Source organism: Typopeltis vanoorti, chromosome 23, assembly GCF_054136105.1.
Source record: "Typopeltis vanoorti isolate ZY-2024b chromosome 23, IOZ_Tvanoo_1.0, whole genome shotgun sequence".
Lineage (NCBI taxonomy): Eukaryota > Metazoa > Arthropoda > Arachnida > Uropygi > Thelyphonidae > Typopeltis > Typopeltis vanoorti.
The window spans coordinates 16,989,242-17,193,093 of NC_143571.1; the positions used below are offsets into that span (position 1 = coordinate 16,989,242).

General features: G+C 35.6%; 1 protein-coding gene across 1 annotated transcript; it reads left to right on the top strand.

Moving 5' to 3' along the window:
• Positions 1-12,962: 12,962 nt before the first annotated feature.
• Positions 12,963-189,901, top strand: LOC150093658 (guanine nucleotide-binding protein G(q) subunit alpha). The gene is made up of 8 exons (XM_090413138.1): positions 12,963-13,505; positions 79,589-79,773; positions 105,701-105,855; positions 144,882-145,010; positions 159,421-159,550; positions 169,791-169,944; positions 181,049-181,156; positions 187,164-189,901. Exons 1-8 carry the CDS (start codon positions 13,388-13,390, stop codon positions 187,244-187,246), a joined length of 1,062 nt encoding a protein of 353 aa, XP_090269264.1. The 5' UTR covers positions 12,963-13,387; the 3' UTR covers positions 187,247-189,901.
• Positions 189,902-203,852: the final 13,951 nt, after the last annotated feature.

Below are 203,852 nucleotides of genomic sequence, written 5' to 3' on the forward strand. Positions count from 1 at the left end.
ACTAAGAAAGAACGATTGCGGAAACTATTGGCGACAGGTTCAGCTGTGATGAGAAAATAGCAAGAGGTGTGAAGTAAGTGACAGAAACATCTGACTATGTGAGGGGAGGAGAGTTAAGAGAAAAACGTTTATGGTACTCAATGACAAGATGGGTACTTAACAAGACCATGAATAAAAATTGTTTTCCTAGTGCAAATATTAATAATATTAGCGAAGCCTTTAGAATGTAGAAAAGGTAAGGTGAAAGAATTGATTGTTTTTGCAGGCAATGATGACTTCTAGGAGAAGCCAAAACGAGGAACGAGGGAGTACTGTAAATTTTCAACCACGCTGTATTAGTGCCGAGTTTAGAAAAAAGGTGTCTCGAAAAAGTTTCCTTCATTGAGAAAATTGTGTCAATGAAAAGTCATGGAAACTAAATTAGGGTGTAAGTAGTGCAATAACGTTACGACATTATGAAATTGATAATGACGCATGTATAAGGACACAAATGACGTATTTGTCAATTATCGAAACGGTCACACTAAAAAAAGGCACCTTAGCTACAAATTTGCAAATGGCTCCAAAAATATAGCTAGGGTCTGGATACAGGTGAGTGTATTAAAGCACCAATTAGGAGAGAGTGGTAGAACCAAAAACTATCGAGTGTGAACTGTCATATGAGAAATTCGAATGAAGTTGACAATACAAAATGTGTAGCAGTTGGGATTCAAAGAATGGTAGTTTATGCATACTAATGCTGGGAGTATCAGGAATAACAGAGATGAGTCTTGAGTATGCGTGGATGCAATCTTGCCAAATTTGCAGGCATTGAAATTTCACTGACAGCAGCTGATGTACTTAACGACAGAATGGGAGTGGTACGGTCGGAATGCATTGTCCCTGCTAGCCACTTAAAGTTTCCTGTGGGCCGACTTGTGATGGATGAAAATATCTATCATGTCTTTTTAGTTATTTCAGATTTTTTTCAGAAAATATGATTATGAACAAAAACGCTTTTTTTCATGATCGTAAGATCAAATGGGTGGCAAACGCTGCAAAAGATCCCCACGACAATGTAATGAATGTCCTAGAGTAGCAGCCCACAGTAAACGAGAGGGACATTGTATTCCCCACTATTCAGATGTGTGCTGCGTGGTATTGTACAATTATATATCGGCCATTCAGCTATTCAGCATTGAAATTATTGCTGTTTGAGAAACTATGTGTAGACTGGTTTCTATAAATTAAGGAACAAAGAGAAAAATCACTATCACTCAAAAACTGCGTAATGAACTTTTATGCAATTCGATGAAAAACAGTGAGATTTGAGAAAGAAAGAAATGTGCCATGTGAAAGAAACCCTTACAAAATTTCTAAATGAAAAGTATAATTCAGTAATCAATTGGTACATGAAGACAATGGTCAAACACAAGAGGTCAGAATAAGATTGTGACAGTGCATCGATAAGGAGCATGGCCACTTCTCACAGCAATACAGAGCTCACAACGATATTTCATACAGTTTATAATGATGTCCATAAATTCAGTTTGTAATAATAACAATTGCTCCCGTATAGCCCTCCTTAATGTCTCAAGGTTTTTTGAAAGGGGTTTCAGAACAGTAATACATCTACTAGAGTAATCCAGACATGCTAATAGGGTCAAGGTCTGGAGTCTGTCTGGTAGTGTCCATACGTACGATAGTCTCTTCTTGAAGTTTTGATTCAGGAGCTTCGCTCAATTTGCATAAGCATTATCATCTTGTAAGATAAATAAATCTCTTCCCTATCGCTCATTCTAACGGACGAACATAGGGATACAGAACCATGTCTCTATAAGTTGCAGCATTTATGGTTCCGCTAGGAAGTATGTATACATCTCGTGTCCACCCAAACGAGATGCTACCACAAATTATCAGGCTATGTATACTACAATCTACAGTCTTTGCAACACTTGCAATGTATCCTTTGAACTTCACTCTACTTTCAACTATCACTCCCAAATATCGAATTGCATTCACTTCCTGCATTACAGCACCAACAGTATCAGTATTATAGACAGCCTTATATTTCTGCACTCGAAAATGAAACACCTTGCATTTATTAATAATAAAATTACAACTCCACTGCTTTGTCTAAGTCAAAAATCTATTCAAATCTTCCTGAAGGGCATTAATATCAGCTGAGCTAATTATAATTCTCCCCAACTTGGCATAATGAGCAAACGACTAAAGATCTCCCATCAGTCCATATCATATATCATTTACAGTATAAACAAGTTAAACAGCAGGTGTTCACGAACAGAACCCATAATATTCCCATAAAAGTAAGGGTTTCAAATCTATGCACATAGTGCAGGGTAATTGGGAGAAGTTAAAAAAAGAAAAAAAACTAATGTTTTAAGCTGAAAGGCATGAATGTAAAAAATTATATAAACAAAATGCGCTAACGCCTTTTATTATCTAAAGGGAGTAGGCGTTTATGAGAACTAGAAACTGAGAGGGAAATTCAATTCTCACTGATTATACACAGCACCGGTGATGAGATGCGGCTAACAAGTGCTGCCATTTCGTGATCCCTAATCCTAACACTATATTTATTGTCTAAGATAATGTGGGTTAACGGTCGATTTTATTAATATCGCTTGCCTGTGCCAGAGATCGACTAACTTGGAAACTGGTCGAAGAAAGACGTAGAAAAAGCTCCTCTAGAATCAATCAAATTTTAATAGGGTAATTTCCGAATTATCAGAGATTTCAAGATATGTTTAACAAGTCACTCTTGCAGTGCCAAAGTATGTAACAATAGCAAATAAAGTGAAAATATTCAGAAACATCGATATGTTTGTGAAAAACACGTTATAAATACTAGTAGCAGTAGTAGTAGTAGTAATAACACAAACTAGATTTGAAAAAGTTTGAAGATTCCCAGAGAAAGCAGTTAATTGGATTAATTGGTTTCAACAACCTATTGAAACCAATGAATGCAAGACATTTATAACGCTATAATCTTTACAAGAATTCTAATATTAGAAACCCAATAATTTTAAAAATATTCAAAACGGTTTCCAAAGTAATGCTCTTCTAGAACTAAGCGAGTCATTTCATAAAAATCCAAGGATATCACAAAAGAAATATTACAAAATTCCATACAAATATCTTCACTGCAGAATCGTACTGTACTGAGCATCTCTCCGAGGATTTTCCGTATAGCTTAATTTAATACATTGTCATCCATAATGTAATATTTGTTACTTTGTACCGGAGCGAATTGTCGTTAGAATTAACATTAGATGAATCACTGCTTGGATGAACAATTTTCTAGAGTGATACTGAGTCACCCAGGAAAATTAATCTCTTGATATTCAGCATACCCAGATTATCTCTATTGACTGAGATTTTAACTGAGATTTCCAAATAGTCTTGAAGATTTCCAAGTAGTGTTAGAAGATTTATGATATTTTTACTCACTCCCAAAAATTTCTAGACATTCTCTAATCCAAGTACGAGCAAGAAGCTTTTTGAGAATCAATCTATTCCATATATTATTATTATTATTATAATACAGGTATCTTCAGGGAGCCAAAAATCATCGTGAAAGAAGACAGCTGGAGGTGTCCTCCAGCGATGAGTCTTCGGACTCCTTGGAGGTGTCAGGAATAATAATAATAATAATAATAATAAATATCCATTATTCACAAATTAGCCTACATTTACGCAATACCTATCATACTTTTCCTTAAACTTATTCACTGATGAAGCACCCACAACCACCTCTGCCAACCTTCAGCGCTACACAGGCCTGGAACTTATATATATTTTCATATATGTGTAGCTATACACATATATAGATAATGTCTATATACAAAATGTACAAATATATAAATATATACGTGTATAATAAATATACAAAAAAAACCCAAATATGTATATATATATATATATGAAGGTGGTCTGAAACGTTCTCGGCCTTGAAGAAACGTTCTCGTATCAGCCTTGAAGATGATCTACGTGAAGGATATCCAAAAAGTGTAACAACACCGAGTACCGTCGACAGGGTGTAAGAGAGAGGCAGCCTGTCTCACGGCGGCTTAATTAAGGGCGCTCAGCCATATTGTTCAGCCACATTGCGGTAGACTCCGTATTAGGGTAACAAGATATTTTACAACATCTGATGTAGATGCAATAGATTTATTTGCAGAATTAAGAATTTTCTCAAAAATAATACAAGAGAAAAGCACTCACCAAATTTTATCATGTATATATATAACTACCGCCTAAAGGATATTGTTAACAATTCCTGTTAGAGTAGAAAGTGCGAAAAGACGTTTTTACAAGCTTAAACTGATTAAAAATTATTTGCGAACAGCAATGACTCAAGAAAGATTGACTGGTCTATCAACTATATCGATAGAAGCGGACATAGCTTATAACTTAAATTTAGAAAAGCTTATTAAATAGTTTTATTGTGAGATATCCCCATAGATCAAACATTTCAGTAATATTATTATATAATTGTTTTGGATTAATTTTTCTGTTATAATAATAACAATATAGCGATTGGAGATTTTCTTATATTTTTGTCTTATTTTTGTTTAATCCATCAGGGGCGATATTTAATTGCTTGCCTCAGGGCACTATCTAATGTGGCGACGACCCTGACAACACCACAAATCATGGATCAAGTGCACGATATGGTGTTGGATGACCAACGAGTCAAAGGGCGTGAAATTGCTGAGAGTATAGGAATTTCAAAAGAACATGTAGGATACATTGTGCATGAAGAATTGCAAATGAAAAAGCTTTGCACAAGATATGTGCCGCGCTTGCTCACAGAAGATCAAAAAGCACTCGCACGAATATCTCTGAGCAGTGCTTGGAGCGTTTTAACAAGAATAAAACTGATTTTGTGCGTCGATTTATTATTATCAATGAGACTTGAATTCACCATTACATACCAGAAAACAGCAGTCAAAGCAGTGGACAGAAGCTGGTTGTTCTGCGCCAAAGAAGACAAATTCAGTTCCATCAGTAGGAACGGTCATGGTATTGATGTTTTGGGATGCTAAAGGCATTTTGTTTATTAATTATCTTGAATAGGGTAAAACACTAACTGGGGAATATTATTCTGATCTTTTAACCAGAATAAACGAAAAAATTGTGAGAAAAGACCCGATTTGAAGAAGAAAAAAATGATCTTTCATCAGGACAATGCACCCACCCACAAAGGTGTTTTTTCAATGAGAAAATTAAGGGATCTGCATTATGAATTGTTGTAACATCAACCCTATTCTCCAAAGGTGTTTTGACAATGGGAAAATTAAATGATCTGCACTATGAATTGTTGTAACATCCACCCTATTCCCCAAAGGTGTGTTCGCAATGGGAAAATTAAGGGATCTGCATTATGAATTGTCGGAACATCCACCCTATTCCCCAGATTTGGTTTCCACTGACGTCTATCTCTTCTCAAAACTAAAACTTATCCTCACTGGTCAGCGTTTTTCTTCGAATCGAGGCGATTGCAGGTGTAGAGGTATTTTGCAGATCTTACTGAGAGGCACTAGAGGGACGAGATAATGGCGATGGAGCATCGCTGGAATAAATGTGTTAGTCTTGTCGGAGACTATGTTGAAAAATAAAAATAATTTTGAAATTACGAATTCGTTTTTTCATTGTTAATCTGAGAAATTTTCAGACCGTCCTCGTATAATGTATAAATACAGGGCCTGTGTAGCTCAGTGGAAGTGGCGCTTATGTCCTCTGCGCTAGACGCCAAAAGATAGATTTAAGTTAAATCAAATCTCCAACTAAAGGAATTTTTCTTCACCTCTCTTCAACTGGTTTCCGATTTAATCGATCTCTGACACAGGTAAGCGTGTTTTTTCTCCCAGAAACTCGGGTTTTTCGTCCCATAAACACAGGAAAATCGCCCGCAGAATCTACATTATATCAAACAACAACGTATTCTGTTATGATTACATATCGAGAGATGACAGCACTTGTTTGCTCGTCTCGTTATCGGTCGCGTTTATAATTAGTGATATTCTTGGGACAGCTAACTCGTAGTTACCAGTGGGGTTTGGACTGCCCATTCGTTCCCCTAAAGTTAGATAGGGCTAAAACTGGGCTATTATGATAGAGCTATTATGATATATATATATATATATATATATATATATATATATATATATATATATATATATATATATATATTGTTGAAATTAGGATTTACTCGGGATGTATACATTTATAAAAATAAATTTAACTGACTAGAACCCGAGAAAGTATAACAAAAACCTTTAATACATCACAACTAGTTTCATCGGTGATCCGACTTCTTCAGGTGAGAAATAAAAACATAAGACATAAAATAACACGGTAAAAAATGAACTTTACAGCTTAATAAAAAGCAGAATAATAACAGTCATATTTGAATAGGTGACCGCGTGCTACCGTTGGCATGAGTAGAATGTGTGCGACAGCTAATTTTTGAGCGCCAGTACTGGATTACTGCGCTATGGGAATCGGGTAAATTGTAGCTAAGATTATTGTTTAAATGTGAAGGGTCCAGAACTATTTCTTTTGATTCGATGATTCTTCTTTCGAATTCATCCTTGCAAATATATAAATTAGTAGTGCGTTCCCAATCAACTTGATGTGGCTGTTCTTCAAGGTTAGAGTTTGCCGAGAAAAGGACATGACTGGAAAGGGCGCTCGCTCGTGCTCTACTGTAGGAGATGTCACGTCTATGTTCCTCAAGACGAAGTGAAACAGATTTGTCTGTCTGGCCAAAATAAGGTCGACCACAGTTGCACAAAACTTTATAAACACCAGGAAAATGCAGATGGTTGTGTTTTGGTTTTGGTCGACTCAGAAAAGAACGAAGTTTTGGCAGCGTAGTATAGTCGGTCTTTATGTTGAATTTTTTTAGAATCTTAGCTAGTTTTGGGGTAAGAGTGCTGATAAAAGGCAACTGTATATGAGTGATTGGGTTGGAGTCATCTTCTTGTCGAGCATGTTGGCGTGGTCTCAAGCGTTTAGTGATGTTACGAGACGAATATCCATTATTTAAGAAGGTGTTTTTCAGGAAGTTAAGCTCTGTTTGAAGGTCTTCTTCTGTGGAAATGAGACATCTTGCTCGATGGGCGAGGGTGGAGATGATGCCCAGTTTCTGAGGTGGGAAGTGATGAGAAGAACCATGTAAATATCTATCAGTGTGGGTGGTTTTTCGAAAAATTGAAAATTTAAGACAGTCAGGAAATCTACTGATCTTTAGATCCAAGAAGGGGAGAACGCCGTTAACCTCTAGTTCAGATGTGAATTTAATGTTTTGATGTTGGTTATTTAAATGGTTTAGGAAGTTTTGCAGTTCCTCTAAACTATGTCCCCAAATAAGGAAGACGTCATCGATGTAACGTAACCACAGTTTAGGTTTCAAAGTAGCTGAGGAAATAGCTTTCTCTTCAAAATCTTCTAGAAAAAAATTAGCTAAGACTGGAGATAGAGGGCTGCCCATAGCTAAACCGCTAGTTTGTTTGTATATTTTCTCTTCGTAGCAGAAATAGCCGGAATTGATGCAGTGAGTTAGAAGAGCGAACACTTTTTTAGAAACCTTGTCCTTAAGAAGACTCAGAACTTCATCTGTAGGAACATTCGTAAACAAAGATACGATGTCAAAACTCACCATTCTGTCCGAGTCTAAAAGATTCAAATTTTTTATTTTTGAGATGAAATCTTCAGAGTTTTTGATGAAGGAAGAAGAATTGCCAACTAAATGTTTTAAAGAAGCTGCAAGATATTTAGACAGATTGTATGTAGGTGAGTCAATCCCTTCCACAATAGGTCTTAAAGGGGTGTCAACCTTATGGATCTTAGGCAAGCCGTACAACCGAGGAATGAGGGGATGGAGAGAGCGGAGAGATAGTCTTGTATGTCTAGGAAGTTCAGAAGTTGATTTCAGAAGATTGTTTGTACGGTTTTGAAGTTCTCTTGTGGGATCACTTTCTAGCATAGAATACGTATTAGAACTTAACAAGTTGTTCATCTTACAACGGTAGTCAGCTTTGTCTAAGATTACAGTTGCATTCCCTTTATCAGCAGGTAGGATAATAATGTCAATAATAATAATAATAATAATAATAATAATAATAACTTCAAAACCGTACAAACAATCTTCTGAAATCAACTTCTGAACTTCCTAGACATACAAGACTATCTCTCCGCTCTCTCCATCCCCTCATTCCTCGGTTGTACGGCTTGCCTAAGATCCATAAGGTTGACACCCCTTTAAGACCTATTGTGGAAGGGATTGACTCACCTACATACAATCTGTCTAAATATCTTGCAGCTTCTTTAAAACATTTAGTTGGCAATTCTTCTTCCTTCATCAAAAACTCTGAAGATTTCATCTCAAAAATAAAAAATTTGAATCTTTTAGACTCGGACAGAATGGTGAGTTTTGACATCGTATCTTTGTTTACGAATGTTCCTACAGATGAAGTTCTGAGTCTTCTTAAGGACAAGGTTTCTAAAAAAGTGTTCGCTCTTCTAACTCACTGCATCAATTCCGGCTATTTCTGCTACGAAGAGAAAATATACAAACAAACTAGCGGTTTAGCTATGGGCAGCCCTCTATCTCCAGTCTTAGCTAATTTTTTTCTAGAAGATTTTGAAGAGAAAGCTATTTCCTCAGCTACTTTGAAACCTAAACTGTGGTTACGTTACATCGATGACGTCTTCCTTATTTGGGGACATAGTTTAGAGGAACTGCAAAACTTCCTAAACCATTTAAATAACCAACATCAAAACATTAAATTCACATCTGAACTAGAGGTTAACGGCGTTCTCCCCTTCTTGGATCTAAAGATCAGTAGATTTCCTGACTGTCTTAAATTTTCAATTTTTCGAAAAACCACCCACACTGATAGATATTTACATGGTTCTTCTCATCACTTCCCACCTCAGAAACTGGGCATCATCTCCACCCTCGCCCATCGAGCAAGATGTCTCATTTCCACAGAAGAAGACCTTCAAACAGAGCTTAACTTCCTGAAAAACACCTTCTTAAATAATGGATATTCGTCTCGTAACATCACTAAACGCTTGAGACCACGCCAACATGCTCGACAAGAAGATGACTCCAACCCAATCACTCATATACAGTTGCCTTTTATCAGCACTCTTACCCCAAAACTAGCTAAGATTCTAAAAAAATTCAACATAAAGACCGACTATACTACGCTGCCAAAACTTCGTTCTTTTCTGAGTCGACCAAAACCAAAACACAACCATCTGCATTTTCCTGGTGTTTATAAAGTTTTGTGCAACTGTGGTCGACCTTATTTTGGCCAGACAGACAAATCTGTTTCACTTCGTCTTGAGGAACATAGACGTGACATCTCCTACAGTAGAGCACGAGCGAGCGCCCTTTCCAGTCATGTCCTTTTCTCGGCAAACTCTAACCTTGAAGAACAGCCACATCAAGTTGATTGGGAACGCACTACTAATTTATATATTTGCAAGGATGAATTCGAAAGAAGAATCATCGAATCAAAAGAAATAGTTCTGGACCCTTCACATTTAAACAATAATCTTAGCTACAATTTACCCGATTCCCATAGCGCAGTAATCCAGTACTGGCGCTCAAAAATTAGCTGTCGCACACATTCTACTCATGCCAACGGTAGCACGCGGTCACCTATTCAAATATGACTGTTATTATTCTGCTTTTTATTAAGCTGTAAAGTTCATTTTTTACCGTGTTATTTTATGTCTTATGTTTTTATTTCTCACCTGAAGAAGTCGGATCACCGATGAAACTAGTTGTGATGTATTATAGGTTTTTGTTATACTTTCTCGGGTTCTAGTCAGTTAAATTTATTTTTATAAATATATATATATATATATATATATATATATATATATATATATATATATATATATATATATATATATATATATATATATATATATATATCATAAATGAATGAATAAGCGTTCTTACTGATTGGAATATTTTATTATTATTATTATTATTAAGAGCGATTTCCAGGGAGTCAGGGGCTCATTCTGGGAGGCTACATTCCACCTGTTTAACAGCTATGACCAACTGCCATACCTGTTCTTGAATTTATTCTCACTACATGCATATACAACATACAAGGGTAATCCATTCCAATCATAATTGGAATGGATTATTCTATGAGTTAAAATTTAGTTGTCACTCCCTTCTTGACAGCAATCATTTTTAACTCTCAAGGATGCCATCTCGTCCTTTCTCCACTTCCATAAAATGAAAAATTCCACCTACTGATATCCTGTATGATCCTTTCAGAAATTTCTAAATCTCAAATATATCACTTCTCTTTCTCTTGTTTGCTAGAGTCTATAAATTCTCAATGTCTTCTTAATCAGCATTCCCCAATGCTGATATCATTTTTACTACTCTCCTTTGCACTCCCTCCATTGTAACAGAATCACCACTGAAATCAGGAGACCATACCTGGCCGCAATAATTCGTGTATATTATATGGCTTCTTTGTGTGGAAACTGGTTCAAGAACCAGTTTCCACACAAAGCAATGATAAGTTTTCCAGCCTCTCATTTATAGTATTGATATAAAAAACGTTATATCGACTAACAATCACTTGAAAAGCCTTCTTAATTCTTTGAGTCTACCAATCAAAGGACATCTGATGAATTTTAGTACTTCAAAAGCAGAATTCTGTCCAGCGGTGTACTTAGACTTTTCCCGAGGCTTGCTGGCCACAAATTCCTACTGTTCCTACTTAAATTGGCCCTAATTTTTCGGAAACCCCAGCTTCAGTCTCATGGGCTGGTGGATAAGTATGGTCTTATTTCTGTCTCATTTCGCATGAGAAGATTTCATTTGACTTCTCCTTTCCTCAGATAGTTCTAATATCACTCTCAGTCAGTAACCTCTTTAGTGTTTTCAAAAGTTAGATTTCCTGTTTCCTTGAATGCAGTACTTCTCACCTGCATGACTCGTGTGCAATTATAAATCCTATTTTGCACAACTGTAGAATATACCTATTCATATTTGGGAGTTCACAAAAAATCTCTCTGAACTCCTGATGTAATCCAAAACCGTTTGGTCCGCTTAATAGCTCACCTTTCTCTCACAGACTCATTCACATCACTTTTTATAGACCTTCGACTTTTGCGTTTTCTATAGATATTCTCTGAGCACTGCTTCCCCAAACTTTCTACCAATACCAGTCTACTCTCCTGTAAGTGTAGTGGAAACAAACAGATTCTTCCTTTCTCATGCTTACCGAATACACTGCAATGCTTCTATGTGTAGCAGTCGCGCTCCATACACAGAAAAACTAATTAAAATTAATTTTTCTGTTTATGTTGTTGTCCGAGCGGACCGAGCGCTACTTTTTTTGCCCGAGCCGGTCCAGAGGAGATTATGGATATCATGTATTAGCGCTCATTGCAGATGCTAAGTCATAGGTCATATGCGATGTAGTGTGTATTCTAAAATCGTCTAGTCAACTCGGCCTCCCAAGATTAAATCCTAAGTGCGCCACTGGTGTGTAGTTTATATATGTATATGAAACATATATAGATATTCTATGTATAGATATAGATTATAGAGATAGATCTATATGAGAATATGAGAATATATGAGAATACCTAAAATACTAACCTATTACAGATATTCTGCTGAAATGCTTTTCTCATAATTTTAGCATTTGAGAATTTTCTTTTGATTGATTATTATTATTATTATTATTATTATTATTATTATTATTATTATTATTATTATTATTATTATTATTATTATTATTATTATTAAAGACTCATCACTGGAGATCCATATTCTCACTCAAAAAAAAAAAAAAAAAAAGATCATGAATCAAAAACCATGCCTTAAACCCATTTAAATTTTGCATTAATCACACTTTCAATTAACGCATTTTCATCACCACCTTTTCATCCAAAGAACCTCTCTCTCTCTCTCTCTCTCTCTCTCTCTGTCCCTCCCTTACACTCTTTATACAGTGTAGATACAGTGAGGCACCATGGATGATGCCTCGTTCTACCCTTGTCTCTTCTATGAACACTCTCCTCCATCACATTCCATAGACAACACCATCTTCCTTCTCTTAGATATCCCAATACCTTTGAAAAACCTTTCCATAAGCAGACTAATCAAGGCCTCATACAAAATTCTAACCTATTTTCTTGTGTATGTCAAGCCGCTCATCATTGCCATAGTCCGTTGTGATGTTCTTACAATTTCAGCAATATGATCCATAAACTTTAACCACCATTATTCCTATATTTCTTTCCGTTCCGTTCCGTTCCTTTTTTTTTTTTTTTTTTTTGAAGGACGTTGTATGCAGGCAGTCATGTTTGGAGTATCTGGAGTCTCTTCTACTTAACTCTTGATTTCTGTTTTATATGTAACAATTTCATTTTTTGCAACATTGTTCCAATGAGAAAGTTCATTCACGTGTTTCAAAATCATTAGAAGAAAGAGACTTATAGTCTTGTTTACAATCGCTGACTGCAGACACCTTATCGTACTGTCAAGTTCTAATGGTCACTCTGTGGTCGTGCTAGACATTGGAAACACTGCTATAAAACTGACGCCTCAAAAAAAAAAAAAAAAAAAAAAAAAAAAAAAGCGGGGGCGTATCTCGGTGTAGGACCTATTTTCTGAACATACGCACACACACCTAATAATTGTTTTAATGCATACTGAATCCTGCAAATTTCTATCTGCATTCTGTTTGATATTCACAATATATTAAATATTTTATTTTTAGGAGGAAAAAAGCTTACCATTTTGGTTTATTTATTTATAAAACTATTTAACAAACTACGTTTAAAAATTGTTGGCTGAATATTTTCTTTAATTTTTCATTTACCAAAAATCTTTTCTTCTCGATAATTTTGAAACTCCATAATAGTAAAGCAGAATTACAGCAGCTGTTCCATCTTCTGGTTATTGTCCCTACGAATAGATTTAGAAGGACTCATGAAATGTTTGTGTTCTTTAGCATTTCTGGTTTAACTGCAAAAGAGAAGTATATCTTAAGGTTATCAATTTGATATTGTATCACAGAAAATATTTTTGACATTTAAATATAGTTTTGATGAGAAACAGGGATATATTTATTGGGGTTAGCTCGGAAACTGGTTTCTCATTACCACACCCAGCAGAGTGAAGTAGCTAGACCATCGGCGGCTTGGGGAAAGGCCGGGTATTGAGAAGGAAGCCATAGCACTATTCTTTCGTGTTTATGTAATATTCGAATGACTACAACATCTTTCTTTTGTTTGGAGTTGAACTCTAAAGACTGACGAAAAGCGAAAACGGCGACCGGAAACTGAAAATTCACGGTGGGCTGCTAGCGGAGTTGTGATAATCATGGCGTGTTGCCTGAGTGAGGAGGCAAAAGAGCAGAAGAGAATTAATCAAGAAATTGAAAGGCAACTTCGTAAGGATAAACGTGACGCTAGACGGGAATTAAAACTTCTCTTATTAGGTGAGTGAAAACAAATATGTAATAAATGGAATATTTATAATATCTGGCTTCTTGACATATGTATTAAAATGTGACTTGACGATTGTGACGGCCATATTGATTTAGGCTTAGAATGGCACTTTTCTGGTGTGTTTTTAATATTTTGATTTCTGACAAGAACACTGTTTCAAAACATACAAAGTTTCATCTTGTGGAAATCTAGAAATTTTACTAACCAAGAGAAGTGTATTTCGATGAAATATTAAATATAGGGGATTGAATTGTAGCATAAACATCATTTAATCCATTTTTGGATGTCATGTGGCTTTAGGTGCTGTTGATTTAGAAGCAATTTTTTTTTTTTTTTTTTTTTGTATACCTGGGAGATCATTTGGGGAATCTTTAATGGCATTTGAGGTAGTGTTTACGTTGAAAAAGAAAACCGTGCTGTGAATAATATTCACTTACCGGAATATCTTAAATATAGTCGGTTGTTTATTTTCGTCACCTTAGATTAATTTTATTCCAACACCATCGCAAAGAAAATCGTTAAGCGAATTCATAAAACTTGTTTCTATGTTACCAAGTTTCTAAGATATAGAAATTAAATTATATAGTAAGATGTGAGGAACCAACATGTGTGAATGACTTGCTCAAGAAACTCGGTTATTTTGTAAAGTATATAAGGGAGTTTGTAATGATTATTTTATTTTACAATTTTCATTTTGTTTGATGACTATTAACATTTTTATTATTAAACTTTTTAAGTCTTAAATAATTTGACTTGACTTCTTTACACATATCAGAGGCAACTTGCATAGCCAAGAGTTAGGTCTTCCTTTTTTTCTAGGTGGGGACAATGTTGAAGCGCATTATATCTTAACTTTTTTTTTGGGGGGGGGGGATTTGTCAAGCAGATATTTATTTGTAGTAGTTATTTTATGAATTACTGTTATGAAAATATCATTTTGGGCTTTTAACTGGATTATGGCAAATAAGAAAATAAATAAATACTATCTCTTTGCACTGAAATTAAGTAACATGCAAAAATTCACTTGAAAATTTCACTAGGTCTATTTTCGTTTACCATTAAAAATTGGTGTATGTTAATGATACCAAGACCGACTTAACTGGAGATATGCAGTTATTTGCTGATGATGCAAAATTGAGAAAAACTGAGCAAAGCAGATGCTTTGGCTTTGCAGGAGGATCTCAGTAGGCTGTGAGTGGAGCTGTCAGTTTGATGTTTCCAAGTGCATGTAAGGTCTTGAAATTTGATAGGCAAGATTTGGATGCAGAATATACAATTCATGGAGAAATTTTGAAAGAGGTGAGAGATCTGGTAGTGATTGTGGACAGACTTGAAGTTCAGCAGTTGCATTGCTAAACTTTTAAGAACATGACAGATTATGGCAATTAGGACCTTGACATGCAGAAGCAAAGAGGTTATGTTTCCTTTGTATAAGTCCTCAATCAGGCAACCATATCTGTGTACTGCTTTGTACAGATTTGGTTGCTTTGTTTTCAAGGGGAAGCAGATATATTAGAGTGCAGAGAAGGTTCATCAGGTCTAGAGAATGTGGGAGGACAGATTGAGCAAATGCAATTTGCATAGCCTTGTTAATAGAAGGAGAGGGGATATGATTAAGATGTATAAGTTGGGGAGGGGGTGTTACTAGATTAATGCAGAGGAGATTTCTCACAGTAGAGGAAATCAAGGGTAGAACAAGACACCATCCCTGGAAAACTGTATAAGGAGAGTGCAAGCAGGAGATTGAGAATCAGGTTCTTTGCATGGACAGTAGTAGGTTAGTGAAACATATTGCCTGAAAAATGCGAGTGCAAGAACTGCAAATAGGTTTAAGGTACGATTTAATCTTTTTGCATGAGTGTGGACCTGCTGCAAGGAGTCTTTTGATCCCATGGAAGTCTGATCAACAATCATATTTCTGGGTACCACAATGGAGTCCCAGAACGTGTTATTGAAGACTACTCCATGCTGCACTAGATAACTTCTAATATATTCTTAACTGTTAAATTGCATGTGCTCTCCACCTAGTTTGCTTTTTTTTGTTGTTGTAAGAAGAAAATGTCATTTTTTAGGATTTAAAAAATTAACTCTGCATGTGATTGGCTAACTCTGTCTCAAAAGATTGGAAAGATCAAGATTCCTGGTGTTATTGAGAAGAATCAAACTTTGGTCTTTTCAGCCAAAATACTTGTTACAATTTCTTGCTGCATTGCAGATACATTCACTGTAAATACTGTTAACTTATTTTGAAATTTAAAATATTCATGCAATACACTTTAGCAGCTAGCAGATAAGAAACAAAATATCTAGAATGCTTACTTTTTTTTGGAAGGGGGGGGGGGAGATTAAGCCAACACATTTTTACTAGTATAACAAAAGTTATTCTAAATATATCCAGAATCAAGTTTTTGATAGAATTAAAATACTTTTTGTGAACAGATTCTTTCTTCCCCACACTTGGGTCATGCTTATTCTAATTATATTCAGTGGGTTTAGTAACATTTTTCAGTATCATTTTCAAGAACAAAAAGTTCAAGCTTTTTTTTTTTATTATTATTATTTTTATATTAAACTATACAAGTTATTTTTTGGTTTTGGCTGGATAGATGTTACCGAAAGCTCAGTATAAATTAAAAAAAAAAACATGTTGAGCACTTCATTTTTTTCTTTTATCATATGTTAAAAATTTGGTAAAACATTTGGAAATTATGCAAATCAATAACTTCATTCTGCTAGATAGAATTAAACACAATTTGTTAATGGGTAGTTATTGCAGAATCCATTAGTGAGGAATAAGCCACCTTATTATCCAAGAGTAAATATAAATAGACTTCCTTGAATCAACTTCACTAAACTGGGATACATAAAACTGCTCTGCATCATAAACCTTTCCAACAATCAATACCACCACCCAGTCTGCCAACTTGGCTTCTTTTAGGACTCTAAGCTTTACTTATCTCCTTCCTTCAATCTTGCTTATTCAGTAGTGCCTGTATGCACAATATACTTAATGTCATTTGTTGAAGTTTCTTCATTTCTTCCTCTTAATTTGATTTTAAAACATAGAAAATAATTATATGCTTTTTAAAAATATTGCCTTTGGAAAAATAGGCAAAATAAGGCAAGAATTCACTAGCTGTGATAATGATATCATGATAGAATGATTTTTTTTCCCACTCCAATCATTTCCATATTTGTTTCCTTTTCTCCCACATCAGTATTCATTTCATGACTTAGAAACTGAATTTTAGTAATTGTTATTTCATTATACATGCACTGTTTGTAAATTTTACACTGAAATTGACTTGTAGATAGGGAGATTCTTGTTCCATTGTATAAAACTTTGATTAGGCCATACATGGACTTCTGTGCTCAGATTTGGTCATCTGGTTTTCAAAAGGATGAAGAGATGTTGGGAAGGGGCCAGAGATGACTTAAAGGTAGTTTGATCTCTGGAATATCTAGTATGAGGAAAGGTTGAGAAGATGCAATTTACATAGTCTAGTCGATAGGAGGAAGAGGAGTGATATGACAGAGACCTACAAGTTAGTAAGGGGTTGTTATATGATCAACGTTGGAGAGGTTTTACAGCGAATGGTGGGAGATCAGGGGAGAACCAGAGGACATCCTTGGAAGCTGTATAAGGAGATTGTGAGCAGGGTAGTGAGAAGCAGATTTTTTGCATGAAGAGTTGTGAATGATTGGAATGCCATGCAGGAACACGGCATGGCATTCCAATCATATTTGCATGTGGGTGTATTCAAATTTTTTATGTAAATCCTACCCATGAAAGGTTGTAAACCTATAACAACATTTATTCTATTCCCCATGCTTTTATGGATTTTTTTTTTAATTCTTGAGTTATTTCATTCTTCCAGTAGGTTGTATGGTGGTATCACACTGGGATATGAAAATTATCTCTCACCTTGGACCTATACTGACATCCATGCCACAGTGTGATTTGAACCTATAGCCCCTTGGTTGAGAGAGCAGAGAGCCAGTAAATGGTGAACTACCTGAAAGTTGACAAAAAGTGTATTGAAATGGGTGATAAAAATTATGAACGTTAAAGATATAGGATAAATTTGAGTGTGTGTGTGTGTGCAATAGTTGCCATTTTTATTATTTCAGATAACATCTTTCTCAAATAATAGTAATGATGTTTCTGGAAAGGGGTGGTCATGAGAATATCAGTTTGATGCAATAAAATACAAGGTTTTGAAATTTCTAATTCACAGATGGAATACTGAAATAAGAGCTCTTGGGATGATGCTCATTAGAAATTTAAAGTTCATAGGACATGTTTTGAAGACATCTCAGAGAATTGCTGCAATATTATTATTATTATAACAGTGTCTCCATGGAGTCAGAAGACTCATCATGGGAGATCCTACATTGACACACTAACCATTATTCATACAATACCTATCCTGCTACTTAAAACTCATTCACAGATGAAGCATTCGCAACTACCTCTGGCAATGCATTCCACACATTCGCCATCCTCCAAGCAAAAAATCTAGTCATTACACCCTTGTTAACCACAGTCTTACTCAATTTCCAGGAGTGACCCCTTGTTCTCTCCCTTTTGGCACTGTACCAAGATGCCAAGAAATTATATTCTTGGTTTAATCCTTTATCCAAGTGTAAGCACACAAAGAAGTAACTTCATGACTGAACAACTCATATATAGAAGCTAATGGCTTCACATCACTTGTCTTAATATCTCAACAAATTGCCCAGTCTTGAAGTTACTTCACATGCAAACTTTGTTTGCTTACACTTGGACAAAGGATTAAATCAAGAATATAATTTCTTGGCATCTTTAATTTATACTATAACCAAGTGAAAAGCTTTCAACATCTAATCCAGAGTATTTTAATAATAAGGTGTGACACCTTTTGGTTACTTGTATATGGAAATATGACTACTTCATTACTTCAACCTTTATCACTTTTGAGTCTGGCTCACACTAATGAGTGCTCTGTGAAGGTCGAAAGTGGTCTGGATAGTGACCCCAAGTGATGTGAAGTCATTAGCCTCTATATATGAGTTTCCCAGTCATGAAATTATTTCATGCACAAACTTTGTTTGCTTACACTTGGATAAAGGATTAAACCAAGAATATTCTGCCATGAGCGTGGATGTTTGTGATCGTCTGTGAAAACACTAGTGGTGGTGGTCGGCATTGGTGTAGATGAAGGTAGTTGCAGTTGGTGGAGATGGAGAGTTGTAGAGTAGGTACCCTCCCTCAATGAGTCTTTAGACTCCCTGGAGGTTTCGTAATAAAAATAAAATATAAAATTTTCCTGGCATCGCTAATTTATAGCATAACTTAGCGAAAAAAACTTTAACCCCTTTAATAACTTATATGCTTCTATCATATCTCCTCTCTAGCTTTTGGACCCCCACAGGCTTTGTCTATCCTCATAGGAAACATTCCACAGACCTGTAACAATTTTTGTCTCACTTGCCTGTGTATCTTCTCCACCACTTCATCACCAAGGAATCCAGGTGACCAGATCTTTGTGCAAAAGTCCAGATGTGGCCTTATAAAGTGGAATAATAACCTCTCTATACCTGCTTGTCAGTGTGTTCTTCAACAAACCATGTTATTCAATGTGCTGTTTTGGTCACCTTTGCAATATGCTCTCTAGTTCTCTCCCTCTACAACCCCCCCCCCCCCAAGTCCCCTGGCTCAAACTTCCTCCAGTTAACATAATGTGGTTAACAAGGGTGTAATGACTAGATTTTTTGCTTGGAGGATGGCGAATGTGTGGAATGCATTGCCAGAGGTAGTTGCGAATGCTTCATCTGTGAATGAGTTTTAATATAGTATATACACAGCATGTGATTTCATCCTCCCAAAGTTCATGACCTTACACTTAGCCACATTAAACTGCAGCCATTTACGGTTGCTCATACCACCAGCATATTAAGGCCAACGTTGAGTATGAGAGATAAAAGGGTAGCATTCCTATTGTATAAAGCTTTGTTCAGACCACATCCAGATTTCTGTACTTAATTCTGTCACCAGGATTCGATGTGCTGTTTTGGTCACCTTTGCAATATGCTCTCTAGTTCTCTCCTCTACAACCCCCCCCCCAAGTCCCCTGCCTCAAAATTCCTCCAGTTAACATAATGTGGTTAACAAGGGTGTAATGACTAGATTTTTTTGCTTGGAGGATGGCGAATGTGTGGAATGCATTGCCAGAGGTAGTTGCGAATGCTTCATCTGTGAATGAGTTTTAATATAGTATATACACAGCATGTGATTTCATCCTCCCAAAGTTCATGACCTTACACTTAGCCACATTAAACTGCAGCCATTTACTTTTGCTCATACCACCAGCATATTAAGGACAATGTTGAGCATGAGATAAAAGGGTGGCATTCCTATTGTATAAAGCTTTGTTCAGACCACATCCAGATTTCTGTACTTAATTCTGTCACCAGGATTTTAAGAGAATAACATAATCATATAACAGAGATGATATTAGGACTTTACAATGTTGGTTATGAGGGTAGACTGAAGAGTTTTGTGGATAGAAGACAAAGGAGAAGGGTGGATATGATTTAGACATTTAAGCTATTGAAGGGTTATTTTATTAACAACAAGGAGATTTTTATATGGTAGAAGGAGCAAGGACAAGGGGGCCATCCCTTGAAGTTGTAAAACAGTAAGATGTAAGTTATTTTGCAATGTGTTGTCTGAGAAGGTGGTGAAGGTGCAAATGGTGGATGAGTTTGAACGGCACAATAGACTTTGTGGTGACTAGCATTGACCTCCCATGAGTCTTGTGAGACAATGGAGGTCAAGAAAATAATAATACAAGAATGTTAATCAAATCAGTTGATGTTTATTTGATTTATACATTCAACAGGAAAATTTGAAGTTCATTCAGTTTTGCCATTTCTGCTTTTATAAACATGAGATTTAAGTTTTATACATCTGGAGTTCTTTCACAATGGATGCAAATTTGTAAATTTGGATTGTTTAGTTGAAAAAGAAAATCAAAAATTTCTGCATGCTGTGTTTATCTGTGTTATATTTGTTAAACATAAGAAATTGCAGAAATCTAATCCTCACTAAATGAAATGTTAGATCAAAAGTAGTGGTCCACCTGTGAGGCTTTATTTAGTAAGCCTAATACGAAATGTTTAGGGTGATAGAATTTCTCTGGAAAATCTTAAAAAAATAATTCTCGAATGGTATTATTAATCAATTTCTTAGCTTTTTTTTTTTTTTTTTTAATAGAATGCTGTAATAAAATTTTAGCATATTCAGATCTGCCATACATCTTTGATGTGGCTGGTTCTGTAATATTTATGATAATTGTTTGATATAATTAGTGATGAGGTTGCTCATGACAGGTAGTTTGACATGTTTTGATGTGATCCTTTCACCATAAAGTTACTACAAATATAATCCAAGTAACGTTAAGTCATGCTTAGGTCTCCAGAGCAGTGTTGTTCCTCATGGTTTAAATAGCATTTGTTTTTCCATATACAGTTGTGGATTTGAATCACAGTGTGGCATTGAATTAGGGATGAAAGCTGTTTTTGTCCTTACCACTGTTTTATTGGAGATAAGAAATACCTTAATTGTTCTGAAGACCAAACTATATTTTGTCTTAAGAGCAGGATTTATGGCTTATCGAATTTTTTTTTTTTTTTTTTTTTTTTTTACTTTCTCATGCTACTAAATGTGAGTAATATGTTGTAAACTTCCAGCTTTTTATGGATGAGATTTACCTTCTCCTTAATGTATCAGGGTCATCTGCCAGTCGTAGTCAAGAAACTTGACTTTGTATCATGAAGTTTATTCAAAATGGGACTAGTGAAACTATTTATATTGTCTGTTAAAACATATCTTCCTAGAGTGTTATGCATGATAGGACTTGGGTTTTTAAGAAGAAGGAAAAATGTTTTGGCCATCTCTCAGTTAGCCTAAGGTTCAAAAGTCCTTATTAAGATTTCATTTATCCTAGATGGCTTTTCTTTCTAATCAAAGAGCATCACTCCCATAAAAACACTTCTAACTTCTAAAAAAAACAAAACACTAACACTTCTTCTAGATGGGGGAAGATGTGCTGAATTGTATTTGAAAGTTTCTTTTCTCCTGTAAATTTTTCTTCTAAGTTAAAGAACAGTATTTCTATGTTCTTACACAATCTAAAATGTAAATGGAAATAGATTTTTATGTTAATCTACCTTATACCACTTCTAGTTTCTAATAAGTAATGTGATAGTACACTAAGTAATAGTTCTTTTTTTCAAATGAATTATTACCTGATGTACTGTCACCTTATTAGAAACCAGAGTTATTTTTCTGCAAACTTTCACAAACATTCATGCCATAATGAGATCTGAACCCACAACCTCTTGGTAACAAGCTGTGAGTTTAGATTTCATCATAACAGAGTATGACATCAACGATTGGTCCACCAGGCCACCACGAGTCTGCAACTGACATTGTGTTACATAATGAATCTAGCATCAGTTTTTGTGTTTGAAGTTAGTTTAAGATTGAAACCTGTTATAGTTTCCTTAGCTTAATACAGCTCCTAATCCAAATAATACTTGTAAATAAATAATGTGGTTTGATTTGGATAATTTTTCTGTTCATTTGGATTACCAGTAATTAAAAACAAGGTAATTTATTCTTAAATTTTCACATGATCAGAACTGATCATGAAACCAAAAGCTGGATTCATTTTCGCAATTTATCAGTTATAGCAGTTTGACACATGGTTGTTTTTTAGTCCTAAGGAGCCTGGGTAGCTCAGTAGACGCGGCGTTTGCATTCTACAGTGCTTGACCACACGACGAAAGGCGTTTTGAATCTAGTTGCCGACTAGAGGAACTTTTTCTAAGCCTTTTCTTGACCGGTTCCAAAGTTAGTCGATCTCTGGCATGGGCTAGCGGGTTTTTCCTCCCGGAAACTCGGGTTTTTTGTCCTGTAAACTCAAGAAAATTGGCTGTCGAACCCACACTATTTTCAGACATTAAATATATTGTGTTAGGGACCACCAGATGGCGGCACTTACTAACCGCCTTCTTCACTGCGTGCCGATTAATTAGTGATAGCCTTGGGCCAGCTATCTCTGATTGGCTATCAGTGGAGATTGAACTGTCCATTCAGTCTCTAAAAGTTAGATAGGGCTAAAAAAACGGCCTCACCTACTCCCTATATGGGAACAAAAAGGAGTTAGGCGATTTTTTTTTTATGACTCAAATTTTCAGATTTGAAAGCCTTTGTAAATTACTTTACTTTCTACTTTCCAGTTGGGAAAACATTTGATGGCATACCAATATTAGTTGATTTCAGTTTGATTCCAAATGTGGGCAAATTTAATTTAATTTATTAAAATAACTAAAGGAGCCCTAAGTTTAACAATTCCTTTCTTTTTGTTAGGAAACCAGTGTTAACAGTGAAAAGTAGGCCACAACATTCTCGACAGCATTGATGATAGTAACAATAGAAGTGTCTATGAAAGAGGTGGAACTCGCAGAGTAATTACAGAAATTATCACCTTGGCATATGGTGTTATCAAGATGATGACTTAGATACTCCTGAATGATAACTATAAGATGTTATATTTGGGCACCAGTCCAGTGAAAGAAAGCAGTAGCCATACTATTCACCACCAATCAGATAAAATAACTTCTTCAATGGCAAGCAGTTTCAAGTAGTAATGTGGGTGCATTTCAAAATAGGAAGTTTGACACTAAAGCTTATTTGTGCAAATGATCTTACAGAAAATTCTTGAGGAATTTTGAATTATTCAGAAAAGTAGGTGATGGTTCTTGAAGACGTAAACAACAGAGTGTGAAATGGATATTTGATATCCAGAAGTGTTTTTAAGAAAAAGAAGTAATAATAACAATACCTGCTAGTTTTCATCTTCCAACATGATTTGCATAAATTCACAAGGAGAGAGTACACGAGATTTGAAGTGTTGACTTATTGGAGATAGTGATACTTCAAGCTGGTTCAGGATGCAAGAGACTATGCAGTAGTTTGAAATAGGAAGTGACCACCATTTAGTTTAGAGTAAGATAAAAATGAGCATCATGTTAAAAGATCATATAAATGTACAAGTTTTAAAAGAATCCAAAGATGAACAGCTTTGACATTAACTATATACTCAAATATACAATTTTGTGTGTGTGAAGGGAGGGGGTTAAGATGAGTACCATACCATTAGTGACTGACAGTTTGAAGAAAACAGATAGGAAGGTATGCGGTACTAGAATAGAAATTTTAATGAGAGGTTATTCCTCAAAAAATCATACTGAAAGTTTGATAAGTATCAGCATGTGCCCTTAGAGTAGGGATCAGCAAATCTTTCTTCTGAGATGGGTCAGATAGTAAGTATTGTTGGCTTTGGCTGAGAAGTAAAATTGAGAGTATCATGCACTAATCTATAAAATATAAAACAAAAGTTACACAATTTTTTTTAGCAAACTACAGAATATGATTGGGTACAAACAGCTTTCTTGGAAATTAGAAGTCAGAAATTCATTTTTTTTATGAGACATATTTTGTTCCCAATCATCAAAATTGGTTGCAAATGGTCATCAGATAGGACTGATCTGTAATGAGATTTTACATATTTCATCTTTTTGAAAATGTCTTAACACAGTGAACATTGGCGCAAGTATGCACCAGTGTTCACTGATGTGAACTCATAATACATATTACTAAGAAATTCATTGGATTCAAAACACAGTTAATTTGCACTGAGTACAAACTCATCTATGTCAGCACATGCAAGCAAATGGACATGGCTACATCACATTAACACTGGACACAGCTGGGCTGTATTTATTCCATTAAACCCCATAACCAGTTCAAACTAGCCAGTCAACAGTTTAATATTACTTCCTCTAGACCAGTGGTTGCCAAAGGGGTCGATTGGGGGTCGACAGAAAAATATATGACATCATTGTATGGGTAATATTTAATTCGGTTTTAAACGTCTTTTTTTGCTTGTCCTATTATAATTACGTAATAGTAAAATATAGGGGGTCGATAACAAGTCAAGAAACTTGAAGGGGTTGACAGGCAAATAACTTTGGCCACCCCCTGCTCTAGACCCTTAACCATCTCCCATGCACTACTAACATCTTTCCCTTGCAGGGCTTTATGCCATGTGACACAACTTCAAGCTTCCTCCTAAGCTTGTCATGATCACCTGCTTTGTACTTCCACACATACCCTTTCTTGGCAGAATATTCCTCATGTTTTGCAATCTCCCAAGACCACTTGGTCACTTTCTCTGATAGGAGACAATGTGGTCACCTTGGTTATGGAGAGCTCTTCTGATCCTGTGACCAGGTCCAATACTCTCGTACCCCTTAGTCCCCTCCATGTTGCCTCAAGTAGTTGTCTCTCAGTAGGTGTATAAATTCCATTTCCTTCTTGCCATGTGATCGTTCTTCCTTCCAATCTATATCTCTAAGGCCAAACATGCATGGTGTTAGTAAAGATCTCCAGAAAAGATAAGTGCTATTTTGCATAATAATTGCTGATGCTGCTTGAACTTTAGTTTACTATTGTTTATTTTTGATAACTTAGTGCATCTGCTTGATTTTTGGTTTTTGGGGAATTGTTACTAACTTTATTAATTGAAATTTTGAATATAACTTTCTTTGAACGGGATACGTTGGCAGTACACATGAGGTCAACCACGTGGGCATCGACTGATGTGACTAATCATCACAAAAATCAAGTGCTATTAACGACATATTTTATAAATGTTTTGATGTCATGAATGTAATATGTATGCATGGCAAAATGAGAGAGATGTGTTTGTGGAGAGACTGAACAGGAAACAAGATGACGTATGGATTTGAAGGAAGTGCAGTATGTTAGACTAACTGAAGGAATGAAAGATAACGTAAATAAATGGAACAAAAGTTAGTTAGACTGAGGGAGTGAAAGAATGCAAGAATGAAGAAGTGAAAGTAAGTGATAAAGGAGCAAAAGGAAGTATAAATGAGAAAATGGAAGTAAGATACAGCAGAACAAGAGGTGGTGAGACTATAGAAGTGACGGAGTGAAATTGTCAGACTACAAAATTTGATGAAACAGTTGTGCAAAATGAAATGAGGAATATGTGGAGTGATTATTAGATGTTTAGTGAAAATGAAAGTGTGCAAAAGAATAGAATGAAAGAAACGGGGGTAAAAGAGGCAAGAGTGATTCGACAATGGAGATTCCATTGTTAGAGGATTATTTAATAATAGTGTCCATAAGGTGTGCTATCCAAGAGGGAGAATGGGAAAGATAATTCATGCTCTGGATATCAGGAGAAAACGAGCAAGAGAATTGGTAGTGGTTATTGAGACAAATGATTTAAGTGGACATAAGAAGAATGTAAGGGTGAATATCAAGAGGTTATTGAGGAGAGTGAAAGATAATAGTATAGTAAGAAAAGTTGTCAGTGTTGCCAAGGTACGACAACGATGAGTTGAGACAGAGAGTCAGAATCATTAATGATATGCTAGCAGAGCTGTATAAGCAGAAGGGAGTGCAGTTTGTGGATGATGGCATGTATTTGAGGGAAGAATGGAATTAAACAGGTGTGATGGATTTCATCAAGTCTGTTTAATGGCTTTGAGTGGGTGAACTGGAGAAACTTGCTAGATGGAAGTGCAGTGTGTTAATGCAAGAGATGAGAAGTGAAAGATCAGAAAAGTGGTATTGAAGAGACAGAAGTGCTTGGCTATGGAAACAGTAGTGGTGTGAGAGATGGAAAGAGAACAGCCAGTCAAGAGGAACAGGGAAATGGGGGGGAATCTCAGGTGGGCAGGGAGATATGGCATAAGGAGAGTGGATGTTGGAAATAGTTGTGTGTGTGTGTGGGGGGGGGGGTGGATGATCAGCATAGAAATGGAATAGATCAAGATGTGACTGGGGGAAGTTAAGATTGAGCAGATGTGATAAGTGGCGATAAAAGTGATTGGGTAAGGGCAGGTGTGGTAGGGAAATCACAACCAACAAGTGGCTTCAGTAGCACTGGTTATATACCTAAAAGTGAACTGCTGTATTTATTTACAAATACCGGGAGTATCAGAAATAAGGGAGATGAAATGGTTTCACTGATTGAGTTTATTCGCTCCAAAATCATTGGAATAAATGAAACATAGTTGAATGAAGATATCCTAACTGGTATAGAAATGGAAAGGTACAGAGTTTTTCATGAGGATAGAAAGCACAAGGGTGGGGTGAGAGTGCTGATGATAGCAGGGGAAATATATAAAGGTAGATATGATAGAGAGAAATAGTGGCAATGGTTATGTGGTGTTAGGTGGAGGTTGACAGGAAGACGTTTAGTTGGCTGTTGCTGTAGGCCAGGGAATGTGGAAGGTAGTGATAAAGGAATGTGTAAACAACTTGGGTTAGTGAACAAAGAAAAGATGATTATTTGGGTGATTTTAATTGTGGCAATATAGATAAGAATGAAGAGATAGCATTTAGGAATAAGGAAAATGAATTTCTTGTTCTTGAGAGACAACATGGCAGCATGTGTAAGCAGACATGAATGTTTTTCCCCCAAAGGAACTGACAAAGAAATATATAACAGCATCACTGTGTGAGTGTATTTTGAAGGTCAAGGATGAATAAGGTAGGAATAAAATGGATAAATGAGGGGATTAACACGGCCATGAAGTCTATAGATGACCAACTAAATCTGGATACGATTCTGTAACACCTCTTGAATAACATGGATAAGAAGTGCAATTTGGTCTCACTATTTCATCCACATGGCTGGTAGGGTAGTTAAACATGAAATCTGGAATCGATCACTTTGGTGGCAGCACAAGATGAATATTGATGATAATCAGTTATGTGAAAAGTATAAAGAGCAAACCAGGAGAGGGACTCAGTAGAGAACAACAGAAGTGTAGTATGAACAGGAATTAGCAAATCAGGGTTAATGAGGTTTTAGCCGGTAGGGAGGTTAAGCATGAAATCTGGAATCGGTAACTTTGGCGGCAGCACAAGATGAATATTGATAATAATCAGTTATGTGAAAAGTATAAAGAGCAAGCCAGTAGAGGGACTCAGTAGAGGACAACAGAAGTGTAGTATGAGCAGGAATTAGCAAATCAGGGTTAGTGAGGTTTTAGCCGGTAGGGAGGTTAAGCACGAAATCTGGAATCGGCCACTTTGGTGGCAGTACAAGATGAATACTGATAATAAAGAGTTATGTGAAAAGTATAAAGTGCAAGGGGAGGGACTCTGTAGAGGACAACAGAAGTGTAGTATGAGCAGGAATTAGCAAATCAGGCAAAGAAAAATCTTTGAAACCCTAGAGGTTTTTTAGATATGTGGCACGTAGAAGGAAGAATGATTATGGTAAGATGATGTTAATAGATGAAATCTGCTGCAGAAGACATTACTGCAGAAGACATTACTGAGGTATTCATTGATAATTTTATAAGGGTGTTTCATTCTAATCAGGGTGAAATCATGAGAAATTCAAGTATAGAGGATAGCTTAATTATGGGTGAGCAGTAGGCATATGAGGTAATAATTATATTTTTCAATAAGTCAAATTGGATTTGATGACATATTGCCACTTGTCTTAAGGGAATGTTGCAGGGAATTGGCATTGGCATGCCTATTTAATAAGTCTTACAACAGCACAGGTTTCAAGGAGAGTGGAAATAGGGTAATATTGTTCCACTTCATAAAGGTGGTGATAAGCCTGTGGATACAAATTATAGGCTAATTTGTATATCTAGATTTGTGGTGAAGGTACTAGAAAAAGTGATGAGAACTAGGATACAGAAATGGGTTGATATGACAGCATCGATTTGTTAAGTTTGAAAAACATGATCTTCCTTTATGTACTACAACAAGGTGACAAATGTCTCTTAGACATGGGAGATGCATATATAGTGGTATACTTAGATTTTGCATAAACGTTTGACAGAACTACCACACAACAAGCTGTTAAATAAATTGAAACAGATGGGATTGGATAACAGACTTTTGAGACTTGAATAGATTGCATGAATAGGCAGGTAAGTGGAACTGTCAGTTCAATGTTGCAATGTGTAAGGTTTTGAAATTTGGTAAGCAATGATGGGATACAAAGTATACACTTGGTTGGGAAACTTTAAAAAAGTATAGTAGATGAGAGATCTGGAATTGGTGGTGGACAAGAACTGAAATTCAGGGTCTACATTGCACAAGTTGTGAATGTCACGTTGGATAATGGCAATGATGCAGAGGTTCCTGACGTGCAGAAATAAAGAGGTTATGATGCCATTGTCCGTGTGTAGAGGCTTAAGTGCTGTGAGGACATCATGTTGGAGGCTTAATGGATTGTACACGGCACTCAGAAAGGATTAAAACAGAATTTAATATTTCCTATATTTCGTCTCAGTCACTGAGACATCTTCAGGGATTACAAAAAAACTAATGTAACATATACCACAACACTAAGCTCAACCATGTGGGTGAACCATGTGAAGTCCTAACTAGGTGGAACGCCCTCTAAAGCCGGTTGTAGGTGGCCTGGAATGTTAGGTGGGATCTCTGATAAGTGTTTCCCCCGAAGCTTAATGCAACTGTATTTATTAAGATTTGGTTGATTTCTGAGAGCTGCTGCTGATTCTAAAAATAGTCTCTCTTTTTTGAATTTGCTGTGGTGGATCATGGTGTTTTTTTCCCCATGAGATCCTGTGGGTTGTATCCAAGACATGGTCAGGCAGGCCTGACTGACCATAGTCGTGGTTGCAGATGTATGACTTCTGTTTCTTCAGGCGGATGGTTGCTGATCTGCCTGTCTGTCCAAATTATGGCAGTTTACAGGAAGAGGAGGGAGCTGATCTTTTGTAGAGCGGATAAAGGCAGCAAGTTTGCGGTGGGGCTTAAATGCTGTGTGTAGGTTGTACTTTTTTAAAATCTTGGCTATTTTTTCCGATGTGCCACGGATGCAGGGTATGGTGATAGCATTTCTAAACTCTTTCTGAAGAGAAGACCGGGGAATGGGGGAGGAACTGATTTTTTTTTTTTTAATACTGTGATCGCTGTAGATATTGGAGAGGAAAGTGTTGTGTATGCTGTCAAGCTCAGTTGTAAGGGCGGTTCCACTGGAACAAATCTTGGTTAGAGTTTTAATAATGCCATATTGTTGAGCAGAGTGGTGGTGGGAGAGTTTGTGAATGTATCTGCCGATCTCCCACCACCACCCCGCTCAACAATATGGCATTATTTAAACTCTAACCAAGAGAGCCCACAATCTTTTGTTCCAGTGGAACAGCCCTTACAACTGAGCTTGACCACATACACAACACTTTCCTCTCCAATATCTACAGCGATCACAGTATTAAAAAAAAAAAAAATCAGTTCCTCCCCCATTCCCCGGTCTTCTCTTCAGAAAGAGTTTAGAAATGCCATCACCATACCCTACATCCGTGGCACATTGGAAAAAATAGCCAAGATTTTAAAAAAGTACAACCTACACACAGCATTTAAGCCCCACTGCAAACTTGCTACCCTTATCTGTTCTAAAAAAGATCAGCTCCCTCCTCTCTCTCTCATTGCCTGGAGTTTATAAAGTACCCTGTTCCTGTAAGCTGGTGTACTTTGGACAAACAGGCAGATCAGCAACCATCTGCTTGGAGGAACACAAGTCATACATCTGCAACCACGACTATGGTCAGTCATCCCTGGCTGACCATGTCTTGGATACAAACCACAGGATCTCATGGGGGAAAAAACCATCATGCTCCACCACAGCAAATTCAAAAAAGAGACTATTTTTAGAATCAGCAGCAGCTCTCAGAAATCAACCAAATCTTAATAAATACTGTTGCATTCAGCTTCCTAAGATTTGGGAAACACTTATCATCAGAGATCCCACCTTACATTCCAGGCCACCTACAACTGCCCTTAGAGGGCTCCACCTAGTTAGGACTCTAGTGTCACCAATGTGGTTGGGCTTAGTATTGTGTGGTGTTTGTGTATATGTTACATTAGTTTTTTTGTAATCTCTGAACATGTCTCGGTGACTGAGACGAAATATAGGAAGTATTAAATTCTGTTTTAATCCTTTCTGAGTGCTGTATACAATCCATTAAGCCTCCAACATGATACCATTGTATAAGATCAGGTTTTTATGATGATGAGGGTCCAGAGAATATTGAGAAAGGTGGTCTTTGGAATGTGAAATATAAGGTCAGATTGAGAGAATGTAAATTGCAAAGCCTTGTGAATAAGAGTGGGATATGATTGAGTCATATAGGTTAGTCAGGGCTTGTTATCAGGTTGAAATGGAAGAGATTTTTCATAGAATGGGAGAGGAAATGTAGAACAAGAGGCCATCCGTGGAAACTGTATAAGGTGGGTGTGAGCAGAGGAGTGAGGAGCAGGTTCTTTGCTTCTCACTCCTTTGGAGAGTGGATGTTAAGTGGAGTGCATTGCCTGAGTGTGTTATGAATATAGGCAAATTAAATCATTTTATGGCACATTTGGATGAGGTTTGTGTTCCTATCATGAGTCTCTCACTCCATAGCGGTCAGATGTTAATAATATATCTCCATAGTTGAATTCTCCCATAATAATAACTTGACCTGCACATTTGCTGATGCATGTCTTCCAAATCATCCCTGGTATCCCAGGGATGATTTGGAAGACATTCATGTGCATTTTGTCTTATTTATTTATTAAACAGGAAAAAAAAAATGACTGGAGTATGTTAAGGGAATTTCTTAATTTAATGACAAAATTATTTAATTTACTAAATTATTATTTAATTATTTAATTATTTAATTTACTTAATTTACAGACAAAAATTACTAGTTGTGGTGGTGTTGGAAGTGGGCGGTAGATGGCGTTGATGGAGATGATTCGTAGTAGAGGTTAGGTGTAGAGAGAATTGTAGATGTCCTCCCACGATGAGTCTTCGGACTCCTTGGAGGTATCAGGAATAATAATAATAATAATAATAATAATAATGTTCCAAGTAAGATTTATGTAGGCATACTTAAAAATAGGAAACCTGAAAGAACAAATTCATGCTTAATTTCTTAGTGGTTAGAATGATGTACAAAAAAAAATAGTTTGATGTAAAATCAGGTGTAAGACATGCTAAAATTGGAGATATTCATCTTAGCTCTTTATTCTTCATAGATGTTGCACTTCCAGATTTGTTACAACTGAACAGCTATAACAGATTTGGTATGAAAAATCGCCAATAAAAACTGAAAATGGATAACATGTGGAAAACATCAACTTCATTTTTAATGGATACCGATAGAACAAGTAGATTCCATGAGCTGTTTAGATCTTCTTCCTTTCCAAGCTTATAGGCCAAGTGGCCTATTCCAGACTCAATTTCATATTTTTAAGGGTCTTTCTCTGCATCTAGTACCTTTTTTGGGTACTAGAATTTAGAATTTGTTTAGGTATTCGGCTTCTATTCATTCTCAGCATGTGTTCTTTCCATTTTTCATTTTGTCCATTATTGTGACTCCTTCAGTTCTGCGTAGAAATTTCATTTTGGATGATTCAATTCTTCTTTCATCTGCTTTTTTTATTGTCCATATCTCACTGCCATAAAGTAAGGTTGGTTTAGCTACTGTATTGTAGATTTTTATTCATGTATGTTTTTGTACATAATTGGGTTTTAAAATTTTATTTATAATGCCTGTTACTTAAAAAGTTTGATGTCATTGGTTCTATATCAGCTTCATTTTCATATGACATTGTGCAACCTAAATGCAGTCATCCCTCGACTTACGTCCGGGTTCCGTTTCATCTGGCAGGACGTAGTCAATACATTAAATCAACAGAGTTAAAGGGGTCAGGGACTAAACAGTAATAAGCATACTGTCATTTTAATTTTTAAAAAGCTTATTATAAAACTGTACTGTGTGGTACTGCCACTATAAAATAGGAGAATAATAATCCAATTCTTCCTCCATAATCACATCTTCATTACCTTCCCTGTGTGAATGATCAGGCTGTCACTCTTCTGGTGTAGCCTTTTTTTATGATGAAAATGTCCAATGTGCTTTGCTTATTCCTCTTCTTCTTTTCATCATAAATTTGTTTACAGCAAGCAAACGCATCATGTACTTTTGTTTCTATTATTAAGTAGCATTCAACATTGGGGTCCATGTCTTCAACCATTTTGAGAACACCACTAACTGTAAAGAACATTTCTGCAAGACCTTTCACTGTGAATTGTTTAACTACCTCTTCCTGTTTCTCTTTTCCCTCTTCCTTTTCTCGTTTTTCCTCTTCTGCAACAGTTGTTCCTCCATTTCGACCAATTCTTCATTGGTCAACTCTTCGTGGGGGTGGGGACTTTCTATCAGTTGAATTATGTCGTCATCAATCACTTTGAGATTCAGATTGTATGCTCGGCTCACTATTACAGACTTCCAAAATCATGCACAAACGTTTTTAATGTCTTTTTCCATATGCCACTCATACATTGAGAGGTCACTTCATCCCAAGCCACAGCAATATTTTTAATAGCATGATAAATATTGAATGTTTTCCAAAATTACATGAGAGTCTGGTCATTTTCTTCACTAGCAGAAATGGCTTGTGAAAAAGTTGTCCGTAGATAATAAGCCTTAAACACTGCAAGAACTCCCTGATCCATCGGGTGGATCATTGAAGTAATGTTTGGAGTAAGAAACATGACCTTGATCTTGCGGTGAAGATCACTGCTTTAAGACATAAGAGGGATGACCTGGAGCAGAATTAATAAAATTTTAAATTCTACATTTTCTTTCACACAATAGATTTTTATTTCACTTGCATAACAGTTGATTAAGGCATCCTTAAACAATTTTTGAGTAATCCACTCTTATTGCTCCAATAATGAACTGGGAGTATGCTTCCTAATGTTTTTGAAGATTCGTGGATTCTTACTGTGCCATATCACAAATGGTTTCAGTTTATATCCAGCCACATTACCCCTAACAGAATTGTAATACAGGCATTAACCGCCTTACCAGCTTTGAAACTAGGTATAGATTTTAGCTTTTTGTGGAATGTCCGCTCGGGCATTTTTTTCTGAAACAAGGACGTATCATTCATATTAAATATTTGCTGTGGCAAATAATTTTCCTTCGTAATAATTTTATCTAATTTTTTACACAAGCTCCTTGGCAGCCTTCTAAGCACTTGCAGATTCCAATATATTTTCAAATTATGCAGCGCAAAATGCTGCTTGAATCTCATGAACTAACTGGAAGAAGCGTTGAATTCGTAGTTGTAATCGGGCCCTGCTTTCTCCTTCAACATGTTGAAGAGACTTAGTGCCTTAGCAGTTATGAGTGAGTTATGAGCAGTTGAACCACTAATGGTCACAATGCTAAGGGGCATGCGCTTTTAGTTGAGGTCCTGTATCCATGATGCAAGTAGCTATTCCATATCACCGATTGGACCTTGTCTTTGCTTCGTTACTATCGTCGATTTAATGGAAGCAGATCCTTTCACAGCCTCTACGATTTTATCCTTATTTTTCAAAATGGTCTTCACTGTAGAATGAGAGTCATGTGCGATCACATTGACGGGCTTACCAGCTTCATTTTCCTTTATAACTTGCAACATTGTTTCAAGATCAATTGCTCTCATCTTTTTTCTGTGATTCTTCACTAGGTTTTTTGATTGGGCATGTAGGGGCCATGTTGCACAAAACATTGTGAAATATTTAACAGTAAATACACAAATAACCTATATGTAGAAAGTTTTTTAACTTGGGTATTATATTATGTATTCAGGATACGAAGTAATTTTATATAAACTTGGTTTTTAATCCTATTTCCCAAGTAAGCAAACAGACAAGTAAGTCAAGTTTGCGCCTGCACGTAGTGCAGGTCTGAGGCAACTCATGGTAAAAGTGGATTAATCTCTGATCACTTTCCTTAGTATTTTTCCCTTAATGTAAAGCACATCCCCTTGTGGAGATGTATAATGCTATGCATTAAAGGCAATGGTCACTACCCATACTGGTTTCGATCTTTATTGAAGTCTCGTCCACGAGTTGTCTCAGACTGGCACTACGTGCAGATTCAAACTTGACTTACTTGTCTGTTTGCTTACTTGGGAAATAGGATTAAAAACCAAGTTTATATAAAATTACTTGGTATCTTGAATACACAAATAACCTCTTTCTGAAACACATAATCAACAGAGGAACTGTTGAAGACACATGCTGACTGCTAAGGAAGGTTGCTGCAAAAAACGCTGTTGCCACCGTGCATGCTTTACCTTAAGCTCGCTTGTGTCTTATTCGAAAGTATAGCCGAAAATGTTATTTATTCCCTTATGGGATCATGGATGTATCTTCGAAAGGACGTAACTCGAACGGACGCAAGTTGAGGGATTATTTGAATGTATTTACTTGCTCTATTATTTTGTTGTTTATTACTATTTTGTTTCTTATTGGATTAGCACCTTTGAAGGCCATGACTTTTGTTTTGTCTGTTGATATTTCCATACCGTATGTTTTTATCAGATTATTTAGACTGCATAATGATTTTTGTAGTTCATCTTCATTATTTCCAAGGATTATTTGGTCATCAGCAAAAAGAAGAGTAGCTAATCTGATGTTAAAGGTTATCGTGAATCCTCCTTCATTAGTTTTCTTCCATTCTTTTATAATTTTACTATGTATGTATATATATTAAATAAAACCGGTGAGAGAGGGCAACCCTGACGTACTCCTCGATTTATTGGTTTCCAGCTTGATGTTGAATTATTGTACTTCACAGATATTTTATTATTTTGATATATATTATATAAGGCTTTAAAGAGTTGGTTTGGTATTTCATATTCTTCTAGGATTTCCCATAGTTTTTCTCTGATAATTTTATCAAATGCTTTGGTGTAATCTATAAAAGCTGTGTGTTTCTATGTCATTTCTCTGTTTTTCAATTAATAATTTTAACGTAAATGCAGAGTCTATACAAGACCTGCCTTTTCTGAATCCATTTTTTTCCTCTATTAATTTTAGGTCTACTATATGTTTAAGTTTATATGCTAAGATTTTTGCATATATAGGTATCCCTTGATATATGCGGTTTTGATTAGTACACAAAAAATTATTGTGACCATTAACTTGATATATGCAGTATCAAATTTGATTAGTGCGGCCAAAAAAGTTTGAAAATAAGCAAAGCGTTAGATTTGGTCAATGAAACCGATCAGATCACGTGGTACGAGTGGTGCTCCAACGTTAGTAACTCGCTCTCAGTGCTTCAATTTATCAGCAGAGAGTAGAGTAGTATGTACAGACGTGTATGTATTACAGTGTACGCTTACAGCCTATCTGCATATCATAATTTTCAAATTATGTAAAGCATTACCCTTCGTAACCATGGCCTCGAAAAACAGTAATAAATGAAAACTTATTACTTTGGATACTAAAATTGACATTATTAAAAGGTTTGATAACTGAGAAAGCAAAGCAAACATCGGAAGAGCTCTAGGCTTTGGTGAATCAACTATACGAGTCATTTTAAATAAAGCAACTGAGTACTGTGAACAAGGCAAAGCAGCATCTGCATCTTTCAGTATGCAAAGTAAAATCATGGAAGAGAGAAAAAAAAAAGCTACCACTGTTCAATTTACGTTAGATAAGTTTTTTTTATAAAAAATAAATATTTAGATAAGTTTTTATGTAACATATGTATAGATAAAATATATAAATACATGTCACCTTAAAAAATAAATGTTTAAATTTTTATATTTTGCTGGATTCATTATAATTATTCCCATTAATTCTTATTGAATAATGCGGTTTCGATATATGCAGTGTCCATAGATTAATTAACCGCATATATCAGGGGATACCTGTACTTTATAACAGGTACTAAGTAAGCTGATTCCATGATAATTGTTACAATCAGATTTGTGTCCTTTTTTGTAGATGGGAATAACTGTTGCTTTGGTCCAATCTTGTGGGCAAATTATAATTTCCAGATCATATTATAAAAGTTTTTGTAATTGAGTGAGAATTCAAGTCCTGCACATTTGATAAGTTCCAAGTTTATATTGTCTTCTCCTGGAGCCTTTCCTGTTTTGCTTGGGTTAATGCTTCTGTTAATTCTTCTAGAGTGATGTTTTCCAAGTTATCTGAGATGCTTACAAAGGGTAGTTTTCTGTTTTGAATGTTTTCATCATACCATAGATCTTGGTAGTAATTTTCCATGTTTCTATTTTATTGGTATTAATATCTGCTTTTTCTCTAGTTTCATTGCTTAGATCTTTGAGGATTTTATATGCATTAGGTCTTTTGAGCGTACAGTCTCTCTAATTTTGTTACAAAATTGTTCCATCTGTTTATTCTCCAGCATGCTGCTTTTGCTATTGATTTTTTTCTGCTGTATTCGATTTTTGATTCTATTGTTTTTAGGTTGAGCCAGTTTTTATATGCTTTTTTCTTTTCTTCAATAATGCATTTAATTTCATCATTCCAGTCCCTGAGGTCTCTGTTTCTTTTCCACTTTTTCTTTGTTCCTAAACTTTCTTTTGCAGCTTTTGTCATTATGGTTTTTAGGTTTGACCATTCTTCTTCTATGTTCTGATTTTATACTTGTCATCCAGTTCTTTATTCTTTTTTGGTACAAGTCTTTAATACTACTGTCATCCAAAGGTCTAACTTTGAAGGATTCAAAATTTCTATTTTCCTTGTGCTTTTTTGTTGTTTTCCATCTTTGGTTCTCATTTTATTTTTCCAATTAAAAGGTAATGATCTGATTCTATTTCAGATCCTCTGTATACTCTTGTATCTCTTATCATTTCTTACATTTTGATATTGCTGATTTTGTAATCAATAATGCTTCTTGTGTCTCTTGCTTCCCAGGTGTATCTGTGGATGTCTTTATGTTTGAAGAAGGTGTTCATTATTTTAAGGTTATTGCTTATAGTAAAATCTCTTAATCTATTTCCATTTCTATTACAGTTAAGTTTTCCGATAGGTCCTATGTTTGGTTTATATGGTTTATTGCCAATTCTTGCATTGAAATCTCCTATTACCAAAATGTGATCCTTAGGATTGGTCTTATTTAATATGTTCTGCAGTTGGGTGTAGAAGTTTTCTGAGTCCTTCTCTTTTCCTTCTTCAGGTGCATAAGTTCCATTTACTGTCATATAGCTTCTGTCTATTTTAATTCTCATTTCTATGATTCTATCGCTCCAAAAGTTATAATGGATTATATTGTTTCTAAGAGATTTATGTAGAAAGATCATTACACCAGATTTAGCTTTCTCTTCTGCTTTTATCCCACTGTATATATAGATGTAATTTTCAGTTTCGTCTGTTCCTCTCTGCTTTTTTTTTAGATTCTGTAGCTGTTTAGATATTCCTGATTTAGCAAATTTTCATTAAATTTCCAGTATTGCGACCACATGTTTCTAAACATAAAACCGGTTTATTAAAATAAACAATATAACACAAGTTCTATCACTTACAATAATAAATTTTCATATTTTAATGTTTCAGGAAATTGATAAACTAAATAACTAAAAATTTACTATTATTTTAATGACTAATACGAAGGTGGTTCTGAAAGGTTCTTGGCCTCGATCATAGACTGGAACACTATAGGCAAGATTTTTTTTTTCTAAGTTGGTACATCTGTTATAAGCATCATGTGAAATTGCAAGTCATTCAGGTAGTTTGTTTTATACAGCTGTCTGAAGCAAAAGTGTTGTCTGTAACTCTTGAAATGGATAAAATTGAGTATCGTGTGGTTATAAAATTCTTTGTAAAAGAAGTTTAACACCAAAAGAAATTCATTCGAAGTTCATAAAAGTTTATGGGCACTCTTCTCCTTTGTTTTCAACAATTAAGAAATGGGCTGCCAAGTTTAAATGTGGCCATACCAGCCTTGAAGATGATCCATGTGAAGTATGTCCAAAAAGTGTAACAACACTAGAAATCATTGATCAAGTGCACGATATGGTATTGGATGACCAGCAAGTCAAAGCACGTGAAATTGCTGGGACTATAGGCATTCAAAAGAACATGTAGGATATATTTTTCAAATGAAAAAGCAAAAATAGCAAAGCAAAAAAATGGGTGCCACGCTTGCTCAAAGCAGGTCAAAAATACACTCGCATGAAACTTGGAGCATTTTAACAAGAATAAAACTGATTTTGCATGTCGATTTATTACTGTGGATGAGACTTGGATTCACCATTACACACCAGAATCCAAACAGCAATCAAAACAGTGGACAGAAGTTGGTTGTTCAGCGCTAAAGTCGGACAAAAAAATTCGTGAGAAAAGACCTGGCTTGCAGAAGAGAAAAAATATCATTTTTCATCAGGTTAATGCACTTGCCCCCAAAGGTGTTTTGGCAATGGGAAAATTAAGGGATCTGCACTATGAATTGTTGGAACATCTACCCTATTCCCCAGATTTGGCTCCCTCTGACTTCTATCTCTTCCCAGAACTAAAACTCTTCCTCACTGGTCAGGGTTTTTCTTCGAATCAAGAGGTGATCGCAACTGTAGAGGGATGTTTTGTAGATCTTACAAAACATCACAATAGGGATGGAATGATGGTGCTGGAGAATTGTGGAATAAATGTATTAATCTTAAGGGAGATTATGTCAAAAAATATAAATAATTTTGAAATTATAAATTCGTTTTTTCATTGTTAGGCTGAGAACTTTTCAGACCACCCTCGTATAGCCTACTTTCGTTTAGGAGTTTTTGCCCTTTTTTTAGAATGTCATTCTCTTTACCCAAATCTTAGGGCATTATTGTAGTGTTATAAAACTAACTATTATTTTCATATATTAGTTTGACTTAGGAAAATTTGACATACCTTTTTTGGATGTTGTTTTCTGTCCCCTTATCCTGGCATGTGCATTCATCTGCTGTTAAAGTAGTGGGGATAAAGTAATGTGGGGGAATTATTTGAAAAACCCGTTATTTTTATATGTATAATATTATTAATGGTGGGTAGAGAGCATTTTGGGAGGGGAGTGAGAGAAGTATCTGAAGATAATTATTTTTTGGGAAAGTGGAGGGATTTATGGGAAAAGGCAGGGGTGGGAGTAATGGGTGTGAGCAGTTTTGACAGGCATTGTCTTTGCAACTCGGGGGGGAGGAACTATGTCATGTTGCTTGTGTTGTCTCCTATTAGTTGGAGTCGTGACCTAATTTTTATGTTATGGAGCTTCCAGCTCTCGGAGATTATCTAGGGTTATTGAGTTTTCATCACGTTTTATGGCTATTGTTTCCGATATTCTAAGCAGTGTTTCGTTGTCTTGTATGTCTAATATTATGGCCTTGTTGATTTGCGGGGTATTTTACTTTAAATTTACTTTATTTACTGTCTAATATTATGCCTTTGTTGATTTGCGGGGTATTTTACTTTAAATTTACCCTATTTACTGTCTAATATTATGACCTTGTCGATTTGTGGGATATTTTACTTAAAATTTACTTATTTCCAGTACTTTACTGAAATTAATTTGGCAACTTCATTGATTAATGCACCTGTATCAACACTTGCACACAAGCACTCAGTGTATAAGAAAGAACAGGAGAAATATGGCATGGACTATAGTCCAAAAACTGTAACAACAATTGGCTTTAGTTGTGTTCAGAGTATCTGTTGGATTCTGTGATGGGTATCCAGGACATGATCCAATGGCAAAAAGCCTCTTACTCCATTGAAGCAAATTTGAGAAGCTTTTCCTTGAATTTGCTTCTGTCCTTGCAAACTATCCCAATCTAAACAAATATGGTTGCATCAAACTGCCTCTCATATGGAAAACTCATCTGTAGACAATCAGCCCCATGATCACGAACACTCAACCAAAGCTAATAGGTGCCTTTAGAACTGTTGGCATATTTTTCCTGTTCTGTTTCATTTACTGAACTGTGCCTATGTGCACATGTTATCTCTGAAGATGTTAATTTAACATGCTGAAATATTGGAAATAAGTAAATTTTTATTTAGTCTGTGTTGTCAGTGTAATTAAAATATTTATAATTACATATATGATTAGGACTATGTGTTGATTATCATATATAGTTCATATATCATATATAGTGCCCAGGACTATTTGGGCACTGTTTTTAGTACTGATGGCAAACTAAATTTGGGAATAAATAAGAGAGTAAACAGAGATATGGTGGAAAGTCAATTGAATAAAATTTATTAAGAGAGAAATTATCATTGTACCAGACAGTCTTCAAACTAATTTTAACCTGTGGATCTGAGAGTTCAATTAGAAATAAAACAGTCAGACTAGATTAGATACATAATAAATTTAGTTTAATCCTTTATCCAAGCGTGAGCAAACAAAGTTTGCGCCTGAAAGTATCTTCAAGACTGGGGTAAGGTGATACAACACCAGGGCAACTCGTTGCAAAGGTGTAGCAAGCTACCAACACTCCTGTCTCAGTATCTCCTTTAATGCAAAACACATCTCCTTGCGGATATGTCTAATGTTATGCATTAAGGGAAGGGCCACTACCCAGACTAGTTTTGACCTTTATTGAGGTAGAATGGGAGTTCATGTCTCTCATCATTGGCCTTTGGAGAATAAAGCATGCTGAGGATCAGCAGACAGTAAAAGAGGAGTATGATATAAGATAGAGTAGGATAGTAGGAGGTAAAAAGAGGCCTCAGTCAACCTGTTTAGCCTTATTGGCTAATTGGTCTGTAACATATAATCTCAATTTACCTGTTCAGAAAAGGTTAAACATAGACTTTTGTCTCTAGTTCTCATATTATTTTATCTAAAGTAATGATTTACTCCAGTATTAATGGAAGTTCTTTTTATGTTACTAAATATAATATCCTTATTTTTATTCCAGGTGTGTGTGTGTGTGTGTGTGTGTGTATATATATATATATAATATATATATATATATATATATTTTTTTTTTATTTTTTTTTTTTATTTTTTTTTTTTTATTTTTTTTTAACAGGATATAAATAATAGGACTTGTTTAAATATTTATTTTAAATCTAAAATAACGGGACTTAAGGTCCGGTAAGTAGGAATGAATAGGAACTTACTGAGGAACTCGTATACCTGGTACCACTGGGACTTAGAATGGGGAAGAGACTGGCCCGGGAGATGCTGCTCACGAGGAGCAGCACCGCCTCGCAGTAAGCCTTCGCCGCCCGGGTTCTCAGCTCTCCCCCCCTTGTTTGGAGTAAAGAGACCGTGCCAGCGAAAGCTTTGTGGCTAGGGGAAACAGAGTGGTTATTCTTTTTCCTGGGGTGGGGGGGGATGGTGGGTTTTTTTTGGGTTCTAAAGAGATATACAGGGCTTGATGCGTCCCTGTATAAGAAAGCATATTATCGGTGGTTTGCAGTATTGATTCACAAATTTAAAGTCTCCTAGTAAGTGCCTTTCTTGTGCAAGAAATTTGTGTAAGTAGAAAAAGAAACCTTTTCTTATTCTTGCATACATTAAATTTGCGTCTCGTACCTGGGATTTTTTCCGTACTTTCCAGATGTGATATTTTAGTACATTGATTAGGAAGATAGTGAACTTTTGGGTTTTTTGGACTGGTGGCGGGAATTGTAGTCGTACTACCTCTTCTACTGTCAGCATGGGGATTCCCAATGCTGTGCTGAGTCTCCGCCAGATGCGTTGGGCTGGTGGGCAAAAATAAAAGAAGTGGTCCACCGTTTCCACGTCCCGGCAGACATCGCAGAATGGGTCGCAAGGGTTAGGTACATACCGGGATTTCACCTGTTTCACCGGGAGCCGCCCGTAGGCTATTCTCCAGGCTAGATCCCGATGAAAAGGCTGTCCCCAGCTATTTTTGATGTTTCTGAAGAGAATTTCATTATTTGTACTAAGATTGGGTGTATCACGCCTGGAAAGTTGGAAGAAATCCCAGTATACTGCTTTGGGTTTGTGTGTGAGGATTGCTATTCCTCTGTCTCTGAGTGTTGTGATCGATTTCACTACTGTACGGTACCACTTGGGCACCCCCCTTGCGCGGGGTCCAGCATAGTCCGTGATCCCAAAGAGGGGGAGGAAAAGTCCTATAAAATATCTAATTAGTAGGCCAGAAATGTGGTTGGAGTTTAAGGCCTTCCGTACGGTTTTGAACGTGTTTGCTTGTAGCAAGCTTCTGTGATCGGGCAGAGCATAACCCCCTTCTTCCTGTTTGAGTTGTAGATATTCTTTCTTTACTTCGTGTTTTCTCCCATTCCAGAAGAAATCCAGGAGTTCTTTTGATAATTTATTTTCTTGTGCCAGTGTGATGCCTGTGATATTGACAGTGTGCATCAGCATTGGGGTGACGATTGTTTTTATTACTGTCGCTCTGCCATAAAAGGAGAAGAAGGTTGGTTTGAACAGCCTTATCCTTTCCCTGCTTGTCTCCTGCAATTTTTGGATTGGTAGTGCTAGGGTGTCTGAAAAGGGCACGCCTAGTATAGTTAGAGGCTGTGTCTGTAGCGTTAAACCGTAGGGAAGTCCAGTGCTATGGAAATTTCCGAAACTTTTGATTTGGGTTTTTTGTGCATTAACGCGAAGACCACTGACTATGCTGAATTTTTGCAGCGTGTGCAGATAGATATAGATGGACTCAGAGTCTCTGAGTGTAGCCACTACATCGTCTGCATATGCCACTATTTTGCATTGTCTGGAGCCTTGGGGAAGTGGAATACCGTTAATTGCAGGGGTGTTATCAATTCTTTTGATTAGGGGTTCTAGTACTAGGGAGAAGAGGAGGGGGCTTAGCGGGCAGCCTTGCCTAACCCCTCTCTTTATGCGGATTGGTTCTGTTAGAAACCCATTAATAGATAGTTGGGTCGTGGCTTCCGCATACATGTTTTTAATTGTACGCCGAAGTCTCGGGCCCACGCCTGTTTTTAGTAGGATGTTCTGCAAGTACCTGTGGTTGACGCTGTCAAACGCTTTCTCCAGGTCGGTGGAGAGAAGTGCCAGGGGGTATTTTTTCTCTTTGGCCAGTTTGATCAAGTCTCTTAACAAAAAGAGATTGAATTCCATAGATCTACCAGGGATCCCATAGACCTGTGAGCTTGTTATTATTTTTTCGATACCACCCTTAAGGCACGTGCAGATAATTTTTGCAAAAATCTTGTAGTCTACGTTGGTTAGGGAGATTGGACGCCAGTTATTCGACAAAGTCCGATCTCGGTCTTTCTTGGGGATAAAGATGGTGTGGCTCTTAACGAATTCCTCGGGGATGTTTCCCGAAGTGAGGAATTCGTTAAAGATGTTTATTAACGCTGCCAATGCAAATTCCCAGATAGATCTATAGAATTCTATCCCCAGTCCGTCTGGCCCTGGGGTCTTCTTTGTTTTCATCATTCTGTACGTGGCCTTTAATTCGGCTGCAGTTATCGGCCTGTCCTGCAGGGCACTAAGATGATCGGGAAAACGTGTTGCGTCCCACTCACTGAAGTCATCCGTGCCCTGCTGGTCAGAGAAGATACCGATATACTGCTGATGAAAGTGACCGAGTATTTCGTGGGTTGAGCGTAAAATCTGGCCCTTCTCTTCGATCTGGTGAATCGTTTTCTCATCATTAGCTGCCACCCGTTGTTGGTTGTATAATGCGGCGGAAGGTGTTTCCAAATGTCTGAGATAGAGTCTCGTTCGAAAGTCGAGGTCCTCGACTCTACTCTGCCACTCTTGCTGCAGTTCTATTTCTACTTGTCTGATGAGATCTCCGCAGGGAACTCCGCTCCGTTCGTTTGTCCGGTACCAGCCGAGTTCCCTGTAGAGATCCCTCAGCCGTTTGCGTTTTTGGTAGGCCCTTTCGCGTCCACATTTTTGGAACAGTTCCCTAGCCTGCCTCTTGAAGGTCAGCCAGTTTTCCCAGTCCCAGTTGGTGTTTGTCCATCCGTCACAGAGGTTCTGTAGCTGGTCGCTGAAAAGACTGGGGAAGGTAGGAGGGAGCCTCCAAGGACCTCTGGCTGTTTCCATCACCTCTGGGAGTGTGATTTTTAGTATGACCATCTTGTGGTCGGTTGTCAAGTTATGCACTGCGGTGTGACGTATCCTCTGAACATATTGTTCCAGGTTTTGGGACACGTACACCCTGTCTAGTCTTGTCGATATCTGGCCGCGGCCCCACGTAGTTTCTACTTTGGCGGGGTTATTCCGCCTCCAGATATCGACGAGGTCAAAATTTATACAGCATCGATTTAAAGCGGCAATGCCGCCAGTTCCGTTGTTTGCATTCCCACCTATTTTGTCTAGACGTGTGTCTTCCACACAGTTCCAGTCTCCTGCAACTATTAGGTGTTCTGCTCCCAGGAGATAGTTTTCAAGGGCAGAGAAGAAACCACTTCTGTGGTATGGATTGTTCGGGGCGTAAACTGCAGCAAGTCGGATGGTACGGCCACCGTACTTCCAGTCCACCGTTACTAGGCGTCCTGTGGCGTCTTTTTGGACGTTGAAGAACCCCCCCGCGATTGGGGGGCGAATTAGTATCCCCACCCCTCGCGAGTGAGCGTCCCCGAAGCACCAGTAGCTGGTGACCGGATAGCTTCTTGAGAAGTTCTCCACGTCCCAATGCTTATAAAAATGGGTTTCTTGTATCAGGAGGATATTAATTTTGTGTGTTAACATTAGCCTCCAGACAGCGCTTTGCGCAAAGGGGTTGTGTAGTCCGTTAGTGTTTAAAGTTGCGATTTTAACTTCCATGTTGGTGTTAGAATGAGGGGGGGGCGTTATCTGGTGTTTGTTTTATGAAACCCGGTTCTGGTTCCTCGTCGGAGCTGGTTGCACTTTGAGCATCCGAGACAATGACAAGCCTGTCTGTAGAGTCCCTGTCTTCGTCAGAGTCCATTTCGTGGACTTGGGGTTGTGCCAATTGATCCATTACTGGGGGTAGGCTCTCTAACATTGTAACGTCATTGTCGAGGGGCTTTGCGCCTATTGTTCGACGTTGACCTGTGGTCTCTGTTTCGTCCTCCGATGACATCATGCTGCTTTGTTTCGCTTTTTTCTTTTCCTGTGATTCTGTTTCTCTTGCGCGCTTTGTTGGGGCGCTGGGTGTGACCTCTTCCTCTTTCCTGCAAGCTTCATGGTTTGCCACATTGATGCTGGTGATGTTCTGTGTGTGGCGGCTTGCCTTGGGTATCTTTGGGGTTTTCGTTTCCGTTGCTGCTTCCTTTTCAGCCTGCTGGCCGAGCTCCGGAAAATCGCTCCTTGATATTTTCTCAGGGTTCCCGATGGGCGTTGCCCTAATCGGTGTTATGGTCCCTCCTGTTGCTTCTGAGTGTGTCTTGTACGGACATGTGTCCAATTTGTGGGTCAGAGCCCCACACTTAATACAGGGTTCTGTACAGCTTTCCATTTTATGCTTTGACGATTTGCAATTTCTGCATTGTATTCGAGGGCAATCTGCCCCAAGGTGTTCCTCCGAATTACATCTAAAGCACCTTTTTTTCACACCTGGGTAGTTCACCATTACCCTCGTTCCCCCCAAAAAAACAAAATTGGGGACTTCTTTTTTCATGTCAATCTGGATTTCAACATCTCCTGTTTTCCATCCTTTATAGTCTGCATACTCCATTGCTTTAATCTCGTGAATTTCCCCCCATTGGCTAAAGAATTTCTTGACTTCAGGTTCGTTCTCTAGGTATTCTAGTGGAAACCTGGTTATTTTTAGCGTTTTTCGTAGGCTCCCTACTAGAAACGGTCTGATTGTTTGTCCACAACAAATGAAACCCTCTAATAATTTCTTTTTTGTTTGTTCGCTTTTGACCACTATTTGAAATCTATTGTTCCCATAAGGTATAAAACCGTATATATTTTCAGCCCCTACTGTTTCGATTAGAGCTCTCGCTAACGCCCGCTGATCTACGGGCTTCGTGAGCTCGATACCGAGCGTCCTAGTTCTAGGCAAAAAATGCGACATGGTTACAGAAATTCCTGACTACTGGGTGTAGAAAGGGAATGTAAGGTAAGGGAGGGCAAAATCGAGGAACGTTGGGCGTTCCTCGCCGCAAACAAAGCGATACCAGAATAGACGGATAAAACAGGCAATAAAAAGAAAAAAAAAGGTCTTACCAAAGCTGGGGAACTACTGCGGAATCTGAGCATGGAGCTCTCTTTTCGGGCCGTTGAAACTGGATCTTCTTGAGAGGTAGACGTCTGCCTTCGGCCGGAGCTTTCTCGGGGGTCCTCGGGAACTGTCTCTGGAATCCGCTGCGTTCTGCCGATGTCGATATTGAGGTCTCTTCAGTGGGAGCCAGGCCCAAGCTGAGATACCAGGCAGAAGCATTCGCAGGTCATCTCTACCTATAGGAGTTGCCAAATGGTGTGCCACCCTTTTTTAATAAATTACTCTGGATTTAGAGAAAGATGTTGAAAGTTTATTTTTCACTTGGTTAGAGTATAATAAATTTAGTTTAATCCTTTGTGTTTTGCATTAAAGGAGATAAAGGAGATACTGAGACAGGAGTGTTGGTAGCTTGCTACACCTTTGCAACGAATTGCCCTGGTGTTGTATCACCTTACCCCAATCCTGAAGATACTTTCAGGCGCAAACTTTGTTTGCTCACACTTGGATAAAGGATTAAACTAAATTTATTATACTCTAACCAAGTGAAAAATAAACTTTCAATAGATTATATACAAGAGTTGTGAGAAAAATCAGGAACATATAGATGTTATCAATTTAGGAAGGAACTTATCATTAATCAAAAGCAGAGCTAATCTGATGTGATAGGATCACTTAAAGTGCTATAGGAAAGATTAACAAGAGGTGTGTGAAGTAAGATGATAAGAAAATAATCGGAGGAAGAACGTCTAAGCAGATTGGTGCAGTTATTAGTGCTATTAAAGTCAGTGTATAGATATACAATAATATCCAATATTGTATATCTATTAAAACCTTATCTGACCAATAAGGTTTTAAAGAAATTGACAGGAAGTTAGTAATGTAAACTTAATTATGTAGTACTATCATATCTCCCTGCTGCCAGTTAGAAATAGATTAGTAATAGTGGGCATTATCAGAGATATAGTTTTTGAAGAAACAGTAATATTTGCTTAACCTTGGGAACAAAGCATATTTGACAATTTTATTAATTTTGAATCATTCAGTGATCAGTTGACTTCAAATGTAGAATATAGAAAATACGGTGGGAAATTGGTTATTTGAAGATATATACAGTTTTAGAACTAAATTAATGTTCTTATCATTTTAAAATCTGTTAACCTAACTAAAGTGCAAGATAAAATTCAATTGTATTTATTGTATTTTTAAAACAGACCAAAAGTGTTCTGTTTTACAGTAAACAAAAACCATTTTAAAAGTATCTTATCAAATGTTAAAATAAAAGTTTGAGATCATTTGAAATGAACTAGGGATGCATTGAAGCATAATTTGGCTGAAACATACCAAGACATATTTATAAAATTTAATTTTTCTTCAGCTGAATTGGAAACCAAATATTCAGTGTTCGTTTATATGTGCAAATCATTCTTCAGTGCTGTGTGTGTGTGTGTTTTAAAATGGGTTTTTATTTAATACAATATTTAGGCTTATGTGCTGGTTTAACAGTTTCGATGTTTCATCTGTCACAGAGACAGCAAGGATACAATCTTAACATTGTAAATATACACTCAAACAATAGTCATTTAGTCTTTTTTTTTTTTTTTTTTTCACTTAAGTCCTGAGGGGTGCCATCTATGGGTGCTGTTGGCCATCCTTTGTGGGAAGTCTAAGTACTAGATTCTGTACTGTATAATAAACATGAATAAATACTCGTTTAATGTAAAATAAATAAATTTATTTTACATTAAACAGAAGCCATTTTAAAAGCACCTCAGAAAAAATAGCCAGGACTCAAAAGAAATGTAATCTTTGCACTGCTTTAAAACCTCAAGCTAGCTGTCCTTAACTGCCCCTAAGGATCCTCTTCATTCAAGGTGTTGGTAATTTGAAAGAGCAAGGTTCCTTGCTCTTTCAAATTATTGTGTTATGATCAGTCTGGGGGATCTGCCAACTTTTGGCTAGAAGAACACAAGAAATACATCCATTGCTGTAACTATGGTCAGTTGGGCTAGCTGACCATACCTTGCACAGAATCAACTGGGTGATTCTGTGCAAGGTATGGTCAGATATATGACAAATAAACTTGAAAGACTTTTCTTAGCATCAGTAGCAGATTTGAAAAATCAACCTATTCTTAATAAATATGGTTGTGTTAAACATCCCATGATTTGGGAAATTTTAATTCTTAAGCCTCTTGCCCACCACCTAAGTCTAGCCAATAGCACCCATAGAGGGTGCCCCTCATAGAACTACAGGCATTTAATCCAACCTTTTTTTTTTTTTCCTTTCATTTATTGTTTTGAGTTTTTGTGTGTGTGTGCGCGCTTTCACAGTTCCCTGATGTCAGAGACAAAATATAGGAACCATTAAACTTGTGTTTAATTGTTTCTCTGTGCCAGTAAACCTAACAGGGAGTTTTGGTTGAATGTAAAACAGGAAAAAAAAAAATTGGGAAGCCATCAAACGCTTGAAATGTGGAAAGGCAGCAGGAGTAGATGATATTCGACCAGAAATGCTGAAGTATGGTGGTATAAGAGTCTTACAGTGGCTGCACTGCATAGTTCAGAAAGCCTGGACAGAGGGACGAATTCCCGATGATTGGAGTAGAGCTCTCATAGTACCCATATATAAAAAGGGAAATAAAACTGAATGTGAGAATTACAGAGGTATTTCCATACTGAGTGTTCCTGGCAAGATCTATGCAAGTATACTTGAGAAACGGTTGAGAAGAATTGTGGAAGAAAAGCTTGGTGAAGAACAAGCTGGATTCAGGCCAAATAGAGCCTGTCAGGATCAGATTTTCGCTTTACGACAAATAGTCGAGAAAGCATGGGAATATAACAAAGTTCTTTGTCGATCTGGAAAAGGCATATGACAAGGTGCCAAGAGAGAAGCTATTCAATATGCTGCAGTTATATGGTGTGAATGAGGCATTATATCAAGCAATACTTAGTCTTTATTTGAGTTGTAAGTCAGCAGTTAGAATTGAAGGAAGTACAGGAAGATGGTTTAATGTTAAATCTGGTGTGAGACAAGGATGTACATTATCCCCTCTGTTATTCATTATTTATATGGATCACATTATGAAGGAAAGTGGTATTAAACATGATATCAAAATTGGAGATGTTAATGTCAGCTCTTTGCTTTATGCGGATGATGTTATACTTCTAAATGAATCTGCTACAAGTCTGCAAGATTCTCTGACTAAATTGAATAGCTGTTGTAATAGATATGGTATGAGGGTCATCAATAAAAAGACAAAGACAATGAAAATAGGCAGAATCATTGAAAATGTCTACTGTGTTATGAATGGAGAACCTGTGGAACAAGTAAAACATTTCAGCTATTTAGGCACGATTTTTACTGAAGATGGTAAATTAAATATAGAAATGGACAACAGAATCAGCAAAGCTGGTATGGTGGGAAGTCAATTGAATAAATTCATATGGAATAAGAGAGAAATTAGTCGGAACACTAAATTAGCTGTATACAAGACAGTGTTCAAACCAGTTTTAACTTATGGATCTGAGAGCTGGGTCAGAAGTAAAACACTTGATCAAAGACTAGAGACCACAGATATGAGAGTCCTGAGAAAGATTATAGGCGTGAACAGATGGCATCAATGGCAATATCATATTAAAAACGAGGATATTAGGAAAGAACTTGACATTGTCAGCATTCAGGAATGCATTAGCAGAGCTAATCTCAGGTGGTATGGTCACTTAAACAGAATGGGCGAGGAAAGATTAGCAAAACAAGTGTTCTCTGCCAGGTTGGCAGCAAAACGACCCAGAGGAAGACTAAGATATAGGTGGATTGATACGGTACAAAGTGCCTTAGACGATAGAAATATAAGATTTGATAATGTTGGAGTCTTGACAAGTAACAGACTGATTTGGAGGAAAATTGTAGATAGGAAATTAATAATGATGTAATTTTTTTCATGTAGTACTATCATATCCTGTACACCCCTTGAGGGTACATGGCAGGAATTTGATGATGATGAAAAAAAAAAAAAAAAAAAAACTGGATTCTAAAAAACTAAACCTTCAAAGAAAATGAATCCCCATCATATTTTGTTTTGCATTTTCATGTGTTTATAAACGTTTACTTTTCTAAATTTAATACGTCATCTAATTTTATAAGGAGCATTGCTTTTTTTAAAAAAAGTATAAAAATCAGAAAAATCACCATTACACTTTTCCTTAAATAAAAATATTAATGGAACTTTGATTTTAAATTGCTAAATTATGGAGAATGGTTTTGGATTTAATAATCAGTGATGTCATGATGAATTATGTAAAAAAAAGAAAGAAAAAAAAAAAAAAAAGTTATTTTTTTGGTGTGTTTGGAAGTCTATTTCTGGCTTTCTCAAATTTTCTGACCTCTAAAAATTCTTGTTCTATATATAGCTCATGCTGAAAAAAAATGTGCTATTTCACTCAAAATGGGCAGTGCAATTTTCTGTTGTTGTTATCACATTAATGGATTGTCAGTTCTTCTTGACAGTAGTTTCTTAAAATATTAATTATAAAATATTTCCTTCACCACGAGCCCAGGATAAGGGAATTTTTAGAGTAAATCTCTGATAATGTGAGAAAAGCTTCTGGACATCCTGCAGTAGGCAGAGCTTGAAGTATAACTTGAAAAGAGACACTGCCAAAGGCCTTTTGGAAGTCCAGGGATGCCATAAAGAGAAGCCAAAGTTGGCATTGGGATTCAAAGAGAAAAGAGGAAAGAATGAAGATATTCTCAGTATAGCCATTTGCAGGGATCGAGACTGTATGACTTCAGACATTTAGCTAACACTTTATGAAAGATAGTTACTCCTTTTCTCTTACATAATTGGATGGTAGTCAGAGGAAATATATGTGTTTTTCCTTTTGTAATGAACACTATTCTTGATTAACAAAGATACAATGGTAAACATTTGGTAAACAGAAGTAGATCAGTTGGATCTTGCAAGATAGGCAGAGGAATTCATCGAATTTCTGCAACAGTAGTGCCATCTGGTCCTGCAGTTAATGAACTAGTTGGAAGTGAAGACTTTATTTCATCAAAAGATGGATGGAAAGACTAAATCAGGTAGGTATACCTGATTTAGTTCTTCCATCCATTTCAAGGATCATTCCAGAAGCAGAACTTTTCCATCCATCTTTGACTTCAGCCAGGTTCTGGGTGGGGGGGGAGGATTTGTAAGGGTTGAATGGAGAGGCAGTAGAAAGTTATTTGTGATTTTCTTCAGTTCTTTTAGTAAAGCCTGCTTCTCTGTATATTTGGGGCTATATTGGAAAGCACTGGTAGCCATGGCAGAGGGGTGGATTTCAGAGTCCTACTAATCATGTTCATCGTTATATTCAGTTGGTAGTCATTGTTTGTGCCAGCACTTCTTTCCCAGACTGGTGTGAAGTAGTCTGGAGCAGAGTAAACAAGGACCAGGCCTGAGTACCTCAACTCTGCAACTCCAGCTAATTCCACTTAGTCTTGAGATGATTAAAATGTTTCTAATTTTAATTTTATTTTTTACTTTACAAATATGATTTTTGTGAGACTTCTATCCAGGTTCACTCCCAGGTACTGCAGATGAGGATCATGCTTGACTGGGCTGCCACAGAAAATTAGGTCGAGTATCACCAATGGATGATGTGATAAAGCCTTGCTGACATTCTAGGCAGTCAGAATGTCTTCGAGGTGATGTTCCTGGTTGGACTGAGATATTTTGATAGTTGGATGTTTTAGGAACATTCTGGAAGTTGCAGAATGTTCCTCTTCTGTGTTGTGCCCATTGTGCCTATTCAGTATAAACTTCAGCATTGGGATTTTGCATGGTTTTGAATACCAAGACCAATAGCAATAAAGGCTCTCTGACAGTCTGAACAAATTATCTTTGAGATAACGGTCCTGGTTGAACCAAGATGTTTTGAAAAGTGGATGTTATAGGAAGTGTTAGTTGCAGAAAGGTTTACTAGGATGATGGAATATTTTGCTAGCTGATGCATACCCACAGCTTCGGAGTAGTAAAAGCCTTACTGCATGTGGGGCAAATATGCTGTCTGTGTTGAAGGTTGTGACAGAGTTGTATTTATTCTAGAATTGAGTGCTGATCTAATGGCTGGTCTTCTCATGGAGGTGGCTAAAGTTTCTTTGTAGGTATTTGCAAGGATGAGTGACAGACATCACCATTCAAGTCAAGAGGAAGATCATTCACAGGAGTGAAGTTCCATGGTCACTTTCTAAGTAAGAGAGTGTCCTCATTCTGTTGTTGAACTCCTAACGATGGAACAAACGCTACTTGGGCTACTATTCTGGATGGAAGAAAATAGCAGAGTAAGACAACTTAGACACCCAAAGGTATCCAGGTCCCACCAGTAGGAGGTGGCCTACTTCCATACTTTTTAGTTGTCTTGAACCCAATGGTTGTGCAGCCAAGACATCTAACTTCAGGGATCCCCCAAAGAATGTCAGAAAGCCTCCCTGTTCTGTACATATGACAATCCAAGAAATTGCATAATAGCCAGTATCCGTATCGTATCCAAAAATTCATCTTGAACACAGATACAGTTGGAATTTTGCCATTGGTTTGCACATTGCATTTTTTTCAAAGAAAAGGTCTATTCACACGAGAAACTACCATTTATTAACTTATAATTCACATAGAACAGTTTTTAATGTGTAAGTAGTGTGTTTGTAATCGGCTAGTAAATTTCATTTACTAGCTGATTGGACCATACATCTTGCAGGTAATGCTGAATTTTTGCAAAACTATTTAAGAACATTCTGCTACAAAGGTAAATGATTTCCTTTCTGAATGAGCTGTTCACAGAATTGGCCAATCAGTCACAGGATCTCAGGTCTTCTGTTTTCATGTTGTTCATTTTTTAACAGTATATATTAGAACACAGAAAAATAAGTAAATAATTAATTTATTAACTTATTGCTGATATTTCACTGGTGTTATAACCAGCATCTTCAGAGTGCAAAAACACAGTTTGTCACAATACGCGAGACTATAACAACATGGTGTAATCAGTGGACTAGTTAAACAAAATTGTAGCAGCAACACAAAGACTAGAGTCCTGACTTTGGCGCCCTCTATCTGAAAAAAAAAAAATAATGCAGCTATCACATAAGACTAGAGTCCTAAACAGAGAAATAAACCGGTACTAGTTTTTTCTTAAGATGACTGTCTCCCAGATTTTAGGCAAATTTATATAGCCATATTTGTTGAGATTTGGAGTGTGTTTCAGGGCTTCTGTTGCCTCTAAGAACAATCTCTCCGACTTGAAAGAGCTTCTGTGCAGTACTTTTGTGTTCTTCCAGTTGATCTTGTGTGCAGGGGTATCCAGAATATGGTCTGCTAGGCCTGACTTGCCATAGTGATAATGCCAGATATATCTTTTGTATTCGTTGATGCGGATGTTCACAGTTCTTCCTGTCTGACCGTAGTAGGCTTGATTACATGAACAGGGTACTTCGTAGACTCCTGGATGTGATATAAAGGGGGGGGGGATGCTGTCCTTGGGTGAGCGGATAAGGGTTGCTAATTTGCTCCACAGTCTGAATGTGGTGCGTAGTTCATGTTTATTAAGAATTCTTGAAATCTTTTCGGATGTGCCTTTAATGTATGGGATGGTGAGTATTTTGTTGTAGTTTTCTTTGTGGTGGATAGTGGGAGGGGTTTCTTAGGAGCATTTAGTATTTTGTTTATCTTATGGGGATTATAGCCATTGGCCAAGAAGGTGTGGCGTAAGTGAGCCAGTTCAGCAGCAAGAGTATTGTCATTAGAACAGATTGCTCTCGCTCTGTGGGTAGCGTTTTTAAAATGCCATATTGTTGAGAAGGGTGATGGTGTGATTGTTTGTGTAAATATCTCCCTGTATGTGTGGGTTTTCTAAAAACTGAAAATGATAAGGAACCATCTGGAAGACGTGTGATAAGTGTATCCAGGAAAGGCAGACAGTTATTAGCTTCCAGTTCCGTTGTAAAGTGGAATTTTGGATGTTGGCTATTTAAATGCGCTAAGAATGTTTTCAATGTCTCTGGGCCATGTGGCCAAATAGCAAGCACATCATCAACATAGCGTAGCCAAAGTGTTGGTTCGAGAGTAGCTGTATTGATTGCTAGTTTTTTCTCCTAATAACATTTATGTTTGAGTTGATTCACATTTAAATCTGTTTTATTTCTGTTGGTTTCAAAACTCTGGTGTATATATATATATATATATATATATATATATATATATATATATCTAGCAGGGTGGGAGATTACACGAAATTCATTTCTATCTTAACACTAGATGGAAGTCTAATCCTAGCGGACTGATAGCGGTATGAGAACTCACTATAACAAACACTACTATAATAAAGTTGCTCTTAACAAGCTACCAGAAGTAGCCAAAGTCTCATAGCAGTAATACAATATTAAATGAAATTCACTATAGCAAATGATCCATTACAGAAGACTACTCTAATAATCTATGGGTTCACTAAAGGGAGAATTGATTATAATGATTACTGTACACATTTTTGGAAATTCAGATGTTGGCTGTCCTGCAGTTTTGCCATAACTGAGGCCGATAATCAGTGTTCTCAATATTGATCTCCATACCAGTCAATCCTTCAATGGGATAATAATAATCTAGTCACACTCAATGTTTTCAAAACACTTTTTTTTCTTTTTTTTTTTTTTTTGCAAGAAAAAAGACAAGTCCTCAGTTCTTCTCCCCTTGCCTTTGATCATGCTTAACAGCCAAGACCAGATTTCTCAGAAACTTATCCTCTAAAAAGTGTTGTAGAAGTGGGTTGTGACTTTTCTGACACAAACTACTTCAACACTTACAGCCTTAAAAAAAAAAAAAAAACTTGGGAGTCTTTTCACTCAAGATGTTATTTTTCATTAGTCTCCTAACTCTGTACAAATCCCAAAAAAAATTGCTTCTTTGTTGCCTACTCAGTTTGCAGCCTATTGTGGGCAGGAGTGATTATACAAAAACTACAAAATGCTTGGTAAACTTCTGAGCAGTTTAAGAGAGATTAGATTCAGCTGAACCGAAATTTTCTTAGTATTTTATTATTTTTTTTTTGAACTGTAAATCCGAATCAGAAGTTCTCCAGATATATAGAATTATTGTGGGCTTCCTATAATCCAAAGTCTGGTAGACGAGGAAGGGTGTGTGTGTGTGAGGGGGGGGGTGAATATTCGAGTGATCCAGTTGAGAAGTGAGCATTGGCTAAGAAGTCTTATTTAATAGAGCTTAGTAGTGCTGGCATTATTAGAGTAAATTTCTGCTGTGTTCATTAATGCCTGAAAATGCCATAACTGTTAAGAGAAATGGTGGCATAACTGTTGATAGATATATCTATAATGTCTGCATGCAAATTATATATTCATTGCTTGTGAAGTGTTCTCTGATGATTCCAATTTAACTCTTGTAAAATAGTTAAAGCATATTATTTTAGTTATCAAATTGTATATTGTCATCTTCCTAAAAATACCAACATGGGTAGTAACAAAGATCAAGGGGAAAAAAAAAAGTTTTAGATTATGCGATAACAATCACTTTAAGAGACCGAAATAAAGTCAGTCATAGATTAAATAACTACTTTGAATTTGTAAAGTGAAAACATATGTCTGGTCGTCTGATGTTCCAGTTCATCCTAAAGAGGTACTGTGCAGGCCAGTCAAGTTTACTTACATTTCTTTCAAACCACATGGCAATATCACTTACAGCATGACAAGGTGTACTGGTGTTGAAAGATAAAGGAATCTATTCTGCAAACTGCCACAATTTTACATCACTGGGAGGTGCTGCATATTAGTGTATCTTTTTAAACATTGCAGTCAAAAGATCCAAATCAGAAAAATCAGTCCCAGACATTAAGTCTTTGCAACCCAAGTTCACTATTAGGATCCATATCCTCATATTTGTCATGCCAACACTCACCCACGTAAATGGAAAGCATCTAAAGATTAGTAGCTCTGCCATGGACTGCAAATGCTTTAACAGATTAACTTACAGATTTTTGTATTTCTGTTTACATGAGATCACATAAATTATACCATATTACACCATTAAATAATTCGGTGGGAAGCTCACTAAATTATTTAATTTCAAACTAACAAGCACAAATGAATAATCTTCACTAATAGTGATGCTGACAGCATTCCATGAATTATGGAAACAACTACCGAGTTAGAGTAAAACTTTAGATTAATATAAATCAAAATAACACTTGACGTTTCAACCTTCACATTAAGGTCATCATCTGGAGTATATACTCCAGATGATGACCTTAAAGTGAAGGTTGAAACATCAAGTGTTTATTTTGATTTATATTAAAGTTTTACTCTAACTCGGTAGTTGTTTCCATAATTGACGAATCATAGTTGATCTAATCCTTTCCTTCATGCTTATACGGTGATCAGAATACATCATGATTATGGAAACAACTACCATGTTAGAGTAAAACAAGCTGCACTACAATCTACATGGTATGCTAAAGTGCTGATCAACCATTAAAACTATTAGGCTGATCTCTGGTGGGAAGGGAAAAAAATTACATTAATGCTCAAGCCCTGTTATTATTATTTATTAGGTTACAAAATTAAATTAAGCTGGAGAGCAACATGTTCACATACACAAACAAAAGTAATAAATAAAATAAAATAAAAAAATAGAATTTTTTTCGTTTTCGTTTTCTGAAAGTTGAGTGTTTATTTTGATATATATTAAACTAAGGTTTTACTCTAACATGGTAGTTGTTTCCAAAATTTTCATGATGTATTCTGATAACCTGTAAGTATGAAGGAAAGGATTAAATCAACTATAATTCATTAATTAGCAAGGCTGCTGTATAGTGAAATATAACTAATGAATGCAGATGATGGGAAGGCGATAACAGTAGAAGTTGATTTTAGCAGTATGCGTCAAATCCACACCAACACAGTGAGTAATACCATAGGAATAACAGTAAATGAATTGGAGGTGCTCAGAATATTGTACAATTATAGCATGAATACAACAGTAGGAGCAGATGGGATATCTACACATGTATTGCAGAAATGTCAGGCATTGCCAGGATACTAAAAGGAGTGAAAAGATGCAAAAGGTAGCTCCATTACATAAAAGATCTGAGAGAGAGACCAAATGACAAGCTAGTAAATATATGTAGAGTGGTGATTATAGCTGAAATTCAGGAAAGGGTGGACAAGAATGATAGCATGACTTTGTGAAAGGGAGTTACATCTTGCATTAATGTACTCACCCAGTTGAGTTAGATATGTGGAAATTGCTACATCATGTTATGGATTTTTCAAAAGACTTGACAGGAAATTAGAGCAAGTGTGGTATTGATAACATAGATCATTGGTTCCCAACCAGTGATATATGTACCCACGGGGGTGCGTGCTGGGCCATTCAGGGGTACACAAAAAATAATCAGTAATGGCGGAAAAATTGATTTAAAAGACTGTGTCTTGCATCTTTTAAGGCACTGAACAAAAGTGTCAGTATTTAAAAACAGCTATTTTAAAAACAAGGGGTACAATTTATAGAAATGGGTTTAAAAGGGGTGCACAAGTGAAAAAAAGTTGGAACCACTGACATAGATAAAAGGACAGCTGAATCTGGAATGCAGATACCAGAAGGCTCTGCTTCGACCACCTTTGTAAATTTCTAGCTAATGCAAAGAACTAGATGTCATATATTTTATATCAGAGATTACCATACTGTTGCACATATTACACTGACATTGTATGTTATGAAACAGATCTGGAAGATTTACTGGATAGAACTGAAGTTTAGAAAACATTCTGAAAGAACAAAACAGCACAAATATTGCAAAAAAGCATAATGAAGAAGAAGGATAAGAAAGTTACTGTTACTTTTTATAAAGCCTTGATATGACCACATCTGGATTACTATGCTCAGTTTTAGATCAACTGTTTTTGTGTGTGTATTAAGGAAGGAGAAGAAACAATGGCATGGTGAAAAGATGATATAAGCAGGAAGGCAACAGATCTGAAATTCCCACAATAGGACATAAAGGTTTGTAAGTTGCAAAAATGAACGACAGGTAGAGAAGAGGAAATGTAAGCCACACATAAAATTCCATTAGGTATTTCTAAGCCATACATGAGAAATTTTAATATATGTTATGATGGGAGAGAGAACAAGGAAACAGTGATATAGTGGTAAGCTAAGATGCAAGAATAGATTTTTAGCATGGAAATAGGTAGATGCATTACATGTGGCCTCCAAATGAGTCTTACAACTTTGTGCATGAGAGTTATGTGAAAATGAAAGCTCATCCTGGAAATTATATAAGGGTCATATTGAGCAAGAACATGAAAAATAGATTGTTTGCATGAGTGTTGAATACTCCAACACTGGATACATACTGTGATCTGTAGGAGTACTGCTCCCCCACCTCCCATACTAACTCCATGGAGATCCAGAAATAATGCTAATACTATAATACTAAATTATCAATTCAGTCTTAATTATATCATCCCTTCTCCCATTTACCATGCAAAGCAATTTAAAATCTTCATTTTCCCTAAACTTTGATTTCAAACTTGAAATTATCTTAATATGTGAAATGCTAGAACTGATATTAATGACATTGGTTGTTATTTGGAATTACGGCCAAAGCAACTAAAGCTATAAAAATTTATTCCGTTTGTCAACTGCATGTATTCTTCTAGCATGTCTAAAACATGAGTGCTCCCCTCACAAATCCATGTTGACTCTCAGAGATAACATTACCTTCATCTGCCCAATGTTGTACATGGTATGAAGACACATAAACTGGCCTATAATTACACATTTCCAGTCTGCTACCACCCTTATGCAATGGCATTATCTTTACCTTCCTTCCATTCCCTGGGCACTTTTCCCATAGCCAGACTTTCATTGAAAAGCCAGGTCAAAGAAGCTGTCAGTTTCTTAGCACATTCTCTCAAAACTCGTGGTGAAATACCATCCAGTCCCACAGCTTTACTGACATCCAGAATACTCAGTATTTGGAACACATTCTCCTCTAAACCTCAAAAATGCCCTATCCCTCTAGTATTAAAATTTACTCCTACAGGATGAAATACACCGATTAAGTGTTCATTGAACAATTCCACTATGTCCTCTGCATCAGTAACTCTATTCCCATTTTTTTCCCACAATGTCATTCTTCCACAATCATTTCTCCTCTTACTGGCCATATAACAAAAAATTCCCTAATATTTCTTTGAATCTTAGGTCAATCTCTTCTCATATTCCAGTTTTGCCTTCCTTACCATACTAGTCACTCTCCTGGCCTGTGTCTTGTATTCTTCATGCATCTGCTCCTCACTTGTCTCCTTATATCTCTTCCATAGCCTCTTTTTCACATGCAGTTCCTAATTAATATTGTTTGTCATCCACTTAACACCAAATTGTGTCCTCTTCTTCACTTGTGGAATGCAGCTTACTATTGCTGCTAACAAATATTCCTTCTTCACAATTTCCCAAGCACTAATGATATCCTGGCCTTCCAATTCCTCCCTCCATGAATCTTCCCCAAGTTGATGTCTAAGACTATTATAATCACCTACCATATAATTCCACATATGTTCCTGTCTCTTTGATACTCCTGCATTTCTATTCATCCTCCAAGTCAAAACCACATGGTCACTCTCTCCAACTGGTTGGAGAGATGTCATCTCAGTTGTTATGAACTCTTCTGATACTATGACCAAATCCAAAACTCTTGAACCTCTTGTTCCCTCTATTACATGTTGCCTAAGATATTTGTCCCTCAAGAATTCTAGAAATTCCATTCCCTTATTGCTACATGCATCTTCCTCTCCCCAATTTATACTGCTGTAGTTAAAATTCCTATAACAATTATTCTTCTTGCACTTGCCAAGCTCAACTGTCTAAACATCTCCAGGTCCCCACCCTCTGTGCTCCTTTGTTTGTAGCAACACCCACTGAATATCCCGTCTTGCCTATCTCTACCGCACAACATATTATGCTTTCAAAATTATTAGTGTCACTGCCTTCCAAAGCCTCCACTCTTAGAGGACATAAATCGTCACTTATCATAAGCAGTACTCCACCACCATGCTTTCCCTTTCTATCCTGCCAGAAAATGCTGTAACCTGCTACTTCTATTCCTGTTATGATGTCCTCTTCTGTCAACCACGTTTCGGTGATCCCAATAATCTTTCGCCATGCTGATGCTATCAGTGCCACCAATTCCTCTCCTTTATTCCGGATACTCCTGGCATTAGTATAAAGCATAAAAATGCCACTATTTCTATTTCCAGCATTATTCCCTCCAGACTCCACTGGGCTCAGCGCTACCTGATGTTGTCCTCCTTTTCCTAAGTACCCTTTCCCACTAAAGGCACCCCTGCTGCCATCCACCTTGGGCATTCTAGCCTCCATGCATTGACACACTGGCACTCATTCAGAACAGCAATCTCTCCAGATGCCTACGTCCTTCCTCATTCAAATGCAGGAAGTTTCTCGCATACAATTCCTATCTGTCCTGAAAAGCTCTCCAAGCATCCACATATTCCAATCCTCTCTTCTGACACATTCTAGCTATTATATTATTCAATATTACTGCTCTTCTGCTCAGCTCATCACAATCATACCTAGGCAACACACACACACACTATCTTTCCCCTCTGTGTCTTCTTTTGTATTACCTCAAGCAAGAATCTCGCATCTCTCGCTGCCTAATTTACATTACTTCTCAAGTCATTTGTTCCCACCATCACAATCATCTCTTCCAACCTTTCACCCCTCTTAATTGCCATAGCCACACTTTCTATTGTTCCTCCAGGCAAATGCTCCTCACGCATCCTATCTTGCACACCGTGGATCATTGAGTCACCATACATTACACCGCTTACCATTCCCTCTCTCCTCTTCTATCATTCCCTGTCTTCTACTGCTTCTATACTCTCCTCTTCTGTCATTCCCAAACCTCTTTCTCTCTCATTCCCTCTTTCCTACTGCTTCTATCATTCCCAATACTTTCTCCCACTCCTACTCTGATTCGCCTTGCATACATCTCTTCCACTTCCATTCTCCTAATCTCATCTTTCATGCTTCTCATCTCGTTTACCAGATATTCCACCTCTTCTCTCAGCTATCTATTCATTAGTGGTGTTACGTGCCCATTTAGGTTGGGTGTGCTGTGCTGTCTTTGGCATATGTAACCTTCACTACGGAATTCATGTCAATTTGACCATAATATTGCATTTTTTATTGATGTATGAAAGTTCATAACCCATAAGTACTATCTTAATTGGTCCAATGCAATTAATTATAGGATAACTTTGAATAATTTAATTTATCAATTAATATAATTTTAAATATGGAAAGCATGAAGATCAAATGAACAATAGCAATGCTTCACGAAGCACAAAGGGTTTAAACTTCATGGTGAGATCTGATTATCATTGGCAAATCCTAGAGTGAGACACGGATAATTTGAATTTTGATAAGATTTTTTTAAATACAGCCATATAATATGCATTGAAAAAAAATGCAATAATTTTTGAAATTGAATAATTGAAAAAAGAAATCACTTGGGAAACTATTTTTCCAGATTGAACCAAACAAAGCCTGAAATCACAAGTTCCAACTTTCTTTGACTATAATCATACAATCTGCAAAAGCTCTGGCAGAAAACAGGACATTCAGTATATCAGCAACTTTGTTTACCATTGTAAATATGGACAAAAAAAGTTATAAATTATTTATAGAACATTATATATTAAAAATTTTTCTATATTGGTGTTCTAAACATATCAGTTCACACTTGATGCACACAAAACAGATGAAACTCAAAAAACAAACAGCATCTCATGACAAATGACAACGCTCGATTGCATTGGTTGACACAATAACCAATTGCAGCCACTGATTTCTGTACTATTGTCTCAGCGCACAACCTGCCTCACCTTCTGGGTGGTTTAAAACCATTGGAATGCTAAGAATTTGACCCGCTGCCCCATCTGTATGTTTGTTCAAAGGGCTCAAATGGTCTGCATTTGTGACTGCACACCTGGGCTATTAAACCAAATGTGATGCAATGTTTACATGTCAAAGTGCCCTCTTCGTGAAGCATTAGTGCATTATGTTTAATTTAAGGATCATGGAAAGCTAGGAAACAATTGGGAGTCTTTAACAGTAATAAATGCAAAAATATGATATTGGTAATTCTGTAGGTGTGCAGTGCACACTTTGAATATATGTCCGTGTGTGTGTGTGTGTACTTACATACAGGTATCCTTCGATTAGCGCGGTTAATTAATCCCTCAATGTTACCGTGTATATCAGAATCGCTTTAATCAAATCTAATAATCAATGGTAAAAAGTACAATTCATCCCTGATCGATTACTGTATTAATAATTCATTTTATATGGTCCTCTTTTAAGAAAGATAAAAAATGAATGCAAAGTAAATGTTTAATAAATACTTGTACCTGCATTAGTACTGCAATTTTTTTTTAATCAAAAGAAGTTATAAATAGTCGTTTGAACAGTTTTAGTTTTTTTCTTATTGGCATAAATTCTACGATAACAAGTAAAATGACTCTCCAGACCTCGGCAAACAAGCATTCTTCGATTAACTTCTGGATCCATATCCATTACTTGCTGCTTAAGCGATTCTAAACTGCAAAGTATTCCATCCAGTTCTTTGACTGTTATTTCCTTTGGAACCTCATTTTCACATTCCATTTGTTAGTTGTCTTCATATGTGTGTTGTTCAATTTCAAGACGATCGTTGTTACTGAAATCTTTTGAATTTGAATCCAATAATTCTTTAACATCTTCTGCATCAACACCATCAAAACAGAGGTCTTCACCAATTGCAACGATTTCTTTGACCACGTTGTTCACAGGATTTTGAAAACAACCTGTCATTAGTGCATATTCTGGCAGAAAGTTTTTCCAAACAGCTTCCATGCAACTAGAAGATATTTGCTCCCACGAGTCATGAATGTTCTCAATTGCATATTTATTGTTAAATTTTTTCCAAGGTTCATGGAGCATAATCGCATTTTCACCCATTGTTGTTTCAATTGCCTTTGAGAATGTCTTTTTAAGAAAATAGGCTTTGAAAGTTGCAGTGACTCCCATGTCCATAGGTTGTAACAATGATGTTGTATTTGGTGGGAAAAATACAACTTTCACATTCTCACACAGATTATTAAGAGAATTTGGATGACCACGAGGCTAGCAGCCTCATGGCATGAGCATGATTTTGCGTGGTAAATTTGAAGGCGCATTAATCAAAACTCTTGCCCCGTTAAGCAAGAGATATCTGTGTGTGTGTGTGTGTGTATATATATATATATATATATATATATATATATTTTTTTTTTTTTTTTTTTTTTTGTACACTTTTTCATTTATTTTTTGGATTGGAAACCCTGGCTCAGAGACCAAACATATGGAACTTTTTCAAGCCACTTCAGGCCTCCAATAAGTGGGATGGTGGTCTCACACCAGGCAATGAAATTCATCTCCAACCTAAAGACACTCACATTCATCCATGCCCATAGTGGAATTTGAACCTGCGAGCTGTTGGTTGGAGAGTGGATGCATTAACAACTCAGCCAACAAACTGGCAAATGTACCTAGAAGGTTCTATAGCAAAATTCCTATAATTCTCTTATTTAACTTTTTATAATGTAACTCTTCTAGCATCAATGAAATGAATTGATGCTAGAAGAATTTGAATTTTCTGAATTTGAATTTTCTGAATTATGCAGTATAGCTGCTGTAAAACTTATCTACAAATATGTAGATATACACTATCGTCTCAGGATTTTTTGTCATAGGTTTCCTTTTTTGTTTTTTCCTGCCTCGAATATTCATGTACTCCTAGTTGCATTTCTGTGGATTATTGTTCTGTGCAAGAGGAATGCATTTTCTTCTTTCTCATCATATCTTAATTCTTTCAAAGCATTGAATGCAATCATTCAGAATATTTTTATTGTGGATGTTTGGAGTTTCATACTGTTATCATATTGTTATCATTCATTTTTACACAATCATTCTGCACTTTCTAAACTTGAGATGGAGAGAAGACTACTGTAGAAGGAAATTGGGAATAATCTTGCTAAATGGATTTCTTCATGACCTGAGTCTTTTTGCTCAAAGACGATTCAAAATGTTTTTATTATAAGTCATTTCAAAGTATTAAGCCAGTGGATGGTTTACTATTTACAGAACTTCTCATTAGCAATGAGTTTTCAGCATTACAAAGAACTGTCTTAACACATTCACACTGGCAGCATTCTGTACATGCTCTGACCTTTCCATTCCTTCTGCATCAGGTTGGTGCATTTTCACAAAGATCATGTAGCAAGTTAGTTGCAGCTTTTTTGCTAGAATTTTATTTGTAAAGTTAGTGTTTATGAACAGTCTTGATATCGAAATAAAACTGAATTATATCTAAAATCTCAGATGCAGTTTGAACTTATCTTTATTTGCTTTACTTGAATTGTTTTGCTTTCTGCACTAGTGACTGCATTATAAACAGGCATTACCTTACTTTCAGCAACTTAAAATTGAAAGAATGTTAGAGTAAATATATTAGTTAGATAATATATTTAATGGAAAAAAAAAAACTTTTTCTTTCATGTATGCAATATATTGGGGGGGGGGTTCATTATGTAAGGTCATTTTTATGCAATCTCTGACTACACTAATTGTTGTTATTAAACAACAATTGACTGACTGAAAAGGACTGAAATGTTTCTGTACTGTATTTAGTGATACAATAAAGCTACTTGTGTATTTCTACAGTCTAGTGCAGTGGTGTTCAACCTTTTTTGCTATGCGAGCTACTTTTCTATACTAAGTTATTCTGCGATCTACTCTCTTATATAGATCACGTTCCCCCAACCTGATATCTGAATACGCACAACTATGCAGTTAAATGCGCTCACTCACTTCAGAGGATCCACTCTCCCAGCCCTAAAAACTTTATTTGTGTATTTAAAAATTTATTTATCACTTTTAATTATTTTAATACAACAAATAAAACAAATACAGTCGATTCCGCATAAATGGGACACGTTGGGACTAATCCATTTTGGCCCAATTAAACGAACTAATAATAAATTCTAAAATAAAATGTAATACGCAGGTAAATGAATAAGTAGGTAAAAAAATAATTAAGTACTTATTTTAATGGTTTATTAAACCAAAATACAGAAAATATTTGTACTATAAATTGTGCAGAAAAAATAATGCATACATGATAACTTTTACCATTTCAAATTTTAATTCTGCAAAAATGCATCAAGTGTAGTCTGTCTTTTGCTTTTGAAATTTTGCAGTTCTACAAAATCAGCACACATATTCAGTGTGGATGTAGGGCTTCCTTCATTACCTTCCTGCATAAAATAACGCTCTAATCCGACTATAAATTTTTTGGCCTCACGATTAGTTACAAGCACAGGTGGGTCATCATCCTCATCATCACATTCTTCGTCAAATTTTGGACGTTTGGATTTAACGACTTCAACAATTGCATCTTCAAAATTTTCATTTTCATCGTAACATGGAAAATTGTCATCTATTGTTGAAAATTCTTCATTATTCATGATAGGAGCTTGCAGTATGTCTTCATTTTCATCACTACTCAAAATTTCAAGAACCTCCAAAGGTTTTAAACTGCAAACAGCAAAGCAGTTTTGTATTGTGCTGCTTTTTATAGCTTGCCAGCTGTCAGGGGCAAACTGTATTGCTTGCAAAATGGAAATTTTTGCACTGATCTCTCTCTCTCTGGCTGTTGATGAACTTGTTAAATAGGTTTTCACCAGTGGATTCCAGTATGTAATTAACCGATTTTCCTCAATACAATGTCTTTAAATTTTTTATTATCCCCATGTCCATTGGTTGCACTAAGGATGTTGTATTAGGAGGAAGAAATTCCAGCCTTATATTTTTTAGATTATCTAAATGAGGGTGTGCAGCACAATTATCGAGAAGCAACAAAATTTTCCTCTGCTTACGTTATTATTCGTCCCAACTTGTAAGCCAATTCAGAAAAATTTCCGAGGTCATCCACGCATTACTATTGGCATGGTACTCTACTGGTAAACTCTCTATTCTTAACCCCTTAAAGCATCGAGGCATTTTTTCCTACGATTAGTAGTTTTTGTTTGTCCGTACCCAACATATTTGCACAGCATAACACAGTAATGCGGTCCATTGCCCTTTTATACTCTGACAGTGCAATGTGCTTATAACACAGGGAGCTGCCTGGCATAGCACGATAATAGAGGCCAGTTTCATCAGCATTGTAAATATCATCTGAACAGAAATTCTCTATAAAAAGTAAGGATTTTAGTATTTTGCCATTGTTCAGCACTTACATTGTTGGCACTGCCCTTTTCGGCGTGCGCTTTTTTTAAATTTGATATTGTGTCTCGCTTTCCATCGAGACAACCAACCAGCAGTTGCTTTAAAATTGTTGTGGTCCAGCTTTTTAGCGATTGCCTCTGACTTCACCTTCAACACTGGGCCACTGATATTCACGCCTTGCCTGTTAACTATAGAAAACCATTGATCTAATACTTCTTCGACTTCTGGATCCTTTCCATCACGCTTTCTTTTGGATGTTCCTGGAATTTCTTTCTGTAATGTCCACTCCTCATGTAGTTGATTTTCTTATTGTAGGAAACTCGCTATGGTAGATTTTGGTACTCCAGTTATATCAGCAAGTCTACGATGGCTTGTATTTAATGGCTGGCTTTTAATTTTATCCAGCAAAGCAATTTTACTTGTAAGTGTAAAATCATTTCTTGGCATCTTGGCAAAGATTTAAAAATTTTAAATAAAATTGACACAATAAATCGATATCGCTAGGTACAGTATATAGTAAGGATAGATTCTTAAGCAGATGTGTACTTGCACGATGAAAGATAACTGATTCACATCACTCTAGTGTTGCCAAATATTAGTGTACGTAGTGTTGCCATATTTTCGAAAAATCCATTAAATATATCAAAAATTGCTAAATTCCTTTTCAGCTACTGTCCCAATTAAGTATTTAAATTATGTTTTAATATGTTGGTTTGGTTTCCATTCTTTGAGATTTGGCCCAATTAAACAGAATCGACTGTATATTGGAATAAAATATTTATTTCTCTATTTTGGAAAACCAGAGTTAGAAAAAACAACAGATTGATTACAAACTCACAAGTTACAGGAAATGCTGGTTGATTAAAAAAAAAAAAAAAAGTTAATGTGAAATTTGGCATTGTTTGGACCTCACAATATTTTCTTAGTCAGGTTGATACGAAGAAGTGGCCAATCGCAGACAATCGTCCAAATGATCATTTGTAATTTGGTTTCTTAATTTATTTTTTATGACGGTCATATTTGAAAAAGCGGATTCACAAGAATGTCGATCCGAAACATGACAGAATATTTTGCACAATATCAGTTAATATTGGGAATTTTTCATGAGCATACTTCCAAATGATTTCGTTGTTTATTGATTTTAAATGTAAACTATTCTGAATGATTATTATCTCAAGTTCTACTTCTGCTTGGTTTATATCAAACAGCCCACTAATTTTATTTGAAATTTCTGTGATGTTCAAGTTTTCTTGAAATGGATTATTGATAAAAGATGCAATCATTTCAGTTTTATTAAAATCTTTAAATCTTGAATTTATTTCTTCCTCATCTAATTCTATTTCACAAATTCTTTTAAATCACAGTAAAGCATTTCTTGATTTTGTTAAAAAAAATTTTAATAAATATGACAGATGTCTAAATTCGCGGTCATTTATATTTTTCTTTAATAAAAGTAAGTATTGTTGGAAACTTTTTATTGAACTTAACATGTCGATTAAATTGTTTAATTTTGTACAGAAATCTACTAAAAATGCTAAGTGTAACAACTATCTTTTATCACTCAATTGTGGATAAATATCTCCTTTTCATCAAGAAAATTTTTTATATCGTTAATTAATACAAGAAATCTTTCTAAAAATTAACTTCTGCTGAGCCAGCGAACATTATTGTACAACAGAAGTTCCCTATCATCATCTGTAATTTAAATAACTGCCGTTGCAGGGCTTTTTCTCAAACAGAATTTACAGTTTTAAATATAATATCCCAAACATCTTTTGTGTTTAATCTTCTACTACACAGTACTTGTTGGTGGATAATAGTGGTATGTTAAAATATCTGGATATTTTTCATCGTTTTTATATAATGAAATGAAGCCTGATTTATTACCTATCATTGCAGGAAAACCATCAGTAGTAATAGACACAAGTTTAAAAAACTGAAGTTTGTATTGTGTTTCACAAATTTATCAAATGCTGAAAAAATGTCTTCTCCCCCAGTTCTTCTTTACTTGAATAATCTTTAAATACCATGCGAATAAATGCCATTAACTGAGCAGTATCAGTGAAGTCGTTTGATTCATCAAATTGTAATGAAAACACAACACACTGGTGAATGTCTGACATTAACTGAGTATTCAGATTGGCACTTAAAATTTCAACTCTTCTCATAACCATTGTTCTGGAAAGTTGTAAATCTTTAATATTCGAAATGATTTCATTTGTTGCAAGAAATGATTCTTTTATTAACTCTCCATCAGTAAAAGGCTTTTTTGCTGTTGCTAATAAATGACACACTTTCAAAGATGCAATAGTGGCTGATATTGGTTTATTTATTACTTTCGAAATCATATTTTGTTGTCCAGAAAGTCCTGTCTTTAAATTTATAACTTTTGATTCACAAATTTCGGAATTTTGGGGAAAATCTTCATCATATTTTGCATGTAGTGAAAATGTCTCTCAATATTACCTTTTTTTTGGAATTGCTACAGATGAATTACAAATCAAACAACAACACTTTCCATTTACCATTGTAAAGAAATAATCCATTTCCCATTCCTTGTGAAAATGATAAGTCTTCGATTTCTTTGATACACTCATAATTATCCTCAAATTAAAAAAAAAATAACTTTTAAATATTTTATTAAAATAAAAAATGTTTATAACTTATCAATTAGTGAACAAAATAATGGTAAATCCAATGATAAATTTAAAGAACTGATACTCAACTGAAATTCTAACAGTGGGAAGTGTGTGATGTAGTTACGAGTAAACACGATCATAAACGAAACGCATATGATGTGTTTTGCTTATAATTGTATTCACTCGACTCACTGTTTGACTTCCACTGATCCAAATTAATTCTTTTACCTGGACTTATAAAAAAAATTACAGATTTGACAGTTTTTACAAAAAATAAATAAACAATAGCAATACACTTAAAGAGAATTAAAAAATAATACAAAATAATAAAATATTATGTTTTCAGTTTTAATTAAATTTGTAAGTAAGGAGGAATAAACAAGAGATCGACCAAAAATTGCTCCTCAATTGATGGGTTGAACACCACTGGTCTAGTGCCTGTTGAGATTTGATGGTTCTTTCTTACACTAAACAACAATTGATTGAAAGGGACTGAAATGTTTCTGTACTGTGTTTCTGTACTGTGATACAATAAAGCTACTTGTGTATTTCTACAGTCTAGTATCTGTTGAGATTTGATGGTTCTTTCTTACACTACAGTAACATTTTCATTCCAGTCTACAGAAAGAATAGACATAGTGAGTAAAAATTCATCTATTCCTGCATAAAAATGAATCCTGTGTCTTATAAGAAGTGTACTGTGTCTGTTGATCTCCCATAAAATACTGGCATATGCAAGATATCTATTATTAAGACAGTAGAACCAATTTAAAAAATATCTTAAGAAGGTAAGATTTGCAAAAAGGTGGATAATTCCAATGATGAGAAGTTGTGTGTGTGTGTGTGTGTGTGTGTGTGTGTGTGTGTGTGTGTGTGTGTGTATATATATATTACTATGTAAAAAGTGTATACTGGTCATCAGTCAATTCAAAAGAAAATTCTTAGAAAACAAAGCAAAATATAAATACACATAACAAGCACAACAAATTGTACAAGATGATTTGTTGCTTCATCAACCTATTTGTATATCAAACTATTTATTGGTTAGTTAAATTTTGCAAACACATCTTTCCTTTTCTTCATAAGTATATTTTGTAATTATATCTATTATAAATGCAAACATGCATGTCTAGAGTTATATTTGCTCCATCCTGGAACTTATAGGACGTGCACACATAATATCACAGATGTAAATTTATTAGGAATTCATTTGCCAGTAATGAATGTACAATTGACTCTTGAGCATCATGGCAGTTCGGGGTGCTGACCCCCTCCATGTTGTTCGTAAATCCACATATAACTTTCCACTCCCCTTTACTAATAGTCTACTGTTGTCTGGAAGCCTCACTGATAACATAAACAGTCGATTATCACATATTTTGTGTGTTACATGTATGATACCATATTTACTCAAATATAACTCGTCCTCGTGTATATCTTGCACCCATGATTTTACTTTACGAAAAAAGAAATTAAAAAGTTTCACATATACCTTGCGCATGAAAAAAAATTTAAAACCTAAACAAATAGTGGATGCTGCTATGGCAGTTGTTTCAGATGTTTTGGAATTTGGTTGAAAAAAATTGGCATTTCAACTCAATCTTTGGCTTGCCTTTGTCGTTAAGTCACACTATCTTTTATTAATACCGCACGAATCATTATGCATAGAGATGGAAGCAACCAGTAGAGGAAATGTGGGAATGAGAGCATTGACTCCTACTCGATGTTAGATTGCGTGGAGGTGGAGTAAGATTAAGAGACTATCATTAGAAATGTTGTGCAACTGGATTTTGAGAGTTTGGGACATGGTTTCACCTGAAATAATTAATTTAATTACGGAAGCATCGTCACTAAATGCTTCAAATATATCATGTGAATGTGAACGGCTGATCATATAAATAACATTGATAATTAAAATTTAAATACATATTTTATAAATAATGTGAGCAATTATAATGAATACTGAGGATTTAATTATAAATCGCAATTCATTTTTTCTTAAAAACGTTTCAGAAAATCCCTGCATATATCTCGCACCATGGTTTTTTAACTTTCATTTTTGGGGAAAAAAGTTTATATTCGAGTAAATATGATATACTGTATTCTTACAATAAAGTAAGCTAGAGAAAAGAAAACTATAAGGAAGAGAAAATATATTTACAGTACCTACATCGATATTGTCTTATATGATACAAAACACTGTAGATATTTTAAGTATTACTAACACTAGACATCGAAAATGAAAAGATAATGTGAAAAGAAATGTATATTTATTTACAGGTATAACAATTCATGCATTGACAACGAAGAAGCAGCAATATAATTGCTTTATGGTAGCCTAGCCCAGCCCAGCGTTACCCAAATGGTGGGTCACAACATGGCACCTGGTCACGAAAGCTAAATGCCAGGTCGCCTAGAAAAACTCTCGAAAACCTAGGTGTTTTGTTTTTGTGTTTTCTTTTTTTCATGAAACTCTAAAATACAGGTGAATAGCGTTTAATCGGACCTAATGAATGAATAATTTAATTAAGAGATGAAAAACGCGCTCCGCCTGCATCACCATTTCACAGTCTCTTTGTTTGCGGTAAAGTAGCTCAACTAATGGCGAGGCTGTGCGGCGGCAACTGTGCCACCAGCCTAATCGTTTGGCGGTCTGACGTTTGTTTTACTCGCTTGCCACGTACTCACTCTGCTTGTTCAGTTTCAGTTAAGCATCGAGAGAGAGCGTATTTTTTTTTGTATTTACTGATTATGTGTACCTTGTCTGGTGGGTATAATAATAATAAATTAAAACTCTATAAACATTCAAATCTGTTTTATTTTACCTATTGGCCATAAAAAATTTTAATGGGTCATGAAGATGAAGTATTAAAATAACTGGACCATGGAAAAAAAAAAGTTTGGGAAACCTTGGCCTAGCCTATACACTAATAAATGAATTGTTGTAAAATATTTATTATTCTAATTAAATAAATTTAATAATTTTATGCAGTGATGATTTAATACTGCATCTTTACATTTATTTACCTTTCTCTTGACTGCGAATGGCACCATGTGCTGTCTGCTAGTGTGCAAGTTTTGATAAATCTTAACTTTTTATAATAGATCTGTGTATATTTTATGGTAGTAAATGATAAAATAGACTAGTATCTACATATATTTTATGAATTCGTGACATAATTAACTTTCTTAATTTTTCTGGTATTTCTAAGCTATGCGGTTTGTCTGCAAGTTTTTCAAATTATCACAAATCTCAGATAAATTTTCCAGTATATTTATTGGGGGGGAAAAAAAAAATCCACATATAAGTGGACCTGTGCAGTTCAAACCTGCATGGTTCAAGATACAATTATTTCTAATCATACCTGATCTCTCTCTCTCGCCTTTATATTTGCCATTCTCACATGGTTTATTAATATTAATTCACATATTTACACCTTTTAGTAATTCATATATACTAATTAAATGTAGCATTGTCTTGAATTGTTTTTTAATATATCATGAAAAGAACATGTCCCCCCCCCCCCCCCAACGTGCACACACTAATGGTGATTTGGTTGCACTCAAAGAACCCATCATAATATGTGACATATCAGTTATACACAAAGAGGAAATTGTGGTGGTGTGAAATTTTCTCTCTCCCTGCCAGCAGATTAAAATTGTGGTGAACATGTTTTAAAAAAAAAAAATTGAATAAGAAACATTTCCTTTTCTAGTTTCGGTGAACATGTTGTGAACTAAGTTGTGGTGAACATGTTTAAAAAAAAAAAAAATTGAATAAGAAACATTTTCTTTTCTAGTTTTCCAACTTCATAACCATCTATTGTTGTTCCTCAAATTCTTATAATGAATTTTCTTTTGCTTAAAGGCATTGTTTCATTTTAAAAGTGGTTGGTTTGTGACATTCTTTGTTACACAGCTAGAATTTACTTGGAAGTAGCTTGTTTGCTATTACAAAGCTAAACTGCTGCTTTCTGACTTGCATGAGAATGAAATTGGAGCTTTTTTTTTCTCTCAAGTGGATCATTCAGCATACTATTGTATTTTTAAAACACCATAATCTTAACATTGAATGAAGTTCTCATGAGATCCATTCACTGAACAAAGAAATGAAAGCCGAGATTTGGGCTCATTTTGTTAGACCAACTCTTGCTGCATTTCTGTTATAGCATGCAGGGTCAACTGAGATTCCACTCGAGCATTTATTGCTTTCCAGATAATGAGTATCCATGGTGGATGGGGATTTCTGGTGCTGAATCAAAACTCCCATGAGTTCTTCATTCTTTCTTTTTTATGGTCCCTCAATTTCTGATAGCAGAAATAAGAAACAGAACATGGGATACATACACACACATGCTGTTTTGCACAGCTAATAGAAAAAAAAATCTGCTTTCTTTATTCAAAAAAGGTTCAGAATTGGCAGAATCTCCTGGAAACAGCTGAACTGTGTTCTGATGATGAACTTGTGAAACATATCAGCAACATTCAGAAAAATTACTGCCCTATTCATGATAGGGGAGGGATTAAAAGAACAGTTACAATCACTCCTCTAGAATAACAATTCTAGAGGAGTGATATCAAAATGGGATCTCTTTAACCAGATGAGGAGATAGATCAAGGAGTGATAGGTATGAGATGTGGCCTGATTTAGACCAGGAATATGCGAGTTTGAAGGCTGCAGGTTCGAATCCTGCCATGGGCACGGATGTTTGTGTTGTTGGTGAAAATCTAATGGTAGTGATGGGCGGTAGATGGCGTTGGTGTAGTTGATGATAGTAGTTCCGTTTGGTGGAGACAGAGTTGTAGAGCAGGTGCTCTCCCTCGATGAGTCTTTGGACTCTCTGGAGGTGTCATATAATGATAATATCATCATCTCCTTTTATGATAATATAACATCACCTCTGAACTATTTTTGAAAAGAAAGTCATATTTAAAACCACTACTACAGAGGTGACATCATTCCAGAGAATACAGTGTTTGATCTCATTGCTGTGTTGTTCAAGACCTGACTTGAGGTTTAAAGTATCTAGTGTAGTACTGATGTTCACTAATTCTTTTTTCCACAAAACAGCCTGACTCTCCAAAGTATATTAGATGATACACACAAGAAATCTGATAAACGCTAACTACAGTCAGAGGCAAAACTTTGTCTTTTGTAATAAGTTATAAGTTAGAAATTTTGATTTGAAAATGTATTAGGTGAAATTTCAGTTCTGCTAGTAAGTTCAGAAATGTCCAAAACCCATGCTGATATACTATGAAGTCCTGTATGAAATATTTGTTTGCTAATTTTTAATGAAGTTAAGTATTGTCTAATTAATGTTTGATTACCATGTTGCATCTTCTTATTAAAACTAAGATTGCTTCTCTGCAGGAAACATTTAAAGCCCAGTGAGGATCCTACCTTAATATTTCACTATTATTTTCATGAACAGACCTGGAGATGGATCTACCCCCTGGAGGAGTCTATCCATGTGGTCAACCATATCTCCTTTTCAGCTCATCCAACTTAACACTACTTCAGAAGCTGTTACCTCTCAGTGGGATTTCTTATTACAGTATATTCTGTTTATTTCTCATTGGCTCTGAGTGAACTTGGACTAACTTTGTTAATCTTGTATTGTAACTCCCTTTGCCCATACTTATGGGTGACTAATGGCTTGCTCTTTTGGGGTAGCACTATGATGAATGGGCAAGGCAAACAGACAGGAGAATATGACCTCTTCTTAATGAACACAGTACCTTCTTTCATTTGCATGGGAATACTGGAGCAATCACTTTCCTGTGCTTTCCCATGCGTATGAAAGAAGGTACTGAGGTACAACTATAAAAGAGAATTGCTCTCTTTTATAGTTGCTTAGATAGAAAATTACTAAAATGGCTGACTGGAATATTTTTTCACATCTTGAAAAATTTAATCCTGTAATAGTCAACCAAATACCTATTGATGACAGTGATGCATGTAACATTGTATTTTCAAGGCAGTGAAGACTACAATTATAAAAACATCTCATTTCCTCCTCTTTCTGAAACTAATAACTGAGTGACAAGTATTCAAAAAGATGAAGCCAGAGTATGGGGTATATTTCAGCATTACCTTTACACATCAATTCTCATAGCTTTTAAACATGCTCAGGTCAAAGCTGTTGAACTAGATGTCAGTCAAAAACAATCTTCGATCAAATTTATATCTGTCAGTCATATAACCAATAGTGTTATGGGATAAAATCCAGAAAATGAAGAGTAGATTTAGAATGCACCATTTGTCTATCCTGGAACATAATGGATGTGTAGTTGCTGAACCAAAAGCAATTTTAATCATTTTAGAAGATTCTACTAATATCTTTCATATTAGTAGAATCTTCATATCTTTATGAATTTTGAATATCAGATAACAAAGAGAAATGATGGCTTAACTTCTCTGCAAACCGGCTATAGTATATTTTAGCCCATTTAAGAAGTTAACCCATTCATTGAAGAGGAACTGAAAAGAGACTTCTGCTCTCTCATGCCAGTGCTTTAAAGGTTTAACCATGTCGGCATCAATATGGATAAAATACATCAATCCTCTACTCTTCGTATCCATTACATATTTCAATGTAATATCAATGATATTACAATTTTAATATGCACTTCACATCCATGGTAACTTGGACGTATATATACAGGGTGTTCGGGATAAATTTGACATATTTATAATTAATTATATTTTTCCGTAAGTTACATGTATTAACACACACTTCTCTTCATTTAAAAGTTTGGACCCTTCTTCATTCATATACAAGATGTCAGAAAGGATGGATAGCTGGAACCCACCTGAATCATGGAAGAGAATAACTTGTATCATGATGATTCGTGCCCGCCATCAAAATAAGGATATTACGACTGCTGCCCAATGCTCCCTGAATACAGTAAAAACAATCAGGCATGAACTAGAGACTTGCAATGGTGACTACGAGGATGTAGCAAGAAGAAAGATCCCTAGCAGACGATCTGATTGCGTTCGTACAGCAGAATTCCTCGCAAATCTGCAGGAACAGGTGTTGAAGAACCCTGGCATTGGAATTCGGGCTTTGTTCGTGGAGTTGCTAACTGTAGTCAAGCCCTGGATAACAAGGGTAGCCAATGGTAGGCCGTATGTATGGCAGCAGGAATCGGCCCCTTGCCACACCTCTGGGAAAAGTCAAAAATGGTTGTCTGAAAATTTCTACGACTTCACCAGTCCAAATGTTTGGCCTCCAAACTCCCCAGACCTTAACCCCATGGATTATTTTGTATGGGGTGCAGTTGAAAAAGACACCAATCGCACTTCCAGTAATACAAAAGCCCAGTTAATGGATAAAATTAAAACAGTTTTTGCGGCCCTTCTCAGGGAGACTGTAGCATCAGCTTGTTCGAGGTTCCGAAGCAGAATTGAAGCTGTGATCGATGCTAATGGTGGTTATTTTGAGTAAATCTTGTTGATAGTATTGTAATTAACTCTGCCTGTAATGTTTTTTTGTCAATTCATTAAATTTAATAGATACAAAGAAGATTTTCTTTTTCCTTACGAAACTGTCAAATTTATCCCGAATACCCTGTACGTCCTGGCCGGTTGGGTGGTTAATGACATCCATTATGAGATAAAAATGTTTTCCATGGATCTCCTCTTAATATACAACAGATTACTTACTGAGAACCATTTCCAGATTCATGACAAGTGTCATTGTTTTCCCAAAGCCAGGATAAGGTCCAAGCATGCAATTGCCATCCTATCACTCTGACTAGTTTTTTTTTTTTTGTAAGATCCTGAACAATCAAACACACAGATATGGCTTTTTGTAGACACAGATTCAACATCAGACTACTTCATCTGTTTCGAAATATCTGTCGAATGCATTCCTGAAATGTGAACATCTAGTATGTTTGTTTTTATTTAACATGGAAAAAGTATGTAATTCTTTAATATTACATACCAAAGCTATGACATGACATAGCTTTGGTACGTAATATTAAAGAATCCTGTAATAGTCAGCCCTCTTTTTTTTGATAAAAACTTTCTTTCTAGACTAATCATCTGATAGGGAATTGCATTATCCTGACAAACTGTTATTCTGATGAGTTCAAGTTCTTAGGACTCATATTTTGACAGAAAGCTTACATTCCCAAACTACATTTGCCTCCTAAGAGAAAAGAGCAAGAGAATATTGAATATATTGTGTACTTCTGATTGATGTTCCTTGCTTCATCTATATCATGTTCTTGTTTTATTTTATTTTATTTTTTTTATCACAATCCTATTCTTCTGTGCTTGAGAGATATAAGTTTCTGACTCTTTCTGTGACTGTCACTCAGTCATTCATCAATCTAAAGTGAGTTGAGGCTACCATGAATTAATCCTGACACCTCCAAGGAGTCCGAAGACTCATCGGGGGAGGACACACCTACAACTGTCTCAACCACTACATCGAACCTCTACTACGAATCATCTCCATCAACGCCATCTACTGCCCATCACCACCACCACAACTGGTATTCTATGTCTGTAAATTGCGTGTGTTCTGAAGGGCCGATTTGTCTGTATGTGGGATGAAAAACCCGAGTTTCCAGGAGAAAAAACCCTGCTACCTCCATATGAGATCGGCTAACTCGCCTTCGATTGAAAATCGTCCAGATAAAGATTCCTCCCATCGCGACAAGAATCGAACTTAGGCCAATTCCAATCGAAGGGTGTAGTGTACCATCTTTCTTCCATTTGCACTACGGAAGCTATAATGAAACATCTTGTGTATTGGAATCTTAATTTTAGGTGTGAAGTGTTTGTGGTCTTTTACTATTTCTTGTCAATAGGAAAAGATTCTTAAGAATGTTCACACGGAAAGAATGCAAACAGTTATAAATGGCACAACCCTACATTCTTAATTGGACTAGCAATCAAGAACCTAAGAGGATCTTGATTATTGGGCTCACAATCTCATGTGATCTCAGATTTTTGGTGTGTATGTAAGGAGCCATATTTAGGTTAGCCGAATATTGTAGTGCTATAAAAATTTAAAAAAAAAGTATAATTTTGCAACATTCAAATATTATTATTAAGAGAGACCTTCAGGGAGTCAGGGACTCATCAAGGGAGGCCACATACTACACGCACCAGCTTTCATACTTATTCTTGAATTCATTCGCACTGCTTGCACTCACAACATCCAGTGGCAATCCATTCTAATCACACATCACTAGTGCTCGTGCCCTTTCTTAGCAGCATTCATTCTCAGCTTCCAAGGATGCCCTCTTGTCCTTTCCCCACCCTAAAATAACTTTGTTTTAATTAAATTAACTTGCAGTTATCTTAACCTTCTTAATAGCCCTTATTCAAAGCCATTATTTTTGTATGTGTGCACAAAATGCATTCAACTATAACGTTGTACCCTTGGTAAACTACTATATCCTTGGGAGGGCAAGTCTTGCAGATTGTTAGAAACATTTTAAAATGTTAAAATAACAGGGCCTGTGTAGCTATAAGGGAATAAAAGGTGTTAGCTGATTTTTTTGTTTTGAAAATAAGAGGGACTTTTTTTTACTTGTGATTTGCATAATAAATACAGAAATGGGTAATCTGACTTAATGAATTCATCACAAATCAAGTAAATCGAGGCTGCATGGAGACTTTTTCAAAAAACAAAACTAATACTGTAGCTGGGAATCATTTGAAATTATATAAAATCTTATTGTCATTATTTAACCTTTTATTATGCTATTTTTGTTATTACAATAAATGACACTTCTTTGGATAATTGGATACCACAGTTATGAGCTCACTGGCTTTGTCTTGTGACCACAATTGTTAACATAAAAACTTGAACAATTTTCTTCCTGGATTCTAGAGTGTTACTTAGAAAAGCATTTAAGGAACTGGTCTGGAATGTTGTTCTCTTCTTCCATTGGAAACGTTTTTAAATAACACTTTAATTGGACATGCAGCTTTTTCACCTTTATAATATTTATTGTTAATGTTATAATTTTATAAAGAAAACATTGTGAAGTAGAGTAATCATTTTGTAGGAACTGGAGAATCAGGAAAAAGTACATTCATCAAGCAGATGAGAATTATTCATGGATCAGGGTACTCAGATGAAGACAAAAAAGGATTTATCAAGTTGGTGTACCAAAATATTTTTATGGCCATGCAAAGTATGATTAAAGCAATGGATATGCTTAAGATCCTGTATAAAGATTCACGAAATATTGTAAGTCCTTAAGTTATTTTAGCAAACTTTTTAAGTGGTATTTTTAATTGAATTTTTTTTGTTTTGATTTTTAACTTTTTTCATTAATACAGTAAGTAAACAAAACAACTGCTCTTTAAAGCAATGCCTAAATTTCACAGTTTTAAGAAGTATGAAATTCTAATCCATATGAGTAAAATTGCAAATATTCTAGTACAGTACTTGGCATGTAAAAGATTTTGTTTTACATAATTTCAAGCATAACTAAATTCTTTTCACTGTTACAATTTTTAGGTGATTTTCTAATCATGCAATGCTGGTTGATGCTTTTTTGACAATTTAAACTTCAGTATGTGAAAATAGCACTCCCCGTGTACTTCATATCCCTACTTCAGTGTAATAGTAATAGTATTATAATTTTCATGTGCACTTCATATACATCTCAAGGCCAGTTGGGTATTTAATGGAATGAAGTCAGGACAAAGAATGAGTTGAGCATTGGTTCAATGGCTCCAATATTTTGTCTCACAGAAACATCATTGCTAATAATTGTATCATGCACACAAGCAAAAACAAAGTGGAAGTAATTAGACTGAAAGCTTAGTCCTAGGATGGCATTCTGTAGTGCAGGCAGTAACCTTGGTTTTTGAGCAAGAAGTCTAAGACTTAGTTTCTTACATCTTGGGCAGTCTGACAATCATATTTATGAAGGTTAGGTTATGTTTTTAAAATCCAGTGCTGATTCGAAAATGTCATTTTGTACATATTGTAATAAAGCATAGTTGTTTTGCATGGTGCCTGGTTGACCTGAGTGACTGTAATTGTAGTGGCAGATCCTCATCATACCCAGTAATGCATTATAAAACCAGTAGCTATTGACCTCTCTTCTAACCAGGCATTAGCTCACAGATGAATGTAACAATGTCCCTCACTCTTTGTGATGGCTACAATTTTAACAGACCTAAGAAAATACTTTATCTCCATTTCATAATTCTTTCAACATAGAGATATTACAATAATGCTATTACTATTCTTATAACCAGGCATCTCAAAAAAAAAAAAAAAAACACTAGAAAAATGCCTTTGCTTTGTTATCAAACTGCTTGCCCTTATCTGCTTTTGGACCAGCTCCCTATCCTCTCAGTTCCAAGAGTATGTTAATTTCATTATACTCAAAGTTTCTCTTATGGACAGCCTGGAAGATTGCTACATTTAGTCAAGTTTAGCACACCAGCACACCATACATGCACAGAACCAAATAGAGAGGGGGGGGGGGGGGTCTGTGCTTCATGTTAGTAAGTACAAACATGGTACTTTGCAATTGGCAGATCTTAAAAACCAACTTAACCTAATAAATAAACTCTGATTTGCAAAACTGCTTCTTAAACCTCCTCCTTATGACTGCAAGCTTTGTCTAATCATTTCTACTTTGTTTTTGTGTTGCATTATGTGATACCTCCAAGGATTCATCACAGGAGGGCAATCATTCCACTCTGCTACACACATCTGTCTCCCCCACTATTTAATTATCCGACTACCGTTTACTGCTCATCACCACTATCAACATTTTTATGTTGTAATGCTGATGTCTTTCTGACAGTGATGTAATATTGAAGCCATTATGCCAGCATTTTATTCCTTATGCTGTCTTCATATATTAAACTAAAAAAAACTTAGATGATTCACTGTTTTCTAGAATAAATATTAATCAAAATTATTAGTATATTCTTATGCAGTTTTATCAAGTTTTCATTGTAAAGTAAGTGCATTTAGTATTTTTCTGTTATAGTGTGTAATAAGACAGTGCTCCATGTCTCTGTAGCTGAGTGACTTCATGTCTCTTCCCTGGAAAAGACTAGTGTTCAAATAATCCAGGCTTGTTGATATTTGAATCTAGGAACCCTTGCCCTGCATAAAGCCACTCTTAGATAGTGGCAGCAAGATCCCCCTTTGTCTATTTTTGGGGTATTTTCACTCCTGCAAACAACCAGAAATGGGTATAATTGTAGTAGCAGACTGAGGAAGAAGTTAAACACTCCTTGCTAGTGAAAGCCAATTTAGTTAGCCATAACATTTTAAGATTTTAAACTATCCTCATTATTATCAGACTTGTTACTTTATAATTTTTAATTTTTTGAGAATTCTACTCATGAAAGTTGTAAACCAATTGTACATTGTTGAAAGTTTATTTTTCACTTGGTTAGAGTATAATAAATTTAGTTTAATCCTTTATCCAAGTGTGAGCAAACAAAGTTTGCGCCTGAAAGTATCTTCAGGACTGGGATAAGGTGGTACAACACCAGGAGAACTCATTGCAATGGTGGAGCAAGCTACCAACACTCCTATCTCAGTATCTCCTATATATACAATTGTACATTATCCAATCTCAGTATCTCACTCCTATCTCAGTATCTCCTATATACAATTGTACATTATCCAATCTTTATCCAATCTGCATTATTAATTTGGAAACTCTGCTCTAGAGACCAAACATCTTTTTTTTTTTTTTTTTTTTTTTTTCCCAAGCTGCTTCAGGCTTCCAGTAAGCAGGATGTGCTTATTGGATTTGATTGGGATTTGAACCTCATTGCTGTCTCTCAGTTCAATACTAAAAGCACTGTCCACTTGGCAACTTATCTGATGCAAAAATCATCTTTGTTTCAATATACATTATGTATTAGCACAATAAAAAAAAAAAAAATCTATAATTTCATTTGGCCAAAAATATTTCTTGTGATTATTTTTACCTAGAAAGATTTCCTTGCATTATAATAAATTATTTTAAATAATTTTGTATATTCTGTGGTCTTTCAGAATTTAGCTGTTATTAAACTATTTTTGATACACACACACATACCACTTTGACAAAGGTCAAGGACCCCCCCCCCCCCCATGTGCACTGTGCATCATGCCATGTAACAAGTTGTGTTTGTAGCCAGTATAAATTGGAGGAATATGCTCCGAAGTCCGTGCCACTCTCCAGGTGAAATGGCTACAAGAAGGGAGCTGATGGAGTTTGGAAGAAGGGTTGTGATAGGATGCCATATCTTAGACCTATCTGTTTGGCAAATTGGGCTATCCCAGGTCAACAGTCGGTGATACCATACTGAGATGGAAACACAGGAAGTTAACTGCAGACAGGGCAATACCCACTACACTCATCGAACATGACTGTAGGGGTTGCTGTTTTTGTTGTCAAGTCCATTGAAGAGCTCCTAGATATGACCGTGGATCTGTAGAACCGCTTTGGCAATCTGTTCACCTTTGATGGAGTAGAGCTTTTCTATAGGGTTATGTCAATTTTCTGTAGAGCAGCAATTGCTGTATAAGAATAAATACAGGCAGGTGTTAGTTCAACTCCTGGACAGTTTTTTTTTTTGCATGTTTCATAGCTTCTACTGCCGTCTGGCTGAATTTTCGTGCCTTTAAAATGTTCCGTCCTTTGTCTGGTGATGATTGTGGTAATTTCTCTATTTTCATTAATTTCACAGATTTCATTTTTCTTCTTGATGGTTAGTAACCAATCTTATTTTGGCGACAGAGTTAGCCTCAGTTAGTGATAGTAGGTGTAATTTCTGAGGTAAGTATCTTGTTTCTTTGATTAGTCTGTCTGCTTTTTCATTGCCTTCAATATTTACATGGGCTGGTATCCATTGCAGTGTGCAGTTCTTATTTTTCAAATTTAAGGTTGTTAGTAGTTCATGAATTTCCTGTGTGAGTTTTGTTTTTCTATTTTTTAATGCCTCAAGTGCAGATTTTGAGTTGCTGTAGATGGTTATTCCTTCTGTAATGTTTATTACTGGATTTGAGAGCTGTTTGTATGGCTGTTAATTCTTCACAATAAAGTTTGAAGCTATTTTGCCAGCTGTGGTTTTGATTTGCATTTCCTCGCCTCTAGGTAGAGTTAGAAAAATCCCTGAACCTGCTTAGTTGCGTGCTTCATCAGATGATCCATCAGTGTAGGCAATGACATGGTTTGGATTATTTGAGTGATGTATAGTGTCAAGTCCTTTCCTTTTATTTTCTTGCTACGAATCCTATTTTGAACAAGGTTCGAGGAGATTTAAGTTTATCATTGTGTTTTTTGTAGAATAGTGGAAAAGAATGGCTCTTTGCTTATTTCAATGAATAGGTGCTCTAAGTCAAGGTTTCCCAAACTTTTTTTTCTGTGGCCTGGTTATTTTAATACTTCATCTTCGTGACCCACTAAAATTTTTATGGCCAATAGGTAAAATAAAACAGATTTTAATATTCATAGTTTTCATTTATGATTATTATTATAATAAAGAAGCATTTACTCTTACAAAAATATAAAGAAATTAAACAAATAAGTAATTTATTAATGAGAAATGTGATGCTGTTGTTTGTTAACTAGAAACTTCAGGTTTGGAGGAAAAGATGATCATTTATTAGAAAAACCAGTGTTGAAAAAGCCTGTTTCACACTTATAGGTTGTGAAAAAAGGCATTAGAAATTTTATCGCTTTTTTTTGCTAAAACTGGGTACTCCTGCCGGCAAGATAGCCAAAAATCCATCAGTGGTATTGTGTTGAAGATGTCTTTGAGTGCCATATCACACGACAGTTCAATTATAAATTCAGTATCTGAATATGACAATTCTGTCTCAGATTCTGCATTCACTGTAAAAGGGTTCCTTATCCATGCTTTGCTGTTGATTGGGGGTGGGGGGGATATTCTTTCAGACTTGCCTGCAGTTCTAGCATATGTTGCTTGATAGCAGCTGAAATCTCATCTGGCATGGAACTCATATAATACTCTTTTTGTAATTCTATTAGCTTTGTAAAAGATTTGTAATTCCATGCTTCCACACGACAGGATCACAAATTGAGTTTTTTTGTTGCAGCTTCTACCTTCTCTTGCACTTTAAATACAGTGCTACCTTGTAATGTCAGATTTAAATTATTCAAAAATGTCACAAAGGTAGGCAACCTTGATTAACCAATTGACATCATGAAAACTGTCTTTGAATTCAAATATTACATCCTTAGCCATTGGGGGGATGTTTGTCTAAGAACATTAAAACTTCATCCTTCATTTCAATAAGTCTTCTTAAAACATTCCCTCTTGACAGCCATCGCACCTCCCAGTGTAAAAGAAGATGTTCATGTTCACTCCCCATTTCTTTGCACAACGCAGAGAATATTCTTGAATTCAGTGGACGAATTTTATAAAGTTTTTATAAATTGTATGCAGTCTTGCATAGTTGCATTTAAAAGCAATGGCATTCTTTTGATGGCCAATGCATTCTCTCTGAATGCTACAATGCACCCATCAGTCTGGTGCCATGGGTTTAACTTCGGAAAAAGTCCAGGACGTGCGCCTGCCATTGCGTGGGCTCCATCGCTACTCAGTCCCACACATTTCTTCCATTCAATGCCCTTTTCATTGATGTAATTTGCAATCGAATTAAAAATTTCTTCAGCTGTTGTTCTTGTTGTCAGAGGTATACAAAAATGAAATTCTGTGTGAGTTATATTGTCACAATTGTATCTCACAAAACACATTAAATTGGCATTGTCCGATATGTTTGTACTTTCATAGACTTGCAAGGAAAAAAAATTGCACTCTTTTAAGTGACCTACGACAGTTTCTTCGATATTATCTGCCATCTCTGTGATTCTATGCTTCACTGTGTTATTTGATAGCATCAGCATATTTACTTGGCTCTCCTGTTTTTTATCACATATTTGAGATGCTAACATTTTCATTGCTGGAACTATTAATTTCTCGGCAACTGTGAGGATAACCAGTTCCAGCAATTAATTTTGATATTTCATAAGAAGCCATTACAAGGTTTTCAGACTGAGCTCTCTGAGAAAAATTTGAAGACATAGCCTTCTTGGTAGTTATTAGTTTTCTCTTTTTATTTATAAAGAAATCTATTGGCTTATTATTGTAGTTTGGATGTTTGAATTCCAAATGTCACTTCAACTTTGTTGTGCGGCCCTTTCGTTTGAAAGGGCCGCACAAATAACAAACAACAAATAACAATAATGGTTTGTCATCAGCACCCTTGATGAAACCGAAATGTATGTAATCCTCAGAATACTGTCGGGTCCAGTGCATCTTCTTTTTTTGTAAGAGTAGTAGACAACACATCGTGCTGTCATTTGTTAGTGCTGTTCTCAGAACTTGTGCCTGGCTGCATGTCACTTGATTGTTCATTGGTGCTAATCGAAGAGTTTGTAACCTGCACATTGTTTGTTTGTTTGTTTTATTACCCATTTATCCATCGTTAAATGGGTAATGGCAAATGAGATGAAGAAAGAATGAAATAAATTATTTAGAAACAATTATAATAATTACGGTTCAGCCGAACCCACCGGGCAAGGTACATGTAATCAGTAAATACAAAAAAAATACATTCTCTCTTGATGCTTAACGTGGTGGGCGAGTAAAACAAATGCCAGACTGCCAAACGATTCGGCTGGTGCCAAGGTTGCTGCCGTGCAGCCTCGCCATTAGTTGAGCTACTCTACCGCGAACAAAGAGACTGTGAAATGACGACGTGGATGGAGTGCGTTTTTCGTCTATTAATTAAATTATTTATTCATTAGTCCTAATTAAACACTATTTACTCGTATTTTAGAGTTTCGGAAAAAAAAACAAACCCCAAAACGGAACACCTAGGTTTTTGAGAGTTTTTTAGGCGTCCCGGCATTTATCTTTTGTGACCCGGTGCCGGGTCGTGACCCACCCATTGGGAAACACTGCTCTAAGTCAATCTGTTTTCTAATTTCTTGATCATATTGTAACGTAGATGATCTCTTTAGTCTAGATTTTCTTGTCCGGACATCGAAAGTTCCGAGTCAGATGTGAACCTGTTGGTGGCTCCTGATTCTATTAGTGAATTTAACTGTGGAGAGTTTTCTTCTGTCTTCTAGTATGTGAAGCTCACACTCTTCTTGAGCTTTTAAATTATTTGTGGATGAGACTGCACCTATGATAATTTTTACTGCTCTTGATTGTACTCTGTCTACTTTTTCTTTTGAGTTAGTAGAAGCTAGAGGCCAGATTGAGGCATATTCCATAGTGGTCGTATGAGTGCCGTATATGCCGTTTTGAGTGTCTTCGGTTTTGCACCACACTTTGTTCCACAAAGCCTTTTGAGCATATTAGCTTTTTAAGAAGAGCTTTGTTAGATGTATTTGTAATATGAGTTGTGAATCTCAGTTCAGTGTCTAGGATTAGGCCTAGACATTGCGGAGTTCCAGGCATCAACTGGCGCACGAATCTGCGCAAAAGCATTCAAACCCGAAGCTTACAGCATGGGTTTCCATGGTAGGACTGTAATATGCAAGTCCCACATTACCCTAATCAACATTCATAGTCTTCAGTAGTGCATGAAATGTGTACAGTAGGATGTGGAAGCTTGAAAAGCTGTTTTGGATCAATGAATCACATTACACCCTCTACTGAACAGGTGTTACAGATGCCTGGTGAACTCTTACTGGAGTGTGTAATCCCAACTATGAAATTCAGAAGTGGCATTGTGATGGTATATTCTGTTTTTTCTTGGTCTTGGACCTCTGTTATAGCTGCAAACAAACAGAGGTATATGAACATTCAGGGCAATGCAATGCTTGCTACTTTGTAGCATTTCTATGGAACTTCTATTGTCTCTTTCAGCAAAGGCAATGTACTGTGTCATAAGGCTGTAACTGTGTGGTTTGTGAACATGAATACTAATAGAAGATTCTGAAAAAAGGAATCATAGAACTGTGAGCCTTTAAAGTGTAGGAGTTAAGACTGTAAATAAGTATTGGTAAATAAAAGAAAATATTGAAATTGACATTCTATAGGAATGTTCGAGGAAACGCTGATTGGAAATTTTCATCTGTTTTAAGGACGCCAGATCTATCTGTTATTTCTACTGGAAAAGGAGACGGAATTTAGCAATTTAGATAAAGCAGTAGAAGAAACTTTTTTTTTTTTTTTTTTGCTGGTATACAAAAAAATTAACAAAATCGAACTGTATGAGGTAAGAGTACTCCGGCGAATTCAGAATATCTATACTTCAGAGTCAGGAGGAATAATGTGTGCTACATAAGGGTGAGAAAGGATCATAAGGAAAAGAAGAAGAATATCTTATCTTCTCAAAAAGGCCTTAACAAAGAAACTGACTATGAACATTGTTATTGTGTAAATAAGGTGTTTAGTCTAGTAGATGTCATTAAGTATATGTTAAACAAACCAGTAATAGAATGAGTCAGAGAATGGGTGATCTCTAAAGTGTAAGTTTATTTTAAAAGGCCTTGGATCTAGTTAATTTTGTAGTTACTTGTGTAATCTTATTTGAAGCGTGTATATTGTTTTTGTTTTATTAAATGTGCATATTTTATATTTGGTCTTGAGTCAGTGATTTTTTCGGATTCTGAAACAGTTAAGTCATTGCACCAATCGGAATTGAACCCTTGTGCATATGTAGAAGCACTTGGAAATAGAAATAATCGTTATAGAGAAAATCTCATAACAAATGAGGATTGATAATAAATAAATAATCCCTCATTATAACACTATAACCATACTCTTAACTAACCTTTGAATGGATTAGTTAATTTACCAATTACTGATAAAGCTTACTATCTCTGGTAATCTGTTCCACATAAGTGGGATGTATTACCAGTGGCGGTGAGAGAACTAGGCCTCACATCTTGCTAACTAGCGCCTTTCATAACCTTCCATGTATTGAAAAATTTTCTTCTGCATCTCTCCTGTAAAACTCCCTCAATAACCTGCGTTCTGTTATCCCTCTTTTCTCTCATAAACAGAATTTTGTAACTCAAACATTCACCTACTACCCATGATATAAAGCTTTCTGCAGAGTGACCATCTTGATCACTTGTCTTTCAAATCTCTCCAATTTCTCATCTCCAAGAAATCCAGGTAACCAAATCTGTGCAGAGTAGTTCAAACGATGAGTAAAAATGGGAGAGAGAGATTTGGCTACTTTTGCAATATTTCTTCTGAACCTGAGTTCAGTGTCCATTCTTAAATCTCCTTGCTTTCACCAGTTTCTTATAGTACAGTTCCATTAATTTAATATGCTGCTGCTCATGAACTTTTTCATCCCAAAGTACATAATCTTGCCACATTGAACTAGCAACCATTACTTATCCTTTTGCCTATGCTATCGGTCTGTTTAGTATCATTAACGTATGTGTCACAGCAGTGGACATCACTGTTCACTTAACTTCCAGTTGATTCTGCTTTACTATATACTAAATCTTGGTCAGCCACCCTCTTATTCATATTACCAGTTGCATATCATATCACTTCTCATTTGTTCTGACAGTTGAAAGGCTTATATGTTGGTAGTTCATGTTGAGCTATTTTTTTATTTCAGGGTTTGATATAGAACACAACACTAATTAGAAAATAAATTAATACATATATTTAATTAGTTGCTAATATTTCACTGGTTTTCTACCCAGCATTCAGAGCATAGACAGTTTGTCACAGTACACAAACAATTAATTAGTAGTGGGAGCAGTTGGAAATTGTAACAGACACCGCAAAGAACTGAAGTCCTAGTTGGCATTATCTATTGTTAGATACAGAAAGGTTGACAAGTATTAATTCAATTTTAAAATGACTGTCTCTCTCCCAGATTTTTGGTAAATTGATATAACCATTCTTGATGAGGTTTGGGTAATGTTTTTTTAAACTGCTGCTGCTGATGCAGTACTGTTGTTGTTGTTTTTTTCATTCTTGTAGCCAAATATTAATTTTCAGTCAATTTCTGACTCCCTCTTGATTTAGTTGGTTGCATTCATTCATTTGACAGTAATTTAACAATGGACACGTGGCTGTCTTTCAGAAGACTTCGTATGCATGTGTTAATTGCCACATATGCACATTTTAGTTCAGGTCACTTTGTTTAAACATGATGCCTAATCATATCACTGCTATTATTTTTTCATTTTATCTATTGATTTATTATTAACACATGCATTGTTCAGTAATCTATAATTAATTATAGACCCAGAATGCAATACAAATATCTTTAAGAAAAAATGAGTCACTGGCTTGTAGAGCATATCATCACCAGTGTACACTTCTTTTGAAGCGTTTGCATCTGACAACGCACCAAGCTTATTTTGTTCACTTTCTCAAAATATAAAGAACTCGCATCCAGTTTGTGCCTTTTATGTGGTAACCTATCAAATTCCTTACCAAAGTCCAATAGTATCGTCGTGCATCCATTCCCTTTATCCAAGTCATTGTACAATAATATTATAAATATGAGCAAATTATTTCTAATCTGACTTTAGTCAACTCATGCTGCTCCTTGCAAAGTGTAGCTTGTCTGTCAACTCTTTTCTGTGAGTTCTTACCATCTTCTCTGAAATCTTCACTACCACTCTACTGATAAGTAGTTATTGGTAGTTACAATTTTTGCACCATCCTTGATATGGGAATATCATGCATTCTTTTTATTCCTGTAGGATCCTTCCTGAGCTAAAACTTGGATTATATAAACATCTCAAGGGGCCAAGTAGTTAAGTAACATTGGTAGGTTTTATGCTTCACAGTTTAATTTAATTAACATGTTCAGAATATGGCTTCAAAATAAAACATATAACTGTGAAGATAGCCAGATCATCTTTGTTCAGAACAAGCTACGGCTTCTGACCTAGTTTGTTTTGAACAAAGATGATCTGGCTATTTGGGATTTAGCTGATCAAACTGTATTGTTGACTTATAAAATTTTATAGTACAATATAAAATCTCACCTGTTAAATCAGATATTAAACAAGGGTGCACATTTTCTTCACTGCTATTCATCAATGTCGATCACATTATGAAGGAAAGTGGCATTAAACCTGATATAGAAATTAGAGGTGTTAATCTTAGCTCTCTACTTTATGTATATAATGTTACATTCTTAAATAAATCTAACACAGGTTTGCAGGTCTCCTTGACTGACACAAATAACTGCAGTAATAAATTTGGTATGAAAATAAAGCAATAAAAGGACTGAAATTTGCAGAAGCATTGAAAACATCAACTGCATCTTGAATGGAGAACCTATAGAACAAATAAAATGTTTCTTTTATCATCATCATCAAATTCCTGACATGTACGCTCATGGGGTGTACAGGATATGATAGTACTACATGAAAAATTTACATCATTACAAACTTCCTATCTACAATTTTCCTCCAAATCAGTCTGTTACTTGGAAAGATTCCAACATTATCGCATCTTATATTTCTATCGTCTAAGGCACATTGTACCATATCAAACCACTTTGGTCTTCTTCCGGGTCGTTTTCCTGCCAACCTGGCAGAGAACACTTGTTTTGCTAATCTTTCCTCTTCCATTCTGTTTAAGTGACCATACCACCTGAGGTTACCTCTGCTAATGCATTCCTGGATGCCGACAATGTCAAGTTCTTTCCTAATAACCTCGTTTTTAATATGATATTGCCATTGATGTCATCTGTTCATGCCTCTAATCTTTCTTAGGACTCTCATATCTGCGTTCTCTAGTCTTTGGTGAAGTGTTTTACTTCTGACCCAGCTCTCAGATCCATAAGATAAAACTGGTTTGAACACTGTCTTGTATACAGCTAATTTAGTGTTCCGACTAATTTCTCTCTTATTCCATGAATTTATTCAATTGATTTCCTACCATACCTGCTTTGTTGATTCTGTTGTCTATTTCCATATTTAATTTACCATCTTCAGTAAAAATCGTGCCTAAGTAGCTGAAATGTTTTACTTGTTCCACAGGTTCCCCATTCACAACACAATTGACATTTTCAATAATTCTACCTATTTTCATTGTCTTTGTCTTTTTAATGCTGACCTTCACACCATATCTATTACAACAGTTATTCAATTTAGTCAGGAACTCTTGCAAACTTGTAGCAGATTCATTTAGAAGTATAACATCGTCCGCATAAAGCAAAGAGCTGACATTAAAATCTCCAATTCTGATATCATGTTTAACACCACTTTTCCTTCATAATGTGATCCATATAGATAACGAATAACAGAGGGGATAATGTACATCCTTGTTTCACACCAGATTTAACATTAAACCATCTTCCTGTACTTCCTTCAATTCTAACTGCTGACTTACAACTCAAATAAAGACTAAGTATTGCTTGATATAATGCCCCATTGACACCATATAATTGTAGCATATTGAATAGCTTCTCTCTCTCTCTTGGCACCTTGTCATATGCTTTTTTCAGATCGACAAAACTTAAATACAGATCTTTGTTATATTCCCATGCTTTCTCAACTATTTGTTGTAAAGTGAAGATCTGATCCTGACAACCTCTATTTGGCCTGAATCCAGCTTGTTCTTCACCAAGCTTTTCTTCCACAATTATTCTCAACCGTTTGTCAAGTATGCTTGCATAGATCTTGCCAGGAACACTCAATAGGGAAATACCTCTGTAATTCTCACATTCAGTTTTATTTCCCTTTTTATATATAGGTACTATTCGAGCTCTACTCCAATCATCGGGAATTCGTCCCTCTGTCCAGGCTTTCTGAATTATGCAGTGCAGTGCAGCCACTGTAAGACTTTACCACCATATTTCAGTATTTCTGGTTGAATATCATCTACTCCTGCTGCCTTTCCACATTTCAAGCCTTTGATGGCTTTTTCTACTTCAAGTATGGATATGTATTCCTGAGTGTGTGCCTGTTGAGTGTTTTTTTACCACTGTGCTATCATTGCTTGTTTCATTTAGCAATTTTTTGAAGTAATTACTCCATACTTCAAGGATATCTTTTTCTCCTGTTTTCATGTCACCTTTATCATCTCGAACTCCTTTTACAGCACTCTTTCCTCCATTCCTAAGCTTCAACAACCTCCAGAATGTTTTGACACCTTCTTGATATTTATTTTCTATGTTCTTGCCAAAGTCCTCCCATGACTTTTGTGTAGCTAGTTTTACACAGTGTTTAGTTTTCTTACATTTGTCTCTGTATGCTCTAAGAGCACAAGCTGACTTATTTGCCAGGAACTTTTGATATGCTTTCTTCTTTTCCTTAGCTGCCTCTTTAACTTCCTGTGTCCACCATGGAGTTCTGATTTTTCTATCCTTGCAGACAACCTCACCACATGCCTCTCTGGCAGAATCACTCAATGTTTTCTTCAGAGTTTGCCACTGAATCTCCAAGGTTTGATTCCTGTATTCAAACTCTTTCATTTTTTCTTCAATAATCTTTGTGTATTTTAGTCTATAGTTCACATCTGAGAGCTGCTCAACTTTTATTCGCTTTAAAACTTTCTTACATGTTATTCTTTTCAATATGAAATTCAATTTTATCCTGCTCAAGACTAAATAGTGATCACTTCCAATTTCAAATCCTGTGTACACTCTGGTGTCCTGCACCAGGGAGAAAGCATCACTATCAACAATAACATAGTCAATGAGACTTTCCTTATTCTTTGCCTCTTCTCTCCATGTGAATTTTTGCACATTTTTATGTTGCAACATGGTGTTAGTAATAACCAGTCCATGTCCTGAGCAGAAATCCAACAGATATTTGCCATTATTATTAGCTTTGCTCTTTTCTCCAAATTTTCCCAAAATATTTTTGTATGTCTCACAATCATTTCCTACTCTGCTATTTAGATCCCTAACAAGGACCAACTTTTCATTTTTCATTGTGTCAGTAGCTTTTTCTATAGTCTCAAAAAATTCCTCCACTTCTACCTTAGTAGAACCATAGGCACAAATAAGTCTCATTATCCAATTCCCCATTCTGATATTTGCCCACATCACTCTACTTGAGACTGACTGCCATTCAAGAAGATTAGCCTCATATTTTGTGTTGAATACTATGGCTACTCCTTCTTTTCCTTGATTGTCATTGCCTGAATATAACATTTTGTATTTATTGCTCAGAAAGATCTCGCCAGTTTTTGTCTTTTTTTGTTTCAGTCACCCCTATTATGTCGATCTGGTACTTATCTAATTCCTCAGCTAGCTCCATTTCTTTGCCATTCAGGCTTCTTATGTTGATAGCACCGATCTTTAACTCTGGTGATTTTGAGTTGGGGTGTGCTTTCAGATTTGCTCCAATAGCTGACTTTTCGCTGTTCACCCTGGCGAAAACAACGGGGGCCTTGTTTAACTGGGCAATGCCCCAGCCAGCATGAAATTTTGTCATGTTGTACCATCATTTTGTCTATTTGTTTAAGCCAATAAGAATACAGTTTGGTTGGCTAAATCCCAAATTGCCAGCCCATCCTCGTTTGTTCAGTATCCAGGTAGATACCCAACAGGGTGCACCACGAGAAGGTGAGGATTGGACATTAGGTCAGAAGCCCTGGTCGTTTCTCTGCATTCCTTTAAAGGCTAACTGGAGGTCTCCTCTCAGTTATACAGCTTTGACCCTTAAGCACCCCTCTGTTTCTTTTATTTTGGGATAAATTATAATGATTGCAAATTAAATATGGAAATAGAACATAGAATTAGCAAAGCTGGTATGGTAGGAAGCCCACTGAATAAATTAATATGGAATTAGAAAGAAATTAGTCAAAACATTAAACAGGATAGTGTTAAAAAACCACTTTAACATGCATTTGAGAGCTGGGTTAGAAAGAAAAAACAAAAAAAAAAGCACTTGATCAGAGACTGGAGACTATAGGTATAATAGTTCTGAGAAAGATTAGGGGAAAGAACAGATGGCCTAAGTGGCAGTATATTAAAAATCAGGATATTAGGATGGAATTTGATATTGTTAGTATTCAGAAATGTGTGAGCAGTGTTAACCTTGAGTGGTATGGTCACTTAAACAAAATTGAGAGAGGAAAGATTAGCAGAACAAGTTTTTTCCAGGATGGCAGGAAAAAGACCCAAAGGAAGACCAAGATCTAGATCAGTGTTTCTCAACGTGGACGTATTCCCCACGGGGGAAATTTGAATATTTTGGGGGGCAATTAGAAAATGTACATGTACATATTTATATTATACTTTTTCAGAACTTGGCTTACTATTATGCTAGAGGGGGGGTATCAAGATCTTTGAGATGCTTAGGTGGGGCATGATCCAAAAAATGTTAAGAAATACTGCTCTAGATGAACTGATTCAGCAAGAAGTGCCTTAGAAGAATAAAAATATAAGATCTGACAATATTTGGTGTCTTTACAGGTAACAGATTAATTTGGAGGAAAATTGTCAATAGGAAGTTAGTACTACATGAAATAGTTATGCCATTACTATCATATTCAGTATATTCTCCAGATCATACATCTCAAATACTTTGATTTCTTTTGTGCAATGTTAATTTTACTTGATTCATTCACAAATTAGAACCTGTCTAAACATTTGTTTCTGTCTTTAAAACAGCAAAAGAGCAAAAATCGTTATCAAAATTTGCAAATGCAACTAAAAATGAAATATAGAAAAAAGGATACAAAATGCTTTCATTTTAAGGCACATTTTCTGTGTCTATTTCTTATGTATATGCATATATTAACTTTTCTCTGGTTTAGATTTTATTGAAATGCTATCTTTATTAAAATTGTAGCATTTCAGTTTTGGTCTACATTAACCATTTTTATTTTAAAATTTTGCAAAATAATGTCAATAATTCCATTCTGGCTGTAGTAAATCAGGCAAAATGTGTGTTTATGAACTTTGTTGAAATTGTCATCATATCAGTTTTGAAATTGGTTTTTATGTCACGTATACATCTCCCTCAAGATCACGTGATCTATAACATACCGTTGCTTTTTTTTTTGTGGGCAAGTCTCAGAAAGAAGGAATCCATTCACTTGTTTCTTGAAGAGCTGGTGTATTGTATTCACCGGGAAACAATATGGGGAAGGCTGTTCCAAAGATCAGGGGCAGACAGAATGAAAGAAGAGCGTGAGATGTTGATTAGCAGCCACCTGTATTCATACATGGTGATATTTCAATGAAGTAGTGCCCATGAAAATATATATAAATTCAGATAGTGTCTGAGAAAGCAATTGAGTTCACTATTAAGTCGACTCAATTACTCTGGATGGCGTCAAGCATTATTAGGAAGTGCTTTAAGTGCACTACCCTGGGAATGTGAAAATGATATTCTAAGGTCAAATGGATCTGGAATTTGTAAAATGTCAAGAGATGAGCAGAAATAAGTGGCATTTAGAATAAAAAAAAAAAAAAATTTCTAAGTATTTTGGAGACTGTAGAGATGTATTGTGTGGTAGAATATGCTAGATGTAAAAGTTAGACCAGCAAGAGAAAATTGATCTTGGTTGGTTGCCATATGAAAAATGAGAGAGTAGAGTAAGATATTTCTTATGAGAAAGAAGGCATTGTGTTTTAGTAGCATTGAAATTCACTATATTTTCTTCAGCCTACTTGAAGTTGGAATGGAATTAGGTTTCAGTTTACAGTTAGACTGTAAAAGGATTTTGGCCAGTTAGTTCTCATGTGTCAATCACCCAAACATCCGTGTAGATTAAATTTCAGTCACCTTAAACTTGGCATGTTTTATTGCAATTGAATGTCGATGGTATTGCAGTTTTAATGAGTACTTCACATCCATTGCAACTTTGACATTTGCATATAAAGGTTGATTGAGTAGTTCACAGGCTTATATGAAAACAGAAGAATCGAGGATGCCAATTTTGCAGAATCGTGGATGCAAAAGAACATTCTGAGAAAGTGATTGGAGAAGTCAGAAGTTATATAACTAGACAAATTTATATTCTGATTTTAATCCTATACTGAAGCATAAACAAAGAAGTTTGTTCATGAATGGGCTACTTGTACCGGGTGATTATAAAATAACGTCGTGTTCAGAGCCCTCTAGCGAGTAATGTATTGGACGAAACACACTAATAAATTGGTAGATGTACACAGTGGAACACGGAGATTCAATTTAACGAAAAAAAAATAGTACCAAAAGTCGCAAACAGGGGAAATTTTGGCTCTGTTTACAGAGTAAAGTGCATTACTTTGCATTATCACGTTTCTTGTAAGTGATCATGCAATAAAAGGAAAGCCTGTGAGATTTCTTATCATTCTTAAACAAACTGATTTTCGATGCCTCTTACCTTACTTGAGCGTGCTAGTCAAACTCTATTATCAGCTGAACAATCATGCCAGTGCTTGTCTCCGTGATTTTCGGCATATGAAAAATTTACGAAAAGGACCGATTAGCATAACAAACTTACGAAAACTGATTCGGCGATTTGAAACTGCTGGAACTCTAGCAGTGCAGGTAGGCAGGGGACGCAAACCAATCAATCACCAACAAGTTGAACAAGTTGCAACTGCTATTGTGGAACAGGAGATGATGAATGTGCAGGGTACCAGCAGTGCATGAGCAATATCCCAGCAAACAGATATCGCATACGCAACGGTGTGGAAAATCCTACATCAGATGTTGAAGTTTTACCCGTATAAAATCAGTCATGTTCAAGAATTAGAGGGGGGGCATGGATATTAGTCAATGTTACAAGTATTTAGGATGGCTTTTGGCCTCTTGTATTTGAAGAGGTCAGTTTCTTCATAGTTTACTGCCTGTTTAACTAGATCGTTGGGGTGTGTGGAGATCTTTGAGAAGAATTTTTCTGCTGTAGTTAGTAGGAAGGAGTAGATGTAAGGGATGTTTGTATCTCTATGCAGTTGTACGTTCCTTACAAACCACGGTGCATCCAATATCATGTGCAAACACCTATTTTGCACACTCTGTAGCCTGAGGATGTTGGTGTTGGATGTGTGGCTCCAGGCTGGAGATGCATATGTCATCATGGGGCGGATCGTCAGCAGGTAGAGGAGCACTTTAATTCTGGTATTTAGTTTGCTTTTTCTATTTATTAGAGGGTAAAGTTGTGCAATGGATTTAGATGCTTTCGTGCATAAGGCTTTGATGTGTGGGTTGAACATTAATCTTTTGTCTAGAATTACTTCAAGATATGTTATTTCTGTTTGCCAGGGGATTTTGGTGTTGAATAGATAAAGGTCCCCCATGGGAGTTGCCATTCTTCTGGTGAAAAGTATTGCTACACTCTTTTGGGGGATTCACTTGTAATCTCCATTTGGAGAACCATTGTTCTAGTTGTAGCAGGTTTTCTTGCAATTTTTTAGTGACAAGATGTGGTCGTAGAGATCTGGCAAGTACTGCTATGTCATCTGCATAAAGTGCTAAGATGGATGACATTGGGTTGTGTGGTATGTCTGTCATATATATATTGAGAATAAGATCGGTGCCAGTAGGGAACCTTGAGGAACTCCCGCAGAGATCCATCGCTGACTTGAAACTGTACCATTTATTTTCACTTGTATGTGTCTGTCCTGGAGGTAAGATTTAATTAGGTGGACGACACTTGATGGTATGCCTGCTGAAATGAGTTTGTGTAGTAATCCCAAGTGCCATATCTTGTCAAAAGCTTTCGCTATGTCAAGGAAGACTGCTCCAGTGTGCTGGTGCCAATTGTATCTGGTGGTGATGTACTCAATTATCCTATGAATTTGTTGAGTAGTACTGTGATGTTGTCTAAAGCCAAATTGTTCCTTAGGAATGATATTTAACTCATTTACTGAGGCTTGGAGTTTAGAGAGAATGATTTTTTCGGCAATTTTGCCTAAGTTTGAGATTAGGCTGATGGGTCAATAGCTTTCAGGCAGGTGTGGATCTTTACCTGGTTTTTATGCACTGGGACCACATCTGCGACTTTCCAATAGCTGGGGAAATAGTTAAATTGGAACATGGTGTTGATTATGGTGGTGAGATATACGATGGCGCTTCGGGGCAGCAGTTTAATTATTCTATTTGATATGCCATCTGGGCCAGGGGCTTTTTTATTCTTTAGCTTCTTTAGAACTTCATAGATTTCTGCTGGTGAGGTGTTTGGAAGTATGTTATTACAGGTATCGGTGACTTTCAGTGCATATCTGACATGGAGGTGGATTTTATAGACATGCTTGAAGTCCAAGTTGTCGTATGTAGGGCTACACTGTTTTTCTAGGTTCTTTGCTATTTCTTCAGCTTTTTCTGCATCAATGTGTACTAGTCCCATGTCAGACTTGAGTGGGGGAAGAGATTTGTTTTTCTTTCTGAGACTACTTAATATGTTCCAGATGGAGTGTTCGCCAGATGATACAGAGGCTAGTTTGGCTTCCCATGTTTCGTTCCTGTAAGCTTTAAGTGCTTCTCTAACTTCATTGTTCAGTTTATTGAGGATCTTTTTGTCATGAGGTGCACAGGTGTTGTGGTACCTTTTCCTTGCTTTGTTTTTGTTCCTAATTAAATCCATGATGTCTTCTGGTAGTTGGTTTGGCTTAAGAGTGGTTTTGGTAGAGGTGACAACCTTTATGGCTGTGTTGATTTGCTGAGTCAGGCTCTTGACAGCATTTTCAATTTCTTTTATGGATCTGATGTGAGGGACAGGTCCAATGTGTTCTGATAGTACTTCTGTTAGTTTTTTCCATGAGATAAAAGAGTGGGGAGGAGGCAGCAGGATTGGGTTGTGATCAGATGTCAGCTCTTTTAAAGAGTCTAGGCTATACTGTAGCTTAATATTTTGTAATATAGCAATGTCAAGTATGTCGGCTGTGCCATACGTACTATGATGTGTTGGTTCTGCAGGGCCTGCCACCACTGCATAATTTGAACTGGAGTAGCTGAAGAGTGTATAGCCGTTTCTGATTGTGGTTTTACTATTCCATGCCGGGTGTTTCGCGTTTAGATCACCGGCAATGATGACTTGATCTTTATTGCCTAGGACGGCATCTAGATCTGAATGTAGTAGATTCTTTGATGGAGGGTTGTAAGCATAAAGTGTTAGTTTCCCAGCTGAGGTAGTGGGTACTACTATTCATGTGAGCTCTAGATTTTTGGTTGATGGGCTGGTTACAGAGTGGTGATCGATGTGGTTGTTTATGAAAATGGCAGTGCCTCCTCCTTTTGTTTCTAAGTCCGTTTGCGTTCCAAGCGATGATCTGTAGGGAAACTGGGGTGCTTTTATTTTTATACATTTATGAGAGCTGCTAGGATGGATTGGGTTTCTTGTAGAAATCTTTTTCTGGAGTCCGATGTGGGGTTAGATTTGCTGAAGTCTTCAGCATATTTGCAAGGGAGTTTGTGATGATAGCTGCTAAATTTGGGTTGTATTGCTCCTGAGTGGTCTTTGTTGAGCGGACTATATCTGCATAGGACTTTGTCTGCCGATTGAGGTTTGCTTCGATCGAGGCTTCTGGTTGCGGCAGTTGGTCTTGTATCGTGTTTTGTTGACCTCTGGAGGGTTGAGGGTTGCAGCCAATGGTTTTTGTAGATTAGTAGAGTGAGCAGATAGTCTTTTTTGGGTGTTGTATACATCCTTTGTAGTTTGCTGGATGTGGGCCCCCCCATAGTTTGCACATTTAGCCAGGGTGGATTTTGGCTTAGTGCAGGAATATGTGGGGTGGCTCTCCCTGCATTTTAAGCACTTGTATTCTGCTTTACATAATCTCTGGGCATTACCATATTTTTGACACCTGTGGCACTGTCCAGACAAGGTTCTTTTTCTTAGTGGTTCTGGGCTGATTTTTAGCCCACAAATTGAAGTTAGGTCATATATGTTTTTATATGCCTGGTGGATCTCTGCTAAGATGAGTGGCATTGGACTTTTGTCTGCTCTGGTCATTCTGCTGACCTTGATGGGTGGTAGGTCTTGGTAGCAGAGATTGGTGGCTATGTCTTCTGTAGGTATGTGCTCTGATACTCCACGGAGAACCACCTTTATTGTCTAGCTCCTTTGCGAGTCTGCGGTAGTCCATTATAGTGGCGGGTTGGATTTTGATACCATCGTCTAAATTCTTTGCTGTAGTGTATGCTATCTGTAGACTAGTCATAGTGGCCCTTAGTTCTGTCCACCTAGTGTTTTCTCTTAAGATAATTGGAGGCAATTTCTCTTTAGTGGAGGCAGGAGGGTCAGAGTTGTGTCCGTCTTCCTCCATACCTTCATCTGTGGGTGGTTCTGTCGTCTGTGTTTTGCGTTTTTTCCGCAGGTGGGTCTCTCCTTGATCCTGGGGGGGATTGGAGACCACCAAATCCAATTTTTCCTCTGTATTAGCAGTATCCTCACTTTCCTCATCATCTCTCGTTGTGGAGTACAGGTTCAAGTATCCTGGCCATTCCACTTCAAATTTTTTTTAGCGATTTTTTGAGTAGCTTAGCGCCAGACCTTTGTCTAGTGTTTCTATCAGGGCGTCGGTGTATATGTCAGTCATAATTACGCCTAGTAGGTTTTGATTCGGGGTTGGTCAATTACTAAAAACTGAGAATTAATAGCGAAACCTTACTTTTTGCTGAGTGAATCTCAATCAAAATGCACTCCTTTGTATCGAATGCAACTGGAAAAGTTTTCCACAAGTTAGCTTTTCTGCGATAGCTACCGTTAAAATCCAATGACGTATTTTCTTTTTCAGAAATCACTACAATTCCTAAATTGCAACTAAATCAAAGTCTTACCTCTATATATTAATCAAATTACATCTCAGAATTCACTGAGTACTTCCATAATCCAATTCCTAATAATAATACCAAGTTTGTATTATTATTAGCGAACAGAACTTATATCCCTTCTATAATTGCCAAGAGGTGTCCTAATAAATTACTAAATATATGAAAAGCCAAAGGCTTCAATTCGGCGACATAACTTATTAAGGGATATTACATCCCATATTGTTTCTTAGCAGAATAAGAAACTCAAAGAGCTTCATGCCGAATATAGAAACTATATAAAGTTTGGCAATTCCAAGCATAAGCAAATACTGGATAGTGCAAATACCTGGAAACTTTGAGTTTCTTATTCGGGCAAGAAACAATATGGGATGTAATATCCCTTAACTTAAATAAGTTATGTCGCTGAATTGAAGCCTTTGGCTCTTCATATATTTAGTAAAAAGTAGATCTTTGCTTGAAATCCTAAGAAGTGTGCCCTCTGGATACTGGTAGGGGCAGCCTTGGTTGTTTGGCAGGAGGGTTAAGAATTGCTGTTTCTTAAAATATGGAAGTTTCATTAAAATATGGTTGGTTTATTAATTCTGCTGTAGATAGTTTTCCTCCATTTGATTCTGTGCAAGTTATCCAGAGCATGGTCAGCTAGATCTGGTAGGGGACTGACCAGAATTGTGGCAGTGGATATATTTCTTGTTTTCAAGATGGAAATTAGTAGATCTTCTAGTTCAACCATAATAGGACAGGTTGCAAGAACAAGGAATCTTGTATACACTTGGAACTGAGAGAGTAGGGTGCTGATCCTTAGTGGATAAGGGCAGCTAGCTTCAAATAGGATCTGAAAGGAGTATAGAGATTTCTTTATAGTTTCTGTTTTCTGAAGTGTTCCAGATATAGGCAGTACTAATAGTATTACTATAATCTGAATGTTGAACACCTTAGCGAAAACAGCTGGAACTTTAGAGGGAAGTTTTCATTGGCATTGTAACCATTGGATAGGATGGCGTGATGAATAAAGATGAGATATGAAAGGTAGGTCTAGTTGGAACAGAGGATGGCAGCTCAATTAATGTTTTTTTTTCTTCTTTTCCTGATACCATATTGTTCAGATGATGGGGAAAGTTTGAAGTTATATCTACCTTCACAGACTTGTAAGTGTTCTCTAAACTGAGAAAAAGTACCATGGGGAGGACAATAGATTAAAGTGTCTAGAAAATACTTTTTTTCCCCTATATTGAACTGGATTCTGGAGTGGTGGATGTTGAAGTGAAGGATGAATGCATTTGATGTGTGAGCAGTATGGTCAAATGGATTATTCACATCATTAAGTGCCTTAGCCAGATAGGTTTGAGATCTGCAATATCAAGAGTACATTTTTTAAATGCTTGCTATAGAAATTGGTTAAGGGAAGTTAAGTACCTATCATGGATATCAAAAGTAACATCAGTAATTCTTTCTGTGGGGGAATTTTTTTTTAAAGGTAAATTTGAAAAAGGAGGATTATTGGTTGAATAAAAAAAAGTGATGTAATCATATTAGTACTGCTTAAAATGAAATTCTGGATTAAAGAATTGAAGTGGATGGAATTTCTTATAAGACGAAGTATGGCCAGTTGGGGGGGGGGGGGTAAGGTTTTTGACTGATTTAAAGGTATGGGAGTCTAGCATCTACTATGGAACTGAGGGATTATCAGGTTAGTGAATATTGAGTAATTTGCATATTGGAGGGGAGGGAACCTAAAGTGGTCTGAATTTTTTAGTTAATTCAAGGGGTGCTCTTGAGATAACTTTTAAGAAGTCATTAGTTTTCTTCAGGGAATTAGTAGTCATTATCCTAAATTTTGTACATAGATGGTCTCAGAACATCACATTCATTTTACGATAGCATTTGCTAGTACTGAGGACCATAGTGGCATTATCCTTATCTGCTCTAATTATATTTTTCTTTGCATCATTTATAAAGGGTAGAGAGTTAGTTGCTTGAGTGCTTTCTTTTAGACAGCAAAGTTTGTATAAGGATGTTTGCTATGTTGAGCCTGACATTGACAATATCTGGAGACATGCTGTGGATGTTACATCCTGTATGCAGTGAAATCTAACATCGGGAGTAGACTAGGTGCTAAAGCAAAATAATGGTGAAGTCTTAGAATGCTGATGACTGTTTTGTCCAGAAATAGGACAACCTTTACACTACCAATTCTCAGCATATTCATCATATAAATCATATTCGTTCATCCTCTACAAGTTGTCATCAACCTTTCTTCAAAAAAAAAAAAAGTATTTTGAAAAGCATGTGATTGATAGTTTAGTTCTTGCTAAATATCACTGATGTGTTCTCCTATATTATATTTAAGAAATTATATTCATGTTTTTAATCCTTTACCCAAGCATAAGCAAAGTTAGTGTGAAATATCCTCATGTATAGAGGCTGTTGACTTCATGCCAGTTTCTTCATAGAAAATGACTCTTGCATTGATTTAACCTTGGGTATAGCTCATACTGATGAGACCTTGAAGGTTGAAACTAGTTTCTAATGTTTTGTTTTATGGGATATTGAGGCAATTAACATGAAGTCAACAGCCACTGCATACAAGTAGACTACTCACGAAGGTACTTCACATGCAAATTTTGTTTCCTTATGCTACTTTCTATGATTTTCTATGTTTTATAGATATGATATAACTTTATCTATAATTATATAATCCTATAACCTATAATCATATAACTTTATATGATTTCCATTTGGCCACATGGCCCAGTCATATTAGATGCATTCCTCTTTCACCTAGACAGCCACTGCCCCAGAATCCAGTTCACTATAGGAAAAAAAAAAAAAAAAAAGACTACACTAGGTTTTTTCCCTTAGTTCTCAGAAGATCTCCCCCCCCCATAGGTAGTTACACAAGCTTTCCCTTCATCCCCTTCCAATAATGTGGTACCATAAAATCCCTAGTTAACATAGCTGTAAACCTCTGTTTCATAGAAACTTCTCACATCTGAACTGTCTTCTGTTCATCATGCCTTCCTCTCCAATAGCTAGTTCCAGTGAACTTGACATTATTTTTTTCTATTCTTGCATATCTCTCTCTCTCTCTCTCTCTCTCTCTCTCTCTCTCTTAACATGTAGATTATGGTAATGCTATTACTATTCCTTGTATCTGGTATACATCAAAGAAACATCTCACTACTTTCATGCCCTATTTGAATCTAGCTGCCCTTGTCTGCTCTCTTAATGGTCATTTTCCCTACTTGTCTTTCAAGTTTACAAAGTTCCTTGTTCTTACAACTCATTATGGGGTCACACAGGGAGATCTAATAGTCATCTTGAACATAGGAAATACATCTGCTTCCACAATTATGTCTGGTAAGTTTAGTTCACCATGCATTGGACACCCTATATAGAATCAAATGGAAAAAGACCACTATTTCACTGCATTAAATTACAAGCATGAATGTTTTGGAATCAGCAACAGAAATATAAAACCAACCAAATCTTAATATGGTTGAATGAAACTTCCCAAGATTTGGGAAAGAGTACTTGTTAGATCTCCTATCTATCAGTACCCATAGTGAGCAACTCCCTCTTAGGACTTCAGACTTATGTTTCACTTTTATTTTTGTTCATAGTACAACTGAATAATTAAATAACTATTAATTAATGGTTATATGGCTGGTACAAACATGTGCAATATGATTATCACCTGGTTATATTTGTGAATTTTTTATCTAATTGTAGACTTAGTCTGATAGCTGTCATTTTTTGTGATTTGTGTGCATCATTACAGTTCTCATTCTTTCCCAGATGAATTTTTTCATTGACAGACAAAATATTAGAACCATTTTCTTCAGGTACTACTCCTTAGCTTTCCACTGTGGTTAAAACATAAGCCTGAGCTCCTTTTGCAGTCCAACTTCAGACCTATCAAAGTTGTTTCTCATCTTTCATTCTAAATGTTACTGTTTTGTGGAACAGCCTTCCTCCCAAAGTGTTCTTGTGAAGAATACTTCGACCAACTCTAAATAATAATAATAATAATAATAATAATAAAAGAGGTGGTGAGAGAGAGTTTCATATGGCAATGTGAAAACATGTTATACATAGAAAAGAACCATAATGAAATTAACACAATTTTTTTGTACTGAAACTAAAGTACATTGTTAGTGTAGAGCAAACAAGCAGTTCAAATAGACAACACATGCAAATATAATAATCAGTTAACTAATAAGAGCAAGTGCCATGCTCTAGAAAGATCATATCAAATATGTAATAAATCATTTCTAATATTTACATTGAATGAGACTCTCCCAAACTTTGGGAGGAGAGGGTTCCAGTTTTTAATTTTTAAATTTTGCAATAAGTTCTGCAAAGGTGAAGAATAAATTAAGTATGAAATAGGCATTTTCTACTAATGCAGTTAAGATGAATTTTAAAAGAACTGAATATTAGAAATAGCTAAAAGGTTTGTGTTTTTATTGTATAAATGCATTAAAACTTTTTTTTTTTTTTTTTTGTAAGGATAATGGTGAGCTAGTAAGATCCATAGACTATGAAACAGTAACGACATTTGAAAGTCCTTACGTGGAAGCGATAAAATCATTATGGAATGATTCAGGTATCCAAGAATGCTATGACAGAAGAAGAGAATATCAGTTAACTGACTCAGCAAAGTAGTAAGTAGTGGATGTGATGATCTAGTGCATTCTGTTGTTTAAGTATCTTTTACTCAAAAAACGGTCACAATGTTTTGTGAAGTATATATTAGTTTTTGTCCTCTTCCTATATGTTATTACATTTTTTTTAATCATGCAAAAATGCTTCTTCATTTCAACAGTTCTTTATACAAGCCAACATTTCCTGTTAATATCCAGGTTTCAAAATCTCTGAAAAGATAAGTATTGTGTTGTTAATAATGCTACATAGCCACATAAATAAAATGTTTTTAGTTATTGGAGAAAACACATTTCAAGAAAAATGGAAATGGATAGGACACATCACATGACTCAAGGACAATAGACTGACAAAAGTTTTATTGGAGTGGTAGCCATATGAAGGTAAAAGATCTGTGGGAAGACCTGAAAGATGTTCAGATGATATAAGGAAAACAGTTGGAATTCCCTGGCACCAACAATCTCTGGAGAGAATTAGGGAACATCCATAGCTAGAAGTGACTATAAAAAGGTTTAAAAGAAGAAGAAGTCACATAAATATTATTTGTTTTGGTTATAGGATCAGCTTCCTCAGGGACAAGTATATAAATTACTAGTATGCTAAGAGTTAAAATCCATATGCAGACTGAACTTGTTTCAGTTCTTAGTGCAGTCAGTGCCTGCTGTGTCAAGCCACTAGGACCAGAGAAATATCTTGTTAAAGCACAAGGTTTGCTGTAGTGAATTTAAGGGACAAAGATTGACACCCCCACTCCATCCCCATGAAACAAAGAAAATCATGGGGAAACAGAACAAAGAAAGGGGTGGGAAATTGCACATTGATTCCAGAATCCAAAGGATTGACAGGAACCAAACAAAGAAAACAAAACAGCAATAACATGAAAAGAACAGCTGCAAATAATGGAAAACATTAAGAACTAGAAAAATATGAAATTATAAAAATTAATATGCAGAATTAACTTTCAAAATGTTACGTTAGCTTAAATTGGTGCTTTTGTGACACCCTACACGTATCAAAATCTTTTGGCACCCTTCATTTTAAAAAAAATAAAAAAAATTAATGCACATAGTTTTATCAAAACATTTATGAACATTAAATACTCTTATACCTTACTATGCAATTTGCAGTTCTAAACAGTACTTCCTTCCTAGGTAAGTAATGACTGAACTTTGCAGTTGAAAAATACTTGCCTATTAACCATAAAATATTTAAATTTTCATGATACTTCTACTATCGAATTGCAACATCTCAATTGGAAAACAGTATTTTAAATTAGTGTCACTAACCTGAAATTGGCATAATGAGCTCATTATGTGCAGTCTTTATCATTAAAATTAAAAATAGCCTTAAAAACTTCAGCAGTCACTTGAGAGAGAGAGGACAAAAGTGATGAATATTGAGTCTGTATTAGTCAACGTAAAGACAGGGCAAAAGTGATTGGTATAGCTGATATTAATGTATTTTGTATGGGTTTCCTCCTACTAAATTCACAATTTCCCCCAGATATATTTCAGCTATTTAAATTCACAGTACAGGCAGGTTATTTTACATGGAAAGGGAAAATATACAAACAATTAGATGGGACAGCTATGGGTTTGCCCCTTTCTACCCCCTTAGCCAACTTCTACATAGAACATCTGGAAAAATTAGCTATCAACACAACTCTCAAACCTAGTCTGGCTACGCTATGTTGATGATATGTTTGCTATTTGGCCACATGGCCCTGACACATTGAATATTTATAGTGCATCTAAATAGCCAGCACCCTAAAATCCACTTTACAATGGAACTAGAAGCCAATGACTGCCTGCCTGCCCTTCCTGGACACACTGATCACACGTCTTCCAGAAGGTTCCTTATCATTTTCGGTTTATAGAAAACCCACACATACAGGGAGATCCTTGCACAAACTATCACACCATCACCCTTCTCAACAGTATGGTATCTTAAAAACCATAGAGCTAGAGCAATCTGTTCCAATGACATTGCTCTCACTGCTGAACTTTCTCACCTATGTCACACCTTCTTAACCAATGGTTATAATCCTCATAAAATAGATAACATACTAAATGCTACCCAGAAATCCCCTCTATCTATCACAGAAGACTACAACAAAACTATCACCATCCCATACATTAAAGGCACATCTGAAAAGATATCTAGGGTGCTTAACAAACACCAACTACACACAGTATTTAAACCTTATGTAAAATTAGCAACTCTCATCCATTCACCTAAGGACAAATGCACTCCTTTATCACATCCAGGAGTCTATGAAGTGCCCTGTTCTTGTCATCAAGCCTACTACAGACAGACAGGAAGAACTGTGGACATTTGCCTCAGTGAACACAAAAAATATATCTGACACTTTCGCTATGACAAGTCGGATCTGGCAGGCCATGCTTTGGATACCCCTGCACACAAGACCAATTGGAAAGAAATAAAAGTGATGCACAGAAGCTTCTACAAGTCAGAGAGGTTGTTTCTGGAATCAACAGAAACTTTAACAAGTATGGCTGTATAAATCTACCAAAGAGTTGGGAGACAGTCATACTAAGACCAAATTAATATTTATTACTTTTATTTTTTTCAAACTTTCTAAGACTATTATTTGGACTACTATTTCAAAACTTTGAACTTTTTTTTTTTTTTTTTTACCTAGATAGCGCCCTGTTAGGACTTTAGTCTTAATTCTGCGTATTTATGACTGTAGATCCGTGTGTTCATGTTGCCGGTTTGCCTGTTATGAGGGACGAAAAAACCCCTCTACCTCCATATGAGACCAGCTAACTCACCTTTAGTTGAAAGAGACCAGATAAAGGTTCCTCACGTCATGGAAGGAAATTGAACCCTGGTCTTTCTGACCCAAGGGTCAGAAAAACCATGGTTCAAAGCATCTATACTGAGTGAGCTATGGAGGCTCATTACTGAAATTATTCTTGAAAATTATTAAACATGGAAGCCTAATAACACCATTAAATTAGATATTTTGATCTAAATCTAACTGATGATATTAAGTAAGGACAATTCTAACAAGGTGGAATAACAGTGTATTTCAAAAGATTGTAAATTACAGTCCAGCAGATTGTGAGATGTGATTTGGGAGGAGGGGAGAATTGCTTTTAACTAATGAGACTTGCCACATTTTAGATGAAGAAAGATGGTTGTTATGGCTCATGTTGGGGCATTATAGTAGTGTTTCAGTACTCCGGACAAACTTTTGAAGAAGCAATGTTGAGACTGACTGCAGAAAAATATTTTATAGTCAGTGTTGAGGCTTGCCTACTACACCATTATAACCACTTCAGATTCGAGGGTTTGTTAAAAGAGTATTTAAGTCTTATTAAACTTCATGTTTCTGTTTTTTTTTTTTTTTTTATTATGTTGAGTACCACTAAAGACTTGAAATTGATCTTGCCTGGATGTGAGTACCTTGATTTTCCTATTCCACTTATCCAAGCTAAGGAATGCAGCATGCATTCAATGGCTCAAGCTGAAGACTCCTCTCACTTAGCTTATAAAAACTGCAAAAAAAAGAAAAAAGTTTCGTGAGGACTAAATTCACTCATCTTATCTTCTGCTCAAATGGCAGTTGAACTTCCTGAACCATAGCCAAGACTGTTAAGCAAAACTTCTGCCCTACTATGTTAGAACCTCTCTTCTGATAGAACATTGGTAGCATTCTTGTAAAGATTTAAAGATAAGGCATACCTTTTGTTCAGTTCCATCCATTCATCAGCTCATTGGGCATCATCAGATGCTGTATGGTCACTCCTTTCCTTGGCAATGTTCCACACCAGTCCTTGCCAGGTGGTCTTTATATGCCTTTCTTCAGATGTCAATGCTCTGAAGATCAGTCTTTCCAGACACACCATCCATCCATCTCAATGAAGGTTTACCCCTTCCTCTTTTTCCAAGGACTTTAACCCTCTATTACTGTTTTCAGAAGCCCTCCTTTCATCTTTTCGATGTGGCTAAAATATTTCGGCTTTCTTCTGTCAACATCTTTAAGGATCCTTAAAGTTCTGCTGATATATTTTCTAGCACCCATCCATTTGACTGCCTTTCAGTATATGATATCGTCAACACCTCTCTGTAATACCACATCTCAGAAGCAGCTATCCTTTCCTCATCAGACTGACTTAGGTTCCAGGTCTCACATCCATAAGTTGCTCTTGAAAAAAAAACAGCTGCATCCAGAATCCTCAACTTTGTTCCCATGGGGGGAGAGAGAGAGTGATCTGTTTTTCTAGATTTTAGAGGTCTCACTGTTGTTTTAGCCATTCCTAGTCTTCTTTTGATGTCTTCTGAACAGCAGCTCTTCACATTAGTAATGGATCCCAGGTATTCAAACTTGCTGACGTCCTCAATTCTTCTCCAATGTTTCTCAGAGGCTTCCCTGTCTATATTTCCTTTGAGAATCATAATCTGTCTTGCTAGGATTGAGTTGAAGTCCTCTGTTATTACTGATTTTATTAACTTTAGGATTAGTTCTAGTTCTCCCTCTTCGTTACAAAAAAGTACTATATTCATCAGCATACCTCAGATTACTGATCAGTCTGTCACCTATCATAATTCCTGTGTTAAGGACATTATACACGATGTAAAGAATTTAGACTGCTCACTGTATAGGTTAGCTATCAACCTGATAATGTGTTGAGGAAAATCCATTAATTTCATTACTTCCCACAATTTCATGTGCTGGATGTAGTCAAAAGCTTTGGAGTAGTCGATGAAACACGTTGCCATAGAGAGTCTGAATTCTTTATATTTTTTAGTGATCTGTTTAAAGCAAAGGATCTGATCTCTGGTATCCTTTTCCTTTCCTAAAACCTGCTTGTTCCTCAGACATCTCTGCCTGCCTCAACTTTGGACTCAGTTCTATTTAGAATGATCTTTTATAAAATCTTGCTTGCAAAAGAGATCAAACTAATAGTTCTATAGTTTTTGCAGTCATTCATATCTCTCTTTTTATGCAATGGGAAAGACTGACTTCTTCCGATCTCTAGGCCATGATCCTGTCTCTTTGTAATCCTTGTAATCAACATATGAAACACTCTTATCCCCCCATCCCCTATGGCCTTAATTGACTCTGCTGGGGCTCCATCTGTACCCAGGACCTTATTGTTAAACTGTTAAATTGCTCCTTCAACCTCATGCCTAAATAGAGGAAGTTCCAAATCTAAACTTTCTTGGTATGAGGACACTTTCAAATTTTCCTTATCCTTTCTCTCTGCTATACAGTTACTCACAGAACTTTCCATCTGTTTTTGATTTCCAGTTCTTCTCTTATTATTGCTCTGTAACTGTCTTTGATTATATTCAATTAAAGTTTAAACTTTACTTTAGGTTATGAACTAAATTAAACATCCTTTTATAATTGTGTATTTTCATCTGGAATTCTCTCTCTTCATACTTATTAGCATAAAAATTTTCCTTGTCCTGTCTGATGGCTTTTCTCACTTCTCTGTGTAATCTTTTATATTCTTCAGTCCTTGTCTCTTTGTTCATTTCACTGTTAGTAAATTTAAAGTCATGCACTTTGATGTGATGAGATATCCAGTAGCATGTTATATCAGTGGAATTATGCTTGATGAAACTGATCAGGCTAGGGATCTTGGAATTTTAGTAGATAAGAAGTTGGAGTTCAAGGGCAATATAGCAAAGATTGCAAATACAACTCAGAAGATAATTGGAATGCTGAAATGAACCTTGATGTGTAAAGATGCATTCATTGTGACTCCTGAATGCTGAAGTAAACAGGAGAATGATACAACTGAGATTTACAAAACTTCTGAAAAAAGTTCCTGCAAGATATCAGTAGATGGATTTTTTCATTTTATTGAGGATGGTGGAAAAGGATGAGAAGGCATCCTTGGAAGTTGAGAATGAATGCTGTCAAGAAGGGATGAGAACTAGATTTTTCAGTCATAGTAGTTGCATGATTGGAATTGGTGGTTGGTGCAGGTAGTGTGAATGAATTTAAGATAAGGTTTGACAACTGGTGTAGGTAATGTGTAACCGCTCTTTTAGTCCTTGAAGGCTTCTCTTCACAACAGTATCTTCTCTAACTTGACCAAGGCTCTCCACACATACACAAATCACTCTGTATGCCTCCTCTGATCTTTTGGCAGAAGAGCATCAGAAAAATACCCGGTAGCCTTGATACTCTGCAACTGAGATAGTATCCCTCTACTGCTCCAGAATTAACACCCATCCTGTGTTGCCTTTACCAGCTAAGCAATTCATCTGGCATTTTTCCAATAGTGAGAGTATCTCATCTCATTACTCTCAAAAGTGGTGGTCATCAACAGCCAGCTTCATCACTACCTGGAGACCCATTGATTAATTAGCTATCACCAATATGGAGAGCGCCTTTCAAATCTTACTCACTTCTGGATTTAGTCTGTGGTCACTCTTTATTTCCAAAAGCATTTGACTGAGTCTGGTATTGTAGCCTTCTTTCCAAGCTACCATTTTGTAGTCTCCATCCTACCCTTTGAGTGGATTACCAGCTTCCTCTCTGGTCATTCATTCATTGTATGTCACAATATGATTCTCATCTGATTTTTCCATCACCACCTAGGTGCTCCAAGGCTTTATGCTTTTGCTTGCTATTTTCTTATACAACAGCGACCTTCTCTCACATCTAATACTATTCATAGTTTTGCTGATGACATATGAGGGTGGTCTGAAAAGTTCTCGGCCTTGACCATAGATGGCAACACTATCAGCATAATTTTTTTTTCCTAAGTTGTTACATCTGTCATAAGCATTCATGTGAAATTGCAAGTCATTCTATCAAATAGTTTGTTTATACAGCTATTTAAAGCAAAAGTGTTGTCTGTATCTCCCTTGAAATAGATAAAATTGAGTATCATGTGGTTATAAAATTCTTTGTAAAAGAAGGTTTAATGCCAAACGAAATTCATTCGAAGTGAAGTTCATAAAAGTTTATGGGCACTCTTTTCCTTCATTTTCGCCAATTAAGAAATGGGTTGCTGAGTTTAAACGTGGCCGTACCAGCCTTGAAGATGATCCACGTGAAGAACATCCAAAAAGTGTAACAACACCAGAAATCATTGATCAAGTACACGATATGGTATTGGATGACCGGCGAGTCAAAGTGCATGAAATTGCTGAGACTATAGGCATTTCAAAAGAACGTGTAGGATATATTTTGCATGAAGAATTGCAAATGAAAAAGCCTTGTGCAAGATGGGTGCCATGCTTGCTCACAGCAGATCAAAAACGCACTTGCATGAATATCTCTGAACAATGCTTGGAGCATTTTAACAAGAATAAAACTAAGTTTGTGCATCGATTGATTACTATGAATGAGACTTTGATTCACCATTACACACCAGAATCCAAACAGCAGTCAAAACAGTGGACAGCAGCCAGTTGTTTAGTGCCAAAGAAGACAAAGTCGGTTCCCATCATCAAGAAAAGCCATGGCATCGGTGTTTTGGGATGCTAAAGGCATTTTGTTTATTAATTATCTTGAAAAGGGTAAAACAATAACCGGGGAATATTCTTCCAATCTTTTAACCAGACTAGACAAAAAAATTCATGAGTAAAGACCAAGTTTGGAGAAGAAGAAAAAAATAATCTTTCATCAGGACATTGCACTTGCCCACAAAAGTGGTTTTGGCAATGGGAAAAATTAAGGGATCTGCACTATGAATTGTTGGAACATCCACCCTATTTCCCAGATTTGGCTCCGTCTGACTTCTCTCTCTTCCCAAAACTAATACTCTTTCTCGCTGGTCAGCGTTTTTTTTCGAATCAAGAGGTGATTGCAGCTGTAGAGGGGTATTTTGCAGATCTTATTGAGACCCACTACGGGGATGGGATAATGGTGCTGGTGCATCGCTGGAATAAATGTATTAGTCTTAAGGGAGATTGTGTTGAAAAATAAAAATAATTTTGAAATTATAAATTCGTTTTTTCAGGAAGTTTTCAGACCACTCTCATACATTCCATTCTTTTCATCATTCATAAAATCTTGTCCTCAGATGACTCAAGCTTTGACATCTTTCTGTGGCCTGTTACTTTAAACCACTGATCTGGCCATTCTCATGTGGGTGAAGATAATTTAGTAAATTTTAATACCAAAACAGTTGTCTTATTTACTGGAAGAAAGACCTTGTCTCACTCTCCCTCACTTTTAATAACACCTCACTTTCTAACCAAAAAGGTTTTCTCTTCTTGGGCTGACTTTCATATCTAGCTTGTCTGGCATGTCATATCCATAGCCTCTTTGGCCTCCAAAAAAGCTTTGTACCCACTCAGCACTTAATTTTGTCCTCCACCTTTTGTTGGGCAATCTACTAATATGGCCCGCTCATCTCCATTTATATGCTTTATAGTACTTCATAGTATCTTCTACTCCAGTCATCTTTCTAATTTTAGTATTTCTTATTCTATCCTTTTTTTTTTTTTTTTTTTTTTTTTTTTTCCCCTTATATGATGCCTTTTTCTTTCTAAGGCTCTTGGGGTCACATGCAACCTGTTGTGTTTTAGTCATTGCTCATGTGTTACTTCCATAGGTTAACACTAGAATAGTGCACATATTAAATAGCTTTCTTTTTAATCATTCAGGCAAATTTCATAAATAATCTTTATATGGCCCAAATGTTTTGTTTCCTTGGGTGATTCTTCTACTTACTTATCTTGTTATTCCTTAAAACTGATTGACTGAGGTAAATATAGTCTTCTGTAATTTCAATAGGAGTTGGATTTGATCTGAATTTGTCATCAGCTTTGTGTATTTATGTTAATCTTTAAACCATATTTTCTGCTTTCTCTGTCAAGATCATTTTAAAATTTAAAATTTCCTAATTCCTCTTTATTTTTCGTTGTTTTTCGGAATGCCAGATTGCATTCAGAACTATTTGCTTAATAGTTTCTCCCTTTACTTCCTTCAGTCACTTTCCTGCAGATGCTTTGTTTCTGTATAATGTTTCTTATATCAGTGTTTCCATGATAGTGCTTCATAAACTTCCACCACTATTCCTCTACATTTTCCTCTAATCACGTACAAACATAAGCAGTTGCCGGTGAATATCCACATGCCATTCAGATTCATCAAACCGGCTTTTCTTCCTTCATTTTGTATACTTCTCCTTGGAAATAGTCTTCCACATACTATTTTCCACAGTGCACATAACCTCCAACTCTTCAAGAAGCACACAAAATTCCTTTCTTCTCTCTGATCATTTGCACATGCATGACACTGCATGCTACAGGTCTTGATCTCTTGTATATAGGATTGAATAATAAAAGCTCTCCAAGCAAAAAAAAATTGTCCTTCACACTCTTACAAGCTACTTTTACATAACACCCATGGGTGATTTCCTTGTTCTCTCCCATTCTGGTACATATTCAAAATTTCTTCTACTTCTATTCAATTCCACAACTAAAATAGATTTAATCTAGAAACCTTCAGCCTGTCCTTGTAGGTAGCACTACACAGTCCAGTCATTTTAGTTAACTCTGTATTTTCTTCACCTCCATGTCCTAAAGAAACTCAAGCAAGCACATCTTAAAGCTTTCTAAAGAAGGATAATCTTTCTTTGGGAGGTGAAGAGGATACAGAGTCAACTAAAATGTACATTGAACTGTTTTTCCACTTTTACTGTATGTCTCTAAACTTACTCTCTTCACTGTCATCCTGAAATTCTAGCCTCATCCATCTTTGGCTGCCCATTTGCATCTATGTAATAATATAGTCTATGCAATCTTTCATCCCAAAGTTCCTTGCACTTTGCCACGTTCAAATAGCAACCATTATCCTTTTCACAAACTGCCAGTTTATTTAAATCATTCTGCAGGATATTGCTGTACCCAATTTAGCATTGTCAGAAAACTTATATTCTGCCTCGGTTTATTCTTAATGTCATTAATGTACATGTAAAAATATTCATAATTTATATTTATGAATCTTTTTACAATTGTTTCTCTATGTTAGTATTTTATTAGTTTTGGTTTCATAACCACGCATAATCGGCACTTGTGATGTGTCCAATGTCTGACAAGTGTAATAATTTGAATGTTGTTTATTGTAATTCACAATTGTTAAGCATTATGATATCTGTTGTTCATCATAAAGACATTCTCTTTTCACTAATGATGAAAACACGTCAGCCATTACTGAAATCTTGCTTGCAGCGTAGTTGAAGTGTCCATGCTCACTGAGGAGATTGATGAGTGATTGACAGCTACCAGAGAGAGCGTTCAGTACCTTGGTAATGGGAGGAAAACAAAAAGAAAGAGAAAAAAATGGAAGTTTGAGGATGCAAACCAGAGAACTTTGTTTTAGTAGTTTTTTAAGAAATTGGAATATATTAATGGTGGATTCCGAAAAAGGAATCGTATCAAGCTGAATCCTTTAACTGAAAGAGTTGACTGTTAATGAGTGAATAGTAAATAAAAGGAGATATTAAGTACACGTTCTATTTAAATGTTTGAAGAAAAATGCAAAGTGGACAGTTTCCTCTTTTGTCTCAAGGACACCAGAGATAATTATTTTATTGGAACAATGATGGAATTAGTGAAATCTGAAACTGTAAAGCGGCTTTAATGAAGAGCTCTACTTTTATACAGTGGTTATAAAGTAGTAAGAGAAACTTTTTCTCTGGTTAAAGAATTTATAATTCATGCCTCTATGAAGATAACATGATCTCTAAAGTATAGATTTAATTTAGAAGGCCTTGGATCTAATTAGTTTTATGGTTATTAATTTAATTTTATTTGCAATGTGTATAGTGTTTTAGTTTCATTAAATGTATATTTTTTATTAGTCTCGAGTCAGTCATTTTTTAGATTCTAAAAGGAATAGTTAAGTCATTGCACCAATTGGATTGAATTCTTGTATGTTTACTTAACACTTAGTGAAAAAACAGTCTCTTTACAGAGATATAACATAAATGATGCAGCTGATGGGAATTATAACTGGAACAGCTGATGCAATTTAATAACATACAAATTAAACAATAGCTCATATCAATAGGGTGTTTTGACTCACCATGAGTCACGTCCATTCCATTTGCTCCAACTTAATAGCATTCTGTGCAGTATTCTGTTAAATGCTTTTCAGTCGGCTCAGTATCATGGCATGACCAGTTTCCTTATTTAATTCAGTTGTCATAGAAAGTGAGTCAATTACAGTAGACACTCCTTAAAGCAAACACTTGGCAAAGTCAATGTATGACTGCATACTGAGAGTTAAACGAGTAAATAGAGAAGGAGTGAAATGGATGAAATCAGGTGAAAGATAACAGTGAAATCAAGCAAGCTGTGCTGGAAAAGAGAATGTTATGGAGGCGGTACAAGACAGTTGGTGGCGATCAGATCCATGAAGAGTATAAAGTGCAAGCTAGGGAGGTGACAAGCATGGTGAAGAAAGAAAAGGTGCCATATAGCAGAAAATAAAATTTTTCTGCTATATGGCAAGCAAGAGAAAGAATAATTATAGCAGGTTGACACTGGATAGTCATGGTGACAGAATAACAGGTTGCAAAGGATATAGTGGAATTATGAATGAGCACGTTATCAGTGTATATCATACTGGTATAAATGATGTGCAGCGTATATAGAAGGGAGGCAAATATTTGAATTTGAAGTAAAAGAATCTGGTGTTGATTGGGTTAGATGTTAATAAGGCTGTGGGAATTAATATTGTTGAATGTGTGCAGGTGCCTCCGTGGAGTCTGAAGACTCATTGCGGAGACTCAAGCAATGGTTGTAGTTTTAATATCAATGAGTGCAAGATGTTGCATTTTGGAGTGTAGAAATATAAGGCTGTGTACTATATTGAACGTGCCGTACTGCAGGAAGTGGATGAGATTAGAGATTTGGAAGTGATGGTTGACAGACTGAAGTTTAGAGGGCATATTGCTAGTGTTGCGAAAGCTGCACGTCGTAGTGCTGTTATGATAAGAAGTACACTTACATGTAAGTATAAGGAAGTGATTGTCCCACTGTATAAGGTACTGGTCAAACCACACTTGGACTATTGTGCTCAGATCTGGTCACTGGTTTTCAATGTGACGTGGAGACATTGGAAAAGGTCCAGAGATGAGTGACTAAGACAATATATTAGGAGTTTGGAATGCTGGCTATGGAGAGAGGTTGAAGAAATATGGATTGCAGAGTTTGGTGGATAAGAGGAAGAGAGGTGAAATGATAGAGACATTTGAGTTAGTGGTAGGATTTTATCATATTAATCCAGAGGGGATTATAAAAAGAGGAGAAGAACCAGAGGTCATTCCTGGAAGTTATGTAAAAGTATGGTGAAGGGTGTGAGGAGTAGATTTTTACATGGCGAATTGTCAGTGAATGGAATGCATTACCAGAATGTGTTGTTAATGCAAGTAGTGTTAAAGATTTTAAGATTCTGTATGATAAATATGTTGTCAGTTGAATGAACCTCCCACGATGAGTCTGTTGACCCCATGGAGGGTGTAACAATAATAAAAGAATTCTAAAGTAATAAACAATTATTTATCAGTAAAGTAAAAAAAAAATCTAAATGTTTGATTTTAATAGTACAGTCTTTATATACAGTCATCCCTCAACTTACGTCCGGGTTCTGTTCCATTCGGCAGGACGTAAGTCGATACATTAAATCAACAGAGTTATAGGGGTTATTTATTATGGTTAGGGACTTAACTGTAATAAATATACTGTCATTTTAATTTTTAAACCTTATAAAGACTGTACTGTGTGTTACTGCCACTATAAAACAGGAGAATAATCATCCAAATCTTCCTCCACAATCACGTCTTCATTATCTTCCCTGTGGGAGCGATTAGGCTGTTGCTCTTCCGGTGTAGCCTTTGTTTTTATGATGAAAATGTTCAATGTGCTTTGCTTATTCATCATAAATTTGTTCATAGCAAGCAAATGCATCATGTACTTTCGTTTCTATTATTAAGTAGCGTTCAACATTGGGATCCATGTCTTCAGCCATTTTGAGAACATCGCTAACTGCAAAAAACATTTCTGCAAGACCCTTCACTGTGAATTGTTTAACTACCTCTTCCTGTTTCTCCTTTCCCTCTCTCTTTTCTCGTTTTTCCTCATCTACAACAGTTGTTCCTCCAGTTCAACCAATCCTTCGTTGGTCAACTTTTTTTTTGGGGGGGGGGGCTTTCTGTGAGTTGAATTATGTCGTCATCATTCACTTTGAGATTCAGATTGCTTGCTAGGCTCACTATTACAAACTTCCAAAATCAAAAATAAAAACTTCCAAAACCTTGTTAATGTCTTTTTCCATATGCCACTTGTACATCGAGAGGTCACTTTGTCCCAAGCTACAGCAATATTTTTTAACAGCATGATAAATATTGAACGTTTTCCAGAATTACATGAGAATCTGGAAAAGAAGAGAGCTATTTCATTCAGTAGCAGAAATGGCTGGTGAAAAAGTTCTCCATAGATAATAAGACAAACACTGCAAGAACTCCCTGATCCATCAGGTGGATCAATGAAGTAGTGTTTGGAGGGAGAAACATGACCTTGAACTTGAAGATCACTGCTATAAGACATGACCTGGAGCATTATCTAGAATTAATAAAATTTTAAATTCTACATTTTCTTTCACACAATAGCTATTTATTTTGCTTGCATAAAGTTGATTAAGGCATCCTCAAACAGTTTTTGAGTCATCCATGACTTGTTATTGCTCTGATAATGAACTGGAAGTATGCTTCTAATGTTTTTGAAGATTCGTGGATTCTCACTGTGCCATATCACAAATGGTTTCAGTTTATATCCAGCCACATTACTCGTAATAGAATCGTAATACGCATTAAAAGCTTTGAAACTAGGTATAGATTTTAGCTTCTTGTGGATGAATGTCTGCTCGGGCATTTTTTTCCAAAACAAGGAAGTCTCATTCATATTAAATATTTGCTGTGGCAAATAATTTTCCTTCGTAATAATTTTATCTAATTTTTTTCCTGAAGCTCCTTGGCAGCCTTCTAAGCACTTGCAGATTTCAATATATATTTACATTATGCAGCGCAAAATGCTGCTTGAATCTCATGAACCAACCAGAAGAAGCGTTGAATTCGTAGTCATAATTGGGTCCTGCTTTCTCCTTCAACATGTTGATGAGAGTTAGTGCCTTAGCGGTTATGGTCACAGTGCTAAGGGACATGTGCTTTGGTTCAGGTCCTCTATGCATGATGCAAGTAGCTTTTCCATATCACCGATAAGACCTTGTCTTTTCTTCGTCACTCTCGTCGATTTAATGGAAACAGATCCTTTCAGCCTCTATGATTTTATCCTTATTTTTCAAAATGGTGGTCACTGTAGAATGAGATCATCTGAAGTCATGTGCGATCACATTGACGGCTTACCAGCTTCATGTTGCTTTATAACTTGCAACTTCATTTCAAGATCAATTGCTCGCCTCTTTTTTTTTGTGACTCTTCACTAGGTTTTTGATTGGGTATGTAGGAGCCATGTTGCACAAAACATTGCGAAATATTTAACAATAAATACACAAATAACCCATTTCTCAAACACAAAGTGAACAGAGGAACTGTTGAAGACACGTGCATGAATGTGCCGACTGCCAAGGGAGGTTGCAGCTGAAAACGCTGTTGCCACTGTGCATGCTTTACCTTATGCTCGCTTGCATCTTGTTCGAAAGTATAGCCGAAAATGTTATTTATTCCCTTATGGGATCACGGACATAAGTCGAGGGATGACTGTATTCTAATTATGAAGATTTAAGGAAAGTGAATTAATTTAAGCTAATATAAAGTTTTAAAACTCAAACATTTATAAAAATTAAAATCATCATCATGCTGTTCAAGGATTTACTCCTAGAGTGGCTTGTTTGGATCTTAGAAGTCATCGTTGAATTTCTTTGTAGGACACCCTGGTTTTCTTTTTTCTAATGGTTTGTAATTTAATACTTGTTTTGGGAATCTTTCTGTCTTCATTCTTTTAACATGTTCCATCCATTTATGTTTATATTTTTTTATTTTTTTTCTATTACTGATTTCTGGTTTAATTCTTTCATAATTTCTTTATTTCAGCTGTTATTAATCTTTGTTTGTCTTTTTTTGTTTTATTGTCCAGATTTCACTTCCCTACAATAAATTCCTAATGTATTGTATACTTTTAGTCTGATTTGTTTTGGTACTAGGTTTGATTTAAATATAGTTAATTACACCTGTTATTTTCGAATATTTTGCAATTTTTACGTTTATATCTTTTTTCATTTTCATATGTAATCATACATCCTAGGTAGTTAAATGAATTCACTGTTCTCAAATCTTATCTCTTACTATTTTAGTTCTTATTGGACTTGTCCTTTAAAGGCCATTGCTTTTGATTTTTCTGTTGATATTATCATTCCATAATCTTTGACTATATCATGTAAATTTAAAATAACTTATTATTATGGGTGTCTCCATGGAGTCAGTAGACTCATTGCAGGAGACCCAAACTATCAAAACAATATCTGTCATACCTCTTCTTGAATTCATTTACAGTCGAACTCGCAACTGAGTCAGGCAATGCATTCTGCTCATTCACCACCCTCCAGGTGAAAAATCTAGTTCTCACACCCTTGTTAACCACACTTTTCCTTAATTTCCAGGGATGACCTCTTGTTCTTCCATCACTATTACACAGCTGAAATATTTCCCCTGCATCAATTTTATAAAAACCTTTTAGTAATTTAGATGTTTCTATCATATCCCCTCTTCTCTGCCTATCAACCAACCTCTGCAATTCACAAGCTCTCAATCTATCAACGTAGGGAGCATTTTTTACATCACTCACCAACTTAGTCACTCTCCTCTGAACCCTCTCCATAACCTCATCTCCAAGGAATCCAGGTGACCAGACTAGAGCACAGTAATCCAAATGTGGAAGTATCAACACCTTATAAAGGGGAATAATAACCTCTTTATCTCTGGATATTAGTGTGTTCTTCAATAACCAAGTAATCCTATGTGCAATCTTGGACACCTTAGCAATGTGCCCTCTGAACTTCATCCCCCCTATCCACCAACACCCCCAAGTCCCTAGCCTCATCAATATCTTGGAGTATTACTCCATCAATGTAGTACACAGCTGGTTATCTTTTAATCCCAAAATGCATAACTTTACACTTTTCCACATTGAACTGACATCCATTACCTTTTGCCCATTTTGCCAGCTTATTTAAATCATCCTGCAAACTCTCAACATCAGCAAACAACTCAATATCTCCCTTCAAGCCATTTCCTATATAATTTATGTACATAAATATGTACAAAAAAAGATGTACATATTTATGTACACCTTTCTGTATCTTCAGAATTTGTAATTATTTTGATCATCAGCAAAAAGGAGTGTTTAAGTTCACATTAGGAGAAAGTTTAATACTTTCATGGAAATTTTTATTCCATTTTATTATTATTTCATTTAAATAAATATTAAAGTTGCTGAAAGAGGACATCCCTGTTGGACTCCTTGATTTATCTCTCTCAGATGTGATAGTTCATAATTTAATCTTATTTGATTATTTTCATATATACTTATGATAGCTTTTAAAATATTATTTGGTATTTGTCTCTTTTAATATGTTAAATAAAATACTTTTAACTTTATCAAAAGCTTTTTCAAAGTCAATAAATGTAATATGTGTTTCTAAATTGTATTATCTTCTTTTCTGTATTTATTAATTTGAGGCAAAAGGCCAGGTCTATACACGATTGTCCTTTTCTAAATCCATTTTGTACTTAAATAAATAAAATAAATCCTCCAGAATATTTTATAACAGGAATTTAGAATCCTTATACCTCTAGAATTTTTAGTCATCTCTATTACCTTTTTTTAAAAAAAAACAGGGATCACTATTGCTTTTTTCCATTCTTTTGGCGCGTTATTTGTTAGATAGATTTTATTTAAAAATAAAGTCTTTCTTTAAACCTCCCTGCATATTTATATAATTCTGATCCTAATTTATCTTCTCTGGGTGATTTTCCATTTCTTGTTTCTTTCAGACTGATTTTTAATTCTTCTATATTCTTGTTGAGAGGCTTATATGCTGGTTATACATGATAACTAATAATTAAGGAATTGACAGCATACACTAGAAATATAAATTAAATAAACTTTAATATATACTTTCTGATATTTCGGCAAACGTCACGTTGCCATCTTCTTGGGAACTTATTACAAAGACATGTGCACACAAGTACTACTCATTTGCTGTTATGTAGTACTTGTGTGCACGTGTCTTTGTAATAAGTTCCCAAGAAGATGGCAATGTGACGTTTGCCGAAATATCGGAAAGTATATATTAAAGTTTATTTAATTTATGTTTCTAGCGTACACTGTCAATTCCTTAATTATTAGTTATCATAATTCTTCTATAGTTATTTCCTTTTCATTAAATGTTTGCCAGTTATCTTTTTTAAAATATTTCTGTCCACAATTCTGTAAAGAAATTAAGAAATTGCTCTAATTTCAATTCGGTGTTTAATTTTATGCCTTCTTTAATATCTCTACTTAAATCTTTCAAAATCTTATATACATTGGGTCTTATTTTGTATAAATCATGTTCTAAATTAGAAGCAAATTTGTTCCATGATTCTCTGTCTTTTTCTCTTATTCTTTTATACTCCATTTCATCTTCTAATCTTTTACTATTTAACCATTTATGATATGCTTCTTTTTTCAATTTAATTATTTCTTTGATTGTATTGTCCGATATCATCAGTTTTTTTTCTTTTTATTGAATTTTTTGGTCTTTCATTTGCTGCAATATTTGGTATTGTTTTTATGTTTGCCATTCTATTTCTATTCTATTTCTTCATTCCATTTTATTTTATCTAAATATTGGTTAATTGGTTTATAAAAAAAAAAGTTAAATTTCCTTTCTGTTCTTGTTATTTGTAGCCATTTATTTAGATGGTAATTTTAATTTTTTTTTTTTTTTTTTTTTTTTTTTTTTACAAGGAAGTGGTCACTACTTATTTCATATCCTCTATGGACTCTAACATCCATGGAAAACTGTCTTTTCATTTAAGATAAAGTAATCTAATATTGCCTTCCATCCTCTTGCTGCCAAAGTATATTTATGTATGTCTTTATGTTTATAGGAAGAATTCGTTATTTTAAAATTATTATAAACTCTAAAATAAAGTAAATCATTTCTGTTTAGAGTATGTTCTCCATATAGTCCTATATTCATTAATAATATTTATAATTAATTATTGATTTATTCTCCTAATATTACATAATCATTTTTATTTATTTTATTATATATATTTTGTGATTAATTATAAAATTCAATATTATCATCTCTTCCTTCTTCTGGTATATAAACCAGTTATTGTTAAATAACCTCTATCTATTTTTATTCTAGCTCCTATTATTCATTCATTCTATAATTTATAATATTTTAACTGTTTTGAAAGGGATTTATGAATCCAAATCATAACACCTGCTTATTCTCTTTAGTCTCTCTTGACTCCACTATATATATTACATTAAAATTTTCAATTCTCATGGTTCCTTTTTAATTTCTTTTTTGTTTTAGTGATTACTGCTACTTGAAACTTTCTTACATTTAATATTTGATCTAATTCTATTTCTTTATATTCTGTTCCTCTTATGTTCCAGTTTGCTATAAGTATTATATTTTGTCATTTCCATATTCATTCCAGGGTCATTTTCCATAGATTCGTTTTGAATACCTCTGTCTATTGGCTTAGAATTAAATTAGTGTTCTCCATGTCAGGTTACTAGCCTGGCAATGGATAGTCCAGCGGTAGAGCTGTTACTTTAAGGCTTCTGAACTTGTCTTCTTCCAAATTTAAACCTTTAGGAGAAATAGGGTATATTGAAGATTTTAGAGAAGTCATAAATATAGCCCTCAAGTATTCTAATACCATAAGGGTCATAAAATAATAGTTGGCTAATAAGGCCTTATAGGGAAGATTAAAGTGAGTGGATATTCCTCAAAGTAGAGGAAGAAGAGGATAGATCCAGCCAGGGGACCATGGGACTGCCACTTCCCTTAGAATCAAGATGATTGCTCCCTTATGGCCCTGTTGGTTCTTGAGTCCTTATTCCATATATTTGGACCACCCCACCATATCTGATGGGCTACCCGGTTCCACCACCACCTAGGGAACATGCTCTCTAGAAGTTATAGGGTCCTCCGAAAAAAAGTAAAATGCAAAATTAATTACATCCTCTTCTGGTTTTTTCTTATGTATATCATTATTGTTTGTTTTCATGTTGTTTTGTGTTCTTTATGTATGGTTCTTGCGATATGAGACATGAAAAAGAAGAGAAATAGAAAACCCTGAAATTATGAAAATTAAAATCTAGAATTGACATTTAAATTTCAAAATGCTACATTAGCTTAATGTCATTTGCCTGAAAACTTTGAAGTGAGTCACCAGTTTGAGCCTTTGCAAAGTGGGATCAGTCTATAAACTTGCTATCTACACTAGTTCTGTGTGTCTTTGCAAATAACCCTATTCCATCAATTGCATCCATGCTGTATATGTGTGGAACATAGAAAATTTTGGAACTGCAGGGGAGGTCCTTTTTAAACATCTACTTGAAATAAACTAATTCATTGTTTTGAAGAAAAAAAAAAAACAAGTTTGACAAAAATATATAATCAGTTCAGTGTTTTAGACTTCAATTATTTGATCTTTAGGTAATTTAATAAGTTCTCATTCTCTTGGTACCTCAGTTTTTTCCCTTCTGTGGAATGGACTTGCCAGTTTGAGGACATGAATTAATAATTTTGTGTTATAAATTAAAGATGCAAAGAAATTATATTCTTTGTTTAATCCTTTATCCAAGTGTAAGCAAACAAAGTTTGTGCTTCAAGAACCTTCATGACTGGGCTATTTATATATAGAGGCTAATGACTTCAGTCAGTTGCCTTAGTATCCCGTAATGCAAAGCATACATCCTCTTTTGGGTGTGTGTGTGTGTGTGTGTGTGTGTGTGTGTGTGTGTGTAATACTATGCATTATGGGGAAAAATACTATCCAGATCGGTTTTGACCTTTGAGGCATGTTAGAGTGCATGGATACCTCTTCAAAAACTGATGATTTAGAAGATCACTCTAAATCTCACTGAGCAATCCTTAAAGGATTACTGCTGAACTCATCACTCCTGACCTGAGTGGAGCCACCAGTGAGTCTCCTGAAAGACAGGAGACTCACTGGTGGCTCCACTCAGTGACAGGCAAAAGCCTACGAGCAAGTAGAGACATTCTACTCCATGGAGCTAGAAACCCAGAAAGGATACCAAGGTTGGAAGTAATGCAGAAGTCTTATTTTATATGTACAACCATTGAAAAGATGTATCATCTTATTATTAAATTACTTTATATTCGAGATAGATGTTGAAAGTTTTTTCACTTGGTTATACTGTAAATTAAAGATGCTCAGAAATTATGTTCTTGGTTTAATCCTTTATCCGAGTGTAAGCAAAGTTTGCATGTGAAATATCATCACAACTAGGCTACTTGTATATAGAGGCTAATGACTTCATATCCACACCCAAAAGGATGTGTGCTTTGCATTATGTGATGCTAAGGCAATTGATATGAAATCGTTAGTCTATATATACAAGTAGCCATTCGTGAAGATGCTTCATGTGCAAACTTTGTTTGCTTACACTGCGATAAAGGATTAAACTAAGAATATAATTTCTTGGTATCTTTAATCTATAGTATAACCAAGTGAAAAAACTTTCAACAGTAATTCTGTTTTGTAGCTTTTATTGCAGCATGACATTATTTCTAAATGTAGGGTTTATCATATGTAAACAGTTTTATTATGCTCCACAAAATCTTAATCTTTAATTTATATTTTTAATTAATTTAAAAATGTAGCACACAGCTTGCTATCATTTAGCACCAATCCAAAGTGCTTTGTGTTGTTTTGTAGTGTTATTTTGTTATCTTAATTTAAATATAGTGAAATTGGTAATCCTTGACTTTTTATTTAGTATGTGGGAAGTGGGGGAGAGAACTGTTGAAAGATAACCTTAGATCCATTTGCACTCGGAAGGCATGGAATATTATGACATACCTGGTTGGCTGAATGGTTAGTTTACCTACTCTCCAACCAACGGGATTGGAGAGTAGGTTATTGGAGGCTTGAAGTAGCTCGAAATTGTTTCATGTTTGGTCTCTGGAGCAGGGTTTGTAATGTTTGTTATATAAAAATAAAAAATTACAAAAAAAATTTAAAATGAATAAAAATGGAAAATATCCTTAAACCTGCTGTTACACCTGATATCTTGAGAATATAATATCCTCAGTTATCATGGTGTAACATAAAAAAAAATCAATAAATAACATAAATAAAAACCCCTGCATAAAAGGAATGATTTAATTAATAAAATATTCTTGCATCCAGTATAAATTGAGTGAAATGTAAACGTCTATTGTTTAGTTAAGATAACAAAAGAAAAGAATGTATTAAGATGTATTATGACTAAACAAGGAATTTGTATTAAATAAGTAGCTAACTAAGAATTAATATAGTAATGCGATTAAGAATGAAAGAGTTAAGTACATAAGTATAAAAGAATGAGTCATGAAATACGCTATGTAAGAGGCTACAGATTAAGCATTAAGTAGAATTCTGAGAAAAGGTTTAAAAGGGGGTTAAGATAGAGGCTAACAAGAGAAATAATGGAATATCGCTTAGGGCCTATACCCTGATAGAAACTTCATTCCGAGTTGCCGATCAAAATGTCGTATGGCAGCAAAATGCTACCCAATTGGTAGACAGACGGAAAACAAGTAGGAGGCGGGAAAGAGAAGTAAGAAAGGGCGACGTTAGGGGAGCAGCTATAAAAGGGTTGGTAACCCCCCCTCGTGGCTTTTTCGAGGAGTAGGCTCTTTTGGGTTTTGGGGAAGACGTTTAGATAGCCAAGGAGGCTTGAGGCCCTTTTGCCAGACGAGAAGAAACGTGTGGATAGTCGCGGTGGTTTTAGTTTGGTTTTCTAGTGGATTTCACGGTGTTCCTGAGTGGAGAGATATGGCTTATATCCTCATGCCACAACAAGGAATCGAAGGTGAGTGGGAAAGCTATTCCCGTATTCCTATGTAGAAAGCGAAATACACCATAGAGTCATAGGAAGCTGTGAAAATGTCGATGTCCTCATTTCGGATAGTACAGCCGACGGCGCAGATGTTTATATAGCCCTGAATTGCAAGAGGTTATGCAAGCAAGTTCGTTCAGTAGAAGGTAAAGGCCCGTAAGTGAAGCTAAAGAAAGGTATTGTGAATTTTGTCTTATGTTAACTAGAAGTTGTTTGTGATAGGTACCATTGTCATAATACGGAACTGTTAAAGTGATTAGGGAGAAATTATAATAGGACTTTAGAATTTGATAGAGAGTGTTAAAAGTAAGCTAGCTAGTGTTGACAATTTGTGAATAATTAATTATCCTAAGAATCTTGAGTGCCTACTACATTGTAAAAGGAAAGTTATTGACATAGTTGTGTGTTAATGAAGTAAATGGTTTTGTTAATATTGAGTTAGATTAGTGCGAATTGAGTAATAAAGTAGCCTGAGGAATTTGAATGCCTAGTGTGATGTGTAGAGAATCGGAATTGCCATAAGTATGTGCTAGAGTAGTTAATGATTTTGTTAGTGTACTTGAAGTTGAATAATCTAATAATGTGTGGTGATCTAATCTTTTTATGTTAAGTGAATTCATAGTTTGTATGAAATTTTGTGGCGGCATGATCATAGTAACTTTTGTCGAATCATAGCCCAACTACTTGTATTAAGCTAATTTTAGTGTGTAAGTAATTTAGTTGAATATTTTGATATGTACCATGTTTAGAGAAATAATAAACCTTTTGTTTAATGATAAAAAAAAGTTGTCTGATATTGCTAATCCAATGCACCGCTTAGAAACATTCGAGCCTAACCACGCGGGGAATTAATGTTAAGAAACGGGAAGTTTAAGGAATTAATGTTGAGTAACAAGAAATAGTGTCACGACTGCAATAGTTACACTTTCAGATATTTGAGTTCCTTTCTCTGTTTATGTATAAAATATCTTAAACAAAATATCCCAAAGGGCACAGTTAAAATACAAATACTAGGGATACTACGGGGAACAATAATTCAGATGTTAGTAGAAATTTTGGTGATGTTTTGAAAGTAGAAGTTAGGAGAATATAGATGAAGGCAGTTTGTAATACAAACAAAATCGTAAGATAGGGACATAACAGATGGCGCAGCCAACAGGATGTAATTTGGCTAATAAAATCTAAAATATAAGCTATTTAGAATAAGTTGGTTTTGGTAGCCGATCAGACAACTAAGAGGAAAAATTTAAGTTAAGTTTTGTTGAGAAATTTTGAGAATTGACTAGTGTAAATTGGATGCAAGAATGACTGAACCCTCCAGTAGTTTAAACATGGACAACAGCGAATTTTTTAGGTATATTAATCCACAGCAAGTGTTCCCACAATTTTCGGGTGAAGAAACAGATGATGTTCTAAATTTTTTTTAGTTATATAGAAGAGCTTAGAAGAGTTGGAGGATGGACTGATTTTCAGTTGCTAGTCCTACTCAGAAGTAAACTGCTGGGAAAGCTTTCCTGTATTCTTCCTCTATTCTTAAGGAAACCCTGGATTACTCCCGATAAATGCAAAGCAATTTTTTGGATTGCATGCAAGTTTTGCATAGCCCATACACAGCATTTGTGGGTATTCACAGCTTCATTCAGGTGAAAGTGAGCCTCATCTGCCCACAAAATCATCCATGGCCACACAGCGTCCAACTTCACTTAAACAAGGAATGTTAAAGCGAATATCACTCGACTTTCAAAATCCTGTGGGTGCAACTCTTGTGTCAGGGCTATCTCGAATGGGTAGAAATGCAAAATCTTCCATAGAATTTTCCATACATTTGCATAAGGCACATGCATGTGTCTTGATACAGCACATGCACTTCAGGAACCAACATTGTTATTCATGACCCTCCACAACAGCATTAGTAACCTTGATCACTTGTGAACTGATTGGCCTACGACTTCTGCCACATCTAACTCCCAACAATCCTGTTTCTTTCAAGTAACTAGTAATTCGTTGCAGAGCACATGGAGATAGTGGACCTTGTTGACATTTGTTCAGGGAATAAAATTTGCAGTGCAGCAACAATGCAGTTGTTTAGATAATACAGCTTCGTGAGAAAGCACATTTGGGGAAGGTTAGTGCCATCACTGTGGACAGTATTAACGATCAGAATGAAGAGAAAAATCGCATGCCCATCTTTTTAAACCCTCCAGGCACTTGCTGCCGAGTCGCATGATATGCAGATTCCATGCATTTGGCGTTTACAGTGCCCCTGGTGGTGAATTTTGGAGCTCCCTTTTCAGACATCACTTCCTCATGACATACGATGCATTCCTTTAAAGTTTTGCAGTAATTTGTATCACTTGGATGGCTCTACAAGACCTTAAACAGGAAGACTATTTTGAACACCCTGTACTTCTCTAGGACATCAGAGCCAGTAACTCAAATTATTTATACATTAGTAAAATGTTTATTTTTGCTCACGAAAAGTGCTCCGCTCCTTCTGGTAATCAGGAATTAGAAGAGAGATTTGTAAGGAGTTAGAATTTTAAATGATTTTTATTCTGTAATTATCATCAGTATCAGATTTCTAAAGAACCTGTTAACTCTTCTACAGTTTACCCTCTTGATATTTTTTTAGTGAAAAACTTAATGTTAGGATTGTCACTCATTAGTGTTTTAAAAATTGCTTTGTTTACCCTAGTTTTATTTTCATGTGGATTGAATTATGTTTGTATTTCAAATTATAGTTGTTTTTTTATTTTTTAAAGGAATTCAATTCTGACAGAATTAATATGTAGGAAATGTTTATCTGCTCTGTTTAGGATGGACAATATTCACTTGGTTTTTTACCAAGTTGATTTACATAAACAGGATAGTTAGGAACGTTTTCTTGTTATGGTATATGTATGGGTACTGGTGTTCTCCCCTCCCCCTAATTTTATAGCAGATTTGGAATACTTAGTTGATCGATGCATGAGGTGAAGATCTACCACCTTCATATGAACTACAAAGGTAAATGTCATTTACCTGTTGACAAGTAATTAAGTTAATTACCAGTTAATTAACTAGTCACTACATAACCAGTTATTTTGTAACTTTGCAAATGTAGGGGAGGGGGGGGCAGAGCTCACCTAGTTTAGATATAAAAAGGAAGTCCCAGATGTTTAGTCATAAATACTTTAAGCCAATACCATATTCACGTCATATTCACCAGCTAATATTAAACACCAATTAATGGTGTTTAATATCGGCTGGTGAATATAAAAAAAATTTCGCATTTCACGTCCTTTGACGCCATATGGTCACTGCTGTACCTCACATGGTTTTGGCAATGATGTCTTCTGCTAGAATATGTGGTAGGGTCGCAGATTCTCTTTCCACACAAAGTTTGTAGGACAATCACAAACATCCATGCCCATGGCGGGATTCGAACCCACCACTCGGCCAACCAGGCCGGCTGGTGAATATGGCATGGTTTTATATAGCATAATGTTCATTTCATAAACAAATTTCAGTGAATTTTTTTTTTTAAATTTAAGGGGTACATATGAACATGTTTATCTAGAACCTATGTATTTTACTTATACAGACTATATTTTTAATTTTTTACCATAGCATTATGGTAAATAATACTATTGATTTAAAAAAAGATTACTTAAAACATTACATTCAAGTAATCATGTTTTCAGTTATTAATAAATTAATAACTGATTTCTCATTGCATTGTCATAGTAAACAGTTACTATGCAAACTTATTTGAAGAGATTACTTTTCGTTCTATTGTAATTTTTTAAAATTTTATTTATTTTATATTTTTTTTTTTATTCCCACTCACAAAAGATTCTAAGCCTATAGCACATTAATACTGTGAGTGGCTTTTAATTGTTTCATTTTATAACCAGCAAGCCCTGAAACAAGAACTAAAAATCATCAGCGACACATTCATAAATAAAGGCTATAACAAAAATACTATTAATAAAATACTCCATAAAACAACAACAAAAACGAATCTAGATTATAGTAAAACCATAGCCATCCCATACATTAAAGGGTTATCGGAAAAAATCAACAGAATCCTACAACATTATAACCTCAATGCCACCTTTAAACCACCCACTAAACTTAAAACCATATTCAACTCCTCTAAGGATCCTCTCCTCCCATTAGCACATCCTGGAATCTATTGCATCCGCTGCACCTGTGACTTACCATACATTGGTGAAACAGGATGGACAATCCCTATACGCAAGAAAGAACACATTAGACACATTAAATATAACTATTATGGTGAAGCAGGCCTCTCAGACCACGCACTCAACACCTTACACCAAATCAACTGGAAAAGCACCTTCTCTTTACAATGCACAAAAACCTGGTACGAAAGGAAATTTAAGAATCCTGCAAAATCCTGATAAACCACCCAAATATCAGCAACAAAGATGGCATGAAAATTCCAAGGATCTGGATGGCACACATTCAGCCTACCTAATATATAAGATCCACCTAGCCAATCTTCAGCTAGTATTAGAAACCATTCCATACCAACTGGCTGGAATGTACATGATATTAATATATGTATATAGATAGATACTTGTTGTTGTGCCCAATGTATTTCTACAACCAACAGATAACATTAATAATACTGAAGTGTTGATGTATATTTATTTTTTTTCACCAGAGGTCAGGCCAACAATTGTTGTTGCGGTTGATCAGTGTCTTTAACAAACCAGTTTGATTGTAGTATAGCTTGTTTTCTGTGTATAGTTGTATGCTCCAGAAGATGACCTTGACATAAAGGTTGAAATGTCGAATGTAGATTTTAGCTATATTAAACTAAAGTTTTTATTCAAACACAGTAATTGTCTCCATAATTTTCAAAAATGTGTTTCATTGTATAATTTATTATTCTTTACATGGTCTAGAAACCAAACATGGAACTTTATTGGAATTTCTCTCATTATGAGGAAAGGAATCTTTATATAAGTTTTGGTTTGTGAGGTAGTCAGTTTTTCCACTCCTGGAAATTCAGATACCCCCCCCCCCAGCAAAACAGGCAAGCTGGCCATATTAATCAAACAATAGTGATGTGTAGTGCAGACAGTAGATGACGTAAAATCTCTCGTGATATGTAACTTATCATGTTCCCTTTTACATGTTTTTTAAGAAGAATGTACTTAAAGAAATGTTAATAACTTAAATGAGCCTTTGTTAAAATAATGTGGCACATGACATCATCATGTAACGCTGTTAACTGATGTCTAATCAGTAGGTCTTATTCTAAGAATTGACATATATGACAATTTAAAGAGACGTGCCAAGTATGATGTCATGTCCGTAGGTCAATACATGACCATATATGGAAAGTTCGAGAAATGTACGCATGCATACAACAGAAGTCTGGGCCTATATAAGACAAGATGTCGAGGACTTTGTCTTAGGGTTTTCTAAATCTTCTCTTACCTGGGTCCAATGCCACATGAGGTCCGTTGTCAGTAATCTAAAGAGAAGTGTCGTAGGTTTTTGAATCTTTTACCTGGGTCCTCTGTTGGGAATTGAAAGGAAAGAGCTGCACAAAGGATCCTATAGGCAGTGTTTCTCAAACTTCAGATATCCGCGGACCCCTTCTTAAATTTTCATCATTACCAAGTATCTCCTAATTAATTAATCAAAAAAATTAATTTTTTTTGATTAATTAATTAGGAGATACTTGACCAAAGTTTCACCAATTGTTTCTGCTGCACCACTTTTTGCTGTTAATAGCGACACACGATATGAAGCGTCTAAAGCCTTCATGTTTTCATTTGCTGACACGATCGACATCACTTGAGATTCTTTTAAATTTTTTAGTTTATTTTGAAAAAATTCGACAGGTTTGTCCTTGCATTCATTGTGTTTCGATTCAAAATGGCGATTTAAATTACATGGTTTCATGCTTTCATTTTTTAAAGTTTCACTGCAAATTACACATAATGGAATAGGTTCCTCTTCATTTCCCATCCATGAAAATCCACATTTCAAGTAATTTATATCGTACTTTTTTTATCGTAGTTTTCTCATCTTCTTCCTAGTTGGTTCTTTAGAGATGTCAGACGACACACACTTATCAATTTTACTCGATCCAGATACAATATCAACATTTTCTTGTTGCTGACAGCTACTTGTATCTACTATGTTCCTCTCTTTTGTGCATTTTAAAAATCCAGTCTTTAACCAGTGATCCATACTTAAGAATTTGAAAGCTAAAAAAAAACGCCGTATTTAATGAACAGTCCTTCAACGAATGGCTAGTGAAATCAGGACTCAAAACAGACAGCAATGGTAGGCCAGTATGATTGGTGCGGTATTAACAAAAGATTGCGCTACTAATTAACAAAGGCAAGCCGACAGTTCAGTTGAAATGCTAATTCTCTTCAACCGAATTCCTTATATAATATCTGAAACACATTCACTATATATTTCTTAGTTTTAACACGTTCACTCAAACAAACCCATATGTTGCTGGTGTACCATATGGTTTTGATTGTCTACTATACAGCATTTTATGTGGGAGGGGTCATGCAATTCATTAGTTAGTGCTGTTGTCTCTAATTGCACTGTTTGTTGAGAAACATATTACACAGCCTGAAGATGTCTCTGTACCTTATTCAGTGTTACAATAGGAATGTTTTATGATCTCAAGCTTAAATTTTATTCCATGCGTTAATGATGCATAGCTGAAAATTGCCACGAACCCCCTGAAGACCTTTCGCGGACCCCCTGGGGGTTCGGGTACCATACTTTGAGAAACATTGCTATAGGGCATGGAATAATCAACAACATGGATAAAGAAGAAATTTGGCAGGAAATCAAGTACGAGCCAGTAGAAAGAAAGAAGGACAAAAAGGAGCATTTTCGTGCAAACAAAAGATTCGTGTAAAAGGCAGTGCTGAACTAGGATTGTAAGTACTTATGCATGTGATAATTCCGAACAAGAATGTACATCAAGAATATCTGTGTGTGTGTATAATAAGAAAATGTAAATTGAAATTGAAATAAGCTTACTCAAGGTATGCTTTATTGTCAGTTTGTGTGTGTGACAGGCAGGATATTCTAGATTGTGATGTAACTTTAAGGAAGTAAATTGAAACTAAGTTTGAATTAGGAAGAACTGAAAATAACAGAGAATTGTAATAAACTGTATATATATATGGTATTGTAAATCAAACTGTAAATATTCATTTTTGATTAATTAAATGGTTTGTGAACAACGCATTGGACTGATTCTATCAGTGCACTATCCTGAAAATTTTGAACCTGCATGAGATAGAAGTTTATGTGATCAATAATTAAGCCATGACCAGTTTAAGGTAAGGATTAATATAAGCGTGGAATACAAACAATATTTGCTTTGTCTTTAGTTTAAAAATCTTATCTCGCAATCAATATATAGCCTAACTAGTGCAGTTGTAAAAACAAATTTGTTAGACCATCGGTTCCCAACCAGTGGTACGTTCTGGGTCATTCATGGGTACACGAAAAATAATAAGTAATGGCAGAAAAACAAGTAAACAAAATGTAAAATGTTAGTTATGGAACAATAAATGTTGAGTTTAAATCACCGCTAATGGAGACACTCAATAAATGTTGAGTTTAAATCACCACTAATGGAGATACTTCAAAACTAGCTCACATTAGCGAATGATAATTGGTGCGAGCATGGCTATGAACCCCTCCCCACCAATCATTACACACCGTGTCACTTTTGTCAACCCATCCTCCTTTCCTGAACAATCGCTTGTTACTAAGAAATGACCTTTGCGATAACGAACCTGCACTGACTTCCATTTGCAACGTTTCTAGAACTTCTCCAAAAATATAAATACATCTGTAGCCAGACTGTTTGATCAGTTCAGTTATTGACTGAGTCTAAGTAAGTGCATTGTGTTTAATTGTGATTCTTTTCAAGTAGTTTTTTTTATTTAATGTTTAATGTAGTTTTGGGTATTATTGTCAGTGATTTTTAAGCATGTCAGTTATGGATCAGTGGTCGAAAGCAGGATCGGTTAAAAAACCAAAACTTGATGTGGTTTGAATCACCGCTAATGGAAACACTTCAAAACTAGCTCATATTAGCAAATGATGATTGGTGAGGGCATGGCTATGAACCTCTCCTAAATGGCAGCAATTGCTTAAGGCAGTCGACCATTCATGAATTTTAAATAAAGGAAAGACAAAGCAGGGTAATAGAAATACAGAACATTTATAACATCATTGTATAGTTGCTTACCATGACAATTACCACGTAATTGAAACTAAATGCATCATCCCAAGTTTGTATGAAGGTTAATTGAATATTAACAATAATATAAAATTTAATTTTTTAAATTACATTTAATTTTTTTTTTTTTTTTTTTTAAATTTAAAAAGGACTGAGAAATGTGATTAAACTGTACAAAGTAAAGTATATTAGACAAATTTTATTCCTGTTTTAATCGTTTGATCCAAAGTGTATATAGACAGTTTGTGTATGAAGTATCTTCATGGCTAGGTTACTTATATTAGAGGCTGTTGAATTTGTATCATTTGCCTCAGCATCCCATAATGCAAAGGACACTTCCTGTTGGATGTGTATGATGCTTCATCATATTTACTATTTATATTTGGAAAATGATTTTTGCATTGATTTTTTTTTATTATTATTATTTTATTGCATATTGCTCCCATTGATGAAATCTCCAAGGTTGATACTCAAAGTTAAAACAAGAATGTAATAAACAAGGGTTAAAATAAGAATATAATGGCTAATATGTAATATAGAATATCTTGTCCAGTATAATTTAAATGACTAAGCCACGTGTCATGCGTTTCGGTCATATACAGCACAAACTTTACATATAAAAATAATATTTTGCCTTAGATTTTTCTTAAACTAAAGTTTCATGTCAGGTAATGCAAAAATAGTTGAACTTAGTAGGTAATGGAGCTAGTCTATATCTCCAACCAAAGGCTAAGTTAAAAATAGTAACATTGTTCACACACTGCTTATCAAGCACTACTGTCATGCTGCTGATCGTGTATATATTTCACTAGTTTTTGATCCTTAATTCTTAGTTTTAAAAAATTTCTAGTTTTTCAAAATTTATAGTCTAATTTGATTCATAATTTTCCTTGTTTATTGATCTTATTCATACATCATTATCAACATCATTCTCTTACTATATGCTCTTGGCTCAGGCAAGTTTGACTCCAAATATTTTATCCTCACCTTCCAAAAATATATAACCTGGTATATCTTTTAAAATTGCTCTTCAGTACTAATTACAATTTTCTTTTAGTTTTTTAACTTTGCCTTTGATTGGGGTAGTTACATTACCTAACCAAGCTTTTATTTTTATAGAATATTTTGTTCCTAAAAACTGTTCCCCCCCACACAAAAGAAACAAGAACTTATCAAAAATACATTTAATTTAGTGGTGAGAGCAAGAACGGTCAATGAGTTCAAGGAGTGGTATGAAGTAGACTTTGTTTTTCCTAGGAAGGACCTCCCACGATGAGTCTTTTGACTCTGTGGAGGCCTGAATAATAATAATAATTCATAATTCTGCATAAGTTTAAGTTCCACTTAGACACAGTTGAAAAATTATTTAAGATTAATGTTTGTGGTAAGATTTGTACAAGTATTCTTGAGAAACAGCTAAGAGAAATTATGAAAGGGAAGATTGGTGAAGAACAAGCTGGACTCATGCAGATAAGGGTTGTCAGGATCAGATTTTCACTTAAGACAAATTGTTAAGAAATCATGGGAATATAACAGGATCTGCATTTAAGCTTCGTAGATCTGACAAGGTGCTAAAGAGGAAAATTGTTCGAAACACTACAGTTATGTTCATTGAAAATAGGTAGAAACATTGAAAACATGAACTACATCCTGTATGAAGAACCTACAGAACAAGTAAATCATTTCAGCTATTTCGGCATACTTTTTGGTTTAGGTGGCAAATTAAATATGAAAATAGACAACAGACCTAGTAAAGCCAGTATAGTAGGAAATCAACTGAATATACATTTATATGGAATAAGAAAGATTTATCAAAACACTAAATTAGCTGTATACCAGACGGGGTTCAAACCAATTTTAACTTATGTATCTGAGAGCTGGGTTAGAAATAAACCACTTGATCAAAGACTGTAGACTAGACCACATTTATGAGAGTTCTGAGAAAAATTAGAGGAATGAACAGATGGAATCAGTTGCAGTATCATATTTAAAATAAGATATATTACGAAAGAATTTGCCATTGTCAGCATCCAGGAATATGTTAGCAGAGCTAATCTCGGTTGGTATGGTCACTTAAATAGAATTGGAGTGAGGAAAGATTAGTAGAATAAATGTTCTTTGCCAGGTTTTCAGGAAAAAGGCCCATGGAAAGACCAAGATATAGGTGGATTGATACAGTAAAAAGTGCCTTAGAAGACAAATATAAGATCTGATAATATGGGAGTCTTGATAGATTAATTTAGAGCCTCTGTAGCTCAGTTGGTTATAGATGAAAGAAGCCCTTTGGTCAGAAAGAAGATTTGATTCTTGTCCATGATGTGAGGAACCTTTATCTGGTCTCTTTCAACTAAAGGTGAGTTAGCCAGTCTCATATGGAGGTAGAGGGTTTTTCTCCCAGAAACTCTGGTTTTTCATCCCTCAGAACTGGCAAACCAGCCAGTAGAACACACACAATTTACAGGCAAGAATACTCGGAGGCATAGTGGTAACTGCCTTATCCTCGTATTATGGTTAAGAAATTCAAGGGTATTTGGAAGGCTATGGGCACTTAGTGTGTTAAAGCCACTGATGGATGATAGATTAATTTGGAGGAAAATTATCAATTGGAAGTTTTGTTTAATATTATCATGATGCCCTGTACGTCCCCTGAGGGTATGTGTGAAGTATTTGCTGAAAACTAAAAATATTTTGATTCATAGATTTATCATCAGTTTAATACAGTTGCAAATTAAAAAAATTAACCAGTGAAGGTATGTGGAGTGGAATCTTTCCTTATATGCAGTTGTGTAACAGCCATGTAAAAACTGACAGTGTTAGGATCAAGTGAAGTGGGCATGCGTGTGATTAAAATAAAATGTGTTTGTGTTTACGCATATAAAAAATATTTCAGTTGGAATGAAAAGCTATATTGACAAACTGAAAGGATTTTGATGGGCTCTCTCATTTCCCATCCTTGCTGACTTCTATTTAGATCCAGCTGGAAGAAAAAATTGCAACGATCAATCCAAAACCTTTGATATTTCTTTGTTTATGGATGATATATTTGCTGCTTGAAATAATTCAGGTGAACAACTAGATGTTTTCTACAGAAAATCAACCTTCATTACATTTTTTTTTTCTTCAAACCATTCTTCTCGAGTTGGTATATTCATCAACTTTGGCTCATCATCTCCCCCCCCCCCTTCAGAAATACGACATTATTAAATGCTCTTCTTTCAAGAGCTCATATTATCTGATCTACTTCAAACAAAAATTCTTCAATCAAAGAAACAGTCATTCTCACTGATTACAACTCCAAAACAGTAGCGATTACCAACTTTACTCCGCCATCTTTTAGAAGACTCACAGAATCGTCATCATGTACATAAAAACACTTATCTTACAAGTGCATTTCTCTTACCCTATACAAGTTTAATATTTCCACAACTTTCAAGCCTTTTAATTCAGTTACCTCTTATCATACCATCTCCAAAAGATAATTTTCTACCTCTGTTACCTGTAGTGTATTCAGTCCCATGTAGTTGGAAGTTATTTTACTTTGGGCAACCCTACTGAATGTAGGACTGAACATCAGTTTACATTACTTTTAGAAAATGGGATAAATGGATTCTAGAAGAACGTGGAGTTGGTATACATAATATTTTCCATAAATATGAATGCTTTTTTAAAGAAAGTTCTGAAGGACTTCTTCATAGCCCACATCTCATCCTTAAGATGGACACTTCATGCCAAAATTGGGAAATTATTGGTAAAAATTATACTGTTTAATTGTACAAGTTTTTATTACATGTACACGTGCTTCATTTCTTGGTTTTTAAATCACAAGCACACTTCATTTGATCCTAATAGTATTGGTTTTTACCTGACTGTCTTGCAACTGCACTTATAAGGAGAGATTCCATTCTCCATGTGCTTTCAGTGTTTAATTTTTTAATTTCCAACTGTATTGCAATGATGATTGATGATACACGAATCAAAATATTTATAGTTAATCAATCTTAGTTGAATAATTTTTCAACGTGTATTTACATGTAACTTAACTGAATTATGTGTTTATCTAGCTGGTTTGCCTGCTTTGAGGGATGAAAACCAGTTTATTTACAGGAGGAAAACCTCCATCCATGTATAAGACTGGCTAATTCACCCCTTGATAAAGGGTTTTTATGTCATGGGGTGGGATTTTAAACTAGGTCTTTCCAGCCAAATGATTCCTTCAAAGCCAAAAGAGAGCTAGGAAGGCTCATGAGTAGTCGCATCAGTGCTATGTATGGGCAAATGATCATGGCAAAAGTAGTAATCTAATGTCTTACTTTGAATAGCAGAAGGTCGAATTATCGACAGAAATGATTTAGGAAAAGCTTCTTTCAAAACAAAGATGTAGGTGGAATTAAAGAAGAGAGGATGAGAAGTTGGTGTTATGTTAGTAGCTGAACTGTGAAGGAAAGCATTAAATACAGGTTTGGAACGTCACATACGAAAATATCGATACTAACAACAGACATAATGTATAAAATGTCCATGAGAAAGCAGTTGGAGGGTGTTCATGAGAGGTCACTTAATAGTTATGTTCATACAAGGTAAAGGTGCAAGAGGGAATAGTGGCAGTGGTTTTGAGATGGTCTGGTGCGAGATGGAAGTGAATAGAATTAAATACTTAGTTGGATGTTGTTATAGACCTGGTAATATGGATGGTAGTGACCATGAAATATATAATCAAATTACCAAGCAAATAAAAAAGATTAATCATGTGAGTGATTTTAATTATTGCAATATAGACTGGGGTGATGAGATAGCAACTGCAAAAGTAAAGGAAAAGAGTTTCTCGAGTTTTTGAGAGAACTACTTCAGGCAATATGTAACAGAGGGCACACGAAGATTGGGGGTCTTGGATTTGACCATCTCATCAGCAGATGTTATTATAAATGATGTGTCACATCATCCTCCAATTGATGAGAGTGACCATGAAGTGATTATCTGGGTGGTTGCCAGCAGTGTAAGAACTTCTGTGAGGAAAGGGTATATGTGGAGCTACAAGGCTGGTGATTATGAGAAGCTTAGGAGACATTTTGTAGGTGTAGCATGGAATGAGGAGTTGGCTAGAAAGGAGATCAGTGCTGCTTGAATGATATTCAAGAAATATCTAGTAAAAGCAATGTCTAAATGTATTGCTTCTACTAGATAGTTCTTGAATAAGAGGAGTGGTAATCATTTCCATGAGGAATACAAAGAACAGGCAAGGAGGGTGACTCGATTGGTAAGGGTAGCAGAAGTTCAGTATAAGCAGCAGTTAGCTAATGAAGGCAAAAAAAAAAAAAAAAATCCTAGGGAGTTCTTTCAATATGTAGCCAGCAAAAAAAAAAAAAAAATGATTATGGAAGAATGATATTGATTGGAGAAAATGGTATAAGAACAACTGCTGCAGAGGATATAGTTGAGATGTTTCATGAGCAGTTTATAAAGATCTTACATTCTTGTGAATGTAACATCGTAGAGAGTTTGAGATCAGTGGATGATGAGTAGAGACTGACTGTAAATGAGCAAGAGGTATATGTGTAATTAGCAAACTTGATGTTAATAAGGCTGCTGGACTTGATAACATATCACTATGTATTTTGAAGGACTGTACCAGGAAGTTGATATCTGCCTTGACATATTTGTTTAATATGAGTTTTACATTGGGTCAAGTTCCAATGGAGCGGAAGGTAGGCAAGATTGTGCCGATTCATAAGGGAGGTGACGAAACTCAAGCATCAAATTATAGGCCTATCTATGTGTCAGTTGTTGTGGTTAAAGTGCTAGAGAGGCTGGTGTGAACTAGGATCTAGAATTGGGTGATGTTAGATCGTACTTTGGGGTGTTAATGTTACTTAATTCTGAATGTGCCTTATAACTACTTTCTCTGTGTCAGGGATTGTAAGGTTTTCCCTGGGTAACAAACCCAAACAAATTTATATTTATACTGCACCAGTTAGAGTTATTATACCTTAGATATGTTCAGGGGCTCTCAAAATTGTTGCAGTCGTGGCCCTTCTCTTTCTTTCTCCTTTATCACGGTTCGTGGTTTAGTGAGTGGCAAATGGCAGTCCCAAACACAAATTTAATACCATGATTTCAAATGACAAAACATATTTATTATACACTAATAAAATTACATTGAACATGAAATAATCAATTCTTCTGTTATCTTAATTAGATTAAACCACATTCAAACAATACATGAAAATCTCACAAATTAACACATTTATCATTCCCTAAGAAAAGCATGCACTTGGGCAACTAATACAAATTTATCTAGACAAAATCTCAGGGAAAAGAGCTAAGGTAACATTTGCATACTAGATTGAGCAAGAATCACTTGACATGGCTCTTCGGACTACCAGTCCAATGTTCCTAAAGCTACTCTAACAAATAAATTAGTTTGTTTTTCTTTTAGCGACACTGCTTAACATGTTTTCCTTCAGCACTCTCTCTTAACTTTAGAAAGGACAAAATTGCCTTACCGTTTCTGGCTGCTAACTGTTTCACTAAATCACCATGCAAGTCACGTGTGCATCCTAGTTGGATCCTTGTTCACACTGCAGATTCTTTTCCTTCCCGTCGCATGGATTCACACACACTGAAATTTCGCCGTTAACTGAGAACATCTGAGGTGCTTGTCTGGGATTTCTGGATCCTTCAAGGAGAAACATCACGGTTCGGGTTTCACTTAGACCCAAGCTTTCCCTTTCTCGTCAGAGATCATCCTCACTTCCTACCTCTTTTTCTCTTTTCTCACCTCGTGTCCCTCACTCTCTGTCTCCCACCTTTTTCTCTCCTTTTTCTTTCGATCATTCACCTTTTTCTTCCAAGGAGCTTACATTCACAGTCGCATCAAATTGCTTCATTGCGAACCCATGAGAGAGCTCCTCTCAGAGAATTAGCTAATCCTTGCTTGTAAAGTTCCAATATGGGCGTGTCAAGATCATGCCCTTTAGGCTCTTAGTCATTATGTTTTCTTTGTTTGCCGTAGCTTACACATACCATTCCTTTATTTCGATTTATACACATTATTTTCCTTTATTAAAATTACACATATTAAATATTTCACAATCTTTCCCTTTCAATAAGTAAATGGATGTACACTTAATAATTAGATACACAATTATATGATGCACTTTACTCAATATACAATTATATATTACACTTTACTTTATCCCCCCCCCTTCCTTATTTCTTTCCAATACAATATTGACCAGCAGTACAGGTATTTTCTCTGGTTTAAAGCTCCTTTCATTGTTAGATCACGAATGAATGTCTGTCTAGTAAAGGCAGGCCTCATTCACGATCTAACAGTGGACAACAGAGGTATTATCTTTGGTGGACAACATGGATTTGCTAAAGGGAGGTCATGAAGAGAGGCGACAGAACTTAGAACGGTAACTTCCCTTTGGTCGGAAAGACGTGGATTCGAATCCCGTCCATGACATGAGGAACCTTTATCTGGTCTCTTTTGACCAAAGATGAGTTAGCTGGTCTCATTCAGAGGTGGAATTTTTTTTTTCTCCTGGAAACATGGGTTGTTTGCCCATCAGAACAGACAAACCGACCAGTAGAACACACGGAATTTACAGACAAGAATACTTAGAGGCATAGAGGTAACTGCCTTATCCTTATTGCCCTGGAATAATCTATAGGCTTCTGTCATGTCTCTTTTTATTTTTTATTTTTAATCAGCTAGTTTTTGAAGCCCATGAACCTCTAATCTATTCTCGTAGGAAGCATTCCACAGACTGCCACAATCTTTATGACATGCCTCTAGATCATCTCTGCAGGTGGCCAGCTCTGCATGCATTAGTCCAGATGTGGCTTTATGAAAGGCTTATAAAAGGGAACAGTATCCTCCCTATCTCTTTGTCATGTGGTGTACTTTATAAGTATATACTTTTTTATACCCCATACTTTTATAAGTATGGGATTAGAAAAAAATGAGGGCGAATAACTCCTATAAGTGAGCATATAATATTTTTTTGGCAGAAATAAGCCATGAATAAAAAACCAATAACGAAGATATTCAAAGTTAGTTTTCTGTCTAAAAATTCTGATCATGGCTAGCCCAGTGTGCTTGTCATTTCATTGGATTTCATACTGCTGGGTATGTTGCAGATTTTTAACTCTTTAATTTTTAATCTTTTAAATTCTTTTTTTTTTAATTCATTATTAGTTTTATTCATGACATTTCTGCTGTATGTTTGATACATATTTTTATGCTTGCTTATTGATTCTTCAATGTCAACACCTTACCAAATCTTGTACTGTTTTGTCTCGTTATCAAGTTTTATACTAAATATCATTACCTTCAAAAAATAAAAATACGTACCCAGATATGTCATGTTGCTCTTATATATATTTTTTTTCTTTTTAATTTATAAAACTTAATTTTTAGCCTATAGGTTGAAATATAGGGGAGGCTAGAAGCTTTATTTTAAAAATTGAAAATATCTGTGTTCACAAGATAGGAATGTTTTTAGTCAAAAAAATAATTTTTTTTTTTTCCTCTGCTCCAAAATAACTCCATAATATATGGATTATTATGGAGAATACTTTATGGTAGCATGTGAAACGTTTAACATATAGCTCATTATAATGTTTTTTTTCTCCTCTTTCTCTCTCTCTCTCTCTCTCTCTCTCTCTACTTAGTTACCTGAGTGACATTGACAGAATAGCAAGACCAGATTATCTCCCAACTCAGCAAGATATATTAAGAGTTAGAGTGCCCACAACTGGCATTATAGAATATCCATTCGATCTTGATTCAATCATATTCAGGTAATTATATTTGTTCTCGCTATTATTTTATTTTCTGTAAACAATAAGATATAAAGTGATTAGTGAGAATCTCTTGAAATTATGTGAAGAAATGAGTTTGGCTCATGCTCTGTGTACAGTTGACTCGCACTTCAGTGAACTTGGAGGAAATAGTTTGTTATAATGAAAGGTGCATTATGTAATGGAGATTTGTTTTAGTGAATTTCTTCATTTAATTTCTGGTATTGAGACCACAGGTTTATTAAAATAAAGAATACAACCTAACAAGACTTATAAAAAGACCAGAAAAAAATTACACATGGTAGCTGTTATCAGAACTTCAAAACTAGTATATATAAACAAAGTAACCAGGAAAAAAAATGTTGTATTAACTATTATATAAGCTTTGGAACAATGTCAGTTGTTGCTGTTATGTTCTATGGCATAACACATGCTATATCCCATTTCTGTGGTTGTTAGATTTTTGATGAATGCAAACCAGACTTGGTGTTAGGATTAAACCTTGGTTTATTATACGGTATATGGAGCATTGCTGAGGCTTCTTTAAATTTTCTTATAAAAATGGTTATGATCAATATATGGCATTTATGTTTCTTGCCAAACTACTTGGTTACCTGTATTTATTGTGTGGAAGGCTAATCCTGATCTGTGCTTCGCTGAACATCTTTTACATGTTCAGATATGCCCATCTATCTCTCCAGGCGCTCCCATTTAGCCTATATAGCACATACCACAATAGCAATGAATTTTGTATATTCCTGGTTTTTTATCGGAGGATGTGGAGGTTTTGGTGAAAGTAAGAACAAAACATCGAAATATACATTTGCAAAAAAGCCATTTTAACTTTGTAATCACAAAGCAACTTTGTAACAATCTCGAAGCAAGGTAATAATGTAACTGCATTTTTGGAATCCTGTTTATTTGAAGGAGTTAGTGTGTTAGGAATTCAGGCCTCCATGGAGTCATAAGACTCATCGTGGGAAGCCAACCATAGAAAACACAGTATCACACCACTCTTGTACCCATTGACTGTTCGTGCTCTCATCACTGTCAGGCCATGCATTTCACAGTTCATCCCCCCTACATGCAAAGAAACCACTCTTTACCATTTTGCTCACAACTTTTTTCCGTAGCTTCCAGGGATTGTCCTTATTCTCACTCCTTTCCCCTGTTCCACCAAACAAAAGAACTCCTGTATTTACCTCTCAACAGTTTGTCTCAGTCATATCACCTCTCCTTCTATTTAACAAACTCTGTAGTCCACATTCCCTCAGCCTATCTTTGCCACCTCTGCACTCTTTCCATGGTTAATTTATCCCTTTCAGATTTGGGCACAATAGTCCAAGTGTGTTGTGATTGGGACTTTAAGCAGTCGAATGACAACTCTTATATCTGCTGGTCAGCATCCTTCTCAGTATTGCTGCAATCTTCTGGGTTACCTTCACCACCTTTGCAATATATTCCCTGAATTTCAGATTTCTATCGGTCATCACCACAAATCCCTTGCCTCCCCCACTTCCTCCAGTACAGTTCCTCTAACAGAGTATGCAGCCTTCCATTGATGTATCCCAAACTTCAAGACTACATTTAGCTACATTAAAGTGATATTCCCCATTCATTAGCCCATCTGTCCAGTTTATTCAAATCATCTTGTAAGGCTACCACATCTGCACTATTACTTAATAACTCTCCACATCATCTGTAAACAACTGAATCTCCCCCTGCAGTCCATTGACATTGATGTGAAGGTTAACACTTTGAGTCCTAGACCTACTGGGACTTAAAGAAATCTGTGTCCTGGCCATTTTTAGCTCTATTTAAAAAAATTGCTGTGCTGTATTTCTATGGAATATCCAAATTATTATTTTTTGTCTTTTAGTTTACATCTTTGACAATTAATTGGAACAAAAATTTTAGTTATACGTGTGGTATGGGCTCCAGAAATGGGTTGCAAGAAATCAAGGTTTTGGAAAAAAATAGTTAATTTTTTATTAACTATTTTAATAAAATTTAATAAAATGGAATATCCAAATTATTATTTTTTGTCTTTTAGTTTACATCTTTGACAATTAATTGGAACAAAAATTTTAGTTATACGTGTGGTATGGGCTCCAGAAATGGGTTGCAAGAAATCAAGGTTTTGGAAAAAAATAGTTAATTTTTTATTAACTATTTTAATAAAATTTAATAAAATGGAATATCCAAATTATTATTTTTTGTCTTTTAGTTTACATCTTTGACAATTAATTGGAACAAAAATTTTAGTTATACGTGTGGTATGGGCTCTAGAAATGGGTTGCAAGAAATCAAGGTTTTGGAAAAAAATAGTTAATTTTTTATTAACTATTTTAATAAAATTAGTTTCTAACTAATTAATTTCTACTTATATTTACTATGATTAAAATGTCATTTTACATAGGGGTGTATGTCACTATAATTATCCACTATTGGCCACAAAAGTCAAGTGGTAAATTATTGAATTAGGCCATTCAGTTTTTGAAATGCCATGACCTCACATGCAATCGCGAACATGACTCACTGGATGACCTTGAATTTGGTCACTTCTTCGAAGTTCTTCGTCACTGTTGCTTGACTCATAGCTCACGTTTGTGGGGAGATCTGCTTCCTCTTGTTCTGGATCACTGTCTGCCCAATCATCTAATTCAGATCCTTTGTTATCGAGTATTTCCTCGAGCATTTGTTCTAATTTACTCAAGAACCGTTTTACAACCCTGCCTTGGGCACCAGTGGGTCCGTGGTGACAGAGAAATTCAAACTGATCTCTCAGGTCACAAGAAGAGAGTCACGAATCCCTTATATTGTTTAGATTGAAGCATCCAAAGTTATGACGGCACAGTGTAATATAAACATGAATGCATGCACTCATACGTGACACAGGTGTTACGATATACTGATATAAATTCCCTTTTTTAAGCCAACCATCCTCATGGATAATGAAGTTGACGGTTCAAATTTAACTACAGTACAGTCTGATAATGAATTTCAAGCATATATTATTATTTGATATTGGGGTGCTTAAGGGTCAAAGCTGTATAACTGAGAGGAGACCTCCACATAGCCTTTAAAGGAATGCGGAGAACCGACCAGGGCATCTGACCTAATGTCCAATCCTCACCTTCTCGTGGTGCACCCTGTTGGGGATCTACCTGGATACTGAACGAACGAGGATGGGCTGACAATTTGGGATTTAGCCAACCAAATTGTATTCTTATTGGCTTAAACCAATATACGAAATGATGGTACAACTTGACAAAATTTCATGCCGACTGGGCGTTGCCCGGTTAAACAAGGCCCCCCCCCCCGTTGTTTTCGCCAGGGAACCAGGACGAACAGCTAAAAGTCAGCTACTGGAACAAATCTGAAAACAAACCCCAACTCAACATCACCAGAGTTAAAGATCGGTACTATCAACACAAGAAGCCTGAATGGCAAAGAAATGGAGCTAGCTGAGGAACTAGATAAGTACCAGATCGACATAATAGGGGTGACTGAAACAAAAAAGACAAAAACTGGTGAGATCTTTCTGAGCAATAAATACAAAATGTTATATTCACGCAATGACAATCAAGGAAAAAAAGGAGTAGCCATAGTATTCAACACAAAATACGAGGCTAATCTTCTTGAATGGCATTCAGTCTCAAGTAGAGTAATGTGGGCAAATATGAGAATGGGGAACTGGACAATGAGACTTATTTGTGCCTATGGTCCCACAGAAAGTTCTACTAAGGTAGAAGTGGAGGAATTTTTTCAGGCTTTAGAAAAAGCAACTGACACAGTGAAAAAGGAAAAGTTGGTACTTGTTGGGGATCTAAATAGCAGAGTAGGAAATGATTGTGAGATATACAAAAATATTTGGGGAAAATTTGGAGAAAAGAGCAAAGCTAATAATAATGGCAAATACCTGTTGGATTTCTGCCCAGGACATGGACTGGTTTTTACTAACACCATGTTCCAACATAAAAATGTGCACAAATTCACATGGAGAGAAGAGCCAAGGAATAAGAAAAGTCTAATTGACTATGTTATTGTTGATAGTGATGTTTTCTCCATGGTGCAGAACACCAGAGTGTACACAGGATTTGAAATTCGAAGTGATCACTATTTAGTCTTGAGCAGGATAAAATTGAATTTCATATTGAAAAGAATAACACGTAAGAAAGTTTTAAAGCGAATAAAAGTTGAGCAGCTCTCAGATGTGAACTGTAGACTAAAATACACAAAGATTATTGAAGAAAAAATGAAAGAGTTTCAGAACAGGAATCAAACCTTGGAGATTCAGTGGCAAACTCTGAAGAAAACATTGATTGATTCAGCTAGAGAGGCATGTGGTGAGGTTGTCTGCAAGGATAAAAAAATCATAACTCCCTGGTGGACACAGGAAGTTAAAGAGGCAGTGAAGGAAAAGGAGAAAGCATATCAAAAGTTCCTGGCAAATAAGTCAGCTTGTGCTCTTAGAGAATACAGAGACAAATGCAAGAATGCTAAACACTGTGTAAAACTAGCTAAACAAACGTCATGGGAGGACTTTGGCAAGAACGTAGAAAATAAATATCAAGAAGGTGGCAAAATATTCTGGAGGTTGTTGAAGAAGCTTAGGAATGGAGGAAAGTGTGCTAAAAGGAGTTAGAGATGATAAAGGTGACATGAAAACAGGAGAAAAAGATATCCTTGAAGTATGGAGTAATTACTTTGAAAAACTGCTAAATGAAACAAGCAGCGATGACAGCACAGTGATAAAAAACACTGACCAGGCATGCAGTCAGGAATACATATCCATACTTGAAGTAGAAAAAGCCATCAAAGGCTTGAAATGTTGAAAGGCAGCAGGAGTAGATGATATTCGACCAGAAATGCTGAAGTATGGTGGTATAAGAGTCTTACAGTGGCTCCACTGCATAGTTCAGAAAGCCTGGACAGAGGGACGAATTCCCAATGATTGGAGTAGAGCTCTCATAGTACCCATATATAAAAAGGGAAATAAAACTGAATGTGAGAATTACAGAGGTATTTCCCTACTGAGTGTTCCTGGCAAGATCTATGCAAGTGTACTTGAGAAATGGTTGAGAAGAATTGTGGAAGAAAAGCTTGGTGAAGAACAAGCTGGATTCAGGTCAAATAGAGGCTGTCAGTGTCAGATCTTCACTTTACGACAAATAGTCGAGAAAGCATGGGAATATAACAAAGATCCGTATTTAAGTTTTGTTGATTTGGAAAAGGCATATGAAACGGTACCAAGAGAGAAGCTATTCAATACGCTACAGTTATATGGTGTGAATGGGGCATTATATCAAGCAATACTTAGTGTTTATTTGAGTTGTAAGTCAGCAGTTAGAATTGAAGGAAGTACAGGGAGATGGTTTAATGTTAAATCTGGTGTGAGACAAGGATGTACATTATCCCCTCTGTTATTCATTATCTATATGAATCATATTATGAAGGAAAGTGGTATTAAACATGATATCAAAATTTGGAGATGTTAATGTCAGCTCTTTGCTTTATGCGGATGATGTTATACTTCTAAATAATCCGCTACAAGATTCTCTGACTAAATTGAATAACTGTTGTAATAGATATGGTATAAAGGTCAGCAATAAAAAGACAGACAATGAAAATAGGCAGAATCATTGAAAATATCAACTGTGTTGTGAATAGAGAACCTGTGGAACAAGTAAAACATTTCAGCTACTTAGGCACGATTTTTACTGAAGGTGGTAAATTAAATATAGAAATAGACAATAGAATCAGCAAAGCTGATATGGTGGGAAGTCAATTGAATAAATTCATATGGAATAAGAGAGAAATTAGTCAGACACTAAATTAGCTGTATACAAGACAGTGTTCAAACCAGTTTTAACTTATGAATCCGAGAGTTGGGTCAGAAGTAAAACACTTAACCAAAGACTAGAAACCGCAGATATGAGAGTCCTGAGAAAGATTATTGGTGTGAACAGATGGCATCAATGGCAATATCATATTAAAAATGAGGATATTAGGAAAGAACTTGACATTGTCAGCATCCAGGAATGCATTAGCAGGGCTAATCTCAGGTGGTATGGTCACTTAAACAGAATGGGCAAAGAAAGATTAGCAAAACAAGTTTTCTCTGCCAGGTTGGCAGCAAAACAACCCAGAGGAAGACCAAGATATAGGTGGATTGATATACGGTACAAAGTGCCTTAGACAATAGAAATATAAGATCTGATAATGTTGGAGTCTTGACAAGTAACAGACTGATTTGGAGGAAAATTGTAGATAGGAAGTTAGTAATGATGTAATTTTTTTCATATACTACTATCATATCCTGTACACCCCTTGAGGGTACATGGCAGGAATTTGATATTATTATTTTCGAAATTTTTAATTTAGCAATGTAAATATATTTTAATTTAACGATGGGATTCTGGGTTTGCATGCGATCAGTGTATATTTACATCGATAGGAACCCGAGTGTTCAAGAGTGCAGGTCCCTATGGGACCCCACTTGTAACCTTCTGCTTTATTGATACTGCTCCCTCATATGCAACTCTGATACTTATCAGATAGGCAATGTGAATCCAGTTCACTAACCTGGCATCTAAACCCATATTCTGCAACTTAAATATCAGCTTAACATGTGGTATCCTTTCAAATGCCTTTTGTAAAATCCCAAAAAAAATGGCATAATATGCCTCTTTTCCTCATCAGCTGCTATAGTCACTTTATTATAAAAGGCAATCATGTTACTAAAACAAATGCATCTCTTAACAAATCCATACTGATTCTCACTGATAACATTACCCTCATCTGCCTAATGCTGTAAATGATCTGATTATTTTTCTAATTTTTCCAAAATCTTAACTACTGATGAAATACAAACTGGTGTATACTTTGACATTTTCAGTCTGCTGCTACCACCCTTATGCAATAGCTTACCCTCTTTCTACTCCTTGGGCACCTTTCCCATGCCTAGATTTTCATTGAAAACCCAGGTCAATGGAGCTGTCAATTCTTAAGTGCATTCTCTCAAAACTGTGGCAAAATACCATCCAGTCCCACTGCTTTATTGACATCCAGAGTACTCAGTTATTTGAAACACACACACTCTTCTTGAACTTCTAAACTTTGAACCTGACCTATCCCTCTAGTATTAAAACCTACTTCTCCAGGATGAAATACTCCAATAAAGTTTTCATTGAATAACTGCACTATGTCCTTTGCATCAGTCACTCTATTCCCATTTATATCCAACAATGTCATTCTTCTCCAATCATTTCTCTACCTACTGGCCACTTAATAGAAGAATTCCTTAGGATTTTCATGGGATCTCAGGGCTAATCTCTTCTCATATTCCAGTTTTGCCTTCCTTGGTATATGACTGGTCACTCTCCTGGCCTCCGTCATATATTCTTTGCACATCTGCTCTCCAGCCCTCTCCTTATATCTCTTCCTTAAACTCTTTTTTTACCTGCAGTTCCTGTTTGATATTGTTTGTCATCCACTATACACCAAATTTTTTCTTCACTCATAGTATATAACTTGCTATTACTGCTAATAGATATTACCTCACAAGTTCCCAAGCACTCATGACCTGCCCTTCCAATTCCTTCATCTATGCAACTACCCCAGGCTGATATCTAAGACTATTATAATCACCTGCCTTATAATTCCACATACATCTCAGTTATAATCAGATCTTTATTACGTGAGTAGTACTAAACCATAATCTGAAGGTATAAGAATACAATTCAGTATGACCTAAAGTGTTTGCCTTTCCTTAGTATTTTGTTGGTTCTCATGTTTGTGCCTTTTATTATTGCAGCACACTGTTACATGCTAGAAATAGTAATTATGAACTCCATACCGAGTTCATGATACCCTACCCATATTTCACGTTTTTGTTCTTGGTGCTTTTCCCCATTTCAGTGCTCATCAAATGCCGTTAATTACAATAACATTAAGATCTTGGGCAGGTCATGGGGAATATTCAGATTCGTCTTGCAGGTATTTTTTTACTTAGGAGAGAAAGTGGAATGATAAATTTTAGTGAGAATGCAGAAATAACTTATATTTTAGACTGGTGCAGAATCATCCTATAAGAGTTTTTGAATGTGCAAACTTCACTTATATATTTAGTTTAATCCATATCCAAGTGTAAGCAAACAAAGTTTGCACCTGAAGTATCTTCAGGACTGGGGGAAACTTGTGGCAAAGGTGGACTGACTTCACATCACTTGCCTTAGTATCCTGATGCAAAGCTCATCTCCCTGCAGACATGTATAATGCTATGCATTATGGGAAGGGTCACTACCCAAACCAGGTAGTGACTGGAAAATATGACTTCTGCATTGCTTTAATCTTGGTATCACCTCTGGGTAGTGACTCTTCCCATAATTCATAGCATTATACATGTCCGCAAGTGATGTGAAATCAGTCCATCTTTGTCACGAGTTGCCCCAATCCTGAAGATACTTCAGGCGCAAACTTTGTTTGCTTACACTTGGTTTAATCCTTTATCCATATAATTTATATATATATAATTTATAGTATAACCAAGTGGGAAAAAACTTCCAATTCACTTATATATGGTAAAAACCTTCTTTTTATAATATCACTGTGACCAATCATCTGGGAATGTTCTGTGCAGGAAATGTAGGCTCCCAACTTTACTCAAAATGGAAAGTCACCTATATGAGAAGGAAGAAATTTGGCTATGTCTATCCTTCACTCTTGAAAAGTCTGTGCCAGATATCCTAAATTCCATCTGAATCATGTTTTTTAATGTAATTCCTTAGAGGTTGTACAACTTGTACATTGGTACTACCAGAAGGATAGAAAGTGATTAACATTAGATTTGGAGACAATTATTCTCTAGGGGAAAGAAGAAAAAAAAAGACTCCTCCAGAAGGCAGCAGTAGAAGTAAATGAGCAGGAAATTTTTTTTCTTCAAGTTAGCAGATGAACTGTGAAAGAGTGTTGAATAATTGAATAACAGCTGCATGTATTTTAACAGATTCATAGTAAAGCAAGAGAATTACTGATGTCATTTCTAATGAATGGAGACCGGGAAATAATGTGAGCAGCAGAAACTGAATGTATGAAAGTGTAGTGAATTGATGGCAGGCCATTAATCAGCCTGATTGTGCTTTTCTGTACCAAGTCTGTATTTTTTGGAATATTGGAGAAATACCATTCTTTGATTCGTATAGCTGAAATAACTTGAGTAAAAAAATCTAATTTTTTGGATGCTGAAGTGATATTTGTAATGTTTATGGCAAGACAGATTGGAGGTTAGTTATTCTGAGGAAGTCTTGTTTTGTCCCAATTTGTGTAGCTAAAAGTATGAGAAAGACAATTTGACTTTTCTAGTATTGAAATTAACGAGGTTTAAAATCCCTGTTGAAGTTTTGTTTGGAGATGAGGGTATACAGTTCTAGAAGTTTTGTTGACTTCTGTAGTTTGTCAAATGATAGAGATGAAATGTACTGTCATTAGCAAAACTGTGGATTGGGTTCATAGTCAACTAAATAAGGTCATTGATACATAAAGTACATGAAGGAAGAAAACATTATACAAACCTAGCCATTAATTGCAAATTGAGGATAAAGATTCGTCACCATCACATGAAATGGAAAAGCAGACTGCTCAGTTGTAGAATCAGAAGACAAACCATATGATGGAAGCTTATTTCATAGCCTATAGACTTTTTTTTTCTTTTTCTTTTTTTTTTTTTGCCAAACATGATCACACATCTTAGAGATATCAAGAGCAAGCACTTGAGATTTTTCCCAAAATTTTTCAGTATACTGGTTTCCATAAAAGGAATAAAGAGAAAAATCACAATAATTCAAAAAGTGTATCATGAATTTTTATGTAATTTGGTGAAAAGCAATATGATATGAGATGTGAAAGAAAGAAACACCTACAAAATATTGTAAAGAAATAGTTTAATTTAGTAACAAATGGGTACATGAAGATAATGGTCAAAATGAGATTGTCAGAGTGCCTCAATAAGGAATGTGGTCACCCCTTAGAGCAGTACAGTAATCCCAATGATGTTTCATTCATTTTATAATAGTGTTCAGGAGCTCAGTTGGCAATAACAACCATTGCTCTTGAAAAGTGCTCTAAGTTGCTCAAGATTTTGTGAAGAGAGTTTGAGAGTAGTAACATGTCTAGCTAGAACATCCCAGACATACTCAATAGGATTAAAATCAGAAGACTTGGCTGGCTAGTCGATGCATACAATAGTCTCTTCTTGAAGATATTTGGTTCACAAGCTTTGCTGCGTGAGGATTTATCCTACAATACGATAATTGAGCTTTGCTCATTTAGCATCTTGTGGTTAAATGTCTCCCCTATTGCACTCAAATATTGATGAACGTAGGATCCAGGACCTCATCTCTATAAGTTACAATATTCATGGTTCTTCTAGGAAGCACATACAGGTTGGTGCATCCACCCAATGAGATGCTTTTCCAAACCATCACACTCTTTCCACCATAAGTGGACCTTCATATAATTGTCAAATAACATCTTCACATGTGTAAAAGAAAACTAGAATTTATCAAATACTCCCATGTATTTCACTCAATAATACATCATGAACTTCATTCAGAGAGAAGGTAGAACTGGTAACAATAGGTAAATTCTGAAGACAAGAATGAGTAATACAGTATGCATATGATGTTTCAGTTTCAGCTGTACAGTAGGAGGAAACACTATTAGAGTTCAGGGACATGGGCATAGATGTATAATTAATTAATTAAAAAATGTATAAACAACAATAGGGGTGCTTAAGGGTCAAAGCTGTATAACTGAGAGGAGACCTCCACATAGCCTTTAAAGGAATGCGCAGAACCGACCAGGGCTTCTGGCCTAATGTCCAATCCTCACCTTCTCGTGGTGCACCCTGTTGGGTATCTACTTGGATACTGAACGAACGAGGATGGGCTGGCAATTTGGGATTTAGCCAACCAAATTGTATTCTTATTGGTTAAACCAAAATTAAAAATGATGGTACAATATGACAAAATTTCATGCCGGCTGGTGCGTCACCCGGTTAAACAAGCCCCCCCCCCCCCCCCCGTTGTTTTCGCCAGGGAAACAGGGCGAACAGCGACTTGAACAAATCTGAAAACAAACACCAACTCAACATCACCACAGTTAAAGATCGGTACTATCAACGTAAGAAGCCTGAATGGCAAAGAAATGGAGCTAGCTGAGGAATTAGATAAGTACCAGATCGACATAATAGGGGTGACTGAAACAAAAAAGACCAAAACTGGTGAGATCTTTCTGAGCAATAAATACAAAATGTTATATTCAGGCAATGACAATCAAGGAAAAGAAGAAGTAGCCATAGTATTCAACACAAAATACGAGGCTAATCTTCTTGAATGGCAGTCAGTCTCAAGTAGAGTAATGTGGGCAAATATGAGAATGGGGAACTAAACATTGAGACTTATTTGTGCCTGTGGTCCCACAGAAGGTTCTAAGGTAGAAGTGGAGGAATTTTTTGAGACTATAGAAAAAGCCACTGACACAATGAAAAATGAAAAGTTGGTCCTTGTTAGGGATCTAAATAGAGTAGGAAATGATTGTGAGACATACAAAAATATTTTGGGAAAATTTGGAGAAAAGAGCAAAGCTAATAATAATGGCAAATATCTGTTGGATTTCTGCTCAGGACATGGACTGGTTATTACTAACACCATGTTGCAACATAAAAATGTGCAAAAATTCACATGGAGAGAAGAGGCAAGGAATAAGGAAAGTTTCATTGACTATGTTATTGTTGATAGTGATGTTTTCTCCCTGGTGCAGGATACCAGAGTGTACAGAGGATTTGAAATTGGAAGTGATCACTATCTAGTCTTGAGCAGTATAAATTGAATTTCATATTGAAAAGAATAACATGTAAGAAAGTTTTAAAGCGAATAAAAGTTGAGCAGATCTCAGATGTGAACTGTAGATTAAAATACACAAAGATTATTGAAAAGAAAATGAAAGAGTTTGAGAACAGGAATCAAACCTTGGAGATTCAGTGGCAAACTCTGAAGAAAACATTGATTGATTCTGCCAGAGAGGCATGTGGTGAGGTTGTCTGTAAGGATAAAAAAATCATAACTCCCTGGTGGTCACAGGAAGTTAAAGAGGCAGTGAAGGAAAAGAAGAAAGCATATCAAAAGTTCCTGGGAAATAAGTCAGCTTGTGCTCTTAGAGAATATAGAGACAAATGCAAGAATGCTAAACACTGTGTAAAACTAGCTAAACAAAAGTCATAGGAGGACTTTGGCAAGAATATAGAAAATAAATATCAAGAAGGTGGCAAAATATTCTGGAGGTTGTTGAAGAAGCTTAGGAATGGAGGAAAGTGTGCTGTAAAAGGAGTTAGAGATGATAAAGGTGACATGAAAATGGGAGAAAAGGATATCGTTGAAGTATGGAGTAATTACTTTGAAAAACTTCTAAATGAAACAAGCAGTGATGACAGCACAGTGCTAAAAAACACTGACCAGGCATGCAGTCAGGAATACATATCCATACTTGAAGTAGAAAAAGCCATCAAAGGCTTGAAATGTGGAAAGGCAGCTGGAGTAGATGATATTCGACCAGAAATGCTGAAGTATGGTGGTATAAGAGTCTTACAGTGGCTCCACTGCATAGTTCAGAAGGTCTGGACAGAGGGACGAATTCCCAATGATTGGAGTAGAGCTCTCATTGTACCCATATATAAAAAGGGAAATAAAACAATGTGAGAATTAAAGAGGTATTTCCCTACTGAGTGTTCCTGGCAAGATCTATGCAAGTATACTTGAGAAATGGTTGAGAAGAATTGTGGAAGAAAAGCTTGGTGAAGAACAAGCTGGATTCAGGCCAAATAGAGACTGTCAGGATCAGATCTTCACTTTACGACAAATAGTCGAGAAAGCATGGGAATATAACAAAGATTTGTACTTAAGTTTTGTCAATTTGGAAAAGGCATATGACAAGGTGCCAAGAGAGAAGCTATTCAATACGCTGCAGTTATATCGTGTGAATGGGGCATTATATCAAGCAATACTTAGTCTTTATTTGAGTTGTAAGTCAGCAGTTAGAATTGAAGGAAGTACAGGATGATGGTTTAATGTTAAATCTGGTGTGAGACAAGGATGTACATTATCCCCTCTGTTATTCATTATCTATATGGATCACATTATGAAGCAAAGTGGTATTAAACATGATATCAAAATTGGAGATGTTAATGTCAGCTCTTTGCTTTATGCGGATGATGTTAGACTTCTAAATAAATCCGCTACAAGTCTGCAAGATTCTCTAACTAAATTGAATAGCTGTTGTAATAGATATGGTATGAAGGTCAGCAATAAAAAGACAAAGACAATGAAAATAGGCAGAATCATTGAAAATGTCAACTCTGTTGTGAATGGGGAACCTGTGGAACAAGTAAAACATTTCAGCTATTTAGGCACGATTTTTACTGAAGATGGTAAATTAAATATAGAAATAGACAACAGAATCAGCAAAGCTGGTATGGTGGGAAGTCAATTGAATAAATTAATATGGAATAAGAGAGAAATTAGTCGGAACACTAAATTAGCTGTATACAAGACAGTGTTGAAACCAGTTTTAACTTATGGATCTGAGAGCTGGGTCAGAAGTAAAACACTTGACCAAAGACTAGAGACCACAGATATGAGAGTCCTGAGAAAGATTAGAGGCGTGAACAGATGGCATCAATGGCAATATCATATTAAAAATGAGGATATTAGGAAAGAACTTGACATTGTCAGCATCCAGGAATGCATTTACAGAGTTAATCTTAGGTGGTATGGTCACTTAGATAGAATGGGAGAGGAAAGATTAGCAAAACAAGTGTTCTCTGCCAGGTTGGCAGGAAAACGACCCAGAGGAAGACCAAGATATAGGTGGATTGATATGGTATAAAGTGCCTTAGACGATAGAAATATAAGATCTGATAATGTTGGAGTCTTGACAAGTAACAGACTGATTTGGAGGAAAATTGTAGATAGGAAGTTAGTAATGATGTAATTTTTTCATGTAGTGCTGTCATATCCTGTACACCCCTTGAGGGTACATGGCAGGAATTTGATGATAATGATAGTATTTTTTTAATTTATTGTCTCTCTAACACTTGAATAGCAAAGGTTTGAATTCCATGTAATAGGAACATTTTTATAAAGGCTCTGCATCTGAAGATGAATTAGTTACTGCCTCTCTCCAGTACCACTAGTTTTGTTTTTTTTCTTTCAAATATTTGAGTGATTAATCATCTTATATTAATAGGCACATTTAAAAAATTTAACAGGCAATTAAATGTCCTAATATGTTAATTTAAAAAAAAAAAAAAGAAATCTAGTTCTTGACAAAATTTTATTTATTATTTTTTCAGGATGGTTGATGTAGGTGGCCAAAGATCCGAAAGAAGAAAATGGATTCATTGTTTTGAAAATGTCACATCAATCATCTTCTTAGTCGCCTTAAGTGAATATGATCAAATTCTGTTTGAATCAGACAATGAGGTAATTGGATATTTGTTTGGCTGTATATTTTAGTGAATGTAAATTAATTGTGTTTCAATAACTTGGATAATGGGTGGAGTGAGAAAAAAAAAGTCCTTTCTTTGGTATGTTGTATTTGCATACAGAAATGGATATAAAGGTGTGACATTTATTAAAGGAAATCAGATTTAGAATTATCATTTTCTAATTGTGAAATGCCTCTACTGAGAATTTAGTTGTCAAATAAATGAACTGCATTCTTATCATCAAACAGCCATTTTTTTATATTTATTCTTTGTTTTGTGGACATCGCCATATAGAAACTGTTTCTGTAACAACATTATCTAGACATATGTTTATTACATTATAACATTTATGATTAGTTTTTTATTATGTTAATTTTGCAAGAGTTACCTTGACTTTGAGTAACAGGAACTCTCCAAATATTCAGACAGAATTCTGCAGATAAATCCTGAGAAAGTCAGGGACATACTTGTTAGAACTTATCAAGGACATGAAGAAAATCAAACAAATCAGGATTAGCATTGCATTCAACAGATGCAAATTATCACATACTATGAAAGTGTACAGTAATGGTGTATGTTTATTATAATTGTTGTTAGAACATTCAAAAAATCGTTGGAACTGTTTATTATTTTATATTTATACTAGAGGAGCCCCCCTCCCGGTGCCTATGGTGCCCAATCCCCTGAGTTCCGGACTGGTAAGCTGGTTCTCCTTCAATTCATGATGACTCGAGACATGAGACAACAATGAGTTTGTCTCATTCAGGCAAACACATTGTTGGATGTTTCAAAACAATGAAGAGACAGAAAACGTGACATAAAAACGTTTCAAATTTCGGCTTATCTTTCGGCAAATTTCAGTGCAAATTCGTAAACTAGATATTGGTGTCGAGGCTAGCTGGTGAACGGACGTGCTATCGGAGAGCTCCTGAGAGATTTGTGTTTTTCGTTGATTTATTGATGTTTTGGATTCAATTTAATGGACTTAAGTGTGTAATTTTGGTATATTATTGGAGCTTTATTAGCGTGGTTAGTGTACTAAAGTGTTTTATAACATAATCTATGTCGGGAAGTCGCTGCTAGATGAATTCGTAATGTGTAGTGTTCATGCAAGCTCCAGATAAGATAAGTATCATTTTCAGTTATCGATACAAATTACTTAATATTGTGTAGTTTTGTGTTGTTTGCCTTGCGTATTTCAGTGCGTCTGTTTTTGGTGTGTTATAACATATAATTTGACAAAACACGTTGCAAATAAGTATGGCACCTGTGCAAAGGAAAATGGCGGCCAGTAATGATGGTTCGCCATCGTTATCAAAGAACGGTAGCATAAAAGAAATGAGTCAGTGTACTAGCTGTGAAATGTACGCTTTGCGGAGTGCGGTCGGAGTGTGGTTAGATGATAATAAAGGATTGAATGTGTGTAGAATATGTAGGGAGAATGAGGAATTGAAGTGTATTTCGGATCGTGAGTGTGATATTTTTGTCAACCTTCAGAATGAAGGAAATAGGGATATGACAAGAAACGGCAAGGTTGTACATGAAAATTGTGAGAGTGTGAATGTAGAAAGTGTGAATGATAGTATAAATGGTTTCTCAGAGAATAAAAAAGATGAGATAGATGCATTGAGTGAGATCGCGTTGTTGAATAGTGCGATAGAAAGAGCAAAACAGCAGCTAGAGTGCATGAACAAAAGTAGACTGAATGAACCAACCAATAATAAAAGGTATGACAGGAAAAATAGACGTATGAATGTGAACATGAACAAAATGAAGGATAGAGTGCTGTATGGAGACTTGTTAGTACGAGGTATGTTAGTAGAGGATTTGACAAAATCGTACCAACCTGGTGCGACTATAAAGGACGTAACTGAGTCTATTAGAGAGCAAAAGGAAAGGGTGAAAGAAATGATTGTTGTGGCAGGTACGAATGATTTGAAAGGAGATAAAATGGAAATGATAGAAGACCTGAATGAATTGTTTGAGGTAGCAAAAGAAAAGAGTGAGAGAGTTAGAATGATTAGTCTTTTGCCACGGTATGACAGTGAAATGTTTAAAAGGAGGGCCATAATTGCGAATGACTTTATGCGTGGGTTATGTATGACGAGTGGTGTGGAATTTGTGGATGTGTGGAGTGAGTTTGATGGGCGAAAGGATTTATATAAGATGGATGGATTGCATTTGAATGGTTACGGTGTAAGAAGACTTGAGAAAGTGTTGCTGAATGTAGTGGATGTGCAAATTCAGGGAAACTAGATTTGTTAAGGGGGAGGAGTAGATATACAGTTCTTATGGAAGCAGTTGAATGTAAGAATGAATATAATATGCCAGAGCAAATAAGGACAACAAATCTGAGTGGGATAGTTAATATAAGGCATCAAGGTAGGGTTGGGGCTAATGGGGGTCTTAAATTCATGTACACTAATACTAGGAGTATTAGGAACAAGAAGGAAGAGTTTTTGGCCATGGTTGGCACTTCCAGACCACAGGTTATAGGTATTAGTGAAACATGGCTGACTGTAGATGATATAACTAGTGGGATTGAATGTGATGGGTATAGTGTGTTCAGGAATGACAGAGAGAATAAAATGGGGGGAGGAGTATTGTTGATGATAGCTGATGAGCTCCAGCCAAGGAGAATAGAAGTTGAATTGCAGGATAGAGAAAAGAGCACATTTGAGGCCATTTAGTGTGAGATTGTGGCTAGCAGAACTAAATATACAATTGGGTGCTGCTATAGACCAGGTGATGGAAAAGATGGTGGTGACAGTATGCACAAGCAAATAGAAGAAATGGGTGGAAGGAGGGTGATTATTATGGGAGATTTCAACTATGGTCGCATTGATTGGAGTGAGGAGAGGACACACGGGAGGAAGGAACTGGATTTTATGCGGTTATTAAGGGATAACTATCTACGACAGCATGTAATGGAAAATACTAGGGGTCAGAGAGTGCTTGACCTAGTAATTACATCTGAGGATTTGGCTGTAACAAATATGACCACATTGCCACCAATCGGTGAGAGTGATCAAACTTGGGAGGTGGCTAAAGGTGTACAATTTTCAATTAGGACAGGGTGCATGTGGAATTATCGGGCTGGAAAGTATGACAAGCTTAGGAGTTTGATTGGTTCAGTGCCATGGCATGTACAACTGCAAGGACTAGAAGTTGATAGAGCATGGGAGGTAGTTAAGAAGTGCTTGCATGAAGCAATGGCTGACTGTATACCTAGAGTCCGAATAATAAATCAAGTAGGGGTTAAATGGATGAATAACACCATTAAGCTTGAGCTGCAAAAAAAGAAACAACTATGGAGGGAATTTAAGGAGAAGGGTGACTGGCAGGCACATGAACGGTATAAAGCGCAGGCCAGAAGGGTGACGAGTGTGCTAAGAAAAGCAAAAAAGGATTACGAAAGAACATTGGCCATGCAGGCTAAAGAGAATCCTAAACAGTTTTTTAGATATGTAGCAAGTAAAAGGAAAAATGTACATGGCAGATTGATTTTAAAGAATGCCGATGGTAGGGAGGTAACTGAATCAGTTGAGATAGTTGAGTTACTGAGTGAGCACTTTGCAAGAGTATATCATCCAGGTGGTGACATTGCAGAAACGAATAAACCAGTAGATTATATGGGAATTGTGGTTAACGAAGTGGAGGTGAGTAGTCTATTGCATAACCTCAATGTCAATACATCTGTGGGATTGGATGGTATACCAGCTCGTGTTGTACGAGAAGCAGCTAAAGAATTGTCAGTACCCTTGACCATTTTGTTTAATTTGAGTCTCGGGTCTGGGTTAGTCCCGAGCGGGGGGAAAGAGGGGAAAATAGTTCCACTGCATAAAGGTGGTTCCAAGACTGCTGTTGTAAATTACCGACCGATTAGCATATCAGGAATCATTGTCAAGGTCTTAGAGAAATTAGTCAAGAAAAGAATACAGGATTGGATAGATGAAAATGGGATATTGTATGGGGGACAACATGGTTTTGTGAAGGGTAGATCATGCCTCAGTAACTTGCTCACGTTTTATAACAGTGACGGCTGAACTGGATAGGGGTAATGGGTTTACAGTGATACTACTGGACCTTGCCAAGGCCTTTGATAGGATACCACATGGAACCCTAATCAGTAAACTGGAGCAGATGGGTATAGATATAGGGTTTGGTGAGATGGATAGGAGGGTGGTTGAAGGAGAGATATCAAAGAGTGGTTTATTCAGGAGTGGAGTCTAAAAGACGTCTTGTGACTAGTGGAGTGCCACAGGGCTCTGTTCTTGGACCACTGCTTTTCAATTTGTTTATCAATGATATTGGAAAGGATCTGAGAGGAAGTGTTCACTTGTTTGCTGATGATGCAAAGTTGGGTAGAGCAATTGTGAGTGCACAGGATGTCAAAATTTTACAGGATGATTTGGATAGTTTGGAGGACTGGGCTAGGAAAAATGGATGTCAATTTAATGTGGCAAAGTGTAAGGTTATGCACTTTGGGGTGAAAAGAATAGCAGCAGTATATCGCATTGGTGGAACCATACTCCAGGAGATTGATGAGGCCAGGGATTTGGGAGTGTTGGTGGATAGGGAGTTGAAGTTTAGGGGGCACATTGCAAAAGTAACTAAAACAGCTCACCAAATCACTTGGCTTCTGAAAAATACTTTAACATGCAGAGACGAACAAGTTGTTGTTCCTCTGTATCGAGCGTTGATAAGACCCCATCTGGACTTCTGTGCCCAGTTATGGGCAGCAGGGTTTCTTTGTGATGGGGAGGAAGTGGAGAGGGTCCAGAGACGAGTGACCAAGATGATAGCAAGTCTGTGGAATGAACCTTATGAGAATAGGTTGAAGATTTGTGGGCTGCAGAAATTGGTTGATAGGCGAAGGAGGGGTGATATGATTGAGACATTCAAATTACTGAAGGGTTTTTATAAGATTGATCCAGAAGATATTTTTGAAAATATGACTGGTGGTGGGAGAACTAGGGGCCATGCATGGAAGCTGGGCAAGAGCGTGGTTGACAAGGGTGTTAGAGCTAGGTTCTTTACTTGGAGAGTGGTAAATGAGTGGAATAAGCTTCCAGAGTCTGTTGTGGGTGCTACGACCGTGAATGAGTTCAAGGCAAGGTATGATAGATACTGTGTGAATGTTGAATAGTTGTGCTTGACATGATGTTAGGGCCTCCCTCGATGAGTCTGTCGACTCCTTGGAGTTTCCCGGAACAATAATAATAATAATAATAATAATCTTTTTATATATATATAGAATAGATTAGAAATTAAACCCTAATGTAACAAGAAACAATGCATTATCTCCATCTGACAATAAATATAATATATTACTGCTAGACATCATGAATTGCATTTAAATGTTCCCTTACTAATGATTAGTTTCCTTTGTAGTAAACCCAGTTGTTGTAATATCAAGCAATTAATATTACATTGATTACTTCTCCTGAAGTATGCTATAATATACTATAAACTAATCAGATATTTAAAATAATAAATTATGATTTTATTCATCCAACAATTTTGATATCAGGCATTAATTCTAACATATAACATTATGCCCACAGTAGGATTTTGAACCAGTCTTCCTGGAGAGTAGGTATGGTACCCACTTGGCCAACTGTGCTGACAATAAAATCATGGTTTTAATGAGTATAATTAAAAGTGGTTTTAAGTTGTTGAGGCATTAAGAACTTGTGCAAAGTCGCAGTCATGATTTTGAATCCTTATAGATTGGGATAACTGAATTCTGACTAATGCTTCTGATTTTTACATCAAATCATATATTTAACAGTAGTATTAAATTTGAATGGCATTTGACATTGTTCAGTTTGGGCTCTCTTCGGTTATTGTTAGCCATTGGACTTTTACATCTTGATGCTTTTATGGGTTGCATTTTGGTAAAATGTTGGATTATCCAGAATCCTGATACAGTTAACACATGGCAGACATTGTTATCATGAGCTCTTAAATTACCAGAGAGTTCCAAGTAAAGCTCTTCATAATCATCAGTCATCAAATTATAACTCCCAATAGTGTACAAGATGCTATAATAGTAATGATGTGAACTTATGTAGTAAGAACTTGTAATGTCAATTTTCCTCCAAATTAGTGTCTTATTTGTCAGGATTCAATATATAGTCAGATCTTGAGCTTTTGTTAAATTTTTTTTTCCTACCATACATGAATCACATCTTTTACTAATCTTTTCTTTTCCTGTATAAGTAACCATATTAGCTTAAATTATTTTAAGCTAATATGGTTTAAGTTGTTTCTCAGCATTTTCATGTTTCAAATTCTTCCATTGATGTCATGGTAATTTTTTCTCAGAACTTTCCTATATATGCTGCGTAGTCTTCAATCAACTGTTTTATTACTGACCCTAACCTCTTGTATCCTTAAATTAAAACTGGTTTCAGTGTCTTGTATACTGCTAGTATTTTGGCTTATTTCTCTTTTATTCTGTATAAATTTATTCAGCTGGCTCTTCACCATACAATGGTTTATTCTGTTATCAGTTTTCCTCGTTTCCTTGCAGTTTCCTACACATTTTTACTATTTTTAGATTTTTCAGTAGTACTGACTTTCATTCCAAATTTCCTACAGTAGTTATTCTGTGTAGTCCTGAGGACTCAGAATGGATTTATTTAAAAGTATAGCATCTGCTTAAAGTAAAGAGCACGCTACTGACATACAACCTAAATATAGACTATTATTCTTTAACTTAACTATTATTTTTCAGGAAATAATGTATACTAAATATTAATTTAGTGTACATTATGGAACGTGGCGATCAAATGATGGGAAAACCAAAAACATGATTGATATGATTAAAAGAAGATGGATAACATCAGTACAGCAATGTCGAACTTTTCAAGGAGCGGATATAGACTCGGACCATAGTTTAGTGATTGCAAACATCAAGTTGAAATTAAAAAAGAGAGATAAACCCCAACATCAGAATAGAAGAGATACAGCACGAATAAGTGAAGCAGAAATAGGAAGAAGGTACAGAACAGTGTTAGAAGAGAAACTTAAAAGTGTGGAGAAAGAAAAAAACTCGAATTTAAGAGTGAAAAGAGTAATGAAGGCGATAGAAGATGCAGTTGAAGAAACGGTACCAGAAGAAGAGAAGATTAAGAAGAAATGGATTACACAAGAAATACTGAAGTTAGTACAGGAGAAAAGAATGTTGAAGATAAGAAGGGATACATCAGAACAAATAGAAGAGCAATATAGAAGAAAGTGTAATGAGGCGAAAAAAGCAGTCAGAATGGATAAGATGAAATGGTTAGAAGTCCAATGCAACAATATAGAACAGTACTATGGAGAGCATAAAACAAGGGAGGTATACAATATGATCAGAACCATTAATAGAAATTGGCAACCAAAACAGACTTATTGATGAATAAAGAAAAAATTGTACAGCAGTGGACAAGATACTCTAGTGAGTTATATGAAGAAAAACTAGATTCAGATAGCATTGGGAAACTGACTGAAGAATTGAAGCAGATATCACCACCAGGTAATGAGCATGATATGGATATTTTAAGAGGAGAAGTAGAAAAAGCAATAGGACGGCTAAAACACAACAAGAGTCCTGGTAACGATAACATTACTGGAGAAATGATTAAATATGGTGGTGAAAGTATGGTTACAGAAATGCACCAACTATGTAATATGGTATGGAAAGAAGGGAAAATGCCAGAGGAGTGGGTGAAATCAATATTAGTAACATTATACAAGAAAGGAAATAAGCTAGAATGTAAAAATTATAGAACAATTGCCTTGATAAGTCACCTTGGTAAAGTGATGAGGATCATATTGACAGAAAGATTGAGAACACAATTGGAAGCATACCTTGCAGACGAGCAAGCAAGATTTAGGAAGGATAGAACTACAATTCGACAGATTTTGACAATGAGGTTAATTTCAGAGAAAGCTAGGAGAAAAAACAAAAACATATATACTTGCTTTGTTGATTTTCAGAAAGCATTTGACAGTATTGACCAGAAAGTGACATTAGCAGTTCTGGAATCCTATTCCAGAATGGAATTGATTAAAAAAAAAAAAAAAAAACTAATAGCTATATTAAAAGATGTTTATCAGAATGCAGTTGCAGCAGTTAGAATAGGTGATGATTTGGGGAAATGGTTCAAAACAAGCAGAGGTATTAGACAGGGAGACCCAATATCACCAAGCATTTTCATCGCACATTTAGAAAGAGCAATGGATAAAATGAAAGAAGATGCCAAAGGAATATCTGCACGGAATGAGAATTAACAATCTGAGATTTGCAGATGACATTGTTATTATTGAAGAAGACGAAAGAGAACTACAAAAAACACTGAAACTGTTAAATGAGGAAGGGAAGAGATTTGGACTTGTTATGAACTTTGAAAAAACAAAGACAATGGTATTTGGTGAGAAGAACATGAAACAAAAGATACAAGTGGATGGAACTGATATAGAAAATTTAGAACAATTCACATATTTGAGACTTGGACTGTAAAAAAGAAATAAAGATCAGGATTGCAAAGGGAAGAACAAATCTGAAGGCCATGGATAACATTTGGAAAAGTAAAGTGATCAGTCTGCAAACAAAACTAAGAGTATTGGAAACATGCATCTTTAGCGGTGTACTGTATGGATCTGAAATGTGGGTAATAAATAAGGAATCAAGAAAAAGAATTTGTTACAAGAAGATTCTAAGAATAGGATGGGTACAGAAAATCACCAATGAAGAGCTCTATCAGAAGATACAACCAAAACAGAATCTAATGCAGAGGATTATAAAACAGAAGCTGCAATTATTTGGACACATCTGTAGAATGAGTGAGGACCGGAAGATAAAGACATTTATGTTTGGTATTTTGGATGGTTTAAACAGAAGAGGTAGACCATACAGAGAATGGATAGACGATATAAAAGACTGGTGTGGAATGGGTGTACAAAAACTGCAACACTGTGCACTGGACAAAGAAAGGTGGAAGAAGATAGTGAAACAGGCATCAGACATCAACGGGCAGTGAGCCCATGGTTCGTGGTGGTGGTGATGATGAAATATTAATTGTAACTTTAATACTTGCTATATTTCAGCAACATTACATTGCAGTCATCAAGGATCACAAAGCAATAATATGTGCACATAGGCACTAACACTGGGTAAATGAGGCTGAAGAAAGGCAACCTAAGTCAGTTCTAGAATCCTAAATGGTATCCCTTAGTGGGCTATTCTGTATTATTCCGTGAATGTCCTGTTTTATTCCATATAATTGTGACATTTTGAATAGCTTTTATTTTGGCATCTTTTCATATGCCTTTTCCAAATCTACAAAACTTAGTCACCTCTCACTATAGCAAATTTGGAGTGATCATAAGAATAGTTTGTTATAGTGAATTTCATTGTACACATGGAAATATTATTACACAGAATTATACTGTTTGCCTTGGTTCCCTGATGAAATCAGCAGGTTCTTGGTTTATCCAGAACCACCAACAGCTGCCATTTCTAAATTTCTAAATCTTGATAATGCTAAATCCATTCAGTGCAGACTTGGACAAGTCTTTTCTACCATCAAACACACTCTACACATTCAAAAACTCCTCTATGACCTCTGCAGCATGTGCATTGAATCATTTCTATCATAGCCCACCTTAATTCAGTGCTGTCATATCTCGGTGATAAGCTAACAATTTTCACTTTCTCACTGTTTCCACCATTAGGAAAAAAATAATAATAAAATAAAAATATTTAAATGAATGGTTTTGTGATAGTGTACAATTATTTACCTACCGGAGTTCTATTATTATAGCTGACTCACTGTAGCAAACTCATATAGACCATGGATAGTGTAGCATAGCAAATTTTTTTTTTATTAACATAGCATTGTACCTGTGGAGTTTTGAACAGGACTTTTTGGCAGTTTGCTATTGGGGAGTTTGTTTATAATGGTTATGTTACGTTTATAGTGGTTACGATTGTGTTATGATTAGCTCTCTGAAGATGGCCACATTACTAGTAAATAATGAAATTTTTGTAATATTGTGTATGCTTATAGAAGAATTGTTATTTAAATCATTAATGATATTCATGTAAAAATGTATTAATGATTCTAATTGTGTTGTGCCTCATGGACAGATCTTTTCCTGATATAGGTTTTTAATTATGTATCAGTTTTTGAATTTTTAATCTGATTTTATGCTGATTTAAATTTTTTTTCCCTCTCCTGTAGAATCGTATGGAAGAGAGTAAAGCACTTTTTAAAACCATTATCACATATCCATGGTTTCAAAATTCATCAGTCATTTTATTCCTAAACAAGAAAGACTTACTTGAGGAAAAAATAATGTATTCACATTTAGTAGATTATTTTCCAGAATATGATGGTAAGAATAAATTTATTCTAATAATGAAATAATGTTAATTTTCTTAAGTTTGTTAGTTAGGTTTGATAATTAATTTGTTTATCAAATTAATTTGCATGTATAAATTATATTCTAGGACTGTGTATTGAAGTAAACTTCCATTGTAGCAAATTCTGCTTCAAAATTGCTTCTTATTTTGACTGTTCTTGTATTAACAGCAGCAGTGCTTTTAAAATTACTATTGCAAATGGCATTCAAAAATTTTTATCAAAACAAACTGTTTGCTAGAAGGCTGCTAAAAATTCATGCCCCAAAATTGCTCTGCTAATGAACTTTTCTTGCATTTTTAGCTTTTGTTAGCCAGCACATCTGGAAAGGGAGGGGCATAGCAGCATTGTCAGGATAAGACTTGAAACCTGATTATGCTGCCTTCATGTAAGTGGATCTCTACCTAATGTTTGATTATTTGCTGAAGAAAACTTTATCCATTCCTTCTCCCACATCTCAGTCAGTGCTTTATTAACTCTTTCCTTTATTATAATAAAGGAAAGAGTGGATGCCATCTAAGGAAAATTGATATCCTGATCTAGTTTATCAGAATTGGAAGTTTTGGGATAGCTCATTCTTTTCTGCACTAGCCATGTCTTGTTTAAATAAACAAGTAACAAATACATATGACGCAAGAAAATTATTCCTCCAGCAAAATAACTAGTTCAAGAAAATTCTTGTGGAATTTCTACATCTAGTTCAAGAAAAAGAGCATTATCGCCTCATAACCTTAATTGTTTCATGATCCTACATAAAAGTTATAGCCTATCCTAATTGCAAATAGGTCAGATGTCAGGGAATGCTTCTGTTAGATAAGCGTGACTTCCTTGAAGCAGGTCATAATACTCCCTAGTCAGGGAGTATTATGATCTCTTGAGTAGGGCCCCAGTTTCTGTTCTTCCCATTCTTAGAATAGTTAGTGTTCCTGTTTAAAAAATCACCCAAGAAAAACGGTGGAAATATACACCATGTAAAAAAAAAAAAATTATCCACTTCTGCATACTTTACTAACAGATGGGGCTCCAGCACCACCATTTACAGTCATCCAAATCTGATCTTTTTTTATTCATCACAGAAACTCATCTCGCATTCTCAGATTATATCTCGCCTAAACTTTCCACAGTTCCTCATACGTGGTGACTTCCATAAGAAGGATGGATGATATGTTTTGTCATGTCTTGATATCCTGTGCCAAAGGTTATCAGACATGAAATATCCTTCGTGATACACTTTGCAGAAAGCCTCTGGTATTGAGACCAGAAGCTTTTTGCAAAGTTTTTTTTATTTATTTTAATGAGTTTAATACAAATAAACAAATATAACTCTACAAGTTTCATAAGTTGTCAGGCTTACATCATCAGGAGTATTAGCAAAAGTTCTATAAAAAGACTAGAAACAATAAATTGCGCATATTGCATGTTATCAGAACTTCATGTATCAATTGCCACATGCAGTTAAGTAACCAGAATAACAATGCTAGTTGTTGCTGTCATGTTCTGTAGCATTGCACATGTCATATCTCAGGTCTGTGTCAGTTAGATTTTTAATAAAAGCTGACCAAACCTGGTGTAGGATTAAGCCTAGATTTTTGTTAAATTGTGTGGGGATCCTTAGCATTTGCAAGGCTTTCCTGAACTTTCTTGTAAAGCAATATGATCAATATAAGGCATTTTTATTTGTCACCAAACTATTTAATGGCCTGCGACAGTTTTACAGGGTGCCAAACCTGATTAATGCTATCTTCTTTTGACATCTCTTACGTGTTTAGATATGCTGACCCCTCCCCCGACCTTTGTGTATTTCTGGAGTACCCAAAATACCTCCATCCAAAAAAAAAAAAAAAAAGCTATTCTTCCGTTACAGGCAAGTGTTATAGACAGATATGTTCCTTGACAAAATATCTGTCAAATCTGGTAGCTCGACACATGGGAAAGGCAGAATCATATGTGAAGAAGTGGCTTATATTTTATCATCATCAAATTCCTGACATGTACCCTCAAGGGATGTACAGGACATGATAGCACTACATGAAAAATTTACATCATTATTAACTTCCTATCTACAATTTTCCTCCAAATCAGTCTGTTACTTGTCAAGACTCCAACATTATCAGAACTTATATTTCTATCGTCTAAGGCACTTTGTACAGTATTAATCTACCTATATCTGGGTCGTTTTCCTGTCAACCTGGCAGAGAACACTTGTTTTGCTAATCTTTCCTTGCCCACGTGACCATACCACCTGAGATTATCTCTGCTTACGCATTCCTGGATGCTGACAATGTCAAGTTCTTTCCTAATAACCTCGTTTTTAATATCATATTGCCATTGATGCCATCTGTTCACACCGCTAGTCTTTCTCAGGACTCATATCTGTGGTCTCTAGTCTTTGGTCAAGTGTTTTACTTCTGACCCAGCTCTCAGATCAATAAGTGAAAACACATTTGATCACTGTCCTGTATACAGCTAATTTAGTGTTCAGACTAATTTCTCTCTTATTCCATATGAATTTATTCAATTGACTTCCTACCATACCAGCTTTGTTGATTCTGTTGTCTATTTCCATATTTAATTTTCCATCTGCACTAAAAATTGTGCCTAAGTAGCTGAAATGTTTTACTTACTCCACAGGTTCCCCATTCAAAACACAGTTGACATTTTCAATGATTCTAACTATTTTCATTGTCTTTGTCTTGTTACTGCTGGCCTTCATACCATATCTATTACAACAGTTATTCAATTTAGTCAGGGAATCTTGCAAACTTGTAGTGGATTTATTTAGAAGTATAACATCGTTCGCATAAAGCAAAGAGCTGACATTAACATCTCCAATTCTGATATCACGTTTAATACCACTTTCCTTCATCATGTGATTCATATAGATAATGAATAACAGAGGGGATAATGTACATCCTTGTCTCACACCAGATTTAACATTAAACCATCTTCCTGTACTCCCTTCAATTCTAACTGCTGACTTGAAACTCAAATAAAGACTAAGTATTGCTTGATATAATTCCCCATTGACACCATGTAACTGTAGTGTATTGAATAGCTTCTCTCTTGGAACCTTGTCGTATGCCTTTTCCAAATCGACAAAACTTAAATACAGATCTTTGTTATATTCCCATGCTTTCTCAACTATTTGTCGTAAAGTGAAGATCTGATCCTGACAGCCTCTATTTGGCCTGAATCCAGCTTGTTCTTCACCAAGCTTTTCTTCCACAATTCTTCTCAACTGTTTTTCAAGTATACTGGCATAAATCTTGCCCAGAACACTCAGTAGGGAAATATCTCTGTAATTTTCACATTCAGTTTTATTTCCCTTTTTATATATGGGTACTATTAGAGCTCTGCTCCAATCAGCAGGAATTTGTCCCTCTGTTCAGGCCTTCTGAACTATGCAGTGCAGCCACTGTAAGACTTTTATACCACCATACGTCAGCATTTCTGGTCGATTATCATTTACTCCTGCTGCCTTTCCACATTTCAAGCCTTTGATGGCTTTTTCTACTTCAAGTATGGATATGTATTCTTGACTGTATGCCTGGTCAGTGTTTTTTATCACTGTGCTGTCATCGCTGCTTGTTTCATTTAGCAGTTTTTCAAAGTAATTACTCCATACTTCAAGGATATCTTTTTCTCCTGTTTTCATGTCACCTTTATCATCTCTTAACTCCTTGTTCAGCACTCTTTCCTCCATTTCTAAGCTTCTTCAAACCTCCAGAATGTCTTACCACCTTCTTGATATTTATTTTCTATATTCTTGCCAAAGTCCTCCCATGACTTTTGTTTAGCTAGTTTTACACACTGTTTAGCTTTCTTATATTTGTCTCTGTATTCTCTAAGAGCACAAGCTGACTTATTTGCCAAGAACTTTTGATATGCTTTCTTCTTTTCCTTCACTGCCTCTTTAACTTCTTGTGTCCACCATGGAGTTCTGATTTTTCTATCCTTGCAGACAACCTCACCACATGCTTCTCTGGCTGAATCAATCATGGTTTTCTTCAAGGATTGCCACTGAAATCTCCAAGGTTTGATTCCTGTTCTCAAACGCTTTCATTTTTTCTTCAATAATCTTTGTGTATTTTAGTCTACAGTTCACATCTGAGAGCTGCTCAACTTTTATTCACTTTAAAACTTTCTTACATGTCATTCTTTTCAATATGAAATTCAGTTTTATCCTGCTCAAGACTAAATAGTGATCGCTTCCAATTTCAAATCCTCTGTACACTCTGGTGTCCTGCACCAGGGAGAAAACATCACTATCAACAATAACATAGTCAATGAGACTTTTCTTATTCCTAGCCTCTTCTCTCCATGTGAATATGTGCACATTTTTATGTTGGAACATGGTGTTAGTAATAACCAGTCCATGTCCTGAGCAGAAATCCAACAGGTATTTGCCATTATTATTACTTTGCTCTTTTCTCCAAATTTTCTCAAAACATTGTTGTATGTCTGACAGTCACTTCCTACTTTGCTATAGCCTTCTGACATCCTAGCAAGTTTAGATGTAGTCAGTCTTTTCATCAATGTACCTAGGGATAACATAGTGAATCTGCTTGTAAACCTTTTCCTGCCAGCCACAGTAAGACTGTTCACACTATATGGGGAAAAAACACTTTTTTCATATTTCAGGGCATGTATTGGGAACAAAAAGGAGGGCTTGCCATATATTTCCCCTATCTCCAGCCTTGGCCAACCTCTTTATGGAAAATTCCAAAACAAATGTATTAAAAAAACCATCACAAGAAATTAGAAACTCAGTTAAATTGATGATATTTTCATTATTGGATCAGGAACATTGGTTGACTTAATTTTTTTTCAAAGACTAGCTGTGAACAGCTTACATCCCAATGTAAAATTCACTCTTGAACTTGAAGAACAGAAAAATTTAGCATTCCCTAATATATTTGTTGAAATTCTTCTTTCGCTACGCGTTATTCCCGCTTCCTATGCAGGGTCCACATGTTACTTAGATGCAACTTACTGTTAGTACCACTCCCAACTAACCTGTCCCCCTAGTCTGCCACTGGGGGGGGGGTATATTTTTTTGGCTGTAGAAGCGTATGTTCACTTGGCTGGTTTTCCTGCTTGTGGGATGAAAAACACCAGATAAACTTGCGGGAAAAAACCTATTGCCCGTGCCCAAGACCGGCTAACTTGGCTATGCCTGAGAAGGATCCTCAAGTTCCTCATGTCTTCGACGGGAATCGAACCTGAGACAAACCTTCTCCAGGCATATGGTTGCAAAGCCACTAGGCGAACCACGCAGACATATATTTATTGAAATAAATTAAGAAAAAAAATTATTCTTTTTAGTGTACCGAAAACCTACTGCAGCTGGAAAAATTTTACATGCCACTTCACACCATCATCCATCAAAGATGTTCGAAGTTTTTCCACTTGGTCATGTTACTTCATGTGCAAACTTTGTTTACTTACACTTGGATAAAGGATGAAACCAAGTATATAACTTCTTGGCATCTTTAATGTATAATATAACCAAGTGAAAAACTTTCAACATTTATCTCTAATCAGAGTATTTTTAATAATATGTAACACCTTTTCGCTACTGCTATATGGAAATGACTTCTGCATTATAAAAACCTGCAAACCCTGAAAGTGATACCTTAGTATCACTTTCAGGTTTCCCACTGATGAGATCTCAGTAAAGGTCGAAATCAGTCTGGGTAGTGGTCTTTCCCATAATAAGAGCATTATATATGTCTGTAAGGATATGTGCTTTGCATTATGATATACCAAGGTAATTGATGTGGAGTCATTATCCTCTATATATGAGTTGCCATATCATGAAGTTACTTCATGTGCAAATTTTCTTTGTTTACACTTGGATAAAGGATGAAACCAAGTATATAATTTCTTGGCATCTTTAATTTATAATATAACAAAATGGGAAAACTTTCAATATCTCAGAATGTTGTATCCTGAAGAGAGCTGTTTGCTTAATACATGGCCTTGCTCTGACTCCCTCCAGTTGTTTTCCCATATGCTGTTTCTTCATTATCTATTTTGTAGGAATTTCCATGGATGTTTCTCCACTGAACTAGTCAACATCCATATACCGTTCGGCTCAGTATTCACCAAACTAGTTTCTCATCTTTTCCTTCATTTCATATACATCTGTTCTTCAGAAGTCTTCTCTTACTATTTTCCCCAGTTCCTTTCTCTCTCATCACTTGCCCACGCACAGCATTGTCATGTTATAGGTCTTTAGATCTCATGTGGGTTTGATATTAAAATTAACTGCAATATTATATTTAGGCAGTGGTGAGTGGAGTAAGGAGGGACATAGTTATGATATTCAACATAAAATAGATACTTCTTGAATGGCAGATAATTTCAAGTTAAGTGGACAAATTGAAAAATGGAAAATTCTGTGGTGATATTTATGTGCTACTACATAAGGTTTTAATAGGGAAGTGAAATTTGAGTCATTAAAGAGGGCAAATGACATGATTGTAAAACTGGTTCTTGTTAGAAATGTAGGCAGCAGAGCAGGAAATTAATTTCAGGCATATGGTTTTGAAAGAAAGAAAAAATTAAATCAAAATACAAATCTAATAATGAGAATAAATATCAGCTGGATTTCTGTCCCTTGGGCTAACTGTTACCAACATCATCTTCTGGCATAGATATTATCCACAAATTCACATGCAGCAAAGACATGAAATAAGGCAAGTCTTTTTGAGTGTTATTGATATCTTCATCTTAGTTCAGGATATAAGAATTTTTGAAAAGGAAGTGATCACCATTTAATTTTGATGGATAAAAATTAGTATGAAATGAAAAATATGTATGATTGTTTTCAAAACTATTAACGTTCAGCAGCTTTCAGAGGTGAAATTTGTTAAGCACCTTAATATTATTGGAGAAAAAATGAATTTGAAAACAAGAACCAAATCAGAAAATGGAAATCCAGAGGCTTTTTAGAATCCACAGGAGAATAAAGAAGTAGAGCAGTTTGCAGAAGCTCTGAAAGAACTTGCAAACAGAGAACTTAATAGAGCTAGATGAATGGAAAATTTCAGAAGAGGAAGAGGAAAGGACAAATAAGAGCCGAATGTAAAAAAAAAAAAAGAAAGAAAGAAAAAATTTGCAGTTAAAAAATTAGTAGACACATTTATAAGGAAACATGGTTGTTTGAGGAAGTGGATGCCAACTTGGAGAGATCTAGCAAAGTAGACTGAATGAATGATGCAAGCTGCAATTGTTTGTTCTAGAGAAATGTATGTCATATTTCTCTAGATATATCACATACATTTATAAGTTGGAAACTGTTTATTCCTACTGTCACATTATTCTCTGAAAATGAGCCTATTATGCATCTGGTGAGCCATCCTCAGAACATTTTGATGCACTTCCTGAACTTGAAGAATTTGTTGTTGATTATTATCCTGCTTTTCCTCCTCCGATGAATCATCCAATTAATAAAGCGGCATCTTTTGACCCATGTATTTTTGATTAGTTGCAGTACCGTATATGTTTCATTGTGCATTGAATTTCATTGTATACATTAATTTTATGTTATAATTTGTCATCATCATCATCATCAAATTCCTGCCATGTACCCTCAAGGGGTGTATACAGGATATGACAGTACTACATGAAAAATTTACATCATTACTAACTTCCTATCTACAATTTTCCTCCAAATCAGTCTGTTACTTGTCAAGACTCCAACATTATCAGATCTTATATTTCTATCGTCTAACGCACTTTGTACCGTATCAATCCACCTATATCTTGGTCTTCCTCTGGGTCATTTTCCTGCCAACCTGGCAGAGAACACTTGTTTTGCTAATCTTTCCTCTCCAATTCTATTTAAGTGACCATACCACCTGAGATTAGCTCTGCTAACGCATTCCTGGATGCTGACAATGTCAAGTTCTTTCCTAATATCCTCATTTTTAATATGATATTGCCATTGATGCCATCTGTTCACGCCTCTAATCTTTCTCAGGACTCTCATATCTGCGGTCTCTAGTCTTTGGTCAAGTGTTTTACTTCTGACCCAGCTCTCAGATCCATAAGTTAAAACTGGTTTGAACACTGTCTTGTATACGGCTAATTTAGTGTTCCGACTAATTTCTCTCTTATTCCATATGAATTTATTCAATTGACTTCCCACTATACCAGCTTTGCTGATTCTGTTGTCTATTTCTATATTTAATTTACCATCTTCAGTAAAAATCGTGCCTAAGTAACTGAAATGTTTTACTTGTTCCACAGGTTCTCCGTTCACAACACAGTTGACATTTTCAATGATTCTGCTTATTTTCATTGTCTTTGTCTTTTTATTGCTGACCTTCATACCATATCTATTACAACAGCTATTCAATTTAGTCAGAGAATCTTGCAGACTTGTAGCAGATTTATTTAGAAGTATAACATCATCCGCATAAAGCAAAGAGCTGACATTAACATCTCCAATTTTGATATCATGTTTAATACCACTTTCCTTCATAATGTGATCCATGTAGATAATGAATAACAGAGAGGATAATGTACATCCTTGTCTCACACCAGATTTAACATTAAACCATCTACCTGTACTTCCTTCAATTCTAACTGCTACCTTACAACTCAAATAAAGACTAAGTATTGCTTGATATAATGCCCCATTGACACCATATAACTGCAGCGTATTGAATAGCTTCTCTCTTGGCACCTTGTCATATGCCTTTTCCAAATCGACATAACTTAAATACAGATCTTTGTTATATTCCCATGCTTTCTCGACTATTTGTCGTAAAGTGAAGATCTGATCCTGACAGCCTCTTTGGCCTGAATCCAGCTTGTTCTTCACCAAGCTTTTCTTCCACAATTCTTCTCAACCATTTCTCAAGTATACTTGCATAGATCTTGCCAGGAACACTCAGTAGGGAAATGCCTCTGTAATTCTCACATTCAGTTTTATTTCCCTTTTTATATATGGGTACTATGAGAGCTCTACTCCAATCATCGGGAATTCGTCCCTCAGTCCATCCTTCTGAACTATGCAGTGCAGCCACTGTAAGACTTTTATACCACCATACTTCAGCATTTCTGGTCGAATATCACACATTTCAAGCCTTTGATGGCTTTTTCTACTTCAAGTATGGATATGTATTCCTGACTGCATGCCTGGTCAGTGTTTTTTATCACTGTGCTGTCATCGCTGCTTGTTTCATTTAGCAGTTTTTCAAAGTAATTACTCCATACTTCAAGGATATCTTTTTCTCCTGTTTTCATGTCACCTTTATCATCTCTAACTCCTTTTAGCACACTTTCCTCCATTCCTAAGCTTCTTCAACAACCTCCAGAATATTTTGCCACCTTCTTGATATTTATTTTCTATATTCTTGCCAAAGTCCTCCCATGACCTTTGTTTAGCTAGTTTTACACACTGTTTAGCTTTCTTACATTTGTCTCTGTATTCTGTAAGAGTAAAAGCTGACTTATTTGCCAGGAACTTTTGATTTGCTTTCTTCTTTTCCTTCACTGCCTCTTTAACTTCCTGCGTCCACCAGGGAGTTCTGATTTTTTTATCCTTGCACACAACCTCACTACATGCCTCTCTGGCAGAATCAATCAATGTTTTCTTCAGAGTTTGCCACTGAATCTCCAAGGTTTGATTCCTGTTCTCAAACTCTTTCATTTTCTTTTCAATAATCTTTCTGTATTTTAGTCTACAGTTCACATCTGAGAGCTGCTGAACTTTTATTCGCTTTAAAACTTTCTTATATGTTATTCTTTTCAATATGAAATTCAATTTTATCTTGCTCAAGACTAAATAGTGATCGCTTCCAATTTCAAATCCTCTGTACACTCTGGTGTCCTGCACCAGGGAGAAAACATCACTATCAACAATAACATAGTCAATGAGACTTTTCTTATTCCTAGCCTCTTCTCTCCATGTGAATGTGTGCACATTTTTATGTTGGAACATGGTGTTAGTAATAACCAGTGCATGTCCTGAGCAGAAATCCAACAGATATTTGCCATTATTATTATTAGCTTTGCTCTTTTCTCCAAATTTTCCCAAAATATTTTTATGTCTCACAATCATTTCCTACTCTATTATTTAGATTCCCAACAAGGACCAACTTTTCCTTTTTCATTGTGTCAGTTGCTTTTTCTAAAGCGTCAAAAAATTCCTTCACTTCTACCTTAGTAGAACCTTCTGTGGGACCATAAGCACAAATAAGTCTCATTGTCCAGTTCCCCATTCTCATATTTGCCCACATTACTCTACTTGAGACTGACTGCCATTCAAGAAGATTAGCCTCATATTTTGTGTTGAATACTATGGCTACTCCTTCTTTTCCTTGATTGTCATACATCATTATTTCACTATTAACAAAGACAAAAATTAATTTTAAAAAATTGCAAAACAAACCTACATTTTGAGTTCAGGTATATTAATTGTTACATATCTTTATAGTTTGTATAGTGACTTCCAGCATACAAACTTTTTGACTTACAGTCAGAATCCTTGTTGTAAGCAGAGAACTGACTGTTTAAAAAGTTAATTTTATAAAATGATTTCTTAGAAATCTACTGAGAATACTTGCCACTGTCCTGCTTACCAAAGCTTTTTATAAATAAAACAGTACTATGTTTATAAGATAAACATAGTACTGTTTATCCGTCCTGGTTGGCCGAGTGGTTAGCGTATCCACTCTCCAGCCAAAAGGCTGTGGGTTCGAATCCTGCTGTAGGCATGATGTTAGAAATTGTCTGTGAAAATACTAGTGGTGGTGGTACCCAGTAGATGCCGTTGGTATAGCAGCGGTTCGTTGTAGTTGGTGGAGACAGCTGTAAAGTAGGTGCCCTCCCTTGATAAGTCTTTGGACTCCCTAGAGATGTCACTTAATAATAAGTTTATAAGAAGCATGGGTGGGGTTGAAATTATTTTACAGCTTTGGAAAATCGCCTTCATTATATTTGCAATATTTCTCCTTTTGTCATTATTTATTATTTTTTTCTTTTTTAATTTTAGGCATTAGTAATTGATGTCAACTATCTTTTTCATATCATACAAATGTATTTTTTTTTTTTTAATTTTTAAGGACCAAAAAAGGATGCTATTCATGCTAGGGAGTTCATTCTTAAAATGTTCGTGGACCTAAATCCAGACAGTGAAAAAATCATCTATTCACATTTTACATGTGCAACAGGTATTGCAACATTTTATCTGAATACATGTTTAAACATTTTGAGTTAATTTTTTTTTTCCCCATTATTTGAGGCTATTTGGAGTGCAGATATCTTATTAGATATCCTGTAAGATAGACATTTTTAATTTAAGTGTGTTTAGGTTAGTGCAATTTTTAGTATATAATTGTGGTTTTTACTAATTTAGTGCATTTACTAATATATTTCTAACCGTATTGTTAAATATTGGTTTGGTTTAATTTATTTTTTTATTTATTTATTCTTATGGCAAAAAGAATACCAAGTAGCTATAGGTCGATGTCTAGTCCAGAAAGCCAATCCAGTGCCTCATCCATCACCTCGTGGATGTCTTGGAGGTTACCATGAAATTGGTGCCTTGGGCAGTCATTCTCAATATGAGTGATCGTCTGGGCTTTGGTTGAAACAGTCATAGTAAAGGCGGTCTGATTCATTTGTGTAGTAGGTAGCCATATCTGCCCTGGTTAGTTCTGATCCTGTTGACAGATGACCAAATTTTTCTAGGAAGAGCTAAACCAGTCTGCGGAGCACAGCGATCTTCATTCAGGAAGCCATTTGTTGGGAGATTGTTGGACCAGTGTTCTCTCCACATGTCAGATGTTGATGGTAAGGTATCTGAAGGGAGTTCATCCGTAGACCAGAAAAAGTTTATTGATTTTAGGCGAAGACTAGGTGGATTTTTGGAACAGGAACAGGTTGCTCGTTACTTTATTAAAGTCTTTAATCAAGGCTTGTCTTCTCCATATATTTGGTGGGGCAATATTGGATAGGACAGGCAACTAGGGGAAGAGGTGTACTAATTATGCACATGGTAGAGTTTAGCTGGGTAGACAATGATGATAGTGTGTATGTGCGCACTTCTTTCCCAAACTGGGACACAGTATTGTGCTGCAGAGAATGCGAGGGCTAGTGCAGATGACCTTACGACTTCTGCTCCACAACCCCAGGTTTTTCCAGCAAGCCTTGAAATGATATTATTTCTCATTTTAAATTTGTTGGACAGGTTGGTGATGTGTCTTTTATAAGTTAGGCTTCTATCCAGGCTCACTCCAAGGTATTTTGGGTGAGGTTCGTGTTCTACCATCATGCTGCAGAAAGAGAGGTTGAGGGTGTCTATTTGCCTCTGTATTGTTTAGGTGGAATGCTGTGGACACAGTTTTTTTTTTGTTGGATTTTGCTTCAGGTACACTGCTTGAGGTACTCTTCCAAGGTGTTTAGGTCTGCGTTCAAGGTTGTTTCCAGGTTAGTAAAGGACATAGACTGGTGTAGGATTGCTAGGTCATTGGCATACATGTATTTGCTTGAGCTGGTATGTGGTATGTTGGTGCTTCAGACACAAGAATCCCCAGAGATGTCACGCTGGTAGTATGAAGCTAATATCTTTAACCAGGCATCCAAAGGTACCAAGCCTCCTGGACCACATGCAGCAACCATGGAAAATTGTTAAATTAAGATGGTTTTTAAAAATGGAGACAAAACCTTTATATTGATAACACAAAGAAAACTTTATATGAAATTATCATATTAAAAGGACTTATTAAACAATTGACCAGGAAGTTAAAGTTGAGAAAAACATTTACAGAAACTCACAAAAAAATAAAATAAATAAATAAATAAGAAGCAGGAAAGTGCAGAAGTTGGTAAGTTATCAATGAATAATAAGTTGGTTTGAATATAAGAAGAAAGAAGTAATATGATATGGTGATTTGCTAATATGAAAATATAAAAGGTAGAGCATCCGTAGCTCAGTCAGTATAGATGAAGCCCTGGGTCAGAAAGACCTGGGTTCAATTCCTGCCCATGACATAAGAAACTTTTATCTGATCTCTTTCGACTAAAGGTGAGTTAGCTGGTCTCATACAGAGTTAGGGAGTTTTTTCACCCAGAAACTAGTTTTTCATTCCTTAGAACAGTCAAACCAGCCCTGTAAACACACATGGATTTATAACCATGAATACTTGCAACAATATGTGGAAGAGATAGGTCTGTACTACTGGCGTAATGACACCAGGTGTCATTACGCCAGTAGTCAATCGGTAGCTAACCTCCTAGATAGGAAATGACACATGAAGGGAAGGGATTCGCTAATAAAGTTGCACTTCACAAGGGAGTCACTACCTCATGCTTCCTGGGAGCTAAAATAAAGGATGTCACATATGCAATAGAAAAACACTCAAGTAGAAGAGATGGCAGTGCTTGTAGACCTAAATGATTTAAGTGGTGATAAATACAGTGTAAGAGGAATATGAAAGGATTGCTTGGAAGAAGCCAGAAAGAAAAATGAGAGCGAAAATTGTTAGTTTGTTACTGAGGTACGATAGTACTAAGTTAAGGAGGGCTCTGATAGCAAATGATTCTATGTACAAGCTGTGTAGAAGAAACAGGAGCAAGTTTTTGGACATGTGGAGTGAGTTTGATGGTAGAAAAGATTTGTATAAAAGGTATAGCTTGCACTTGAATGGATTTGGCATTAACAACCTGAAATTATTTATTGGGGTGAGACCTAATGCAGAGATTCAGAAAAACTAGATTATCTTGGGAATAATGCTGAGAATTTGTAAGTTCAGCTAAGATATGCAAATATTATGATAATATGAATGTCAGTGAACAGTTATGAATCTGGGGGATGGATCTGTATACTTCAGAGTCAATTTTTTGAATGTGTGTGGGGACAGCAAAGAGAAAGTTATATATCTGATCCAGGCAGAGTGCAGATATAAGAATACCAAAAATCTAGCAGGTAGCTTATGTCTATAAACAAATGCCAACAGCATCTGGAAGAAAGGGATTGAGTTTGTTGCCTTAGTTAATATGTTGTAGCTTAATATTGTTGGCATTAGTGAAACCTGGTTCTCAGAGTAACACTTAGTAACTGGAATAGAATATTTAAGAAGGATAGATAATATCAGATGGTTTAAGTCCAGTAGAAATTCAGAAAGACAGTAACAGCAATGTCCCATGTAGGAGTGACATTGAGACTATCTGGTATGAAGTGGTGCGCTGTGAACAGGATGAAGTATGTATTGAGATGTTGTTATATGTTTTGGTGCAGTTGCTGGGAATGAATAAAATGCATTGCCAAATTGCCCTGATAGATGCTAAATGAGTAAACATTATGGGCAACTTAAATTAGCTGAACATTGATTGAGTAGCAGAGAAAACTCTTAAGAATGAAGAATTTATTGAGCTGTTGTGAGACAACTTTTTCAAGTAGCATGTAAAAGAAAACATAAGGCTAAGAAGGTTAGATTTGATTGTAGCATCAGTGTGTGTGGGGGGGCTTGGTGAAGGGTGTGACTTTTTCACCACCAGTCGGTGCCAGTGATAGCTGCTTGCCAGGGCAGTTCCAGTTAAGACAGTTTGCATGCTGAACTACAGATACTGCAGAGCTGGAAATTATGATAAACTCAGAACACTTATGTTTAGTCCTATTTTATCATTTACTGAATGGGAAGGATATCAGAGTGCATGGGAAGCTTTGAAGAGATGCTTAAATAATGCAGTATCTAAATGCATCCATAGAGTTTAAAGAATAAATATGATGAGAATGAAATGGACGTGCAACCTTATTTAGCAAGAGATCCATAAAAAAAGAGATAATGCAGAAGAAATGTAAAGTTGAGAAGCGTTTTGCTGTAAAGCTTGGACTTGAAAAGTTAATTGTTATATGGAAAACTAAGTTGGAATATGGGGAAAAAAAAAAAAAGAAAAGATTGGCTGTGCAGCCTTAAAGACAACCAAAAAAGAACTTCATCATTATGCCATGTCAGAACTGTTAGTACCCTTGTGTCAGAAGCAGATGAGATTGTCCAAATAATGAGTACACTTTGCTAAGATCTATCAATATGGTGTATGTGACAAAATGTCACATACACCATATTGATAGATCTAAATTAGATTTCATCTAATTTAGATGTTTTCATCTAAATTAGATGAAAGAGAAGTGTGTGTGAGGAGGTTCTAGAGCTGTTGTATATCCTGGATAAGAATTGGGCAATGGGGAAAGATGGCATATCAGCACGTCTGCTAAAAGAATGTTCTACCATATGGCTAGGCCCTTGACTTGTTTGTATAAACTGGGTCTCACCCCCACCTCCACACACACACATGCACGTTTTTTAATATTTCCCAGTAAAGCAATGGGATTCCATAAAGTGATTGGCACTGTGTCATTGTTTGAGGAACATTTAGTTTGTGTGGGAACCATTCCAAGGAGAAGTCGATAAGAATAGGAAGAAAAAAAATTGATTTTTTTTTTTTTAATATGATTTTATTATTATCATCAGATCTCCATGGAGTCAAGTGACTTATCATGGGAGGTCCCATTATTACACACAGAGTTTATAATACCATGCCTTAAATATATTTGCTGTCTCTGCATTCACAGCATTCTTAGGTAATGCATTCCAATCACCCACCACTCTCCATTCAAAAAATCTGCTCCTCATCCCCCCCCCCTTGCCTATGTCTTCCTTATACATCTTCCATGAATGACATCTTGTTTTTCTTTTGTTCTTCCCCATTCTATGTGAAACATCAGCTGCATTAATCTAGTAACAAGCCATTAAAAACTTATGTCTCAATCATATCCTCCTCCTCCTATCCCTATTTTCTGCAATTTACATTTCCTCAATCTGCCTTCATACTCAACATTCCAGAAACCACCTTAGTCAATCATCTCTGAACCTTTTCCAATATCTCTTCATCCTTTTGAAAACCAAGTGACCAAATCTGTATACAATAGTCCATATTTAGCCTAATCAAAACTTTATATATAGTGGAACCATAATATATATGTATAAATATATAGTGGAACCATAACATCCTGACTTCTACATGTTAATGTCTGCATCATTGCCATAATCCATTGTCCTGTTTCACGATTCTAGCAATGTGTCCTCAAAAGTTTAGGCCCTTTATCCACAATTACTCCCAGGCAATGCATTTTACCCACAGTCACTCCCAATTATACACTCTGTATCACATCTTTGCTTCCCAAATTTTAAAACTTTACACTTTACAACATTGAACTGGTAACCTCAATAAACTTGCACCAATAAATCAGAAGTCAATAAATTATTTTAGCTCCCAGGAAGATCAATGCAGTGAGTCCATTGTCAAGTGGAAATTTAATTATTGAATCACTGCCATATGACATCTTTTTTTCTCATATTTTTATTGACTTATCTTTTTATTATTATTCTCTGATAACTTATGAATTTCTGCACTTTCGTCTTTATTATTCGACTTAATTTTCTTTTCTTGTCTTAGTTCTTGTAAATGTTTCTGCTTTCTCCAACTGCTTTGGTTAATTTTTGAATAATTTTTTAATCTTGTAATTTTATATGTTAATTTTCTTCATTTATGTCATCATCAATATAAAGTTTCTCATTTCTGTGTTCCATGCTATCATTATCCTTAAAGTTTTATCGACATTCATCTTGTATTTTGCTTTTTTTGAGATATATAACTTAGTATAGCCAAGATATTTTGGAAAATTGTGGCATTTTACACTATAGTGGGAATTCTTGATAATTCAGCTTGTTTGTTTTACCTTAATTATTCCAAAGTAGCATGAAGCTACTATCATTCCAGTCCATTTTGTGACCCTCATATAATCAATACCATGAGGCTCGCTCTGCTTGTGTGTTGGTATTTGTCACTTGGAGGCTACTCTTCTAAATCAAGCAATATACCAATGTCAAGCACCCACAAAATTTTTTTATGTGATTCCTACTCATGAAATACCATCGTGAAACTTCTAAAACATTTGCATTTTAGAGTGAAAAACTGTTTTCGTAAAATAGTCTCTCACTCCCAAAATGGAATTTTATCAACAACAATTTTGTTGTTGATAATTTCAAGATATGCTGTTTTGTAATATTCTTATAATCTTTCCGTTTTGCTTTAAAGAATTCTGCATTCTTTTGTAGTAAAATATTGTGAAAACTTGCATATTTCATGTTATTGAAATTTTTATTTTTTTTCTAGACACAGAAAACATCAGATTTGTTTTTGCAGCAGTAAAAGATACCATCTTGCAACTGAACCTTAAAGAGTACAACCTTGTCTAGAGAAGCTAATATTTTGCAAGCCTCAAAGACCTGTCTTTACTGCTGCCATCTTGTGTATATGGTATTACCATGACAAGTACGAACGTGGGAGGACAGTGTTGTTGCTGAGAGTGGATGGATATGTGCAAAGCCTTCTATTCCACAGGGACTAAAGACTGTGCCAAGTGGTGCACTAATCCTGTGTATAGTCCTGCATACACTGATCACCCTCTGCCACATGATCTTCAGCCTTTGTAGAAGTTAAGAACAATGATCCTGTTTGGCAAGATTTTTTTATGAATTACGTGCGAGATTTCATGTAATTGCCTACCCATATTGTAATGTGCATATAAACATGATTGTCTTTATCCATATTGAGGTAAAATTATTATTTTGATTGGAAATTAATATGGTTATGAGTGTGCCAAATTCATTTTGGTGAAAGTCCTAAAAATTTGAAATTTATATATATATATATATATATATATATATATATATATATATATATATGTGTGTGTGTGTGTGTGTGCGTGCACGTGTGTGTGTGGATATATCCACACACAGACACACATAAATGAATATATATATATATATATCTATATATATATATATATATGTGCTCTGTGTATGCTTAAATAATTTATACTCATTGCCAAAGAAGTGGCATTGTTTTTATCGGGGTTGGATAGTCAGCAAGAGGGAACAGGAGACATGTGAGACAAATCCGCCCATTCTTGGAATGTGTAGTGGTTTACCTGGTGCTGAAAGTAATTGTGCATTTCTTAAACCTTCTCAGACCAAGAGAAGTATCCCAGATAACTCATGCTTGGGGTGGTTTTGTCAGGCGTATGTTAAAAACAGAGCAAGACCTGCCCAAACTCCTTACCTAGTCACTGTAAATACAATAACTTTAGACTTTAGAAAGGTTTGCACATAATGTGCTGTAGAAAGTGGCACTTTTCTTATTTCTTAGTAACAATTGCGAAAAGTAGTACCTAAAATATTTTTGGCATGTTTCATTTAAAGATACAACTATAAGGTACATTACATTATGACTTAATCCTCTCGTGTGTATGTTGCCTCTCTCTCACACACACGCACACACTTTTGTATTTGTCCATTCTCAACCGGACATATCTTAATTCTGAAATAGAATTTTTAAAATTTAATGAATGAGAAGTTTGTGTTACTGTGCATGTGCATATAAGCATATAGGTATATATATGTACATAAACCTTGTAGATATATATACTTATATACATGCACAAGCCTTGTAAACAGTTCACCTGTCTGATAAATTGCTGTTCTGTACTCCTAAATTCGTTGTGTTTGTAAACTAATTTTGATATCATAAAAACTGTTGGCACTCCTCTTTCACTCTTTTCAAGCAGGTATGGATGGCAACTATAAGGAAATCTGGGGAAAAAAAATAAAAGCAAGAAATGTACTTAAATTACATGTCCCAGTAAGAAAACATTAGGTGCTTGCTGTTTCTCAGGGTATTCCCAACAGGTGATGAGAAAGTGCTGTATCATGATTTAATTACTTGACCTAGTTAATGTTCATCCACTAAACTTGTAAAATGTTATATAATGCCTCTTGGTTTATCAAATATCTTGCACAACATAATTTCAGCTTTTCTAAGAAATGATACATTAGTTTTGGTGTTCACTACATTGTACCCAATATGTATATTTGAGTATGATTAATTGTATGATCTAAAGAGAAGTAATTGAGCAGCTTTGCGTCTGTATTTTGTCTCAAGTGTATCATGTTTGTGTTTGTGTGCTGTCCTCAGGTTCACGTGATTGGAAGAGCAGCACTTCTGAACTTTTGGCTGTGAAGGAAAGACTTGTTTAGCCAAGCAGAAGTTTTGTGAGGTGTTCTGGAACTTGTTATATTGAAAAACCAAAGACTTAAGAGTTTATTTCAGTTGGTATTGTGTGCTTCTCTACTGGTGAGCCTCAAGGTGCTAAGCACCACCTACCAACAGACTACAGCAGAACACATCACATCAAGTGTAATTTTCTGCAAGGACAATGAACTTTCCTGTATGCGACCAGTGATCCTGTATTATGACAGAAATCATCAAATCCCGTTTTTGGGGAATATTATTAATTATGAGAAGAGTTTAATTTATGAATGATTTACTTTGTTGCACAATTTTGCAACAGACTCTGAAACATCATTTTCTTGCTATTTACTAGCCATCAGGTTTTTGATGGCATGCTAAACACACCATGCTTCAACTGTATGGATTGTGAATTTCTGCTTAGTCAGAGCAACAGTGTTAAGTTTCATTTTCACTGTAAAACAGTGCTAAATAGTAACCCTGTAACTGTACTGCTAGTGTCTGGGCAACTGTTAATTTGGTTATTGTAATGCTTTTTTTTGTTGTTTTTGTTTTTAAGAAGAACCATGTAATATATATGCAATTCTTAAGCATCCATTCTCTAATCTTGATCTGTCTATACAAAAGAAACTGAAGGCAAAACTTTTGTCTTCACATTGGGACACACAGTCTCAACCAGTATTGTGACATTTTTCCCCCCCTCATTCCACTGAACTGGATTTCATTGTTTTTCAACGAACTGTGTTTTATAATAATGAATATGCCATACGTTTTAGCTTGGATAATTCAACTTAAAAGCTACAATAAAATTATTAATAAAATAAGTGCTGTACTGTCATTATCATTAAAAACAACCTGTGTGTGTGTAAGAATTTTATTGTTTGTTGCAAAACTTAATTTTTTCTTTTAAGCTTCTAATTCCATCAGTTTTATAATTTTGTTTTCTTTGTCTAAAATATCTCATTAATCCATTTTAGTAAGTTAAAAACTTCTGGATGGAGAATATTTAAGGAGTCATTTATAGCAGGTCGATTGTTATTAAAGATTTTGATGTTGCATAAAATTAACAGAAATGATCATAGACAGCATGATTGTCTTTTTTTTTCGTAACATTCTTATATAATGACTTTATTATTATAACTTAACCTTGAGCATTTTGTGTACCTCACATGTAATTTTGTCTACTTAGGTATTCTAATTGAAATGACAAATTTTAATAGAGATCCTAAATACTAGATGTTAAACTCCATTAACACACAGTGGAATTCCTATCAGTTTGCCAAAAAAAAAGTTCAACTATAGTGAGAGGAATATTTCATCAAGCCTGTAACTTAAGGCTAATTGTTGGTATCCTGCAATGTGTGCATGTGACTAAAATGTGTTGCATTATCAGGCTCTTGTAACATTTTATACGTAATAATAGTTTTACATTGTTCCGAGTATCAGATTGTGTCAAATGTTAGTATGATTTAATGCTGAACATTTTTGGGTTATGTACTACATATAAGTTGTTTTGCTTAATATTGCTATTACAAATAGTCTAATTGAAAATACTACAACTTTTAATATATTTCAAATTTAACCTATTCCATCCAATAATGCAGATTTATTACTATTTTTTCAGATCATTTTATCATTTAGCTGAAAAATCAAAACTGATTTATTTATGCTTACATGTTTTTAGTACATCCTAAATACAATAATCACCCAATGATCTGGCTACAACAAAGGGCAGTTCGCTAGTCAGATAAGTGAAGGCAAAGTTATATGGTGCTATACCAGAAGTCTGCATACACTCATTTAAAGTTCAGTAATTAAAGATCTGGTCATTTGAAGGTTGGATAATTGATAGATCGTCATAATACCACATTTGATTCGATTCCATCCAGAGTGGTGTTATTCTTATATATATAAATCCCTTCAGCCTGCCAGCCAGAGACAAGAAATAACTTCTGTACAGACAAATGACACTGACAGATGTTTACACTGCTTGCAAAATGCATATAAAAGACCAGTGGTATCATGTGCCCATTTAGGTTGAGTCTGCTTGTGTGGCTTATGCAACCCATGCTACAAGATTCACATCAATTTGACCATATGATTGCATTTTTGTCGATGTATGAAAGTTTTAAGAGCGCTCATCTTAGTTGGTCCAATGCAATTAATTGTAAGATAACTTCGAACAATTTATCAATTAATATAATTTTAAATATGGGAAGCATAAAAGTCAAATGAAGAATAGCCATGCATCACGCATGCCGTTTTCTTCTGGTGAGATTAGATTATCATTGGTAAATACAAAAGCGAGATGGATAATTTGAATTTTGATGATTTTTTAAATACAGCCATATAATGTATACAGAAACTGAAAAAGTAATTGCTTGGGAAATTATTTTTCCAGATTGAACCAAAATAACTCGTTTTACTTATTATACACAAGTTCCAACCTCATTCGACTATAATCATACAATCTATGAAAGCTCTGGCAGAAAACGGGACAATCAGTATATCATTAACAGTTTCCCATTGTAAATATGAGCAAAAAAAGTTATAAATTATTTATAGAAATATATTAAAAACTTAATCAGTACACTTCACGCACATAAAACAGATGAAACTCAGAAAACAAAAACAGCAACACATGACAACATTCAATTGGATCGTTTCACACAACCAATCACAGTCACTAACGAACTTCTGGGCCGTTTAAAACCACTGGAACACTAAGAACGTGATATGCTGCACATCTGTTTAAAGGGCTTAAAGGTGTCTGTTTGTGACACACTTGGGCTATTATAGTTCGCCCACCAATTAGAGACCCTTTGACACGCCTGCACATGACCCAGAAAGGAGAATCCATTCCGATGATAGGATAATCAATCCGTCTTCTTGGATGAGTTTATTTATTATTACAGGTCAGAAAATTTAGCTTTTCTTTTACAAACATTGTAGTTTTTAAAGTGTGACTATTTTGCTTGTATAACAGTTGGAAAAATGTACGTAGAGTATTAACAAAATTTAAAAAAAAGGTATAGCATAAAACAAAAATTTAACAAAATTTATTTTTAAGAAAGTTTTCTATAAAATGAAAATAATTATACAGAAAAACAGATTTTTTTTTTCGAATGAACTTAGATATTCTAAACTTACAGTTGAGAAAACTGAGACCCTTTAATGTCCTAAACCGATTAATTATTTGACTTGTGACTCTTTTAACAAACCCATGCAAAAAAAAGGTTCGAAAAAAATACCATTATCAAATCCTTTTAATCTTCATAGTCATCTGAATCCACATTCTTTAGACTGCCAACATTTTCCATAAGTTAAATTACTATCAATCCAAGTTTCATCTAGATACACAATCAGTCTTTTCTCCTCCCTGAAATGTCGTATTGCTCTCAAATACTGCGTTCTAGATAAAACAATGTGACTTCACTCCATGATAAGTTTCCTTTTATTCTGGAACTTTTGAAAACAAAATCAGATTTCATGAAGTATTTTCCTTAAAGTTTCTCTTTTCCAGGGAAAAGTAATTTTTTCTTTAAGCACAGGAATCGATTTCGGAACAGTTGGCACTCTTTTCTTGACCACATAAAATTCGTGAATAGTTCTTATAACTTCTACATCAAAATCATTCAAAGCTACGGTTTCGATGGTTTTTTCCCTCTGGTGCTTTTTTTTAGGAGATTTAAATTTTGGCTTACCTTCACCTTTTGATTCCCTACGAATTCTTTTAACAGTCGACCCGATACACCTGCAATTGCACTTGCACGTTTTATGACTTGAGAAAGGGAAACAAGGAGACGATTCTTTTTCGCAGAATGTCAGCACATTATTCAATATTCTTTTGCAAGAACTACTGAAACGTTTAACAACAGAACTTGTTGACTGTACTGGATCCATCATACAAATTAATAATAAAAAAAATAATGCAAAAAAGTGACAACAAAAATCAAGCTACTACTAGTACAGCGACAGACAAGAAAGCACGTGATTTCGCATGTTGGCGACCAATTCATACACCCTTCATTTCTTTCTCCCCTTCAGCATGAATAGACTATTCTTGTCAAAATGCCAAGCAGAGACCTGCAAACAGTGGGCAAACTATAACACAAATGTTATGCAATATTAATATGTCCAAAAGTATCCTTTTCATTAAGCATTAGTATATTGTGTTTAATTTTAGCAATCACATGAAGCCAGGAGGCAATTAAGAAATCTTTAACAGCAATAAATGCAAAAATATACCAATGATATTACTATTTCGTGGGTGTGCGGAATATTTGCCCTGTAAAAGACTGATATCTGTTAACAGATTAGAAAGCATGTGCAATCTGGATATCACCGAAAAGATCGCATAAAAATTGTGCATCGGTATTTTATAATGTACAGTTTTTTATAATCTTATAAAAACATTTAGCCATTCAAGCCATCCCAGATTTGTTAGTGGTATATTGTATTGGTATATTAGTACAGTCTCACTATTAGGAATTTTCCTCTCCCCCCCTCTCAAACCCGGTTATGTTAGGGATGAGGAGGACAGTTTTTAATACCATTCATGAATATTAACTTGATATGTGTTTTTAATATTTTGGAATTAAAATCGCTGCATCTTGCCTGGGGGGGGGGGGGAGGTCTTATTTGCCAGTATACTTTGCACCTATTACATATCTTCAATATGTATTTTATTAATGTTCAGGAAGCTGAACATTAATAAAATAGGAATTGAACATTTTTCCAACAAATTTAGTACATGTATCTTATGTATTGAGGTTATAAGCTGCACATGTCCTGATGATTGGGTTATCATTTTTGTGTGACTTGAAAGATGAAGTTTTGAGTGAGAAATTTTGTCACTTCTAAGGTTTTGACATAATGGGCGAAAACTTCAACAAGATATGAATCCAGACACTCTTTCCATGTTGAAGCACTGGTATGGAACCCTGTACAGCTTTATTGGTAATTTAATTTGACCTTGGGTAGCACATTTAATTTGTGAATAAAGCTGGTATGTACACACATTGCAATTTAGTTGCTGAAAAGAATAGCTGCATGGTTAATTATACTACTAGGTGCTTTCTGCAAGTGGAGACCTGTACGTATTGTAACTTACATCCATCACATGAATTTTGCTGTATGTTATCCAGGGATGTGAGTTAAGAAGTACATTCAAGAAGATGAGGTGGCCTTTTTTTGGGGAATTTTTTTTCTCAAAGAAAAAAATTCTCCCAGGTTTTAATCCTACAAAACAGTAAGCTAGCCAGAGAACTTATGCAGTTGTCATAATTAGCCTCATAATTTTAGCTGCTTGGTTGAATGCTATTTTGTATATTGTTAGCTTAGTCTTTTGACTGATTTTTCTCATTCAGTATAAATTTATTTAACTGTCTTCTTATCTTGCTGTTTTATTTATTCTGTTAATGATTTCCATATTTATTTTGCTGGTGTGCTAAAAATTTATGCTAAATGATAAAAATATATAACCTGTTCTGTAAATTCACTACTGAAAAAAACTTTTCTGTTTTGCTGCCTCTTTTCATGGTTTATTTTATTGTTGATTTTCAAAATATATGTTATTTAATTTGATTAAAGACTCCTGAAGACCTTAAGATTTAGGACGATGTCATCTGCAGGGTGAAGAATTAAGTCTAATCTTAATATCTACTATTTAAATATTGGCTTCAATTTTATTACACCTTTAGTTCATGATGGGCGCAGCCAGATATTCTATAAATAACATTTGTGATAGTGTAAAATTCTGTTTACATGTCGTAGCATCAAACCATCTTCATGCACCCTTCAGTTTTAACTGCTGATTTGCAACTTGCAAAGTAAGTAATGTATTATATAGATTTAGTGTTTTGAACATTTTTTCCAGAAAACATCACATACAAAACTCAGAGACCCTTGATATATTCTCATGATTTCTCAACTTCTTTTTGCAATACAAATCTTACCATGGCCTAAATCTAGCTTAATTTTTACTCCTTCCTTCAGTTTTTTCTTACTTTTCTGTGCTGCTTGAGAAAATCTTAAATGAGATCCTCAGTAAAGAAATTTCTTTGCAATTTGCACTTTTTTAAATTCATATATTGAATTTACTGAAATATGAGTTTCGACTTTATGACAGTTCTTACTTTCATGGCTAAGTTCTAAGTTATTCAGCATTTCATTCAGATTTTGCCACACTTTAAAAACGCTTCATTTTTCCTTCAATGATGTTTGTATGTTTAAGTCCACAATTCATACCTGATAGTAGTTTGGTTTGATTCTTTTCAAAACTTTATTACATTTTCTTTTCAATGGTCTGCTTCTACTCAACAACAGCAGGTGGTGACCAGGAACATATTGACTTTCTTCATTTCATGGACTGCTTACTATTTCATATCTGTTGAAATACAGGAATCTCTTGTATCTTGGACCAGTCTGAAGACATCACTATCAACAGTTTTTTTGCCTTTTTTCTGTGTGAATATCTCAACAGTTTTATTTAATGTGGTATTATGAGAGTGGTCTGAAAAGTTCTCAGCCTCGACCATAGATGGCATCACTATCTCGAAGATTTTTTTTTTCCTAAGTTGGTACATCTGTCATAAGCATCCATGTGAAATTGCAAGTCATTCTATCAAGTAGTTTGTTTTATACAGCAAAAGAAGCAAAAATGTTGTCTGTATCCCTTGAAATGGATAAAATTGAGTATTATGCGGTTATAAAATTCTTTGCAAAAGAAGGTTTAACACCAAAAGAAATTCATTGGAAGTTCATAAAAGTTTATGGACACTCTTTCCCTTCGTTTTCGACAATTAAGAAATGGGCTGCCGAGTTTAAACGTTGCCATACCAGCCTTGATGATCCACGTGAAGGACGTCCAAAAAGTGTAACAACACCAGAAATCATTGATCAAGTGCACGATATGGTATTTGATGACCGGCGAGTCAGAGTGCTTGAAATTGCTGAGATTATAAGCATTTCAAAAGAACATGTAGGATATATTTTGCATGAAGAATTGCAAATGAAAAAGCTTTGTGCAAGATAGGTGCTGCACTTGCTCACAGCAGATCAAAAATGCACTCGCATGAAAATCTGTGAACAGTGCTTGGAGAGTTTTAACAAGAATAAAACTGATTTTGTGCTTTGATTTATTATTATCAATGAGACTTTGATTCACCATTACACACCAGAATCCAAACAGCAGTCAAAACAGTGGACAGAAGCCAGTTGTTCAGTGCCGAAGAAGACAGTCGGTTCCATCAGCAGGAAAGGTCATAGCATCGGTGTTTGTGATGCTAAAGGCATTTTGTTTATTAATCATCTTGAAAAGGATAAAACAATCTCTGATCTTTTAACCAGACTAGACGAAAAAATTCATGAGAAAATACCCATTTGCAGAAGAAAAAAAATCATCTTTCAATCAGAACAATGCACCTTCCCACAAAAGGTGTTTTGGCAATGGGGAAATTCAGGGATCTGCACTATGAATTGTTGTAACATCCACCATATTCCCCAGATTTGGCCCCCTCGGAATTCTATCTCTTCCCAAAACTAAAACTCTTCCTCTCTGGGCAACGTTTTTCTTTGAATCAAGAGGTGATTGCAGTTGTAGAGGGTTATTTTGCAGGTCTTACTGAGAACCACTACAGGGACGGGATAATGGCACTCGAGCACCACTGGAATAAATGTATTAATCTCAAGGGAGATTATGTTGAAAAATAAAAAATTATTTTGAAATTATAAATTCGTTTTTTCATTGTTAGGCCGAGAACTTTTCAGGCCATCCTAAGCAGAAATTTAACAGATGTTTGCTGTTATTATTAGTTGTGCTCTTTATTCATACTTTTTCAAAAACTTCAGTATTTTCTGATATTCATTTCCTGTTTAGGTTTAAAAAAAAAAAAAAAAAAAAAGCAACTACTTTTCAGTAAAGATCAAGTTTATAATCTTGGATACTCTTCTCCCTCCTCTCTCCTAATATCATTAATCTTTTGAATTTTGCTATTCATTCTGACTGCTTCTCTTGGAACGATGATACAGCCATTGGCTCTCTCCCCTTTAGCTGATTTCTTTATAGGGCATTTTAAAACATATGCCCTTGATACTGCCATTCTCAAACCATCTATCTGACTAAGATATATTGATGTTCTTTATTCGGCCATATAACTCAGTGGACTTCTTCCTCCTCCATCTTAACAGCCAGCATCCCAGAATCCAGTTCATCATAGAAAAAGGAAATAATAGCCTGGCTTTTCTAGATACTGTTGTCACTTGTCCTTCCCATTGGCACTCTTTCTTTCTCAGCTTACTGAAAACCCACCTCCCAACAGTACAGTGTTATAAACACCTTTATCAATAGAGCTTCCAACCTCTGTTAATGAATAATGAAGTTATACCAGTTTTATTCAAGGATGATCAAAGCTTTCAGATGTTTCAGTTTTTTAACATTTCAAAAATTTTTAGTTGAAAAGCATTATTTAATAACAAGCAGTTTTGACCTGTGGTGTTGATCATCTCTCTCTCTCTCTCTGGTGTGTCATGCATGCAAGCAATTTTTCTCATTAATGTCAGGGTCAGTCCGTAGAGGCAAAAATCTTAATGTTTTCAAAGAAGATTCCATTCCCGCAGAAACTGAACAATCCATCAGAACAAGTGGTAATATAGTGGTACTGATAGGCTGAGTACAGTAGACTCCTCATTTCCATAACTTAAGTTTTTTTTAATTGCTTCTAAAATTGTTGTGCACAGATTTTGCCTGAGACACTCATACAAATGATATGAGTGTTTCAGGTATAGAGAATATACTTTTTTGGTTTGCATACACTTGGATTTCAGCAAATACCGTCTACGAAATGAGGAACATTTATATGGATATTTTAATTGAAAGTCAAGTAAGCTAGTCTTGTAGAGTTGACTGGGATTTCCTTTTCTTAAACCTATATGGAACAACACATGCAGCTGAATGATAATACACATTCATCAGACCATTAATTAATTCACTTAATATTTCACACCTAATCAAGCAGTCCTTGCAAAATAGCAATTAATATCTTGTTCAAAATATTGACATTTTAATGTAATGGCAACCTTGTTGAACAGACTGTTCGTCAGTATCAAAATACAGCTTCTTTTGGGTTGATTCATTTTGTGTTCAGCTCATTCAAGTACAACAACTCTTCATCCCAGTCATATATAGCTTCTCATGTTACTTTGAAAGTAGCAAGCTGGCTGCGTGGACTAATTATTACATGGCCTTCTTTATAGATACCTCTCTTTAAATTTGTTCACTGACAGCAAAGCAATCTCTAGCAATCTATTTCATGTATGCACTGTACTCGGTGCAAAAAAAAAAAAAAATTATAATAAATTTAGTTTAATCCTTTATCCAAGTGTGTGCAAACAAGGTTTATGCCTGAAAGTATCTTCAGGACTGGGGTAAAGTGGTACAACACCGGGCAACTCCTTGCAAAGGTGGAGCAAGCTACCAACACTCCTTTCCTAGTATCTCCCATAATGCAAAACACATCTCCTTGTGGATATGTATAATGTTATGCATTAAGGGAAGGGCCACTACCCAGACTAGTTTCAACCTTTATTGAGGTCTCTTCAGTGGGAGCCAGGCCCAAGTGGAGATACCAGGTGTTGTACCACTTTACCCCAGTCCTGAAGATACTTTCAGGCACAAACTTTGTTTGCGCACACTTGGATAAAGGATTAAACTAAATTTATTATAGTCTGACCAAGTGAAAAATAAACTTTCAACAAAAAAAAAAATTATCCCCCCCCCCTTTGCTAACCACATTTTAACAATATCCAAAGGAAATATCTTGTTTCCTCGTCTAGTCATATTGCAGAATAATAGATAATATTGACTATCTGCTCTCTAAAATTCTTTTATTAATTTAGGTTTGATTTCTGTCAGTCTTCTTTTCTGCATATGACCTAAACTTTGTACCTCACAAACCATATATCATTTTGCTCATTTGTCTCTGAATCCTCTCTATCACTTTCATGTTTCCACTTCCATTCTTGCAAGACGTTGTGCCATGCTACAAAGTGTGTTGTGTGTTGAAGTGGTTCAAGGAACACGCTAGCGAGTTCCCTTCAATTCAGTGGCCTGCTTAGTCTTTGGACCTCAATCCCATAGAGCAGCTCCAAAATGAGGTGGAATGAGCAGTTTACAGCAGCAACTTGCTACCATCTAATTTGCAATTGTCTAAAACATCCCAGAGGACTGTTTTAGACAATTAGCTGAATCAATGCCATATTGATTCAAGTGAATATAGGCTGTTAAAGTGAAAGGGATCCTATTCATTATTAAATGCTGTTCTTAATAAAGTGGCCGCTCTGTATATTGCTCTAATTGAAGTTCTCCATGATTATTACTACTTCTTCTTTTCAGCCATTTTCTGTCCACTGCTGGACGAAGGCCTCCTCCAGTTCTTTCCACCGTTTTCTATCCTTGGCAATGGTTGACCAAAATTTGACAATTCATCACTCCACCTTCTTTTAGGATGTCCTTGGCCTCGTTTCCCTCCTTTTGGAATGCAGTTCGTGATTATTACTTACCCTCTGCTAATTCAGTTAATTTGCTGATGCATGCCATCCACATCTTTTTGTACCCATCTCCTGACTATCACAACATTATCGCCATTTATATTTAGCACAAGCACTAGCTCAACATATCATCTTCATACATTAAAAATTCAGCCTATTTCAAATTGTTAACTGAAAAATAAAAATTAAAAAATTATGATCTTGGATATTGTGTCCATTCATAAACATTAATTAGAAATGGCAATGTCTTACCTGACATTTCCACTTACTACACAATTGCCACATCTTATTCAGTTAGTAATGCAGTCGGGTTATTTCATATTTTAAAAAAAAAAATTCTCTAAATCAAAGGTATTGCTGGGAGTTCACTGCTTCACACTAACCCCCTGTTCCTTTCTGTTTTTTATGATAGTGATCTTTGTTGCTTCTCATTGTAAGAATTGCCAGTTTTGATGGGGCTTTTGAATACTGCATGATTCTGTACCACAGAAATGTGGGTAACTCAGTTAGAAGTCACTATTTACACAAAAGTAACATGATATTTATCTATACATTTTATATTTATAGATGATTTCCTTTGAAGTATATTTGTGGGATTTGAGCAAAATTAGGGCTACACTTAGTGTTGCAACATCCATGTAAGAGTCCTTTATTGATGTCAAAATCTTTTAAACATGTTGGTTTTGTTATTCAACATAATCTGTTAGATGAGAGAGGTAGATAGAAATATGTTGCCAACATGACTGCTCTAAATTCAGTTGACACTTTAAATTGGCAGTTTCTTGTGCAAGAAAGGAAAGTGTATTATTTACATATCCACCTGTAAGAATAAACTCTTGGATCAATAAAAAATAAATTCTTTCTTCCATTCAGAAAATTTTGCTATTTCATGAAACAATATGTAATGCTTGTCTGTCATGGGGATATTGTGTATATGAGGGAGGGGAGTTATTAGATGAATTGCAACCAAGTGTAGAACTCCTGCCGTATCTACATAACTTCAGCAGAAGTAAACAATGGAGGGGAAGCGAAAATTTGAGATCTAGCAAGATAATGACAAAAGGATCCTACATGCTTGGAGGTGAAGTTACAAAGGAAGATGTAAATGCCATGCATCACCCATTTAGCACAAGTGTAGGCTGAGTAATTATTATGGAGAATGCCAGCTATGGAGACATAGAAAAGATGCATGGTAGGATGAATTTATGTAGCTACTAAGTATTACCTGAAACAGCATGAACTTAGAGTTAGTGTTTGAATGTATTGGGATCATCAGAATTTGACCTTAATCAAAGTAGCCACTTTGCTTTCAGTTTGAGAAAGTGATCATGCAGTGTTCATGTGGCTAGTTGTTAAACATACTGAAATAACTTCCAGTAAAGAAGAGGTATATGTGACACTGGAGTTGATTATAACAAACTTAAGAGGTAGCTTGGAGCATTGCAAGAGAAATAGTAAAATGATGTTTAAGGAAAGCAATATCAAAATACCTTGCATGCACAGGGTCAGGAGGATAAATCATGTGCAAATTAAGCAGGATCTACAAGAGAATGTAATAGAACCTAAAGGTGATTAGCTAGCTAGCTAGCTCATGAATGAATTATAAGCAAAAAGGTAACCAGCATGGCAAGTCAGGCAAAATCAGATTGTGAGAAGAACTGAGTATAAGAAATTTTCAAAGAGAACTTGTGTTTGTTTCATGTTATGAATGTCATCATCTGATGCGAGACCACTGCCATACATATTAGAGGCCTGAAGTGACTTGAAAAAGTTCCATGTTTGGTCTCTAGAACAGGGTTTCCAGACTGTGTAAAAAATAAATGAAAATACAAAAAATATATAATAAAATTAGAAACAAAATATTCCTTATCTGCCCACTGTACAAAATGTACTATAGGCTTACGAATAACCTTTAATGGTAGGAACAACATAAAATGTAAAAGAAAGGATAATCTTAATGAATGTTGAGGGTGTGGGACTGAAGTGTGAGTCAAGAGGCTTTAGTGTATTTTTTATGTCTATAAGCTACTGATGAGTTAGAGTAGAATGGGTAGATAGGAATATATTCTGTGGAGGCAGCACCATTTTGTGAAGGGTGTGGTTGTTTGCTGGAGACGGCAGTAGTTAATAAAGATGGTGTAGAGATCCTGTAGGATAGAGCATGACATTGCATGCAAAGGCTAATGTGACAAAGTAAAGTTATGCACTTTGGCTCAGGGTCTGCAGTGCCAAAAATTGATGAGGTTAGGGATTTAGAGAGTGATTGTGAACAGGAGTTGTTCAGAGAACATCACCAAAGTGGACAAAAAATAACTCATAATAACAAGTTCACTTGAATGTTTTAACAGACAAGCAGGGGTAAAGATGTTTCATCTATTTATATAAAGTTTTGATAAGACTGCTTCCAGACTGTTGTACACATAGTTGTTTTCTTGGGGGAGGTGGAAGGGGGGTCATGGGTAATTGATCCTTATGAAGATAAATTGGTGTGTGGGGATTTATAAAGGTTAGTTGATAGATGTGAGAGAGGGAGGGAATATAAAAGAACCATAGGGTGTTGGAAAGTTTTAATACATGAAGACAGAAGAAGTCATCCCTGATAGTTGTGTGGTTAGCAATCATGTGACGTTATTTCCTTGGAGAGGATTTTTGTCATTGAATGAATTAAAGGAGGGGGGTTCAATAATAGTATTGTTCAGTGTAGGCCTTCCAACATGAGTCTTCATACTTCACGGAGATGTGTGATAATGTTGGAACTGAAGAATTTTGCAATATAGAAAATTTTAACTTTTGATGTTCTAAAAAGGCAATTCAGATCCATGTTGTGAAGAATTATATTGGTTCCTTGACTGTAGTCTTACATATTACTGCACAGGAATTTGATGAATATCTTCTAATTACTTGGAAGCCAGCAGACTTCATTTCAGAATTACTCTGAAGGACTTTGTGGCACAGTGAAACTATCCCTGACAATGCAAAAGAAATACAAGTAATAATAAACTTATCAATTTTGTGTGTGAAATTTACAATACAATATAGATGAAAATAAATGATCTGCCAACTTAGTGGACTTTTTTTTTGCTTTGTCCTGTTGCATTACTTGTGAAAAATCTGTTGGTGAATATCATATTGCTAGTGTTACAAAGTTTGAGTGTTGAGAACTTAAAATGCGCTTAAGAAGTAATACTAAAAATGTCAAATTCTTAGACTGGACATCATGCTAGAATATCTCTTTAAAAACACGACGAATTTAAAAACTTAAAATTTGAATAGAATATAATTCTGCTAACTTGGAAAAATAAGAATTATTCAATTGTTTGTGACTGGAGCGAAAGATCCAGAAATCCTGGTGGGGGGAGATTGTAATTAATTTTAATACATCACAATGAAATGTAATTGTGATGCATTAAATGCATCAAAATGTGATCCCTTGGTATACTTCTATAATGTTTGCGTCCACAAATATTGGCAAAATGGATGTGGGATTATTCAAATTTTGTATTAGATTATATTAATCCAGAGGCTTGATGCTTTTGACTTTTTTAGTATTTTTTAATTAAAAATTCTCCAGTTTTATCACTATTCTTGAAGGAAGTCCTTATCAGCCAATGTTGAAAACCTACAGAGGAGGGACAAAAGACTCTCCAGAATTGGATACATATAATTGTCCAGTTTCTTATCCATGCATTGTCTTGGCAGGGCTTCCTCCACTGCCATGCTTCAATTCTCTGTAAATAGGATTTTGAAGAGCAGGCAATAGTAGTAGGAACATTTGCTAGCCAGTTGGGTAGACCCCAAACACATTATCAGGACTGTCTACTGACTATACTACAGAACAATCCTACTGCTTCATCCCAAATGAAAGGCAATGTTTTCTGGTTAATTACAGTGTGTAGCTATTTGGACAGAACCATCCTACTTCTTGATTCCCTAATTAAGCATGGAATCATGTATCATGTGTTAAGAGATGGCAGAAGACATCAAATGCAATCCAACATGGCAGTAGCCCCTTCCGGCCTCCAATATGCAGGCTGGGGAAACATCAAGCATCTTGGAATGTAGTAGGCATTTCCTACAACTAGGGAAAATATGCTTATTACACAGCAATACCAGGCTGATTGCCAAACCCCATTTGCAAAAACAAGCCACACCTATGTATTGTGGATTACCAACCCATTCATGGCCAAAATAATACAGAACTCTGAAGACTAAACACGAAATATTTTC

Bases quoted from the DNA above. Each gene is read 5' to 3' on its own strand.
- LOC150093658 (XM_090413138.1), top strand. From the start codon at position 13,388: ATGGCGTGTTGCCTGAGTGAGGAGGCAAAAGAGCAGAAGAGAATTAAT. The intron at 159,551-169,790 runs GTAATTGGATAT...CCTCTCCTGTAG, and splicing joins TGTTTGAATCAGACAATGAG to AATCGTATGGAAGAGAGTAA. The intron at 181,157-187,163 runs GTATTGCAACAT...TTTTTTTTCTAG, and splicing joins ACATTTTACATGTGCAACAG to ACACAGAAAACATCAGATTT.